Raw genomic sequence first — 288,358 nt, forward strand, 5'->3', positions numbered from 1 at the left:
GAAATTACCTTGTTCATTTGTCTGCCCCAAATAAAATAAGTTCCGTGTCAGGGGGGTCGTGTCTGTCTGGTTGTCTAGCACAGGGCCAGGCCTATACAAGGCCCTCGGTAGGTTTTTGGAGAATGAAAGAATGAATGAACAAATGTGGTGTTGAAGTGAGAAACAGGCTGGTGGTAGAAAGTGTGTACATGAAGAAGCTGTTGCTCTACTGAGGTTGGTTGTCCTGGGATGTCCTAAGGGCCCAGCGGTTTGGGAAGAGGAGGAGAGAGGAGTAAGGGGAGGAGAGGCTGGAGAGGCTGGCTGACCAGAGCATATAAGGTTGCTTTGTGAGCAGGGACCTCAGATTACAGGATCTCGTGGGGGAGCTAGACAGAGGAACAGGTAAATTCTGAAGTATTATGACAGTTGCATAATAGAAGCGTGTTTAGGACCAATTAGGCTGGATTCCAACACGGTTGCTGCTGACTGAGGCCTTTACTTTTGGCCCCACCCTTGACTGGACCTTGCTCACAATTGGGTGAATCCTGAGAGACCGGCTCCGCCTCCGTGCGACTAAGAGTTTAGCTCTCCTGCCTGCGCTGCTCCATTCAGCCTCTGGGTGGCAGCAGAGGCCCAGGCTTCACTGTTGCTGCCCAGCCCTTGCTACCCAGCTCTTGTTGCTGCCATCAGAGCGGAGATTTCTCTGGGGCTAGCTCCAGCTCTGTTGGGGGTTGGGGTGGGGCTGGGGAGGCTCAGATCAAAGGTTTGGGTTGTTTCAGCTTGTGCTTCTGCATTCTTCCTCCCACTTCCCCCACTAGTCTCTTTCTGTGTCCTTTCCTCCTCTGTAAGTCTTCCTTCTGGACGATGAGAGCAGAGAGGGGGCTGGGGTGGACATGGAGAACTTGTCCATCTTGAATGAAGGAGCTTGGACTTTACCCTAAGGGCAGTGGAAAGTTCACGGAAATGTTGGAGGCAGGGAAGCCACACCATCAAATCTGTGTTTTTAGAAAGGTCACTCTGGCTATGGGAAGAAAGATGATGGAAGCTGAAAGTTCAGAGAGGGGCTAGTTCCAGTCTGGGTGGGAGAAGGCCAGGGTCTGCCAGGAACTAGCCAGACCTCTATGCAGATGGTAGGAGGCATCCTGGGGAACAGATGGGCTGGTAGGGGGTTTTGGGTGCTGGACCCCAGAATGAGTATGCCACTGCATACTCAGGATGGCAGAGGGTTCAGGAGAAGAGCCCAACCTAGATAGGAGAAGAGCATCCCCCAGTCCTACATAGACTGGCATTCCAGGAAGGGGGTCAGGTTGCAGGTCAGGACCAGGAGCCAGGGACCCTTAACTGGGGCACAAAATGAGGTGTTGATCTTGGTACTAGTTCCTGGGCTCAGAAGGGCAGCGGCCCCAAGTGCCTCAACACTGTTCCCTCCTGCCCAGGTGTTCCAGAGGTGTTATTTCCAGACATCAGAGAAGCCCTAGAGGCTTCATCTGGGGTTGGCCGTGATCGAAAGTTGAGCACCGTCCTATGCTATCCCCCTCAGGGCTGCGTCCCTGGGTCCCACCAGCCCTTACCCCACCTGGCTCTAGGTTCTACTTCAGGGCTGGAGTGGAGCTGGGTGCTGGTGTGTGATCATGGATGGCCTTGTGCCCAGAGACTGTAACTGGGCTGGGTCTGGCAGAAAGCCTGGCTACCTCCCGGGGCTTGGGAAGGGGGGCTGTTCCTGCCTTGGCCTGTGAGCTCTGGCTGCAAGTGATCAAGGATTCATCTTTGAGCTTCTAGAAAGCTTTGGGTTTGTCTTCTTTCCCTCTTCACACAGGCTATTACCTATGTCTGGAACATTCTCCCACTGCTCCTTTTTACCTGACCAATTCCTATTCATCTTTTATGTCTCAGCTTAAATGTCACTTCCTTGGAAACAATTTTAGAACCCCCATTATTCTTGCTCAATACATCCTTTGCTTTTCCTACAGTGCATTTATTACAAGTTATTATACTTTTACGTGTGTGTGTGTGTGTGTGTGTGTGTGTGTGTGTATTGACATCTTGATCCCCTGAGTAGACAGGAAGCTCCCCGGAGGCAGGGAACATTTCTCTGTTACTCATCATTATTTTCCTGGACTCTAGCCCCATACCTGGGACACTGCAGGTACTCCAAAAGTATTTGTTGAATGAATAATGAAAGAAACAATGGATGCATTATGGATATCCCTGGGGACACCCTAGGTGTGTTGGGAATTCATGAGGCCACAGAACAAACACAGCATCTTCCTGGATCATCAATTTTACTTGATAGTAAGAGTGAGAAGCATGATACTTACTTGTTCCCTGAATGTTTTACATTACAAAAATAATATGTGCTCTGTGTCAAAATTCAATCAATAAGCATTATTTTTTTATTGAAACAAACCCTGACACATTATGGAGTAGCATGCAAAGTCCACCTGGCTTTTTTTTTTTTTTTTTTTGAAGATTTTATTTATTTATTTGAGAGAGAGACGGTATACACGAGTGTGTGGGAGGAGAAGAAGGAGAATTTTTTTTAAAGATTTTATTTATTTGACAGACGGAGATCACAAGTAGGCAGAGAGGCAGGCAGAGAGAGAGAGAGAGAGAGGAAAGCAGGCTCCCCGCTGAGCAGAGAGCCCGATGTGGGGCTCAATTCCAGGACCCTGAGATCATGACCTGAGCTGAAGGCAGGTGCTTAATGGACTGAGCCACCCAGGCAGCCCTCACTGGCTTTTAGAGAGAAAGCAGAGTCTTCAAAGGAAGTTTGGGCTCGAGAGGGGCCTGTGGTCTGGGTACCTGCAGGTCTGGGCTCGTTCCTGTGGGCTGGGGCACTTCCGTGGTAGGGGATGAGGAACGTTGTCAGGCAGTCACGCCGCTCTGGGTGTGTGGCTGCAAAGTGCAGGGTGCTGGCTTTTGTGGTGAGGCTGTGTCTATTGGGAACCTAGAGAAGGCCAGCACTGGCCTTATGTCCCGTGACGTCGGCAGGCCAGATTCCAGAGCAGGGGCCTGGAGAAGAGTGTGTACGCGGAGTGGGGATGTAGGGAGGCATTCTGGGGGGTATCAGGATGGAAACCTCCCTGATAGGGAAATAAACAGTAATCTTACCAGCAGGCCAAGGAGGAGAGTTCACATCCTGGGAGGGCACATGTAAGAGGTCAGCCATTTCTGAAGCGCAGAGCCATCTGCTCACGGGCAGAGCCGTCGGAGCTGCAGAGAACTGGGGTACGCAGGGAGGGGGTACCACTGGACTGGCCGAAGTGGGCAACATACAACCATTCAGGGAGGCCAGAAGAGAGGGAACCAGGGGGAATGACAGTGTTATGTGTCAAATGCCTCGCAGAGAGTGGAATAAAGAAGGTGGGCTGCAGCTCTGGGCTGGACTCCTGACTACGTCACTTTTAGTTACATGCCTTTGGTTAGGCACTTTCCCTCCCTGAGCCTCAGTTTCTCCAACTGTAAAAAAAAAGGAATTCTGAGGGGCGCTTGGGTGGCTCAGTCTGTTAAACGTCTGCTTTCGGCTCAGGTCGTGATCCCAGGGTCCTGAGATCGAGCCCTGCATTGGGCTCCCTGCTCAGTGGGAAGCCTGCTTTTCCCTCTCCTTCTGCTCCTTCCCCTGCTTGTGTACTCTCTCTCTCTCTCAAATAAATAAAATCTTAAAAAAACAAACAAAAAAAAGGAATCCTGATCCCCATCTTTAAGGGAGTTATGAAGTTTTCTATCAGGACTTTGCCCTTGGCACATTAGAATCACCCAGGTAGTGTTTAAAAAATACTGATGTCTGGGCTTCAGCCCAGACCAACTGAGTCAGAATGTCTTGGAGTAGTTCCCGCCACGCAGGATGCTTTTGGAGTGTGCAGGTGATTATATGCGCAGCCGCGGGGAGGGGTTGAGGGGGAGAGAGCCCCTGTAATAGGGGATGTAGCCATAGTCTTGTGATCTCCTCCAGCAAAGGAAGCAGTGATGTTTCCCCATTAATCCCCAGCAGCCTTCCCAGGCTTTGTGGTCAGTCAGCAAGCCGCCTTGTGCTTCCAACTGGGCAGGCTTCTTTTTCTTAGCTGCCTGTTCTTTGTTTGCAACCAAGCTGCTGGGGACAGCAGGCAGCAAGCAAAGTGTGCCATGGAGATCAGCTACCTCCTGTCCAGTGGCCTTGGATGTGACAGAGAGACATGGACCTACAAGTGAGAGGGACACAGGGACAGACCAGGCCAAGAGCAGGGGCTTCCCCACCTCCTAAAAGAGCCAGAAAGGGAGACTATCTTCGTGCCGAAACTTGACCTGCAGCAGAAGCCCCTGGCCACCTGGAGGTGCTTCTAGAAACACAGATTGCTGGGCCCTATTCCCAGAGTTTCAGATTCAGTCGGTCTGGGTGTTAAATGATGCTTGTTAAAGCATGATGGGAAGACTTTATTTGAGCAGGAGGGACTATCCCGACAGGTGTAGGGACCCCTGCAAGGGGATTTTGCAATGAGAGAGATTGGGTTTGACTCTGAATGCGGCAGGGGCAAGCAGGAACTGACAGCCAAGGAGGCAGGGTGGGGTCAGTGGGTGGAAAATTACCCAGAGGAAACATCAGGGGTCAGGGGAGATTTTGGATAAGCCACCTAATAGGATTCTTGCTGGAGGCAGGCCAGGGGGACCGGACATCCCCACCTGGGGGGTGGCGGAGGCTGAGGAACCTGATCAGATAGAGTGTGTATGAGTGTGTGTGTGTGTGTGTGTGTGTGTGTGTGTGTGGTGGTTCTGGTTAAATGGACTTCACAGGATTCCTGCTAAAACTGGGCAATGCGCAGAACATGAAAATCGAGGCCTAGTTGAAAAAGAACTCAGAGCAGCCTGAGTGGAGGTTGGTGGAGGAGGTCAAGGAGGGAATCTGTCCGAGGTGGGGCCCAGAACATCGTTCGCCTACCAAATTCCCAAGTAATGCTGCTGGCTCTGGGACTATACTTTGAGAATCACCGACTTCGAGAGCGGGCCAGAGAGAAGTCAGGCAGACAGGCAGGCAGACAGACAGACGGAATTGGAGACAGGGAAACGCAGATGCACACCGCCCCCATTCACACACATTCAGAGCCAGAGAGAGACTTGGAGAGAGAAACAGGCCCAGAGAGGTGACAGACAGTCAAGCAGACCCACAGGCGTGTTCTGAAGCAGGGGTGTCAAGGAGGCTGAGAGGCCCAGATGTACAGAGGCAGAGCTGGGGAAGACAGAGATCCCTCCCTGGCCCCTCACCGCAGCTCAGAGAATGACCTATTACGGAGAGAGAGAGAGAGAGGGAGAGAGGGAGAGATACCTAAAGAAGACAGGCAGAAAACAAAAATGTGGACTGAGCTTATTCCCCTGAAAAACAGCAGTCTGAGGGGAGGACCAGGGGTAGGTAGAAACTCAGAGTGAGGAGGCCTCAGGGTCAGCTGACCAGGACAGAGAGGCCTTCCAGGGCGGGCCAGAGCCAGCTTGCACAGGAGTGTACAGATTGAGGAAATTTGCTGGTTGTAAAACCCCTGATGTTTGAACTTGGCCCTGGTGGGAGTGTTCACCTGTGTTACGACTCTTGGGGAGCCCATGATGAGCGGCTTTAGAAGCAATAGCTCTGTCTCTCTGTTCTTGCTTTGCCCAGATGGAACCTTCTTCTTCCACTCAAGGGTTGGTTCCTGTGCCCTTCCTCCTCCAGGAAGCCTTCCTGCCTGTGCTGCCCACGGAGCTCTTGTCTCCCAGGAGTCCATCAGAGCTGGCTTCTTGGCCTTCCTGTGGATCCCTCAGGGCTTTGGCTCCTTGTTTCTGGTGTGACTCCAGGTGAAGTGCAACCTCAGGGTTGCCCCTCAGGGTCCCCACATGTGAAATGTGGGTGCGGACTGGTCGAAGAGCCCCTAGGCCCCTTTCATTTAAAATGATTTGTTTTACTTCCTCTGTCCTACCCCTTTTGGAATCCTGTACCCCTGTCATTGGAACCTTCTTGAATGAGGTCCCTCACTATATATTTATTTATTTATAAAATAGACACATCATAAGATATACATTAAATATACACCAAAAAGGATGAGATAAAAATACAAATTAGAAGTTACAATATGTATGTATTTTTTCTCCTCTGGGAGACCTCTGTTCTAGTTTGTAAGCTCCCTGAAGCCATCTCTGTCTCCTGTAGCCCACACAGGACTTCCTGGGCCCTAGGGGAGCTGTTCTGTGATTTCTCAATAATGGCAGTAATAGAATATTTACTCAGCGCACGGTCTGTATGAGTTAGGTACTATGTAAGTGATTCCCCTGAAATTAACTCTGTTAAGTCCCATCACAACCCTCCCAGGTGGGTACCATGATTATCTCTACTTCCCAGGAGGGGAAACTGAGGCACAGAGATGGAGAATAACTTACCATTATTACACAGTTGGTAAATGGCATGGCTGGGATTGGAACCCTAGTGGGGCCACCAAATTCTCGACTGAGGAGAGGGCGGTTCTGCCCTTGAGGCCTGTCCCCTGAGCCTGCGTGCTCCCTCCCAGAAGGCGGAGGCCCCACCATCTGTCTTCATGAGACCTGTTACTACTGCTGCTAAATATTCTCACCGCCCTTCAGCTGCCGCTCCAGGAGCCCCATCCACCCCCATCTCACTGGCTCCTTTCCCTTCCTTGAGGTATCAGGGTTCTTAAGAAACCTGAACCCAGGAGAAAGCGCCCTCCCCTGGGCCTGGCTGGGCCACGCTTGGGCCGCCCTGGCTGAGCCTCAAGGCGTGATTTCACCATAAACACATTAAGAGATGCATCAAGTTGCCCTAGAAACTAGACTCTAGTTAAGTGCCTGAAAAGTAATTATAAACTCCAGAATATCTTTCAGCTGAGCAGGTGGCTGGAAAATTAGAAATCTATTTCTGAGACACCTTCTGCTTTCCAGAAAGGCTGAGGCTCCGCTTTGGGCCGGGTGAGCGCCAGGGGCCTCCAGTGGCCTTGGCGGAGAGCGTGCGTGGCCGCGTGTGCCCGTGTGTCATGCACGTGGGGGACCGGCGCGGGCGAGGCCACCGTGGGAGCGCTGCGCCACCCTGTCCCCGGCTCCCTGCAGCGCGGAGGCGGCAGAGCTCCTCCTCCCCGGTGTCACCCCCCTGGAGAGCTGGGTTGCTAGGACACCGGGGCCGAGGAGATGCCGGCTGATTTGCCAAACAATTTTTCTCCCAATTAGGAATAATTAGACAAAGGGAGAAAGTGCGTGCTTCGATGCTGGCAAACAGGCTTGGAGCTCAGCGACCCCAAGGAGCCATGAGGGCTTCGTGGCTGAAGATGGCTGGGGACGAGTTTGGGTCCCCGAGGAGGAGCCTCTTTTGGGTCCAAGAGCACCCAGGTCTGGGAGGTGGGGTGAGGGGGACCCATATTTATTATCTACCACATGTCAAGCATTATGTCTCCTGCCTGGCAAGCTCGATCCTCTCTCCTGCCCAGGACAAGCCGGTGGGAGGTGAGGGGCCCCTTACACTGTGGTCCCTTCATTGTGTACCAGCCACGTTGGGCTCCTGTGGTTCCCAGACCTCCTCGGGTCCCTGCCTGGCCTTTTGCTCTGCCTGGACCACTTTCCTCCTCTCTGCCAGGCTGGCTCCTTCCTATCCTTGGGGTGGCCGCTCTTACCCAGAGCAGGTCTCCTCCTCTCCTTCCCTCGCTCAGCCTCTGGTTAATTGGCTTCACCACGCTCATTAGGGCTAGAAAATATTTTATTTATCTGTTCCCTTGTTTTGTCATCTGCCTTCCCAGCTCCAATGTCAGATTCATGAGGACAAGGGACAGTGTGTGTCTCACTCATGCCACCGTTCCTGGCATGTAACAGACTCTCAGTAATTATCTGTTGAATGAATGAATGAATAAAGGATGATCTTGGTGTTATTGAAGGGAAGCTGAGGCAAAGTGAATCTAGGATCCTTCCCTTGGGTCTGCAGCTAGGAAGTGGTAGTGCCAGGCCTTGACCCCAGATGGATCTTATTCCCAGGCTCATCCTTTTCCTGCTGCATCTCATGTGGCCCCTCCCATAAGACAGAAGGCTGCGGGGTCTCCTGCCATCCTTAGATTTGGGGATTCCTAATGATGGTCATATGGCAGTGTAGGGCAGTGGTCCCTGGAGTCAACCTATCTGGGTTCAAATTTCAGGTCTGCCAATCACTTGCTTTGTGACTCTGAGCCTCAGTGTTCCCATCTGTGATAGGGGGACAACAAGAGAGCCTATTTAATAAGGCTATTGTGAAGATGTAATGAGATAATACACGTGGAAAGTTTAGAACAGGGCCTCGCACACTCCTACCGTCTGATTCTAGAAGGAGCAGGGGTGACAAACTGCCCACTTGTGAGTCTGTGACTCATCAGGGGCCAGATCATTTGGCCTTTGGGGTGCCTCTTATAAATTAACCTGACCCCTGAGCCCCTAGATTCCTAACAGCTCCACTATGGGGAAGATGAGAGGGGTTAGTGGAGGTGGAGGAGTCTAGTACTATGTCTGGTACATAGTAGGTGTCCAGTAAATGACAGCTGAGTGGCTGAGAGGGATAGCCAGGCCAGGTAGCCAACTGACTATTGAGACTCTCTCCTGGGGCTGCCACAGGCCCCTCCGACGCAATACTAAAAATAGCTACCGAGCAGTATTGTGTGTCAGGCACGAAATTATTTATAGATCTTCATCACTCTGCATGTGATTATAAGCTCCGGAGGGAAAGTCCTTTGTGGTTGTTTTCCCCATACACAGTTAGCTTTCAGTATACATTTGCTGAGTGAATTAATGGCCTCATTTAATCTTCCTGATAACTTTATAGGACAGATATTATTATCCCCATTTTATGGAAACTAAGGTTAAGAAAGGGAAGGTTATCCATTCAAGGTCACAAATGGGCCATGGCCGAGGTCCCTGCTGCTAACTGCCACTCTCTGCTACTTCCCAGAAGCCCTTAGTCTAAAATGGACTCTTCCTCCATCTCCTTCCATCACAGTTCAAAAAATGAGAGACTGGACAATAAAACCGAGCCATGTGCCCCCTCATGGTTTTTTGCCTCCATGAATGGTCCCATTGCAACAACCTGTTTCCCCTCTTGAACCTCTCCACTCAGCATTGAAGAGAGATACTAAGAACAAACAAACAAATAACAAAACCCCCTAAACTCCTACCAGATTATGTTACTTCCCTGCTCTAGTGGTTTCCTGTTACCTTGGAGTAAAATCTAAACTGGTTAGGATGGCTGCCGGGCCTTGTGCCATCTGGGAGCTGCCTTCCCCTCTGACCTCACCTCCATTTCCGCTCTTTGCCAGTGTGCTCTCTTCTCTAGCCACACCTCTGTCCTCAAGCTCACCAAGCTTGTTCCTACCTCAGGTATGTGGTGGGTGAAAGATGACCCCTGATGATTTGTCTCTTCTCCCACTGGGAGATGGAGTCTGTCTCTCTGTCCCCTTGAATCTGGGCTGGCCTGCAATGACTTTGCCCAGCAAAATGTGGTAGATATGACACAGCGGCTTCTGCTTCCTTCCTTTTGGAACCCAGCTGCCATCCTGTGAGGAAGCCCAAGCCTCCCTTGGGGGACTAATAGTCACACCCATCTGACAGCTAGACCAACGTGTTACACCATGTGGGTGAACCATGTTAGAAGCAGACCCTCCTTGTTGGGGCCATCCCAGCTGATGCTACATGGAGCAGAGGTGAGCTGTCTGTCCTCAGCTCCACCAACATGGAATATTGGGAGCAAATAAATGGTGGTTGTTTTATGCCATTAAGTTTTGGGGTGGTTGGTTACGGAGTCAAGGTTGAACCATGTAGTCAAAGAGGCTCTCCTCGCAGGTCTTCATCTGGCTGGTTCCTCATCACTCTGGCCATCTCCACAGAGAGGTTTTCCCTGACCACTCCATCTGAGGTAGACTCTTCCTACAACCAGAACTTTCCGTCATGTCAACCTTTCTTGTTCTTCTCACGTTCTTCTAACTATTAGAAATGATCCCATTTGTTTAGTCACTTAGTGTCTGCCCAGAGCGGTGTCAGGCATGCACGGTGGACCTTCAACGGACCTTTGTTAAAATGATTACCTCATATCTGTTATGGATTCTGTAGGAGTTTCCTGTTGTTGCTGTGACAAATTACAACCAGCCTTGTGGCTTCAAACAACAAGTGTATCATCGTACAGGCCCGAAGGTCAGAAATCTAAAATCCCCAGCAGGCTGTATTCTTCCTGGAGGCTCTAGAGGGGAGTCAGCTGCTTGGCCTTTTCCAACTTCTCTATGCTTCCCACATTCCCTGGCTTGTGGCCCTGCATCACTCCAACCTCTGCCTCCTGCATCGGATCCTCTCTTTTTCTTGGACTCTGACCCTCCTTGCCTCCCACTCATAAAGATCCTTGTGATTACATTGACCCCACCAGGGAGATCTGGGCTACTCTCCCCACCTGGAGTTCCTTAACTTAATCACACCTGCAAAGTCTCGTTTGCCTTCAAAGGTAACATTTACAAATCCTGGGGATTAAAACATGAACATCTTTGGGGGACGTATGTTGCTTGATGCCCACCTGTCTTTTTCAATGATTTATTCCCTCTCTCTCGACTTCCCTCCTCCCACACCTTCAGTAATTAATTTACTAATTACTGAGGGGTTGCCTCAGTGGACAAGCTCCTCCCAAACAGCCCTTGACCATGAAATCTGGGAGTGATAAAGGGATTCTAAGACTTTTAACGATTTAATATTCTGATATTCTGGTATACTGAAATTTTTTTTTAAGATTTTATTTTTAAGTAATCTCTACAACCCAGCATGGGGCTCAAACTTACAACCCTGAGATCAAGAGTTGCATACTCTACCGACTGAACCGGCCGGGCGCCCCTGTGTTGTTGTTAAGTACTGAAATGCGATCAGTTTTGGCTAGTATACCAGTGTTATTTCAGTATTTAAAAAATTTGAATCATGGATATGTGAGGTCTACCTGAGAGTTAAATGCTGCATTAAGATTTCCAACCGAATAAAGGGTGCACTCATTCAGGAAGCATTCTGAGCATAGCCTGGCCCTCTGTGAGACCCTTCTGGGATCTCTGATACTGTACAGATTCCCACCCTTGGAAGATAATGAGACGAGGGGCTAAGCATCTTTCCAGGTTTTTGGTCCCCTGTATTTCCTTCAGAGCCACTTTGGGACTCTGAGGGAATTGGCCTAGAAGTGGAGGCAAGGGTAGGGGTGATGGTTGGGTGTGGAGGACTTTGAAGAAGAAGCAGCATTGATAAAGAGACTGGGAGAAGAGAGAGGGCAAAGGTCAGGGAGGTTCCGCAAATCTCAGCACTCTTCCTCTCTCCACCAGCTTAACAGACCCTGGAATAGGGCTTAATGTTAGGTCCATTATTAAACAAAATGAGACTGAGACAAAGTGAAAGTTATTTAAAGCTTTATTTTATGATAAGTATTAGAAGTTAGACTGATCAGCCTCACAGACTAACTTTTATAGAGCAAAAGCCTGGCCACACATAGGTGACTAATGAGATTGTAACATACAGAGAAAGTTGCATAGTCATGTTAGGTCACATGCAGGTGGCCAACTGAATTACAATTTACCCTATAGTAGCTGTTTGAACTAACCTATTACTCTGGTCAGAATTTGCACTCAAGTTTGGCGCCCAAAAGGCAGAGTTTACATTCTTTGGTGGTTAGGGAGACAGTATGTATACTTTTACTGATTGGATGTCTCCACCTGGCCTGACTCGTCCTTGTATTCTGGGCTCTGTTATTAGGAACTAGCCGACCATATTTTACTGGTTTCCCAGACTTGCTTCTAGGTAAGTTTCTCTGGGGGGAGGGGCAGGGTCAGTTTTAAGTTTTATTGCACAAACAACAAAATGGCTTTTAACCAAGATGGAGTTGCTCTGGCTAAATAGGCCCTTACACTTAACACATGCCAGTTTCCAGGCTAAGCACCTTCTTTCTTTCTTTTAGAGATTTATTTACTTTAAAGAGAGAGAGAGCAAGCACTCTTGAGGAGGAGAAGGGCCGAGGGAGAGGGAGAGAGAATCCTTAAGCAGATTTCCCGCTAAGCGTGGAGTCCAGCACCCACAGATCAGGACCTGAGCTGAAATCAGGAGCCGGCTACTCAGCCCACTGAGCCACCCAGGCACCCCCATGCTAAGCACTTTCTAAGTAATAACTAATTGACTCCCCAAACACCCCAGTGACGTGGGTATTATTGTTATCCCTGCTTCACAGACGAGGGCAGAGAGAGGACAAGGAACTCAGTCAAGGTCACCCAGACCGCAAGGAGCAGGCTGGGACTGGACCCAGGCTGTTGGGCCCCAGATTCCATGAATTCACCCCTGCAGGATGTTGTATTTTATCTGATGGCTGAATTCCCTCTGATGCCCCCTTCTTTTTCGTCCTGAGCGAGCTGCTTCTTCATGGGGCATGCTCCTCCCTGCCAGATTGTTTATTTTGTCCAGGACCTTCTTCCCCCAGCAGCGGACCTGGGGGAAGCTCAAGCCCGAAGGCCCAGGGCAGCTCAGTGACGGACCCCGCCCCATCCCGGGACCACATGGAGGGTTTGGCAGTAATCAGGGCTTGCTCTTACAAAATATTTGTAGGAGCACTAGCCTTTCGATAGCATGTAAACTAATTACTGAGATGCCACCACTGACTCTTTTGCTTCAAAATGGCAGCCACTGGGCCAGGATCAGAGCCTGGTTAATCATCAGACTGTCTGGGCAGTGACCTGTGCCTCCCATCTCTAAAGAATTTCAGTCATTGGGGCACCTGGGTGGCTCAGTGGGTTGAGCCTCTGCCTTCGGCTCAGGTCATGATCTCAGGGTCCTGGATCAAGCCCCACATCGGGCTCTTTGCTCAGCGGGGAGCCTGCTTCTCCCTCTGTCTCTGCCTGCTGCTCTGCCTACTTGTGATTCTATCTCTCTCTCTGTCAAATAAATAACAAATAAAGTCTTTAAAAAAATTAAAAAAAAAGAATTTCAGTCATTGCTGGAATGAATTGAGAATAAACTTTGCACACAAGCCTCTGTATTCAGCTGGCGGGTCATAAGTGGGTCCTACCCCTGCTGAGGCAGGCTGTGTCCTCCCAGGGACACCGTGTGACCTCTTCCACGGATAGCATCTCTCTCTCTCCTCATAGCAGTTCCGTGAAGTTTGTGCGGTCATGTGCATCTTACAGATGAGATCGAGACTCAGAGAAGAACAGTGAGCTACCCACGGTCACAGCTAGTAAGGGGCGCAGCTGGGGTGTGAACCTGGGATTGCCTGTGTCTGGGGCTTGTACTTTGAATGTAGGTACTCTGCTGGCCCCAAGGAGATGGACAGAAGGGGCCTTGATGTGCACATGGCCCCAGACACTTCCTTCTCTGCTCTTTTCTCATAGGGTAAAAGTGCCTGTGGCCAACTCAGGTCTGCGGCCAAGAAGGACCCATCCATGTTAGAGGTTCAAGCCTGGGGCTGGCCAAAAGGTGGAGAAAGATGACAAGAGGCTTCAAGCAAGAGGTGGCATTTGAATAGGGTCTTTGATATAGGAGAGGGCAGATATCCTTTTATGACCATGTGAGTTCATCCAGTAAATATTTCCCGAATCCCTCCATGGGCCAGCCAGCATTCTGGGCACAGAGTCCACACTGGTGAGTGAAAGAGACATGGCCTTGCTCTGTCTAAGTTGCTATCCAGAGCAGCGCCCATCCAAGAGAACTTTCTGCTATAATGTAAACCTTTGCTCCAAGCAGGACAGTAGCCAGTAGCCATCTGTTGCTTCTGAGCGCTCAAAATGGGGCTAGTTTGACTGAGGAGCTGAATTGGGGGTTTTATGTAATTTTAGTTCATTTAAATTTAAATAGCCACATGTGGCTACTCTGTTGGACAGTGCAGGTTTAGAGGGAAAGATGGACAATAAACATAAAGAAATTGCTTATGGTGATGGGTGCTATGCAGGAAACAAAATACAGTGGATCGTGACTAATGGGGAGCATCCTGCTGAAATTAGACATTTCTGCAGAGATGGGGAGATGGTGCATGGGGACTGGAGGAAAAGACAGGGAATGAGCATCCTCGGTGGAGGGCGTGGTATGTGCAAAGGTCCTGAGGGCAATGGCATGCTTGTGACTGGAAAAGGAGGCTAGTGTGGTGGGTGGATGGTGGTGTGCAAGGTGAGGTCCAGTTGCAGAAGATGGAGGTCTGGTCATGCAGACTTGTAGGCTTGGGGAAGGAGGTTGCATTTTATTCAGAGTGCCGCAGAAGCCATAGAGAGGTCCTTTCTCCAGGCTGCCATGTGGCGGCAGGATTGTAGGTAGCAACAGTGGAAGTGAGGGAAGAGGGGAGGGGGCTGTGGCGGTGATGAAGGTGAGAGATGGGGCCTTGGAGGAAAATGACGGCTTCAGGGATGACAGAAATGGTTGCCTTTGCAAATGGCCTGGATGTGAGGGCGGAGAGGAAGATGTTAGACTCCAGGGTGATGGGGGTGCCTGGGTGCCTCAGTCGGTTGGGCATCTTACTCTTGGTTTCTGCTCAGGTTGTGGTCTCGGAGTTGTGGGATTGAGCCCTGAGTTGGGATCTGTGCTCAGAGGGGTGTCGGCTTGGGATTCTCTCTCTCCCTCTGCCCCTTCCCACTGACCCGGCGCACACACTCTCTCTCTCTCTAAAATAAATCAATCTTAAAAAAGAAAATCCAGAGTGATGTTCAGGCTTTTTGGTCCAGCCACTGGGTAAACGGTGGCATTTTGCGAGAAGAGAAGCTTAAAACGATGAAGAGTTGAGGCTGCTGGATGGTCACCCAGATGGTTGCTGGAGTTGGGAGGAATGCTAAATGTTTATTTGATTATGTATCTCTGTGGGCTGCATATGTACACACACTCCCCGTGGGTGGGTGTGCATTCGTTCATGTTTGTGCACATCTTTGCTTTGGGTAAAGTAAATGCATACATTTGGTGTGGGATGAGTGTGTATGCGTACGAATGCCTATATTTTGGATGAGTGTATATGAACGTGCCCACACATCCATGTAGATGTGGGTGGAATCAGTGTGTGTGAGTGTGTACATCTGTGTGTGTCTGTGTGTGGAGTGAGGGTGTTTATCTCCCATCCGGGGTAAGCCTGGGCCTGGACTTATCTCTGAGAGATGTGTGTAAATGGGGAGGGGTGTGTGTGTGTGTGTGTGCATGCATGTTTGTGGAGTGACTGTGTGTGGGAATCTGTGTGCATGTGTGGGTGTAGCAGGTGTGTTTATTTATGTACTAGGGTAAGTCTGAATGTGGTTACACATCTCTTCCTGTAGGAGGGGTGAGTGTGTGTTCAGGGTCTTTTTATGGACATCTGTTTGGGGGACTGTGTGCCCAGATCGTGTGTGTCTCTCTGTGGGGAGAGTGCATGCACGTGTGAGCACAGGTGTGGAAGGAGTGTTTCCCAGGGATGCGTACATATGGGGGTGTATACCCATCTGTGTGTGGCGAACGTGCCTGCCTGTACCCTCTGGGGCTCCCGTGCCCGCAAGTCACAGAGGCAGCAGCTTGCCGAGCGTGTTATGACATGTTTATAGGTCTCTCAACCTTAATGCATTTTAAATTTCCAACCCAAGGCGATCCCGGTGGATTGCAGGGCCATTTGTCTCTTGCTCTGCTTTAAAAGGAAAGTTTCCAGAGTAAGGTCTCCTCTGCCTCCAGCTTGGAAGCTCTATCTGATTCCTCAGGATCCCTGATGGAAGATAGACAGAGACCTGGGCTCAGGACTCTGTGTGTGTGTGTGTGTGTGTGTGTGTGTGTGTGTGTGTGTGCCTTGAAAGCCAGTTGGGGAGAGGGGTTAAGTGCAGAGAAGGAGGAAGGGTAGAGGCTAGGGTGGTGAGGGGACCATGAGGTGGGGGGAACCCAATTCCCCTCGTCATTAGGGCAGGCCTAGGACACAGGATCCCACATCCAGTTTCCTTACATACCCCCTTTCTCTCCTGTCCCATGGAGGACTTGCTCTTGACCCTGTTTCCCATATGACATGCTCTCCCCAGGGCAGCTTATTCTGTTACTGCTCCGAGGCAGCTCCTGATGCTGGTTTGGGCATCTTGAGGCTGCCTCATGTGCCTTTGGCAACCATGAGGAACCACCACTTTCCTCCAGTCCCTATGGAAGCCCAAAGTGTCAGCTGTGTCCCCTAGGCTGAAGGGTCTGCAACCCTTGTGTCACTGTGCGTCCTGACCACGCTGGGGGCGGCTGCTGACTCAGCAGCTTGCAGGGCTCCTTGGATGTAGGAGAGAAGCAGCCCCTTTGACCTCAGCATGTGTTCATGGGTGTCAGCCACCTGTACCAGGTCTTAGGCGCAAGGCCATTGGGATTGCTCTGGGGGATCCAATGACACAGTAGAGCGGGGCTCAGAATCGTCTTCACCTCATCTTTGGGCCAAGCTCTGGACTTCAATTCTCCCTTTCTTTAGGATGAGTTTTCCCTAGAGACCCCTTTGGTCCTCCATGCTGCCGCTCTGGCTAGAGCTGCCTCGCCTTCCTGCGGGCATGCCTGAGTCCAAGGATGAGAACAGATCCACCAACTAGTGGTCTCGCTCTCTAGTCATTAAGGACTCATTTGAAGTAGATATTTACCATAATAAATTTTTCTGGCCTTGCATGGGAGTGGGAAGGGGCTGTGGCCTGGGTCTGCAGACTTGAGAAGGGGTCTCTTTCTTGACCTTTGGTCTCCCACAGACTTGAAGGACCCCACATTCCCACCCAAGGGGAGAAACCTCCCATTGGGTCTCCTTAATGTCCCATTTGCACCACAGGGCTTCCTGGGGCATACCTTGTCATGACCCTTGAACTTCTCCCGGGAAGAAATCTGTGTGTACACTCAGCTGGGTGAAAGGGCAGGAGGACCCTCTCTAAGGACCCATGTCTGCTTCCTCTGGAAACTTAAAGCTTCTTAAGGCCAATCTGATGACTTAAAATAAAAGGGCTTTATTTTTTTTTAAATTTTTATTTCTTTTCAGCATAACAGTATTCATTGTTTTTGCACCACACCCAGTGCTCCATGCAATCCATGCCCTCCCTAATACCCACCACCTGGTTCCCCCAACCTCCCACCCCCTGCCCCTTCAAAACCCTCAGGTTGTTTTTCAGAGTCCATAGTCTCTCATGGTTCACCTCCCCTTCCAATTTCCCTCAACTCCCTTCTCCTCTCCAGCTACCCTTGTCCTCCATATTATTTGTTAGGCTCCACAAATAAGTGAAACTATATGATACTTGACTCTCTCTGCTTGACTTATTTCACTCAGCATAATCTCTTCCAGTCCCGTCCATGTTGCTACAAAAGTTGGGTATTCGTCCTTTCTGATGGAGGCATAAGACTCCATAGTGTATATGGACCACATCTTCCTTATCCATTCATCCGATGAAGGGCATCTTGGTTCTTTCCACAGTTTGGTGACTGTGGCCATTGCTGCTATAAACATTGGGGTACAGATGGCCCTTCTTTTCACGACATCTGTATCTTTGGGGTAAATACCCAGTAGTGCAATTGCAGAGTCATAGGGAAGCTCTATTTTTAATTTTTTGAGGAATCTCCGCACTGATCTCCAAAGTGGCTGCACCAACTTGCATTCCCACCAACAGTGTAAGAGGGTTCCCCTTTCACCACATCCTCTCCAACATACGTTGTTTCCTGTCTTGCTAATTTTGGCCATTCTAACTGGTGTAAGGTGGTATCTCAATGTGGTTTTAATTTGAATCTCCCTGATGGCTAGTGATGATGAACATTTTTTCATGTGTCTGATAGCCATTTATATGTCTTCACTGGAGAAGTGTCTGTTCATATCTTCTGCCCATTTTTTAATATGATCATCGGTTTTGTGTGTGTTGAGTTTGAGGAGTTCTTTATAGATCCTGGATATCAACCTTTTGCCTGTACTGTCATTTGCAAATATCTTCTCCCATTCTGTGGGTTACCTCTTTGTTTTGTTGACTGTTTCTTTCGCTGTGCAGAAGCTTTTGATCTTGATGAAGTCCCAAAAGTCATTTTCACTTTTGTTTCCATTGCCTTTGGAGACATATCTTGAAAGAAGTTGCTGTGGCTGATTCCATTTACTATAGCACCAAGAACCATAAGATACCTCAGAATAAACCTAACCAAAGAGGTTAAGCATCTGTACTTGAGGAACTACAGAACACTCAAGAAATTGAAGAAGACACAAAAAGATGGAAGACCATTTCATGCTCTTGGATCGGAAGAGTAAACATTGTTAAAATGTCTATACTGCCTAGAGCAATCTATACCTTTAATGCCATTCCGATCAAAATTCCACCAGTATTTTTCAAAGAGCTGGAGCAAATAATCCTAAAATTTGTATGGAATGAGAAGAGACCCCGAATCGCTAAGGAAATGTTGAAAAACAAAAATAAAACTGGCGGCATCACGTTACCTGATTTCAAGCTTTACTACAAAGCTGTGATCACCAAGACAGCATGGTACTGGCATAAGAACAGACACATAGACCAGTGGAACAGAGTAGAGAGCCCAGATATGGACCCTCAACTCTATGGTCAAATAATCTTTGAAAAATAGGAAAAAATATCCAGTGGAAAAAAGACAGTCTCTTCAATAAATGGTGCTGGGAAAACTGGACAGCTATATGTAGAAGAATGAAACTCGGCCATTCTCTTACACCGTACACAAAGATAAACTCGAAATGGATAAAAGACCTCAACGTGAGACAGGAATCCATCAGAATCCTAGAGGAGAACACAGGCAGTAACCTCTTTGATAAAAGGGCTTTATTGTTTTGGTAAGAGTGCTGTATTAAACACTGCAGAGTAGCAGGTTAGCTTAATGGGTAAGAGTACAGATTCTGGAGCCTGACCACCTGGATTTGGCTCCCATCTTTGCCATTTGCTGGTTGTGTGGTGGTGGGCAAACTGACCTTCGTGTGCCTCAGTATTCCTCTCTTCTAAAATGAAGACGATAACAGTGTCCATTTCCACAGGGGTGTTAGGAGGAGAAAATGGGTTAATGGGTGGTAAGGAATTTGCAACAGTCCATAGCACACAGTAGGTACAATATAAGCCTCCTTCTCATTATTAATTATTTTAATAATGCAGAAGAAAACAAAACTCACACCAAATGTGACCCCCCAGGGGGCCTTCTGCTAGCCATCTCTCTCTTTGGGCTCAAACACAAAGAGTTTTATATAAATGTGATTTATGATATGTACTGTTCAAATACTTTTTTTCCCACTTAACCATATGTTTTGGAGAGTTTTCCCTATCATTCTATACAGAGCTACATCATTCTTTGAAAATTAGTATTAATGAACTACAATTTATTTGCCGAATCCATCACCAACCTGCAGGTGGAAAGGTTGTTTCCAATTTTTCACCATCACGAACAACATCACGTGCACCTGCTTACGCACGTGTCTTCTTATTTTGGGTTGCTCTCTCCTTGGACTAAATTCTAGAAGTGGAAATGCTGGGTCAAAGAGCATGTACATATTATGTTTTGATACATGTGGCCAAACTCCCCTTTGAAAAAGGTTTTACCAATCGACTCTCTCTGCCCATGACACCTTGTGGAACCTTTTTCATTTTGGTTCTGGGTCTCCCATTAGACTCAACCCTCTGCCCCAGGGGAGGCCACCCGAGTGCAGAAGAAATCTGGGTGGACACATGTTTTTGTACTAGACCCTGAGATCATGAGCTGCTGGGAAAGCATTGTCACTGAGGGCACTTCCTGAGGGTGGCCACTGAGGTGTGTGGGACTGCTGCCGCAGCTCTTCTTGAAGCAGAAAGGGTGAACCACGAAGCATGAGAAAGCCTGCTGAAAAAGTGACTTTGATAAATGTTAAGCATTGTTCTCTCCACATCGCACATCGAAGCAGCCTGGTTGATCTGATCTGATTTTGCAGGTGAGTAGAAGCTTCAAGTGGCAGATTGCCCTTTTCAAAGATGGCTGCAACACCAGCTCCCATTGCATGTGCTTGTGTATGATGGGACCTTGCATGCCCATCAACAGGCACAGTCTTATTCCTTTCCTCGTGAATATGGGCCAGCTTGGGGCCAATGGAGTCTGGTGGAAGTGATGCCCTTCCTGAATTCCTGAACCACAAATATGGGAGCAAGATAAGATGGCGGTTGCTTTATGTTATTAAGTTTTGAGGTAATCTCTTACACAGCCACGATAACTGGAACACTCAGCCACCACTTATTGGGGAAGACAGGCTAGTGAAGTGTGGCAGTTTTTAAACTTAGGGTACCTGAGAATCAATTGGGGGTCTTATTAATTATGCAGAACCTCTCGAGGTTCTGATGTATTAGACTTGATATGGCGCTGGGAATCTACAATTTAAAAAAGACTTTATTATTTATTTGAGAGAGAGTGAGAGTACGAGCAGAGGGAGAAGGAGAAGCAGACACCCCGCAAAGCAGGGAGCCCAGTGTGGGGCTCGATACCAGAACCCCGGGATCACAACCTGAGCTGAAGGCAGACACCTAACTGACTGAGCCACCCAGGTGCCTGGGAATCTGCATTTTTAAATGACAGGCCCAGGAAGTTCTGACATAGTTGGTACAGAATAAAAAACTTTGGTGAATCATTTAAGAACAAGGGCTGTGGAGTCAGAAAGACTTTGGGTTTGAATTCTGATTCTGTGGCTACCATCTCTCTGTGCCTTCATTCTTTGTCTGTAAAGTTGGGGTCAATCATGGCAGTATGAAGGGTATTAAATGAGGTAATGTCTGTAGTGCTTAGGATAGTCCTGACACGTAATAAACACAGAAGAAAGGGTGACTGCCTGCTGTCATGGTATCATGGGGCGTGATTCTTAAGCTGGGGTCTCTTCTCCCTGCCCTTTGGTAGTTATTGAAAAATGTGTTTGATGTATTTAACTAGGAATAGGGTCCATAGTTTTAATCGGATTTTCAAAGGGTCCTTTATCTAAAGGAGGTTGGGAATGATCAAGAGAAAGTTTCTGCTGTTTGACCTGGCTCCAGTCCCAGGAACCCTTTTTCCTTTTAGCTGGAGCCTCTTGGCCACACTCCATGGGTCAGCTTCATCCCACAGCATGGAAGGAAGACTTTGAAATATCCCTGTTCCATCTCTGGGACCCAATGAAAGGACAAGGCGGTTGGAACAGCATGGACACAGATCTGGAGGTAAGATTAAGCTGGAGTTTATAGGGATGGTAAGCTGACATTAACAAAGAAAGACAGTTTGGGGTCTCATCATGAACTATTTAGAATGCCAGGCTAAGGGGTTAGGATTGAAGAAATAGGGAGCCATGGTAAATTTCTGAGTAGAAAAATATAAGGATCGCCACTGTGATTCAGCAAGATGTCTCTGTCGCGGTGGTTTGGGAAGAAAGTGGCCTGGTTGTTCAGGACAGGGCAAAACTCTGGATTCAGGAGCAGGCTTGATGCAAGAGTGAGCTGTGATATTCCTACTTGGTAATTTTTGAAGAGTTTGTCACAGCTGACTGCTTCTGCTGTCTCCTCTGCTCAGGTGAACGGGATGGTGGAAGGTAGGGGGCTCCGTTCTTTAGGCTGGAATGCTAAGGCTGGGTGGTGGTGTAGCAGAGGGAAAATGAAATGCCTGGTGTGTCCTTGGGAAAGCCACTCCTGTCTTAGCCTCAGTTTTCCCATTAGTAGCATGAAGGATCAGGAGACTTAGGTGGACTTGTGACTGCTTTGAGCTATTTCTTCGAGACCTGCTATCATCACATAAGTATGGCAAGCATATTTCAACTCTTGAGTCAGTGCTGCCTAGAGTGCTGTGTTGAGTGGGATTCTGAGGTGCAACATAGGTTCAGTGGGAAAGATCTATGGTGCATTAGCAAAGCCTGCCATGGTTATGACATGGGCAGTGACAGCATGCCCAGTCACCTGGAAATCTTCCTATATTATGACTTCAGTCATGAATGTAAATGCTGTCATACTTTTTTGTGTATCTATGTATTACCTGGATTATTAACTTAATATAAAATTGATTAATGTTTCTTAAAAAATAACTTATTTAAAAATTATACTGATTATTTACATGATTGTGACTTGATTGTTAAAAAATAGATAGAGGCAGAGAAGTCTAATTTTTATTCCTATTCTTGCCTTCATTCCTATTCTCATTCTTGCCCTCAAAGGGAATCCTTCTTACTTACTTTTGGTCTGTTTTTCTGTTATTTCTTTTTGAAAGTTATACAATCCATTATTGTGTTTCTAAATTGTCTTTAGGTCAACAAAAGCACCAAAATGCTATTTATTTTTTTGCCCAAATTTCTTTTCTTAAATAATCTTTTTGTTGAAGTACAATGTAGGTACGGAAAAGTAGACAAATCTTGAGTGTACAGCTCCATGAATTGAAAATCTAAGAGTGAATGGGCTCATCTGATGACCTCTGAGATAAAGGAAGAGAACATTGCTGGTTCTCCTCCATCATATGTTTGTGAGGTAATTGAGCATCTTCTTTTGTGAAGTGACTGTTTAAGTCTTAGGCTCGTTTTTCAATTGTGTGTTCTATTTTTTCATGATTGGTTTGTCAGTCTTTATGTATCCTGGAAGGGAACCTGTTTTGATTATAAGTATTGCAACCATCTTCTACACTTTTTTTTTGATTATTCTCTCAGTGGTGTCCTTTGATAATCAGAAGTTTATAATTTTAAAGTAACCTCGTTTTTCAATCAATCATTTTTTATATGATCGCAAGGTTTTGTTTTGTTTAAGAAATATTTGCACCCCAAAGTCATAAAGAGATCCTGCCGTGTTTGCCATCTAGAAGCTTTGTTGTTTTGTCATGAATATTTAGGATACCTGGAACTGATTCTTATGAATACTGAAGTAGGGGTCTAAATGACATTTCCTTCCTATAGCTATCCTGCAGACCCAGAACCAATTACTGAAAAGATAATCCCTTTCCTGTGCACGGCAGGCATCCCATTTAAAAAACGTTGAGTATCAATTGAATCAGGGGTTGGAAGTGCTAACTTATTTTTTTCCTACATTATCTTCTAGGAGTGTTGTAATTTTGCATTTCATATTTAGAATGAATCTAAAATGGATCTGTGATCCATTTTGAGTTAATTTTTGGGAAGGGTATAGGTCCGTGTCTAGATTGATTGATTTTGTATGTCAATGTCCAGTCATTTCAGCACCATTTGTTGAAACTAATTTGTTTTGGTAATATGTTAAGATAAGCATACTTACGAATATAAGAAATGTTTAACCTGCATGAAGGTTAAACACCTAAGGTTAACCACCTAAAGTTGTCTTGCAATCCATACTTTGGGAAGACCCTTGGTGGCATGTTGAGATCATGGCCGTGGATAAGGGAGGGTCTTCTGTTGGAGTCCATTTTGGGAAAAATCGTTAGGAATGTCTTATATAAGAAGTTCGTATTTGTTTCAGAAAAATAGAAAACATGATAAATATAAAGAAGCAAATAAAAGGCATCTGTCATCCTCCTACCCTGAGCAACAGTGCCATTTCCACCCTGTGCCCCTTCACATGTATATATCTTATAAAAAGGGGGTGATGAGAGAGTATTCTTTGTACACTTAATTTTTACTTACTATGTTTTTTAGTAGCTCTTTATGTCAGTAAACCATATTTTTAGAAAACCGTTTTAATGGATATTGATGGCTGGTATGCCTATTGGCTCCACTTCCTCCCTGCTCCTAAACACAGATGATCACCCTCTAAGCTTCTGCTTCCACAATGCCCTTTGAATGGTACCCACTATCACAGCTTAAGAAGTTATGATTCCTTTTTCCAACTGATGGGGGTGAAATGGCCCTGATATTAGCCAAATCATCTGTGTTCCTTTTCCTGATTCCATTTCCTTTCCTGCCCTCTTCAGTAATGAGTGTTCTAATGTTAGGTCTGCTCATTTCCCCCATGTGCTAATATAGTCCCATTACTATATCCAAATGTATCCATTAACAATGCATAGCACTGCTTTGTAGGCTTTAAAATTTTATATATATATATATATATATATATATATAATGATATATTACTGTACACAATCCTTTGTAGGTTGTTTTCTTCACTCAAAATGATGCTTTTAAGTTTTATCCATATTGCTGTATATAACTTTCATTTATTCATTTTTAACTGCTATCTAGGATTCCATTATATGAGTATACCACCATTGACTCACCCATGTCCTGCTGATAGTACAAATAAGGAATGGTGCCATCTTCTTGTGTAATCTGTAAGGATGTCTTTAGAGTTCATACCTAGGGCCAGAATTGCAGGGTTGGAGGGTATATGTGTCTTTAGCTTTACTAGGTAGTGTTTTCCAAATCCTCTCTGATATGGTCATACAGGAGTCCCCCTTCCCTAAGAGGATATGTTCCAAGACCCCCAGTGGATGTCTGAAACCATAGATGGTACCAAACCCTACACGTAACATGTTTTCTCCTGTACATACATACCTACAATAAAATTTAATTTATAAGTTAGACATAGTAAGAGACATAGTAAGAGTTAGACATAGTAAGAGATGAACAACAGTAACTAATGGTAATAGAACTATTATAACAATATACTGAGATGAAAGTTATGTGAATGTGGTCTCTCACTCTTTCAAAATATCTTATTGTACTATACTCATCTTTCTTCCCATGTTGAGATGAGACAATAAAATGACTACATGAAGAGAGGAAGTGACAGGAATGACATAGGCATTAAGACATAGTGTTAGGCTATATTAGCCTTCTCACAGTATGTCCAAAGGAGGATCATCTGCTTCCAGGTACCAACTGGAGGCAGACAACTGAAGCCATGGAAAGAGAAACCAAGGATAAGGGGCAGACTAGTGTATAAAGTTACAACCCGTCAGCAGTGTATAAAATTCCTGTCCTCTGCATCTTAACTCACTCTTGGTATTGTCACAGTTAGGATTCCTTTTTCCAACTGATGGGGGTGAAATGGCCCTGATATTAGCCAGGACCCCGTTAGGAAATCAGACACCACACAAAGTATTTCACCCAGAGGGAATTTAGTAGAGGCAATTGGCTACATACACGTTTGGGAGCAGATAGAGCAAGAAGGGGACTCAAAGGTAATTTAGAGCTAATAACTGCAGGAAGCAGGTGCCCCCTGTAGGGCTAGAGGAATGAAAGAAAGGATGTGGGGAAACCAGAACCTAGGAGTTTAGAGCAGAGTTCATGGCACTCAGACGTTAGAAGAGGATGCTGCCAGATATTGGTATCTTGGGGGAGTCCGAAGAGGCTGATCTGGGATTGCAGAGACAAAGGGAGGCTGAAGCCCATTGCTGCTTTTGGGGTGAGGCTGTCAGGAAAGCAAGGAACAGGAACTCAGTGCCTTCTCCCCTTGCCCTGCCTTCCAAACTTCTCAAGTGCCTCCCACTACTGGAACCTAATGGGAAGCCAGCTGCTCCCAGGGTCTGGGAGGTAAAGTGTTTGCAGTCCCCAGACCAGCAACAGAGCAGGATATGGAAGAGTGATTTGGCCCGAGAGACATTGATAACTCCCCTAGTATCTCACTGTGTGTATATTACATCTAGGTTCTTTCCATTTTGATGTGTAGCTATTTTAAACAGTGCTCCACAAACATCCTTGCACATACGTCTTCCTTAGAATAAGTTTCTGGAAGTAGAATTACAGCGTCAAAGAAAATGTATATTTTTAAAGCTTTGATCCGGGCTGACAGAATCGCCGGAGGAGTAGGCTTTGAAGGAAAGGGAGTCCCGCCCCCCTCCCCCCATGGTGTATTCCTGGAAACTGCATCATAGAGCAGATGGCAACAGAGAAGACCGTCTTTTTACACTGGAGCACCACATTACCAAGGGGTTGCTTTCGGCCCAGGGAATGAATGCCAGGAGAGTGTAGTCTAACTATCCTGTGTCAGATAAAGAGAGTGAGGGCCTTAAAATTCTATATTATTATTATTTTTTTGGGGAGGGGGAAATTCCTTTATTTAGTTACCTATTATTTTGTTTAATATGTAATAGTTTCTCATCCTTTTCTTAATTTTATTTTTAAATTTAAATTCAATTAATTAACATAGAATGTATTATTAGTTTCAGAGGTAGAGGGCAGTGACTCATCAGTTGTACATAACACCCAGTGCTCATTACATCACATGCCCTCCTTAATGCCCACTATTCAGCCACCCCATCCCTCCCATCCTCCTCCCCTCCAGCAACCCTCAGTGTGTTTCCTGTGATTAAGAGTCCCTTCTGCTTTGTCTCCCTCTCTGCTTTTGTCTTGTTTTATTTTTTTCCTCTCTTTCCCTATGTTCCTCTGTTTTGTTTCTTAAATTCCACACATCAGTGAGATCATATGATAATTGTCTTTCTCTGATTGACTTATTCTGCTTAGTGTAGTACCCTTTAGTTCTATCCACGTCATTGCAAATGACAAGATTTCATTTTTTATGGTTGCATAGTATTCCATTGTATATATATATACCAAATCTTCTTTTTCCATTCATCTGTTGATGGACATCTGAGCTCTTTCCATAGTTTACCTATTGTGGACATTGCTGCTATAAACATTGGGGTGCAGGTGCCCCTTTGGATCACTACATTTTTATCTTTGGTCTAAATACCTAGTAGTGCTATTTCTGAGTCATAGTGTAGCTCTATTTTCAACTTTTTGAGGAACCTCCATACTGTTTTCCAGACTCACTGGACCAGTTTGCATTTCCATTAAAGGTGTAGGAGGATTCCCCTTATTCCACATCCTTGCCAACACCTGTCATTTCCTGACTTGTTAATTTTAGCCATTCTGACTGGTGTGAGGTGGTATTTCACTGTGGTTTTGATTTGTAGTGCCCTGATGTTGAGTGATATTAAACATTTTTTCATGTGTCTGTTGGCCATTTGTATGTCTCCTTTGGAGAAATGTCTGTTCATGCCTTCTGCCCATTTCTTAATTGGATTATTTGTTCTTTGGGTGTTGAGTTTGATAAGTTCTTTTTATATTTTGGATACTAGCTTTTTATCTGATAAGACATTTGCAAATATCTTTTCCCATTCTGTTAGTTGTCTTTTGGTTTTGTCAACTATTTCCTTTGCTGTGCAAAAGCTTTTTTATCTTGATGAAGTCCCAATAGTTCATTTTTGCCTTTGTTTCCTTTGCCTTTGGTGACGTGTGTAGTAAGAAGTTATTGTGGCCGAGGTCACAGAATTTGGTGCCTGTGTTCTCCTTTAGGATTTTGATGGATTTCTGTTTCACATTTAGGTCTTTCATCCATTTTGATGAAATGCATCTATTTTTGTGTGTGGTGTAGGCAAATGATCCAGTTTCCTTCTTCCGCATGTGGCTGTCCAATTTTCCCAACACATTTGTTGAAGAGACTGTCTTTTTTCCATTGGATATTCTTTCCTGCTTTGTTAAAGTTTAGTTGACTATACAGTTGAGGGAGACTTCTATATCATTTACATTAGTTATATTTGCCTCTGAACTCCATAAAAAAGATATAAATATCCATTACTCATTGACCACAGGAAAGCTACAGTGAATTATATCTTATATGCACACAATTAGGGCACACAAAAATACAATTCCATAGTATCATTCATCACTTTACCTCCAAATGATCTATCCTAATGCTAAGTGCTTAGTATTTAATTACCTGTGGATTTTTTGACTTAACTGGGCTTACAGGGGCCAGAAGGGTGTGTGGTGAGTCTGGGGGAGCTGGAAGACAGGGGCTAGAGCAGATGTAAAGAGGGAAATAAGAGTCTGAGTTTAGGAGGGTGGAGGAGTCACTGGCCAGTTTGCACATTAGGCATTCTAGAGAAGTGCAGGGAACAGAATGTACAGTGGAAGGAAAGAAGTGTGTGGGAGAAGGGAGGGCAGTGCTGAAGAAGAACCTCACCTACATCACATTGAGGGCCAAGGCTACTCTGTTCAGCCAGATTCTTTGGCCCGTGTCTCTGCTCAGATCGTGAGAGCATGAATTGCTAATCATATGAACACAATCATCTGGTGAGACTCCTCACCAGCCAGTAATCAAGAGGCCAGAGCCCCTGCCCACTGGGCATGCTAGGCACCTCCAAGGGATCTGCCTCTGCTGTGTTTACCTTGGAAAGGACCCAGCAGAGGGCAACTGGAGGTGGCAGTGGCTATGGCTGGGTATTGAGAGAAATGCAGGGGCGAAGTCTGGGTCTTGAAAAAAGCTCCAATGACTTCTCCAGCTCTTGGTGCTTTTCAAAATGTATGTCCAGGGCAGTTGGGAAAATGACACCAAAACCTTCTCCGGCCCTCACATCTCTCTGAATTTTGCCCTGGATATCTCTAGCTGGGGGTCCCATAGGCACCTTGGCATCATCCTATCACCAGGCTGCACCTCTCAGGAGGGCAGAAACTGTTTGGCACACCATGATATACTCAGGACCCCACACAGAGCTTAGCATTCTGATTGGATGAAGGGATGAAGTTCTGAAACCAAACCCGTCACTTTCCACTTGAAAATAGTTCCATGTCTGCATGCTGCCCGGTCTGTCACTGATGTCATCAGCATTGTAGTCAGACTGATTCTCCATCCTCCTCCTTACATCCAACTGGTCAGCAAGTCCTATACATTCTACTCCAGCAATATTTCTTGGAGCCATTCCCCCTCTTTACCACTACAGCCTGCCTAGGTCAGTCTCCCTCTGCACTCTGTGCTACTCGACCTCCTGATCTGCAGCCTCCAGTGGTTCCCTAGTGCCTCTGGCATAAACCCAAACTTCTTACTTTGATCTTCCAGGTCCTCTGCTAGTCACCACCCTCCTGTCTGTCTCACCTGTTTCTCCTTGGCATGTCTCCTGTTCCTGCCAAGCCGGTCTCCTCCTTATTCCTTACACATGCCCTGGGTCTACCTGCTCTCATATCTGGGCTCATCTCTATCTGTACTCTCTCCTCTTCAATGGCTGATCCTAGATTTGGCCATCTCTCTTGAGTTGAGAATCTCTTCTGAATTGAGAGTCAGACTGAACTCACACCGTAAGACCCACTTTACTTTAACTAGTGCTGTGTGTTGGGTGCTGGTGATAAAACTGAGGCTCTGGCGTGCTCAGGGATATCAAGGTCACATAGCTGGTAATAATAATACCTGGTATCTTCCATGTGTCAGATATTCTTTAAGGCTTATTACATACTTCCTTTCCAATCCCCCAACAAACTTGCAACATGTCTTTCAAAAGGATTTGGCACCGGTGGTGCCCATTGCCAGGCAGAATGAGTAGAGGGAACTGGCTGGGTGGATAAAGTAAGTTACAACTGGGAAGGACACCTGTGGGTGTTGGTCTCCTTGAGAAGGTGAGGGCAAGGGAAGGGGAGATGCAGGGAAACTCACACATTCGTGTCAATTCTTTCTCTCCCAAAGGAAGATGAGATAAAATCTAGAGGTTCAAATGGTGCTGTGGTTCTGTCTACACATAAGAAAGACTTGAGTTGCTTTTTAAAAGCATTAATGTAGATTCCAATTTTGCATACCTCAAGGGGGCCTGGGGTCCTGCATTTCTAACAAGCTTCCTTGAGTAAGGAAAGGACAAGCATTGTGCTGAGCCCTTCCAAGCACACCATCTCATTTCTCAGCAGTCCTTTCTCTGAGATGAGAGCTGTTATTTCCACTTTCCACTTTGCAGATGTGGGAACTGAGATGCAGAGACGGAAGGACAGGCTCAAGGTCAAGCAGCTGGTAAGTGACAGAACCTGAACTTGAATCCAGATCTGCCCATCCAGGGCTAGAGCCATCCTGGGAAGGCCACCTTTAGCACAAGGGTGGGTGTGGTCCTTGAGGCTGTTGTCAAAGGGCAAGGGAAGGGTTTTGGGTACAGGGGAGGTGTGTGGAGTTGCAAACTTGATGGCAAGACTGTTCTTGGACAGAAGAAGGGAGACTCCTCCCTCTGAGATGGGGTGGAGTATGTGTGGAATTGTCAAGACAACGGAAGGTAAGCCCTTCTGTGGCACCTTCATCTTTTCAGGAAGGGAGTCGGGGCCAGTAGGGACTCACTGAAGCTTGAAGGCAGTGGTTTGTCCTCAGTCAGAGGACACGTCTTTGATGTGGTTTGAGATAGAGCACAGTTCTAGGCTCTGACGATGCTAAGCCAAGCAGAGCTGATTATTACATGTCCAAGGACGTGGCCTCTGATAGAGATGTAAGTGACCTGCTCCCCTCCCCCCTCCCCGGGACAGCCTGCTAACATGAAACTATTGTGTCTGCAAACAAATTTGCCATGATCCCTAACTCTTTGATTCAAGCAGCCATCCCTGGAGAGGAACCCTTAGGGAGAGCGTCCAGCCCATCCAGATTTTCTGTGGAGGACAGCTGACTGACCACTGCCCGGACTGCCTTTCAAGTCTCCCGAATTATTAAGTCAACTACTGGGTGCTTAGTATGTCTCAAGTTCAAAGACTAGCAGGCTGGAACCAGACATCTGAGGGACCTTCAGGCACCTTAGCAGGAAGAATATTAAGACATGGCAGGGCTGGCTTATCAGGAGACTGGATAGGGATCAGAAGGAATACATTTTTATTCTGTGAGCTGCAGGGCACAGGAATCGCTCTTCTGATGTCAGGCCCATTGGTGGGTCTAACTTCTGTTCAAGTTTCTGGGCCATGGAGCTTGGCTGGAAGGGAGTGAAGTGCAGTGGGCCTGTGCTCCTTGGAGCCCAGGGGCTGGGGAGGTGAGTGGTTGGGTGGGTGAGTGAGGGCAAGGAGTGAGCAGGGGGTGCCACTCGCTCACTCCTGCTTCCACAGGAGAAGCTCTGCTTGTAATTGTTTTATAGATTGGGGTTCCCACCAAAGTCATATTTCATTTAAAAAAAGGAGTTGGGGCACCTGGGTGGCTCAGTTGTTTAAATGTCTGACTTTGGCTCAGGTTATCATTTTGGGGTCCTGGCATCTGGCCCTGCATTGGGCTCCCTGCTTGGTGGGGAGTCTGCTTCTCCTTCTCCCTCTGTCCCTCCCCCACTCTCTCTCTCTCTCTTTCCCTCAAATAAATGGATAAAATCTTTTTTTTTTAAATGGAAGAATTTTTATTGCTTTAAAATAATCATCAAAGTGGTGGCAAGCCTTTGGAGTGAGGAAGACGGGGGTTTGGGTCTTGAGTCAGACTCTGACTGGCTGTGTGACACGGGCACGCTCTCTAAGTGCATTATTTGTAAAATGAGATGGTAAAGTCTTCTTAATGGGGATGTTCAGAAGACCGAATGAGGTAATGTACCTAGAACAGAGTTTGGTGTGAAGATGTTTGTAATGGACTTTGTCATTGCTTTCAAAAGGGTCACTCTCAAAGACAGTGAGGGTAACACACAGTGGAATGTTCTCATTTACCCCTCAGACACTCCCCGCAGAAGGCATGGTGACTCCGTCCAGCCCCTTTCTAAGTGCAGAGGAAGAAACAGGGCCCAGAGAGATTACATGACATGTCCAGGCCCGGGGAGCTAATTCATGGAAGAATTGGAATTCCAGCAGAGAAAGGGTTGTGGGTCAGGCTGTCTGGGCCACTAACTCATTTATTCGTTTTTCCCACAAATACTTATTGAGCCTCTAAAATAGGTACCAGGCACATTCCAGAAAAGGGTCTGTTGTCATCAGAAGCGTGTGCCTGGAACCACTTAGCATAAGTGTGGTTGGCCTTTGCCTTTCTTTCTGGGTCCTCTTCTGCCATTTCCCCTTCACACACTGTGATCCAGAATCACCACACTTGTCATTGTCCTTTGGATTCACCAGCCCTTTAACCTGTTGTTCCTTTTGCTGGAAATACCCTCGCTTTCTCTCTCTCCCTGGAAAACTACTCATTTGTGAAAGCCAGATGTTGCCTTCTCTGGGAATCTTCTTTGCTTACTCCCTAACAAGTTTTTTTTTTTTTTTTAAGAATTTATTTATTTGTTAGAGAGAGAGAGAGAGAGAGAGCACAAGCAGGGCAAGCAGCAGGCAGAGGGAGAAGCAGGCTCCCTGCTGAGCAAGGAGCCTGATGCAGGACTTGATCTTAGGAACTGGGGGTCATGACCCGAGCTGAAGACAGAAGCTTAACCAACTGAGCAATGCAGGCGTCCCACATGTTTTATATTGTATTATTTGTACATGCTTATCATTATTTGTATTGTTAATTTTCCAATATATCTCAGAGTTTCTGAGTGTTTTAATAACTTCCCTGAGTTCACACAGCTAGTTACTGTCAGAGTTGGGATTTGAACTTGGGGCTTTCTAACCCCCAAGACAATGAATGTGACCACTAGAACATGCCATCCTGAAGTAAACGGTTCCTTCTCTGGGCTTGTATGGGACTCACCACACTTCATTGTATTCATTTACTGGTGACATTTCTTGGGAAAAGGACTGTGTGGGGTTCATTAGGACTTTCCAGCCAAGAATTGACAGCGTAGATGTTCATGGGACAATCACAAAAGTAATTAATGTGCCCAGATCTGGGCTAACATCTGCATTTTAATTTTCTCTTTTACTTCTCATTTTATTTTTTCTATTTCAGTGTGGCCTGTTGAGGCTTAGAGAGTTGAAACAACTTGACCGAGTCCCACAAGGAGAAGACACAGAGTTGGGACTTGGACTCAAGTTGGGTTTATTCCAGAGCTCACTGTCTCAACTGCTGGGTGTCACTGCTTCTCCTGGACATATTCTGGCAGAGCCTGCATTGGTGCTGGCATTCAGAGACAAATTCCATGCATCTCCTTCCCTCCCCAGAGCTTGCAGTCAAGTGGGGAAGATAGACATCCCCAAAGGAATCCATGGTAGCCTGGAGGAGGGAATGAATAGTTCATTAGGCAGGGTGAGTGCTAGGGTAGGGAAAGATTTCATAGCAGAGGGGAGACCTGAACAGGGTTTTGAAGGTTAAATAAGAGTTTTCCAGGAGATAGGAAGGTGGGAGAATATTCTAAGCAATAACATATATAAAGGCAGAGAGAGAGAGTCAGTCAGTCAGTCTGGGTAGCAAGGAGACACTGAGTGTTCAGAAATTTCACCTGCCTGTCTCTCCTCCCCACAGCTGACTGCCAGAAGATGCGGAGAGTCCCAGCTGTAAACAGCTGCTTGTGCCTTCCCTGCTGGAATTCTCATTTCTTGTCTCACACCCGTCTGTTCAGAAAGGAGCAGGCAGGCTGTGGTGCTCTGTGGGATTCTCTTCCTTGCTGGGGCTGGGGGAGAAATGGTAGGGACTCTGAGAGTTGAATCCAACACCTGCTCCCCATCCCTCTCAGGTGTGTGGCTTGGCTCCCAGCTTCCTCGAAGTGAGAAGAGACACCAGGGAGCATGCATGACCAAGATCCTCAGAGCTGAGGGGGAGGAGGGGCCCCAAGGGCAGGTTCTGGGGATGGAGGTTGAGTCATCCAGTTGTCTTCTTCGTGGCAAAGGGAATAACAGCGTTCAGGGCCTGGCTGGCTCAGAAGCTGGGTGGTCTGTCTTCCCCTAGTCCTCTCAGCTGCAGATACCTTTAGAGTCCACAGGCCTGGCCTGCCAACACCCTGAGCTTACCCTGACCCAGTCTGGCTCTGGGTGCGGAGCCCAACATGGCAGTGGGTGGGCCTGGTACCAACTATGCTTCCTGGACGCAGGATCTGAGAGCTGGAGGTCCCCAGGCACTCGACGCCACCAGCCCAGTTTCTCCCCTCACTGCAGGTGTTCAGGCCAATGGCGGGTTCCTGGTTTTTACCTATTCTCCTCTGGAATAAGGCCCTAAAATCCAGCTTCACCTTTGGGAGTAAGGCCTTGGGGGGGGGGGCGGTACCTGGTCCCTGCAGTTCTCCAGGAAGTCTGGGAACCTGTTTCACCCAGGAAGGAACCCTCTTCTGCCCCCGGCTCCCAGCTGCTCCATGCCCCACCTCTGCATTCAGGTTTAGACTGGACTCCCAGGTGCCCCTATTATGAGACTCAATTTGCCACAGCTCCTTGGATCTGTCTAGTGATCTGGAATCCAGACTGTCCCCAGCTTAGCCGCTTGTGAAGCAGGGTTTCCCTCCTGGCCCAGCTCTCCCTTCCTTGGTGTCCGAGTCCACACGTCAGTCATGGATCGTGCGGTGATGGCTGGCAGGACTGGGGCATGAACATGGATGTACACGGAGGCTGGTGTGTGTGGTTGTGCGCCATGTGCTGCAGCCTCACCCTGGGTCCAGCAGGAACATGAACACACCTGGTGTGCCCAGCAAAGGGGGTCTGTATGCATGACATCTAGGCACACAGGTATGTGTCTATCTGTACACAAGTATGGCTCTCCAATATGTATGTACTCTCATGTACACACATGCGTGTATATGGCTATCTAAGCATGGGTCTGTGGGTATTTGTCCTTGTTTTAGATGGGCCTTCTGCCCATTCTGGAAGAAAGGGGGTGAGGTCCACTCTCACTTTCTATAATGCCACTGGTGACAGGGCTGTCTTGTGACTAAGGAATGGAGCTGGGTGGCCTCAGAGGCTCCTGAAATCTCTCTGCCTGACACTCTGGAACTTCCACAGATGGCCCCTAGTCCTGTGGCCTTGGCTCTGAGTACTTTAAGATTATCTGGTGTCCTGACCCAGGCTCTATCCCTTCCCAAAGTGTGTACCTGCAAAAGGTAGATCAGTCAGTACCCCTGAAATCCAGTTTAGATAATGGAACCCATCATTCTCGAGTCACTCACAGGGTACAGCCCATATAGGTCCTTCTCCTTTACTGCTCATGTCTAGGCTCCTCCCTCTGTGGGCTGGAGGGGCCTCAGGATAAAGGTCCTGACCTGCTGTGGCTGCCTGGAGGTACTCCCAAGGACCCTGGGTTGTGTTCTGGGTGCATGCCTAGAGCTCCCCCTTCCCAGCAATCTTCGGGATGGGCAGGGAGAGCACTTGTGGGGAAATTACCAATTTAAATAGAGAATGCAAGTAATTTGGATGGAACCCCAGGATGGCAGTTTGAGAGCTCATTCTCTGCCCCGTGGGGGTTTGATTACAACCAACTTGGCTGATGACGTGCAGAGAGGGCCAGAGAAATGGTTTCCAAGGAAACTCAGATCTTTCTAAACCCCTCTGGCTCAGGTGGGAGCCAGGGCTAGTGGGAAAATCAAAGATTGTGCTCAGTGCCATTGGGCTCTCTGTTCCCCATGAGCCCCCTACCCACACTGCCTACTCGACTTTTACCTGCACCCCAAACCTGGCCTGCACTTGCATTTCTGTCTACAAGAGTTGTTCCCCCTTTAGTCTCTGTCTGCTCCCTCAGTCTCCTTATTTATCTCAGCCTTTGTCTGTATAGACTTTAAACACCAGGGAAAGTTGACAAACAGTAAAAAAATGACTACTAAAGGCTACTCTTCATATAACATCTACTATGTTCCAGAAAGGTCACAGGATTCACTTCTGTGATTTCCATCTTCACAGCAACCCATAGATAGATGGATACTATGTGTTCCTTAGATCCCCCCTTTTTCCTATTGGAACTACATTTCCCAGCATCCCTTGCTAATAGATCAAGTCACGTGACTGAGTTCTGGCCAATGGAGTGTGAGTAATATTATGTTACCTCTCTATCCCCTAAAAATATCATGCACAATCTTATACATGCACTTGCTCAGTCTTTTCTCATGTCGTCGGCTGAAACAGAAAATCCAGTGGTGGATGCTGAGCCCTAGGGGATGGTAGAGCCACTGGGTCCAATTCCTGTGTAATCTTCTGTAGTATCCCCTAGCCTCTCCTCATTCATTGAACTGTAACATTATTGTTAAGCCCCTGAAGTTTTGGGGTTGTTTTTTAAGCACTTGCCTTGCCTGATAATACAAAGCCTGAGAGAGGGGTATTTGCATCCTTGTTTTCCCAGGGAGGAAATGGACTCAGAGGTGCTAGGTAATTGGTCAAGATTATACAGCAAACAGGGGACAAATCTGGGGTTTGAGGTGATGTCTTTTTCACTTTAGCAGGATGACTGCCCCACATAGAAGTTGCGTCAGCCTCTGTGTGTCTTTTGAGGAGTCACAGAAAGAAAGACGTAGGGAAGACTAGGAGATGAAGAGAGAGGGCAGGAGTGTGGAGTGGCTCATCACAGCAAACAACACAGGTAGAGTTTCAAGGAAGGGATGGCCAATTGTGTCTCACAAGACCCAGCCAGGTGGAGCAGGAAGAAGGCCAAGGAAAGACCACTAAATTTAATGACCCAGGCAACAGTTTCAGCCAAGTGATGGGACAGATGCCAGATTGCAGGGGATTTGGGAGTAAGTTGGTGGTTGCATTGGTGAAGAGAAGGACAGAAATAAAGGGATAGCTTTAAGCAATAGCCAGGCCAGGGGGAGGAGTTTTAAGGAGAGAGTCAGTGGTTAGGAGGAGATAAAAAGCAGAAAAAAGAATCATGACCTACATAGTGCAAAGCACCTGAATGTGATGCTTTCCTCTTTCTGCCTGGTTGTGGTGTGCATTCCCGGAGCTGAGCTGATGGGCCAGGAGGCAGGGCCAGGAGTGCTTGGACACCACCAGCAGGTCATGCAGCATTAACTGGGCTGCAAGGCCATCTCCGGAGTGGGCAAGGGGGCGGCAGCTGAAATGTGATTGGAGAGTCTGAAATTCTTCAGGATTTTCTAAGATTATCCATTTCCTTCCATGTGTTCAAGTTTTTAGATATTTTCTTCTTGTCCCTTCTATGTGTTTTTCCCCAGCTTTACTGAGGAATAATTGACAAATAAAGTGGTAATATATTTGAAGTGTGCAATGTGCTGATTTGATATACATACACATCGTGAAAGGGTTACCACAGTCAAGTTAATTAACACAACCATCACCTCACATAGTTACCTCCTCTCCCCTTTTTTGGGTGAGAAGGTTTAAGATCTACTGTCAGCAAATTTCAGTTATGCAATGCAGTATTGTCAACTATAGTCACCATGCTATACGTTAGATCCTCAGACTTACTCATAACATCTTACTGGTAAGATTGCATTAAGGTATTAATGCAGATAAGCCTCGATGATAAACTTGAGGAGTAGAGGGGGTTGTTGCCTGTATAGCACCTACTACAACTTTCTAGAACCCAGTGCCAGATTGCTAAGTGTCCCCAGTTGTCCGTTCTCTCCCAATCTTCCTTGCAGTTAGGTGTGGCCAAGGGCTCAGTTCTTGCCAAAGGGATGTTCTTGCAACTTCTGTCCAGACTGCATCCTTCTATGGAAGCTGTTTGCACCGAACACGGAAAGGGAAACCTTTTTTTCATGGGCTGGAAGTTGGAAAGTACCAGTGATCAACACGAACAAAGGCAAGACCCCGTGGATGGCTCAGCAACAAGTCAGAGAACCTGGGACCCTTGAGACCTTGTGGAAAAGAACTGATTACTGCTCTGGACCTTCTCTCCCTCTGGATTGTCATATGGGAGATAAAGGAACTCCCATTTTATTTAAGCTGCTTTATTTATGAGTCTCGTTGTTAGAGTAGCTTGACCTGCATCTTAATTAGTATTCCCCTTTGGTGTCTGTCTCTTTCCAAAGTGTTCTTCATTCAGCAGTTATCCCATCCCTCCCCTCTCACTTCTTTCTATTTTTCTCCTCTCCCCACTTCTGTGGTCATTCTCTTTCAGTCTCCTCCCCACATTGAGAACTTCTCCTTCCCTTCCTTCTACTCCTTTGCTTTCTTTAGAAAAGTAGAGAGTCAGTGATTTCCAGGATTCTGCCCTTGACCCTGCCCTTCTCCCCTCTTAACATTCTATATGCTTTCCTTGGTCTGTCTTGGTGACTTTCTCTACATTTACATCCCATCTGATGACACCAGAAATGTACCTTCAGCTTGACTTCTTCCCTGAGCTTCAGACTGAAGAGCTATCTATCTGCCTGATGGGCACGGCTTCTTTTGTGTCCTGTAGGTCACCCTGACATGTTGTGTTGCCCAACTCCAGGACACTCCATGTATTGGTCTCCTTGATTCACCATATCCATATCTGTTAGGAAGCTTGAGGCTGTGCATAACAGAAATCCCAACTCAAAGTGGCTAAAGCAATAAAGAAATGTATTAGTTCACATAAGAGGATAGTTTGAGCTTTTGCATGGCTTGATCCATTGGTCCAATGAGTTTTCCAGAGTCCAGGGTTTTCTCTCTCTCCATTATACTCTTCTCCCAGAATTGCCTTATCCCAAGCCTCCTGAGTTGGAGAGCTGCTGGTAGCAATCAGAACTACTTGTTTTCCTGTTCTCATCAGGAGGGAGCTCCTCTCCCAAGACTGTCAAAGAAAGATGCTTTCCTAGGGTCCACATGGGTCAGTTTATGATCCCTACACCAATGAAGTCTAAAGGGAAAGGCTATGTGCTCATTGGTTTAGACCTATGCTCTGTATCAGTCATGGCATGGGGGATTATCATGGGAATGGCTTATTGTGATTGGGTGAGTTAGGGTCCATCCTGGATCAGAGTGAATTCCTGAAACTACATTTCTGTGGCAGATGGCAGAGGGGTTGAATGGATGTTGAACAGTCAGTTACAACATCAACCCCAATATTAAAATCTAAACTCATCATGTCTACACATTCCTTTTGACCCAGACCTTCCACCTGTATTTCCCATTTTAGTTAATGGTCCCACCATTAGCTCGCTACCTAAACCAGAAATCAGAATCATCCTCTGCTTTCTCTCTGCTGCCCCCACTCAATGATTACTCCATCCCTGAGACCCAGTGCTTCCATCCACTATGGTCCTCTCTCATATCTACTATCACCACTAAAATAGCTACTCATTGGTTTCCTATTTCTAGCTTGGCACCCTCCAATCTACCCTCACTGAAACTAGCAGAGGGAGCTCTCTAAAACACAAATCTGGTCTTTGTTGTCAACCCCCTTTGCTCAAGCCCTTTACTGGCTTCATATCATTTACAGGATAAGATCCAACCTCTTCCCAGATGGTTGGGAGCTAAGCAGGATATAGAAGCTTCTTCTCAGCTACAAAGGCAACACAGCTAATACTGACACATTGTGGTGCCAATAAGTGTTGGTCGAACTAGACAGAATGCTGTGTGGTGTGTATGCATGTGTGGAAGGATCCCATGAGCGGGTCCTGACCTAGCCTGGGTATAAGGAAGAAGTCAACACAAGGTACTGGAGTTTGAGAGGATTCGGAATTTAGACTGGCATGGTGGGTGATTCTGTTTTTAATTGGAGTCTGGTGCTTATAGGGCTTTGCTTTAGAAGGTAGACAGCCAGGGCTGGGTTTGAATCCCGACATTGTTGCTTGTCTGCCACCTTGGGCAATTTGTTGAAGAGACCAGTCTCAGCATCTTCTTCTGCAAATGAAGAGAATGATATTGCCCACCCCAAAGATTTGTCGTGAGGATTTGAGGTGATGCCCATGAAGCACGTGGCCAAATGTGGGGTATGTGTTGGTCATATTGTTAGCACTTAACTGAAATCTAATATAAGTTACTCATATTTAAATCAGATTAAATCAGATGTTTTACAGTAGTGACTTCTTCTGCAAGAGGATGAATTAATATTTCCTCTCAAGTATGAATATGTTTTTCTATTGATTGTCTCCAATGTGTTAAAATCTGGGACGGGGCATCTCTATGTGTGAATTTTTAAACATTGCTAATTTAAAGCGTTTAAATCCATTAAAAGTGAAAATAAAGCCAAGCATTTCGGGAATCCCTGGAACATTCCTGAGGAGGGCTATGTTCCATGGGACATAATTTAAAAATCATGGCTCTCGCCCTGTCCTGCACAGTGTGGTAGCTACTAACCATGGGGCTTGGGAGGGGTGCCTACTGAGCACCCGAAATCATCCTCTCCGACCTGAGATGGACTGTACATAGTGTAAAATACACATGGGACTTCAAAGACTTCGTACAAGAAATGTAAAGTCTCATTAACAAGTTTTTATATTGATTATATGTTGAAATAACGTTTGAGATATCCTGAGTTAAACACCTCGTCAATACTAATTTCACCTGTTCCTTCTTCCTTTTAAAAATGTGGCTAAAATTTAACATTAGTTAAACTACTGAACAAGGCTGACCTTGACTTTCTCCCGCTTCATCTCCTTCTCCGTTCTGGAATTCACTGCCTCACTCTCTGCTTTCTTTAACTCGTTTCAGAGACCTCCAGTATCCACTTTCTGTTCTGCACAATCTTTCAGATGACCTCAGGCCAGAGGGCTGCAATTCTGCTGTGGGGATCTGTGGATTCTCAATTAGAACCTCCTTGGCCCCTTCCACTGCCTCTCGTGGGTGGAGCCCAGACTCAGGAGCACAGCGCGATGTCCCTGAAGACTTCATTAGGGCTAGTCCCTGGGTGTAGAACTCAGCGGAGTGGGGGCGGCTGGGTGCAGGGTGAAAGCACGCTTTCTGTGTCCCTGGGGGATGCTGTTCTCCCAGACACCTGCTCCTAAGTTTCTGCAGAGTGGTGGTTATCAGTGTAATGGAGTGTAATGGCGAGAGCTCGGGCTTTGGAGTCAGAGAGGCATCATCTAGTTCCCACCTTACTAACTGTGTGACACTGGGCTTGTTTCCGCATCTCTTTGTGCCTCAGTTTCCTATTCTGTGAAATGGGGGCGTATGCCAAACTCTGAGAATTATTGGCAGGCTTAAACGGGACGATGCAGGTAAACAGCCTAGCCTAGGTCTGGCATACGTGTAGGCGCTCATCGGACCTCGCTTCTTCTCCCGCATCCCATTCTTCATGCTTGGTGGAGAGTGAGTTTTAGGAAAGAAGAGGGGAGCGAGCAGACTGAAAGGGCTCAGAACAGAAAGGCCAAGGGCACCAAAGAAAAACTTCCCGGTTGCCCATTTTAGCCCAGAGCTAGCTCTGAGGGAGGAGATGGGGCTGGGGCTGCTCAGGGCTCCAGGTTAATGAGGAACCCGAGCCCACTTCGCTGCTGTCACCATTGATTTTTCGTTCCAGGCAGCTTGCAAGCTGCCCCAGGAATCAATGTCGGAAGGTGAAAACAAATTTCTAAAATTAGCCCGGAATACACTGCAAGAAAAACCTTTGCACGACAGATTGTAATGAAGCAAACACCCGGGGAAGGTATCCTGACAGGGAACACAGGGGGACGGGCGGCACCCTGAGCTCACTGCCTCGTTGTGGGGGGATTCAGTCCCCCTCTGTAACGATTCCATCTGCTGGGAAGTGCACGCAGTCCGTCAATATACTGCTGCCTGCACAGAACATTCCAGCAGCTTGTGGGTCCCGTTATGTGGCCGTTACATTAGCACGGACGGATGGCCATGCTAAGAGCTGACTTTGGGGTGGTGGGGAAGGACGTGCATGCATTTGGACTCTGCTGGTGGTCCTGGAAACTGGCCTGGGTGGCAGGAGGGCTCCTACATGCCAGAAACCATTTAAATTTTTGGCCATTTGACTCTGCTGGGCAAGAGTCGGCTATGGCCATTTGCACTGGATTAGGAATCCCAGACATGACTTTCTGCTTCCCTTTCAAGACGACGTGTCTGAGGCCTATAAAACTTACCATCTGAAGTGAGAACTCTCACAGAGGACAGATGCCTTGTTCTGCAGTCCTGCCCCCCCCCCACCCCGCCCCCAGCTGTAAGAAGAAAGGAAATAAACAATGAATTTCAGGAGAACCATTTTGTGCCAGGAGACATCCTCCCGGGACCCAGCTCCCAGACTGTGCTACTGTATTGGAAGAGCTTCGGGAAAGGGTGTGCAAAGGGGGAGGACATTGATCCTGGCTTCTGCAACTCAGAGAGGAATAGGAATAAATAGAAGAACAGTCCTCTGGCTCTTCAGTTGTCTGGGACGATCTGTACAACAAGTGTCTGAGTGAGAAGTTTCTTGGTCCTATTGTCTGCCTGCTGTGGGACTGGGAAATCACTACAATGCAGAGCAGCTGCATTAAACTTGAGTTTAAGGCTCCAAATCTGCCAGAAAAGCCAGTCACCCATGGGGTGACAACATCCGACACTTCCCTTTTGCAAAGCAGAATCCAAGGAAATAACTGAGAAGGCAAACAAACAAGGATTTGTTTGCAGCCCCGTGCTCGTAGCTGCTTACGTTGTAAATGTAAAATACTGCAAGTCAGTTGGTGTGCGGCTTCTGGGCCTTGGTGGGTGGCCTTGCGACACGGTGGCATCACAGCATGTCATGTGGGGATTCCATGTGAAGCATCGAGGGCGACATGGCATAGCCTGAACGAAGCTGTGGTGGCAAGCAAGGGCACAGACAGTGGAAGAAATGAGTCTTGATGAATACAATCAGGACTTTAGAGACATAGATTTAAAATTCCATGGGGTCATAGAGTCAGAGTTCCAGAAGGACCCTTGGTGGCAACCCGGTCTAACCCTTCCTCACACTAATTAATTAGTTAACTCAACAGATAATTTTTTTTTTGAGCATCTACTATCATCGAGGTTATGTGCTAAGGACCTGGGGAAATAATGCGGAACAACCCAAAGTCCTGACTCTCACAACCTTCAACGTGGAGGGCGTGGGGGGCATCTCTTCCCTGCTGTGTCTGACTACCAGTGACTGCCCAGCATCTGCTGAACGCCTGCCCACCAGGAGACCCCTGCTTCGGAGGTCAGCGCTACCCCACCGCAGGACGTCACTGGCGGGGAGCTGGAATGTGCTTCTCTTGCTCTTGCTTGTAAAACTGGCTCTACCCTCCAGCTTCACACGCCACGAGTCTCTCCCTCCTCCCGATGAGTCCCCCTATTTCCAAGATGAGAGGGGGGAGCTAAAAGCTCTGATCCCACAAGGTGTGCCCAGAGAGAGTTGCCTCCCCTCTCCCCGCACTGCAGATGTACTTGCTCTGCTGATCGGTTCTCTGGGCCCACTGCCACGGGTTTTCTTCCCTTAAAGGAAATTCCCCTGAGGTAGGAGAGACCCTTTGGCTGACCTGTTATGGGCTGGCACCCAAGGTGTTACAGATCTTCTAGGCTGTTCAGTTCTTGATGAGAAGGAGCTGAAAATGAATCCTAGAGGCTGGGCTGGGTTGAGGTGGGAGAATGTGACTAGTTTTTTACATCACCCTGTGCTAACTTTCCTAGTTTCCCCCACAAGCCAAATTCCATGTTCTTTAATTTCCTCCAAATCTGACAGTTGAAATTTCTTCACTTTCTATGAGACAGCATCTTAATGACAGAGTCTGGGGTTCTGAAATTCAGTCCGGAGGGCTCCAACAGTCAGTCCCCATGGCACCTTCCCAGTATCTCCCGAGATGGGGGGACCTGGAGTCATTTAGAACCCCGGGGGGCCACTCCTGACACTGAGGATTCCCGGGCTATGTCTAGGGGTGAAGCCTTGTGCTTGGAAACATGTGTAGTGTTTGTAGGGAAGCGGTCTATCTGCAGTTTCCTTTTCGAAATGCAAATCCTGGTGCTTCTGGTCATTAACTGTATGATGTCGGGCAAGTTCCTTGGCCTCTCTGAACCTTGTCCATAAAATGGAGAAAGCATGGGTGAAACCACTGAATAGGATAATTGATTACAAGAACTTCGCACACGTCCAGTCGCACTGTCAGCACAGCACAAATCGCTCTCACGGGCTATCACTCTCCAAGGCGTCTTTTGTTAAAGGGAGGCACCTGGAACGACACTCAGATACCCCCGGTTCGGTTGTGCCAAAGGCCAGCAGAACTTTGTTTTCCAACTTTTTAAAGATTTATTTATTTATTTGTCGGAGAGAGAAAGAGAGGGAGAGACAGAGTGCACAAGCAGGGGAGCAGCAGGCAGAGGGAGAAGCAGACTTCCCGCTGAGCAGGGAGTCCGATGTGGGACTCGATCCTGAGATCCTGGGATCATGACCTGAGCTGAAGCCAGACGCTTAACCAGCTGAGCCACCCATGTGTCCCTCCAACTTTTTAGACACTAGAATTCTACATGTGTGAGGATTGCATTAACTTTCTAAAACCTTGACAAACTTTACACACTTACTAAGACCTAACCCTGCCCCCATACCCAAGTCGCTCCTGATACCAGCTGGTGTTGCCAAGTTCGCCCTGTGTTATCTTTCCGCAGGTTTTTCCTCACTAAAAAAAAAAAAAAAAAAAAAAAAAAAAAAAAAAAAGACTCAAACTGCACATTTTACTTTGTAACCTGCTGTTTTTCATTTAACACTATTTTTATAAGAATAAGTCATTAATGTATTCTTATGCCATGAATTTTAATGGGTATATAGCTGTCAGTTGTGCAGATGAAGAGGAACTGTCTCTGTCAGACAAAGAGAGTTTCCCGCCTTAACGCCATCGTAAACACTGCAGTGCTGAACATCCTGGGTTGTTCTGTTAGCGTCCTAGCTACGCTGTGTTGACTAAAGCTCCAGCTTTCATTAAAACTTGCTGCTGCGAAATCCCATTACTGTCCCGCCCACCTCAAACCTGTCCTTGAGCAGTGATTTTTTGAAGCCAAGTTCAGGACCCGACATTTACCTCTGTTTTATTTTATCTTATTAGATTCAGTCCATCAGTCCAGCCTGTCTAGAGCCATCTGGATCCTGTTGATGTTTCCGCAATCTGCTCATTCTTTTTTTTTTTTTTTTAATCAACTACAAATTTTGTAAATAGGTTTTTTATATTTTCAGCTAAGTCATTAATAAAAATGTCGTGCAGGTCAAAGTTGAGGCCAGAGTTCCGTGGCTGGCCACCAGAGACCTTCTTCCAGGCTTGGTCAGCATTCACGGGGGCGAGCAAGTTACCGATTCCCCTAATGGAAACAACATTCAGCTTGCATCCTCCTGTATCATAAAGTCCCATCCCCATAATAACGATCATAAAACAAAGTTGGGCCAGATGGTCTTAACATCCAGACTCAGTCAAGGGGAACCATCCTCAGAAGCAGAAGCCCAGGTTCTGGATGGAGAATCGGGCTCCCATTGTTTCTGTTTTAACTGGGGTCCTTGGCCACATGGTCTCCTCCCCGCTTTCTCAGTGTGACCCAGGCCGAGGGCGGTTTGGGGTTGCTATCTCCCTGCTCCATCAGGGAAGGCCCTGGGGAAATGGCTGACAACCCCAGCTGAGCCCAAGCAGGAGGGAAATCCGATGCGGACCCTGCTGGGGGGTAGCCCCTCTGGGAGCTGGACCAAAGCATCAGCCCTCACCCCACATGAGCAGTGAGTGAGACACTGTGGCTAGGGGAACCCCTCACCCCAGGCTTTCAGGTCTGGAGGGAGTAATTCAGAAAACACAGACTCCAGTTGTGGTGCTCATCAGCTGTGTCCCCTCCCTGAGTTTCCGTGTCCTTGTTTACTAAATGAGGATGACTCGTGCTTACCTGGTGGGGCTTAGCCTGTGAGCATAAAGAGATAAAGTTGACACAGCAGATACAGTACAGTGGGGGCAGTGGGGAGCAGACTGGTGACCCATGGGCTGGCTTTGGCCAGTAAATGTGTTCTTTTTGCCCTATAGTATTTATTAAAAAATTTGGGAAAGTTTCCAAAAATCAGGAGATTTCACTCAAAACTCTGGACCCTGTTTGTCTCAAAAAGTTGGAAGATCTGGCAGGGTGAGGGCCCCATTCCTAGCTTTCTGCATGTGGCAGCGATGGGGTTGACTGCTAGTGATTCTGTCCTGGATGGACATCCTTTCCACGGCTTCCTTCCCAGGGCGGGCGTGGTGGGCAGTGGAGCTCACCACCCCCGTGTGATGTGTGCTGAGCTCTTGTGGGACCTCTCGGGGCCTGGCACTCCTCTTGCGTCTGGCAGGCAGGCTTCGGGTTGGTATGAAGCTTGTGTCTGTTGTAGCTCTTAGTTGGTGCCCGATGGAGCTGTGCAGCCTGCGTGGCCACCTGTGGTGGCCTCCGCCAGAAGAGCTGGTGGGAGCAGAGGGAGATCCAAAGTGCAAAGAGGCAGTAAACACAGCAACTGTCTCGGAGCTGCATCTTCAATCACAGGGGCACAGAAACCATTTGAAGGGACAGTGCTCACCATAGATATGGATGCACAGGTAGGAGATACCATCCCTCATTCCTGTGGCCTTCAACCTCCCCGGTCCTCTTCTCTCCAAGGGTCCCCTTGGGTTGTCTCTCCCACCATCTTCTTTCTCCTCCTCTCTTCAGTGTTTTAGGGGCTCCAGGATGTGGATTTTTTGAGAAACCAGAGCTGACCCTCTGTGGACCTCAGAAGAGCCAAGAAAAGCGTGCAGCCTCACCAGGCCACAGGTGGGCAGCAGCTTGGAAACTTCGAGGCCGGGCGCTTGCTGGCACCACAGAGCTGCCCTGTGTGTGCTCCCTTGGTGGCAGCACGTGCTCAGTCATCGCTTCTGCCTGTTCAGTGATTTCAAAGTGTTGGGCTCGTGAACCATCTGGCCTCTGTCTGTTGGCCCAGATCTCCAGCCTGTTGTATCAGTTTGTACCTAATCACTGTTGGCTGTGTTATCAGTAGACTTCCCAGCTGCCTCCCCGCTCTGTGTTCCAGTCCCTGCTAGAGGCTCTCTCTCCGGGGTGGGGGTGAGGGTGGGCGTTGATGGACCCCACTGATCACAGCTATCGGAGCTGCTGGAACTTGATGTCCACCTGCTCTTCTAGCCTTTCCCTCTTTCATGAAGCCACTGAGTCTACACCCCCTGATTTCTTCTCTTTTCTCTCTTTAGTGGGTGAAGACCATCACACTTGAGCTCCCTGTCTCACCACATCTCTGTGAATTTACCCAACGTTCTCTTCCTGTGGCAGAGTCCAGTGTTTCATGTCAACGCTCAGTGCATACCTACTGTGTGCTGCCATGTGGGTGGCACTGTGCCAACAGCTCTCCCCTCTCTCCAAGTCTGCCACCACGTCTGCTTTTCCCACAGCACCAGCTGCACCCTGTACCCTAGATCAGCAGTGGTAAACCCTGGCCCAGGGCCAAATCTGGCCTGCCATCTGTCTTTGTAAATAAAGTTTTATTGGAACACAACAAATGGAACACAGTGTGGAACACACATTGTGCAGCCTTTTCACCACAATGGTGGTTGAGAAGTTGTGACAGAGACTGTATAGCCCACAGAGCTGAAAAGATTTACTCTCTGACTTTTTGCAGGAGACTTTTGCAGCTCCCTGGTCTGGATCCCATGCCTTCCTGCCCATCGCCACCCTCAAGAACTCATGGTGTGAAGGTGTGCATTCTCTCTCTCTCTCTCTCTCTCTCTCTCTCTCTCTCTCTCTCTCGGGGTCTTCCACCTGGCCATCTCCATGGACTTTCTTTCTGGTCCAGGCCACTTGCCTGTATCCTACACAACCCCCCTCTCTTCTTTCACTGCCAGATGAAGGAGTTTCTTGAAGGACTTGTCTACACTCACTGTCTGCCTGTGTTGACACCCAAGGGGGTGAGGGTATTTGTTTTCCCAGACACTGATGGCCATTCTCCAGATGGAGATTGTGAGTGGTAGGGGGGCATGGGGGCTGCTGCTGAGACCCCTCCTTCCCTTCAGAGAGCCCAGCCCCACACCACTCTATGCTCACTGATGATATGGGGAGCCAGGAAGAAAGCAGGACCACAAAGAGGAAAGAGCATGGGCTGGGACATCAGGCATGTTGGGGGGACCCTGCCACTTGCTAAATTGTGACCTTGCCTTGGTCCCTTCACCTTATCGACCCTCTTGTTTTTCTCAGCTCCACAACAGAAAGAGATGTCCTGCCTCTGGGTCCTTGTGACCATGAAAGGGCTCAGCATTGGGTACCCAGGAGGATCCCCACCCCCATGTCAGTCTCACTGAGGGCTCCTAGCAGGTGACAGAGACCAGGCGGTGCCAATCAGAATGTTGCAGGGGTTCCAAGGCCCAGGTGGCAGTGGCCCATGGCCTGGCCCATTTCTGGAGCCAGATTCTGGCACATGTCCGTCCCTAAACTGGTTCTTTTTTCTCCTGTGGTTGCGGTTGGGTGGGGGGGGCACATGAGGGTGCCCAGCGGATGGTGGGGTTCTGGAGGCAGCAGCCATGAGGGCTGAGAGTCTTTCAGAACACAGGTGCTGGGCCTGGTGCAGAGGCCCAGCCGGTTGCCATGGAGAGAGAAATGTTATGCAGTTAATGTGTTTGACTGGCGGCCTTGAGAAATACCCACGTCCCTCTGGGGCCTCGGAGCCATCCATCACTCCAGAAAGCCTCCTTTCATGATGAGAGTTATCTATTTGGCTAATAAAACCGCAATCACAATCCCTTACATACAGACAGACCTTCCCTTTTTATACATTTTATGGAGCCCTCTTCAGTTTATAAGGAGCCTGAGGCTTCATTCTGTTCAGCTCTGGCTCTGCCACCGAGACAGGTATTTTGGGCACACACCGCTGCTGGGCACCGAAAGGGGAGAGAGGGACAGCACTGCCTTGTCTTGCAGGAGCTCCTCTTTCCCTGCAAGGTGAGCACCACCTCTGGCTTCTCTGGCCAAGGAAGGGAAGGAGGAGAGTTCTGCGTAGGGAGGGGTGGAGGGGTCCTTGCCCAGGAGGAGGGACACCCTCTTCTGAGATGGGAAGGGGGAGACAAAGAAGGTTGGAATTATAGGAGCTTCCTATGAAGGGACCTAACAATGATCACACACCAGCTTTGACCCTGGCACTGTTCCTGGCATTGGCATCTGTCCATTCATTCGTCAGGACAACAGAACTCTTCCGGTGGCAAGCAACAGAGTCATAATGCAAACTGGCTTAGACAAAGTGATGCTTTTTGGCTCAGGTGTCCAAGTTCTAGGAAGGGCTGTGTTGACAGCATTAGACTTCTCTTTCTCGTGCCTGGTGGGAAAAATCCACCAGCTGCTTCTGGCCTCACCATTTTGTCTCTCTGGGGAAAATTTGCCCTTTTCCTGATTGTAGTTTGGAATATCCCAGGGAAAGACTCTGATTGGTTCACATCAAGCCATGTTCCTGATTCCTGATCCATCATTATGGCCAAGGGGAGGGTCGTGTTGGAAGGTGCTGGCAGCTTCTGTTTCACCAAATGTCAGGACTGAGATCGGAGGGCAAGTGTAATTGTGTCTCAGAGGAGTGGTGGTGGCGTTGGTAGCACAGAAAGGTCGTTAGCTAGCCATCGTAAATTTTTTTCTCTTATTCATTTAACAAAATTTGATGAACACCAGCTACATGCCAGGCATTGTCTTAATGCTGTGAATGACTATGACCAAAAACATAGTCCCTGCCCTTCTGGAGCTTGCAGTTTCGTGAGGGAGAGAGGCAATAAACAAGTAAGCAAAGGCCTATAATTTGGGGGAGTGTTAAGTGATAAGCAAACCAAAGAAAAATAAAGAAATTAGAAAAGATGGGGGTGGGTGCTAGTTTAGATGGGGGTAATTGGGTAAGGCCTTTCTGAGGAGGACTGCCTGTAGGGGCATGAGTCAGGCCAAGCTCCTGCAGACAGAACAACATGTGCAAAGGCCCTGAGGTGGGGATCAGCTTGTGTCCTGAGAATAGCCAAAGTCAGCGTGGCTGGAGCAGCTCAACCAGGGAGAGAGGGATAGCAGATGGGGTCAGAGTTACGGGGCCAGGTCACGTCGGGCCATGGTGAGGAGTTTGGCTTTCATCCAGTGTGGGACAAGATGCCATCTTGAAATGATGACCATTCTCCCACAGATAAAGGTGGGGAGGTAAAGTTAACTTGCCCAAGAAGAAAGGTCTTCTGTGGGAGGAAATCTCTGTCTGGAGCCAGACCTCCTTTTCTTTCTTACCCAGCATATGCCTTCCTCTAGTTAGCTCTGGAAAGATTGGAGGAAGTAAGGAAAGAAACAGGACAAGAGCCTAGGGGTAGGGCAGAGGGGCTCCTGAGAGTGAGGGGTAGGGGTAAGCTGAGGGGACCAGCAGTGGAGGATGGGAAGGGATGTCACAGCTGCAGAGCAGCCAGAAGTGAGCAGGAGGAAGGCAGAGCAGCGACAGCTTCAGAGAACCCCGAGACTGGGAATTTGTAATGGAGCAGTACTGTTACTTGGTGTTCTCCAGCAGCACTTAGCAGACAGTTGGCCTGGGAGGGAGCACAGAGGAAGGAAGGACCCATGAGGCACAAGTGGGGACCGGGGACAGCAGAGGGTGCCGGTAAGGATGTGCTGGAAATGACTTACATATACATACACATACATACACATATATATTCCAATAGTTTGCTTTTTCTGGGGCTGGTCCATTATAATGCTATTTTTTTATTTTTGACAAAGGTTGCTACTTAAATTATTTATTTATTGAGACTTAGGGTTTGTACATTCATAGGACCTTGCATACAGAAAACATCACTGTTATGGACTGAGTTGTGTCCTTCTCAAATCCGTATGTTGAAGTCCTAACTCTCATCTCCCCCGAAACCTCAGAATGCAACTGTATTGGGAGAAGGGGCTTTTAAAGATGTGATTAAGTTAAAATGACATTAGGGTGGGCCCTAATCCAGGCTGATGAGTATCCTGGTAAGAAAAGGAAATCTGGACAAAAAGGAGAGACACTGGGTCTCCTGGGTACAGAGGGACAACCATGTAAAGAGGCAGCAAGAAGGGGGCCGTCTGCAAGCCAAGGAGAGAGGCCTCAGAGGAAACCAACCCTGCGGATACCGTGAACTTGGACCTCCAGCCCCCAGTACTTGGGGACAATAAATTCTATTGTTTAAACCCAGCCTGTGGTATGCTGTGCTATTTTGCGATGGTGGCATTAGAGAAGTAATGCAACCGTGGGTCAGGAAGTTTTCTTTTGGGTTAAACCTTAATCTAACTTAGTCTAGAAGGTCTTGCTTGACCTGGCCCTGCCCTGCATTTCCATCCTAACTTCTGTTCTTTCCCTGATATTTCATACTTTCAGTACCTCAGCCCCACTGGCCTTAAACTTCCTTCTTTCCTCAGGGTCTTTGCACATTCTGTTCCCATGGCTTAGAATATTCTTCCTCCAGACTTGGGCTCGATTGTATCTTTGTTAAGAAAGCTTTCTGCGACCTCACAGCCCCACTCGCTGCCACCAACCCCCTAACTAGACTTTTGATCTCTTGTGTTAGGCGGGTTCCTAGAGTCACTGAGGTGGCTTGTCCCCAGGAAAGGGGTGTGACCTCTGTCAGGATGGCTCTTGAAGGCTGAGGGAAATTTCTGGGGAAGACTCAGGTGATTGCTTCCGCATCCAGCACTCCGGGCAGTTGGGACGATCAGGGCATCAGTCCTGAAGGGGGGACTGGAGGACACACCACGGCAACCACTACGTGTTTTGTCACCTTTCCTTCATAGTGCTTAGAGGTTACAAGTTGATATTTGTGTGGTTATTTTTTATTAATTTTGCCTTCTCTGCTAGGTTTAGAACAGAGAGCCATTCTTGACAATAAAAATGGCACTCCATTGGGCACAGAGGAAAGGAATATGATGGATGTATACCCACGGGGAGGACAGTTACACTAGAGGAAGAAAGAGCAGGAATGCCAGGAAGATCTAGAACGCTGCATAGCTGGGAAGACTCGACATCGGTTATTATTGCAGGAAAAAAGGGAACAGAGTGAGAGGGGGTGTTAGTTTATTTGCCACCTGCTGCGTGCTGGGTACTTTTCTCTTTTGCCCTGATAACAACCTTGAGACTAAGGATTGTTGTGACTTAAAGAGGGTTGATGAGAGGTCGGATGTCTCTGAGACGGCTGAGGGGTTGGCTGCGGGGGCGTCTCTGAACTGTGCACCAACTATGTGAATTTATCATAGAATAAATATGGCCAGCTTTTGGCTCCTCGGGCTCCTCTGTCTCTGCTCCAGGAAGGCATGCTTTCTCTGTTCACACAGTCTTGTGCCAGCTGATTTAGCTAATTAGGTTCCTGCTTACTCAGTTGCCATCCCTCCTCAGTCTTGTCTCCTTGTGACCATACCCAGGCCACCATGATTGGCATCTGGGGGTCTTCCTGAACTCTTCAGTCACATTTTCAGGCCACCACTTGGTTCATGCCAACAGATGGCATACCTCTTCCTTCTGTGTGGATTTACTAGCCCGACTCTCAGAGGGTACCCTTGTTTCCAGGTTCCATACTCACCTCCATGTGCTGCTAACAAGTATTCTTACTGGTTTGCTGAAGCTCAGAGAGATTAAGTCTCTGGCCACGGTCATCTAGTCAGTAGAGCCAAGATTTCATGCCCGGTCTTCTGGTTCCCAAGGCAGGGAGTGGGAGTGTGGATAAAGGGCAGGAGGGTCACGAGTCAAGAATAGTCTCTGGTTCCATGGGGAACTCCAGGGAGAGAATGCTTTGCAGGTTTGTTCCTAGGGCCTCTCAGGACTTGGTGGGGACCGCGTAGCTGGTTCAGCCAATAGCACTGGATACTTTGAGCAGTACCTATGCTCTGCCAGAGCTGAGCCTCTGTTCCAAGGATCTCTCAGAACTGAGCCTTCTTTGGTGGCTCCAGTGAGGGGTTGACTATCACGGCTGACTGTGGTTGGGTAAATCAAGTCTGGGGATGAAAGAGACTGAAGTTCAGCCTACTTATCGTTCACTTACCCTTGCACCTTGGTTTGTGGCTGTGGTAGTCTGGAGCAAGGAACACCTGCTCCCTACCATCAGGGGGTATTGCTTTGTAATTCCACCACCTGGAGCAGGACTTTTCTCTTCGTTTATACAAAGTTTCCCTATGTGTTAGGAGCTCTCCAGTGTGACTGTTCCTTGCTCCTTTATATGCATGCCAGCTCAGTTTCTGAGGCGTAAGCCTACATTCAGGTCCTTGGCCATAGCGGGGGTCAAAAGAAGCTATCTGGGCATTTCTGTTGACCTTGGAGCATGCAGTGGTCAAGCCCAGGGTCAGCCAAGAAGGTGATGCCTGGCAAGGTGTGAGCTCTGCAAGCCTGCTTGTGCCCCTAGCTTTCCGGAAAGCCCTCTAGGCAGCCAGCACAAGGTCAAACACTTCTGCACAGCGAGTCCCTGCAAGGGGATTTGTTCCGGGAAGGGAATTACATTTCAATTTGATTTAATTCAATGAGAATGACACCAAATTGATCAGCTGGTAAAATGCCATTTGATGGGCAGATCTTCTCTTTCCAAGTCAATAGGAACCACCAGAAAAATTAGTCTTGCTTTTTCAGACAGAACTGAAAGTTTTACCCATTTCCTTTGCCTTTTAGAAAGGGCTGCAATTCCCTGAAAGTGGAGAGCATTTCCTCACAGCTCTGTTGACCTGGGCAAAGTCATTAACCAACAGGTACAGGGGATACAATTTCTGGATCAGTATATATACATATATATATATTTTTAATTAGCCATCTTGTACCAGATTTTTGTGTGATCTTGATAGATTTCTCAGATTCTTTGCACCTCATCTTGTGTTCTATAAAATGGTCACATAGCTTCCGTTGGTCCCCCTCTGGGTGACTCTCTTTGTAATAACAGTATGAACAATAACCATGGCATCCCAATGACTACTGCCATTATCCCAACGACCACAATCACCTACTATACCTTTGAGCAGTTACTAGATGTTAGGCACTATTGAAAGCTCCATACACATTTTATCACATAATCCTTGTGATAAATTCCATCAGCTATGTACTATTGGTTCTTCTGCCGTTTAAAAAGAAAATGTGTTGCAATGCCATAGATGTATTAGGGGATGATTTGAACATTAACTTTGCACTTGTTTATGTGCAATCTCATGTGAGAAACACTAGTGAGCCCACTACCGCCCCCTGTGGCTGAACCGAGCCACGTAGGAAGAAGCCACAGGCGCACATGCACCTCAACCATCTGGAGCTTGCTCAGTTCCCTGTGTGGTGTGTGTGCTGAGACACACATCTGGTGTTGGGAGTTTTTCTGATTTCAGATAGCTCTCTTTACCCCATGTCACAGTAACTCAAGCTGTCCCCCTTCCCATGTCCACTTCCACAAGCAAACGAAAAATGTTCTTGAAGGTAAAGCGTCATGCTTTCTGTAGGATCTAAGTATGTCTTAACCACTGCATGTGTTAAACTGTGCTACTGTTTGATTACGTTGTTTTTTTCTTTTTTAATATGTCTCTGATGAAGTCCTTGAGTGCTTTGTCTTAACTCCACTGTTCCATCAGCCCTGTGGGTTTTGCCAAGTGGTGATTTATTTCATATTTAATTTAAAAAATTGTGATAAAACACACTTTCCATAAAACTTACCATTGTAATCATTTGTTACTGTCCAGTTGTCTGGATTACGTGTATTCACGTTGTTGTGCTACTAATGCATGCTGGTGGGGGCCGGGGACCCTGAGGGGGTCCTGCAGGACCAGCCAAGGGGTTCCTTGGCTTCTCATGTAGGATAGCAATCAAATGTGAGCAGGGAGGAGGTGAGAGCAGAGTCTACTGAAGACAAAGAGAGAGGTCAGACACAGAGAGAGCATCTGGGAGACTCGGAAAGGAAAGAAGACAGAGTCATGTTTTTGCCTGTGGCTTGGAATTTTTTACTGAGGTTGTGGTCCAGTCCACACATCTTTTCAGGCATCCAGGAACTGGTTAAAACAAAGAGTGTTTAGGTGTCCTTGTAAGTCCCTTATGCCCTGGAGCCAGGGGTGGTGATGAGTTAGTGGTCTTGGAAGACATTCGTGATGACCCTTCCTGGTCACTCCTTCGTGGTTACCTATTGTGCAGGAAGGCTCCAAAGAAATCATTAACTCCCTGGCCTTTGTAAGGAGGATGTACATTATCCCTACGATAAGACAGGGGTAAGGCAGGGGTACAGGTCCTAGCAAGAACAGAAGCAAGAAAAGGAGTGAAAAAAGCTGATTTTCATGGGGTCCCTTCAGTTTCCCTTACTACCACCACCACCCTCCATCCACAGGACTCCTTCCATCTTGCAAAGGCACACTGTGTACCCAATAAACGGAAATGCACCATTCCCTTCTCTCTCCAGTCCTTGGCAACCAGCGTTCTACTTTCTGTCTCTAGGAATTTGGCTGCTCCAGGTATCTCGTAGGAGTGGGATCAAACAGTGTTTGTTCTTTTGTGACTGGCTTACTTTTCTTAGCAGAATGTGCTCCAGGTTCACCCATGTGGTAGCCTGCGTCAGAATTTCCTTTCTTTTTAAGGCTGTGTGCTATCCTGTTGTATGTTTACACTGTACTTTGATTATCCAGTCTGGAGTGTTTTCCAACACTAGCAACCCGTTCTCGGATTCTCTGCACACCACGCGGGTGGTCAACAATTCGATTCAGTGCTTCAGGGCTCAGTCCCATAAGCCTGCAGATGTCAGTTCCAAGTTCAAGGCTTCCTATACTTCTGACTGGCTCCGCTATGAATTGCAGGTGCCCATGGCCCCTTCTTAAGGTTAGATAACTTGCTGGATTGGCTCACAGAACTCAGGAAGGTACTTTACTTACCCTTGCCTGTTTGGTGGGAAGGGTGCACCTCAGGAAGAGCCAAATGGAAGAGGGACACAGGGCAGGTACAGGATGGGGTTGGGGTGGGGGCATGGAGCTATTGTCTTCTCCCGGAGCACCCCTCTCCAGGCATTTGGCTGTTCACTAGCCTGGGAGCTCCTCCAATGTTGTTGTTCAAGAATTTTTTCTGAAGCTTCATCTCCAGCTCCCTTCCCTTCCCTTGAGGTCTGTGGTGGGGCTGAAAGTTCCAACCCTCTAATCACGTGGTCTTTCTAGTGACCCCCCCCCCCAGAGGATCTAGGGACCCATCCTAAGTCACCTCATTAGCATAAGTCCAGATGTGATTGCAAGGGGCTTCTTATGAATAATAAAAGATGCTCCTCTCATGCAGGAAATTCCAGGTGTTTTAAGGAGCTTTCTGGCACCGAGATCAAATATATTTTATATTATACCACCCGTTGAGTGGTGGCGATTTTCAGAAAGCAGAGGGAGCACGACAGCAGAACTGACCGTACCCTTATTTCTCCGTTTTGCATGTGAGGAAACTGAGGCACAGAGTGGTTAGGGGACACCCCCAGCCAATTTCCAGGTGATAAATGGGAGATCCAGGGTTTGCCCTCAGGCCTCACCAACTGCACAAGTTGTGCCAAATGCTGTGTTGCCCTGCTCCCTTTTTTTCACGTAGTGTCACCAATCAACATGATGATGATCATAAGTCACGTTTGTTATTAATTTCCTGTTGTTAACAGAAGCTATAGTGTTTGAAATCTCTGCTGCGCCATCTGGAATTTTTAATAAAAACTTGAAGAATTTCCAGGGGTTTCTGTGCATTGCTTCTGTGTAACGGCCAGGGAAAAAAATTTGCTATTTAAAACCAGAAATGCCTACAGCCGCTTTTACACTCCAGGTGGGGGTGAGGGGGTGCCTGACAGAAGGAAGGCTGCATTTTTATTTAAGAAAACACTATAAATAGGTTTTTCGATTATTCAAAGGAAGGCTCCCTCCCTCCCCCCATCCCTCATAGTCCGGAAAGAGGCGGCTCTGGCAAGTCTGAGATCGCTCTGCAAAGCAAACTAGTAGGAGTCTGAAACTGTCCTCTGGTGGGCAGTTTGCAAGGCAGGGAGTTTTTAACACCTTGCAGGACCCAAGGAGAAGAGAAGATTAAAGAAAATTCATGGTGGGGCAATTAGTATCGTCAAAGAGGGCAGCAGGCTCTGGCCCCAGAAGGGCATTGACAAATCCCCCGCACTGGGCTGCTTGAGGGACTCTGAGATCAAGACTCCATTTAGAGTATTTCCAGTGTGCTCTTCGGTAGCATCTCTCACTCTCAGGAAAGCCCACAGGCTCAGGTTAGATTTGCCTTGGGGCATGAGGGTAGAGGGACCGGCTTCCTGAACAGTGGTGGGAGCCAGACAGCGGCGCTGGGAAGTGGGAGGTGGGAAGAGCTTTGAAATAGGGGAAGGGAGGGAAAAAGGAAACAAGACAAAACGAGAGAGGGAGACAAACCAGAAGAGGCTCTTAACCACAGGGAACAAACTGAGGGTTGCTGGAGGGCAGGGGTGTGAGGGGATGGGGCAACCGGGGAATGGGCACTAAGGAGGGCACGTGATGTAATGAGCTCTGAGTGTTATATACAACTGATGAAGCGCAGACCTCTATGTCTGAAACTAATAATACACTCTATGTTAATGAATTGAATGTAAATAAAATAAAATTTAAAAAAAGACAGAGGACCCAGTTGTTACCTTAAATACCTCCATTTTGACCTCAGATGGTGGTTTCTGATTAAGTTCTTTTCAGCTTATTTCTTAACTCAGGCAAAAGACCTGGTGGGCAAAGCATCCCAACGGGAACGGAAACTACCCGCTCAAGCCATAGGGACGGTCCCGATGCCAGCGAGAACCACCCTCCCTCCCCGCCCCCATGATCGATCCCAGGACATTGATCTACCTGAGCTTCACTACCCACCTGCCCATCTCCACCGACCTCTGTCCCACATTTTCTTTATCTAAACCTGGAAGTACATGCAGCACTTTGGAGACAGGCTTCAAGACACTAGTCCGCTCTCTTCCTGGTGCTGGCCTCGCTGAAATGGATTCCCGTCCGCTTTTACCACCACTCCCCTCTCTGCCTCTGGGTCTGTGGTGAGTGGACAAACCTGGCCTGTTTGGAAATCCCAGGGCCCAGATGCTCATGGCCTTGTGCCCTGGTTACAGCTCGAGGACTGAGTGGAGAGCAGGGGAGCAAGAAGTGACCAGGGGAGCAATAGCACCTCTGAAAATGGTAGGAATTATTGGAGAGAAGCCTGCTCTTCCCCCAGATGGCTGGGATGGAGGCAGAGGTTAGTGTTTGGACAAGAGAGGAAAGAATGTTCCAGAAGACATCATGTATTACCCTCCTGGGAACTGGCTCCAGCAGGTGGTGCTGCATCCTGTCCTGCCTGGGCTGTGCACCCCACTTCTGCACCTTAAGGGTGTGCCCTTTGTAATAATAAACACGAGAGAGGCCACTTCGGGTTATATTTTGCACATCTCCAGGGCAGGCTTCATGTAGGTAGGTACCTTCTCAAAGCTGGTCTCCTAGACTGGACAAGGTAGTATGATTCCTTGCCTGTGCACAGCTGTAAAGATGCATGGATTGCTTGGTCTAACATGCGCAGAGCCACCATCTGGGCTCGGGGCACACCTCTACAGCTGCTCTTGTTTGAGTACTTAATGCATGTCCCGCCCTCCATGCATATCACCTCTATAAATCCTCAAACAACCCTATAAAGTTAGCCTTGTCTCCTCTTTATGGAGGACAGCCAGTCTTAGAAAGGCTCAAGGTTGTGTGTCTGGGAAGTGGCAGAGCTGATGTGAAAAAAGGATTCATCTCTCTCCCAGGTCCCTGCTCGACTTGTGACCATAGCGGCTTCTTCATTCGTCCTTAGCAAGACTGATGGGTTCTTAGACCCCACCTTTGGCTGAGAAGCCCCTTCTGCAAGGCTGGGAAATCTTACACTTGAGCTGCATCAGTCACCTGGAGGCTTGTTAGGGCAGATTGTGGGGCCTCGCAGCCAGGGTCTCCAGGTGGATCCTGGGAATTTGTATTTCTCACTAGTGTTCTGATAACCAGGGTAGCTGCTCTGAGGACCACAGTTGAGAAGCACTGTGCTAGGCTGATCTAAGTGGCTAGATAAGCTGGCTGTTGTCCCCAGATCACATAGTATGCTCTGCTGTGTGGTCCTTCTGCAGCCAGACCTCCAGGCTACTAGGACTTGATTTGTCATCATCTCAGATTGCCTTCTAGATGGCTGGTCTTTGTCATCCTGGCCAGCTCCCCAGCCCTGTCCGGGTCTGCCTTGATCTGGTCCAGGCACTCTCCCCTCTTCCTTGTGGGAAGATTTACATGGTCTGTGACTTGAGCTACAATAGTGCTGTTGACCTGATGGGCTGGAGAGAGAGGGAAGCAGGGCCCTGCAGCCGGAGGGGATGGAGGACGTTGGCTTCACCTGTTCCCTCCTTCTAAGTGCTGGTGTGGAGCCTGGGGGCTCTGCGGTGCACCGACTCAGGGATTCAGATGGCCTTGGCACCAGCTCAGTGGTTTCTCTTCTCCCCCTGCCTTGCATAGACAGCCTTTACCTGGGAGACAGACAGGTTGGAATTCCAAGCCGGGAGAAAAACATCTTAATATATCAAGTGTCTTTGGGTAGTGATTTCAAGGGCCCGAGAGACAGACTGTCAAATGCAGTCCTTGGATACCCAGACCAATATACTTCTGCTCCTGATGCCTGTCTCTTGTCTCTACAGCTGGAAGGGGGCAGAACTGTACAATGTGTAAGTGTGTGCAGAAGGTGAGAGAGATACCTTTCGTAAGGGAGGAAGTAGGGAGCAGAGGTAGAACTTTCTGCCTGGTGTGAGGATCCCTGGAGTATGGGTGGGGAACAGACAGATGGGGCATGAGGTTGGGGAGAGTCTCACAACAACCCCATGAGGGGCGGATTGTCACTATCTTCTCTTTTACAGAATCAGAAGCGCAGAGAAGTAAGTCACTTGCTCAAAGTTATGCAGTTAGTAAGTGGCGTGGGTGAGATTTGAACAGACGTGTCACCGAAGAAGATATGGATGGCAAAGTCACACAGGAAAAAATGCTTGATGTTATTAGTCACCAGGGAAATGCAAATCAAAGTGTCTAGGAGATAAGCACACTATGGGATAAAGCACACCCACCAGGATGGCTAACATGGAAAGAGCTGATCATGGCAAGGGCTGGCAAGGATAAAGAGGGACCGGAACTCTCTGGGAATGTAAAATGAGGCAAATGAGGCAACCACTCTAAGAACAATTGGGCAGTTTCTTAAAATGTTAAACATACACCTATCATAGGAACTGCCATTCCCCTCCTAGGTCTTTGCCCAAGAGAAAAGAAAGCGTACATCCACACAAACACTTGTCCATGAATGCTCGTAGCTGCTGTCTTTGTAATAGCTGGAAATAACCTAAATGTCAATCAACAGGTGAATTGATAACAAATACCGGCAAACCCGTACAATGGAATAATACAAAGCAATAGAAAGAAATGAACCATTGATATGTGCAGCCACATAGATGTATCTCAGAACAATTATGCTGAGTGAAAGAAGCCAGATATAAAAGGATGTGTACTCTATGATTCCATTTATATGAAATTCTGGAAAATACAAGCTAATCTACAGTGACAGGAATCAGATCAGTGGCTGCCTGGAGATGGGGGGATGGGAAATGGGGAGGACCTGGAGGGGGGATTACAAGGGACACAAGGAAATACTGCAGGGGGTGGAGATGTTCATCATCTTGACTGTGGCGATGGTTTCAAAGGTGCAGACATATGCCCGCATTTATCAATGATGCCCTACAAAGGTGCGGTTTTTATATATGTCAATTATGCCTCAATAAAGCTGTTAATAATAGTAATAATAATAATAATAATAATAAAACCCTGCCTGCAGTTTGTCTCCAGAGTTGGCATTTACTTACCTCTCTTTGCAGCTGTGCGTTAGAGAGCAGCCCCGGTTCTCTGTCTGTCCCGGGGGGATTAACAACCTACTCTCTGTGGGATACTTTACGTGGCTGAATTCTCCCATCTGTCAATCCTCTTCAGGCAGGTCCTGTTTGTGCCCATTGAGTGGATGTGGTATGGAGAAGTTAAGTGACATGGTGGGACACGGGAGAAGGTCACAGACCTTCACATGTAGGTCTCTGGCCAGGGTCTAAGAGCGGACCAGCCAGGCCTACAGATTTCTCCTCCTCTGCACGCGTTAAACAAGAAGTCTGAGTCCCTCCAGTTCTGCTGTCCCATTCCTTAAAGGGCCGGCCACCCAGAGAGACTCCTTTGCCTGCATTTTAGAAACAGACCTGGTCTTGCCATTAACCCAGCCTGTGATCTTGAGCAGTTCACCTCACTGGACCTCTATTTTCTCATCTGTAGGATGGCAACATTTCCACCTAATTTCTAGGGTTTTAAAAAAGGATTCCATAAGTGAAGGGATACAAAAGTGCTTTGGTCAATGATGGATCCTAAAAATTTTGATTGCTTGTCTTGGAATGTCATAGATCACCACCCATCCTCAATGAGATCTACTTAAAAAAATTGTGGGGAAATATACATAACATGGAATCTTTCATCTCAAACCTCCCTAAGTGTACAATTCAGTGGCATTGAGTCCATTCAAAATGTTGTACAGCCAACACCATGATCTATTTCTGGAACTTAGCTCCCTGTTAAGCAGAGAGCCAGATGTGGGGCTCGATCCCAGGGCCCTGAGATCATGACCTGAACTGAAAGCAGTGGGTTGGGCAACCCACTGAGCCACCCAGGTGCCCCTACAATACCCCAATTTTTAACCCCACTTTTTGGTAAGAGGAATGAGAGGAGTTGGGACTGTGGTGACTGCTTTGTAAGAAGGAAGCCCACTGTTTCCAGAACAGAAGATGGGGTAGTGGGGAATTTGGGCGGGGCTGGGCCCAGGGGCTCTCTGGAGACTAGGCTTGGCATTTGCTCCTTACCAATGACCGTGTGGTTGCACAGGTGTTTCTGTGTATCCTAGCAGAGCCGATCAGTGGCATACAAGTCATTTAGCAGGTGCCCTGGGAGTTCTGCAAATGACTGATTTGGATTTCATTTCTTTATTTAAAAATGCCTAAAAGCATACCCACTCAAATGTATCTCAAATTAACATGCTGATGGTGCAGACTGGGCAGATCTGAGAATGAGAGGGGTCCTGACAGCTCCGTGTAATTAAAGAGAATCTTAAGATTTTAGGAAAGCTGTCGGGAAACTTCTACCATTTGCAATGACTTTTCTGTGTGATTAGAAATTTCCTTTGAGGTGTAGAAATTCATTGGCCTTTGGGGTGGATGCCTGTGGCATGTTGTATTTCCCCAAATGGCAACCGTATCTCCCATTCCACATGGTCTTCTTAGAAAGTCACTGGTATGGTTTTCATTGTGTCCCCAAATTGCTATATTGAAGACATAACCCCCAGTACCTCAGAATGTGACCTTATTTGGAAAGAGTGTCATTGCAGATACAATCTGTTGAGCTGAGGCCATACTGGAGTGGGGTGGTCCCCTATTCCAGTATGATGGATGTCCTTATAAAAGGGGAAATTTGGACACAGAAAGAGAACACCATGTAAAGAGAAGGTAGAGACTGGGCAGTGCTGCTATGCAGCCAAAGGATGGCAGCTGTTTACTCCGGAAGCTGGGAAAGAGGCATGGGGCAGATTCTCCCTCCCCAACCCCAGAACCAACCAACCCCAGTGACCCCTTGATCTTGGGCTCCGGCTTCTAAGTTGGGAGGCCATACAATCCTGCTCTTCGAGCCACCCCGTCTGAGGTATTTTGTTACAGAACCCCCTGGGAAATGACTATAGCTTTCCTTTACAACTCTGTCACTTAAGGTGTGGTCTGTGTCCCCTGCCCTTGAGACTGGGTAGCTTCTGTGACAGTTCGGACAAGTAGAGGTTAGTGGAAGCGACACTGTGGGACTTCTGAGGCTAAGCCGTGTGTGGGGCGACCCAACTGGGTGGAGGCTGGTGGTTGGTGATAGAATTCACCCAAGGCAGAGCCAAGGAGGTAGAAGCTTATCAAATACATGGAAAGGGAGCAGCGGCAGGTCAGCAGAGAAGAGACTGTGCCAGGAGGCAGTGGTGGGGGAGTGCAGAGGTATGGGAACCTGTGGAATTGTCCCTTTTCTAGTACCTGTGCCCAGTTGTGCATAACCAGTTGGTCAGCTAGGACCTATGCTGTTTTGAGGTGGGTTGCCAAATGGGCCTGTCTGCACTCAGCCCCGGGGGGGCGCTGTGAACACGTCTACCTTACTTATGTTACCATCACTCAAGCCTGGGCAGACGCTTCATCACCTTCTACTATGGTGATGGTAGAGGCAGCCTCTACACCATAGAAGGTGATAAAGCTTCTGCCCGGCTTGGGGTGACACATGCTCTTGAAGCCTTCAGTCACCGCGCAGGAGAGTATGACTGCCCCGTCTCCTGTGGTTTTGGGGTGTAGAGGAGGCCATTGGATCTCTATAGCTCGGGGGTACAGGAGGGAGGAAACAGCCTGGGGTGGGCAGTAACACAGCCTCTTTGAAAGCCTTGTTGAATCCACTTACAGATTAGACGCCACATCATGTCTGGTTGAGAGTTCTAAAAAGGCATCTGCAATTAGGTGACTGGTTCTGTGTCCCGGAATCTGGGCCAGTTAATTGCAGACAGCCCAACCTCTGAAGTAGGGTTTGGGCATTGGATGCCCCCTCTTACAGGGAGGCCTCCGGGTGGTGCGCTCCGAGAGGCATCCCCAGGCAGAGTTCCCAGACGCCTCCTCTGCTTCTCTCCCTCTTCCCAACATTAGCTGGACCTTCAAAGAACTGTGGTCATTCACCCTGAGAACAGCTTTTTCTTTTCTTTTTTCTTTTTTTTTTTGGAGTCTGTCCGCCACGCCAGCCATTTTCCCTGTAAGACCTCATTCAGTCTGTGCAACAACTCTGCCGACTGGCTTATTGTCTTTCTACGGTATCGCTCACATCTCAGTAGAGATCACTTAACCAAATTAATCCTCTAAGCAAATCTCAGGAGCACCATGAACATTTCAGGCAAAAGAACGGGCTTTAACTACCGTGGAGGCAGGCCAGCCCCTTTAAGGAAGAAGGAACAGCCACCAATAGTTTAAGCAGGTTGTAAAATGTTGAAATCTGCTGAGCTCTGGAATGGAAATTTCTTTCAACGTAGATTAGGTCTTGATTGGGCGGGGAGGGTGGTGGCGGGAGACGAATACCTGTGGTTCCCTTGGCAACTGCCTTCCTATTGGAAGGAGCCCGGGCGCTCTCGGAAGACCTGTGTGACTCACCCACGAGTGGGCAGGAAACAGTTAAAAAGCAGCCACCTGGTGAAGCTATGGAGGGACAGTCTTTTTCCTTCTTTTTACCAACCTGCCAAGGTCTTGGGAAGGATTATAGATCCCAGGGAAACAGCCAAGAATGGCTGGCTTCTGAGAAGCCCCTTGGTTAGAAAGAAAGTTGTTCTCTCTCCACTAAGAGCTCAGAAGTCTTCCAAGTCCTCTCCTCTGCCGCATAAAGAGAGAAGGAGTCAGACAAAGGTACCCCCAAGAGTTTCCAGACAGCTGTGCAGACTCAAGCGCGGAATTCTGAGCAGAAGCCCAGCCCTGGCATTTACATGAACACCTCTCAGTAGTGGGAAGAAGAAAGGAGATAGGGCTACAGAAATACCACGGGTGCAGACTTCCTCTGAAAGTCCAACCTTTGATCAAGAGTTGGTAGAGAGCCTGAGAATTTGTATCAGGCCTTATTCAAGGTTGTTCTGTCTGAGCCATAGGGATCAGAGCAAAAGCTTATGTGAAACTTTGTGCCTGCCTCCCTTCTAAGGGCTTCATGTATGTTTGCTCATTCTAATCCTCACGACGGTCATACGAGGTGAGTTCTATTGCTATACCCTTTTGTGGATGGGGAAATTGAGGCACTGAAGAAACCGGACCACAGGTGCACAGCTGGTGAGCATCACAGTCAGGATTCATGTCCAAGCTATGTCAGTGTGGATGGGTGCAGGAGACAGAGGACTATCAGCTGGAGAAGCAGGTCAGGAGCAGGAAGGAGGAGACCCTGGACAGTGCTAGGCCAGAGGCACTTTCCTTGGCCACATTAAAGCCTGACTATAGCCATATTTTATCCTGGCAGACCCCCAGCACCCAGAGGGGCTCCTCCCCAGGGTGGCTCCTGGCCTGTCCAGAACAAAATGGGGGCTTTAAAAACACAGCTTTGATGATGGCACTCCCCTATGTGAAAACACCCTCGCCTGTAAAGTACAGACTCTTGGGCCGGTGACAGAAAGCCTTCCCTCTCCGACCGGGTTCTGGCCCCACCCTCCTGGCTGTGTTCCTGTTGTTTCAAATGCTGGCTTCCTCAAGTGTCCCTCCTGCCCTGGCCGAGTCCAGGGTGCTCATCCCCTTCCCTGATGCTTATTCTTAATAGCTGAAGCTGCTGCCGCCACGAGCTCTCTTTAAAGAGAGGCCGTCTCCTCCGCGGGACCATTGGATAATCACAGATATAACCAACCCCGGAACATAAAGTAAAGCAGCTATAACCATCAACTTCCGCAATCATTGAAAAGCAAGAGACAAGTGCTGAGTTCTGGGAAAGGAGCACGCGTCCATTAATTATACACCAGACCCTCACGTCCAATAAAGCGTGAGTGAAGCAAAAAACCCTCAAATACACCACAGACCGGATATAGAGTGGACGCGCTGGGAGGCAGAATGGGCCAAGGAGGGTCACATCCCACCTTGTGCCACCACTGGCTGCATGCCTCTGGGCCCATAAACCTCTTGGAGCCTCCGTTTCCTTGCCGGGACAGAGCAAATAATAGTAACGTCCGGGACAGGATGGTGTCATGAGAATAAGCTGAGTCCTTTGCCTTGTCCTTTCTGACCCGTAGGAGACGTTAAGTAACAATGAAAAGCGACTCTCCTTATTTTCTCGGAGCCATCGTCTCTAGAGGAGAAGCTAGATCTGAGTTCATGTTTTGCCCTGTGACGTTCAAGCTCTTTCTACGCACTTAGACACCCAAACTCTTTCTATGCACTTAGAGACTCTTAGAATCTTTCCAGGGTTTGGACTGAAAGTTCTCCAGGTGTGGTCCCTGAGGCCCACACAGGGCCTCCTGAGAAGCTGCAGACTGCTCTAGAAATCTAACACCTTGTTTTGTGTTATGTTTTGCCTTTTTTAAAATGGAGGCGAGGGCGCCTGGGTGGCTCAGTGGGTTGAGCCTCTGCCTTCGGCTCAGGTCATGATCTTGAAGTCCTTGGATCGAGTCCCGCATCGGGCTCTCTGCTTGGCGGGGAGCCTGCTTCCTCCTCTCTCTCTCTGCCTTCTGCCTGCCTCTCTGCCTACTGGTGATCTCTGTCTGTCAAATAAATAAATAAAATCTTTAAAAAAAAAACAGAGGCGATTACTGTGCAAAAGTCTACAGACTTCTGTTTTTGTATAGCATTAAGCTTTACTTACTGAGGGAGTTATTAAAGGCTACCAAATCATTATGTTAACACGATTATTTATTTATTTACTTATTTATTAGGTGATGGAGCCCTGTAACCTTCTTGGTCCTTTAACTTAAAAAAAAAAATTAAAAGCTTTATTTGAGATATAATCCACAAACCACACAGCTTACGCATCTGAAATGTGCTGTGCAAAGGTTTTTAGTATATTCACACATATGACAAAACATTATTTTTCTCCAATTTTTTGATATCCTAGGGCTTCCCAAACTCCCTTCCCCCTCTGGAAAGTGGTAACAGGTAGGGAGGTTAGTGGTGGGTCTTTTGCCTCAGGTGAGGAGATATTTTGAGACCCTTTGCCTTGGACAGCTTTTAAAGATTTGTATTTATTTTTTCGAGAAAGAGAGAGCACAGGCAGGGGCAGGGACAGAGGGGAAGCAGACCCCCTGCTGAGCAGGGAACCCAACGTGGGGCCTGATCCCAGTATCCTGGGATGATGACCTGAGCGGAAGGCAGATGCTTAACTGATGAGCCACCCAGGCGCCCGCCTCAGAGAGCTTTTAAAAAAGAGCCTGCATTCCCTCCTTTAGCCACTAGGCGTCAGGCTCAAAGGTTGGCAGAGTCTTGTCACTCAGGAGCGCCGCTGTGTGCCTCGCCTGGCAAGGATGCTCTGCAGATAAATATGAATCAAAGAATGGAGGTAAAAATTAGACCTCAAGGAATAATTAGTGCTTTAAAATTTCCTATGTTTCACTTGGCCTGGCCTTGGAAAATTGCTTTACATTTGCCTAGGCATTTGGCATACAGTTAGAATCCTTTCTCCCACTCCTTCCTCCCAGACTCATTCCTTCATTTCAATGTGTTTTGAGGGCTACTGTGTGTCAGGAATTGTGCTGGAGGTGGAGGATACAGAGATGAGCAAGGCACAACATATCCCTTCCCTTACGGTGTTCATACTGGGCGCCTGGGTGGCTCAGTCTGTTGAGCATCTGCCTTTGGCTTGAGTCATGGCCCTGGGGGCCTGGGATCGAGTCCTGCATCTGGCTCCCTGCTCAGTGGGGAGTCTGCTTCTCTCTCTGCCTCCCACCCCTTGTACTCTCTCTCTCTCTAAAATAAATTTAAAATAAATAAATAAATAAAATATATAAAAAAAGAAAAGAGTTCATACTATAGGGAGAAGGGAGATTATAAATAGATTAGCACAGGACAGATGACAAATATCATGAAAGTGGGAGCACAGGTGTGGTGAGGGTCATGGGAGAGCTTATTGTGTAAATGCAGCAACAGAAACAGCAATAACAACTGGCTTTGGAGGGGGAGGCTTTGGATGGGAGGGCGGTGTTACGTGTTACAAATGATTTCATAGATCATTTTTATTATTTAAATCATACTTACCAAGCACTATGCTAGGCACTGAGGGTACAGCAGTGAATAACATGGATGCTATTATTTATAGTTTGCACATATCACATTCCATCTTCCAGCAACTCCCACCAGGAAGGATCTATTAGACCCATATTTAGATGAAGAACCTGAGGTACAGGAAGATGTAAGAGCTTCCCTACGATCTGTGAATACAATTAAACAATATGAGCCAATGGTGGAGTAAGATAAAGACTCAGGCTGTGTGACTCTAAAGCCAGAACTGGAACCAGGTCTGACCCACTCAGGAGTTCACACATCTAACTGCTGGGAAGTATGCCTCAGATGTTCCCCTAGAGAGATTTTGTTCTCGTGACCACCATGACAACATTTTATCCTCATCCAAACCATGTGAGGTAGGAAGAAACAAGTGTTCAGAGTCATTTTACAGGCAAGAACGTTACACATCAAATGGAGAAAGGTTATTCTTCGTTCACCAGTCTGCAAGCGAAACAACTTTGATCCATATCTTGCACCATATAAAAATTTTACTCAAGATTGATCATTGAAGTAAATGTAAAATCCCCCAACTTACAGAATTTCTGGAAGAAAACAAGAGAAAATTTTTGTAACCTTGGATTAGGCAAAGATATCTAGAGAAGACATCAAAAGCACATCTATAAAAGAACAAATTGATAAATTGGACTCATCAAAATTAAAAACTTCTGTTCTTCAAGAGACTCTGTTGAGTGAATGAGAAGACAAGTCACAAACTGGGAAAAAATGTTTGTACAGCATATATCTGATAAAGGGCTTGTATCCAGAAAATATAAAGAACTCTCAAAACCCGATAATAAGAAAACATAAATAACCCAATTAAAAATGGGTTAAAGATTTAAACAGACACTTCACCAAAGAAGATAAATGGAATGCAAATAAACACATGAATGGTACACAACATCATTAATCATTAAGAAAATATAAATTCAAACCACAATGAGATATGGCTTCTAAAATGGAAAAGACCCACCATATCACGTGTGGCAAGGATGTGAAGGAACTGGAATGTCATAGATGTTGCATGGCAATGTAAAATGGTAAACCATGTTGGAAAACAGTTTGGCAGTTTCTTAACATTAAGTATGAATCTAACATATGATCTTGCATTTTACTTCTAGGTATTTACCAAGAGAGAAAAGAAAGTATATCTTCATACTAATATGTGTACATGAATGTTCATTCCAGCTAGCAGTTTTTGTTTTTAAATAGTTGTCCCAAGCTAAAAAGACCCAAATGTCCATCAACTGGTGAAGGGGTAATTAAACTGTGGTAAATCCATACAATGGGATAATACTAATAAATAAAAGGGATTGAACTCTACACACTACCCGGATGAATGTCAGAAATAGTTTTGCTAAATGAGGGAAACCAAAGAAAAAGAGTACATACCATAGGAATTCATTTTTATCGATTTCAAGAGAATGCAAGCTTATCTGTGGTGACAGAAAGCATGTCAGTGGTTTCCTGGGGATTGGAGGAGGGGCAAAGAGAGGGAGAGACTCCAAAGAAATTTTGGGGTAAAATGGCTTTGTTCACTAGATTGGTTTAGGTAATAGTTTCATGAATGTATATACAGGTCAAAACTTACCAAACTGTACATTTTAAATATCTGTAATTTAGTGTATGTTAGTGAGACCTCAATAAAATTGCTGAAAAACTCAACAGCAAGGAATCAAAATGTTTAATAAAAAGATGGACAAAGATTCGAATGGACGGCTCACTATAGAAGCTATATAATAAAAGGCTTATAAACACAAGAAAAGATACTCAACATCATTAGCCCCTATAGAAATGTAAATCAAAACCAAAATTACTGCAGACCTATTAGAATGGCTAAAACAAAACCAAAACACGAAATCCGACACCACCAAATGTGAATGAGTGTGTGGAGCAACTGGAATTCTCATACATTGATGATAGGGATGAAAATGGTCCATTTGACTGTTTCTTATAAAATTAAACATGCTTACTATATGATCCAGCCATCCCATTCTTGGCTATTTAGAGGAAGGAAAACTTTTGTTCATGCAAAAATCTGCATGCAAATAGCAGCTGTATTCATTATTGTCAAAAGAATGGAAACAACACAGAAATTCTTTAACATGTTAATGGATAACGAGATTGTAGTACATTCAGACAATAGAATAGAATACTACTCAGCAATAAATATGAAGGAACTACTGATTCATGCAATAGGATGGACGGATCTCAAAGGCATTATACTCGGTGAAAGAAGCCATTTTCAGAAAGCTATATATTGTATGCTTCTATTTATATGACATTCTGGAAAACTACACATACAGAGGTGGATCAGTGGTTGCCAATGGTAGGAGGGGAGCTGAACTATGAAGGGGCTGTGGGAAGGCACTTTCTGGGGTGGTGAAACTGTCTTGTTTCCTGATTGTGGAGGTCATTAACAAGTCTATACACATGTTGAAGCTCATAGAGGTGTATGCTGGAAAGAAAGTCAATTTTACTGTATTTAGATTAAAAAAAAATTAATGTGACCTAGCTAATGCCATACCCAGCAGGAAATTTTTTAGCATTAAGTGCTCTTATTAGATAGGAAGAAAATCTGAAGATTAATGGGCTAGAACAGGTTTTTTCAACCTCATCAGTATTGACATTTGGGGCTGGAAATTTGTTGTTGGTGAGATACTCTGTGCATTGTAAGATGTTTAGCAGCATCTCTGGATGTTAACTTCTAGATGTCAATACTGTCTTCCCCCAAGTTGTCATAACCAAAAGAAGCCTCCAGATACTGTCAAATGTCCCTTATGGGGCAAAATTGTCCCTGGTTGAGAAGTTCTGAACTAAATATCCAACCTAGGAACTTAGAAATAAATAATAGGGGTACCTGGGTGACTCAGTCATTTGAGTGTCTGACTCTTGATTTTTGTTCAGGTCATGGTCATAAGATCAAACCCTACATTGGGCTCCATGCTGGGTGTGGAGTCTGGTTGAGATTCTCTCTCTCCCTCTGCCTCTCCCCCTGCTCATGCTCTCTCTTTCTCTCTCTAAAATTAAAAAAAGTGAAGAATATGAAAATTATCCAAAAAAGGTAGAAGATAGGAAATATTAATAACAAGAGCAAGCATTTATGAAATGGAGATGAAATGTACAGTAGAACGGCCCAACTCAGCCAAAAGTTTTCTTTGAGAAAACCAATAAAATTGAAAAATCTCTGGTGAGATGGACCAAAGAAAAGAGAGAAGACAGACAAAACAATGGAAGGAGTGAAAAAGGGAACGTATTTACTGATGTAGCAGAGATGTAAAAGATGAGAAAGTGTAATGAGCAAATTTATGCTAATACTTTGGAAAACTTTGAAGAAATGACAACATTTCTAGAGAAATATAAAGTGTAAGAACTAACTCAAGAAAAACTGTAAAACTTAAACAGTACTATAATTATTAAATGAACTGAATTATTAGTTTAAAAATATACCTTAAAGGAAACACTAGAATCTCCCCAATGGTTTTACTGTTGAGTTCTACCAAACATTCAAGAAATAGATATTTCCAATCATATACAAACTATCCCATAATGTAGAAAAAAAAGAAATATACCCAACCCATTTTATAAGGTTAGCATAATCCTTTTTTTTTTTAAGATTATTTATTTATTTATTTGACAGACAGAGATCTCAAGCAGGTAGAGAGGCAGGCAGAGAAAGAGAAGGAAGCAGGCTCCCTGCTGAGCAGAGAGCCTGATGCAGGGCTCGATCCCAGGACCCTGGGATCATGACCTGAGCGGAAGGCAGAGGCTTTAACCCACTGAGCCACCCAGGTGCCCCAAGCTTAGCATAATCTTGATACTATACTACATCTTGACAAGGGCAGTATGAGAAAAAAAATTATAGACTAATCTCACTCAAGAACACAGATACAGAATTCTAAACCAAATATTGGTAAGTAAATCCTGCAATGTAGGAAAATGATAATATGCCATGACCTAGTTTACTCAAGGTATGTAAGACTGGGTAAATGTTAAAGCATAAAAAATTAATGTGATTCCCTATATTAACAAAATGAAGAAAACTAGGATAATCATTTTAATAGATGTGAAAATTTAATAAAATTCAACATTCATTCATGATTAAAAAAAGTCTTTGCAAACCAGAAATAGAATGAAATGTCCTCACTTGATACAGGGAACCTACAGAAAACCTGCACCAAATATCATATTTAAAGGTGAAACATTGATGGGGTGCCTGGGTGGCTCAGTCTGTTAAGCATCCAGCTCTTGATTTTGGCTCAGGTTGCAATCTCAGGGTCTCTAGATTGAGCCCCGTGTCAGGTTCCCCACTCAGTACAGAGTCTGCTTAAGATTCTCTACCTCTCCCCTGGCCTCCCCAATATTTACTGTTTATTGTTGATACAGAAAATGCAATTAACTTTTTGCACTACTTTTATATCCAGTGACCTTGAGAAACTCTTTTATTTATTCTAATAATATATCTGCATATTCTTTGGGGGTTTCTATGTTTATAATTATATCATCTTATAATAATAACAGCATGATTTTTTCCCAATCTTTATGTCTTATTCTTATTATTTTAAAATCATTTTTGCCTTGTTTCATTGGCTAGGGCTTTTGGTATGTTACTGAAGAGATGTGGTGATAGCAGACACTCTTATCTTGCTTCTTATCTTAAGGCCAATGCTTTCAATATTTCACTTTTTTTTTTTGAGAGTGAGAGAGTGTGAGTTCATGGATTGGGAGACAAAAAGGTAAAAATATAATTTCTCTCAAATTGATCTATAGACTCAATGCAATTTCAATAAAAATCCAGTAGGTTTCTTTTTAAGGATCCTAATGAACTGATTCTAAAGTGTATGGAAGGCTCAAGAATAGTCAAAATACTTCCAAAGAAGAATAAGGTGGAGGAGTAAACTTATCAAATATCATTATAATGCCATGGTAATTAATACACAGTGGTACTGGGTTAGAACAGACAGAGCAATGGAAATCTCAATAGAATAGAATAGAATAGAACAATAGATATCTCAGAACAGACCCCACACACAAATGGAAACTTGGTTTTTGACAACATCGATATGACAGTTCAATAAGGAAAGAGGCAATAAAAAATTTTTACTGGGTAAATTGATTATTTATATAAAAAATTGGACTGATACTTCACAATATACATATAAAAATTTCAAGTTTATTATAGATTTAAATGTTAAAGGCAATATTATAAAACTTTTTGGTGATGATGATGGTGATGATGGTGATGGTGATGGTGGTGATGGTGATGATGGTGATGATGATGGTGATGATGGTGGTGATGATGGTGATGGTGATGATGGTGATGATAAAAATGATGATGATGATGATGATGACAATGATGATAATGCTGATGATGGTGACGATGATGGTGGTGATGATAATGATGATGGTAATGATAGTTGGTTGGCACATAATACTTATCATGTGTCACACACTGTTCTAACTGCTTTATGAATATTAACTTATTTAGTCCATAGAAGAACTATGTGATGTAGGTACTAAGAACATTTCCATTTTTCAGATGAGTATATTGAGGCACAAAGAGGTTAAAGAATTTGCTCAGGGTTTCCTTACTAGGATTTAAACCAAGGCAGTTTGGCCTGAAAGTCCTTGTGTTTAAATACTGTAACTCCATAGGCAGTATAGGAAATATCTTTATGACTTCAGGGTAGGGAAGGATTTCTTAAAACCCTAAATTTGCCACCATAACAAAAAGGTTTAAAAACTTGATTACATTAAAATTAAGAAATTTGCTTCTCAAAAGAAACCATAGCAGAAGCAAAAAAGAAAAAAAAAGCTGCAAACTAGAACAAATGATCTGCAACACACATATGTGGCAAAATGTTAGTATTGAGAATATATGAAAAATACCCCTACAAATCAATAAGAAAATGACAAACCACCCAAAAGAAAAATGGGCAAAAGAAATTAAATAGGCATTTAATAAAAAACGAAACCTAAATGTCCAGACTGAATGCTGAGTCTCACTCATGATCAAAAAAGTGCAAATAAAACAAGATAATACACATCTATCAGATGGCCAAAAATGGAAAAAAACAAAACAAAACAAAACAAAACAAAATGAAGCCCTGATAACATTAAGCATTGGCAAGGTGTGGAGGAGCAGGAAGTTCTAAACAGTTGGTTGGGAGTGTAAGGTGATACAGTCACTTTGGAATACATTTAACATTGTCTTGTAAAGTTAATAATGCACATCTCCAGGGACGCCTGGGTGGCTCAGTTGGTTAGGCGGCTGCCTTCAGCTCAGGTCATGATCCCAGCGTCCTGGGATCGAGTCCCACATCGGGCTCCTTGCTCGGCGGGGAGCCTGCTTCTCCCTCTGCCTCTGCCTGCCACTCTGTCTGCCTGTGCTCGCCCCCTCTCTCTCTCTCTCTGACAAATAAATAAAATATTTAAAAAAAATGCACGTCTCCAATGATCCAGACAGTTTACTTCACAGTCTGTCCCTGAGAGAAACTTGCACAGGTGCACCAGGAGACACCTTAAGAAATGCCTGTAGTAACACAGCTTGTGAAAGCAAAAGAGTGAACAACGTTCATCAACAGTCGAATGGATGAATACATTTGATGCAACTGACCCAGTGAAATACTATACAGCAACAAAAATAAAAATCCATTAGCATGGATGAAGCTGAGGACGATAATTCTGAGTAAAAAAGCAGGCCATAACATAAGTGACAGAGTGAGAGAAAATATTTTCAGACCACAAATCTGACAAAGAACTAGTACAAGTACATCTTAAAACGATGTTTTAAGACATAAACTGGTATTTTGGTATTTTGCTGATAAGGCTGTTTGGATGGCAAATCAGCAGACTGAAAATATGTTCAACACCATTAGCCATTAGAAAAATGCAGATTTAAATCATGATGATATTTTACTACATTGATCAGAATTGCTAAAATAGGGGCACCTGGGTGGCTCAGTGGGTTAAAGCCTCTGCCTTTGGCTCAGGTCATGATCCCAGGGTCCTGGCATCGAGTCCACATTGGGCTCTCTGCCCAGTGGGGAGCCTGCTTCTCCCTCTCTCTCTGCCTGCCTCTCTGCCCTCTTATGATCTCTGCCTGTTAAATAAATAAATAAAATCTAAACAAAAATTGCTAAAATAAAAAAAATGTGACAACTATTGGCAAAGATGTGGTGAAAGTGGCTTACTCATAAAATCCTGATGGGATATAAAATGTTGGAGCTAGTCTAGAAGGGTCTTATCACACTAAGCATGCATATGACTCTGCAATTACACTCTCAGGCATTTATCCCAGAGAAATAAAAACTTATGTCCACACAAAAGCCTGGGAAGCTCTATTTGTAATAAGCAGATATTCAGAGAAGCTTAATTTATAATAGCAGTTGAAGACTTGATTCAGCCCAGATGCCCTTCAGCAAGCGAATGCTTAAAGAAAATGGTGTATCCAATCTGTGGACTACTACCCAGCAATGAAAAGGAACAAGCTAGTGGGACATGCAACTTAGATCTTTAGTGGATTATTATGAGTGAAAAAAGTCAATAGGTTACATAATATATGGTTCCATGTATGTAACATTTTGACATGACAAACTATTAGAAATGGAGCGTAGATTAGTGGTTATTGGGGATTAGGGATGGGGTGAGATGGGAGGAAGACTGGTGTGGTTATTTATTTATTTTTTTAAGAGTGGTGTGGTTATAAAAGAGCAACAAGGGGTCCTTGTGGTAATGAAAATTGTCCAGGATCTTGACAGCAGGGCTGCGTTCACAAGCCTACATACGTGAGATAATTGCAGAATTAAATATCCACCCACAGATGAGTTCAGTTTGACTAGGGAAGTCTAAACAAGATTGGTGAGTTGTATCACGTAGATATCCTGCATGGGATGATGCATTACAGTTTTGAAATTATTACCACCAGGAGAAACCGGATAAAGTATGGGTACACAGAATCTGTGTTCTTTCTTACAACTGTATGTGAATGTACAGTTGTTTCAATAAAAATTTCAATTAAAAATGTAATTCCTACTCCCAATTAAAAAAAAAAGCTTATTATAGTTTTGACTTGGTTAAAAAGAAAACAGAAGCCATAGAAATGTAAATAACTGCATGATTCTAGTTTTAAAGATCAAAAATGTATTAACATATTGTTGGAATATTTGGAATAGTAAACTCATAAAGAAAAGAACATGAGAGAAATAAACACATTATTCAGATTAAAGTTCCTCTGGGTAAGTGGAAAGAGAATGGGCTCAAAGAGGAATGCACAGGGATTTCAAACGCAATGGTCATGTTTCATAACTTAAATTGGATAGTGGCATATGTGAATGATCCTTTTATTGTTATTCTTTATATGGTAGGAATATTTTATGAATATTTTTTGTATCAACTCAGTTTGATAAGACATTTTAGAATGTCTTTGGTGTGTATTGGTATATGTGCTACCTGTGTGTTTCTGTTTGGCAATGTATTTCTAGCTACCAAGCCTGGCAAACTCTTCCCAACCACAGGGCCTTTGCATTTGCTATAACCTCTGCCAAAAGCTGTCTTTCCCTGGCTCTCCATAGATTTGTTTTCAGCCTTAGCCCAGACAGGTGAAGTGAAGAGACTTTCAGATCCGTACTTACACACTCTGAAGTAATCTTGTTTGTTTACTCATTTATCTCTCTCTCCTGATTAGAATGTAAGTAAGCTCCCTGAGGTCAGGGACTTTTCCTGACTCATTCAACCCAGCACCCAGACATCAATTGACAGACTAAATGGATATTAGTGCTTATGAGTTTAGAGTTTAAAAAAAAATCCAGTTGAAAGTTGAATTCTTGAGATTCATTAGCCTGTGTCACTGAATTGCCCTTTAATGGTGTCATAGTAAACTGGGGGGTGAATTGCTTTTAAAATCATTGAGACTTCAAAGGTGCCTGGCTGGTTCTGTCAGGAGAGCATGTGACTCTTGATCTCAGGGTTGTGAGTTCAAGCCCCATGTTAAGTGTAGAGATTACTGAAGTAATAATAATAATAATAAACTTTAAAAAATCACTGAAGACATGTGATTGAATCGGGGAGTTATGGAGAATAATAAGGGGTATGTTTTTGAAGGACACAGGTGACAGCATAGAACAAGTTTGAAAGAGCTAAGCAAATCCGAGCTAAAGAGAGAATAAGTTTAAATTGGGTCATTTTCCCTGGAGATTATTGCAATTTTAAGGGTAATGCTGTTCCTAAGAATGTTAGCTTTGTTCTTGGTCACCGTGGACATGACAGTGTGTGGGCCCATCATTAATCAGGAAAAGGCATTACAGATCTGGGTGCTATTACCCTAGGTTTGTTTGTAAAATGGATTTCTTTGCAGGAATCACTGACCTGTGACCATGTGATGTTTGGATTGTGCTTCAGAGCAGGGGATGGCTTGGCAAAGGCCCTTGCGGTTTATAACAGATTTTATTTTCTACAATTGAATTTTGAATTTTGAGATCCAATCATTCTGAGTTCTTTGTAAGTATAATTTTGTTACCCACAGAATGGTCTGAATTTAAGTTTCATGGAAGTAAGTGTGCATGCAGTTTGGGTTTTTAAAATTAATTTTGATTGGAAACATTTCATTATTCTGAAATGTATTTGTTTGGTGATAGCAATTGTGCAGCTAGAACTGCTTGCTTATAAATGCGGTTATTATTGGATATTTTCAGGCCTCGATGGATGGATGATAGAGAAGACACACCTGTAGCAAAAAATTCTTTTTTTTTTTTTTTGTACTGATTTTTGGGTACAATTGCTGTGGAATACAAAACCGGGAGACACAGAAGTAGAGAATTTAGTTCATGTCTCTCAGTATAATTGATTTGAATACGTTTAGCCAGAATGTGTGCTTATGGGGAATTAAAGGATCAGCAATTTACAAATGTTGCCACTATAATCGGATCTGAAAAAGGAATAATAGAACCTGCTGAGTGATGTGAGGCGATGGGGAATGTATCTTTTGACAGGAACCCAAATGCCTAGGGTTTTCCATAACGTGAAATGGAGTGGGTGTGCTGGGCCGGGTGGAAAGCCACCAGTTCCAAGATCAAAATTATAAGAACAATTATAATAATTGCAACTTAATTGTGCATTAACCACGTACCAAGCACTATACTAAAAATTTTTCTGCATTATTTCATTTAATCGCCTAAGAATGTTAGGTGGCAGATTGTGCTGGGTTGTCTCTCGTCCACCTGGCATTACCACCGCCTGTCATTAGGTGTCTTTTGCACTGCAGAGGGGAAGCTGGGACCAACAGTTCCCACAGAGGCCTTCCCCATATGGTGTCTGGTTCCAGTTGGCCAAGACAGATACTCATGGGAGATTTGGGAAGTAAAGAAGATGGCCAAGTAGTTGCAGGCAGATATACAGACATGAGATTTGAAGCATCTTTCACACAAGGTACCTGAAATTCACGTGCTTCATTCCTGCATCCTGAGAAGGTCATTGGGAACTGCCCAGGGAAGTAGCTGTTGGAGGGTTGCAGCTCCCATTCTCAATGTGCTTTCCCCAGCTGTTGTTTACTGAGCCCTTGTATCAACTGTGGGAACTTCTAATTCCCTTTATTCTTGGAATATACAGAGTGGCTTCTGAGGTTTTGATTGGACCTGACTAATACATAAGTATGATGCTTATTTCTGTTCACAGAGGTGAATTGCCCAATGCACACAGAAAATGCCTCAGTGGTTTTAGACCCAGGTCTGCCTGATGCATGATATTGATCGCCAGACTCCACCATTTCTGAACATTACCTGGACAAGTTACTTGATACCTGCTCACAACCTCCCACAGGCAAAGCTTGCTCCGTCCTGCGACTCTAAACCCCACATTAACTGTGGGTGTCCCTCTCAGAAGCAGGGTCTGCCATTCTCTGGTCCACTTAAAATGCACGGCATCAGCTGGCTCTGGTGGTCTCCCTTGTTGGAGACCCAGGCAACATCTGGAGATTCATTAGTTTGTGAATGAAAACAAGGAATGCATTTTCATACTTTGCCTTGCTCATACCAACTACTATTCTAGAGGGCAGATTTTTGCATTAATGATCCTAGGGACAGCTGAGGTTGTTCATAATAAACATCTACTTGAAGGTTAGGTTCTGCTCTGTTAACATTGGTTACATTAGAAGAATGGTTGTGAGGTGGGGACTGGGAAAGCTGTAACTTGTAACCTTTCTGTTGTACATTTCAACAGCTCCATGTACATTTCAATTGTTCAATTGAATTACTTTTGTACAATTGTTCAATTGTATTACATTTGTAATTTGAAGAGCATCCTAGAAAAATCCTAAAAATAAAATGAAAAGATAGGTCCACTTTGATACAACTGCCTGTGGCGTGATATATGTGGGGGGTGATCCCAAGTTGACAACATACATCTGTAATGCCACACAGCACATTTTAAGTAGATGGCACAAGGCTTGCTGGATAGGACAGCAAGCAGAAGAGCAGGTGTTCCCAAATTTTTGTTTAGTTATGTTGTGGATCTTATGTTTGATATGCCTGTTAGATACCCCAGCGGAGACTAGTATGTGTAGTTAGATTTACCGTCCTGAAGCTCAGAAAAGAGGGCGTGCTTGCTGATGGACACATAGGAGCCCCTAGTGGATGAAAAATACTTAATGCCATGGGACTCTAGGAGATGTTCCCCTCAGCTTGTTTTAGGTTGTGCTGCAGTAACAAACAGCCCTTAGACTTCAGTGGTTCGTAAACAACATGCATTTCTGTTCCCCTCCCTTTATCTAATATTGGTGGCTCAGGGGTCATGTCTCTGCTCAGTCTGTCTTCTTCATTCTGGCAGCAGGGCTGAGGGAGAAGCCCCTGTCTCGGGCTTGTGGTTCTCAGCGCAGAGGAAAAGAGCAAAGGTAGAGCGATGTGATCGTACTAGAAGCTTTTGTTTGGGTGTGGCAGATGTCCCATGGTTTCATCAGAGAAAAGGATGAATTCTAGGCTATGCCCCTTGCCCCCCAACGTTCACATTTGCACCCTTAAACACCATGTCCTCCAACACATCCAGCACCTGTATTTGCCCTGGACAGTCTGGGCCCATTGAGCCCTCAAATACATGTCCTGGACACATGATGTATGAACCATTTATGATAACTTTGGAGTCTGACCATGTGTTTCTCCTCCTTGAGCACGTCTTCCCGTGTGTGTGTGGCGCATGCGACCACATCCTCCCCTCCCCACGTGTGTTGGCTGGGGGATCCTCAGCCTGATTCTGACATTTCTAGATGATGTCTCTGCTGGGGGTTCTAAGATGGGGGGAAGTAGACGGGATGGGGAGAGCAGGTGTCCCAGATGGAGTAGATAAAGAAAACCATCTGGAGCTAATCCCCGGAGAACAGAGAAAAAAAGATGGTCTGTCACCAGGCGAACAATAAAGATGTAACAATAAATATGCATCTGTACTCTCGTGTGCCGTGTCCTTGAGTCTGGACAATGAGGGTTGTGACCTTGGGGGAGGGGAAGATGGGGGCAGGGAGTAAAGCTACAGGGCAGGGCCCACAAAGGCAGGCAGAGACCCAGCGATAGAACAGGGCCACAGAGACACAGAGAAAACCTGACGTGGTGATGCTGACAAGGAACAGGGCAGAGAATGAGGTGGGATGGAGATGCAGAGAAATGGGAGTGTCAGGGAGAACGTGAAAAAGAGGCAAGCAGAGAGCCTTTCTTCCTTTTATGCAGGAGGTTGGAGGCCCTGGCAGAGGCTACAAGGGTATGAGGCTATGAGGGTCCCAGGGAGGTGTCAGTCAGTGGGCGTTGGTAGGGAAAGCTCGGTCGGTAAGCATAGATTCACACTGAGTGTCAGTGGGATGGCGCTAGTCTGTACATTCCCATTAATGAAGGTTCCATCAGTAAATATCAGCAAGCAATTCAATTAAACAACCCAGGGGACCCAGACTGATCCCTCTTGGGGATTCCAGGCATGGTGCTAGGTGTTGGGGGGTGGAAAGAGCAGATGAGGCAGAGCTCCGGGTCTCCCAGGGCAGGTGAACGCTGTCACTGGGAATCAAATACTGACATTTAGTGTTTGCTGGGTGAGCGCTCTGCCTAGGGACTCAGCTTGGATCACCACGTGAGGCAGGTATCAGTACCCCCATTGAAGCAACTGAGGCTCAGACAGGTTAAGTCAGTTACTGCAGACAGAGCCTGGCCTGGGTTTGTGCGAGGGCAACCAGATTTTCCAAGGAGGCGCGCTGGGCTCCTAGTACTTTGCCATGTCCCTGATCAGCAACATAAGATTGAGCACTGACAGATGGGGTGCACTATTTATCTGATGGGGCATTGCAGGAGGGTAGGGAGGACAACCAGGAAGAGGGAACAGCCAGGGGAAAGACAAGGTGTTTCAGACTCAGTTTGTGTTTTCCCTGCCATTTTTTTTAAGATAATTTTAAAAAAATTTTTTATTTCTTTTCAGCGTAACAGTATTCATTGTTTTTGCACCACGCCCAGTGCTCCATGCAATCCGTGCCCTCCCTAATACCCACCACCTGGTTCCCCCAACCTCCCACCTCCCGCCCCTTCAAAACCCTCAGGTTGTTTTTCAGAGTCCATAGTCTCTCATGGTTCACCTCCCCTTCCAATTTCCCTCAACTCCCTTCTCCTCTCCATCTACTCTTGTCCTCCATATTATTTGTTAGGCTCCACAAATAAGTGAAACCATATGATACTTGACTCTCTCTGCTTGACTTATTTCACTCAGCATAAGCCATCAGGGAGATTCAAATTAAAACCACATTGAGATACCACCTTACACCAGTTAGAATGGCCAAAATTAGCAAGACAGGAAACAACGTGTGTTGGAGAGGATGTGGAGAAAGGGGAACCCTCTTACACTGTTGGTGGGAATGCAAGTTGGTGCAGCCACTTTGGAGAACAGTGTGGAGATTCCTCAAGAAGTTAAAAATAGAGCTTCCCTATGACCCTGCAATTGCACTACTGGGTATTTACCCCAAAGATACAGATGTAGTGAAAAGAAGGGCCATCTGTACCCCAATGTTTATAGCAGCAATGGCCACGGTCGCCAAACTGTGGAAAGAACCAAGATGCCCTTCAACGGACGAATGGATAAGGAAGATGTGGTCCATATACACTATGGAGTCTTAGGCCTCCATCAGAAAGGACGAATACCCAACTTTTGTAGCAACATGGAAGGGACTGGAAGAGATTATGCTGAGTGAAATAAGATAATTTTTTTTTAAAGATCCTATTTATTTATTTGAGAGAGAGAGGGAGAGAGAGAGAGAGAGAGCGCGCATGAGCACACACACTGGGGAAGGCAGAAGGAGAAGCAGATTCCCCTGAGCAAGTGAGACCAACTCGGGGCTTATTCCTAGGACCCTGAGATCATGGCCTGAGCGAAAGGCACATGCTTAACTGACTGAGTCATCCAGGTGCCCCAGGATGGCCATTTAAAAAAATAACTTTGGTTTCTTTTGGTGGAAAGTGGTATTTAGGAAACAAGATCTATTTGTGTGCTATTTGCTTTGGGGGTTTCTTTGCTTCTAGGCTCTCTCAGAGGACAGTGATGGGTTTGAGGTATTTTTAGATACAGATACTTGCATGTAGAGATATCCATCCACTCTATCCTCCTATTTCTATTTATCTGTATACTGCAAACCCTGGGATCACCCTGATACCTCCAGCACGTCAGGGTTCATTCCAGCGCCCTTCCTTCCCATCCCCAGCATGTTAGCAGTCGCGCTATAAACCGGCCACATCACGGCGTGCGCCAGGACAAGAGGTGCCCTCCACCCTGCCAGGATCGAGACTGCAGGGAACGCAGCTGCAGCTGCTAGAAACGAGTGCAGCTGGGGAAGGCATGGGGAACTTTGCAGCTGCCCCGGGAGTCTGCAAGAACACCGTGTGATGTCTGCAAGCCAGTCCTGAGGTCAGACTCCGGGGCCTGACACTTTGCCTTTGACTCAGGGGCAAGTGGTCTGGGAGTGGGGTCTGTTGCGACTGGGGGTGCCCAAGAAGCCTGGAGGCATCTCACCAATCCGGGGATTGTTTAAGACATATGGGATTGTTTAAGACTCCACAGTCGGAGCGGGTTGGAGGAAGCATTCAAATTGTTTCCAGCACAGAACTGACTGTAGCCTGCCGTCCACTTGTCCACTCACTGGCTCTGTCTTGTCGCTTCCCACTGCAGCCTCACGGCGGGGCGGGCCCCAGGGCTGGCACTACCACTCACCGGGAGCCATCCTGGCCGCAACTCTGGGAGAGAGTGCTCCGTGCCTCTGGGTGCCAGCCAGAAGGCAGGGAAGGATATGCCTGGGGTCGAGAACCAGGGAGACTGTGATGTTCATATTCATAGGATTTTTTTTTTCAGGACCGCTCCTGCACCCCTCTGAACCCTCCAGCTTAAAGTCGGACTCAGAGTGCACATCTGTGGAATGGAACAGTACAAGAAACGTCCAAGGATGTGGGCAGGAGGGAAAAGCCAGGCAGACGGCATTTTGATGGCTCTAGCTCTGAGTCCGGTCGATTTCTTGGGGCCTTTAGAACAAGACCTTGGCCCTCCGCAGGATATGAACTCAGGAAGGGCTGTTCACATGGCTCGGGTCATTCTGGTCACTCATTGCGCAGAAGGGAAGAACCATAGGTAAGGGGAGTCCTGTGGTTTGGAGTGAGGACTCCCCGAGGGAAGGAGATCTCGGTGGGGGCTCATAGCCTGGGAAGACCTGGGCAAGCCGTCATGCTGGACTCAGTTCTAGCCATCTAGACCCCAAGGTAGAGATTTCATCTCTGGGTTAAGACTCAGGCCATTGGCAGAAGGGGGCCCCAGGCCCGAGTTGAGGCAGGACTGCAACTTGGGGTCCGGGTCTGGCTGGCATGCAAGTGTGGGCCACATGACCTCAGCTCTGGCCAAGCTGGGGTGTGGAGGGGGTTCTGGGGTGCAGGGAGCTTGGGGAGGGAGTTCGGCTCCCCGCTAGCTCACTTGTTTCCTGCAGGGTTTTAAGCTCCTCCCTCTCCAACCACGCATTTCTCTTCAGTGGGCTTTAATCTCTGCAAAGGCAACTTGACTGGTTTCTTTTTGAGGAGCTCCTGCTTTATCTTTCATTATCTCCTCAGTGAGGCCTTTTCACAGGTCTCCTTTTCTGTGGCTGAATATCTTTTCTCTCCAGGGTTTCCCTGCAGCTTTCCCAACAGCGGGAGGTAGAGGTTTGCCCTCCTGCATTGTTGTCCTGACCTTCACAGGTAGATGACACCAGCCCAGACATGGGAAAGCTGTTCTGTACTGATCCTTCCCAGGCTCCACAAGTTTCGTGGGGCTCGTGGGGCTCGTCAGGTCATGGGCACCCCGGGGCTCACGAGGTTGGCCTCTGACTGCCTGATGAGGTTTCGCTCTATCGTTTTTGGTAAATTTCTCTTCTCTAAGCCTGGCATTCAAGGCCCAGAATAATCTAATGCTTGATGAATTTTCTTGCTCTGCCTCCCACTCAACCTCCCTCTTCATGAATCTTATGGTCCGTATTCTTGGGATCTTCATGCCCTTTCATATTTTGGTTCTTCTTATTCTTTTCATCTTTAAAATGTCCATCTATGTACATACACAGTGGTTGAAGTATCGTTTGGTTCTTTTGCTTAGCTTTTCTGGCCTTTCACCTGTTGAAATACTGTTCATTCCACAAATGTCACTTCTCCCAAGAAGTCCTCCCGGATTTGCTTAATTAGGTCAGTCATTCCTTCTGGGCTCCCAGGCTCTTTCGGAAAGTATTTAGTCCTTGCCCAGGTGTGGCTGGTTTGCTCTTCTATCCCATTAGGTTCTGGGAACCTTCTGCTGCGGACAAGGGCTGCACCATGTCTGTCTCCAGCATGAAAAGGACTGGCACAGAGTGGGAAATAATCCAAAAGGATTTCATTTAATCAAACAGAATCACTTCCTGTGGGTTTCTTTTTCTCCCCAATTTACCTTCGGATGTCAAGGCCTGGTGGTCTGCAGCCTACCTGCCAGTTCTTTCCTATTTGAATTGTGGTGTGGAGATCACCAGCCACAGCCACAAAACCTCAGGCCCTAGGCTACCAAATTGGAATCTGCATTTTAACAGGCTCTCCAGGTGATTCCTTGGAGCGGTTCCTCTAGTCTACTTGCAGCAGGCTTGGGCAAGGGAGGTGGGCCCGCACTGCCATTTGGTTGTGCTCATTGTGCACTGCACAAAGGTGCCCGGCTGAGGGCACTGGCGGTGGCTAGAAGCCAGCCTGGGCTCCGTTTGCTCAGCTGTGCACCCGAGCTGTCGGTCCAGAAGGGGTGCCTTCTAAAAACTCATGCCAAGGCTGCCGGTGGAGCAGGGATTGGGGGTGGAGTGGGGTTGGGTGTGGGGGGTCTGGGGAGGGGTTGCCATTTCTGCTAAGTCGTATTGTCACAGCTTCAATCTTTGTTGGTTCCTAACCTAAACAAAACAAAACAAAACAAAAAAACAAAAAAAAACCCCAAAACCCAAACCAAAAAAAAAAAAAAAACAAACAAAAACAAAAACAAAAAAAACCCAAACACCAAAAAAAACCCCCACACATATCCTGTGTTTCAGCCCTTCTGGCCTTTTAGTCTTTCGATTCCTCAAACACGTCACGTTTCTTCACTCCTCAGGCCCTTTGAACAGGTTCTTCCCTCTGCTCTGTCTTCTGTCTGTCTCCATTTGCCGCCTCTCCCTACCCCCATCCGTCATGAAGTTTGGGTTTAATCCTTCCAGTCACTGTTGAAATGTCACTTCTTGAGGAAACCTTTCCCTCCTTCCCCGGATTACATCAGACCCCTGGGTTGTTTGCTGTCAGAGCTCCCTGCACCTCTTCTTGGCATTCATCTCCATTTATAATTAAATAACTAATTGCATAATGAGCTGTTGCATGCTTGTCTCCGCCCTCTCCTTGATGCAAATGCCCTAAGAACTGCAGCCCTGGATCCCAGGTTACTAATTTGCTCCAAGTGCTCAAAAAAGAGTCTGTTGAAAAAATGAGTAAAGACTCTAAAGAAGACAATGCCCAGAATGACCTTGGTCAAGCTGTCTTCTTTCCTGTCACGAGGATTTCTAGCCCTATACCTTGAGCTCGAGTCCTGGTCACACAGCTATGTAACCCAAAGGGTAGGTTTTCTGATGCACCCTGCGGCTGTATGTCTTCAAAGGGAACAGAGATTGGGCCCAGACCTGTTCTTGAGAGCAATCAAATGCAGTTTCCCTTTCTACCTCCCTCTGGCAGAGTCTTGGTCCTACACTGGTGAGGTTGACCAGATAGCCAAGATATTAATCTTCCTACTTCCCTGTCTTGTGTTATGTGTATGGGAAGGTAGTACTGATGCAGACTGGCTGAGTCCAGGGACCCAGAGAGGGTCCTGGAGGACCAGCCAAGAGGGTCCTTGGCTTCATGCAGGGTAGAAATGAAATATGAGCAGAGAGGAGGTGAGATCAGAATTTATTGAAGACACACAGAGAGAGGGTAGACACAGACGGAGTGTCCAGGAGACTTGGGAAGGAAAGGAGACTAAGGCTCACCTTTATTTGGGGTCTGGGGTTTTTCTAGTGTATGTGTCTTCTCAGGCATCCAGGAAATGGTTAAATCAAAGACAGGCGTTCAGATGTCTTCCCTAAATCCCTTATGCCCTGGACCAAGGGGTCCTGGTGAGTCAGAAGTCTGGAAAATATGCATGATGACCCCACCTGATCACTCCTTAGATGTTAACGATTGTGCTGGAAGCTGCCAGAGAAATCACTCCCTCCTTGACCTTTATAAGGAGGACATACATTGTCTATGAGGTGTGTAGGGTGGGGTGCAGTTCCTAGCAAGAACAGAAGCAGGAGAAGGAGCAAAAAGCATCCTTCATGGGGTCCCTTCAGCTTTCCTGTCTCAGTGCTATGCAGAGAAGAGCCCAGAATTCAACACACACTTGACTCTAGCCACTATGTGCCTTTGGGGAAGTTTCTCTTTGTTTCCATCTATAAGAAGTTGCGCTGGGTTAGAGATGGCACACCTGCGATCATTCCCCTTCCTGTACCCGTGGTAGACAGTATGCACTGATCGGTGAATTCTTTCTTGCTGCCTGCAGACAGAGCTTTCGAATTCTTCCTAAGGCAGTGCTCTTGACAACCACTACCAGTCCCTCAGAGTCGTCACTTACGTTGGCCTCCGTGAACCAACTGAGGACCACACGTTCCCTAAGGTTCCCTCTTGCTCAGGCATCGGAAGATCGTGTCTCCTTGGCTATTCCCACCAGCCCTTTCAGGGAAAACCCCCGTCAGCGATCAGGTCTCTCAAAAGCCTCCCGCCTCTTTCACTCTCGTTACAACGTGGAAAACAGCCTTGGCTAAGCATTTTGGACGTTTCCCTTCTCTCCCACGTGTCATGGAAGAGGGAGACCCCAAATGCACACAGGCCAGTCTCACACGCTCCCAGGATGGCCAGAGTTTCATTTCATTGGATGGGCGTTGAGTGGCAAACCTTTAATCCAGAGAAAATGCAAGCCCTCTCTTGGAATGCTTTTCCTAAGCTTTCCGCAAACTCCAGAGGTGGTTTTCGTTCTCAAGCTTACCTTTTAATTCTGACATGGTGCTTCCCTTCATCCCAGAGTCATGCACTCACCAGTGGCCCCCCCGCACCCCATCCTCTCCAACTGCTCCCCACCTACCCCCGCCCCTCTGTGCCTGGCCTCTCCCCATGGCTGGACAAGGTCTCTTTCCCTTCCCCCTCTCAGAGCACCATCACCACAGGGCTGCTTTCCTCCGTTGGACTTTTCCTGAAGGTGTGGAATAATAGGGGGCGGGCGGTGACAGCACAGGACAGCAGAGTGTCAGAAAGACTTTAAACCTCAATATTCCACATTTATGTCTCAAAGTGTGTTAGCCCACAGGGCCCGAGAGATGGTCACTGTCCGTCTCTCTTCTTCAGGCCCTCAGCCTACTTGCTGGGGCCGGTAGGGGCTGCTTTTAGGCAACAGGCTTGAGCCAGGCAAACTTGAGCAAGGTTCAAGGGCCCACAGCGACCACCGAGTGGAACACAAGCAGGCTCATGAAGCGACCCTCCTCAAAATAACCATAGGCCCTAACTGACCAATGACAACCAGGCACAGTTCCTAAGATTACCAAAACAGCGAAAATTCCATGGGGTACCTGGGGTGGTGCAGTCCTTAAGCAATGGACTTCCTGATTTTGGCTCAGGCTGTGATCTTGGGTGGAGTCGGCCTGAGATTTTCTCTCCCTCTCTCTGCCCTTCCCACTCCTGCTCTCTCTCTCTCTGGAATAAATAAATAAATCTTAAAAAATAAGGGGAGGGGGAATTCCATACGTCCCAGACTGCCTCACTCCGCCCTGTAACTATGGCCCCTCGCTCCTGCCTTGTGTCGATCTCTCCCCTGCTGTCCTGCCCGCTGCTCCCTCGTGGTATATTCAGTAAACCCCCAGGTCCTCTGATCTGCCTTGAGTGGATCCTATCACCACCCATGCTGCCAGCGTCTATGCAATCAGAATGCCCCACATTCGGTGGCTCCCCATCCGGTCCAGGCGCCCCACAGGGCTCCCATCCCCCATATCCCTTTCCACACCCCTCCCTTCCCTCTGTTTTCCCAAGAGCTGCCTGCCTTTTCTCCTGGACAGTCCCTGGAACTCGAGTTTCTTTACTTTGTTATTCAGTTCACCTCCCACTTTGATGTACTTGCTCCTTCTAGACCATGCCTTGGGGAGTCTCACTTTAAACTCCAAACAGGTGCCTCCATGTATTTTCCTAAATAAAAAGCCATCTCCTCTGATCGGAATTTTGCTGTTCTTCTAGGATGCAGAAGCAGTTACAGTCAGTTCTTATTGTGAATAGCAATCATCGTTTCTTCTTGGTACCAAAGAGACATAGGTTGCATCTTTACCCTCCGGGTGCTCAGAGCTGTGGGGTGGACATAGGCAAGTAAACTGTCAGTTTCCTTAGGAGGTGGGCAGTGCTGAAGAGAGGCCCACGGGTGGGAACAGGGGAGCGAGGTCAGAGGAGTGCAGGGGGTGAGTGGCAAAGGCGACATAGGAGTTGCAGCCGGATTGGCAAAGGGTAGAGTGGGAGAATTGGTGCTCCAATTGGTGCTCTCATGAGGTCAGCCGTTCAAATCCCCTCCAGTGCAAGTGGGGAGGTGAGAGATGCGGCTTCAGAGCTAGGCAGGGCCAGGTCCCGGGGGGTCCTTGGTGGGAACTCCTGTAATCTGAGGAGTGTTAGGGTTCTTTGAGGAAGACCACTGGGCAACCCCTCTTGGGAAAACTAGATCAGGGCAGAGACAGAGAGAGAGGGCATCAGGGAGTCCAGAGAGTTATTTTTGCTGGTCTCTGGTAGAAGGATTCAGGATCTATCTCATCAAGAGCAGTGACAGGTCGGATGGAGGAAAGACAACATCTGGAGGACAGTAAGGGAGTGAGTGTGGGTGGGACTGGGCTGATGGATGAGACTAGAGTGACTGATCAGATTAACGTATTGATCAAACACTAACTGAGAAACAACTGTCAGGGCCTGATCGGGATTCCTGGGTCCCTTGCCGGGGTGCAGAACCCTCCCATGGCCTCTGACGTGCCCCCACAAATAATGCTGAGTACTTCCTCCAGACCACATCCACCCCTTGGGGTACACACCTGAGGGGCAGGTGACCCAGGGGCCCCATTGCCTTCACACTGGAAGCACCCAGACTGGCACGGGGTTGATGTCAAATCCAGTCAAGGGGAAGGCGAATTTCTCTTTTTCTGGTACATTAACGAGAAGGTCTTCAGAGCCAACAATGTGGGTAAGTAAGAGTGCCAGACTGTTGGAATCGTGTCTCTAGTGGTAAAAATCAAACAAAACTAGTTAGGAGAAGATCCCCCTGTAGAGCTGAGAATCACCATCTTCCCTCGTGGAAAGCCATCATAATAGGAGCCACCATAATAGGAGTCCTGGAATAGGGATTGTCCCCTGATTGGGGATTCCAGACTCTAATAGGTCTGGGACCTGGGGAGTAGGCTTTGAGTCAGCACATCTCCTCACCAACTGTGCTTTCAGACTTTGTTCTTCCCTCTGGGGAAGGAGCCCAGGTCCCTCTAGAACCTTTCCCATAGCCAGCCAAGAGAGAGATTGTGCAGTTAGAGGGGTTTGGTATGCACTCTTGGCTCAGTGGCTCGATTCTTGACCATTCTGACTATTTTAATTAATATTTGTTAATTTGCAAGTATCAGAGACCAGCTTGCCTTAAACAAAAATAATGATTTTTTTCTTTTTTCAGTAATGCAGAGGTCATAGACCAGGAAGCCACTGAGAACCATAGGAGTCACCTTGTCTACGTGTTTTGCTCTCTCTGGAGCCAGAGAATCTTTCATCTTTGCATTTCTCTGGGACCGTCCTTCCCTTTTCAACCTCTCTCACTCCTCCTCTCTCTCCCTCTTTCTTTCTCTGTCAGTTTTATCTATGCTACTGACACATGGCCTCAGATGGTTGTCCCACAGTTTTCCAACTTCCCTAGCAGTGTGAATTATGAATTCCACCCATTACTGGGAGGAGCACCTGATTGGCTCAGGTTGAGTCATGTGCTCACTGCTATCCAATCAAGCATAACCAGGAGGTTGAAGTCACCTCTTACCATTAATGCTTCCACGGTCAACCATGGAATATATTCATATAGGTGGGGTGGCTGGGCCTGTTGTGGCTCTGCCTGGGTACATGTGAGCTTGGCTCTGGAAGAGGATGGCAGAATCAGCAATGAGGGCATGAGTGAAGGAAGAACAAAATCCAAAGTCCCAAGGCAATGCCAGGCTCAGGAGTCATAGGTCTGGATTCTGGGAATAAAGGACTAAGTTTTGTCAAGTTCAGGGAAATGCAGAAAACGTCTTTTGAATGATTTGTTTGCTACGAAAGCCAGATTTTATTGGGGCCTCAATCAAAGAGATCAAGGTTCTTTCTGCAAATCACATAACATATAAGCGAGGGAAGAATGGATTCAAATCCATCCTGTTGTACTCCAGACCCACCAACTCTCATTGTCCCCTATGTGTATTGGGAAAGGCTTTCCCCTAACTCTAGAAAGTTCTTCCTGTAAAGGGAGTTCAATTAGTGTAGCTCCGGATCCCTTTCCACCCCCGTTTATTTTTGCTACCCTGGGGAGATGGTAATGGTAATCTTTCCAATTGGTAAATTTAGGAAGAATAATGGGGGTACTTCCTCCTTCCTGGGAGGGATCTGGCCCAGAGGAGACCCTGGGCAGGGCTCCGCTCTGCTGCACATCTTGCTGGGGCCACCTCGGGCACAGAAGTCTGCTCTGGTCAGCATGGCTGTGACTCACAAGCCAGAATTCACTCCCTGTCTGGCCTGTCCTCTCGCATGTGAAGCTACATGTTCCAACTCAGCCTTTGTCAGTAATGTCAATATTTTGATCTCTATCTATTTGCTTTATCTAAAAATGATTTTCAGGACTAGGCCAAGAGTGCTGCTACCTACTGGGGACCCCTTGAAGACCCCACGTTGCGATGGCTATTAATGACATAAATATCCCATAACAACAATGAGGATAAAAACAGAAATAGTTCCCATCCCTGGAGACTGTGCTTTGTGCTAACATCCTTGCACAGATTACCTAGAAACCCTGGCAACGACCTTAGGAGGCGGGAGCTATTGGTATGCCCGTGTTACAGTTAAGGACCTGGAAGCTTAGAGCGACGTGAGTGAGCCGAGTCTCACAGCTAGTCTATGGGAGAACCCCTCCAGCCGAAACCAGGGCTGTGCTCGAACCAGCAGGCCACAGAGTCTCCTGGGGAGGAAAGGCTCCTGGAGATGGCCTCCATATGGAGGGGTGAACAGAAGCCTTGAACTCAACCTTGAAGGATACACAGACAAATACTTTGAGCCTTCGGTTTAGCAATTCTGTTTTGCTTTGTTCATTGGCAAGTCCCAGTGGTGTGTGCTCCATAACTCTTGGGTGCCTCTCCTTTGAATTTAGATATCATATCATTTGTTTAACTTGCTGAATAAAGTAATTAGTACCTGGGAGCCTGCCCGCCTGGCAGAATATATTGGTGCAGCTAACGAAGTTTATGCCTTCGGGCCATGCAGTGGAATTTGATTTAATTTGTCCCAAGGTTAGGGAAGACGAGGGGGGACTTGGGCATCTCCTCCATCTCCACCGTGGAGTTAATTCATTGCTAGGGTGGAGGGGGGCGGCATTGGGCCGTTTCTGCGCTAATGGGACTCCAGAAGCTTTCCCACTGGAGTCTGACTTGCTTTATTGATGTGAGCTGAGCAGCGAGCAGACTCCCTTCCTGGGGAGATACTAGGCCTGCGGAGAGACCCTCTCGAGCCGGTTCTATTGCTTTAGCCTCTGCAGTGGCCTTTGCTTACAAGACTGGGATGCTTGGGGTGGTGAGGACACTGCCTCCCATCCCCCCTGCTGTGTCTCCGCTGGGAGGGTGAAATCACCCTTCCCCACTCATGGCCTCTGCTTCGGCCAGCTGTTACCCTGTCTGGCTGCTGCTTATGCCAGCCTGTCCCCCTATCGTCCCCCTGCTGTCCCCCTGGACAATGGTCTTTCTCTGTCTCTAAATTTTTGAATTCTCTATACCCTTCTAGTCTCTGTTCTAATCTCCCATCCTCTGTTTCTTTCTTCCCTAGACTGTTCCAGATGTACAGTGTTGGGAAGGCAGTGGCGTTCAGAGATCAAGGGCACAGGCTCTAGAACCTGGCTTCAAACACGAGCGGTGTTGCTTCTTTGCCGTGTGGTCTTGGGCAAGTTACTTAACCTTTCTTTGGCCTGGCTGGCTCATCTCTCAAATGGGAGCAGATGGGGTCTTGGGAGGATGAACGAGTTAATAGGTACATAAAGCATGTAGAACAGGGCTGGTGTGTGCCTCACAAGGCTGATCACTCCCTCCGTGCCTCCCAGGGGCACCTCACCTTCAGGATGCTGCTGGAAATGGGCATTGTGTCCTGCCCTCACCCTCCCTGAGCCTGTGCCCACCGGCTCTGGGTCCAGTAGGCAGGTTGGACCTTCCCTGGGGCCCTCCACAGTGGTTAGTTGATCTCAGTCAGCCTGAAATGAAGTGCGCAGCGAGGCCCGGCCAGCATCCTTCCTCCTGCTCTTGGTTCTCCTTGGGCAGCCGAGTGAGGCGTGAGGCTGACTCTTCCCCGTCCTGATCACCCAGGTGGGTTGGCCTGGCCGTCAGGGGCTGAGTGCTCTATGGCAGAGGCTGGCCTTTGTGGATAAAGAAATCAGGCATCTTGCCCAAAGGAGGGGTGAAGGAGAAAGGCTCAGAGGTCCTAACCTGATGGCAAAGTGCCTTGTCATCCAAGCTCAGTGTATTGGGGGTGGGGGTGGAAGAGGGAAGGTGAGTGGACTCAGGGATGCCGTCCTGGTCTGTGGTCTCTGAGCTGCAAGCGTAGGACGGTGGGAGCTGCTTCCAGGGCAGAGTCAGGACGTAGGGGAAGGGGAGACAGGTTTTTGGCTCACTGGCAGGTAGCTATTCTAATACCTAGAACTGCCCGAAAGTGTCAAGAACTTTGTAAGATAATGAGGTCCTTGTCCCAGAGAGGGTAGGTACAGCCTTATATGGGGTCTGGTGTGCTGATAACACTTCTTAAGAGGTTACTATATGCTAAGCCCTGCATTAAGCCCTTTATTACCTCTTTTAATCCTCATCTCAACTTTATAAGGGTAGACACAATGGTCATTTCCCTCATATTATAAATAAGGAAATTAAAGCCCAGAGGGTTTATGTGACATATGCGTCAGGAAGGCCAACGTCCAGTCCCGGCTTGACCACTTCCTGTATACGTATATCACTGCACACATTACTTTGATTCCTCTATGCCTCAGTTTCTGCACCCAGAAACCCATGAGCTCAGAGTAAGTGCCCGGCAAATGTGAACTACTCAGGTGAACAAAGCTGGCTTCAGCATCTCCTCTCTGACCAGCTCGCTGAGGTCCCGGATGGAATCAGAGTCCAGTCCTCCTGTCTTACTCGAGGTCATGGTCAAAGGTCTTAGCTGTGCCAAGAAACATTTTCTCAAAGAGGATTCTGCACAATGTTCCTAGGTATCCATGAGAAAGGTTTCTTAACCAAAGGCAGCTTGGGATATAGTGGGTTAAAAAAACTAAAGAGGTTATTTACTGCAGGACTTCTCAGAGCTTTTAAAATGCTAATGTATTACGACTTTCCTAGAGAAGGTTACTGGTATGCAGCATTTCCCAAATTTATTTAATCATGTACATCTCTCCAGCCTTTTATTTTTGGTATCATTGCCCAGGACTGTTGGCCGACTCTTGAGCTAATCACTTCTGGAGAAGCTCACGTCTCTCTGGCTATTGATAAGGGGCCGGGATAAGTCAAGACAGGAGGCTGTCAGGATAGCCTCCAAGTGGAATCACAGAGGTTGCCAGGAGAATGACCTTCTGCAACTCTTGGCCTACAGTAGACATGCAGGTGCACGGCGTGGGATCGCTGGGATTATTTACGCCTGTAGCACTGCGGTGGTGGGAGAAATGCTAGCAGGGACCGTGCCCAAGACCTTCTTGAGCATTTTGGTCTCATACATCATTTACGCCATCCAAGCTTGTCCCCGTGTGCTTTAATTCTCTAGCCTGTGCACCAATGGCTCCCAAGGTCTGTTCTGGGATTTCCATCTCAGGTTCCAAGAATGTCAGGACCATTCAGTCTTATCCTCATTGTCATTCCTGGGTCACTGAGATGCTTACTGACCAAGGCGTTGACTAATTCCACCAATGCAATACATCTCATATCTATCAAGAAAACACAACAGATAGGATCTTCCCAAGCACACATCACTGCACAAAGAACCTCTTAGAAGGTACTCTTCCCTTCCTTATTATCTAGCCAAATTATTTCTCCCTATTATGATATAATACATTTTCCTCCTAATCACCGGTCCATTTGGGAATCACGTCTCCAAGGCAGTGAGGGAGAAGGGGGTGAGGGGCTTTTCAGGGTGGCTATTGCAGGGCTGTCTCCAGGCTGTCTGCAGATCTGGAGGTGCTAAGGAGTGCGAGGGGGTGCATCTTCCAGCCCAGAAAGGGACCAGCTGGCAGGTTTGACCCTGTGGCCTCCAGGCCCTTGTGGAAAAGAAAAATGAGTCCGCATCAACTCCAACATTGTTTGCTTCCCTCCTAATCGGTGCCAGGGCCCCAGACACCAGGGCTGTAATTACTTATGCTGTCGAGAGAAGGGAGTTCTTAAAGTGATTTATCATGCAGGCGACAGAAAATGACAATTGCTCATCACTTAAAACAATGAGCCTGCCAGCTGCTGACCATGCAGGTGCGGCCCGTGGAGGTGGCCCCGTTCCACCTCCGTAGGACTTCAGTGGCGGAGTTAATTCACGGTCAGGCCCTGGGAGATCCCCTCCAGGGAGAGGCACCCCATGGCACCTGTTGGGCCTTGGTCAGGGTTCTGGCACACGTGTGGGCCCTTCTGAAAGGTTTTAAAGACATTTATCAAATGTTTACTGTATCAGGCGCTGTGCTGTGTGTTTTGTGCGTATTGTCTCCTGATACCTGGTACGAGGCAGGGGCTGTCCTCAGGTGTGCCCAGAACCCCAGGGAGACAGAGGCACCCACAGCTGGACCACACTGAGGCACGCCCATGTGCCTACTCCCAGGACAGAAGCTGATGGCCGGGCTTAGGATTCCAGAGGCAGAGGAGAGCTCTGGGGCTCTCTGTGTCCCTGCATCCCTGCCCCCCCCCATCACAGGCATCCCCTGGCTCAGCACTTCAATGCAGCGCCTGGGATGTTCTTTTCTGACTTTTTGCCAGTCTGTTTCCCTCTGGCTGTTCTCTGCCCCACGGCCCTCCCCCACCTCCTTGGTCCTGGGAAGCCTTCCCCTTCCTCAAGAGGTGACACTGCATTGTGAACACTGCCCCTGAGTTGGTCTGCCTGCCTTCTGATCCCAGCTCCCCTGTCAGCTGTGTGACCTTGAGCACGGCTTCTGACCTTTCTGTGCCTTGGCTTTCCCGCTTGTAAAATGGAGGAACTGGAAGTATCCCCCTCAGGGTGCTTATAAACCTTACAGGAGTTAATGTGTGTAAAGTACTTAAAATGACTTTGTGAGTCATTTTAAGTAACCGCTATTACTTCTTTCATTAATCTTTTAAGCCCCACAGGACATAATATGGTGCAGCTGCTATGGAAAACAGTATGGAGGTTCCTCAAAGAATGAAAAATAGAGCCACCCTATGATCCAGCTATCCCACTGCTGGGTATTTATGCAAAAGAATTGAAATCAGGATCTCACAGAGATACCCACACTCCCAAGTTCAATGCAGCATCATTCACAATAGTGCGAATAATGGAAGCAACTTAAGTATCCATTGATGGAGGAATGGATAAAGAAAATGTGGTGCATACTTACAGTGGAATAGTACTCAGCCCTAAAAAAGAAGGAAATCTTGCCATATGCTACAACACCTATGAAGCCAAAGGACATTATCCCAAGGGAAATAAGCCAGTCACAGAAGAGCAAATACTGCTTGATTCCACTCATGTGAGGTGTCCAAAATAGTCACATTCATGGAAGCAGAGAATAGAGAGTGGGTTGTAGGAACTGGAGAGTGAGAAATGAGGCTTTGCTGTTCAGTGGGTGCCGTATTTCAGATAGCGAGATGACAAAGTTGTAGAGATTTGCTATACAACATAGTGCTTATAGTTAACAATATAGTAATGTGTGCTTAAAACATTTAAGAGTGTAGAATTCGTGTTAAGTGTTCTTAACACAAAAACAAAAACAAAAAAGCCTAAAAAACACTCCTAAGCCCAGGGGACATGGGGAAATTTTTAGAGGTGATGCATGTGTTTATGATGTTGATTGTGGTGATGCTTTCATGGGTATATGCCTATGTCCAAAGTCATCCAATTGTATACCTTAACTAAATGAATTTTTTTAATTTTAAAGATTTAACTATTGGAGATACAGTGCGAGTGTCTGTGGGTGGGGGGAGGTTCTGGGGAGGGGCAGAAGGAGAAGCAGGGTCTATGTGGGGCTCCATCCCAAGTCCCCGAGGTCATGACGTGAGCTGAAGACAGATACTTAAATGCCTGAGCCACCCAGGTGCCCCAATTATGTGAATTTTCATTTATTGATACCTCAATAAAGCTGTTAGAAAATAAATAAAATTCAAACAAAATGAAAGTATATAAAAATAAATACGTAGTAAAAAACCAATATTTTGAGCCCCTACCATGTGCCAGGGCTGGAACTGTGGCTAGAGATACAGGAGACCCCCTCCTAATCATAGCTTCTGCCCTCAGTGCACATAGTCTTGTCGAGAAAGCAGACATTAGTCAGTTATCATATAAATAATTATGTACTTAAAATCATGACAAATACTGCAAAGAGGAAGTCCAGAAGCCAGGAGAGCATAGAACAGGGGCATGTGACCTTGCGTGGGAGATCATGAAGAGTTTCCTAGGAAGTGATGTTTAAACTAAAATCTAAAAAATGAGTAAGGGGCCATCAGGCAAAGGGAGAAAAGAAAGTAGCTTCCCAAGTATTGCTCAGTGCTAAAAGCAAGCATGTGCAAAAGTCCTGGGGTAGAAAGAAGCATGACGTTTTTGCAGAGCCAGAAGGAAGACCAGTGTAAACAGGGTATAGAATTGGGGTAATGATGTTAGGGGCATGTCCTTATTTTCTACTCCTGGTACTTCCTGACTTCTCTTTGCCCCTTTCCTTTCTCCTCTTAGAGAAGACAAGTGATTATTCTCACTGTGAGTTTGGGAAAACAGGCTGAGCATATTAGGTTCAGCCACCCCTTTTGTCTCCTTTAGGATTCTACTGCTCCGTGTGACTGGCTGTGTGAGGTTGCTCCCTGCTGAGATATAATTAGGGAGCCCACTGTTGCCACCTGAGCACAGTCCCCAACAGCATGCTCTCTGGACTCCCTAAGTTTATAAATTCAGGTAGGATAAGAGAGGGGTGTCACTTACTGGGCTCTAAGGGAAGGGGCCAGATTGTACTTGGCCTTATCAACCAACCTCCATTTCTCTGCTTGCTGGACCAGAGCCAAGTGATTATCAGTTTGGCGGGATGGTCAAGTGCTAAGTAGCAGACATTTATATACAGCCTGTTTTTCCTTCGTAGTTGGAGGGTTGGGGGTGGGGAAAAGGAATCTGGGAAACCTGTTTAATATTGAGTGGTCCAGGGATTCAATTACACTTTTCTCCACCAGAAAGTTAGTCAATTTTAATGGAATACATCAACAATTTAAATGGTGTTGCCAGCTTCTCTCCCTGATGAGAAATTCAAGCTCTCTGGTTTTGCCTCTTTGAGCCCACCCAGGTTTCATGTCTGGATTCTGGCCCAGAGCACGAAAGACCCCCTCACTCTTTTACCCCTACTCAGATCGCAAATTGCACAAGCTTGTCAATCTCTCTGCAGCTCATTATAGAAGGGACATGCCTTCCATTTCATCTCATCCCCAAGAGAACCCCGCAAAGGGAACAATATGGTCCCATTTTATAGCTAAAGTGACTAAAACTCACACAGGAAAGTAACTGGCCCAGGGATATGATGCAGAGTGGAGGCTCCAGGATTCTAGCCCAAGTCTCTGATTTCAAAGGCCTGGGCAACACCTGCTGAGAGCCTCATCATTTTATTGTGCAGGATTTGTTCATTACTAGTCTATGAAAGAAAGATGGGGGTGCCTATGAAAATAAGAGGCGGAAGCTTCAGGAGCCTCAGGCCAGGAACCAGGGGCACAATGAACTTTAGGACCCTCTTTTCTTTTTTACATGCTTGCTTCCTTTACTCTCACTGCAGCTGGGCTCTTCCCACATAGCACTCACAACCCCAACCTCCCATCTCTCCAGTTCCTGAACAACTATGCACCTCTCAGCTATAAGATCCCTTCTTTAGGGAAGTCCTCCCAGATTGAAAGGTTAGGTCTCTGTGTCATTCTCCTCCATTGTGCTGATCTCAGTTTTAAATTATATACCTGTGTGGTTCTTTGATTAGTCTATGACTCCTCCATGAGACTCTGAACCTCATGAGGATAGTGCCTGACACATGCCTGGCACTCTATAGTCACTCACTGAATGAACTCGGGAAGGGAAGAAGAGGAGCAAAGGTTTTCAGGCAGGGAGAATAACACATGGTGAGGCCTGGAGCAGAGAAGAAATCTGACACTCTCAAAGCAGGCATAGCAGGGGTCTGGTCAGATGGCCTCAAAGGATAGAAGGTAAAGATGTTGTCAGCCCGGTTAAGGATTTTGGACTTTCTCCCAGGTACAATAAGAATGGACTTCACATAGGATTTAAGAGAGTGCTGAGGTAGGAATTGTGTTTCCGAATGATTGTTTTGGTTAGGGGGGGTGGGGGGACTGGAAGCAGAGACAACAGGAAGGAGGCAATTGCAACAGTCCAGGAGAGAAGCCAGACTGGCTCGGAATAGGCTGGTGACAGTGGTGTTGGAGAGAAATGGACAAATTTGGGAGATAGGACAGACAGGATTTAGGGGATGTTAGTGTTGGTGTTGAGAAAGGTGTCAAGAAAGATGCCCAGGTTTCTGGCCCAAGCAGCAAAGGACTGTGGAAACAGAGGTCACAAAAGCCCAGCGAAGCCAGGACAGGATTTAGGAAGTCTGAGCCATTTTGGGTTTGTTCACACAATCCCAGATAGGAGCACCAGAGGGCTCACTTGAGTCTTGAGAAAGATTATCCTGGGCCAAAAAAAGAAGTTGGGTTTCCTTACCTTTGTCTTGCATGGATTTAAATAGATTTAGTAAACTTAATAGACAATGGACTTAATGCCTAGAGGAGTAGCACAAGAGGCTGAGATTGACTGATTGATGATCATTCACTCAACAAACAGCTGTTGAGAGCTTGGAGTATCATGAGGACTGGAATACTTGGATTTGCTGCTGATTGGCCATGTAACACTGGACAAGCCCCTTTTCTTTCCTGGGTTGATAATCGTAAAAGCCACAATTTACTGAGTCATTAACATCTTCAAGGTGCTGATCTATTTAACCCCTCATGTTCGTTTGACCTTTGAGGGCAGTGGTTTGAACTTTGAGGTCAGTAAGATTATCCCCATTTTATGGGTGGGGAAGCCCCAAGTTGAAGAGATTTGCTCATGGCCACATGGATGTTAGGTGGAGCTTCAGTTCAAACCCAGTGCTGAAGATCAAGGGCAAACCTTGATAACTTGTGCCTCTAAATACTAATTACTATCCCATGGGACATCTTGGCAGTGGGGTGCCATGAAAGGATTAAAGCAGGAGGATAACATGATCACATTCTTTATCTCCTATCACAGATAGAAGTCATAGTGGTCCAGGCCAGGGATGGGGCCAGAGTGAGGGCAGAGTCCACAGGCTTGGTGTTGGGGACAAGATATGAGTTGCACTGCTGTGGGTAAATCCCTGCAATGTTGGGGCTGAGTGCACAAGGGGATGGGGGATTCTCAGGATGTCGTTTGTGTGCTAAGGATGGTGGAGCCACTGGCAGAAGTAAGGAGGGTAGAGGAAGAACAGGTTTTAGGGGAAGATGAGAACTCTATGGCACAAGGATGCCTTGCTGAGCTGTCCCAGGCAGTGGTGCCTGAGAGGGCCCTGGTCTTCCTTGGTGTGAAATCCTATCTTTTATTAATGATTTCTCAGGCATATATTCCTGTTTATTCTTTAAGAATTGTTTGAAATTGTATGTGTAAGTAGTATATGTGTGTGTTGTGTTTATTTTTCAGCTTTTAACCTTGCTAACTTGTGCCTCTTAAATACTAATTATCTGTTGGACTCTGACAATCCTGTTTTCTTAAAACAGCTCAACAGGCCCCTCCTGTCTGTGAAAGGCCAAGCGTGTGGCTGTCTCCGTGCAGAAGGCCTCTGGACAGCACTAATCCTGGGCTAATTAGCCAGGGAGACCAAAGCTCTCAGAGCAGACAAGGTGACTCGGGGCTGGCAGCCACAGTGTCTCCACGATGGAGTTCTGGTCTCCAGGCAGAAGCTGCTACAGCAAGCCACTGGCCAACCTGCCTCCTGTCCTCTCAGGCCTAATGAGAAGAGACAGACCAACCACAGTGTCTGCTGGCTGGGAAGGTGGCAGTGTCTGTGAGGACCGGCAGGTTCTTTCCTGGGCAGGCTGACAACCCCATTGATCCGTTGGTGTTGGCGGGGAAATTACTTTCCTCCTGTGGGGACAGAGCACACTGCATAGTCACCAAGCCCCCTACACTCTGGAACCAACTTGGCCAAGTTCAGAGCAGAGTCTTTCCCCAAGACAGAGCATGGGTAGTTTGTGGGAGGTGGCAAATGGGGGCTCTTCAGGAGGTTTGGAAGGTCAAAGTCTACCTTCAAGTGTGGGGGTTTAGGGAGCAGATATATGTAAGAGGTGAAAAGAGCCATTCCACCCTCTCCCCAACTCTATCAGCCCATGCAATGTGGGATAGATTAGTAGTTAAAATATGTACAGGGGAGGCGAAATAATTTTCACTCTGCTCTTCTGAGTTCTTGGCTGAGACCCCTGTAATAAAAGACAGATTAACAAGAGAAAAACAAATAGAAGTTTACTAACATGTATGCCTCATGTCTGCATCCGAGATCCCCAGGGGAAAATGAATAACTCAGAGAGGTGGTTTGGAACTCAGGCTTAAATACCTTCTTCAGATAAAGGCAAAAGAAAGAAAGGTGTGAGAGGTCAGTTATGGGGCAAGGGAGCGGTGACCAGGAAAAGCATGGTAAACAAGAGTATGGTTTGTTACAGAGAGTTAAGTTGGGGCCCTCTTCGCTGGTAAGGGTCTAAAGATGTTTCTGGGGATTGTCCTGTGTCCTTCCTGGTAGAGAGGGGAGGAGAGGCACCTTTGTAAATTTGTGTCCTGCTTTTAGGCAAAGGAGAGAGAGCTTATCTTGTATCTACTTCTTCTCAATTGCCTTCAGATGAAAATAATCCTTAGGCCAAAGAGGGACATTCTGGGTGACACATTCTGTTTGGAACCTTTATCTGTTTGGAATCTGCCAAAGCTTGCTTGGTTCAGATTTTAACTCCACTTTTTCCAATCTGTGTGCTGCAGGTCACTCAACCCCTGTGAAGTTTAGTTTATGTAAAATAGAGACAATGACAGACATGAGCTCCCAGAGTAGTAGCTAAGGCTGAGAGATTTTACCACAACCTGGGCTCCTTAGACCAGAGAAATAGATTGTCTCACAGCTCTGGAGGCTGGAGGTCTGAGATCAAGGTGTGGGTAGGGTAGGTTCCTTTTGAGGGCCATGAGGGAGGGTCTGTCCCAGTGTCCCAGATGTCCACATTTGCCTTCAGGTTCATGGTCCATGTATGTGTGTCTGTTTCTAAATTTCCCTTTTTATAAGGACACTAGTCATATTGGATAAAGGCCCACCCTAATGATCTCATTTTAAGTTAGGTGAAGATAAGCAAAGATCTGCTCTCCAATTAAGGTCCACATTCTGAGGTACGGTGGGTTAGGACTTCAGCTTATGAATTTTGGGGGTGGGGCACACAATTCAACTCATGAATTAGATACTGCTTGCAAAACATTTAGACTGGGCCCAAAGTGAGCATGCTGGAAGTCATCACCATTGTCACCAGCATAATTCCTAACCTCCAGCCCCATCTCATGCTATGTTTTAGCCTGAATAACCTGCCTGTTCCCTAATGCTCCCTATCCTATTAATTCCTGCTCTAACCTCTACCTCCTGTCCTTCCTCTACCTCCTGTCCTTCCTGACCTGTGGATTCAGTTGTCATCCCCAAGAGAGAAAAGGATCATTAGTGAATGGTGTGACAAAGGTTGGGATGGTCAGGTGTGGGGACTGCAGGTCTAGGCTGATAAGTGAATTCTGTCTCCTGTATCCTTGGTGGTCTATACTCTGGGACTTGCTCACCTCAGCTTCTAGAGAAGGATGTGGGTAATGGTTAAGAGCTTGGTCTCTAATGTTTAACTACCTCCTAGCTCAAGGATTGGCAAACTATAGCCTGTGGGCCATATCTGGCCTGCTGCCTGACTTTGTAAATAAATTTTTTTTGGGACACAGTCCCACTCATTCATTTACATATCATTTATGGCTGCTTTTGCTCTACAAATGTAGAGTTGCGAAATTATAACTGAGACCATTTGGCCTGAAAAATTACAAACATTTACTGTCCACTCTGCCACAAAACAGGCAAATATCTTAACTTCTCTGTGTCTTGCTTTTCCATTTATTAATTGGAAATGTTAATGATATGTGCCTCATGGTAGCTTTTTCCTATTGCAATAGGGTTGTTGCAATTATTAAATGAGCTGATTCATGTGTTCCTACATTGGTTATTAGTATTGTTATTATGTGGCCATTAGTATTATCATACAAGCCACAGCCAAACTCCGTGGACCCAGAGTCATGAGTCATGTGCTCTAAGTTGAGAGTGTGGTCAGGCCCAAGGCCCGAGTGCTCAGCTTTGATGGAGGAACTAAACCTACACCATCTTTCTACCAGAGAGAAGACCTCTTCTGGCTGCTTGTGGTTTGCATAGATAGGTGTGCATGTTTCTTCAGTCTTCATCTCCAGGCTGTTTGGAGCCTGGCTCTCACACCGGTCCCTGTCTCCTCCATCCCACTTGACTCTTACTTAATGAGAACATTACATGTGCAGAGAGTCTTGAGCTGGGCACTATCTTGTCTAGAGATAAACATGACACCATCCCTGTCTTCAAATTCATCCTCCTCCTCCTGCTTCTTATATAACGGGGTGCCTGGAAGATTAGACCTTACAATTTTTGAAGCTGAAACACTTATTTTAAAAAAATTATGTGCAGTTTCTGTCTTTAAGGGTGGAGACTGGAATTTACCTTTAGGGCAGACTGTCCCTTTGTTCTTGGCAGAACCTCTTGAATGGGCCCTCGTAGTTATGTAAATGAGAAGCCAGCCTTGCTCTCCCAGGATCTGGGAGAGGACCTAAATGCAGTCGCTTCATACTGAGATGCTAGGTGAGCTGCTCAGTAATGTAAATCAGGAGGGTATTTTAGCGGAACCATGCCTCTGCAAATGATGTTTCCTTTACAAAAATGTTTCCATTCTAATTCTGGACTCACACTGCTCCATGTTTGTAAATTGTTGCATTTGTACCAAGATGGTGAGATATTTTTCTTCTAGCTTTTGTTGGAAGGGTAGTGGGCACTGACAAGGTGGAGAGCACAGGAGGGACACACAGTGATCGCTGATCTTCTGGTCACTGCTGAGGGTAGCATGGGAACAGGGGCTGGACTGGGGAGACCCAGACTTGGGGAAATGTGCTGAGAGATTCTTGCAGGTGTCTTGCTGGGGATCTGATGCCAGACTGTGCCCCTGTGGGAGGGTGCAGGTCAGTTTCAATGGGGGTCCACCCTGTCCATCATTTTGGGATATTATTTGAGGACTTTGAGGCAGATTCATGTTTTGAGAGAGAAGGCTGGCCGGCAGCCAGCAGGGAACAAGTCCGGTAAAGTCTGGAGGTTGGGTTTGGGTGTGGATGTTCCAAGAGTGGCCCCTCGCAGCCGTAGCTTCAAATTATGCTTTATGCTGTACTTCTTTTCATGAGCCCCAAATCTTCAGTAAAATCTTGCTAAAGTTCTAGCCTGTCTGCAGCAATGATGTAGGCACTCAAAGGTGGCAGACTTGGGTGGGAGGTGACCCACGGTACAGAAGGGACAGCCACATCTCGAGCCAGGGTATCAGAAGTGGACATCTGGTGGCATGAGGAGAGGTCATCTGGGCTCTGCAGCCTCGTGACCTCACTGGAGACCACAGCGGCTGCTCTTTCTGCAGCACCCCAGGCTGTACCTCAGAAAGAGCTGGAGAACAGGGTTAATTTCCAGAAGTTAGGGAATGTTCTCCCAGATTAGGTGAAACCAGCCAATTGTCACCCTTCATTTCTGCACCTGTTAAATAAAACCATCTGGTAATGGTCTGCACTTCTGTTTGTCTTGGAATAGTTAGTTCACTGCCACTGTTCCCCTGGCTGACTTGTAGGATCTAAGTAAATTTAATATCTGTTTGGCCTATTGATGTGGGAGATGACAGAGAGCCCTAAAATAATACCACAGGGACAGACTATCCAGAACAACCCAAACCCTTCCATACTTATAAACAGGTTCTGCAGGTCACAGATGCCAAGAGCTCATGAGGAGGCAAGAGGAGGGGACTTCTCAGGACAAGCATCCCTGAAGTCAGGGCCATGGTCACAATGGCAGGTGGACCTCCTGGAGATTGTCATGGTGGTGAAGGGCTGGTCACTGAAGGTGATGGTACAGAGCTGCAGTGGGAGGGAAAGGCTCTTTCTCTCGTACCAAAGCATGATCTGACTGACCCCTCAGGAACTTGGCAGAGTACACCTGTTCTCTAGTTCCCTCAGTGGGTTTTCCTGTAAAATCTCTGGGGCTTCCGTGAGCCAGAGGCCCAACTCTGTCCACAGGAGCTGGTGCTGGACTCATCCTCCACAGGGAAAATGGGGACTGATCTCTGGTGGGAATGAGCTGTGTCTGGTGGGGCAGCAGATTAGAAGCAAATCCCCTCTGAGGGTTCCTACAAAAGAAATGATCAGAGGAAAGTGAGAAGAGACCCCTAAGGAGAAAAACATTTAGTGCGGAAACCAACCACCTTGCATGCACACCTTTAGAGGCCTTGAAGCATCACTACCTTCACAAAGGGGCTGCTGGGATCAAGCAGCCCTTGATCTGGAAAATCAGGTCAATATCCTGCATTTGCACAACGTGGAGCCAGGCACCTGTTGGTGCATAATGTATGCAGCTTATACCTATAGGTGGTTGCATGGGTGGTCCCTGGCCCTGGAGGGGGTCTGGTGCTCTCCCCATGCCTCTGGGTGGCCCTATTCAAGATGTCCAAAGTATAAGCCTCAGAGAGCAGGACTAATAGTCTGCAGGCTACATGGTTGGGAGGGAGCCCATGGCCCAGAACGCGGTTCCCGGAACTGGCAGAGGAGCGAGCCTCACCCCTGTGATCTGGGAGGCTCTTGGCTCCAGCAAGAAGGAAGCTGGGCACAGCCTGAGGAGAGATTTATGGTCTCCTCTGCCCACAGGACTGCTGCAGGACCCATGATCTTCTTTTGGAAATAAAGCAGACAAAGCCAGAACATACAACTTTTCCTTTGAATAGGAATCATTTTCCAGGGAAGGACATTTAATAAGTTTCACACAGGAAGTCTCTGTTACCAATAAAGACTTAACAAAGTTAATTAGACTAAACAGCAATTATCGTGTCTTCTCATTGTTCAATTATCTGCTGAACTGGTGTTTCCTGATTAATTTTCTGATTAAAATGTATTAAACTGAAAAGACCAGCAAACAGGCCCTGACAGGTTCTTAAAGAAGGAGGGAAGCTGGAGAAGGCTAGGCAGGGAAGTCGGCGCTGGGGGCACCAAGCTGGCTTTCCATCTTCCCAGCCAGAGGCCAAAGGCAGGGGGAGGAGCCAAGGAGGTTCCCTTTTCACCTGCATCCCTGCAGAAACAACCGTCTACATGTCCTCTCAGAGTCATTCCTTCCCCAAACCCAGGCTTCCTCCTAGATGGGAAGGTGCAGAAACCTGTGAGTTGTCCTCCTTCTCCCTCACCCCTTTCCTTAGCCTGCCAAAGATGTGTTATAGTCATTTTATCATAAAAGTCCTTAATGGACTTCCTAGCAAAATCTTCATCCTGGCAAAACTCCCATCCCGGCTAACCTCGCTCATTGGTCCTACCTGAATCAACACCTAACCTGAAGAAACCTGCATAAACTTACTGACCAGTCTTGCTTTAAGCTCATAACCACAAATCTCAGATGGGCACTGGGCACTGCCCAGCAGTGACACGCTCTGTTCCCTTCTCCACTCGGAAACAGCAGCTTCTCTCTCCTCCACCCCCCAGCCCTCCACCTCCCTTTCTCACTGTTGGCTAATGACCTTGCCTTATACTTTACTGAGACAGGGAAACAGTCACACAAGAACCCCTGTGTCTTCTCACCACGAAATTGACAAACCTCCTCCCGTTACAATGGAAGACGTGTCCCTACTCTTAACAGAGGCCCACCCCACCAATCGGCCCTGGATCGCGCGTTCTTTCTCACCTTCTCAAGGACTTTGTTCTTGTAAATATCCTCTCTCTTTCCTGCATCATCAGTTTCTCCACTGGATCAGTCCCATTAGCATACAAAATGCTGTAGTACCTCTCACCTTAAAAAAAAAAAAAAACAAAAAAAACCAGAAAAGCAAAGTCCCTTCAAACAAAACATACATGCTGTCTTATTCTCTTGGATGTCTGATACATTTCACAATAACAAAAAAGTAAAACAAAAATCCCTTCCCTGGACCCCACAGCCTATCCCTGTGTTGCCTATTTTCTACTGTCCTTCATGACAAAACTTACCAAAGGAGTCATTTGAATTCACTGTCCACACTTGCACACACACACCCCTCCCTTCTCTCCTCTGTGTACTTGCACTTGGCTTCCATCCTCATTCTGCCACTGAAGTGGCTCTTATCACCATCAACAACATACATGCCATCCAAACAATGCTTCTTTCTCTTCTCTCATCTTACCCAACCTCCCAGCAGCATATAATATGGTTGACCCCTTTCTCCTTGAGACTCCTTGTTCCCGTATGCCAGCCCAGCCCTCCTCCTACCTACCTGCTGCTCCTCCTCATTCTGCCCTGCTCTCTCCACCTCACACTGAAACCCTGGGGATTCTGTGCCCTCCTTCTACAGTCTTTTTCGGTGATCTCACAAGACTCGGCTTTAAGCACCATAGCTGTAGGTATTTTCTACAAGCTGAGTGACTCACACATTTGTATCTCGAGTGTAAACCTCTCCCTTGAGTTCTGGTATGCATGTCCAACTTGGGACTCAGCATCCCCACCGGGACAGCCTATAGACAGTTGTACCTAAACCCGTCCAGGAGTCAACCGTTGATCTCCCTTCACATCTAACCCAGATCTACTCCTCCTCCGGTTTTTCACATCTAGTAAATGCCAGTGTTGTTTGCCCATTTCCTCGGGCTAAAAATGTGGTTTCTTTCTCGAGTCTTCTCCTCTTCTCACACCCACTTAGAGGCAGCAAGTGTTGCCGGTTGCCTCCAGACTGTATCTTGATTCCAGCCACTTCTGTCCATCTCACTGCTACCATTTGAGGCCAAGTCATGGCAGTTCTTGCCTGGACCAATGCCTTTCAAGAGCGGCTTCTACTCCTAGTCCTGCCGAGAGTCCTTCCTCCATAGATCAGTGTATCTCTACCTACTGCTGTGTAACATGTCACCCCCACCTGAGTGGTATAAAGCCATGACCATGTTATTCACTCATGATTCCAGCAATTTGGGCCCAACTCAGCTGGGTAGTGCCTGGGGTCACTCATTCTGTTGCAATCAGCTGGCAGATCATCTGGGCTGGTTGGTATAGGGACCCTCAGTAGAGGGAGGGTCTCTATTTTACTCACTCTCACCTTCCAGGAGGCTACCCTCGGTTTCTTCACAAGGCAGGGAGATTTGTGCCTGGGTCTTAATTTGTAAAGATGCTTGGGTGGCCACATGGAAAGGAAATGTAATATTATACACAGAGCTCCATGCAGGGCCACAGGGGGAAGCACCCCTATCAGTCAGGAGGCAGGAAGGAATGAGGGGAAGGCAAAAGCCATAGCCTTCATTGGGGTTTCCATGGGAAGCAAGGCAGGGCAGGGCAAACAGTTTAGGATTAGCTAGTTCAAATAGTTCTAGAGGGCTTTGAGGTATAGGGGCTGTCCTTAGTTGTCTGGGACATTGGCCTGCTTGATCAAGAGCAGTGGAAACATGGGCCTGGCAGGTGAGAGACAAAGGAGACAGCTGGGGTCATGGGGTTGGGATTGGTTGGTTTATTTTTGAGAGGCAAGCCCACTGAGTTGTTTATTATCTCTAGGAGTTAACTAGTTCTGGGAGGGGCAGTCCTTCCAAAGCCAGCAAGGCCTCCCAGAGATGCCCTCAAATTGTATAAAATGTGATCAATATACAGGGTAGCAAGAGAGTAGTTGTGAAAGCTATATGGTGTCTATGTTGAGGCTTAACTTGGAAATCCCCAAACATCACTTGCGCTGCCTTCTCTTGATCAGAGTAGGTCCTGAGGCCAGCTCACATACCAGTGGGTAGAAGAACAGACTTTTTCTCTTGATGGGGGAGTGGCAGTATCACGCTGCTGAGGTTTTGCATATGGGGATTGGAGGGAGTGGTAGCCATATTTTGCATCATATATTACAAGCAGTCAGAGTGATATTTTGAAAGTAAGACTCAGAGGACATCTCTCTCCTTATAAAACTCTCTGATGGCTTTCTTCCTTTTGTGATTGAAATACAAATCCATGGCCCTTCATGATCTGGCCCCCTGCCAACCTCCTTAATTTTATCCCTCACCCCTACCCGCCTCTATCCTTTACCATGCTCTTGCCATACTGGCCTTTTCCTCCCTTCTTTCCTTCTTTCCTTCGTTCCTTCCTTAAAGATTTTGTTTGCTTATTTGAGAGAGAGAGAGTGAGAGAGAGAGGGCATGAAGGGGAGAGAGTCAGAGGGAGAAGCAGACTCCCTGCTGAGCAGGGAGACAGATGCGGGACTCATCCTGGGACTCTGGCATCATGACCTGAGCTGAAGGCAGACACTTAACCAACTGAGCCACCCAGGTGCCCCCTCTCTCTAATTCTTAGATGCTCCTAGCTAATTCCAGACTCAGCTCTTTTCCCTCTGTCTGGAGCACTCTTCCAGATAATTAGCAATTTTGACTCCTTTAAGCATTCTTTAAGGTCTCTGCTCAAGAGTAAGCAACACAGAGAAGCCTTCCTTAACCTGCTAACCAAAGCAGTCCTTCCCTACTTCTACTTTAAACATCCCTCTCTAATGCATTTCCCTGTATAATTTTTCTTAAGGATGATAACTAATACTTACATAGTGCTTACTATGGGTGAGACTCAGTTCTAAGGCCTTTACAGATATTAACCCATTATATGCTCACAACCACCCTATGAGGTTGATAGATTGCTGACCCTCATTTTGCAGATGAAGAAGCTCAAGCACGGAAAAATTAAGGGACTTGACCAAGTTTATACTTCTCTATTTCCTTTACTTTTGCTTGTTTCTTTATTATTATTTTTTTCACCCCACCAAAATATAGGTTTCATGGGGGTTAGACATTGGCTGTCTGGATGAGTGTTAAATTCCCAGTGTCTAGAATAGTGCCTACTATACAGTAGATGTTTTGTAAATACTTGTTGAATAAGTGAATAAACCTTCTGGTCCAATTTGTTGCCAAATTCATCTACCATACTTCCCTCAACATGTGTTAATTTCAGCTGCCTTTTTTGATCTATCTCTATCTTTACCATGTAGGTAAAGATAATTCCTTAACTTGTCCCTTGTACCTACATCTATAGACTCACTCACTCTCATTTTCTCCAGCCTACAGCAGAGCGAGCAAGCTGAAATAAAGAATGTTAGGTCACATTCTTCTGCTTAAAAACCTCTCATAGTCTTCAATTATCATCACAACAAACTACAAACTCCTTAGATATGTGGGCCTTCCTGAAGAGAGTCCCTTTGCTTCTCCTCCAGACCCCCAGCACCAAATTATCCACTGTTCCCCACTATTTGTGGGCTTTTCCCACATCCATGCTCTTGTCTGGGTGCCTTTCCTCTCTTTCTTCTTGAGGACTCCTATTCATCTTTTGAAACCCAGTTTAAATGATCCTTATTCATATTACCAGGCATGTAGTTTGTCATTCACTCTTCCATACCACAGATATTCATCCATCCACCCATCTATCCACTCATCCATCCATCTATCCACCCATCCATCCATCCACCCATCCATCCACCCAGCCATCTATCCATCCATCCAGTATATATTTACTGAGTACTACCATCAGAAACTCTATCTACAGGTTAGAAAAGAGCAGTAATGGTGTGTGTGTGTGGCTTTTTATTTATTTTTTTTTTTTTGCACAAATTCATCTGCATGTTTGTTTCTTCCTTTACATTGAAAGCCTCATTTGGTTTTATATCCCTAATGCCTAGCTTAATAAAGGTTTGCTGAATAAATGAAGATAATTATGAAACAAACCAGCACAGACTACTGAGGGAGAACCTGAATCAGTCCTAACCTAGGGTGGGAGGGTCAAGGAAGGCACCTGGCAAAGGTGATGTCTGAGCTGAGATTTACCTATCTCTTGCCTTTCCCTCTCTGATTGTGAGCTTCTTAAGGGCAGGGATTCTATGTCATTCATATTTTTGGCAGGGTCAGCATATAACATAATGCTTGGCACATATTAATTATTATTATTTGTTTTGTTTTTTTTTTCAATTTTAAAAGTTGTGGTAAAATACACACAGCATAAAATTTGCTGATGGAACCATGTTTTAAGTGTCCAGCTCAGGGGTATTGCCTGTATTTACACTGTAATGTGACCATCACTACCACCTGTGTCCAGAACTCACTTTCATATCACAAAACAAGAAATAATTTTTGAATGAATAACTGAATAGTTTTTTCCTTGCTCCCTCTTCCTGCACGCCAATCCCACACCCAGTGTTTAAGGCAGCTCGATAATTAAATTCATCCACAGCTTCTCTTGCCTGAGGTGAGACCTTGCCACACTACACAAAACCAGACAACATGACTTAGAAATCTACCAGGAACAATCAGATCCAGACTGGAACCACATGACACTTTGCCTTCAAGCGTTTTGTAAATCAGGGTGTTCCCCTACCCCCAGACCTGGGAGAGCTTTGTCTCATCAACTATGCCACTGAGTTGGAATTCTAAATTGGTCCCTGGAATCTGAGCCCAAGGGTTCTAATTGGAATTGGGAGGCTGATGAGTGGCATGCTCACCCCCTTCTCCTGCTTCGTCCTCCCTTGAGTTAACTGTGTAGGCATCTGTCTCCCTGCCAGATTACAAGCTCCTTTGAGGCCAGAGACCATACCTGGAGCATGTTTGTATTCCCCACAGTGCCTGCTTCATCGCAGGCAGGCATCAATAAAGGGTTGTTAAATAAATAAATAAATAACCAGCACTGAACGATTTATCCTAATTAACTCCTTGTAAGTAGTTCCCGCAGGATAGATTCAATATGTAGTTTCTCCCATCTTTTAAAAGCCTTTGCCTTTTTCTACACTAAATATGGCCATTCCAGGTTTTACGCCATTGGTCTTCTCCACAATCTGTTTGTGCGGGTCTCTCCATCTTTAACTGTAATCGCTGGCTCGACTCCCCACCTGGGGCCCTTCTTTGTCTCTCAACTTGATTCCTGGGCATGAGGTTTGGGCTCATTGACTCCTGAAAGTAAACGTCCATTGTGACTGAGATAAGCTGGTGTGATGGTGGTAGTCTGGGAGTCCAGGACAACCCAAGGCTGCACAGGAATGCTGCATCACTGGGGACCTTGGCTCTAAACCCAGGGGGTACAGGATTCAGCTAGCCTTGGCCATGAGAAGCTACTTTCATCTTAGCTATACTAATATCAATGTCCTAAAATGTCTGGTCTGGTTCATCTTCTTCTACCCTAAAACTTGGACCCCAATCTCAGCTCTTACCATTTCAGTGGGAGGAAAGCTTCAGGGTCAATGAGTGGAATCAGAAGTTGGACTGAGAGCATTTACCTCAATTCTTAGAGCTGAGTTCGCCTAAATCACAGACCAAGTCTTTCCCCTACCCCCAAGGACATTCCCTTATGGTACCTCTTCCCCAATCTTGTGGGAGAAGAGAGAATATCCATAAAATGGCCACACCCATATTGCTTGACCCTGTTGAGGCCCCATTCAGTGGGACTATGGCCCAATATGCTGGTCCTGAATTTGAGCACTGCAGAGCAGCACCCCTCTTCCAGAAGGTGGGGGAACCAGGTGTACGGAAAGGTACAGGTTCTTTGATCCTCCCTAGAACCCAGTATCTCCCTTCCTACCACCTCCAGCTCCTGGGCCCAATTCAGTTCTAGAGAAGGAGCAATTTAAGGAGTTCTCATTTAGGATTCAGTATCTCAAGGACTCAGTCCAATCTTGGAGATAAACCCTCACTCAATCCTGAAACTAAAACCCTTCTTTGTACCCCCTGGTAGCTGGGGCTGATTTGCATGCCCCTATCTCCCCACCTTATATTCTGGCCTTTTATCCTAGCTCTACTAACACTAGGGCCTAACCAGGCTCAGACCTTCCTTATGGGTGTGAGACTCTGTTTCTGAGTGCAAGGCCTGGGACATTAAGCTTCTTTATTCCTTGCCGGTTACTTTGCATTTGTCTGTTCCACTCACCTTTTTTTTTTTTTTTAAATTAATTAACTCATTTGAGAGAGAGAGAGAGAGAGAGAGAGCGAGCAGAGGGAAAGGGAGAGAGAGAGAGACTCTCAAGCAGACTCCACACTGAGCACAGAGCCTGACATGGGGTTGGATTCCTTGACCTGAGCCAAAACCAAGTCAGAGATGCATAACTGACCAAGCCACCCAGGCACCCCTAATCCACTTACTTTTAAAGCACACTGTCTCCTGAATCTTCTTGCAGTTGAACTTGCTTGGACAACTGTTCATCTGTAGAATACCTGCTAGCCCTTCTCTAGATCCTGGGCCACACTGGAATGGGTTGACTTATTTCACTCAGCTTAGCTGGACTTATCTTTGAGCCCTGGCCTCATCCCAGCTGGTGTGCTGGGTCTTCGGGCTGCAACCTCTCCTGGTCACACTCAAACTTCTGCTTCTGAGTTTCTCGTTCCTTTGCTTATTGATTTTGCATGAAAACTAACTAGCTGCTTCCCTCCTGATCATTGCTGTACTGTTTAGTGTCACCCAGATAGCAGCTTAAAATAATGAAAAGCTCTGTTTTTTCAGCATTATTGATTTACGATCAGTCATTAGTCCCCAAAGAGAAAATATTTAAGAGTGAGCTCAGACTAAACCATAACAGGAGAAGATAGTAATGGCCCCGTGTTACATGGAAGAAAATATGATTGCACTCTGTTATTTCAAATTTATGTTTAAATAAGTTAACCCGGATTTTAGATGACCTAGATAAATCTGCTGCTGCTACAGTAGCTTTGGAGATAAACACATTTTCTTTGCCAAGGACTGGTTTGATGAGTGTAAATAAGGTTTAAGAAACCATTATTTCATTTATTTGTGCACTCATTCATGTGTGTGTGCATTTACATTTGTTCATTCTACCAAACACCTTCTGGGTGCCTAGCATGTCCCAGACACTGGGTGAGTTGTTGGAGACTCAGAGGTAAGTAGCTTCAAGGAACAATGCTCTAGAAGATCATTACAGTGTAATAGGTGTGGTAGGCAGCCTCTAAGATGACCTCCATTGGCTCCTGCTGTCTGGTGTTCATGCTCAGATGTACTTCCCTCTCCTTATGTGTAGGCAGGACCTAGTGACTCACTTTTAGTAAATATAGGAAAAGTGGTGGAATATGTGATCTGGTTACAAAAAAGCTCTTGTTGCATCTTGGGCTACCCCCTCTTATTCTCTTGCTCACTTGCTCTAAATGAAGCCTGCTACCATGTTGTGAGCTCCTCTCTGGATAGGTTCACATAGCAAGGACTTAAGATCTCTGGCCAATAGCCAGTGAGGACTTGAGGCCTGTCAACAGCCACATAAATGAGCTTAGAAGTGGGTCTTCTGGGGCTTACCAATAGGTCGTGCGAGTGAACTTGGAAATGGATCCTACTCCTCTTGATTACAGCATCCCAAGGTACTCTGAACCAGATGCATGGAGCTAAACCACGTACAGATTCCTAATGCACAGAAACTGTGAGATAACAAATGTTTCCTGTTTAAGTCACTAAATTTTGGAGTGATTTGTTACTCAGCAATAGGTAACTAATACAACATGATGCTTTTATGGAGAAATGAGGGTATATTGTAGGAGTGCAGATTGCATGGTTTCCCTGGGGAGGGGGTGGATCTCTCTCTAGAGAAGATGAGTACAGGTAATTGGGTGAGCCAGCCTCCCTATTCCTTCTCTCTTGTTTCTAATCTCCCAGCTCCTCCCCTGGAGTCCATTGCACCTTGCAGAGAATCTGAGCCATGTTGTTCCATAGATCTGGGCTAATGCACCACTGGGGATACTTCTCTCCCCACATCTCTCTCAGCCACAGTAGACTGCCTCTGTCCTGGCTGTGTCACCCTGATCCCAATCCTAGCTGTTTTTCCCCCAAAGGGGTCACAGATATTTCCTCTTTCATTTGCAAAATCTCTGCTCAGCACAGCTCTACTATCTCCATGTGCCCTCCTCAATTAAAAATGACACAAAAGTAAAGGAGACACATAGCTCTTTGAAAAAGCTTCCAGATCCAAACTTTTTAATGAAGACAGAATATAAAGAGCCTGTCTTATCTCTCCGATGCGACTCCCATGTGCTGTAATCAAGCAGAATTAATTAAAAGCAATCAAGTGGTGAGCTGGCATGGGGGCCTGCGGCACCAGTCTTTCATCTGAGCCACATGAGTGCTGTCCCTGAGGGGGCAGGGCTGCAGGTGTGGGGGAGAGTGGGGTGGGCCCAGTGCTGGGAGGGAAACCAGCTTACCCAACAAGCTTGCCTTGCCAGGGCAGGACCCATGTGGTTGGAGAGCATTGGGTCCGACTCAGAGAAGCTTTTCTGCATTGTTCTGGATGAAGGGTCTAGTCTACAGTCTCAGGCTACAGACTTTGGGCTGCTGGGGGACTGCCCTGCATGTTGTGGGTGGTTTAGTGGCATCCCTGTACTCTACCCATTAGATGCCAGAAGCACCTCTCCTGTTGTGAAAACCAAAACTGTCTACAGACGTCATCAAAATTCCCCCCACTTGAGAACCATGGCTCCAGACTAGAGTGTTCCTCAATAAAAGTGCATTATACCATCTAGACCAGGACATCTTTCAGTCACAGTGGCCCTTAGGGCACTGGTGTAGCTTAATGTGACAAAGACTCTCTAGCTTACAGTAATTTGGGAAATTTGATGATATGGATGGGGCCCAAGAGCCAGTTTCTTGGAGACAATGTGAAGCTTCAAATATAAGGGATGATGATCCTCCCCAAGACTTATACAGAATACTGGAAACCCTTTCCTGGGCAAAATCTCATAGTCACTGCCAAGCATTGCACACTCTTTTCTAATGTCAACTATCTTCCCATGCTGTGACATTTCCCAGTGCACAGCAGTGAATGGGGCTGGTAGGGTTGTGGTGGTGGGACGCCAGATGACTGCATCCCTAGTTTGATGACATTTTTTCTCACTGGTCCTCTTCTGTCTCTAAACTCACAAGTATCTTATGGGATCTTGGGATCTTTGGTACTTGTCATATCCCAAGAATATAAGCTTTTGCTTGACTTTTTCAATACCAGGAGTATGACCTGGACAGCTCTGTCTTAGTCCAGCAACAGCAAATTAGGTGAATGAAATCATATCCTTTATAACAACCAGGAGAGAGATGAAAAGCATGCTAAGGTACCAGGGGAGTTCAGGCTTTCACCCAGTGGCCCCATTTATTAGATAAAGAAGGACAGAGAGTTGAAACATTGCTTAATGCAGGATGGCAGGGGCTGAAGCATTGCCTGGTCCTAAAGAACAAAGGAGAAGTTTTTGCTCAAGCTTTCTTGGTGCTGCTTAAAAGGAGAGTCTATTATAGCTCCCTTTTCTCACTGATTATCTATCTTTTTTAGCTTCACTATCAGATGGGACACCTGCAGGTTGGCAGTGTGTATAACCGTCTTTCTTGGATAACAACAGAAGGAATGGGCCACCTTTGAAGGTGGTAGGGAGACTAACCAGTTTTAGAGCTCCCATTATGTGCCAGGCATGGTGCTCATACTTCATGTGCCCTATCATCCTGGAGAAGTCACTATCCTTTCCAATGGCCAAGGAACCTGAAACAACTAGGAAGTGGCTGAGACAGGATTGAAACCCAGTCTGCAGACTCTCAAGTTTATGGTGTTTCCTTTCTGTCAGTTCCTTTCCTTAAGCTCATAAGATAGGCTTAAGGACCTTGGGCCTCAGAGCTCTTAGGATGAGGGCTGGTGGCTGGCAGGCTGTGTGACAGGATCCCAGATCTGGAGGAAGTAGGGACAGGCTCAGGCCGCAGCCTCTGGTCTACTCTGGTCCCTTCCAGGGTTTCTAGGGGGGAAGTCAGGACTTCAGTGCAAAACTGGGGTACATTTTAAAGGACAAATTGGCTGACACCCTTTCCTCTCCTGTCACCTCCCTGTGTTATACTGCCATACCTCATCTTCTACTTATATTTCCAGAAAGGTCCTTATCTCTTCATCCATTTGGACTGCTATAACCAACTTCTCTAGATTGGGTGGCTTATTATCAACAGAAATTTATTTCCCATGGTTCTGGAGGCTGGGAAGTCCACAATAAAGGCACCACCAGATTTGGTGTCTGGTCAGAACCTGCTTCCTGGTTCACAGATGGCAGTATTCTCACTGTGCCCTCAAATGGCAGATGGGGTGAGGAAACTCTCTGGGGTTGCTTTTATAAGGGCCCCAATCCCATTCAATGAAGATTCTACCTCATGACCTTATCACTTCCCGAAAACCCTAAGTCCAAATACCATCACATTACGGATTAAGTTTCAACATTTTGAGGCGACACAGGCATTCAGTCTACAACCATTCTTCTGTGCTAGAGTTACCACCATCACACCTTTCTCTGGTCAGGCCCCCCAAAGATATGCTCATGTTCTGATCCTGGAACCTGTGAATGGACCTTATTTGGAAAAAGTGTTTTTGCAGATGTAATTAAGCTAAGGGTCTCGAGAGGAGATCATCTTAATTATCAGGTGGGCCATAAATCCAGTGACAAATGTCCTTATGAGAGAAAGAAGAGAAGACATGGGCAGAGAAGAAGAAAAGGCCTGGGAAGACTGAGACAGAGGGGATGATGCAGCCACAAGCCAGGGAAAGCTGACAGCCACCCAAGGCTAAAAGATAAGGAAGGCCTCTGTCTTCCAGGCTTGGAGGGTCCGTGGTCCTGCTACCACCTTGATTTGGGACTTCTGGCCTCCAGAATTGTGATATACATTTTGATTGTCATGTTATTTATCATTATAAATAAATTTCTATTATTTTAAGCTACAAAATGTGTGGTAATTTGTTCCAGTAGCCCTAGAAAATGAATGCAAGACATCGAAGTTAAGTGTGAGGTCACTGACGTCTATCACTGCTCCATCTGCCTCCATTGTTGGGGTGCCCAATGCACATTGATCTCCTGTCCCTGTGGCAATGATAGAGCATAAAGAGAGGCACATGAAAGCCACATACAGTGGCTTAAGCACACAATCTTAGATTCTATGGGTAGGAAGCTGTTTCATAGTAAGCCATGGAGGGGTGATAGTATAGATGGAAAAGAGTGGGTTCTCTGAGAGATGATAAAGAGCTAGAATAGACAGGACTTGGTGATCGGTGGGTGTGATGGATGAGGAAGAGGGGGGAGTCCCAAGTTTCTGGCATGTGTGCTGAAGAAAGTGATGGTTCCCTCCACTCTGACATGGAGCTCGGGGAAGGTTTGGGTGTTCTCTTTCATGTTCCCATGTATCTCTGTGAAGCTCTGTCCTGTATTTGTGGGCTGTTTCCACTTGGCCAGGGGGCACAGTTGGGAGGAAAGTTGGCACTCTTGGTTGTGAGCCAAACTGTAGGGGGAAATCAGGCTCCCAGTGGTAGACCTGTTGTTTATCGAGGCTCTTCAGGCATTTGAATTTTTATTTGTCACCAAGATCTCTCTGCTAGTGGCCTATTTCCATGCAAGTCATCACAGAAATTGTTTTTTTAATCAGGTCAATTAAATTAAGGTTCCCCTTCAGTATCCTGGAGAGACTGGAGGTCAGTGACTCTGAAAGCCAACCTGGCCAATGACTGTGAGATCCATGGACCCCTCCACACACCAGCAAGGCAATTAACCAAATGTTGGTGAGTTTTGTTCCACTTAAGTTGACAAATGGAAACAGAAGCAGCTTTTGGGTCTGGGGCAGGAGCCAGGACCAAGTCAGTGCTTTAGTTTGCATTGAGAGTGAAAACAAAATCACAGGGCTGAATGGGGCAGCCTACCACCTCTTACTACCACACATACAAAAGTTAGGTCCCAAGCACCACGTAATCATGATTCCCACTGACATCCTGTTGCCTGTGGGCTCAGCCCTAAGGTCCTCTTAGTCTGATATTCAGTCTTATGTGTCAGTGTTTCTCTTGTCCTCTCCCCTCTGCTTCTCTGTACCTCTGAGGGCTGACACTCTGCCAGATCTTGTCAAAGACTTATTTACTGCCATCTTTGTCTTTGTTGGCTATCCCTGCTTGGGATATCTTCCTGTTTCCTCTCCACCCAAGCTTTGTAGTATATTGTTTAAGTGTGTAGCCCTTGAATTACACTCTGGTTCACATCCTGTCTCTGTCACTTACATGAAATAAAATATATAAAGCTCTTAACACAGAGCCAGACTTAAAATAAGTGATTCATAATGCAGGCTGTGACAGTATTATTACTTCCGTGCATCACTTCCTTTGAGTGCCACTATTCACTTCTTTCAAGAAGTCTTTCCTGAGTAACATTGACCTCATCTTCCCTGACCCTCCTCATGCACAGGTGATAAGACCTTACCAACCACAAGCGGATCTCAGCAGAGTCCCTTTGGAGTATTTGACCCCATGGCTGGGCATGGAGTGACAAGTCTTCCTCTTTGGCCCATTACTTAGTAGGCTTTGATGAGTTTCTGCCAAACTGGCTGAATCAAGCTTTCTCTGAACATCAGCCACATGCCAGCTACCCACCCAACACACCCATCTATGCATGCATCCAACCATCCATCCATCCATCCATCCACTCAATTATTCAGCGATGCTTTTGAATGCCTATTTTGTGCCAGACACTGTGCTAGGTGCTGGGTGTACCATGTTGGATAAACTCTGCCCCACTTTAACAAAGTCATGGTCTAAGTAGGAGATGAACTTACAGAGACAGTTATGACAGAGTGGCAAGTGTTCTGATGAAGAAGGTCCAGGTGCTGAGAAAACCCAAAAACCCAAAGAAGAAGCTCTTAACTCCATCTTAGAAGATCAGAGATGAATTCCCAGAGGAAGCAAGGTCTAAACTGAGACTCAAAGAATAAGCAAAATTTAGCCAGGTGAAAGGGTACTACAAATGAAGAGTGTTCCAGTTGAGGGAACTATATGTGAAAAGATACTGAAGGAAAAGAGGGAATGGTGTATGAGAATGCTGGGTGGAGAGAAAGAGAGAGGGATGTGTGTGCATGTGTGCATGTGGGTGTGTGTATGTGCATGTACACACACATATTACAGGTGGAAGTGTGAGATGAGGCTGGAGAGGCAGGCAAAGGCCGAGATAAGCACGGACATATATATTGTCTTAAGAACGTTGGGCTTGCACATCACAGGCACACAATAAATGTTTGTTAAGAAAGTGAGTGGGAGTGTTCCAGTGGGGAAATGGCATGCTCAGATATATAGTTTAGAAAAATCACACTGGCTCTGGTGTGGAGAATGGAGGATGGCTGGTTTGTCAATTGCTATGATAGAGAGTCTGAGTTGCTTTTTTTCATAAGTATCCCATTTCCCCGTTGGGTTTGATCCCCCTAGCTGGGGTCCTGCTGCCTTGTCTGGTTCTTGCCAACCCCTGTCCTGGAGCTAGGATTCTGCCAGTCTGTTAAGTCTCTACCTATATGGGAGCCCTGTCCAGTTGTTTGGGTCTTCTGCATACTGATATTCTTGTCTACTGGTCTGGATCAAGCTTGGGATCACTGTATACCTTTGGACAATACAGTCTGGACCTTTTGCTATTGCTTCTTGAGTAGCAGCAATTTTATTCACCCATTCATCTCAAACATTTGTCAGTTATACACTATGTTCCCAGTGATGTCTCTAAATGGATATCCAATGGTAAGCAAAGTCAACTTGGTTCTAGAACTCATGACAATTATGAGAGATGGATCTTCAATAAATATAAATTGAGACCTTTGCTCATGTTCTTACATAATGTGACCTTGTAACTTGCCAATGGCCCACCCAATTCCTAACCACGATTTTTCTGAGATAATTTGCCAGGACTATGTGAGAGGAAAAAGGGAGAAGAAAGGCAGTCAAGAGGGTAAATTCCGAGGGCATCTGGAGAGAAAGAGATCATATATCCTCCTATGTCCATATCATGCAGACTTCATCTAGATACAAAGGGGTGGGATTGGATTTCTGGGGCAAAATTGAGCCTCTTCAATTTTGCTGCTCTAAATTGAGAGGAAAAATAGTAAAATAATAAATATAAATTGTTCTAACTGTGATTAAGAAAAAGATTAAGGTTCTGACTTTGAGCGCAACAAGGGGAGCCTGCTTCAGTTTGGATGGTGTGCCCAGTATCTGGTAGGTATTCTAACAGGTTTAGCCAATGGCATCTCTAGCAAGATATAGAGAGGGGGATGAGGTTGGAGTAATTCCTCTCCTAGCTTTTCTGTGCCGGATCACCCTGGGCTGGCTGTAGCCATTGTCCTGTTCATTCATCCTTCCAGCCTAGGGTTGTTTCTGCTCTGTCCCTTGTGGTCTCCCTTTGTCTTGCTCCATGCCTTTATAAATAGTCCTTTTATCAAACCTCCTTGAATTATCCTCATGCAAGTGTGCCATTGTTTCCCGCCAGCACCCTGACAGATACAGATGGCAACAGAAAGCCTTTCTGAGGAAGTGACATTTAAGCTAGACTTGTGGGATGACGGGAGCCAGCCATGTGAGGAACGGGGGGAGTGAGGCTCCCGGCTGAAAGGAGTCGTGTGTGAAACTGGGAGGTGGAAAAGAGCTTGTGGTTGGACTCGAGGAACAGAGGCAAGAAGGGCAGTATGTCTAGGGCATGGGGAGGAGAGGAGAGGGCATGAGGTGAGATGTGGGAGTAGACAGGGGGCAGTGCATGTGGCACTCTGCAGGCTGTTCAAGGAATCTGAACTTTGTCTTCACCAGAGCTGATAGCTGAGGAAGCCCTTGGCCTGACTTCTGTCACCACTTTCCCCATGGTGGCCCTTACTAGAGATAAAAACAGCAATATTAAACATTTACTGAGCACCTACTACATTCCAGGCATTGTTGTACGGGCTTTGGGTATTGATTCATTTAACCCTTTGACTGTTTCATGAGGAAGGTATTGTTATCTGCATTTCACAGATGAACGAGGTTCAGAGACGCTGAGCAACTCAGTCACATTCCACAGCCAGTAAATGGGACGGCTGGGATTTGAAGTCAGGCAGCCTAGAGCCAGGGTCTTACTCTGAACCACTTTGCCTGACTTCTTCCTTAAAAAGATAAAAACACAGAATGGCTAAGTCCTCTGCCCTCACTGTCCCCTTATTTGACTCACCTCAAACATGTAGTGGTTTCCTGTATCTATCAACCATTCCTAATAGTTTTGTATCTCTGTCAATTGTTTAATACATTATGCATAGTGATTCTATCTCCTCACATGGATCATAGACTCTTTAAAGATCTAGATGCATTCTTTTCATTTTCTACCACCCATAGTACCTCATAGAGTGGTGAGCACAAAAAAGTACTCAGTATGTGCTTTTGGGTGCTTGATTTAAATTTAAACAGTGGGTGTAAAGTAATAATTTCTGGAAAATAGAAGGTGTTTAACAGATGGAATCTGTCACTGACACTTTTCAGGAGGAAGTGGGAAAAAGGAAGTTAGTTTCCTAGGCGATTGCTAACCCTGGACATGAAATCACTGGCTCACCACACCGGTCATTTTCATGGTGCCTACAGTCCAGGATCTTGTCTTAGTCCAGGATGCTAAAAAGCAAATAAGGGAAGAGCAGGATTGTTTCCCTGGATGTCCATGTCACCCTTTTTCAATAATTTCAATATATATCTGCAAGTTGGGGGATCCTATTCATTTTTCCAGCTGTATCTCCTCTTGGGATGATGAGTTCTGTAAGCTTTCCTGTTGTGTGAAGGAGCACTTCCTTTTATTGATCTTGAATTTACCTCTTGCAGATTTCAAGTTCTAAGATTCCTCTCCTCCCCACTTCTTTATGGAACTAGAACCTGGGGCTAGGTGAGCAATTTCCTAATGGTTCACCCCTACCTCCCATCTATCTTACTGGGCATCCCAAGGGATCTTGAGATTTTTCTCTGTTTTCATTTTTCTCCATACTTCTCCTTTCATTTCTTTGGCATGGTGGAAATAGTAGAATGGCCTTTCAAAAATAACTGTCCTAAAAATGAAGGCAACCCAGACAAGAAAGAAGCAGAAAATACAGTGTGGAAATTGTCCAATGGCTCAAGCATAAGCCCCTTCTTTGAAGCAGAGAAGCACCTCCCTAGGCCTCTGGTTCCCAGGTACCAAGAACCCTGTGTTTATTTTCTGAGTGGTTGACTTATTCTCCACCTAATTTCCTGCCTGTTCTTTGGCCAGGTGGTCACCAGGGATCTTGTTGTTTCCTTGCATGGAAAAAGCTCATGTGCCATGTATTTCTTCTAAACAAGACATTTGGACATTTTGTGTTGATCATCATGTTACTGTGTCAAAATAGCCACATTGAAATGTAAAAATATATTTTTAATGAGCAGGCAGTATGACTTTTGGACGTCTTTGAGCCTCTCTGCCCCTGTGTCTCCCTCCTTTCTAGAATTTTGCTCTCCATTCCTGAGTCTTATTCCAACTGATCTCTACTCTGGAACTCTGACCCTGGGCCAACTGTCCAACCCTGTAAAATCAAAGTGTAAAATGAAGAAGGAAGGCTCATGCAGTGAATCTGCTCCTCCCAGTGGGTGTGGGTTGGGTAGGCAATGAAGGAAACCTTGCAGAGTAAGGGTATAAGTTTCACATATTACTTGGTTAAAACAACAACATCAACAACAACAACAACAGCATAAAGGCTAATGTTTTGTTTGACATGAGGATGTCACTGGCATCTAAATGAGTTTGTTTAAGGACTCACATCAAAATTCCATTTACCATGTTACCAGTGGTTCAACTCTGGCTACACATTAGAAACCTGTTGGAGATTAAAAAAGAAACAAACAAAGCAGTCTGCCTCCCTTTTCCTTCTGTCCCCAGTCCAGGTCAATCAGAATCTTTGGGGGTGGGGATCAGGCATTATCACTTTTTGAAAGCTCCCAGTTGTGACTCTCAAGAACAACTAAGGTAAACAACCTTTCAACACTCACACACTATCTCTCAGTCTTTTTTTCAGGAAATGTCCATAGCTCTAGTGATGGTCAATGGGTGGGGCCAAGAGGCCATGTGGGAGACTCATTTAGGTGCATATTGATTCTGGACACTGATCAATGAGCGCTGTATTGATGACAGCTTTTGTTTTTAATTTCTTTATTGTATTTTTAGTATCTGGTTCCATTTTCTGGAATTGTTTGGTTTACGGTTCCTGCTAGGAATTCATTCCTGGTTTATGCTTGAGTTATAGGGCTCAGTCAAACTCATTTATCATTTACTCATTTATCTTCATTCACCTGCTCATTCATTTAACCACTGATCTGCTAATTCACTTATTCACTTTCTCACTCACTCATTCATCCATATCTCTGCCCATCTCCTCCATTTATTCATCCTTTTATTTATTCATTGGTTCACTCATTTCTTTTTTTTTAAATTTTATTTATTTTCAGTGTAACAGTATTCATTGTTTTTTTCACCACACCCAGTGCTCCATGCAATCTGTGCTCTCCCTATACCCACCACCTGGTTCCCCCAACCTCCCACCCCCCGCCCCTTCAAAATCCTCAGATTGTTTTTCAGAGTCCATAGTCTCTCATGGTTCACCTCCCCTTCCAATTTCCCTCAACTCCCTTCTCCTCTCCATCTACGCTTGTCCTCCATATTATTTGTTATGCTCAACAAATAAGTGAAACCATATGATAGTTGACTCTCTCTGCTTGACTTATTTCACTCAGCATAATCTCTTCCAGTCCCGTCCATGTTGCTACAAAAGTTGGGTATTCGTCCTTTCTGATGGAGGCATAATACTCCATAGTGTATATGGACCACATCTTCCTTATCCATTCATCCGATGAAGGGCATCTTGGTTCTTTCCACAGTTTGTTTTATTTTTTTATTTATTCAATTGTTCATTAGTTCATCCACCTACCATCCACCCATCTATCTATTCATTCTCTCATTTGTTTGCTCATTCCTTAATTCTGTTAATTTATCCACTACATAGAGAGATTTTCTGACTCTTCAGAGATGAAGTCCCCTGAGCCTGGCTCTGGGGAAACACAGATGGCTACACAGACAATAGGATAGTCATCAGAGGCTGCACTTATTTGCATTCTGGGGCCAGGGAATCCTGGCCTTTTGTCCTCCTTTGTGATCATATGTAGTGACATGTGGTGGGAAAGTTTTTACTATCCCATTGAGAAGTCTTTACTGCCCAGGGACTCTCTCAGGACCGGACCAGAAAGTTTCCTTTGGACACAGGAAATGGTTCTGTAATTCCAGCTGGTGGGGAGGGATGGGAGGAGAAGAGGAGTGACATTTTAGCCTTCATGATTTAGGACAAGTCAGCTGCTTAGAGCTACACTGTCTTACACTGGAACTTCTTCTTAAATAGTAATAAGGAAAACAGGAGAAAAACACAATAAAAAGGAATGAAATAGGCTAAAAATGGCATAATAAAAGGAAAATAGAGAAAAAGTCAAAGCAAACTGCTGTACTAAACACAGCATAAAAGATAACACAAATATCAATCCCCAAGAGACCAGTGGTACCTGGTGGGTGAGTTCAGCATGACAGACCTGGTAGCAGACCAGGGACAAGGTGGGCTGTCCTCTAGGAGGACAAAGATATAGACTGGTGTTTCCTTCTATACTCTGTGGTTAGAGAATCTGGCTGAGAGTACTTGGGAGAAAGGTCTGAACTCTTAAAGCATGCATTTGAAAGAGAAATTTATTATCCATTCTGTAAGTATTTTTGGTGTCTGGTCCACTACCTTCTTGCAGCTTACCTATAGTGGTGGAAGACAGATACTTGGACAAGTTAGTTACATTCAAGGATGAGGAGTGCTGTGAGGAAGGAAGTAAAGGCAACTATGAGAATGTCTAATGGGAGAAACTAGTCTAAGAATCCAGGGAAGTTTCCTGTAGAAGGGGAGGTGTAAGCAGTGACTTGAAGGTGGAGATGTATGTAGTATATGGGGGGAACAGGATATATGAGGAGAAGTTGGGAGAGAGCAGAGAATGAAAGCTATCCTGTGTGACTGGTATATAAAGTGCAAGGGGAGAGTGGAAAGAAAAGAAGCAGAGAAAAAAGAGTGTCATTCATTCATTCATTCATTCATTCAACAAACCATCACTAAACATTTACTCTCTGCATGGTCCAAAGCTAGGTGTTGGGAATGTAAAGACAAATAGGACAGTGTCCATCTTCAAAATCATCTACTGTTTCAGGAGCTCACATAGAAAACTGCAAAGGAATGGTTAAGAGAGAATTGTCAGGGTGGTCTCTGCTGACTTTGATACATGAATCCCTGCTGTGGTTGAGGGACACCCAAAACGCTTTGTTTCTTGGGTGTGTTTTGCCTGGGTGGAAATGCCTGAGCACTGGGCTTTTCCAGCCAAAGTGACAGAGTTTCCTGATGGGCCACTAACTAGGCCATTGTGCTGTGTGGTGATTTTGTCATGGCAGGAAGCAGCAGCAGGAGGAGGAAGCAGATGAAGGATGGAGGTCATGGTCAGGTTGTCCAGATCTGCTACAAGAGCAGCAGAGCCTGTTAAGGCTGCTCTTACCAGAAGTGGAGTAGCAATATGGAGACGAGGAAGGAACCAAGGACTTACGGGACATTTGAATGTTGAAGTATGTGCAAAGTTGAGGTGCCAACAGAAAGCTAAATGTCCTGTTTCCCCAAGGCCTTACAAAGTGGCATGTCCCTTGGGGGGAATTCATCCCTGTCCGGACTTAGGCCAAATCATGTATAGCAACAGAATTCCATGACACAGAATTACTCACACTTAGGAATACTGACTTATGTCAATGAACTTTATAAGACTCTGATGTATGACATTAGACCTCATTGAGAAATGTTACTTCTCAGGGGAATGGTTACTTTTGTGTTCTGACAAGAGCCTTCTCTGAGGCCATGCAAAATGAGAAGTTAGATTACTGTCAGAAGGTACTCTCATGTCTAAGTGAGGGTTCAGTGCTGGGAACAGAAACTCTGGATGTTTTAAGAAGAAAGAGCTTGGGGCGCCTGGGTGGCTCAGTGGGTTAAAGCCTCTGCTTTTGGCTCGGGTCATGATCCCAGGGTCCTGGGATCGAGCCCCACATTGGGCTCTCTGCTCAGCAGGGAGCCTGCTTCCTCCTCTCTCTCTGCCTGCCTCTCTGCCTACTTGTGATCTCTGTCTGTCAAATAAATAAATAAAATCTTAAAAAAAAAAAAAGAAGAAAGGGGAGGTGAACCATGAGAGACTATGGACTCTGAAAAACAACCTGAGGGTTTTGAAGGGGCGGGGGTGGGAGGGTGGGGGAACCAGGTGGTGGGTATTGGGGAGGGCACAGATTGCATGGAGCACTGGGTGTGGTGAAAAAACAATGAATACTGTTATGCTGAAAATAAATAAAAAATTTAATTTAAAAAAAAAAGAAGAAAGAGCTTTATTTATTATGAGGAATTAGATGCTTCTCAAATTGTTGGAAGAGTTGGAGGAGAGACTCTAAGCTGGACCTCTAGGTATGACTTCCAATAGCAGGGATCTATCAGAAGAGCTGTTACGTTTGATAAATCTAGATTATGGGAGCTCAGGCAATTGACTCTGAAATCACTGAGTCCAAGAGTGCACAGCTATATGACCCATGACTTGGTGTTTGCTGTATCTGCCTCTGATATCACCACTGTTTTCTGGACACTAATACATACTCTGACAAAGGCCTACTGGTGTCTTTACCTCCTTGATCACCAGCAGGAAGATGGTGTCTGCTTTACTGTTATCTGCAAATATCTCCTTTAAGTGCATCTGATTGGTGAAACCTATTTCTTACCCAGAACAACCTTTAAGGGAGTCTGGGAAATTTAGGTTTAAAAAAAAAAAAATTTCTAGCCTTTCCGGTATGCCCAGAAGAAGGAGATGGGAATGGATGCAGAAAGCCAATGGACCATTTCCATCACACCTGGCACATGTGCAATTCTAATAACAGGATTAAATTATGTGATTTGAAAGCTGAATTGTGCAGAGCTAAGACATCCTGAAGAATCAGCCTCTGCCTTTGCCACAAATATGCCCCTGGAAACAGAAGGGTCAAGGCCATGGAACACAGTGACCTGAGTGGCACGGTCATTCCAGGAGTTTTCCTCTTGTTCTGGGATTGTGGCTAACCAGTTCTTATTTTTGTTCACAAATAATGTCTTTAGCCATAACAACTCCCATCAAATATTTTACCTGACTTGGCTGATCTTGGAAAATATTTGTAGATTTATTTGTATCATTATGTTGAATAAGCATGACTTGTGGGATGGAATCATAAAGCAACTTTATTTTCGTCCTCCGCTGTCCCAGTTTAAATCCATTCTGTGGGGGCTCGTTCACTTGCCTCTGGATGAAAACTCAGCTGGGCCCCTGATAGCTACGGCTGTTATTAAGCCGTACAAAGTTCTATGCATTCTTTACGTTCCGACTCTATTTCTAACTTAGTAATTAGAATCTGCAGCACCGACCGCCATCTTTCTTAAAGGGACACTGTCTTCTCCACTGGGGACTGCTGCAGGCTGCAAGCAGTGGGGAAAGGAGATGTATAGGGTTGGTGTATTCTCCTGTCTTCACCTGGTAGTTCTACTCCTCCCTCACCTTGCCAGTCATGGGACAGAGGAGTGCCAGGAGAGTGCCAGGAAAGGAGTGTCAGGAGAGGTAAGGGAAGCAGAGGAGTCTCACTCGACTGTTTTCATGGAGGTGACCAGCTTCAACACTCTCTGAACTTGGCAGATAATGCAGGTGAACTCTTTCTTGGATGGGTGCTTTTGTGGGGGTGTTGGAGATGCCCAGCTCGTCACTTGGGGATCTTTCACCAGTCTAGAACACATGCATTTTATTTTGGCTATTTGCTTTCTCCTGGATACCCAGCAGTGACTGTTTTCCCTTCTGGACAGGACTTTAGAAGAACTCCACACTGGCTCACTCTCCCACTTAACTCATTTTGGAGTCTGGTTAAACCTTTGTCATTCCTGTGCACTGATACGCTCTGGAAGCAAGTTTCTTCCCAAACTGTAGCCCTCTCTTCTGCACTACAGGCTGCTGCAGCCAGCCTCTTGACATTTGGATTTCTCAAGTTGAGACTACAGGGATCCCATTTAAGTTTTCCAAGTGGTCTCTCAAAGCCACTCTCCTGTCACCCTGGGGTTAGAAGGTAGCATCTCTGCATTCATCAGACCAGGCTAGGTTTTGCTGAATTAATAGCATCCAACCGAAGTGTTTAATACCACACAAGTTCATTTCTGGCTTTCAGTCCCCTGCGGCTCCAGAAACCCTTATGGGCCGTTGTCCTCCAAGTGTTCACTTGGCATTCCAGGCTGCTTCAGTCTAGGGCATCTCCATATCGAAAATGCATCTACAGAAAACATTCTGGAGATGGATGATGGTGGTCATCACCCATCCACGGTGGCTGCACGACGGGGTGGATATATGTCACTGAACTGTACACATACAAATGGTTCAAGTGGTAAATTTCATGTTATATATATTTTACCACAATTTAAAAAAATGTGACACGGGGGGAAAAAGTATTTTTAGTGAACACTTCACTTTTGCTTCATGTGAGAAAATGATTGTTACCTTCACTAGATGTTAGGTATTCATTCAGATATTGTCAATATTTTCTCTTTTAAACACTTGGCATACATATTGATGGGTTGAAGAGCTTCGGTAGAATTAAATAATAAGAATGCTTCTACAGTTGCTACAGTGAGGGAAGAGGGGGATGGAGGGCTGTACTCTGCCATGAAATTTGTTGGCCAAAGCAAATTATGCCGTCATCTCTAACTCCAAGGCAGGCAGACGGGGTACAATATCTCTGGTGCCCAGTAGTAGAGGAAAAACCCAACACTGGTGAGCAGTAGCTATGATTACCACCACTCCCCACTCCTCTCCCTGGGAGAGGATGGACTGTACCGCACAGCTCATACCAAGAAATTCTTGGCTAAAATATTTCCCCCAAATCCAACTTTTGACCTGCATGTACACTTGATGTGATACTGCCTTTGACAACCTCCTTTGTAAATTCTACATATGGTCTAGCACCTTCTTTGAAATATGGGAGCTATTGTCTCTTGGTGCCCTGGCTAATGCTTTCATTTAAACATCCTGTTATATATTTGTTCATTGTCTGTCTCTCCTACTTGACTGAAGGCCCTTGAGATCCAGGACCACATTTGTCTTGTTTCTGGGACAATGCTTTAAGCTGCAAGCTCGGCACAGGATGGGCTGCGGATACTCTATAGCTGTCATAGAGACGAGAGAGGGAAGAAAAAGAGGAAGGAAAGGAGGTTGGAAGGAATGAAAGAGGGAGGGAGAAACAAACAGGGAACAGGCAGGATGGACTTGAGGCAGGATGGACTTCAGGGCTTGCAGACAGAAAGTAGAATTCCACTACTAGAGCTAAAAAGTAGACAGAGACCCAAAACAGCAGGAGCAAAAGCAGTTCCAACATCCCAGGATGGATCAAGTTAGGAACAGAAATGAAATTATGGTAGAACGGCCAGGATGTGATAACTTGAGTGTGTGAGATAAGGCTCAGTGTTTCCTGGAGAAGGAGTTTCAGGTCCCTTTCTTTCCCTCCATAGGAAGGAGGAGAAAAGAGAAATGGCATTTTGTTGAATGCCTACTCCATGCTAAGTACTTCCTATTGGACATCTTGCTGAACAGTAGCCCTGATTATAAACCTGGTGAGGTAGCTTGCCCAAGGTCACACAGCTAATCTGTGCAGTAGGAACTCAGATCTGGGTGTCTGTAGCATTGAGGCTGTCTTTGTTATAGATAGATCCTTCTTAGTCCCTCTTTTTCTCCAGAATGCATTTCCAGATAGCCATTCCACTAAGTGGATAGTGTAAGATGCTTGCTTCCCCGTTCCCTACCTTCTGAGATGTCAATGGCTATTGTTTGAGGCATAAAACAACTTTAGGATAAACCTGACTGCCTCCACTCCATTTATGTCTGGTTTCAAGCTTCCTCCTCTCACCAAGTCCCTGACCTGCCTCCCACACAGGGCCTCTGGGCTTTTAAGTAGATAGCTTATAGTGTTTTCTGTAGCACAATTCTCTTTGAAAAAAAGATACACATGTCTGTATTTGTGTACGAGCATGTGTAGCATTGCTTATGCTGAGCTGTCTGGGGGAATCTTTCAGACGTGCAGGTGTGATGATGGTCATTGTGTACTGAGTGTGATGTATGTGTATACACAAGATTGTTTACAGCTATGGTCCCCAAGGTGGCCTTGGCCTAACAGGAGGCTTGAGGGCTGGTTAATGTCCCAAGTGAACTGCTGAGAAGGATACCCCTTGGGCGTGAAACACTGTCATTGATTTCAGTGCTGAGTGTCCAGGGAAAAAATGAAAAAATGAAAAAAAAATGATGCCCAGTTGCTTGTGCTGAATCCTGGTCTGCTCCTTCGGCTGAAGTTGGACAATGTGTACAGATGGACGCATGCACACCCATGCTTTGAAGGGGTCTGAAGTCCATCTAGCCAGGGGTGCTCTGGGAACCCTTCCTGGGCACACGGGAGGTGGGGGAGGGCTATCTTTCTAACTCAGTGGTGGCTGTGACTTTTCTTCATCCAGTCTGAGTGACATTTGGGCTGTATCAACAGGACTCCAAGACAACTGACTCAAGCTTGATGAAAACGTACAATTGTAGTGGATTGTTATGTTCCATTTTTGCTACACCCTGCCCCTTCTTTTGGGAACCAGCGTCCCCTCCAGGGAACTGAAGGAGGGACGTCTCCCTCCTCTAGTCTCTGCCTGGGGAGTGATGAAATCATCCATATGCCACCCCCAGATCCGCAGATCTATTCCCCAGCCTTCTCTGCCTTGCTTTGCATCTCAGGAAGCAGTTTAGCCCCTGGGGACCACTGACAGAAGATAGAGGGAGGAGGAGAATAAAGTTCGTACACTTTCTTCCAATTCATTGCCGTGGATGTGTTCCCCTAGGATTCACAATAGAACATTCCAGATCAAACTCCATGGGTGGTATTAGCAATCAACTCCAGGGGTCGACAAACTGCCCCTGTGGGTCACATCCAGCTCACTGTGTGTTTGTGTGTAACCCGGGTGCTAAGGTTGGTTTTTTATCTTTTTTAATAGTTGAAAAAATTGAGAAGAAGAGTAATATTTGGTGATGCATTAAAACTATATGAAATTCAAATCGCTGTTGCTGTAAGTAAAGTTTTATTGGAACACAGCTGTGCTTACATTATGTGCTGTCTAGAGCTGCTTTTACCCTACAGAGGCAGAGTTGAGTCGTTGAGACAGAGACTGTATGGCCTTCAAAGCTTAAAATATTTACAATCTGGCTCTTCACTGACAAAGTTTGCCAAACTTTGGCGTGCTAAAGTGTTTCTCAAACTTGAGGATCAGAATCATTTAGAGGGCACAGATGGCTTGATCCCACCCCCAAAGTTTCTGAATCAGCAGCTCTGGGGTAGGGCCCAAGCATTTACATTTCTAACAAGTTCACAGATGCTGCTGCTTGTGCTGGTCCGGGGACCACATTTGAGAAGTACTGGTATACTGGTTGGGAAAGCTGGACCTAATGACCTAAGAGAATGGGACATTCTGGGTTTCAGTAACCACCCCCTTTCTTGCCTCTTCAGGTGATCATAGCACCTTGCTGTTTTGAACCCCAGAATGCTGACCCTTCTCATGGTTTCCCTACACCTTTCCCATTCCTTTAGAAATAGCTCCTTGATTTATTGTCTGCTTGGCGGCCATTCCCTGCCAAGATCCTTACTGATGCACAGGGCTCTGCCCAGGACTTTGACTCTGGAGCAAATTGTGAAAAAAAGAAAGAAAGGAGGAAAGAAAGGCAGAAAGACAGGAAGCTAGGAAGGAAGGGAGGAAGGGAGGAAGGGAGAAAGGAAAGAAGGAAGAAGTGAGGGGGAACCATGGTTGGGAATTCATTTGTCGTAGCTGTGTGGTGTCTAGTGGTAGCAGTGGCTATGGATAGTATCAGTGGTTTCCTGCTGTAGTGGCCAGAGTATCCTGGCGAGATCATTTCCTGTGCTTGGCCCTTGGGGGAGCCCTTGGTTCTTGCTTATTTTCTAACCCTGTCCCCTAGTCTCCTAGTAATTTTCTGAGCCTTCAATACCATTCCAAGAAATTCTTTTTAAAAAATAAATATGGCCAGAGATGTTTCCAGTGCTAGCAATGAAGAACCTTGACTGATAATCATTCAAGCAGATGTTTGGTATCTGGTCCAAAGCTTTACTTCTTAACTAAATTGTAAGTGTGTGGAGCTGTCTAAAAGGAGCCACCTCAGTTGACATCTACCCCTTCTGTTCTTTGCCCTTGGCATTTTCCCCTCTTTGTACTTGGAATGTGAGCTGATGTTGGAGGTACGACTGCTCTTCTGTACGTGTGACTTAATCATAAGGAAAAGGCCAAGAATATCATAAAAGTCTTCTTCTGGGCCAATGCTAGCAACAGCGTCTTCCTGGCTTCTTAACAGTGAAGAAAGAAAAATTCCACTTGGCTTAGGTCATTGTTACTCAGAGTTTTATTAGGAGCAGAACACAATTCTTTTAGCATTACTTCTTTTCATCTTTATAACAACCCTAACTGTGATGGCATTATCTCTGTTTAACAGGTGGGGGAACAGGCTCAAAGTAGAGAAGGGACTAGTCCAAGTACATTCAGCCAGTATTAAGGAAAGGAAACAGCTGAGAACAATTTCTCTTAAATACGTTCTGGCCCTTTTATCTATCTATCTATTCATTCATTCATTCACTCACTCATTCATTTAGCCAGAATTTTCTGAGTTCTTATCTTGGGCAGACATAGGTGCAATATTTGAGACACCAAGATGGATGCAACGGGATCCCTGCCATTGCGGTCTCCTGAAGCGGTCCAAGCAAGAGACGATAGAAAGTCAGACGAAGAAGGTGGGGAGGAGTGGGCAGATTAAAGAGATGTTTAAGAGGAAGAGTCAGCAGGACTTGGAATGGATTGATGATATGAGAGATCCAGGGAGAGGAAGGTATTGCAAATGATACCTAGGTGTCTGGCTTGAACACTAGGGAGAAACATGTGGTCATGACCAGGATAGAGAATGTCAGAGGAAAGGCAGGGAGTTGGGAAGAAGGTGAGAGCTGGGGGGCCAATAGTCTGAGCAGAATGGATTTCTGAGGCAAGACAGTTCTGGGTGAGCACGAACTGTAGTGTGTTGTCATGGGAATGGTGACTGAGGTGGAGCAGAGTTGAAGGTGGAGGTCGAGGCAGCCTTAACTATCAACTACTAAGAGCACCTAGAGCATGGCCCTTGCCAGAGGGAATAGCAAAGGAGACTGTGCTCTTACATTGGGCCTGGACAAAGGGCCTTGGCAGGACTCCCCTCCCCTTCCCAGCTATTTCCTGGAGTCTAATTCAGTGTTTGGTCGATCTCATTAGGAGAAGCGGTTCCATGGGTCTGTAGGACCACTCAATACATGTAAGTGAGCCAACCCCAGGAGTTCCTTCGAGTAATGAGTACTTAAGCCCACCATTAGCCACCATTAAGACTGCTTACTGCTTAATGATCACCAGCTACAAGGCTTGGTGGGGCTGGACAGATGGAGAGCAGGGAAGAGCTTCCTCTACAAAGATGCATTTCAATGCGCTACTCCAGGGACTCCAAAATTGAGGCTGCTTTGTCCCTGGGTATAGGATTATACAGTTCGCTGGCCTGTCTTGGTTAGCACTGGTAGGAATCTATGTTTGATGAGTCTATGGAAGGAAGGAAGGAAGGAAGGAAGGAAGGAAGGAAGGAAGAAAATGTTATGAGAGTCTAATGTTCTGCTTCCCTCTAATGGGTGGGACCTAAGGGTGTTTGTGCTGTGTGTGTGTGTGTGTTTACACACGTGGGCATGTATGTGTGTTTAAGGAAATCTCTGCTCTGATGAGCCTGGGACTTGGGGTCAGAGATTCCAATTTGTAAAATCTAAATGTATTCAGGATCCATCAATCTGTGGGTATCAACGAGCCGATTCAGGTTTCACTGCCAGGCAGCCCCACCTTAGCTTCCTGTGAAAAATGACAGGATTTCCTGCTGCCTTTTTACTGAGTACCATGTTCTCCTCTAGGGGGTGCTGCCGCTCCACTGGGCATGGCTGACCCCTGTAGGCACTTCCGCCTCTCTGCAGGTGTTGGAATCTACAGGTCCTCTTCTGCTGGGCGCTCCTGGGTAGCCTACTGAGCTCCCCTGCTCCTCTGCACTGCCTAGGGGTGTCCACCAGGCCCACCCTTGCCTCACTGTTGCTTCACTGGCTAACTGTTGCCATCTCTTAAGGGACGGTCCTGAGTGCCAAAGCAGAGTGAGGTCTGCTGTGAAGGTGGAAAGAAAAAGAGAAAGCTTTTCTCTCCTTTATATGGCACTGTCTTGGAGCCATCCCTAAGTTCTGTAGAGCTTGATGAAACAGTCTTTCCAGTCTTTACTGAAGTATCTTATCATTCAGCAAATATTCATTTCCTTCTCCCAAACCTATATGAAAGGAGTGTATTTCCCAGCCATTAATGCTGGGCTTAGCCCTGTGACTTGCGTTGGCTAATGGGACAGTAGCAGATGTAAAACAAGCAAAGACTTGAAATATGCTCATGCAGTTGGACTTGCCTTCTTGGGCTTTGGCCACTGACAGGAGAAGAATATGCCTTCCTGGGTAGTCCACTGTCCTGGAAGAAGGAGAGATATGGGGGACAGCACCAGACACAGCAGACCTGTGGCTTGAGGCAGAACCTCCTTTCTCAACCTGTACATGCTAGAGAGAGGAATGAATCCTTATGCCTGTGTGTGACTGAGTATTGAGATGGTTTGTTATGCAGAATTATTTAGGCTATAGCTGACTGAGATAAACCCTCTTCCCTCCAAGATCCAGACATGTATCCATGGAAATGGGCTAAGGATGGATTGGAGTTAGAGCCACTATGTAGTAATGAGAAATTTTCTCCTGTGCATTGGCTAAAACTTTCTGACTGGGTCAGGCCATTTGAATTTAGGTCCTACCCTCCTTAGGATGAATTCTTTCAAAGGTTCTCATGCAAATGGGCTTCACGAGGGTCATTTATCTGAATCACCCAGGGTCTCAAGCTGTATATTCCTCCACTTACAAACTTTAAAGTTATTGGTTTCCATAAATGCTTCAGAGCAGGGATTGGCAAACTTTTCCTGCAAAGATCATAAATACTCCAGGCTTTGAGGACCGCATGATATCTGTTACAACTATTCAACACTGCCATTTTTAACTTGAGAGCTGACACATACAATAGACATGGTAGTGTTCCAATAAAACTTTATTTATAAATAAAGTTTGCTGTGCCCTTCTTCACAGCAAAAGCATGTCAACTCTTCCTGCCACCAAGAGGTGGCAACAGTGGTTGGCACGGTTGTCCCTTGATTTATTAGGGAATGTTTACTGAGTTCCTGCTTAGACTGATGGTGTTTTATAAACATCGTTATCATCATGGCCAATAAGTGGAGAAGCAGCGAGGGCGCGTGTTGAAAATGCTAGTTAGAAGAGACATATGGTTACGATGGAAACCAAAGTGGCATAATAATTTCAGAAATTGGAAGTGGTGAGAAAATGGATGTTGCAAGTGAAAATGGGATACACCTTTCGACAACAGCATAATGGCATGATTGTAAAGCACCAAGAGTGAATCAGGAAACATGTAAACAATGCTGTGCCCATGCCATTGACAATAATCAGTAAAATAGGATGAGAAGCAATTGAAATATCAAAGAAGTAGGAAAACTTCTGTGTATAGGGCCAGAGAGGAGCAGCATCAGTGGAGGCTCACTAGACTGACATGAGTCCAGGAGATGCCTGAGGGGTCCGAGAACGTGGCCACCGGGAAGTGCTATAGCTCTTGTGAGCCACGAAGAAGCCTACTATCTACACAAGGTCAAAGTGATGTTGGTACCGTGGCTGCTAAGGACTTCACTCACAGAGATTTGGAAGGAGGGGCTGGCCTCCCTCAGAGGATTTTCGAAGTGGGAGAACCAGGGATATTTTGGAAAAAGAACACCTATCAGAGCAAAACAGAAGATTATACGAAGCGCCAACTCACTCTTCTATTTGGTGGAAAATGCACCTGGGGATTATAGGCTTAACCTTCACTAGGTTCTTTGGACTTACAAACAAATGGACTTTCAAACAGCTGTTTGGAACTGAACTTACTGTTAGCACATATATGCACCTATACTTGTATACATATGTGTGGGCTTGAGCAAATAAAGGAGGGTAGGGAAATAAAGAGCAGAATCTGTTGCTTTGGAGGACACAGTCTTCAGGTTGAGGGAGGGGAGGGAAGGCTCTCAGCTCAGCTACTACTCCTCACTCGGGAAGGAAGGAGGATTAAGGAGACAGTTGGCAGATAGAAAGCAGTGATACAGTGGAATGAACATGAGTTTTGCTGTCAGGCAGACTTGGTTTGGTGTCTGAATGTGTCCCTTACTAGTTTTATGACCCCGGGGACTACTGTGAGAAGCTTCCAACTTCCTGAAAGAAATGCATTTCTGGGACAAAGTGGGGGATGCCTCTGCTTTGGAGAACAGAGGGACAACCTGGATGGAGCCTTCATAGCATTGACTAAAGAGAGAAATTCAAGGTATATGGTAACACGTTAGATTCTAAGTTGAGATGGTAAATAAAGGATCAGGGGGGAAAAGTGAGCTGAAAATAAGTTGAAAAGGCAAACCCAAAGAACTTCAGGTGGGAGATGGCATTAAGGGGATTCTCACTGGGGGAGCAGAAAGTGGGCTGGGAATGGGACACCTTCCTTTGAGGGCCAGTGTTGGGAGGTGGTGGTGAGGATTTGGGGGATGGAGGTCTGCTTCTGTTATCCCAGGCTCAATCAGCTGCATTAGTTAAGGTTCTCTTGGTTACAAGCGATAGAAACCAATTTGAAACAGTGTGAGGAAAGATGTATTTGATTTACTGGAAATATATTCCAGTGTCTCACAGAATTCAGAAAAACATGGAACAATCTAGTTGACTTCATGGGCTTCCTTCCCTCCAAGGCAAAGCTTCTCTAACTTCAGACAGAAGAATCACCTGGTGGACTTGCTGGATCCAACTGCCTATAAGAATTTGCCTTTTGTTCCTAGGGGATGCCACCCCTGGTTGGTCCAAGAGCACTGCCATTAGCTTGACTCAGCTCTCAACTCGCAGTTCTGTCCCCCAGTTCAGATTTTTGAATGGAAACTGGATTGGCCCATCTTGGTCATGTGTCCTCCTATGAGCTAATCACTGCATCTTTAGGGAAAGCCTAGGGTGATCCCACTGAGTAGCTCACCAGGAAGTAAAATCCTGGGGGACAGCTGCAGATTGCCTGGATCCCTGCCTCTTCTGCTTACTCACATCATCTTTATTTATTTCTGGGAGCATAACCAGCCCTAAAAAAAAACAAAAAACAAAAACAAAAACCAAACCAAAAAACAACCGCCTTCCTTGGACTAAACCCTAGTTGCGGTTTAGAACAGGAAGAACAAAGTAGGTGTTGCCTGCCTCTGGGGAGGCATTGCACACAAGAAAACAGAGAGAAAGCAGGCTTATATTGCCATTTGGCACAGATTCTTTTCCGCCAAAGAACTAGCTCCTTAAAGTGGCAGGGGCACACAACTTGAACAGAAGAAGACCTTCTTAAGTGCAGAGGCTATAAAAGACACAGAATCATGGGCTCAGGGCTGGGAGAGACCTTTAAAGATTCATCCCTTTCCTCTGCAACTTCTCCACCAGGTAGTTATTTCAGCAACTGCTTGAACCTTTCCAGTGACAGGGAGCTCACTACCTGAGAGGTCGGCATGCTTTTGCTTTGGGCACTTCTGAGGCTTAGAAAGATGCTCCGGTACTGGCCTAGAATCTTTCCCCCTCCAGGCTGGCATTGATCCGTTCATCAAGTTCCTTTGTAGTTGGGTCCTTGTGCCAGCCTTGAGCCCCCAAATAGGTACCAGACCAGGGAAGGTATGAGAATCAGGCACCAAACCAGGGCCGCCGCAATTCAGAAAAAGAATTCCACTTTTCCTGAGACCCTTCACCTAAAACACAACACCAAGATTAAATGCGAATGGTACTCAAATTCGTAGGCAGGCTAGTAAGACCCCTTGTGATGGAGCAAGTGTTCCTTAAGGAGGCCTGGAGATGGTGGCGAAGTGGGATGAGAGCCAGGAAGGGGTATTTTCCTAGTGGCCCCAGGTCGTGCGAATGGCCATCACTTCTCTGCCTCTCACTATGCTTCCTTCTGCTCAGTCCATATTGCATGTGCTTGTTTTTATCTTAATGGGGTAATGGGCACCCTCGTCTACCAGAGTAAGCCTCAGATTCTGATGGGTCAGCAGCTTTGGAAGGGAGTTCGAGGACAGGCCACTGGTGGGTCAGCCAGCTCAGCTGTGTCCACTTTGATGATCAATGGAGGAGGACACAGACTGTGGCCAGATGCCCTTCATATGACCGTGTTGGTGTTTGTTGACGGTTTCCATCCATAAGCTCCCTGCAGGTGGGTCTTCCCCATGGTGATGACTAGGAGTTGCAGGCAGGACGGACCGGCAAGCCCACACCTCCTGCTGGCTTGCACTGTTGTGGTCCCCCCTGGCCCCCAATCATGCTCAATCTCTGGGGGACGGAAGAAGACACAGGTCATAGGGATCCCTTGACGTCTGGGCCTTTCCCGATCCTGTGGACTCTTCTGACCTCATGTATCTTAGCCCAGTCTCAGAGAACTCATGGCTAGGCTGTCATAGCATCCATTTTACCTGATTGGAGGCTACTAAAGGGATGTCCTGGGGCAGACCCCCGGCTTCCATTGTAAGGTGCTTGGGGGTAGAGTCTGTCTCACTGGGCTGGGGTTGGGGACTGGCTGCCCCAAATGTCTCTGATGTGTGAGCATCCTCTTGGCCAGCAGGAAGGGGGAGCCAGGTTTCACCAAGTGTTGCTCTGGGGAATCTGACCCCCAGCGCCTTCTTAACCCTCTGCTCTCTTTCAAGAGTTGGGGTTGGTGGTAGAACCAGGATTTTAATTCACCTCCTCAGCCTGTACATATCCTAAACTTTTTCCATTTAGGTTAGTCAATTTTCATGAAAGTTCCCAGGCAGAGATGACATCCTTATAGCTAAGGAATTACTCAATATTTAAAGAACTCCAATAATGCAACTAATGCTAATAGGAACGGTAGCTGTCTTCATAGTGATGGCAGCAGGAGACACACATGCAGTGCTTTGCATTTCAAGGTGCCTTCTCCCAATGGCACAAGGAACTGGAATGCGGGAATGATGGTGACCAAGCCTGGTTTTTAAGATCTTATGGCCTGGTGAGGGGCCCAGGTCCAGAAATGGGTCGACTGTGGCTGGGGTAAATGTCAAATGAAAGCAGTGAGCTTCCCGTGTAAGTCCTGAGGACTTGCTGAGGGAGGTGGGGTTTCAGGGAAGCCCTGAAGAAAAGCCAGGGTGGAGGCAGGTGGAAAGAAAGAAAAAAACCCCAAAACAAAACCAGGGCATTAGTATGAAGAAATTCAGAAATAGGACTAGGTCATCTCCAAGTTGAAAATCCTTCAATGGCCTCCATCCTCTTCCAAGATGGAAGCCCAGGTAACATATGGCATCCAAGACCCTTCCCAATCTCGCTCCTTCTTTCCTGTCTGGGCAGAATCATCTTCCATCACTCACTGGCATGGACTCGATGTTCCAACCTCCTGCAGGTTGTGTTCCTTGTATGTATCATATTTCATGCTTTCGTTCCTTGTTCATCCCCTTCCTTTTGTTTGGGACTGCTTTACCCTCACTCCTCCACTCCTTCCCTCACTCCCCGTCCCCATCCCTGTACCACAGTTTGACTCTTTCTAGCCTTCCAAAAAGGGCTTCTCTGGGCTCCAGCAGCACCAAGTGTGACGTGAGCCGAGCTCTCAATGCCTGTGTTAATCTTCTGTTTGCATAGCTCTGTCCTCCAGTCATTCTGAGCAACCCAAGGGCAGAGGAGTCCTTACTTTACACACTCGGTGCCCCGGAGGAGAGGCCAGTGTATTTGTTTTGTGAGCTGAACCGTAGGCCACCTTGCTGGGAAGTCCAGCAATTCTGGTCACTGTATTGGTACATCCTTGGCCCAGGGCAGACCCTGCACACTTAGCTACTGGGCGAGGCCTCCTCTAAAGTCTGAATCATTGCAGGCCACGTGGCCCATCTGAGCAGCTCCTGGCCACCTCACTCCTCAGGGCATGGTAAGATGGACAGCTGGCCACCCTTCAGACATCTGCCTTATGGCCACTCTGTCTCCACGTGTTTGTGGGGTTCCTGACAATGGAGTCAGGCTGTGGGTAGCGATGGGATGAAAATTTGGCACCCTACAAATCAACATTCTTCCCAGGTTTGTTGCGCGTCTCTAAGAAGGCAGGGGTGTGGACAGGGGAGGAGTGGCTCTGCTCCCTCCTGTCTTGAGTAGGGCGGCCCCACTCAGCATCACCCAAATGCCACAGCTAACCAGACTCAGCATCCTTTGAAGACATTAGGCGCCTATTGTATCTTAAGCACGGGCCTTGAGGCTCCATCCCACGAATGGGATGAAAACTATCAAAATCTTTGAGCACAGAGTATTCTCCCTGAGAGGCATTCTGTGAATATGGTTTTCTCCATTATCATTGAGTACCCACCTGTGTCTCTGCGTCTCTCCTGCTTTGGCCCAGATTTGACTGACCCACCCCCTTTTCATGTTCTCTACCCTCTCCTTGGAAGCTCACCTCCATGGAAGTCTCTGGTATTTGTTTTGGCCTTAAGTCCTGCTTCCTAGAGAACCCAGGTGGACCCTTTTGCTTTTTTGTCACTGTATCCCTAGTTATGTGGCCCAGTGCCAGAAAATAGTAGATGCTCAATGTGTTCTTATGACTCTGAACCAGCTTTGTTATTGGGGGGCCACGTTGGCATTGGGGGAGCCCAAGACCCATTCTGAAGCCTGGAAAGCTATGGAGAAAAGGGATCCACAGGTGCCCTCTGGGCTGGGGGTGGGGAGAGGAGCTCAGAAGCCCTGTATACAGCACGTTTCAAAAAGAATTGGTCACCAGGGGACCTGTTTCCATGTCCCCAGGCCCACCCGGTGGAGGGGGAGTGACTAACTTATGAAACCCTTGGTTGCTCCCTTTTGCCTGGCCTGGAGAAGTCTTTCCAGACCTTGTTAACCCGAGACAGCCACTCAGCTTCACAGACCTCAGCTCTCAGCCAGGATGTCTCCCAGGTGTTGTCATGGCAATGCTGGAAGCAGGAGTCGCTTACCACAACTCTGCTTTGACTGTAAGAAGTAAATGCCTCCTTCCTTTTTCTTACAGTGTCAGGTACTGAAATCTTTCCTGCTGTGGGGCGAGAGTGGAGGAAGCACCCCAATGGGTGCAGGTGACTAGCCCTGCAAGCACCATGTCTGAGCCAGCCTGGGAGGGTGCTCCTGGAGAGACTCAGGCTCAGACTGTGTCGTTCGTCAGGGTGAGGAAGCCAGGGGCCACACACTGACCAATCAGGTCCTCGCCCAAACTGGGGACAGTTCAAATGATCAGTACCTCCCCTCAAATCCACCTCTGAGGCTGAAGTGACTTAGGAAGTTGTAGAATCAGCTTGCCTCTCCCAAGCCCAGCCAGGTAGGCTGTGGGGTTTGTTGGGAGCCCCTTGTTAACAACCATAGCATTCGCTAACACTTGTGGAAGTATTTACCGGTACCAGGCACGGTTCCAGGGAACAGGGTAAGGACTCTGGATTTACTGTGGTTGTGCACATAAAATGCCTAGCCCAGCAGCTGGCATAAGGAAGCGCTCGATAAATGGAACGGCTGTTGTTCATATCAGACTCCTTGGGCTCTAATGCTACCTCCTAACTACTCCAGTCAGTCTCCTTGACCGCCAATGCTGACCAAGACTGGCTGGAGGTGACCTTGCCCCTTGGATCAAAGACATTATTGTTAATCTAAAGGGCCAGGCTGAATAGTATGCTTCCTTCTGCCTAGCTCTCCAGAGCCCTGCCCTGGCCCCAGCCACCTTGTTCTCTTCTGTGGGAGCTCCTCAGAGCTCCTGGAAGGTCCATATCCACGGCCCCTCTGGGCCGGACCCCTGGTCCAGTGGCCAGTTCTGTGAGGATCCAGTGCAGAGAAATCCCCAGGTTGCATGTAGGTCTTGCCATCAGGCTCAACATAATGGCATCGACAGTTGAAGTAAGCAATTGGCCAATTTCCTCCAGGAACGTTTGAAATAAAAAGCAGTTTGCCTGAGTGGAGGAAATTGTGAGAGCCCCAAATGGAATTGCTTAAATTTATTGCTGGAGAGTTTTTACATATTGAGCCAAAGGCATATCTTTCTGCACTCTGTCTGGGGTTTTCAGGGGTGCCGCATTGCACCAGAGAAGGAGAAGTCTGGGCTGGTTCCAAAGTTGGTCTGCAGGATTAGAAACCTCCATCCTATCACCAGCCCTCCCATGGGCAGCCTTAGATCTGCCCCCATGAAGGTGGAATAGATGTGCCTTTGGGGGTAGGAAATGTGCCAGCCTTTCCCGCTGGAAGGTCAAGAGTGATACCCGCATCTCAGACAGGACGCTGACCAAGACTTAGATCTGTAGCATCAGCCATGACTCTCAGCGGCTGGCCCATCCAAAGACTACAGTGGATGTGGCTTTTCAGGTGGGGCATTCAGTCCTTGAGTAATGTGCTCAGGAGGCAGAAAATGTGGGGACTGCCAGGGAAGAGCTCTTTCAACAGTTTTTCCTGGATGGGACAAAGTTTTGATCTCAAGCTCTGGAAGACGCCGAAGACTTTTATGCAAGTCAGCATCAGAATAAGATGTAAGTTACCTGCAGAATACTGGGGGATAAACCCAAAACCTTGGTCAAGCTGTTGTCTCGCCTGAGACCTAGTCTAACTTGGCACTAGTTTACTGTGTGGCCATGGGCACATGCTGCTTCTCTGGACCTCTCTTTCCCTATCTGTAAACTGGGGTGATTAGACATGATAACCTGAGTTCCTGCCTAGCTTCTACAGGTTGTGATCTGTGCCTCCGCAGTGATCATACCTAAGACCATACCCATCTTTACCTCTCTAAATATGACTTGTGCGCTGGCCCACTGAAGACTCCTGATCACAATGTTGACCACAGTGTGTTTCCATGTCCTGAGAGGAAGCACCCTGGTGTGTAGTGGAAAAAGTACGGAGTGGGGAGTCAGCCAGACCTAGTCCTGGTCCTGCCCTTCACTTGCTGGATCTTGGACAAGTTACTTGCCTCTTCTGACCCCTCTCTTTATCTAAGCCTAGAAATAATGTGAGGACGAAATTAGGCAGTGTCATAAATCGTGAGGGAATAGGCAGGGCAAACACAGGGGCTCATCCAGCGTGAACTTCCGGCATAGACCCACGTGATCCTCATTACCTGCAGCACTGCTGGGTGAGAGAGAACCCCACCTTGATTTTATGTATGGGTTTGTAACTCCAAAGAGGCGGCCTTATGTTTCATGTTATCCTCTGAACAGCTGGAATGAAAGGTTCTTGGAGCACAGAGTAGATGTGGTTGGTCGAGCTGCTTTGATAAATGGCTCGGGTTGGGGATTGGGTGAGACCTCTGGGATTATAGTTAAGTAAAACAGATTAGAGCTAAACTGCCCTCTGAAGAGGGTGGGTCCGATTAACTCCAGGACTTTTGTCTTGCTTGGGAGAGAGATGGAGTGGGGTGCCTGAGTCTGGGAACAGAGCTGATTATTCTGAACAGTGGGGGAGAGGGATGTTAATGGGGTTAGTGGAGAGAAGAAAGAGCCAAGTGGTGGCCCAATAGAGAGGAGACTTTGGGGAAGGGATGGAAACCTTAAAGAGGGACTTAAATAAAGCAGTTGCGCTGCTGAGATAAGCATGCATACACAGAGATGTATCCTCGTTTTAGAGACGTTACATTGAGATGTGTGCACTCTCACACACAGGCGTGGAGTTATCTGGATGCCTGTACGTGAATTCGTGTGTGTGCACACACACACACAAACACACATACTCTCTGGCACTTGACACAGCTGCTGTCTAAGCCTTATGGAAACAGCCTGTATTTACCCCTCTCCCTTTGCCTGCCCCCCTATGCCAGGAGACTGGACTGGGTTCAGAATGACTATGTCTGCAGAAGTAAGGCTCAGAACTCTGCCATGGCCTACCAGATAGAGCAGGATGTCTGGGGTACATACAGAAAGTGATGTTTCTCACTCACTGATAACATAAAAAGGATAATATTTTTCTGCTTGTAAAGGTAATATGCTCAATCATTACCCAGTGCCATGCTCTATGCTGGGCACTGGGAATATAACAATGGGCAAATCAGGCATGGACTGGACTCTTCTTCCCTCATGCAGCCTAGGATCTTATGATGCAGACAGACAGAAAACAAGCCTGGTATGTGTGATGGGTGTCATGAAAGGGGACACTTGGGATGCTCTAGGGGGTGTCTGAGAAAGGGAAGACCGCAGCCCTTGAGGACCTGCTTGAAGTTGCCGAGGAGGGAGAGAGTGACAGAGGTGAAGCTGGAAATGGACATAGGTCGGATCACAAAGGCTTGTAAAATATGTTCAAGGATTTGAATTGAATCCTGAAGGCCCCAGGGAGCCAGTCAAGAGTTCTTAGCTTGGAGGAGGAGCATGCTTAGCTTTGCCTTCTAGAAAGATCATTCTGGCTTCCGTGTGCAGGCGAGTCCTTCTCTTTCAGAGCTTCTGTAATGAAAGAGCAAAGCCCAGCCAGGACTCAAGATGCCACAGGATAGGCCAGTCTCTCTTTCCATTCATTCCAGCTCAGTGCGCACAGGCTGACATCTTAAGGTGGCAACATGAAGTCAATCATGTTAGGGTGTTTGATTTTAATGAACATTTACTGAGTGCCTACAGTTTGCCAGAGTGGATTATGTCACATCATATCTGCAGCAGCCTTCTGAGGCGTGTGAAGAACAAGTCTCATTTTAGAGGAGAGAGAGGAGAGAGGAGAGAGGAACTGGCATGTGAGTGCCTTCTACACTCCAGGTAAAGAGCTTGGGGCTGGCCTTGCATAATCCCATCTGAACATCTGGGAGATGGGGACTGTTAGCTTCATTAAAGATAAGGAAGCTAGCCTGGGAGGTGAAACAGTTTATCCAAGGACACCAAGAGAGTGGTGCAACTAGGATTCCAACCCTCCCACCTCTTGCCATTATGGGACTGTAAGTCAGGTTCACTCTGCTAGGTCATTTCCCGAAAACAGAGAAAATCTTCTCTTGCCTAAGAGAGTCGCCCTGGGTCCTGGGTGCTCCTTGGGGGACACAGTGAAGCTAAGACAAGGCAACTACAGAGGCTCAGGGCACCCTCTTGCTTGGCCCAGGGAGGGTGAGCTCTCTCCAGCTCCTTGGGGATGGCACAGTCTCCCTTGCCCTCCTATAGCTCCACAGGAGATGGAATTCAGGGTTGCAAGATGCAGGGATCCACAGCTCTGATGTGCACTGGATTGCATATTCAGTCATCCCATGTGTTGGCCCTTTTGGGAGGCAGTTTGTGGGAAAACACTGTTGGGCAGGGACCAATGGCAGGAAGCAGCAGTGGAGGGGAAAGGGCATGACTTTCAGAGTCTGAACTCTCTGGGTTTAGATGGAAGCTCTGCTCTTTAGGAGCCGTGAAACTTTTGTACTCTCCCAGTCCCCCTGTGTCACTCTGTCCCTGTGTGACTGCAGCCAAGCCACTTTGTGCCCTAGTTTCCTCATCTGTAAAACGGGGATAATAGCCCTTAACCTGGCAGAATTGCTGTGTGGATTAACAAAATTACACAGCGCATGAGCCCAGTACCCACATGGTTTAAGTTCTCTATTATTGGCAACACCTTATTTATGAGCCACATCTGCAGGATGAGGGTAATGCTACCCTTGGCATAGATTTCAGGGCAAGGTGGTGGGAATTAAATGACAAAATGTGTGCAGAGGATCCAGTCTAGTGATGGCCCCACAGCCCCATATATACAGGGTGCTCAACCCTGGGTCTGCTTCCATTTCCCTTTCCCTCAGTCTGTGTAAAAGCAAGTGCCAGATGTTTTTATCGACTGCAAATATTTGCTGAAAATTTCGAGGCTGGTCCTTTGCTTTGTCAGTCCTTCGGGGAGTAGCTTATATTGTGTTTGCTGTTTCACTCCCTGTCTCTGCCTTCATGCTGAGCTGCTGGTAGAGCCATGAAGTAATAAAATGATTCCTCTTCCCAGATAGCAGTCCCCCCACATTATATCACTTTATCAATTACACCGGTCTTTTGAACAGAGTTCTCCCTGGCCCCACACAAAGGATAAGGAGGGGGGTGAAGCCTGCTCTGGCTGTAATTTCAACGGCACAGCCTCACTTGAGTTATATTTTCTTTTCTTTTTAAAATTAACATATAATGTATTATTAGCCCCAGGGGTATAGGTCTGTGAATCACCAGGTTTACACACTTCACAGCACTTACCATAGCACATACCTTCCCCCATGTCCATAACCCCACCATCCTTTCCCTACCCCCCTCCCCCTGGCAACCCTCCAGTTTGTTTTGTGAGATTGAGAGTCTCTTATGGTTTGTCTCCCTCCTGATCCCATCTTGTTTCATTTATTCTTTTCCTACTCCCCCAAACCCCCCATGTTACATCTCAACTTCCTCATATCAGGGAGATCATATGATAATTGTCTTTCTCTGATTGACTTATTTTGCTCAGCATAATACCCTCTAGTTCCATCCATGTCATCGTAAATGGCAAGATTTCATTTCTTTTGATGGCTGCATAGTATTCCATTGTATATATATACCACATCTTCTTTATCCATTCATCCGTTGATGGACATCTAGGTTCTTTCCATGGTTTGGCTATTATTGTGGACATTGCTGCTATAAACATTTGGGTGCATGTGCCCCTTCGGATCATTACATTTGTATCTTTAGGGTAAATACCCAGTAGTGCCATTGCTGGGTCGTAGGGTAGCTCTATTTTAAACTTTTTGAGGAAACTCCATGCTTCCAGTTATATTTTCAAGTCACTTTAGTGACACTGAGGTTCTCAGAGCCCAACCAGCCGTGGTAACGGAGGGAGATGGAGGAGATTGCAAGTTCCTGGTGTTCACACTCCACCTGAGTTGGCAACAAGTTGGTTGAGAGCTCTGAAGTCAGCATGCAGGCTGTCAAGTTGGGGAACCTCTTGGTTTGGATATCAATTACCCTCTACTTAAGTCATGTCCCTTTGCAGTTGCCAGAAGCTGACCTCGACCTTCACATCTCCTTCACATTTTCCCGCTTGTTTTCACAGCACAACTCACAAGTTACCTATTCTGTCTGTACTCCACTCATTGCCAGGAGGGGTTAAATCTGTAGTTTGTTGATTCTGCTCTTACTCATAGTCCTTTGTTTCCTTGTGTTCTTTGAATGTGAGTTTACATGTGGTTGATCTTAATAAATCAATAAATTGAGGATATTTTCCTCCAGAGAAGATTTATATTTACTTGTGCCAAACACCAGAAGGTACCATTAACCACTATTATTTTTAACCTCTTTCAAGATTCTTGGCTAAATCTGAGTTTCAGGTTCAGCTCTCCTACCGTGCCACTGGCTCAAGGCTCAGTCCCTAGATTATACCTTTTACTGTAACTCCACACCTCACTACTGTTTATAGCTTTTGGCCTTCCTCTTTCAACACTTTGGAGATTCATCCCATTTCCGAGAGCTCAGTAATGTGGCAAAATCTGTGTGTTGTGCAGCATACAATGGTTTGCAAATAGAAGATCCTTCCCGTGTCTCTCATTGGTCACAGTTTCAGAAGTGAAAGCATCTTCACTATCTTGACCCCTTACTTACTCAGTTTTATTTTCCTTATAGCACTTAAGAAACATCTAACATATTACATATTTGTTTGCTTATTTGTTTATGCTGTGTCTTTCTGCACTAAAATGCATACCCCACGAGAACAGGAATTTTGACTGATTTGTTCATTGCTATGTCCCTATTCCCTAAAACAATGTCTTATGTATAGTAGATGTTTGACAAATATCGTTGAATGAATGAACAAGGACTGCCTTCAGTTGGTTCAAGCAGAGGTGGTTATTTTAAGACATGAAGTGATGGGAACTCTCAAGACAATCCAAGAACAGAAGTAGCTGGGCTGGGCTCCAGAAGGGTGGGACATAGTGACTGCTTTTGGATCTAAGATGGATCTGGTTTCTCCCCCTAGCTGCAGAAACCTTCTGCTCTGCCACTAATATATATCAGCTACTCCACACTGTGTCTGCTTCCTTATAATTTTCCATTGCATTTGGCCTTGGTTTGCCATTGTTCCACTCAATGTATTTTTTTTTTCAAATTTTCTCTTAGCTACTAATTGGTAAACTGTTTTTTATGTGTCATAGTCTCAAGAAAGGGGATTAAATTGATTCAGTTTTTTTAAAAAGACAGACCACACAATTTCTGGCTTGCCCATGGATTTTAAGAATGAAGATAGAGAGATGGAAACTCTCTAGGCAATCCAAGGATGAGAGGAAGAGTGGGCTGGGCTGCATGAGGCTTGGAAGCAGTGGCTGCTTCTGGATCTAAGGTGGTTCAGGCCTTTGATCAGGTGTCCATGCTTCAATCCCCTCAAATATGGAAGGTCAAAAAAATGGTCTGGTAAGATAAAACATGGAAGGCAGCCAGCAGAATTCTGGAAGTAATTCCAGATAAGAGCAAATAAGGAGACTGCTAAATTCAAAGCAATCTCTGAGAGTGAAACTATGAAGACTCAACATGTGACAGAATAAATCAGCATCTTGAGAAGGTAGAGACCCATCTTGAATGATGACAAAACATCCAAGTCTAATCAAGGGAATGAGGCAGGGTTCTCAGGAACATGTGATTATGGTGAAGAGAGTTATAGTCAGATCAATTATATTGAACCATGTTTGAAAATAGTATGTTTTAACCAGCGGGGAGGAGATAGCAATTGGTCAATCAGAGAGCGAGGGATGGCAGCATATCTTCTGCTCTGGCCAGGAAAGGAAGGCTAATGCGCAGGGTAGCATGATGTTAAGTGTGAGCCAGACAGTAGACAGACATTAATTAGATAATTCTCCACATGTGCAAGCTAAATGGTGCTCCAGGCTGTTAAGGAAGAGAACAAGGAACAATGAATGTTTAGAGCAGTGGATTTGATCTAGGCTATGGGATCAGAAAAGCTGCTTGAGGAAATGACCTTTGATTGGACATCCGAAGGGCATTTGGGAATCGAAATAGGAGAAGCCGAGGATAGGAAAAGTGTTCCCGACCCTTGCAAATGCCCTGGGTGTCTTTCGCTCTTTAGATACATTCAGAATTTTCCTGGCTCTGGTTTTTGCTTGTGCTCTTCTCTCTGCCTAGAAAGCTCTTTCTCCAGATAACATGGTTGGCTCACTCTTTGCTCAAAGATGACTTCTTCAGAGAGGACTTCCCTGGCGTTCTGGCCAGCATAGCACCCGGGGACATCCGTTATCTCCTTTCCCTACTTAATGCTTCTTCATAGCACTGTTTCCCTTTGCTTTTATATAGAATGATTTGTTCATGGTGTGTCTTCCCTCACTACAACATAAGCTCCATGAGGACAATGATTTTGTCTCTTTTATTCACTGCTGTATATCCATCCAGTGTCTAGTATATAGGTTTGCCTCAACAAATTTATATTAAATGATTAAATTAAAAGGAGCAAGGTACATCTAGGAATGGAAGGGAGGCCAGTGTGGCTGGACTTCAGTGTGAAAAAGGGAGGATGGCAAGAGGAAAGGTGAGGCAGGTGGGGTGGAAGCCAGGGCATTGCAGGGCAGTATAGACTTCATTCAAGAGTTTCATCTCCATCCTGTGAGCTATGGAAAGTCACTGAATATTTTAGCGTGGGATATTGTGATGAAATTTCCACTTCAGAAATTCTCCCTGGAATCTGTGGAAAGAACAGCTTTTTGGGGTAGGGACATGGAGGGATGGAGACCAGCCTAGAGATAGTGCTGCTTTGAACCCGGGGGATAAAATGGACATGGAGAAGCAGATGAATTCAAATGATGTGGATGAAGTAGAATTGGCAGATAGAGAAAAAGATTTGGAAGTAGAGGGTGAGAGATGGGGAGAGGTCAAGAATCAGTCCCAGGTTTCTGACTTTTGTAACTACGGAATGGTGGCCTATTGGCTGAAAATAGAACTTTGGAGAAGGAGTGCATGTAAGGATGGAAGAGCGTAGGAGGGAGTTGGAAAATCAAAAACTATGACCAGATCCTGAGATGCTGGAATTTAAGATTTCAAGATATTGGCCTGGGTGCCTCAGTCGGTTAAGCATTGACTCATGGTTTGGCTCAGGTCATGATCTTGCTGTGGTGGGATGGAGCCCCTTGTCTGGCTCTGAGCAGTGCACTGTCTGCTTCATATTCTCTCTCTCTCTCCCTTTCAAATAAATTTAAAAAATCTTAAAAAAAAGATTGGACAGTTCTAGGAGATGGCCAAGTTCAGGGATAGCCTTGCAATTTGGTGGGTGAATTCACTCAAAAGATATTTACTGAGCATCTACTATGTTTCAGGTACTGTTATGCGAATATGGACCTAGGCTATAAAACAAAATCCTTGCTTTCAACTAGGGAAGTCAGATTAAATTATTGTATAGATTTTAAAAAATCTGTAATTTCAGATGGTATGCAAAGGGACAAAGCAAAGTAAAGGGATAAAGATTGGAAGGAGGAATGGCATATATTTAGGCAGAATGGCCAGGAAAGGTCTGGAAGTAACATTTGAATGGAGAACTGTAAGATGAGACAATGCAATAATCTGTGGAAAGAGCATTACAGGTAGGGGAAAATAGTGAGTGCAAAGGCCCCAAGAAGGTAAAAGCTTGGTGTGTTTAAGGGAAAGCAAGAAGACCAGCATGGCAGAGACAGAGCGAATGGCAGGGATAAAGGGAGAAGAAAGTTTAGAGGAAATAGGCAGAGAGGTCAGGTTGGCCCTTGTTGGTCAATGTTTGGAACTTAGAAATCATTCTAAGTGTTATGAGAAACCATTGATGGGTTTTAAGCAGGGGAGTGATCTCACCTGACAAAGGCAGGTGTATGTTCTTAAGATTTTATTTATTTATTTGACACACACACACACACACACACACACACACACACAGCACAAGCAGGGAGAGAGGCAGGCAGAAGGAGAGGGAGAAGCAGACTCCCTGCTGAGCAGGGAGTCCGATGAGGGGATTGGTCCCAGGACCCTGGGATCATGACTCAAGCCGAAGGTAGATGCTTAATCGACAGAGCAACACAGGCGCCCCTCTGATACATTTTTTTTTTTTTCTGATACATGTTTTTAAAGGTCACCCTTCCATGTGGAGAGTAGACTGGAAGGGGTAAGAGTGGAAGAAAGGAGACCAGTGGGGAGGAAATGCTGGAATTGGGGAGTGGTGACCAGATTGATGGGTGTGGGATGGGTGGGCTGACTTTGGGGTGCATTTGAAGGTAGAACTCCCAGGCCTTGCTGCTGGATCAGCCATGGAAGAGAATGTGGGTTTTGTCTCCAGCATCTGGGTAAATAGAGTTGCCATTCACTGAGTTGCATCTCATGGAATACAGACTTTCCCAAGATTTCTGATTGTAAAGTTGCTGGAAAGTCACAGGGATTGTTGAACTCACATGGATGGTGCCTCCTGGCTGAGGCAGAGCAGAGTGGAAGAGCTGGATCCGGGGCTGGAGTCCTCAGGGAGGTGGAGGTGTGACTTTGAGACCAGGTGTGGAGCTGCAGAATGCTGAGCCCCCAAAAGGCATTCCCATTTGAGATGGTAACTGCAGTGAGCAGGGTGGAGAGCTCCTCCTGTCCTCCCCTTCCTCTACCCTGGAGCTCAGGGGGCTTAAGGGAATGAGGCCTGCAGCAGAGATGGTCTCAGATCTCCCAGGAAGTGGAGGGGGCACCTGGGCCAAGGAGAGGATATGAGAGTGGCGTGTGCAAGGAAGGGTGGTCCAAACCATTGAAGTTTGGTCAGGGACAACGGTGCATTTTGACATCTGGCATAGATCAATCTTGAAACACTCTCCTCCGTTATTCAATAAAATTATTTTCAGTACTAATCTTGAAGTGAAACCAATAATAATAATAGCTGGAAAATGTACTCAGTAAAATTTTGTCTGGTATTGAACTTCGTATATATCATCACGCCAGTAAAAAGTAAAAATTAATAAAACATGACCGTACAAAAGTTTTAGAAATTAATAGATTAATGCTTTTTAATTATATTAACGTATGTTTTGAAAAAAAAGGGGAAAAGCTTATATCTACTTATTGGTCTGTCCCAATAACAAATGATAACATTACAATTTCTGTTTCTCAATGTTAAAGATAGCATCCAAACTCAGCAAGATAGTTTGCATGTGAGCTAAAATTTGCACTTTCCAAACAAAAGATAGTACACATTGCAGTTTGGATTCTGTTTCACTGTTTTAAAAATTTATACACAAATAAAAATTCCAAGTGGGTGCATAGAAGGACAGAATGGAAGTAACTCCAGTTCAGTTTCTTTGTTTTTCAGAGTATCTTTACCATCACTGCCCTGTGGTTGTTTACTTAGAAGCTTCTGTTTAAACACAGGGATATATAGTAACATGGGAAGAGGAGACATAAAGTGTACCCGAAGGGAGCTTGAAGGATCCTGAACCATGGAACACTCTGGAAACCAGCATGTGTAGCTGAAGCTTCACTCTCAGGGGCCACCTGTGTGACTGGAGGGAGGGACTCGGGATTAATGTCCATGAAGAATATAATGTCCATTAAAGGATAAACAATAAAAAAGAGCTAATTTGAATGTATATTGTATATATATTATACATATATATTAAAACTCAACAGCAGGTACAATAATTATTAGCATTTTTACCAACCAAAGAATTTTTCAGGGAAGAGTATTTTATTACTTCAGTGTTTAAGGCTGTCAATACCTGGTGATAACAAAGAGACAAAATTTCAACTTTATTACTGTCGGGAGCATCTGTATAGACAGTGAATCACAGTGTTCTGGCCTCCCAGCCAGCTGCTGGGAGGCTTTTACTTCAGATCCCCTTTACTTCAGATCCCCTTTATTGAGACAGAACAAGATTCACACCCTAAGGGAGAGAGCAGTAGAAACCATAGGCATGGAGCGTTCTGGTCACTGGGTGCCTGGGGGAAGGTGTGGCCCTTATACAGATGAATAGACGGAGGTACAAAAAGGTCCCCAGTAAGGTGACTGGAGTCCATTCAATGCCATTACCTTCTTCCCACTCTCTTCACTGGCTCTTTGATGTTCCTCAGACACCAGAATGTCTACCTCAGGGCCATTGCACATGCTGCTTCCTTTGCCTGGAAAGCTCTTCCACCTGCATATCTGAATGGCTCCCTCTCTCTCACTCCTTCAGGTCTTTCCTCAAATATCCTTCTTATGAAGCCTTCCTTATCTTCCTCTTCCAGAACTCCATGCTTAATTTCCTTTCCTTGCTTTATTTTTCTGCACAGTTTTTGTCACTGAACATACTACAGAATAAATTATTATTTGCCTTTTTCACCAAGTGTAGGCTCTTTTAGGACAGGGAATTTTGTCTATCTTGTTGAAGGCTGTATGTCCACCTCCTAGGACAGTGTCTGGCACTAGCAGGTGCTCAAGACACATTTGTTCAATGAATTGAGAGTGCCTGGCCCCGGGTCCCGGACAGAGTGGGGGTTGCCATAGTAGGACCAGTCTTCACTGAGTAACTTCAGTGTCTCCAACTCAGCAGGAGAGCTGGCATCTCTTGTGCCCCTGACTGGAATGCCCTTTGCCTGACATCAGGAGAACCTCTTCCTGAACTTGAAGGCTCAGCCCATGTTTTCCTCAAAGTCTCTCTTGTCCTCTAGGCAGATGTGGTCTCTCCCTCCACTTGCTCCCCACCCTCACTCTCTGTTAAATGCTTGCCTCTCTTTCTCTCTCTCTCTCTCTCTCTCTCTATATATATATATATATATATACATTTTAAATTTTTTATTTATTTTCAGCGTAACAGTATTCATTGTTTTTTCACCACACCCAGTGCTCCATGCAATCTGTGCCCTCCCTAATACCCACCACCTGGTTCCCCCAACCTCCCACCCCCCGCCCCTTCAAAACCCTCAGGTTGTTTTAAGATTTTCTTTATTTATTTGAGAGAGAGAGAGAGAGAGAGAGCATGAACAGGAAGGAGAGGCAGAAGGAGAAGCAGACTCCCCACTGAGAAGGGAGCCCGATGCGGGGTTTGATCCCAGGACCCTAGGATCATGACCTGTGCCAAAGGCAGATGCTTAACCGACTGAGCCACCCAGTTGCCCCTAATGCTTGTCACTCTTGAAAGATCATGTGCTTTTGAGCCAACTGGGATTCACATCTTTGTTTCCCCTTTTCTGGCCATGAACAGATGACTTAATCCCTCAGGGGCCTCAGTTTCCTTATCTGTAAAATGGGGTTAATATAGTGTAATGTAAAGTAACCCACCCTCCTGAAAGAGCAGTTTCAGCTGTAGTGGGCTTTCTATGTGATGCGCCTGGCACTGTAGGCTTAGTCCTGGTGGCCATGCTGGTGGAGGTGGTGTGTTCTTGGCAGCAGTAGCTCCAGGCCACGTTCCAGAGGTTGTACCCACTGACTGAAAGCCAAGAGACACAGATGTGACAATGTTTAGCTTGGGTTCTGTGAGGAGGACCCTGCTGTGGGCTGACACCCATGACTGGGCCTGCTTGGCTGAAGCCCTGCTCTTGAGATCCCATGCTCATGCAGCCATAAAAGAGCATGACCATGATTGCCCACCCTGACATTGTCCCTGAAACTTCTATGTCTTGGTGTCTTCTAGGTCTTTGGTAGGAAACAGAGACCTCTGAGGAGGTACAGAACCTCTTCGAGCTGGCCAAGAGGGGTTCCCAGGCTTTCCAGAGGACTGTTTTACCATTTGTGGGAGATTAGACCTTGAATAATCCTTCCAATCCTGAGAAGCTATAGTTCTAGGAAAATTTTGTTCTCTACATTTAGCCAAAATTTCTTTCTCTTACCTTTTATTGTTGCTCTTTGTATTTGGAAACCGGAAAGCAAAATGCTCAGATTTTATGTACCCAGAGGCCAGTTCCTTCTCCTCTAGTGCCCCTTTGAGGCTGAGAAGGAATTCCTGGTCAGCCATGGGCAGCGGGCTTCTTGAAACATTGATAAATCGAAGGCAGTGGAACTCTTTGGATGGAAGAGAAAAGTGACTCTGGTGTGTATTCAGCCAATTAGCAAAATGTCTAGTGGTTCTTCTTAAAAGAGCATCTTCTCTTTAATAATCTTATGCCTGTGCAACCAAACAAATACATTTGTTTGAGATTATTTTTTTGATTCATTAAATATGATGTATTGAGTGCCCAGATACTAGGCTGGGTACTGAGCAAATAGTGTGCTTGAGACCAGAAACAGAACCTGCCTGAGCACCCAGGCACTTGATATCTAAGGACTGACAGATGATTTTACCAGCAGGATTTCTTCTGGAGGGGGATAAGGATAGGCCCATGTTTCAATTGGGGTTGATGCACGCAAGAATCAGAAGTCCACTCAGATGAGCTTAGCCAAGGGAACTCATGGGCTCTTGCGTGGGATGTGTGCTCAGGCCTTGTGGGTCTTGGAAAGTCATCAGGCTGTGCCCCTTTGACACCCTCTACAGTCACATGGTCCTGCTTCTTTCAAGGGCCTTCCTAAATGCCCCCAAGTGGTGAGCTCAAGTTATTACATGTTTGGGCGTTTCCACCTTGGCTCCCTACATTGTCAGGGATCCACCAGGAAGGGCACAGATGATCTGCTCAAAAGGGGTTGTCAAATGAACAGACATTTCTGCAAAGAAGACATCCAGATGGCCAACAGACATGTGAAAAAGTGCTCCACATCACTCAGCATCAGGGAAATACAAACCAAAACCACAATGAGATACCACCTCACACCAGTCAGAATGGCTTAAATTAACAAGTCAGGAAACTGACAGATGCTGGCGAGGATGCGGAGAAAGGGGAACCCTCCTACACTGTTGGTGGGAATGCAAGCTGGTGCAGCCACTCGGAAAACAGTGTGGAGGTTCCTCAAAAAGTTGAAAATAGAGCTCCCCTGTGACCCAGCAATCTCACTATTGGGTATTTACCCTAAAGATACAAATGTAGTGATATGAAGTGGAACGTGCACCCGGATGTTTATAGCAGCAATGTCCACAATAGCCAAACTATGGAAAGAACCTAGATGTCCATCAAAAGAAGAATGGATAAAGAAGATGTGGTATATATACACAATGGAATACTATGCAGCCATCAAAAGAAATGAAATATTGCCATTTGCAATGATGTGGATGGAACTAGAGGGTATTATGCTGAGCAAAATAAGTCAATCAGAGAAAGACAATTATATGATCTCCCTGATGTGAGGAATTTGAGAGGCAATGTGGGGGGTTTGGGGAGTAGGGAAGGAAAAAAATGAAACAAGATGGGATTGGGAGGGAGACAAACCAAAAGAGACTCTTAATCTCACAAAATAAACTGAGGGTTGCCGGGGGGAGGGGGTAGGGAGAGGGTGGTTGGGTTATGGACATTGGGGTGGGTATGTGCTATGGTGAGTGCTGTGAAGTATGTAAGCCTGACGATTCACAGACCTGTCCCCCTGGGGCTAATAATACTTTATATGTTAATAAAAAAAGGGGGTTGTCAAAGAAAGTTTAAGGAGGAGATTGTTTACTAGGGCAAGATTCAAGGTAAATCAACAAGGGACGTTGAAGCACCTGGGGGCTGGCAATGTAGGAAACCATTTCCTCTGGTAGATGAGAACAAGCAAGGAGAGGGATTAGTGTTACTGAACCTGGAAAGGCTATAGCAATGGGAGAAGGGTTTCCTAACAGGGGTCATGGCCTTTGGCAGAAAAATTCAGCCACTAACAGAACATAGCCTGAAAGGGAGGGAGCTGTGGGAATAGATTCCCCTACTTCTCTTTCCTTCTCCTGCTATGCTTCCTATTGACCAAGTAGGATTGGAATACAGGAGGTCAGTGAGGCCAGTTAATATGATCCACAGGTAGAGGTCGGGTCTCCAGACATAGAACAGGACAGAGAAGGATGGAAGGTGGACCCAGAGGAGAAATGGAAAATATCCATGGACAACTAATGTGGGCTCCCCATCTCACTTTCAGATGCCCAAGAGAGGACAGAATTTGGGTAGCTCAGGCTGAGACAACAGTAGAAGGAACTTCTGGGAGAGAAGCATCATCATCCCCATTTTCAAGATGAACAAACTAAGGGAAAGATGGTTGCCCAACACAGATAATGAGTGGCAGTGCCATTGTGCCATAGATTACTAAGAACCATGAGCTCAAGTGAGCTACCCTCCCTGGAGATTCTCTTAGGGACATTCTGGCTTGGGCTTAGGAATGCACTTGCTGAGTCTCTCTCCCTGGGTGTGATGGGTGCTGCATTTAGGTGACTCTTCCAAAATCATCAAACTTAAGATCATAAAGAGTTAGGTATGGGTCTATGTGTGTCCTTCAAAGTATGTTCTCTCCCAGAAGAACTCTGTTCATGACATTCTGTTGAGTCTACTGTGCACTGCCTGGTCCAGTGTCCTGGATTCCCATGATGTTCCTCCCTACCTGAAATCTGACTCCAGTATTCTTTGTTAGGGTTGCCTGGTGGGTTTTTGGACAGCATGGAGTCCCCACACTACTGTCACTATATCCTCATGAGGGTCAGAACTTGACTTCACAGAGCCTTTGTTTTTGATGCAGGTTTGGACCATGCTTCTGACTCTGCTGTGTCTGGATTAGCACTGACATCTTGAAGGAACCCACCACCTTCCCAGCCCAGGTCAAAGAGGTCCCAAGAAGCCCCTGAGTAGGATCACTATCTGGGAAGCCTATATGTGCTTTCTTGGGAACCTTCAAAGAAAGAAGTTGCTTGTGATCATATCTTGAACTCTTCTGCCTAGGAAGTTCTACTAGGTATCTTATCCAACTCCCTTTCAGTCTAATTGAAGCTGATTTTACTTAGTGAGAACAGAATAGTCATTTTAGTTATGTTCAGAAGCTGTTACAGACTCCATGGTAAAGAGCAAGGAACAGTAAGAAGCTTCCCAGTGGGCCCAGCAGCCATTCTAGAGCACCAGTTGTGCGAAATGAGTGTCAGCTGTGAAGACCTGGCCTCCAGCCAGCTATGTGGACTGTTTTACCATCTGTTTGGGCTGGGGTTCCAGCTGTGTGGACTATATTACCAGTCAGCTGTGAGGATTCAAGTGCCAGCCAGTTGTATGGACCTGAGTGCCAGATGTATACATTGGGGTGCCAGCCAGGTGTGGGGACTGTGTGCCAGCTGTGTGGACTATATTGCCAGTCAGCTGTGAAGATTAAAGTGCCAGCCAGTTGTGTGGACCTGGGTGCCAGCTGTGTATATTAGGGTGCCAGCCAGGTGTGGAGACTGGGTGCCAGTGGTGTGGACTATATTACCAGTCAGCTGTGAGGATTGAAGTGCCATCCAGCTGCGTGCATTGGAGTGCCAGCCAAGTGTGCAGAGTGGGTTCTAGCTGTGGGAACTGGATTACCAACCAGATGTGCAAACCTGGTTCTAGCTGTGTGGACAGGGGTGCCAGCTTACTGTGTAGACTGGGGTGTCAGCTGTGGGAATAAGAGTGCCAGAATGAGTCTAGTTGAGACCAGACCCCAGCTCAGCTGCTCACTGCGCATGCTTCTGTTTATGGCACTGATGTCCTCCTAAGCTATTTCAATAAATCAAGGTCACTGAATCAAATCATCTTTCTTGCAGAATTGAAGATGTGTTTCTCTGAAGCAAAGAAAAGAAAATGTTCTTAAGAATAATGAAACCATCATTAGAAATGGGCCAGATTTTTCAGAATCATGTATTCAAGGGAAAGAATGACTATTTAGGTTAAGATGATTATTCGGTCATATTTGTTGACTGCTTACGATGTACCAGACATGGTACAAATAATCATACTTAACATCAGTGATCAGGGGTCAAGACGAAGTCCCTGGAGTTATTTGTTTGTACATTCTATGAGTCCTCCGTGGCTGAGGCCAGAAGGGCTGGGAAGGCTCCCACCTTCATCCTGTCTTCTCATAGGAAGCAATCTTCAACCTCAGTCTATAGGGGCCCTGCCTCCAGAGCTCAGTCACTTCAGCAGCAGCCACAAAGGATCCTGGTAATGTGCTGCCCCTGGGGGCTGGAGCTGTGGGTTCATGGATGTGCAGCTCACAGCTGAGGAGATCTGAACATGCCTCATCCAGTCAGCCAGCACTGAGTACTTCCACCCTTGTTCCACGTCATTCCTGCCCCTTTTCAGCCATGCCCTAGGATTTTACCATGTTGCCTTGGGGAAGTGAATTTGATGATTGTTTTGAAAAAACAAATCAACAAAGGAGGACCTGTTAATATAGCTTTTCAAAAAGCCATTGCAAAGATAGATACATACCCAAAGAGACACACACAAATACACACGTGCCTTTGATTCTCCTTATTTATGGTCGTTGTGTTCTACAGAGTTGCCACCAATGCTGAATTAGTGAATATTGAATCTTTGCTTCTAGGACAAATGCAGGGTTAGTTTCCTGCGAGTCTCAGGTCACAACATTTCTGTCAACTGATCAATACATAACCTTGTTTTATGCGTGTTTCTGTTTAAAGACACCCTATCTAATATATATTGTTGATTCACTAACATCGAACTCATGGCCAATGCACCATAACTCACGCCAGAATGGAACTCATCTAATGTGCGTTTTCTCCCTGAGGCTCACCACAGCCTCTCTGCGCTTAAGAACTAGACAGCTCTTCAGTGCTATGCTTGGGGGCCAGTTGAAATAGCAAAATCATGGATAAAAAGCATACGGATGCCAAAAAAAAAAAAAAAAAAGAGTGACACAAAACAGACTGAAGAGGACCTTATTTATAGTATGAAAGCTGAACTAAGAAGGCAGACTGTGGCCTGACTGCACCTCAGCTGGGAACATGCACATTGTGGGTGAATTTTTGGGGTCATGGGTAGATTTTATGAAGCAGGCAAACTCACACACATGGAATCTGTGAGTAATGAGGGTATACTGTGTATACACTTGTATGTTTATCTGTGTACATATACACACACACAATGATATGTTACTCTAAGCCTAAGGACATAGCCTAGAGGCAGAAAACACAGATTAGGAATGACCTGGTACTTCAGAGATGTGCAAAAAGGAGTTCCTCTAAGATTGTCCCTGTAAGGGGTTTCTTTGAGCATCTGTGGGTGACCCAGTTTGGGGACATGCATAGGGAGGTTTCTAAATCTGCAGTTCTATGGAGCCTAGTAGAAGCTGAGTTGTAAAGTTGTTAGGCTAGGCTCGGGGAAGACCTTCAGCTCTTCTCAAGTGGTTAGAAAACAGAACCAGGAAGCAGGACCAGGTATGAATGTTGCACATTTAGAAATTAATAGTTATAAAACAACAAGTTCCAGGCCTTGGGATGGCCCTTGGGATGGGAGGTTGGTGGATACCCTTAACTGTGGTGCAATGTGCTGTAAAGGTCAAGGAGGCCAGTCTCGGTCTAGGCAACACCCCATCACTCACCCAGATCCCCCAAGTTGCACACCTGAGAGGTACCCTAAACTACCTTTCCTTTTAAGATGGGTGAATCTACTTCCTTTCTATTTCTTTAACTAGGTCATTGGCCATTCTCTGTACCATCTCAAGCTGGAGGTGACCAGTGCTATCCCCTTGGTGTGGCCCGTGAGCATCATATTAGAGGGAGAAGCATATTTGATGATGTTTCCAGGGCTATAGGCAACGGGCCCCAGACCCTGGGTATTTTTTCTTATTATTATACAGGTGTAACAATCAGTGGTCTGTCACTAGCTTTCCTACTAAATTGGATCATGTAGTGAGAGATAATGATGATGATAGGATAGTAATGACAGCTACTATGCCTAAATGTGTCAGGCATTGGGCAAAGTGTTGTTTTCAATGTTTAATTTTTATCAGAACACAGATACCTGGTTTCCTCCCCCAAACATTTTATTTTGAAAAAAGTTTTTAAATCATAGAAATGTCACAGGTTTTCAGAAGTAAATATCTATATACCTTTTATCTAGATTCACTAATTACATTTTGTCACATTTCTTTACTTTCTCATCTATTATCTTATTTTTTTCTGAATGATTTTAAAAAATTATCACAGATGTACTGCTTTACATTTAAATACTTCATTATGTATCTTCTGAGAACTAAAGGTGTTCTCCTATATAAATGTAATAACTTTATCATAACAAAAAAGAGATTTCACATTAATTCAGCACTATCATTTCACATACAATCCATATTTAAATTTCATAGACTTAGTTTAAAAGAATAAATATCTATATAAGGCTTTGAAGGGAAGGCAGTACTCTTCCTTTCTTTGGATTCTTTCTCACCCCAGGCAACTCTTTTAGCTGTTTTCTTTCAGTATTAACTCCATAATTCTAAATAACATGCTTAGTCTACTGTTGTTTTTTTTTTAAATTTACTTACCATTTATTAACTTCTTTGTACGTAAGAAGATTTAGGTCTCTTATCTCTCACAAACACATTTCCTCCCATCCTCCCCAAATGATTATATCATCATTTTTTGGTAATATTAGTATTCAGTATTTATTTTATTATGATATTCTCAGCTTGAGATACATGGTGTACCATTATTATATTTCCTTTCTCACACAACTTTGTTGTTTTTCTTGGGTTATAATTGCCCTGATTTGTCATTTACTTGGTTTTCTATGTACCTATCACTATTTCATTCTTGAGCTGTCTGGCAGAATCATAGTTTTCTTTTAAATATGTTGACATATATAAAATTATGTATTGTTTTAATTCCTTTCTTAGTGTTCCTGCTCTAACTTGTTCTGTCATTCACCCATCATCCTGGAACTTCTCTTCATCATTGAATTGGGAAGTCCTTACCTTTCTCCTATATTAAATTCTTTATTTACTGGATCCTGGTCTTCATCTTTCTTGATTTACTCCCTTGTCTCTGTGGAGAACATCCTTCAGTAGCTTTCTGAGTAAGGGTTCATGCACAGGCAATAGTTTTGAGATCTTGTATGTGTGAGATGACTTTATATTGTACCCTCATGCTTGATTAATAGTTGGGCTGAATATAAACTTGTAGAATAGAAATCATCCGGAGCACCCACCCACCCACCCACGGTGGCTCAGTGGGTTAAGCCTCTGCCTTTGGCTCAGGTCATGATCTCAGGGTCCTGGGATCGAGCCCCATATTGGGCTCTCTGCTCAGCAGGGAGCCTACCTCCCCCCCTCTCTCTGCCTGCCTCTCTGCCTCTGTCACATAAGTAAACAAACAAACAAAAAATCATCCATCTCTGTACCCCCTCAGGATTTTGAAAGTGTTTTACCAATGTTTCTAGCTCACATCGCTGATGTTGAGAAGACTTATGTTGTTCTTCTTCCTGATTGTTTGAGTATCAGTGAGTGAAGGATGTTTTCCATCCTTTGTTCTGACACTTGGTGGCCCTCTCAACCTGGAAGCTCATGTCTGGATTTATTGCTCCAATACTTTCTCCTCTTGGTTTCTCTCTTTCTGGAAATTCTGCTGTTCAAATATTAGCTCTCCTCATAGGTGTTATAATCTTCTTATATTTTCTCCTATTTTCCATCTTTTTGGAGTTCTGTGTTTGTCTTTGGAGGTTCCCTTGATTTATTCTTATAACCATTCCATTAAATTATTTATTTTCATCGTATTTTTATTATTTATTTATTTAGAGTTTGAGCAGGGGGGAGGGGCAGAAGGAGAGGGAGAGAAAGAATCTCAAGCAGACTCTGTGTTGAATGCAGTCTGACATGGGGTTTGATCTCACGACTCTGATATCATGACCTGAGCCAAAATCAACAGTCAGATGCTTAATCGACTGAGCCACCCAAGTGCCCCTATTTTTAATTTTAAGAGTTCTTTTTATTATTTCTTCTTTAAATAATTATATATTCTTGTTTAAGGATACAATATTTCCTCCTGTATCGCTAAGTATATCAGCCATATGGTTGTATTTTTCCCTTTCTACATTGTTGCTATCATGGTATTTTTTCGTGTTAGCTTATGTTAGTCTTCCCTCCCACAATAGAGTGGTTCTTCAAATATCTGGTGAAACTTGATGCCCTTCATATTTAAGAGGGAGGCACTGAAATGCTCAGTGCAAGTTCCATGTGTGCAGCTTCATGCACTGGTGATCTCCTCTAGCATGACTTGGCAGGATGTGGGTGTTCAGGTAGGAACCCATAAATGCCAATACCATAAAGTGTCTTCTCTTGGATAGATCAGTTGCTGCCCATTCCTGCCCCATGGTTCACTATGCCCGGTTCTCCCTACCCCTTCCACCACATGGACACATGGCCCTGCAGCCATACTGCTATTCCCTCCTCCTATTCCCTAATGGTTATAGGCCTCTGTGTGGATATTTCGCTGCAATTCATTTTCTCACCCCCAACTCCTCTATGGGGCAAGTTCTTACTTCTGCAGTAGAGGCTGTTAGAATCACTTCTTTCATCTCCACACTTCTTTTGTCTTCCCCCTGCTCTCTACCCCAGGAAAGAGTTAGCTTCTTTGTGTTATCTGTCCTCACGGTTCCCCGTGGCTCTTAATGGGCATCCCACTCTGCAACATTATGATTTCCTGTTTGTGTGTTTCCACTCCACTAACCTCAATGCCTTTTGAGAGTAGAAGCTTTATTTTGTTACCTGGTCCTGGTCTGGCCAGTTCCTTTAGCAATAGTGACACCTTGGGCTCTTGAGGGTAACACAGAGAAAATAGAGACACTGATTTCCAGAAATCAGAGAGATTTTATGGAACTGCTACCATCACAGGCAGCTAAACTCAATTCAAAGGGATACATTTTTGATCAAGACTTATACAAGTTTTTAAAAGCCTACCTCCACCCCACATTTTCTTAGTCTCCTGTCATGACACCAAGTAGATATACTCACATCATCATTTGTCTATCACACCTTCTGTCCAGGGCGGACTTATTATCTGGAGAGACAGGAGGAAAATGCTCACAGTAAGGACCTTTGGCCTCTCTTTGAAGACAACTGTCTGTGGAGGTATCAATCAGTCGTGAGCATAAAGACTCAGATGGAGTTGGGTTCTCCTATAGTCTCCACACCTGTACTTCTTGCATATCTATCATCCACAGCTCAGGAAAATGTCAACATCATATGAATACATATAAACTAGGGCAGGGTTGGCAATTACATTTCATCTCCAGTGTAATTCCACCTGATGAAGGGTGGCTGCCTGAAGTGCTTGTTAAGGGTTCTGAGGCCTTAGCCAGATTCAGTATGAAAGAGTCCCTGTGATCAATTAGAGATGTCTGCCATGGGCAGTTATTCACCAGTCCCAGAACCAGGGGAAAGATGAAAGTAAAATGTTCTTAGACAGTGTTTCCCAAACTTCACTGATGATAAGAATTACCTGGAGGTGCTTGTTAAAAATAGATTCCGGGGGCTCCTGGGTGGCTCAGTAGGTTGAGTGTTCGACGCTTGGCTTCAGCTCAGGTTGTGATCTCAGGTTCCTGAGATTAGGCCCCGAGTCAGACTTGGTGCTCAGCGTGGAGTCTGCTTCTTCCTCTCCTTGCTCTTCCCACCTCTCTCTCTCATAAGAAGGTAAAATCTCAAAAACAAAAACAAACAAACAAAAAAAGGACTCCAGACTCTTCCCCAGAAGGCTTGGATTCAAAAGGTCTCAAAATGAGGTCTGGGGATACTGCACTTGGTAAGCACACATGTAAGTCATACCCTCAGGCTAGTCTGGAAACACCGTCCTAAGGGTGGGTTCCCAGGAATCCCAGCTTAACAGAGGTGGAAATGCAGGAAAATGGAGCAATAGAACCCAGTCTTGGGGAAAGAAAGGAAGAATGGTTAACCCAAGTAGACAGAACTCCAGACCCCTATACTTAAGCAAAAGATTTGTATGAATCCCCCAATCCTAACCAAAGCCCCTAAACATATTTGGCATTGAACCCCATGGACTAGCACAATGTGTGGTGTGCAGTAGGAATAAATCAATGACTGAAGGGTAAGCCAATCGTTAAGTTTTAGAAATACACACCTCAGTATCCTGTTTAACTTAACTTCCACATGTCCACACTCAGATCCCTGTGTATTGCTTTTGTCACCTCTGTTCTGAGACAACCTAAGTGATGCCTCAGAGGAATGGTAGATATAGCCCATAAAAAGTTACAATGACCTATGTTTTTCAGTCAAGAAAACAAGAGGTTGAGTAGGAATATGGTTTCTCTCTTTAAAACATAAATATGTCTTCTTAGTAGACTCACTAAGTTCTTGACAAGGGAGCCCATGAACATTGAACGTAGTCCGTTTAGACAGTTCAGACACAGTGAGGAATCAGTTCCTAAAACCAGTCCCCCTACCTCAAAAAAAGAGAGAGAGAAAGAGAGAGAGAGAGAGAGAGAATTCCTATAAACAGGCATAGCTAATGTGGATACACAGCCCCTTTTCCAGTATTATAACATCAACAGCGTGTACTTGTGCTCTTATGAGGAAAAGGTGGTTCTTAGATGCATATTTGATGAAGAATCTATACATACATTATGTAACAAAAAGAGAATGCTAACATTTACTGAGCTTACTATTTTAATCCTTTATGTATTATTTTATTCTCTCTGGATATCATGAGGATATATTATTATTATCCGTATTTCATAGCTGTGAAACAGGCACAGAAACTCTAAGTTTTTTGCCCAAGATCACATAGCTAATATGGTGCCCATATCATTTACTTATCGCATAACAAATGACTCCTGAATTTAGCGGCTTCAGGCAAAAAAAATTATCTCATATGTTCTCTGGGTCAGAAATCTAGGTGTGGTTTTCCTGGGTCCTCTGGCTCAGAGCTTGTTGCAGGGCGGCTGTCATGGTGTCTACCAATACTGCAAGTCAGCTCAAGGCTCAAACCATTCCTGTGGCTGGTGGCAGGACTCAGGTCCTTGGACTTGTTGGACTGAGGGTCTCTTTCCTATCCATGAAGACAGCTCAAAACATGGCTCTTGCCTTCTATCTGGGCAAGCAAGAGAAAAAGCGAGAAAGAGTGGGCATGATGGCTGCTAGACTCTTTCTGCAAACCTAATATTGGAAGTGATATCCCATCATGGTTGTTATATTCTCTTCAGAAGAGAAATGAGTCATTAAGTCCAGTCCTCACTCAAGGGAAGGAAATTACACATGGTCGATGCAACAATACTGATGATACTCTAATTTTTAAGTGGGTAGTCCCATGATTATCCTGGTATACAACTCAATGTTGGTTACATGTATTTTTTTGGATGCACCAAATTCACATGGCAACTTATTTTTTTAAAATCTATATCTACTTATTTTCTTATGGAAAGCAACAAGAGCAGTTGACAACTCTGAAGAATAAAGAGTCTTTGTGTGCTTGGTGACATGCAACAGGACTGCTCATGAGAAGTAACCGGGGAGCTTTTTAAAAACTTAGTATTTATTTTTTAGAACTATTTTGGTTTATAGAAAAATTAAGCAGAAAATACAAAGAGTTCCCATACACCCCCCTTTTCCATCTCCAGTTTCCCCTATTATTAATATATTGTACGAGTGTGATACATATGTTATAATTGATGGCCCAGTATTTATTCATTATTTTATTTCATTAACCAGTATTTATTCATTATTCATAGTTCACATCAGGACCCACACTTTGTCTTGTTCAGTTTATAGATCTTGACAAATGTATAGTGGCATGTATCCACCATTATAGTATCATATAGAATACTTTCACTGCTCTAAAAATCCTCTGTGTTCTGCCCTATTCATCCCTCCCTCTTATCAAACTCCTGGCAACCACTGACTTTTTACTGTCTCCATAGTTTTGCCTTTTCCAGAATATCATTAGTTGGAATCATGTAGTATGTGGACTCTTTAAGACTGGTTTCTTTGACTTAGCAGTCTGCATTTAAAGTTCACCCAAGTCTTTTCATGTCCTGATGTCTCATTTTGTTTTGATCACTGAATAATATTCAATTGCTTGGCTATACCACAGTTTATTTATCCATTCACCTATTGAAAGGCATCTTTGTTTTTTGGGGGAAGTTATCAATAAAGATGCTGAAAGCATTTATGTGCACATACATTCTCAGCTCATTTGGGCAAACACCAAGGAGTACAGTTGTTGGATTATACATTAAGGGTGTGTTTAGTTTTGTAGGAATCTACTAAACCATGTTCCAAAGTGGCTGTACCATTTTGCATTCCTACCATCAATGAGTGTTTCTGTTGCTCTACATCCTTGCCAATGTTTGGTGTTGTCAGTGTTTTGGATTTTCCCCATTCTCATAAATGTGCACTGGTATCTTTTTCAATTTGCAATTCCCTAATGACATGTGATGGTGAGCATCTTCTTGTATTCTAATCTGCCATTTGTATATCTTCTTTGGTGAGGTGTTTATCCAGGTCTTTTTAAATGGTTAAAAAACCAACCATTTAAAATTGGTTAGTTTGTTTATTTATTGTTGAGTTTTAAGAGTTCTTTGAATATTTCAGATACAAATCATTTATCCCAGTATATGTTTTGCAAATTGTGGCTTGTGTTTTCATTCTCTTAACAGTATATTTTGTAGAGCAGAAATCTTTAATTTTAATCAAGTCCAACTAATCATTTTTTCCCCTTTATGTACTGTGCTTTTGGTGTTATATCTAAAAGGTCATCTCCAAGCCCAAGGTCACCTGTGTTTTCTCCTGTTATCTTCTAGAAGTTTTTATAGTTTTATGCCTTAATTTTATGTCTATGATCCATTTTTTGAGTCAATTTTTGTAAAAGATTGAAGTCTGTGTCTAACTTCTTTTTCCTTCCTCCCTTCCTTTCTCCCTTCCTCCTTCTTTCCTTTCTTCCTTCCTCCCTCTCTCCTTCCCTCCCTCTCTCCCTTTTTTTCTTTCCTTCCTTTATTTGGCATGCAGATATCCAGTTTTTCCAGCATGATTTGTTAAGAAGACTATCTTTTCTCCAATGAATTGCCTTTGCTCTTTTGTCAAAGATCAGTTGGCTATTTCTGTGAGGATCTATTTCTGGGCTCCCTATTTTGTTTTATTAGTCTTACTGTCTGTTGTCTCACCAATACCACGTAGTTTTGGTTACTGTAGCTTTATGTAGTAAGTCTTTAAGTCAGGTAGTGTCATCCTCTGACTTTGTTTTCCTTCAATACTGTGTTGTCTATTGTTGGTCTTTTGCTTCTTCATAGAATCTTCAGAATCAGTTTGTTGAAATGTACAAAATAACTTGCTTGGATTTTGACTGGGATTGTGTTAAATCTATAGGTCAAGTTGGGAAGAACTGACATCTTAACAATATTGAGTCTTCCTAACCATGAACCATGATAATTTTAAAACAGGTTTAATTGAGTCATAATTCACACATCATGCAATTAACTCATTTAAAGGGCAGAATTCAATGATTTTTTAGTACATTGAAAGTTTGTGTAACCATCACCACTACCACTTTTATCTTATTTTTAAAGATAATATTTATTTTATTTGTCATAACAAAAATAAATAAATAAATAAATAAATAAAGAAGAAAAAAATAATGTATTTATTTTTCTGAGAGAGAGAAAGAGAAAGGGGGGAGGGGCAGAGGGAGAAAGAGAAGTAGACACCTTGCTGAGCAAGAATCCCGACTTGGGCCTCGATCCCAGGACCCTGAGATCATGATCTGAGCCAAAGGCAGATGCTTAACTGACTGAGCCACCCAGGCACCCTACCACTATTTAATTTTAGAAATTTTTTGTGTTCCTCAAATAAACTTAATGCCCTTTAGCAGCCACTACCCATTTTCCTCCCACCCCTGACTCCAGCCCTGGGCTAGCATTAATATACTTTCTCTAAATACAAATTTTCCTATTCTGGACATTTTACATAAATGGATATTTCACATAAATATAATATGTGGTGTCTGTGACCTGGATTCTTTCACTTAGCATAACGTTTTCAAGACTTATACATGTGGTAGCATTTATCAGTACATTACTCATTCTTATTGTGGAATAATAATTCATTATATAGATATATCAGATTTTATTTACCCATTCATCAGTTGATGGACATTTTGATTGTCTCCACTTTTTGGCTATTATGACTAATGCTGCCATGAACACTTCCGTGAAAATGTTTGTGTGGATGTATGTTTTCATTTCTCTTGGGTGTATGTCTAAGAGTGGAATTGCTGAGTCACTTGGAAACTTTATATTTAACATATCAGGAGCTGCCAAACTGTTTTCCAAAGTGGCAATACCATTTTAAAATCCCACCAGTAATGTTATGAAGGTTCCTGTTTCCCCACATCCTTGCCAACGTTTGCTATGCTTGCGTTTTTGATTATGGTCATCTTAGTGCATGTGAAGTAGTATCTCATTGTGGTTTTGATTTATATTTCCCTAATGACTAATAATGTTAAACATCTTTTTATGCACTTATTGGCCATTCGTATATCTTCATTGGAGAAATGTCTATTCGATTCCTTTGCCCATTTAAAAATGTATGTTTTGGGTGGGGTGCCTGGGTGGCTCAGTTGGTTAAGTGACTGCCATTGGATCTGGTCATGATCTTGGGAGTCCCAGGATTGATCCCATATTGGGTTCCCTGCTCAGTGGGGAGTCTGCTTCTCCCTCTGACCCTCCCTGCTGCTTGTGCTCTCTCCCTCTCACTCTCTCTCCCTCAAATGAATTTAAAAAAAATTTTAAAAGAAGTATTTTTTTTTATTGTTGAGTTGAAAGAGTTTAAAAAAATTCTGAACACACATCCCTTATTAGACATATGATTTACAAATATTTTACTTTATACTGTGGGTTATCTTTTTTTTTTATTTTTTTATTTTATTTATTTATTTGACAGACAGAGATCACAAGTAGGCAGAGAGGCAGGCAGAGAGAGAGAGGAGGAAGCAGGCTCCCTGCTGAGCAGAGAGCCCGATGCGGGGCTTGATCCCAGGACCCTGGGATCATGACCTGAGCCGAAGGCAGAGGCTTTAACCCACTGAGCCACCCAGGCGCCCCTGTGGGTTATCTTTTAACTTTCTTGGTGGTATCACTTGCAGCACAGAAGTGTTTAATATTGATATAGTCTAATTTATCTTTTTATTCTTTTGTTGCTCATGCTTTTGGTATAGGATTTAGAAACCGTTACTTAACTTAAAGTCACAGAGTTACTCCTATGCTTTTATCTAAGAGTTTTATAATTTAGCACTTATAATTTAGCACTAAGATCCAGTTTGAAATAATTTTTGTGTATAACTGAGGTAGGGGTCCAAATTCGTTATTTGCATGTGGATATCCTGTTGTCCTAGCTCTATTTGTTGAAAGATTTTTCTTTCTCCAGTGAATTATCATGGCGTTTTTATTGACAGTCAATTGGCCATAAATGTAAGGGCTTGTTTCTAGACTAGCAGTTCAATTCCATTGAGCTATATTGCTGTCTTTATGCCAGTACCACACTGTCTTGATTACAGTGTAATTTTGTGGCAAGTTTTGAAATTGAGAAGTATGAATTCTTCCAATTTTATTCTTTTTCAAGATTGTTTCAGCTATTCTGAATTCCTTGGATGGGTACATAAATTTGAAAATCAGTTTTTCCATTTCTGCAAACAGGGAAATTTGGATTTAATAGGAATTGTGCTAAATCTGTAGATGATTTGGCAAATATTGCCATCTCAACAATTTTAAGATTTCCAATCCATTAACATGGGATGTCTTTCCATTTATTTAGATCTTTTTAAATTTCTTGCAACAATATTTTATAGCTTCAATGTGTAAGTCTTGCGCTTCTTTTGTTAAATTTATTCTTTATCATTTTTCTGCTGTTGTAAAGGGAATTGTTTCCTTAAATTCATTTTTCAAATGTTTATTGCCAGTGTATATAAATACAACTTATTTTTGTAAATTGATCCTGCATCCTGCTTCCTTGCTGAACTCGCTTATTAATTCTACTTCTAATTCTACTTCTAAGTATTAATTCTACTTCTAAGTATTTTTTAGTGGATTCTTCGGGATTTTCTAGATACAAAACCATGTCATCTAAAACACAGATAGTTTGACCTTTTTCTTCTCAATGTGGATGACTTTTATTTCCCTTTCTTGCCTAATTATAATGGCTAACACCTCAGAACCCCCAGTGTAATAATGAATAGAAGTGGCGAGAGGGGACAGTCTAGTCTTAATCCTGATATTAGGAGAAAGGTAGTCAGACGTTTACCATTAAGTGTGTGCTAACTGTGTGGTTTTCTTAGATGGTTTATCAAGTGGAAGGGGTTTCTTTTATCTACATTTTCTTGAGTGTGTTTATTATGAAAGGATATTGGACTCTGTCAAATACTTTTTTTTGCATCTTTGGAAACAATTTTTTGTTCTTTATTCTATTAATGTGGTATATTGCACGAACTGATTTTTCAGGTATTAAAACAATGTACATTCCTGAGGCAAATTTCACTTGGTCATGGTGTATAATCCTTTTCATATGTTGTTGGAATCAGCTTGCTAGTATTTGGTTAAATATTTGTTCAAGTATATTCATAAGGGGTATTGGTCTATAGGGTGTCCCCCCCCACCCCCGGCCACGATGTCTTTGTTTTGTTTTGGTAGCAGGATAATACTGGCCTTATAAAATGAGATGGGAAGTTTTCCTCTACTTTTGGAGGTTTTATAAAGGATTGGTGTTGATTCTCCTTTGGGTGTTTGGTAGAGTCGCAGTGGAGCCATCTGGGCATGGGCTTTTCTTTATGGGGAATTTTAAAATTACTAATTCAGTTTCTTGTTACAGACATATTCAAAGTTTCTATTTCTTCTTGGTATCTTTCTTGGATTTCCAATTTCTTCTAATTCATCTGATTTTTTGGCATTCAGTCATTCATGGGATTCCTCTATAATTGTTTTTATTTCCTGCTTTCATTCCTGCTTTTAGTATCAAGTTTTCTCTCTCTTTTTTTTCTTGATCACTCTAGATAGAGGTTTGTCAATCTTGGTAATCTTTTCAAAGAACCAAAATTTTGCTTTTCTTCTTCTCTATTTTTTTTTTCTATTCTCTATTTTATTTTTTATACTTAGTCTTTATTATTTCTTTCCTTCTGCTTGCTTTGGGTTTTAGTTTACTCTTATTTTTCTGTTCTTAGAGTGGAAGACTAGGTTATTGATTTGAGTTCTTTCTTATAGTTTTGAGTATTGATGTCTACAGCTATAAATTTCCCTCTGAGCTCTACTTTAGCCATATCCTGTGCATCTTGGTATGTTGTATATTCATTTTCCTTCATCTCAAAGTATTTTTAAATTTTCCATGTGATTTCTTCTTTACTCTGTTGATAATTTACTAATGTGTTGTTTAATTTCATATATTCGTGAAATTCCCAAATTTTCTTCTGTTATTGATTTCTAATTTAATTCCTTATGGCGGTTTGTTTTGTGGTCCAGCAGAAGGGCTGTCCTAGAGAAGGTTACGCATGTGCATGAGAAGAATATATATTCTGCTGCCATTATGTGGAGTGTCCCATCAATGTCTTTTAGGTCTGGCTTGTTTATAGTGTTGCTCAAATAGTCTTCTCCTTCTTCTCCTTTCTCTTCTTCTTGTTAAATTGAGCTTCTTCCTAGTTGTTCTAACCATTATGGAAAGAAAAGTATTTAGGTCTCCACCTATTATTATGGAATTGTCTATTTTTCCCTTCAATTGTCTCAGTTTTTGCTTCCTGTAGTTTGTGTGTTTGTTTTAGATGCATGTATATTTGTAATTGTTATTTCTTTCTCATGGGTTGAGGGTTTTTTTTTTTTTTTTAATTATAAGATGTCCCTTATTATCTCTAGTATTGTGGAACCTCTTCTCTACAAGAGAACTGAAATAGAGCAGTTAGGCACCCAGTGGTCTTGGCCTGAGTGCCCAGAGCAGAGCTTCGGCCCTATGAGTGAAGGCAGAGTGAGGGAAGGGAGACTGGTCCTCTCTTTAGCATTTGCCAAAATAGAACTTCTGCACCTTGGGGCTGGGAAATACTGAGGATCTACCCCTGCCAAGATGAAACAGTAGCTCCAGACTGGGAACTCAGGGGAGAGGAAGCCCTCTTCTCCTCAGCCACACTAACGTGGAGTAGAACTCCCATAATATGGAACTGGAGGTAGGGGACAAAGAAGGGGATTATGGCTCAAATGCAACAGACTCTCTCTGTTCTCCCTGAGATTTAGTAGATTTTCTTAAAAGAATGTTTCTTCCTTTGCTGTATGCCCTCAGAGAGGCTTTAGACTTTAAGTAATTTAAAAAAAATAATTTTCATCAATTAAAGAGTGGTTTTGCTAGAGATAGAGTCTGCCAAGCTCCTTCTACACCTTTCAGGAAGTCCCGCCCTTCCATGTAAAATTTTTTTTTTTTTTTTTTAAATATTTTATTTATTTGTCAGAGAGAGAGAGAGGGAGAGAGAGCGAGCGAGCACAGGCAGAGTGGCAGGCAGAGGCAGAGGGAGAAGCAGGCTCCCTGCTGAGCAAGGAGCCTGATGTGGGACTTGATCCCAGGACGCTGGGATCATGACCTGAGCCGAAGGCAGCCGCTTAACCAACTGAGCCACCCAGGCGTCCCTCCATGTAAAATTTTAAAAGAGTAAACAGGACTAAGTGTAGCTTGCTGGGGTTGAATGCCACCCAGAAATTCTTAGCTGTTGAGGTTGCCATGACCAGGAATGAGGAAAAAACAAAACATAATCCTTGGCAGCACCAAATTATAAAGAAATAAGAGTTGGCTGCTGAGTGGCCACATATTTGCCTTTCACTTCTCTGAGAAATCAATCTCATCACTCAGCTCAAAATTATGGCAGCAATAAAAGTGCAATTGCATTTGTGTGAAGACCTAACCCAGCCCAGTGCTTTGGATTGCTTATACGCTCTGTGGGGAAATGCCAAAGCAGGAGGCTGATTAGCAAGAGGCCATAGATTAAAAAAAAAAAAATCTAATTAAGTAGTTAAAAGGGAAAGTGGAGGTTGGTAGAAGTGAATAAGTATATTCCCAAACTGAGTGTCTCTTGTCAGAAGAGAACCTAGTTTGTGGTGGACTGATGTGGGCTGGGGAGTTCTCAGATTCAGTGATTAGACATGTTTCCTGGACAAGGGTGACCTTTGCTCTGTGAATGAGGTGACTTTGGCACTGCACCTGAGGATGGGGGCTGGTTCAGAAGAACTAACCATGTCATTAGAAGGTTGGAAGTTTTTGTCCCATCCCCACTGATCTCTAGGGGAGTGAGGAGGCGCTGGAGGTCGAATTAATTACCAGTGGCCAATGATTTAATCAATCATGCCTATGAAATGGAGCCTCTAATAAAAACCCCAAAGAAGTGGGTTTGGAGAACTTCCAGGTTGGTGAACATGTGGAGGTGGTGGGAGAATGGCACACCCCGAGAGGACATGAAAGCTCCACACCCCTTCCCATGCATCATATCCTGTGCGATACTTCCTTCTGGCAGTTCCCGAGTTATATTCTTTTATAATAACCTGGTAACCTAGAAGGTAAGTGTTTCTCTGAGTTCCGTGAGCCGTTTTAGCAAATTAATTGAACCCAGGGAGGGGGTCTTTGGAACCTCCAGTGTATAGCTGGTCAGTCAGAAGCACAAGTGATAACCTGAATTTCCAATCGGCTTCTGAAGCAGGGGGGCAGTTATATAGGATCAAGCCCTAAACCTGTGGGATCTGAAGTTATCTCCAGGGAGATAGTGTCAGAATTGAGTTGAATTACGGGACACCCAGTTGGTGTCTGAGAATTGCTTGGTAGTGTCAAGAAAAACCCATACTGGAGTTGTGAGCAGAATTGTAATTAAATTCCTGGAAGTTCAGGCAAAGAGTCAAATATGGGAGTTACAAAGTTCAGATAATTGGAAAGGAGGCCATAGGACAGTTCCCCAGGGTTGTTGTTGTTGTTGTTTTTTTTCCTCCTCACTTTCCTCAGTTAGCATTGGTCTTTGATATCTTGGTATACTTGAAAGTAGAAAAAGACTAGTTTAAAGTGTCCTTAAAGACAAGACAGAAATTTCACAGTGAATATTTATTTATGAAAGAGCTTTTCTAGATGGCATCTCGAAAAGTGGAAAAAATGTATTAAAATAAGTCTATTTTATTGTACACGTAACACAATTGAAATCGTACGTGCAACTGCCCACCTGATCTTTGAATGGACAGAGTGAAGCATGGGCTGAATTTTTAGTGGAATATAAAAGTATATGATAGAATGAAATATCATTCTCAAATTCATATTTGACTTTTGCAGCATGATCATCAAAAGGATTATTTTTTTTTGCAAAAATCTCTTTGAGCCCTTTATCAATTTTCACAAGAGCCTCTCTTATTCTTTTGATATTCAAACCAGTCTCTTTCAAAGTCTTTGTGGTATCATCATCCTTGCTGTTTTTCCCTCTTCAGCTGTTAACTGCTCTAATGCTCCCTAATACGTATTTGTTACAACCTTTGCACAAAATGTAGCAGTTCTTCAACTTCACTCTCATGGACTTTATGAAATTCTGCCCCCTTTCACTGCAATATTTGCAATTATGCTTTGCAATCAGTTCGCATTGTATTCCCAGTGTATTGATCATCTGTCAACCAGTGAGAGGTAGAGAAACAAAGATGTCTATGGGATAGGAAAGAATAGACCCTTGTGTGAATATGGGAGGAATGGGAAGGAGGGAGGGCTGATATTGTAAGGGGAGACTTGCTTCTCTGGTAAACTTGTAACTTTAAGGGTTCAGGTTATGAATACTCAAGTAAAGGCAAATTTCCTACTAAACTCAAAGTGCTTCTCACATGGCCCCTTACAAAGAAGAATTACCAAATTAGTGAGGCAGTAAGCAATATGGGTAATAGCAGGTGTGTGGCAAGACTGGTGGCACATTTTACATGGCTTTTTCTTGTAACCGTTTCTGATAAAAGTTGGGGCGGAGTATCTAAACATAGCACATGGAGGTGAGGGGCTGACCTGATCTGACCCAATGTGGAGTTTGCCTGCATTAGTTTTCTGTTGTATAACAAGTGACCCCAAACTTACTGGTTTAAGACAACAGACATTTATTATTTCATAGTTTCCGTGAGGGAGAAATCCAGGAGCAGCTTAGCTGCAGGTCAGCCGGGGCTACAGTTGTCTGAAGATTGCCTGGATCTGGAAGGTCTGTTTCTGAGCTCACTGACTTGTCTCTTGGCAGGAAGATTCAGTTCCCTGCTAGGTGGGGCTTATCATAGGGTTTCTCATGACATGGCTTCCTCCAGAGCAAGTGATTCAAGAGAGAGAGAAACCGACAAAGACAGAAGCCACGATGCCTTTGCAACTTGATCTTGGAAGTCACATACCATCGTTTCCACAGTGTTCTATCACCGTGTACAATGTGGGAGGTGACTATACAAGGGTGTGAATGCCAGGAGGCAGCAGACGCTGGGGGCAGTCTGGGAGACTGGCTACCATACTGCCTGTCAGTTGATTGGCTGTAAGGGAGAAGCAGTTTTAATATAGCAAAGGACTGGGAAAGGGAAAGGCGTGAAGAGGAGGGTTAAAGAAAGAACTTATGGAGTAAGCAGTGTGGATGCTGGGGCAGTGCTGTCTCATAGAGTGATGCTCGTTGTGCTTTGCATTACTTTATTAGGTACCGTTTACATAGACCAATCAGAGCCCTCAGTGGAGGCGAGCACAGCCTCTTCTCTGCAGAAGTTTGACATGGAAGGGGCCTCACTGTAGTGAACTCTTAATCATGCAAAAATGACCCAGATGTCTCTGGAAAGTGGGTTTGAGCAAACCCACTCTCTGTGTAGATTAGGTGGGAGGTGGCTTCCCAGTGAGGAGGGTCTAACTGGCATGTGTGAGCTCTTGGCTGTGGTATGACACTCCCTTCTACTAAGGGAACTAGTGGAGGTGGGTATTATGTGGGAGTCACAGGAGATTCTGGCTCCATTTGGGGATGGTGACATGACTTGCTAAGCAGGAACAGCAGTGAGGCAGAACTGCTTTTTTACTTAGCGTCTGCAATTCCATTTACACCTCTGTCAAAAACAAGGGTTGACAGGGACACGATGACTTTGGAATAAGCCCCAGAGTTTCATAGATGGGAAGTCAGAATATATCACGTTCTATTTCTGGAATCATCAATGACTTTCTGTGTTGCTCTGTGTTATGGGTTGAATCATATCCCCCCAGTCCCCAAATTCATATGTTGAAGTCCTAACCCTGGTACCCGGGAACAAGACTGTGTTTGGAGATAGGGTCTTTAAAGAGGTAATTATGTTGAAGAGAGGTCATTAGGGTGTGGCCCAAATCCAATATAACTGGTGTCCTTATAAGGAGAGAATATTAGGACCCCAACAGGCACAGAGGGACAACAAAGAGAAGCAAGTGAGGACACAGAGAGAAGGCGGCCATCTGTAAGCCAACCACCTTGATCTGCTGATCACCTTGAACTCAGATCTCTAGCCTCCAGAACTGCTGTAGTTGAAGCCACCCTGTCTGTCATACTTTCTTATGGAAGCCTGAACAAATGAATGCACTCAGGAGAAGTCTTTCTCCCTTCTGTGTCCTCATCTTGCAATGCTTAAAATAAGGACAACTCCTTGTCTTGGGTACTTGCACATAATGTGTGTTGCACATATGGATGCTGCTGAACCATGCGGTGCTTTTATGCAAATGAAGAACAGATGCCCTTCTTCCAGGCAGTTGCAGTCCTGCATTAGGTTCTTGTATTGGTGAAGGGAGCATAGGTGAGATTCCAGTACTCCCTCATTGCTAGGCTGGGTGCATTTGTACTGCGTACAACCTGCATCTATTTATGATGGCCCTAACTATTCGAGAAGCTCTGGATCTTCAGGATGCAGGGTAGGGTGCCGGCTCTGGCAGGGAAACCAGCCATGCAACTCTTCTCAAGGGGAAAGGTTGAGATGACATCTCTTTCTCCTCATTTGCTCTTCTTAGAGCAAACTCAGTGGAAAACTTCTGCAAATGATGCATTAAACTTTTAGATTTACAACATACTTTGCAAATCTACTGTACCTTAATAACATAACACACCAAAAGGTTGGAGAGAGCTCCTTTAAAACATTTTATGAATTCATGGCTCTGTACTCTCTGTCTCATTCTCATTCTCAACCACAGATACTTACAAACCCAGAAATTTACATATTCATATTTAGAGAAATGCCACCTAGCTCTCTATATAAATACATTTTAATATCACTTTGAGGAAATTTGTAGACCTGACTACTTTGTCACAGATTAATGAATATTTGGTTAGATGAAACTATCCCTTCCTTGACAAATTTTCTCGTCCTAAGCCACAAGCTCAGGAGATGCCATAATTCTCTTCTCATTGTACGGTCCTCTTAAGGAAGCTCAGGAGAGCTGGAGAAGCCCAGGAAAAGAATCCAGGTGTGGCATGGACACTGATATCTGGGGCGAAGTACTGAGACCCACCTGCGGTATCTGCAGCTCTGATCCTAGGGCTTTCCCCAGAACCATAGGAGGCCACTCTGCATGTGCTGGGAGAGTAACTACCCCTGGGAGCAACCGTCGACTAATGATTGATGGGAACTTGTGTATAAAGTCCCCCAGCTCCTTTGCTGAGGTGTGTCTGGATAGTTTTGAGGCATGTGTTTTACAGAATTTCCCAGAGTTTCCTCTTGGGATTATATAGCAGTCCCTCACTGGGGGAGCTGGCTTATTATCACACACATTTTGGCTGCCTTTCTTTCTCTGGGTCACTTCCCACTCCCCCACAGTGTTTTTGGTCCTCCCTCCATAAATTATTAGAACTTGAATCCTGTCTCAGGGTCTACTTCTAGGGAAACATGAATTAGCCCCCTCTTTTATATTATAAGAGACTCTGCTTCAAATTTCAGATAGAATTAGCTAAGTGCTCAAAGAGTTTGGCCAGAGAGGTTCTTTTCACCAATTTGCTGCTATAGGGCACCTTTCTGAAGGTTCATATCCTGAAACACATCCAGTGTATTTTGTAACAACATGATGGGGTAGACATTATTTTTCCACTTATAAATTCTCAAGGTAGATAGAGCAATTCCCTAGGAATTAGGGGGATGGAAAGGGAATATGCAGCTATTGCACACCTGCTATATTCTAGATTCTTTATACACTTAAAAAACTTATAATTTTGAGCTAACAAAAAAGTTGCAGAAATAAAACATTTCTTTTTTATTTCTCACCTTGTTTTTATCATGCAAAGCCACAGTATGACACATAGATATAGAAATACAGATGTGCATGTTTGCATGAGTTGGTGCATGTACCTACATTTCCTCACTCCATCTGATGACAGGGCCTAGAAGCAGTGACACCTCAGTAACAACGAGCACATGTAGTACTCAGTTCTTGGCCTCTAAGCACCATTCTCCATTAAAATGAACTGACATTCCTAAAAGAAGTGGTTGATGCCAGGGGTAAGGAATGGCACATTTAAAATGAGCTTGCAACATCTGGACGCTTAACGAAATAGGTCAGGAGCCAACCTAATGGAGCCTCTAATGGTGAAAGCTGGAATAATTTGAGGTGCAAAAAATTAATGCTCATACTAGATTTAAAATCAAGGAATCAAGCAGAGGGAGTCAATTATCATATGGTTTCATTTATTTGTGGAGCATAAAGAATAACATTAAGACATGGGGAGATGGAGAGGAGAAGTGAGTTGAATGAAATTGGAGGGGGAGATGAACCATGAGAGATTGTGGACTCTGAGAAACAAACTGAGGGTTTCAGAGGGGAGGGGTGTGGGAGGTTGGGTGAGCCTGGTGGTGGGTACTATGGAGGGCACGTATTGCATGGAGCACTGGGTGTGGTGCATAAACAATGAATTCTGGGACACTGAAAAGAAATAAAAAACCAAAAAATTTAAAAAAATAGATGTAAATAAATAAATAAATTTAAACATGGAAAAAAAATCAGAGAACCAGAAATATATACAATAATTTAAAAAATTTCACAACAACCCTATGAAGTGGATTAGAAACTATTTCCAGTTTATAAGTTCTTGAGGGGGGGACCTGGGTGGCTCAGTGGGTTAGGCCACTGCCTTCAGCTCAGGTCATGATCTCAGGGTCGTGGGATCGAGTCCCACATCGGGCTCTCTGCTCAGCGGGGAGCCTGCTTCCCTCCTTCTCTCTCTGCCTGCCTCTCTGCTACTTGTGATCTCTGTCAAATAAACAAATAAAATCTTTAAAAAAAATAAGTTCTTGAGGTAATGGAGGAGTGAAGATGCAAATTCACGTTCCTGTAATACCCCAACTCCACTATACAACACACCTTTCCCATTGTAGGGAGGCAAATAGCATCACTCAATGCATTGAAACTCTTGCTTCTACTTTGAGTTGAGAAACACAGAAGCTCTCACCCTAATGAGAGTGGGTTATTTTTTTTTTTTCCTCCACCCTTCCATCGTTTCAGCAAAATATTAGGTCCTGTAGGCCTCTCACTGACTTTCTCATGGAGTTCTCTGTTTTGTTCACTCTGCTGGCTTAAATCAGAGATCACTGGAATGAGCATTACAATGATCTCCCTTTTGAAGTCTAAAGATGCTTCCAGGTGTTTTAGAGCAAGTCTTCCATTCTGGTGCACAACTCAGATAAAGTCTCAGGTCCTATCTGGGGAATTCTGGGGCACAAGAGGGAGTTAAAATAAGAAGTAAGGAGGGCAGAAGGGTGGAAATGTGACGTCCCATTCTTAATCACTTCTCTGTGCTTCGATGGCTTCCTTGATAGCTTGGGCTCCAAATTCCTCATTTGTTAACATTTCCTTGGGAGGGGGTGGCAGAGAGAGCTCAGCACACCACATTGCTATAAAAATAACGAAGGTGATGAATGGCCTCAAACAGCAAGGAAGGAAAGAAAAGGCATTTCTTTGCCTCTTTCCCTTGGCTGTAGATAAATTGCATCTGTCGTGTCTGGGGCCGTGGAGCTTTAGCTGTGATGTGGTTGGGGTGGCTGTCTGCCAGTCCTCCTCTCCCCTCTCCCTACGGCAAGGAAACTGACCCTGTTGGCTAATTTTAAAAAGAAAAAAAGGAAGAAAGGATCCAGTTTACTTAACAGCTAAAAGCTCTGACTCTCCAGAGCCTGGAAACCTCCACCTCCACATTGGGCAGCTTCCTTCTTGTGCACTGTAAAGAACATTTGTCCTTCACTGCGCTCACAGCTGGATTTTTAGAGGGTTACATGCAGACAGGTCCAGAGGCAGGGGTGTGGATGAAATGACCTCTGGCAGGCTCTTTCCTGCCACAGGTTAAGACTGCATGATAATTTTCTGTAGCTTTATTGAGGTATAATTGATACATGAAAACTGTATATATTTGATATAATTTGATATGTCAACATACACATATGTCTGTGATACCATAACCAGAGTCAAGGTAACAAACATACTCACCACCTCCAGAACTTTCTTGTGTCCCATTGTGTTTTTTGGGTATTGTGTGGTAAGAACAGTGAACATAAGATCTATCCTCTTAATTTTTTAAGTGCACGACACTATGTTGTTGACTATAGACACTATGTTGTACAGCAGCTCTTTAGAACTTGTTCATCTTGGGGGCACCTAGGTGGTTCAGTGGGTTGGGCCTCTGCCTTCAACTCAGGTCATGATCTCAGGATACTGGGATCGAGCCCCACTTTGGGGGGTCTCTGCTCAGCGGGGGGCCTGCTTCCCCTCTCTCTCTGCCTGCCTCTCTGCCTACTTATGATCTCTGTCTCTTTGTCAAATAAATAAATAAAATCTTAAAAAAAAGAAGAACTTGTTCATCTTGGATAAATGAAACTTTACATTCACTGAATAACTTCCCTTTCTCCCTCTCCCACCCCACCACCCATTCTTTGGCAACTATCAATCTATCTTCAGCTTCTATAAGTTTGACTATTTTAGATTCCTTATACAAGTGGAATCATGCAATATTTGTCTTTCTGTGATTGATTTATGTCACTTAGCATAATGTCTTCCAGGTCAATTCATGTTGTCATAAATGATAGCATTTCCTTCTTTTTTAAAGCTAAGTAATATTATATTATATATGTATACCACATTTACCACATTTTGTTTATCCATTCATCTGTTGATGGACAATTGGGCTATTTCTACATCTTGGTTAGCATGCATAATGCTGCAATAAGCATCGTAACGGGGGTTCCTGGGTGGCTCAGCTGTGAAGAGTCTGCCCTTGCCTCAGGTTATGGTCCCAGGGTCCTGGGATCGAGCCCAGCATCAGGCTCCTTGCTCTGTGGGAAACCTGCTCCTCCCTCTCCCACTCCCCCTGCTTGTGTTCCTTCCCTTACTGTTGCTCTCTGTCAATTAAATAAATAAATAAAATCTTAAAAAAAAAAGGCATCGTAACGCAGAGAAGACCTATAAATGAACATCAGACATATGTGAGGCTGCTGAACATCACACTGGTCAGAGAAATGTAAATCAAAACCACAATAAGATATTGTGTCACTTTTGTTAGGATGGCTGTTATTTTAAAAATTCAAACAATTGGGGCACCTGGGTGGCTCAGTGGGTTAAAGCCTCTGTCTTCAGCTCAGGTCATGATCTCAGGGTCCTGGGATCGAGTCCCGCATCAGGCTCTCTGTTCAGCAGGGAGCCTGCTTCCTCCTCTCTCTCTGCCTGCTTCTCTGCCTACTTGTGATCTCTATCTGTCAAATAAATAAATAAAATCTTTAAAAAAAATTCAAACAATTAAAATACAACAAGAGTTCGTGAGGCTATGGGGAAATTGGAAACCATGTGCGCTGTTCGTGGGAATGCAAAATGGGGCAGCAGCTGTGGAAAATGGTAAGGAAATTCCTCAAAAAATTAAAATAGAACCACTATGTGATCTGGCAATCCCACTTCTGGGTTAATGTCCAAAAGAATTGAAATCAGGATCTTGAGGAGATACCTGCATGACGTTTTTGATTTCTAGCTCCAAAGAAGTCTGGGATAAAGCTCTGTTGTTTTAGACTTGTAAGGGGAAGTGATGATGTCAGTTGATTCTGCCCAGTTGGGCAAAAACCTGGAGTCACTCGTGGCTCTTCCCTCTTTCCCATTCCCTATGTCCCGTAGGATTTCACGTCTTGGTGCTTCCATCTCTTTAACATCTTCTTGTGTGCCTCTCCTTTCTTCCCAGGGCCCCTGCTTTAGGGCAGTTGGTTTTTCCCTGTCCTAATCTGTGCTAGGGTTTCCTGGTGGTTGCCTGCACTCATGTCCTCTCTAATCCATCCTCTAGACCGCTGCCAGGGTAAGCACACATCTAGGTACATAACCCCTCCAATTAAAGTCTTTCCAGGGCCCCCATGGAGGGGGATAAAATCCACATTCTACTGTACAGTGCACAGAGTCTTACATGACCTGACCCCTGCTTGTCTCTCCAGCCTGGTCTCTCCCTTGTTGCTCTGCACCACACCTGGGAATATCGAAACTCCTTGTGAGCCCTTTACCAAAGACTCGCTATTTCTTGCCTTCAATAAGGCATGTTTCAAACATGTTTCCATTCTCTTCCCCGGGAGGACTCCAATTTGTTGTCCAAGCCTCAGTTCCAGTGTTGCCTCCTCTGGGAAGCCCTCCTGAGGCTGGATTTAGAGGTGTTCCCCCTGCCGGCACATGGAAACCTCCTTCCATTACCCACCTTGCAATCTCGCCGGACTCATGAATAATGAGATTCGTAGCTGTTGGACTAGCACAGATATTCTGACACATGAGCTCCCTGTTCAAATCCTGAGACTTGCCCTTTGTTTAGCATCTTCTGCTACAGATGATGCTGCCGAGGCCCAGAGCAGTTATGTAAACTTCCCAAGATTACAGAGCTTGTAAGTGACAAAGGGAGGCTTGAACCTAGCTCACGTTCTTCACCCCTTGGCTGTGCCACAGGCACTAAGTGACTGGCAGGGAGTCTTGGTTTCTCACAGTTTTGCAGTTTTCATTTGAGCATCGGGGCTGAGCTCCAGCAGCTGTGGTCAGGGTTGAGAATTGCCCCTGAACTGGGAGGATGAAGGTGGGGAGGGGGCCAATTATGCCTTGAAAGAAGGCTGCCTGTTTTTGTAAATAGTTTTACTGGGACATAGCCATGCTTATTCATTTACGTATTGTTTCTGACTGCTCTGGTTCGACAGTGGCAGAACTGAGTGGTGGGGGAAGACATTATGGTCCACAAAGCCTAAATATTAACCATCTTGTCCTTTAAGAAAAGACTGGCAGATCCCCATCAGACAATGCCAAACAGCTAGTAACCAGCAGTGCTGGGGTGGTGATGACTACCTCTCCGGCTTTGGAACCTGTGCACGGATTTCCAAGGCTTCTCCCCTGCAGCCAGGTGCAGGGATGGGTAAGGCACCATGGCAACATAGCATGGAAAAGGGCAGTAAGGGCTCTAGGAGGGGCTCTGTCACCTGCAAAGATCCTTCTTCCCTGCCCACCTATGTTTTCTCCTCGGCACTAGGTGTCTGGTCTCTTAGCTGAGGCTGTTGGTCTACAGAACTCATGGGCTAGGCGGCTGATCTCCATCCCTGTACTAAGTTCTTCCTGGAACAACTGGTCAGCCTCCTCTTGTCCAGTGCCAGCTCACTGCCCACCCCCAAGCAGGTACCAAGAATTCATGCCCACATTTCCTCCAGACGGGATGCCACAGATGGAGCTGGTTATCAAAGTGCATCAATACATGAAATTGGCAAAAGATAAAATCCCCAGCATGGAGAAGAGCTGTGTGTGTGTGTGTGTGTGTGTGTGTCTGTGTGTCTGCCTGTCTAGCAAGGGTGCTGGAAGGTAGGAGTGGGAGGAGAGCTTTCAGAGAGGGAGAGAGGGCAAAGGCCCCAGGAAGGGAGGGTTGTGGAGGGCTGTCAGCAGCAAGAAGGGTGATTTAAAATCAATTTCCCAGCCAAGAAGAATCACTCTTGCCAGGGTGAAATATAATATGAAATAGGAAAGGAAGGCAAGCTTGGGCCCTGCCATGATGTGCCTCGGGCCCTCCTGCTTATGAAGCAAATAAATAACCTTCTCCATAAGGCAGTGAGCCCAGTTCCGTTATCACAGCAGTGGCCGATGCTGGGCACAACCACGCTGGTTGCCAGACTGGGGATGTCAGGTTCAGGATGGACAAGAGGTCCCTGAGGCCGGCTCTGGTTCCACTTGTGAGTGGATTTAGCATCAACCATCTTGGGTACCAGACTCACTGTGAACTCACCCTTCAATCTAATGTTCTGATACTAAAATTCTTTAGGTTGAAAGTGCCAGAAACCCAATTTGATTCAGTTTATGCTCCAAGGGGCTCTATTGACTTGAGTTTCCAAATCTTAGGCCAGGCAGGACAGAATTGAGTGTCACACACTCAAATGTTGTCAGGGCATGACTTCTGTTTCTCTGCATGTTGGCTGGATTCTGCCACATGGGCTTTCTCCAGCAGGCTGGGGTATCAAGCTATTGGCTACTCCTGGACTCATAAATCCCAGTTTTCATCACTAGAGAGAAACATAGTCTATTCCCTTGGCTCTAATTTGAAATCCCAGGGAAGAACTCTGACGGGGGCTAGCATTGACTCATGGCCTCTTCTGGATCCTGGTCCCACAAAAACCAAATGACTGAGGTTGGGGGAGGGATATGACCCCAAAAGAAGTGGTATGTGGTTTCCAGAAGAAAGCAGTGGCTGGATGTGCAAACTATGATGTCTGTCATGGCGCCCGAGTTCTGGCCTTAGTCCCTGGCCCACCCCATCAACCAGCAACAAAGCATTGTCTACTCTTCTGCCTCTGCTTCCTCACTCCTCATTTTCCCCTCTGCACCTTGTACTCTCACTTCTGGTCCTTCCACCTCGTGGAATATCTTCCTTGAAGGTAATGAAAACTGGATCCTTAGATGATATCCACTGTCTTGTCTCATTTCCTTGGCCTCCCTGCAGAGTCTGCATATTTATTAGCTGACCGCAGCTTTGGGACGCTCCCCCATCCTCCTTGTATCTGGGAAAGTGTGCTCTCCTGCTCTTTGCCCCCTTCTCTGACCACTCCTTCTTTGGCCCCTCTTTGTGAACCCGTCCCATAAAGATAGGTTTTCCCACAAGTGCTGCCCTTTCCTCTTCTTCATCGTGCCACCCTTCTCTCGTGATTTCAGTTGGTCTCAGAGCTACGTAAATAGAAGTCTAGTGTACAGGGAAAGCGAGGTGATATTCCTGCTCTGTGGACAGACCCCACTGATGGTAACATTCATTCTCAGTTCAAGGCAGCGTATTTGTAATGGAGCATTAAAAAATTAGTACGTGCTCAAGGTCATAACGGGGATAACAAGAGACTTAATACTGGGTCATACAGGGAAAAAACATAGAGATAGAAATATTTAACGTGGATAGAAATATTTAACGTGTTTCTAGAGAGTGGTTCATTTTGTTGCTCCAGTGGTGAGAAGGGGGTGGGTCTTAGAGCAATGCCAGAAATAACAGGGTGGCCGGTTTCAGCTCTGTGTCCCATCCCAGGCTTTAGCAGTGGGATGATGGCCTTGAACAGAAGACTGGGTTGTTCTGTGGGAGAGAGAAACCCCCCTCTCCACCCTGGAAACATGCAAGAGGAGACTGGGCAGCCATCATTCAGGACACACTGGAGGGGTGTCATGCTGGGTGGGAGCTTTGACTCCCTGATACTTACAAGCCCTTCCAATTTCTAAATCACTGGGACTCTTTGGCTTAGGGATGAGCTTTTGGAAGAGGCCTGGGTCCTCTTTGGCTGAAGGGTGTGTTCACGAGTCATTCCTCCCCTAGGTGATCTGGTCATTCAGTGGCCTTGGAGAGGGGCCTGTGCTCAACCACATCCTCCGCCAAACCTCAGGCGGCCTTTCTCCTCTGTTCGATTGTCCCAGTAGTATTTATTCAGGACCTACTATTGGCTGAGCCGTGTTCTAGGAGCTAGTGACAAGGTGTGTGTAACAACAGCAACAGCACTTACAGTGGCTACTGCGTGCTGAGAACATCAAGGTAAATGGGTCACACAAAGTCTCGGCCCTGATGGAGCTTACATTTTAGAGGAGGAGACAGGCATTAGCAGGCAAAGACACTTTCACAGTGATAAATGTTATGGAAATACACTTGAGTGATGGGAGGAGCTAGAATGGGGATCAGGCTCCCTAGGAAGAGTGTTCAGGGAGGCACTCCCTGCCTGCAGGACACTTTTTTTTTTTTTTTTTCAGCGTAACAGTATTCATTGTTTTTTCACCACATCCAGTGCTCCATGCAATCTGTGCCCTCCCTAATACCTTCAATACCCAACTTTTGTAGCAACATGGGCAAGACTGGAAGAGATTATGCTGAGTGAAATAAGTCAAACAGAGAGAGTCAAGTATCATATGGATTCACTTATTTGTGGAGCATAACAAATAATATAGAGGACAAGGGGAGATGGAGAGGAGAAGGGAGTTGAGGGAAATTGGAAGGGGAGGTGAACCATGAGAGACTACGGACTCTGAAAAACAACCTGAGGGTTTTGAAGGGGTGGGGGGTGGGAGGTTGGGGGAACCAGGTGGTGGGTATTAGGGAGGGCACAGATTGTATGGGGCACTGGGTGTGGTGAAAAAACAATGAATACTGTTATGCTGAAAAAAAAAAAAAAACAACCCTCAGGTTGTTTTTCAGAGTCCGTAGTCTCTCATGGTTCACCTCCCCTTCCAATTTCCCTCAACTCCCTTCTCCTCTCCATCTACCCTTGTCCTCTATATTATTTGTTATGCTCCACAAATAAGTGAAACCATATGATACTTGACTCTCTCTGTTTGACTTATTTCACTCAGCATAATCTCTTCCAGTCCTGTCCATGTTGCTACAAAAGTTGGGTATTCGTCCTTTCTGATGGAGGCATAATACTCCATAGTGTATATGGACCACATCTTCCTTATCCATCCATCCGTTGAAGGGCATCTTGGTTCTTTCCACAGTTTGGCGACCGTGGCCATTGCTGCTATAAACATTGGGGTACAGATGGCCCTTCTTTTCACGACATCTGTATCTTTGGGGTAAATACCCAGTAGTGCAATTGCAGGGTCATAGGGAAGCTCTATTTTTAATTTCCTGAGGAATCTCCACACTGTTCTCCAAAGTGGCTGCACCTGCAGGACACTTCTGCTTCAGTCCCCAACCCAGCCTCTAGTGGGAAGCTCAGCCTGCTTCAGGAAGGGACCAGACTCCCCACTGAGGCCAATAAATAGGAGATTCCTTGAAAATGTCTATACACGCAGAAAACACCCTAAGACTTAATATCCAAAGAGCATAATGGATTTTATTTTCCTCCCCCCCCACTTTTTTTTGTACCAGAGGGAGATTTACTGAAGTCTGTGTATATTGGTTGGGGGAGGGGTTGCACAAACTATTGCAGGCTCATCCTAATTTTTCCTGATTTGTCACCTTCCCACTCACCTACTTGGTGGTTTTCTGAGCCTGGAGGGACTCTTTCTGGAGAAGAGTTGTGCACAGTGCAATGGGTGCAGAGGGAATGTGGGAGACAGCACCCAGAGAATCACTGGCATCATCTTTGCACATTTAAAATTCAGGTTTATGGGCTTTGTCTCTTTAGCCCACGGTCTCCTCATTGTGGAGCTTACATTTTTATTTGCGGGAATAAAAGTCAGAGGCAGCTGATGTGGCCCTCTGGAGTTGGAAGCAATAACCATTGTGGGCAATGCGGCCTGGAAAATAATCATAATAATACGCAGCAAAAGGGGAGACAGCTCTTTGAAGGTGGTTGATGAAAGGCTATAGACTAAGTAACACCTCCCCACCCCTCCGTACTCCCCCTACCAACCCCTCCCCCCATCCAAGCTTCCCTGCAGCCCTGTAAGAATCCCAGTAAAAAATGCAGCACACACAGAGACTAGTAGACGGGAAGGACGCTGAGGAGGCTTATCCAGGGGTCCTGCAACTGAAAGGCTAATGTAGCTGCTGGGATGAGCGTACCTGGAAAAGGAAGGGAAAGGAGATGAGGCTCTGAGCCTTGGTTTCTCCATCCCCATAATGGAATGAGTACATTTGCTTCACAGTTGATGGCTTCTAGAATAGGTAAATCTTCTAGCACAGAGCCTGGCCCATAGTAGGCCCTCCATAAATACTAGCTCCACATCTTTTCTCCCATCCCAAGGCTAAGGATGGAACCTGTGATACTTTTTTAAAGAGAGGAATGAGGAGAAACACAAGGGGAAGCGGTTGGATTAGATCTGGCCCTTTGAACGTGCCCACTGGAAGGGATGTGAAGGAACCACCAAAGGCTAGTGGGATCCCTCCCCTCCAAACTCCATTTCCTCTGCTTCTACCCACCCAGCTCTCCTCACCCAGTGCTCTCTGCCTACCAGTTCTTGGGCTTGTACGTTCTGCATCCATTTGTCAACCTTAGTGCATCTGTCTTTCTCTTGTGTCCTACATCCCCTGCTCTACTGTGCATGGGACCATGCTCACTATGATGCACTGGACACACCACTTCTTTCTTTCAAGAGGACCTAACATTGTTTGAAATCATACCATGTGCTAGATACTGTATAAGCCACATTATAGCATTATTTTTCTAATCCATAACACAGTCCTTGGAAGTAGGCGTTGAGCTCTCTATCTCACAGAGAAACCACCTTGGGTTCTGGAAGAGTGAGTGATTTGCTTTGAGTGAGTGAGGGGTCTGTAACCCAGAGCAGTCAGACCCCTGAGGCCATGATTCTTTTATGTCACCATGTTGCTTTCAAAGGAGGTGAAGAGACCTGAGCTCTAGTAGACATTCAGCTAGTGAGCTGAGCTGAGTCCACCCGGCCCAGCAGTAAGATCTCAGGCAGCCTTCCCCCCACCCCCAGTGCCCAGGCTCGGGGACCTTCTTGGTGGGAAAGCATGGTAAAGAGTGTTTAGTTGAACCCGTCCTTCTTTTTTTTTTTTTTTTTTAAATTTTATTTATTTATTTGACAGACATAGATCACAAGTAGGCAGAGAGGCAGGCAGAGAGAGAGGGGTAAGCAGGTTCCCCGCCAAGCAGGGAGCCCGATGTGGGGCTCGATCCCAGGACCCTGGGAGCATGACCCGAGCCAAAGGCAGAGGCTTTAACCCACTGAGCCACCCAGGCGCCCCGAGTTGAACCCGTCCTTCTAACAACTCTGTGACTCCTGCTTGAACACTTTCAAAGATGGGGGAACTCACTCCTTCCAGTGGCCAGCACGTTGTAGTGCAATGGTTCTCAAAGTATGGTACCCACAAAACCAGCTTCAGCATCACCTGCAACCTTGTTAGAAATGCAAATCTTTGAGCTCTACCCTAGAATCAGAATCAGAAACCTTGAGGGTAGGTCCAACAACCAGTGCTTTAACAAGACTTCTGCGAGAATCTGATATTGATGAAGTTTGCAGCCCACTGGCTTAGTGGAAAGGAAAAGGGCTTTGGGGTTAGGGAGATGTGGGCTCACCACCCTGTTACCTGCTATTTGTGTAACTTTGGGTGAGGTACATGGGGGGCGGTTTATAACAATTAAGAATGTTTATTGAACACTGTGGTAGGCTGAATAACGCTCTCCATTCCTCCAAAGATCCCCCAATCTCCAGAACTTGTGAATATGTTGCCTGATAAAGAGATGGGCTTTTAAGGATATTGATGTGCAGAAATTATCTGGGTGGGCCCCATTTAATCACAAAATTCCTTCTAAGAAGAAGGCAGGAAGATCAAAGAAAGGAGAAAGTAATATAAGGACAAAAACAGAGACTGGGGCGATGTGTCCATGAGGGAAGGAACGCGAGCAGCCTCTAGCATCTGGAGGAGGAAAGGAATGAATTCTCCCCTGGAGCCTTCAGAGGAGTTGGCCCTGCCCCCAACTTGATTTTAGTCATGTAAAACTCATTTCGTACCTCAGACCTACAGAAGTGCGAGGGATAAATTCGTTGTTTTAAGCCACGAAGTGAGCGCGGAGGCCGGCCTCGGGAGAGCTGTCTGGAAGCTATGCCCAACCAGAATGCCCTTCCTGGCCAGGTGCCAGCGCTCCCCCTGAGGTTCCCATCCATCCCACAGTGAGAACTACATTCTGGCTCTTGTTGTAATGTATACACGTGTGTGGGCTGCATTTCATTCATGCCAGAATCTGACACATGGGCAGAATTTTTGTAGTAAGCATATGGCTGGGAACCCTCAGATAGCATGCTCAGTGGGGACCCATTTTGAACCAAAATTTTGAGTGGAAGCATAATTCAGCAAAGAAATGAAGACTGGGATATGCACAGAAGAGCCCTTAGCCTTCAAATGTAGAACTTCCTCTGTGTGTGTGTGTGTGTGTGTGTGTGTGTGTGTGTATGTCTAGGCGTGTGCGATGCAGGCTTGACGGTGTATGTTGGACTATATCTGAATGTGAGTCTTTGTGTATTGGGAGATGGGTCAAGTCCAAGGGCTATTGTGAACCTCTGTGTGGGTTCATGGTTTCAGAGTATGTGCATGGTTATGTATAAGTGTGTATAAATGAGTGTCCTGAGCATGTTTTCATGAATGCAGGGGACTGTGTCATGTGTGAATAGTAGGGTAGAGTAAAGACAGGTGCATCTGGGAACAAGAACCTCTGTGTGAACTATGAGAGGGGTCGCGTGACCATGCATGCCTGTGTGTGGGCTCACATGTGTGTGCGTGATGGTGAGAATGAGTGTGTGAGTGCTCTGCACCTCCATTCTTTTGCATCTCACTGAATGCTCTTGACTAAACAGACTCAAGGTTGCCTCTCCAGCTCCTGTTTGCAGAGCCTGGTGTTTTATGACAGTGCCTCCTGGGCACAGTTTCAATGATGCCCAAACAACAAGGCCTTTCGGTGAGAGATCCTGACAAATGGACAACAAGTTTCTTATCTCCCAGCCCCAGGGTCGTGCAGCTGAATTTAGATCCTTCTTTTACCAAGAGTGCTCTCAGTGGTACTCCCAGGGGGCCTTGTGGCCTGGGAAAATGCTGTGCACACCAGATCAACGAAGGCTGTGCCTCTCAGCCTCTGCTTCCTAGCAAGCAAAGGAAAACAATCTTTATAAATTCTCTCTGGACTCTGTCATCAGAGGCTGGGCCTGAGGTCCCATCCCTCCATCACTGCTGTCTGGCTCTGCAACTTCTTGCGATATACTAAAATGGTATGTCCCAGGTTCCTTCAACTGGAGAGGAAAAGATCAGAAAGGATCATAAGGCTGCTTGGGGGAGGGGAAGGCTTTGACTTGGAAACTTGTGTCCCATTTTAGCTTTTTGCAAACAGGCTGAGAACAGCAAACAGGTTACATATTTTTCAAACGAGGGCATTTTCTCCAGTAGATCTAATGGAGCGTTGGAGGTTGAAACTGCGGTGATTCTGAGAGACCTCAGGCAGAGAGTGTGGGCTGGAAGAAAGTGATGGAAAGGAACAAGTGCTCTGTGCCCAGAGGATCAGGCAGGCAGAGATCCCGCAGGGTCTTTAGTTTTTAAAGTGCTTTCACATATAGCATTGAACTTCATGGTCACCACAATCCTGGGGAGCAGCATTATTTGTGTTTTATAGGTGATAGATCCAAGACTCAGAGAGGTTAAGTGACTTGCCCAAGTCACACAGCTGTAAACTGCTGGACTGGGACCTGAATTTGGGAGAACAGGACTCCGCCTTGACATTAAACATGTGCTGAGTTAGGTCCCCACCTTAGGCAGCTTGTAAAAAGTCACTGGTGGCTTGTTAATGGTGACAAGCTCTCCCTCCACAGACACATCCAGACTCAATCCCTGGGCTTTTTCTTCTATCATATGGGGTTTTTTTGGGATGATCTCTGGTGAGCCCCCAAATCAAGACAAAAGTTGTCTGGAGCTATTGCGGGGATAGCTGCGGTGCGTGTGCTCTGAGCCAGGTATGATAAGGTGATCAGTCAGAGGAAAGAAACCATGGCCTTTGTTTATGATCTGCAGCAGGAGGCAAGCCTCAAACACCCGTCACTGTCTTGCTGGGTGACAGTAGGTAAGTCATTTGTTCATTTACTCTCCTTGACAGGGCCATCTGTGACTTTGGCTCTGGAGCAGCACCGCTCCACCCCTGCTTTCCATGAAGGACTCACTCCTTCCTCCCCACTGGGCGCTCTCCATGGTCCTTTAGGCCCTGCTGTCTGGGTAGAGCCCGCGACTCAGACTGGACTAGTCACAGCATTGTGCTCACCTGGCCACGGTGACTGGCTCAAGGATGGGCATGTGACCCAGGCGGAGCCAATGAGGTGTGAGGGAGCTTGGCAGGGCCCGTCAGAGCGGGGCGGTGCTCGATTCTGGACTGGAAGCAAACTGGCAGAGGATCTGGGAGGCGGGGCTGCATGGGGAGGGTGAGGCTGCGTGAGCAGTCGGCCTCCAGATGGAGCTCGAGAAAGGAGCCACTGCCTAGAGAGGACCGGAGTATTGCTGGAGACAGAGCTCAAGTTCTCATGGCATTGTCTGAACCTCTGAAACCAGTTATGCTAAATCTGAAGCTGGCCTATTAATTAGTGTGCAGACTAAGTGCTGTGATGAAGAGACTGACACATGCAGTGTAAACAAAACCCATTTCCCTCTCAGCCCAGTAAACAGCCCAGTGATCAGTGGTCTGGGAACAACAGGATGGTCCTGCATCCTCAAGTCATAGCTTCTATCTCTAGGTCCAGGGCAGCTGTCTCAGTGCTTGTCTTCTTGGTTGGAAGGAGAAGAGGAGAAAGGGAAAATATTATTTTTATTTTTATTTATTTATTTTTTAAGATTTTATTTATTTGACAGAGATCACAAGTAGGCAGAGAGGCAGGCAGAGAGAGAGGAAGGGAAGCAGGCTCCCCGCTGAGCAGAGAGCCCGACGTGGGGCTCGATTCCCAGACCCTGAGATCATAACCTGAGCCGAAGGCAAAGGCTTTAATTAACCCACTGAGCCACCCAGGCGCCCCGTATTATTTTTATTTTTAATCAACTTTGTTGAGCTACGATTTACACCTAATATAATCAGCTTATTTTAGCCATCCCTTCCCATGATTTTTGACAAAATGCATAGTTACGTAACCACCACTACAGTCAGCACATAGAACATCTCCATCCTTTACTATCAGTCCCCTAACCGCCTTCCTCCCGCACCAAACCCCAGCCCCAAGAAATACCAACCTATTTTCTGTAACTATAGTTATGCCTTTTCCAGAATTTCATATAAGTGAAGGCATTGCAATGCGAATCCTTTTCATCTCGCTTCTTTGACTTAACACAAAGCTTTCGAGATTCAGCCGTGTTGTTGCCTGTGTCCTTTTTTGCTTGTCTCTTTTTATTGCTGAGAAATAGTCCATTGTATGGATTCATAGTAAGTTACTTTTCCATTCACTGGTTGGTGATCATGTGGTGATTTCCAGTTTCAGTCTCTTACAAATAAAGGTGCTGTAAACACTTGAGTAGAAGTCCTTGTACGGTTATTGGCTTTCATTTCTTATGGGTAAATATCTCAGAATGGAATTGCTTCATTGTAAGTTGAGTGGATGTTGAACTCTGTAGGCTCCTGCCTTGCTCTTTTCCAAAATGACTGCATAATTTTGTATCTCCATCATCAATATATGAGCGTTTCAGTTGCTCCACATTTGATATTTTCAGTTTTTACAAACTATGATGATTATCTTTGGCCATTCTAATAGTTATGTAGTAGTGTCTCATTATAATTGTAATTTTAATTTCCCCAAAACGAACTATCTTGAACATCTTTTCATGTTCTCATTTGCTATCCATGTCTCTGGTGTTCAAATCTTTTTGCTATATACTAAAAATAAAGCCTCATCCATACCTCCCACCATATGTAACAATGAACTCAAAATGGATCGTATAGATTTTCAGTTGTTCCAGCACCATCTGTTGAAAAGACTGTCCTGCCTTTGTTGGATTTCCTTGGCACTTTTGTTGAAAATAAATTGACCATCTATGCAGGGCCTATTTCTGGACTCCCTTGTGTTCCATGCATCTATGTGTCTATCTATTTACATACCACAGTTCTTCATTAATGTAACTTTATAGTAAGTCTTGAAATCAGGTAGTGTGAATCCTCCCACTTTATTCTTTCTTTTCAATATTATTTTAGCTATTACATTTCTCCTGATTTCTTATGTAAATTTTAGAAATAGCTTGTGGATTTCTGTAGAAATTATGTTGGAATTGTAACTGAAGTTGTATTGACTCTGCTGATCAATTTGGGAGAATTAAAATCTTAATAATATTGAAACCTCTAATCCATGTATATGGTATATCTCCTCATTTTTAGTTCTGCCTTGGTTTTTTTTCCCACTAATCTTTAATAATTTTCAGCAGGTAAGTTTTGCACATATTTTGTTAGATTTATATTTAAATTTCTTAGATATTATGGTGCTATTGTAAATGATAGTTTAAAATATAATTTCTATCATAACTACTAGTGTATAGAAATATGATTAATTTTTGCATGTTTTCCTTATATCTTGTGACCTTGATAAACTTGTTTATTAGTTCTAGTAGCCTTTTTTTTTTTTTTGCTTTATTGTACTGTACTGACTAGAAATTGTGAGAATGGAAATCTTTGCCTTGCTTGCCTCTAATTTGAGAGGCAAAGCATTTAATCCTTCAATATTGAGCATGTTTTTGTTATTTTGTAGATACCCTTAACAGTTGAGGAAGTTTCCCTTAATTCCTAGCTTGTTGAATATTTAAAACAAAAAAAGAGATTTATTTATTTATTTTAGAGAGAGAAAGAGAGTGAGAGTGGGGGGAGGGTGAGAGGGAGAAGGTGAGAATCTCAAGCAGACTCCCTGCTGAGCTTAGAGCCCAAAATGAGGCTCCATTTCGTGACCCTGAGATCATGACTTGAGCCAAAAATCAAGAGTCAGATGCTGAGCCACCCAGGTGCCCCTGAACATCTTTTTATCAGGAATGATGTTGAGTTTTGTCGAATGTTTTTCTGAATCTATTGAGATGATTACAGTACTTCTTTAGTCTGTTGATATGATGAATTATATGATTGACTATTAGACCAATCTTGCATTTCTGGGAAAATGTCACTTGGTCATAAAATGTTATCCTTTTATATGTTAACAAATTAGACTTGTTAATGCATTATTAAGGATTTTTGCATTTGTAGTTATGGAGGTTATTCTCCTATACTTTTTTATCCATAGTATCTTTTTCAGATTTTGATATTAGGATAATGTTGATCTCAAAATAAGTTAGGAAGTATTTATCTTCTTTGGTCTTTTCTGAAGGAGTCAGTATAGAGTTATTATTATTATTATTATTATTTAAATTAAATGTGTGGTGGAATCAGCTGTTAAGCCATTTGAACTCGGAATTTTCTTTGTGGTTAAGTTTTAAACTACAAAGTAAAATTCTTTAATAAACATGGGGCTTTTCAGGACAAGTGTTTTCTTTTGAGTGGGCTTTGTAGTGTGTGTTTTTCGAGGAATTTGTCCGTTTCATCTAAGTTGTTGATCTATTGCTATAAATTTGCTCTTAATATCCTCTTATCCTCTTTATGTCTCTAGTATCTGTAGTAATGCCCTCTTATTTTTTATATTGGTATTTATGTACCCACTATATTTTCTTGATAATTATAGCCAAAGTTTATTAATTTTATTGCTCTTTTAATTTTAATGATTTTCTCTATTTTTTAAAATTTTATTTTTCATTGGTTTTGGTTCCTATCTTTTTTGTTCTTTTTCTAGTATCTTGAGGTGGAAGCTTATACTGTTGATTTTAGACCTTTCTGCTTTTAATAACTATTTTATTTATTTATTTATTTTTAAAAGATTATTTATTTATTTATTTATTTGACAAACAGAGATCACAAATAAGCAGAGAGGCAGGCAGAGAGAGAGAGAGAGAGAGAGGAGGAAGCAGACTCCCTGCTGAGCAGAGACCCCGATGTGGGGCTCGATCCCAGGACCCTGAGATCATGACCTGAGCCGAAGGCAGAGGCTTTAACCCACTGAGCCACCCAGGTGCCCCTTAATAACCATTTTAATGTAAAATTTTCTCTATGCACTACTTTATGTGCATCCTACAGGTTTTGATACACTGTGATTTTTATTTCAATTAAGTTCAAAATAATTTCTTTTTTGAAATTTTTTTCTTTTTAAAATTTATATTCAATTAGTCAACATATACATATACATAATTAATTTCAGATGTAGAGTTCAGTTATTCATCAGTTGCATATAACACCCAGTGTTCATCATATCACATACCCTCCCTGATGCTCATCACCAGTTATCTCAACCCTCCACCCACCTCTGCTCCAGGCACCTTCAGTTGTTTTTGTTATGGCTAAGAGTCTCTCATGGTTTCTCTCTCTCTCTCTCTGTCTCTGTTTTCTTCCTTTTTATTTTTCCCTCCATTCCTGTGTGATCCTCTGCACTGTTCCTTATATTCTACATATGAGTGAAACCATATGATAATTGTCTTTCTCTGATTGACTTATATCAGTCAGTATAATACCCTCCAGTTCTATCCATGTCGATGTAAATGGTAAGATTTCATCCTTTTTGATGACCAAGTAATAGTCCACTGTATAGCATATCTTCTTTATCCTTTCATCTTTTGATGGACATCTGGACTCTTTCCATAGTTTGGCTACTAGCGACATTGCTGCTAGTAGGGGTGCAAGTGCCCCTTCGTGTTGCTACATTTGTATCTTTGGCGTAATACCTAGTAGTGCAATTGCTGGGTCATGGGGTAGCTCTATTTTAAAATTCTTGAGCAACCTCCATGCTGTCTTCCAGAGTGACTGTACCAGCTTGCATTCCCAAATAGTGTAAGATGGTTCCCTTTCTACACATCCTTGAAAACACTTGTTGTTTCCTAACTTGTTAATTTTAGCCATTCTGACTGGTGTGAGGTTTTGACTTAGAGTTCCCTGATGCCAAGAGATGTTGAACATTTTTTCACCTTTGGTCAATTGTATGTCTTTTATGGAGAAATGTCTGTCCATGTCTTCTACCCATTTCTTGACTAGATTATTTGTTTTTTGTGTGTTGAGTTTGATAAGTTCTTTATGGATCATGGCCTTTATCTGACTAGCCCTTTATCTGACACATCATTTACGAATACCTTCTTTCATTCCATAGTTTGCATTTTAGTTTTGGTGGCTGTTTCCTTTGTTGTGCAAAAGCTTTTTATCTTGATGAAGTTCACTCTTACCACTGTTGTTCAACATAGTAGTAGAAGTAGTAGAAGTCCTAGCCTCAGCAATCAGACAATAAAAAGAGATAAAAGGCATTCAAATTGTCAAAGAAGAAGTCAAACTCTCATTCTTCACAGATAATGTGATACTGTATGTGGAAAGCCCGAAAGACTCCACCCCAAAATTTTTAGAACTCATACAGGAATTCAGCAATGTGGCAGGATATAAAATCAATGCACAGAAATCAATTGCATATCTATACAATAACAGTGAGACAGAGGAAAGAGAAATTCAGGAATGGATCCCATTTACAATTGCATCAAAAACTGTGAGATACCTAGGAATAAGCCTAACCGAAAAGATAAAAGATCTGTACTAAAAAAAAACAAAACAAAACACTACAGAACATTTACAAAAGAAATTGAGTAGGACACAAAGAAATGGAAAAACATTCCATGCTCATGGACTGAGAGAACAAATATTGTGAAAATGTCTATGCTATCCAGAGCAATCTACACATTCAATTTAATCTCTCTCAAAATACCATCAACATTTTTCACAGAGCTGGAACAAATAATCCTAAACTTTGTATGGAATCATGAAAGACCCCAAATAGCCAGAAGAATATTGAAAAAGAAAACCAAAGCTGGTGACATCACAATTTTGGATGTCAAGCTATGTTACAAAGCTATAATAATCAAGAGAGTATGGTACTGACACAAAAACAGACTCATAGATCAATGAAACAGAAAAGGGAACCCAGAAATGGATCTTCAGAATAATTTCTAACATCCTTGCAATTTATTCATTGACCTGTGTGTTATTCAGATGTGTTGTTTAATTTCCAAGTAGTTGACATTTTACATACATCTTCCTGTTACTAATTTTTAGTCCAATTTCAGTGTGATCAGCCCTTTTAAATTTTTTATGGATAGTTTTGTAGCACAGAATATGATCTATATTTGTAAATGTTCATATGTTGTAATTGAATGGAAAATTCAGTAAAGGTCAACTAAGTCAAATTTGTAAGTAAAGTTAAAATCTTACTGCCTTTTTTGTGGTCTCCTTATTCTTTGAGTTACTCAGATTTGTGTATGGAAATCTCCAACTGTATCTATGGGTTTGTCTTTTGCTCCTTTCAGTTATATCCATTTTCCTTCATGTATTTTGAAGCTGTGACAATAAGTGCATGAACACTCCTTATTGTTATATTGTCCTAGTGAATTGGTCTCTTTATCACAATTAATTGTTATTTTTTTGCCCCTGGAATATTCATTGTTCTGAAATATTCTTTATCTGATGTTTATATAGCCACCCAAACTTTTCTCAATTAAAATCTTCGTGGTCTGACTTTGTCCATCTTTTGATTTCTAACCTATGTCTTTATAACTAAAATAAGTTTGTTTTAGGCAACATAACATTGGGTGCTGCTTTTTTATTTAAGTTGATAATTTCTACCTTCTAAATGGAGTGTTTAGTCATTTGAATTAATATGGTTAGATTTAAATCTGCCATTTTGTTAATTTGTTTTCTATATGCCTTTTTGTTCTTTATTCACTTTTATTCTTTTCCTGGCTGTTTTTAGATCAGATATTTTATATTAATTCCATTTTATTTATTATCTTCACTTGTTAGTACATTTATTTTTTTAAAATTTTACTTATTATTTTAGGAGGTCATATATTTACCTATCACAGGCTACTTTTAAGTAATATTACATTACTTCACATGTAATGTAAGAACTCTTAGTCTTTGTACTACAGTTTTTACACATTTTACTTTTATATATTTATTTTTATATGGATCAAAAATTCATTTTTATTGTTTTTGCTTTAAAAAGTCAATTATCTTTTAAACTTATCTTTAAAATAACAAGATAAATAAATAATAAATAGCAAAAATATTTTATATTTATCTATTTACCATTTCTGGGGATCTTTATTCCTTTGTGTAAATCCAGATTTACTTCTGTTATTTTCCTTCTGCCTGAAGTGCTCATTAGTTGGTAATTAATTTTTTTTGCTGTTATATGCCTCAAAAAATTTTTATTTTACCTTCATTTAAAAAAAGGCTTTTATTTATTTATTTGACAGAGAGAGAGAGAGAGTGACCACAATCAGGGAGAGTGGCAGAGGCAGAGAGAGAAGCAGACCCTTTGCAGAGCAAGGAGTCTGGTGCAGTCTCGATCCCAGGACCCTGGCCAGGATCATGACCTGAGCTGAAGGCAGATGCTTTACTGACTGAGTCACCCACGTGCCCCTTACCTTCATTTTTGAAAGATGCGTTCACTGGTATAGTGATGTTCTTTCAGTATGTTAAAGATGAAGTTCCACCATCTTATAGCTTGCATTTTTCTACTGAAGTCTGCTATCATTCTTAATCTTTGTTCCCTTGTACATAATGCCTTCCTTCCTCCCTGTTCTATAACTGATTTTAAGATTTTCTTTTTCTCACTGGTTTTAGGCCATTTGATTATTAAGCACTTTGGTGTATTCATTGAGCCTTTTGATCTATGGTTTTTCTTCAAATTTAGAAAAAAAATCAGCTATTATTTCTTCATCTATTTTCCTTCTTTTATTTTCATACATTCCCCTACAACTTCCCATCTGTATTTATTTATTTATTTAGGAAACTCCAGAATGTTAGACTGCTGCTACTGTCTCACTGATCACCAAGCTCTTTTGTTTTTGTTTTTGTTTTTGAAGTCTTTGTTTTCTTCCTGTGCTGCATTTGAGATAGATTTTATTGTTATATCTTCAAGTTCACTGATTTTTGTTTTCTGAAGTCTAATTTGTTGTTGATCCTATCCAGTTTACTTTTTATTCCAGTTCCAGTACTGTGTTTTTCTTGGGTAGAAGTTTCATGTGAGTCTTTTTAAATATCTTCATGTCTTTTTTTTAGTGAACTTTTTTTTTTGAAGATTTTATTTATTGGGGGCGCCTGGGTGGCTCAGTGTGTTGGGCCTCTGCCTTGGGCTTGGGTTGTGGTCTCGGGGTCCTGGGATTGGGTCCTGCATTGGGCTTTCTGCTAGGCGGGGTCCTGCTTCCTTCTCTCTCTCTGCCTGCCTCTCTGCCTACTTGTGATCTCTCTGTGTCAAATAAATAAATAAAATATTTTAAAAAATATTTTATTTATTCATTTGATAGGCAGACATTACAAGTAGTCAGAGAGGCAGGCAGGGAGAGAGGAGGAAGCAGGTTCCCTGCTGAGCAGAGAGCCCTATGCGGCTCTCCATCCCAGGACCCTGAGACCATGGCCTGAGCCGAAGGCAGAGGCTTTAACCCACTGAGCCACCCAGGTGCCCCTATTTCTTTTTTGTAATGTGTGTTTTCCTTTTTATATTTCCAAGCATACTTATAAAACTTATAACAGTTATTTTAAGGCCCTTCTTCTCCCAAATCCAGGATATCTTGTCATTTCTGAGCCTTTTTCAATTGATTGATTTTTTTTTTTTTTTTTTTAAAGATTTTATTTATTTACTTGACAGATCACAAGTAGGCAGAGAGGCAGGCAGAGAGAGAAGGGAGGAAGCAGGCTCCCTGCCGAGCAGAGAGCCCGATGCGGGGCTCGATCCCAGGACCCTGGGATCATGACCTGAGCCGAAGGCAGAGGCTTTAACCCACTGAGCCACCCAGGCGCCCCTAATTGATTGATTTTTCTACTGATTATGAGTTATATTTGATTGTTATTTCCATGCCTGATAATTTTTCATTCAATTCTGGAAGTTGGGTATATGATACTTTTGAGTGCTAGTTTGTTTTTTTTTTAGAGTTTTGAAATTTTCTATTGTACATTTAAATTACCAAGGATCAACTTATCCTTTTGAGGGTTTCTTTTAAAAATTTTTCATGAAAGTATAGGGAAACTTTTATTTTAAGATTAATTTAACTGCATATTGAAGTCTTGAACTTTCTGAGGATTCTACTCATGATCTCTCTACTCCAGATTTTGGGAATGTAAACTATTCTCAGCCCTGTGTGAAGTTTGACCATTTTTGGTGTACTGGTTATGAGTGGTTCTTTTTCTAGCTTTGAGGAGTATTAATCTTTGGACTCACAGATTAGTACTCAGCTGAAAACTTAAAAGAAACTTTTTGCAGATGTCTGGGTCTCTTTCTGAGTGCAGCTTCCTCTTTTATGACATTCTGTCCCACAAAATCTAGCTCATTTTTTGGATTTCCCAATCTCTTTCCTGTCTCTTCAACTCTGGAAGACCACTGGACTTCTCCATATACCAAATCCTGGAAACTGCCTCCAGACAGTAAGCAAGTGCTACCGTGGACTAACCTTGCTCATGTCCCTTCTCTCAGGGATTTGTTGTGTCTGTTGTCCAGTATCTTGTAAAGGTTGTCTTTTATATTTTGTCTGTTTTTCTAGTTGTTTGTGGTGAAAAGACAATTTATCTACAAAAGAAACAAAGGTCTTCCAGGGGAAAAACTTTAAAGGGCAAGACTTTGAAGTTGCCTATCTAACTTCTATTAATATTTGATTGTCAGAACTTAGTTATCCTGCAGTGCCTAGTTATAATGATGGCTGGGTAATAAAGTCTGTCTGAGTGGCCATGTGCCCAGCTAAAATTGCATTGTTATGGAGGAAAAGGGAACTGCATGTTGTTGTTACTCCCGGCCTTTTCATTTATGTGCACCAGTTTGTGTTTGAGTGTTTGTCCCTTGTAATTTAGAGTCCTGGCTGATAGAAATAGTCAATAGACAGAGGGAAGCCAATGTTCAAAAAATAAGGAGACATTTAATTTTTACTTAACCTTTTTGAAACTTAGTGTTCCTGTCTATGGCCATACCACCCTGAATGCGCCTGATCTCATCTGAAACCTAGTTTTCCTATCTGCAAAATTGGGATATGTTATTATTCATCTCACTGGTTCTTTGGTTTGATGATTTCATGAATGAGAAAGCCTTATGTAAGTTGTCCAATACTATACAACCATGAATTTTATTTATCAGTCTTTTTCTAATCCCCAAGTTCAGTTTGTTTTCTTCACCTATTATACACTCTTAAAACATCTGGTACTTGTTCCTACAGTTTATCTCAATTGTAATAAATATTAATTTGCATAATCATTTGTTTTCAGGTTGTAATCCCCAGTAGAGTGAAAGATGCATGGGATGCTCAGGAAGTTGCTGTTTTTCTTGTTCACAGCTGTATTGCCAGCCCATTGCACAATAACTGGCATTTATTGAGTTTTCAAGAAGTGTTTAAGTGAATAAATGTTAACTCTATAGGATGACATATCATTGTCTGACATCTAGGGATAATTCAAGGTTCCACTACAGTCCCTGTACTTCACCCAGATAAAAGACAGGAAAAAATGTACAAATATTTATCTGGTCATGATACTTGGGACCCTTTAGGATGGGGGCAGCTTCTTATCGACTAGATAAAAATTAAAAGTTGTTGTATTCAGGGGTGCCTGGGTGGCTCAGTGGGTTAAACCTCGCCTTTGGCTCAGATCATGATCTCAGGGTCCTGGGATTGCACCCCACATTGGGCTCTCTGCTCAGCAGGGAGCCTGCTTTCCCCACGCCCCACCTGCCTCTCTGCCTACTTGTGCTCTCTCTCTCTCTGTCAAATAAATAAATAAAATCTTTTTTAAAAAAAGTCATTGTATCCATATGACATATCTTCTGAGATTATGATCTCTCTTTGGTTTGCCCTAGGAGTAATTATCTCCTGTGGAGCTGGTGCACTAAGATGGGCCTGGAGCTATCTCCTCTTTGAAAGATGTGCCCATCTTAGGAAAGACTCATGTTCCAGGACTTCAGAAGAAAGCTTTCTATTCGCTAGGCTGAGTTGAGTGGTAAGACTATGAGATCACAGTCAGAATTACGGTTCAAATATGGAATGTAAGGTTATTTTCAGGGTATGTCTGTTCCTTGAATGATCAATTTCTCCCTCTCTATCTCATATCTCCTATTTTCAAAACCATCCTTTGACCCCAATCTCCCCCAATTAGTATTCCAATTATTTGCTTCATTGTATAGCAAACTTCTTGGAGGATTGATTCTTTCTTTCAAAGATTTTATTTATTTATTTATTTGCCAGAGAGAGAGAGAGAGAGAGCGAGCAAGTGTGCAAACAGGCAGAGTGGCAGGCAGAGGTGGAGAGAGAAGCAGGCTCCCTGTTGAGCAAGGAGCCCGATACAGGACTGGATCCCAGGACCCTGGGATCATGATCTGAGCCGAAGGCAGCGGTTTAAGACTGAGCCACCCAGGTGCCCCCGGAGGACTGATTCTGATTACTGCCTCTTTATCTTCATTTTTCCTTCCTTTCAAACAAGACCCACCAGCATTCTGCCTCTACCACCCAATGACTCTTGTCAAGGTCATCAATAAAATTCAGTGGTCACCAGTGTCGTGCAAGTTGGTGCAGCCACTTTGGAGAACAGTGTGGAGATTCCTCAAGAAATTAAAAATAGAGCTTCCCTATGACCCTGCAATTGCACTACTGGGTATTTACCCCAAAGATACAGATGCAGTGTAAAGAAGGGCCATCTGTACCCCAATGTTTATAGCAGCAATGGCCACGGTCGCCAAACTGTGGAAAGAACCAAGATGCCCTTCAACGGATGAATGGGTAAGGAAGATGTGGTCCATATACACTATGGTGTATTATGCCTCCATCAGAAAGGATGAATACCCAATTTTTGTATCAACATGGACGGGACTGGAAGAGATTATGCTGAGTGAAATAAGTCAAGCAAAGAGAGTCAATTATCATGGTTTTGCTTATTTGTGGAGGATAAGAAATAATATGGAGAACATGGGGAGATGGAGAGGAGAAGGGAGTTGAGGTAAGGTGGAGGGGGAGATGAACCATGAGAGACTATGGACTCTGAAAAACAACCTGAGGGCTTTGGAGGGGTGGAGGGTGGGAAGTTGGGTGAGCCTGGTGGTGGGTATTATGGAGGGCACATATTGCATGGAGCACTGGGTGTAGTACGTAAACAATGAATTCTGGTATACTGAAAATAAATTTAAAAAATTAAAAATTAAAAAAAAATTCAGTGGTCACCATTTTTCTTTTCTTTTCTTTTTTTTTTACATTAAACCCTGTATTTATTTATTTATTTATTTATTTATTTATTTATTCTGTTTCTTTCTTTTTTGTATTTTTAAAAAAATTTTTTTATTTCTTTTCAGCGTAACAGTATTCATTGTTTTTTCACCACACCCAGTGCTCCATGTAATCCGTGCCCTCCCTAATACCCACCACCTGGTTCCCCCAACCTCCCACCCCCCGCCCCTTCAAAACCCTCAGGTTGTTTTTCAGAGTCATACTCTCTCATGGTTCACCTCCCCTTCCAATTTCCCTCAACTCCCTTCTCCTCTCCATCTACCCTTGTCCTCCATATTATTTGTTATGCTCCACAAATAAGTGAAACCATATGATACTTGACTCTCTCTGCTTGACTTATTTCACTCAGCATAATCTCTTCCAGTCCTGTCCATGTTGATACAAAAGTTGGGTATTCATCCTTTTTTTTTTAATTTTTTAAATTTTTTAAAATTTCTTTTATTTTTTTTTCCCTTTTTTAAAAAATTTATTTTCAGCATAACAGCGTTCATTGTTTTTTCACCACACCCAGTGCTCCATGCAATCTGTGCCTTCCCTAATACCCACCACCTCATTCCCCCAACCTCCCACCCCCCACCCCTTCAAAATCCTCAGGGTGTTTTTCAGAGTCTGTAGTCTCTCATGGTTCACCTCCCCTTCCAATTTCCCTCAACTCCCTTCTCCTCTCCATCTACCCTTGTCCTCTATATTATTTGTTATGCTCCACAAATAAGTGAAACCATATGATACTTGACTCTCTCTGCTTGACTTATTTCACTCAGCATAATCTCTTCCAGTCCTGTCCATGTTGCTACAAAAGTTGGTATTCGTCCTTTCTGATGGAGGCATAATACTCCATAGTGTATATGGACCACATCTTCCTCACCCATTCATCTGTTGAAGGGCATCTTCGTTCTTTCCACAGTTTGGCGACCGTGGCCATTGCTGCTATAAACATTGGGGTACAGATGGCCCTTCTTTTCACGACATCTGTATCTTTGGGGTGAATACCCAGTAGTGCAATTGCAGGGTCATAGGGAAGCTCTATTTTTAATTTCCTGAGGAATCTCCACACTGTTCTCCAAAGTGGCTGCACCAACTTGCATTCCCACCAACAGTGTAAGAGGGTTCCCCTTTCTCCACATCCTCTCCAACACATGTTGTTTCCTGTCTTGCTAATTTTGGCCATTCTAACTGGTGTAAGGTGGTATCTCAATGTGGTTTTGATTTGAATCTCCCTAATGGCTAGTGATGATGAACATTTTTTTTTTAAATTTTTTATTTATTTTCAGCGTAACAGTATTCATTGTTTTTTCACCACACCCAGTGCTCCATGCAATCTGTGCCCTCCCTAATACCCACCACCTGGTTCCCCCACCCTCCCACCCCACCCCTTCAAAACCCTCAGGTTGTTTTTCAGAGTCCATAGTCTCTCATGGTTCACCTCCCCTTCCAATTTCCCTCAACTCCCTTCTCCTCTCCATCTACCCTTGTCCTCTATATTATTTGTTATGCTCCACCAATAAGTGAAACCATATGATACTTGACTCTCTCTGTTTGACTTATTTCACTCAACATAATCTCTTCCAGTCCTGTCCATGTTGCTACAAAAGTTGGGTATTCGTCCTTTCTGATGGAGGCATAATACTCCATAGTGTATATGGACCACATCTTCCTTATCCATTCATCCGTTGAAGGGCATCTTGGTTCTTTCCACAGTTTGGCGACCGTGGCCATTGCTGCTATAAACATTGGGGTACAGATGGCCCTTCTTTTCACTACATCTGTATCTTTGGGGTAAATACCCAGCAGTGCAATTGCAGGGTCATAGGGAAGATCTATTTTTAATTTCCTGAGGAATCTCCACACTGTTCTCCAAAGTGGCTGCACCAGTTTGCATTCACACCAACAGTGTAAGAGGGTTCCCCTTTCTCCACATCCTCTCCAACACACGTTGTTTCCTGTCTTGCTAATTTTGGCCATTCTAACTGGTGTAAGGTGGTATCTCAATGTGGTTTTGATTTGAATCTCCCTGATGGCTAGTGATGATGAACATTTTTTCATGTGTCTGGTAGCCATTTGTATGTCTTCATTGGAGAAGTGTCTGTTCATATCTTCTGCCCATTTTTTGAAGAAGACACAAAAAGATGGAAGACCATTCCATGCTCTTGGATGGGAAGAATAAACATCGTTAAAATGTCTATACTGCCCAGAGCAATCTATACTTTTAATGCCATTCCAATCAAAATTCCACCAGTATTTTTCAAAGAGCTGGAGCAAATAATACTAAAATTTGTATGGAATCAGAAGAGACCCCGAATTGCTAAGGAAATGTTGAAAAACAAAAATAAAACTGGTGGCATCACGTTACCTGATTTCAAGCTTTACTACAAAGCTGTGATCACCAAGACAGCATGGTACTGGCATAAAAACAGACACATGGACCAGTGGAACAGAGTAGAGAGCCCAGATATGGACCCTCAACTCTATGGTCAAATAATCTTTGACAAAACAGGAAAAAATATCCAGTGGAAAAAAGACAGTCTCTTCAATAAATGGTGCTGGGAAAACTGGACAGCTATATGTAGAAGAATGAAACTTGACCATTCTCTTACACCGTACACAAAGATAAACTCGAAATGGATAAAAGACCTCAACGTGAGACAGGAATCCATCAAAATCCTCGAGGAGAACATAGGGAGTAACATCTTTGATATCAGCCATAGCAACTTCTTTCAAGATATGTCTCCAAAGGCGAAGGAAATAAAGGCAAAGATGAACTTCTGGGACTTCATCAAGATAAAAAGCTTCTGCACAGCAAAAGAAACAGTCATCAAAACAAAGAGGCAACCCACGGAATGGGAGAAGATATTTGCAAATGACAGTACAGATAAAAGGTTGATATCCAGGATCTATAAAGAACTCCTCAAACTCAACACACACAAAACAGATAATCATATCAAAAGATGATGAACATTTTTTCATGTGTCTGGTAGCCATTTGTATGTCTTCATTGGAGAAGTGTCTGTTCATATCTTCTGCCCATTTTTTAATATGATTGTCTGTTTTGTGTGTGTTGAGTTTGCCATTCCGATCAAAATCCCACCGGTATTTTTCAAAGACCTGGAGCGAATAATCCTAAAATTTGTATGGAATCAGAAGAGACTCCGAATTGCTAAGGAAATGTTGAAAAACAAAAATAAAACTGGCGGCATCACGTTACCTGATTTCAAGCTTTACTACAAAGTTGTGATCACCAAGACAGCATAGTACTGGCATAAAAACAGACACATAGACCAGTGGAACAGAGTAGAGAGCCCAGATATGGACCCTCAACTCTATGGTCAAATAATCTTCGACAAAGCAGGAAAAAATATCCAGTGGAAAAAAGACAGTCTCTTCAATAAATGGTGCTGGGAAAACTGGACAGCTATATGTAGAAGAATGAAACTTGACCATTCTCTTACAGCGTACACAAAGATAAACTCGAAATGGACAAAAGACCTCAACGTGAGACAGGAATCCATCAGAATCCTAGAGGAGAACATAGGCAGTAACCTCTTTGATATCAACCACAGCAACTTCTTTCAAGATATGTCTCCAAAGGCGATGGAAACAAAAGCGAAAATGAACTTTTGGGACTTCATCAAGATCAAAAGCTTCTGTACAGTGAAGAAAACAGTTAACAAAACAATGAGGCAACCCACGGAATGGGAGAAGGTATTTGCAAATGACGGTACAGACAAAAGGTTGGTATCCAGGATTTATAATGTGGTCACCATTTTTCTTTCTAATTTGTCCTCTAAGCACATTTGAGGCAGCTGATTCTCTCTCCTGCTTGAATCACTTTCTTTTGCTGCCTTCCATGACACCATAATCTCTATCTTGCCTTTAAATGTTGGAACAACACAGAGTTATGCTTTCTCACTTCTATAATTACATAGTCTCTCTGGGTGATCTCATCCAGTTCCATAGATTTAAACTGTACCTATATACTGATGGATATTCATTTGTAGTTCTGTCCTTCCCATGGAACTTCAAACTCCTATATCTGACTGCTTAAATATCAAAATGCATATCCAATAAATCTTTCCAAACTAAAAGTGGTCCAACATAAAACTCTTGTTTTGTCCCTCAAATCCTCCTTCTTCCTCATATCAGAAAACTCGAAACATGTCCCAAATTGAGGTGTGTTACCCTTAACTCCTTTCTTTTACTTCCCAAATCCAACTATCCTACTAATAAGCAAGTCATGCAGACTCTACCATCTATCTCTTTCCATCTCCAGTATCTCCCCTAGCTCAAGCTTCTTTCTTTTCGTACCTGAATACTGTGGTGGTCTCATAACTGGTCTTCTTGGTAGCCAGAATGAGATCTGTAAATCACAAATTTGATCATGTCTGGCCCTCTTTAAACTTTCCTCTACTTCTCCCCATAACATGAGAACAACTTTTGACATTTTATCTTGGTTTTCTAAATTTCATGTGATAAGAACCCTGCTTACCTATTGGAGTGCACCCTCCATCACTTTCTTCTCCTTTCTTTCACTGTGCTCTTGCCATACTGGTTTGATCTCTGTTACTCAAACTTGCCAAACTGGCTCCCACTTTGGGACATTAGTGCTAGTTCTTTCCTCCGTTTAGACCTATTTCCCCCCAGTCTTATCATGACAAATTCCATCTTCTTTCCTTACCTTATTCTAAATGTCAGCAACTTAGGAAGATCCACTAAATTTAAATTAGCCATCTGGTTTTTATCCCATCACTCTATTTTACCTTTCTACATAACGTCTTTTTACTATCTGATACTGATCTTGCTATTTTTTTTCTGTCTCCCTTTTTCTTCCCACTAGGCTGTAAGTTTGAGAGTAGGGACATTATCTCCCCTGTTCACTGCTATAACTTCAGTGCTTAGAATCACTCATGGCACAGTAAGTGCTTGCTGAGTGTATTAATGAAATTGGACCACTTATTTGTTTTAGGATGGGTTGTCCAAGTCTGCTCCTGCCTTGGCAGAAGGGCTTTTCATAGGCTCCTTGGTCTAACTGAATTTACCATAAGATCATAATGAGATCCAGAGTCATTAATAAAGACCATGATTTTGGTGATCTCTGACCTTGGTTTGCCTTCTTCACCAACCCATGGCAGCACTACGTGCCTAGTAGAAGATTTGGGGCCTCATTTCAAAGAACATCTGACATAATCAGCAAGGTTTAAAGATCCTGGTTTGTTGTCATTACACCCTGACTACTTCCTGACACTACTCACCTCTGTTAGAATGGGCTGTATTCACAGTGTTGAAGTGCAGTGGATAATCAGAGAAGGGAAATATTAGCTTGGTTTGCAGTTTTCATGGACTGTAGCTGGGCCGTGGTAGAATTAGGATGGATGGTTGCAAGAGGGAAAAGTGCTGACAAAGGTGTGGTAATGGGAAAAGCAGAGTTTTTCTGTGGGAGAGTGAGAAGACTTCTCACTCTCACTCCAAATCCTTGGAAACACTGAATCAATTTTTTAAAATTTTGATTTTTATTTATTTTTTTAAAATTTCTTTTCAGTGTTCCAGAATTCATTGTTCATTCACCACAGCCAGTGCTCCATGCAATACGTGCCCTCCATAATACCCACCACCTGGTTCCCCCAACCTCCCACCCCCCACCCCTTCAAAACCCTCAGGTTGTTTTTCAGAGTCCATAGTCTCTCATGGTTCACCTCCCCTTCCAATTTCCCTCAACTCCCTTCTCCTCTCCATCTACGCTTGTCCTCCATATTATTTGTTAGGCTCACCCAACCTCCCACTCCCCTCCCCTCCAGAACCTTCAGATTGTTCAGTTTTTAAAAGTTTTGGGGATGGGATTTGGGGTTGTGGAGTAGAATTGAGCCATGTGCCGTACTTGGTTTCTTTAATAGCCTCTAAAAAATTATTATTATTATCCCACTCATTAACCTTCTTACTAGGTAGACTAGGGCAGGAATGCTCTAGTCTACCTTGGAACTCAAAGGTAGTTTCTGAAATACTAAAGAACTCACTCTCACACAAGGAAAACCATTTAAACTTTAGAAGACTGGCTATTAGAAATATGTTCCTTATACTGAGCACAAATTACCCTGAACTGGCTGTTTAATGGTCCTTGTTTTGCTCTCTGGAGCATCAGAGAGTGAGCCTAAAACTCTTTCCTCCCTGACAGTCAGTCAGTAATGGGCTGAATTACATCCCCTTCCCAAATTCAAATGTTGAAGCCTTGGTCCCAGTGTACATGTATTCGGAGGTAGGGCCTTTAATGAGGTTATTAAGGTTAAACAAGATCATAAGGGTGGGCCCCTAACCAGATAGGATTGGTGTCCTTAGAAGAAGAGAGACACCAGGAATGAATATGCACAGAGAAAAAGGTCATGTGAGCACACCGCAAGGTAGGTGCCTACTTGCAAACCAAAGAGACAGGCGAGACAGGCCTCCCGAGAAACCAAACCTGCCAGCATCTTGACCTTGGACTTATAGCCTCCAGAACTGTGAGAAAATAAATTTTTATTGGATAAGCCACCCATTCTGTAGTATTTTGCTGTGGCAGCTCTAGCAGTCTTTATACATCTCAGCTAACAGAAAAGGCTCTTTGTAAACTTCTCTGATTCAAGCCAAGTGGTTTTAGTTTCTTCAACGGCTCCTCATTAGAGCAGGAAGGCCCATTAGGTGACAGGTAATGAGTAGAACAGAACATAATACCACAGCGAAATGTGGTTGGCACTGGCCAGAGCAGAGGGTCCATCGCCTTACTTGTTCTATAGGCATTATTTTTGTAGTAATACAACTGAAGACTAACGCTCTGGCAGTTCTGGACAGATAAACCTCTCAGCAACTTAATCCACTCACTCATGGGATTTGCTCACAAGTTCATTGGCATTGTGCATTAAGTGCCTGACTTAACATTGGTCTGATTAGATTTCATCATGTTAGATTTGTCTCATTTTTCAAGCCATCCAAATACACTCGCTGTCTGCCCCCAAACTGCTTGTTATCAGAAAATCAATGCCCTTCTTCAGACATTTCATAAATATGTTGAGTGGGTAAGGGTCAAGAACTGAACCTGATATTATGAATGATAACAGTAACAACTTATATCTGTATAGAACTTTACAGGTTATAGAGTTTCCTGCCGGTTTAGGGATCCTGGCAAAATAGGAAATGAGTTTCATTTCTCATGACCTTTTCTTTATGAGTTGCTCAGTATGATGAAAAAGGACCGGGAATCAGGAGTGCTAATCTTAGCTTTGAAGCCACATTACCTCTCTCAGCTTTGATGCCTACCTGTGAGTGAAGGGAAAGACAGGTTGATCTGCAAGGTCACTGTATCTTCAATACTTTCCACCCTGGATAGCCACCTAGCATAACATTATCCTTCTTTTAACAGATCTATAGATATAGAAAGACCTACATATATAAAAAGTCCCTTTCAAGCCGAACATCTCTGGTTCCTTAAATAAAGCTCTGTGTTTAGTAAATCCACACTGATTCCCAGGTTTCTTGCTGTGTCTCCAAAGCATTCACAAAACTTCTCACTAGCCTGTAGTTTGATGAAAGCTCCTTATTCTTCCTTTTCTAAATTAACTTTCTTCCTCTATCTGCAGCCATCGGCATCCCACCCATTCTCCTTGATACCTTACAGAAAACAGTGGTTTAGTGACTGCATCTGTGAGCTTCCCAGGACTGTGGGGTGCAATTCCTCCAGCAGAATCTTTTTTGGCTTTGCAAAAGCAGCCAGGTGCTCTCCTGCTCTCTGTTCACCCATTGTGAGTGCTCCTCTCAGTTTTTTCATCTGCACATTTGATATTCATGTCTGCCATATCTTTATTCAAGGTGCCAATAAAAATGCATTATGTATGACTTGGTCTGCTGAGAAAATGATCATGTTTTGTATATTTAGGGATGTAAGAGCTTGTAAAGGAGCAAAAAATTGGGGGGAAATGTGTTATTTCTTGACAAACAAAAAATCTTCAGAAAAATAATATTTTGGTTTCATTTCTCTCTGTCAACCCCCTCCCTACCCATATATCCACATCTCAATCTAGAGCACATGGTGCCTGAGGGGAAGGAGAAGGGGTTAAAGCTGGCTGGCTGGTGTGCTGCCAGACAGAAGTGGCCTTGAGAACACGGCCAAGACATTCTGGTTACAAACAGTAGGCAGTGGGCAACCACTTGAAGATTTTAAGAAGAGGTGTGTTGCAATGATGGCATGTTTTCTACTTGTCTTTAGATGGTTCTGATCAGACCAGGAGACTTTCCTGAATTCCCACAGCCAAACAGGTGTACAGTTTGACACTTGGCATTTCTTTATTGAGCAGTGGAAGCTTTCAAAGTATGTTTTTTCAACCTCTGTGTGTGTGCATGTGCGTGTGTGTGTGTGTGTGTGTGTGTAATCTATTAAAACACAGATTAAGGAGATCTTCCCCTAGAGTTCAGTCCTTCTGACATGGGGCCAGGGAATTTGTACAATGAACAAATTCCTAGGTGATACTGATGCTGCTGGTCCAGAGACACTCAAAGAACCACTCTTTTAAAGAATCACACGTGGGTCTTCTCCTGAACTTTATTCACTAATGAGATGCAGGCAGTAGCATGGGACCCAGGAGTGCCGTCTAAGAATAACCACATCTTTGTCCGTGGCAGGACCCAAGGTTGCATGTTGGCATATTTCCAGACATTTTTCCTGGGGGTGGGGGCTGTCTTCAGAGGATAGGTTTTTATAGCCCAAACCACGGGAACTTGAGGTTATGGTCCATCTATTATAGACTGAAGTTCACCTTCTCAACTGAGGGGACTAGCTCATAGATATAACAGTCATCGATCATCTACATCTTCCCAGGGTGTTGCAATTATCCTGGGAAGGATATAGATTAGGTACCAAGAAGAATCTACCTATAATGAGAACTTAAAATGTACTCAGGGGGACACAAGAAAAGTTACGGTATCTTTTGTCTGGGCAAGAATTGGAAACAAGTTAGATTTTACTCAATGTAGACTATCAGTTCAAATTTTAGACTCAGAGATAACATGGTTTGAATATTTTTTTCTGCCTCTTTTTATAATTTGCTTTGGAAAAGTCACTTAAGCTCTTTGAGATTCTGATATTATATACATAAAATAGGGATTATCGGGGCTTTTTGTAAAGTTTAAGCAAAATAAAGAGTGTAAACTGCTTGGCACCTTGCCTGGCTCATAGTAGATGCTCAATTAATGTTAATTTCCTCCCTTCTAATATACTTCCCCCACCCTGTAATAGAGGCACTTTACTGCTGGTTATTATGATTATTTTGAAATATAACAGGAAGAAAAACAAAGGCAGGCTTGAAAGGAGAGAGTTATTTTCAGTCAGCCCCACTGTCACCAATTTGGAGATTAAACTTTCTCTGTGGCTTGAGAACATCAGTGTGGTAAGAGATTTACCTACAGACTACAGAGAGAAATTGACTGTGCAGGGGGCCAGCGGGTTCTGTACTGGGTGCTACTGGGAATCTCCTTCCTGCTGGCAGAGAGGACCCAGAAATAAATATGTTGGGCATCTTGGACAGGGCATCAGAGTACCAGGTTTGTCAGCTGGGCACTCACTAGGTCTGAGTAATGATCCATGGAGGTCTTATTAATGGCCTTAGGGTTTCACATATTTCTGTAATTATTCAATCATTTGGAAGTTTTGAGTTTCTAATTATTAGACACAAATTAAAATATCCTCTGTAATTCAGTTCCCTCCAGGCCTTGAACTAGTGGTGCTGGGTTCCTGTCACATCATCCTTCTAGTGAATGGTGGATAATCATAGTTGCAGTCAGCTTTCTCATAATTTCTCCATGTATTTTACCTCCAGGACTTCCTTCTTGCCTACAGGTGCCTAGCCCGTCACACTGATGCACTCAGTGATAAATGCCAGATGCTTCTCCTTCTAAGTCTGACCCTTAGTCCAAGGTAATATTCTCAACCCTGACTGCATATTAAAATCACCTCATGAGCTCTTAAAATACCTATGCAAGACCCCACTCCAGAGAATGTGATTTAATTGGTCTTAGGTGAGATGTGGGCACAGTATTTGTTAATAGTTCTTGAGTACTCCCCCATTAAGCTTAATGTGCAGTCAAGGTTGAGAACCATCACTGGTCTAGAGATGGACCTCTGTATCCCCTAAGATCCCACCAGATGTCATTGCAACTTCCTACTCATGACTCTGTTGGGACATAGACTGAACCCAAGTACTAGCTTATTGCTTTTCAGCATAGACAAAGCCAAGCCTGGCATTGCAACCTCATCTTCCCCAAATGTAGAGTGGAGATACGAACTGCCCTATTTATGTCAAACATTTTGTTACAAGAATTAAACAAAGCAATGTGAACATCGAGAATTGCAAGTGAAAATATTTAGCATTACTATATGGGGTAAGAGTCTATGGAAAGAAAAGAAAGGATCTCAATTTTGGTGCAGCCATTCTCGAGCTCACTTAGTGATATTAACTATGCACATGCCCTGTGACCCAGCAATTTCACTCTTGTGTATAAACCAGAAAACTTCATGTGCAGGTGCATCCTGGAACATGGACAAAGTGCTTTCCATAGCAGAACTGTTGGTGATGGCAGGGAGTTTTAGGCAATCAAGATACCTGTCACTAAATAATAAACAAAATGTAGAGGATGCATTTATGGACTATGGTATAGCAGTTAGAACAACAAAATGGGTATATACACAGCAACATGAATAGAACTGTAAGAGAGTGATGAAAGAAAACAGGAAAAAGCATGAAATCTGTAGCACATGCTACTTATGCACCTTTAAAATTCATTCACAAAGCAATATTACAGATTTTTCATGGTGACATTTCATATTCAAGGGCATGTACCAAACACACTATAGTAAGTGCTTATGGGAAATGAGACTGGAGAGAGCAGACAGAGGGGCAAATAATGAAACAAAATCTAGTGAAAGCAGAGCCTTAAACATGCAGATGCTGATGGTATGTGCTATGAACCAAGGAGTACGATTAGCTTAGCCCTCTGCTTCTTCCAAAGGCAGAACGATTGAATGAGAGAGGGAAGCAAGCTCTGTCTGTTCACAGGTAGGAGCAGGAGAAGCTGGAGAGAACCAAGAAAAAGAACCAGGAACCTGCTCTGGGCTGGAAAGAAAAATCTAGCTTTATTGCTCCCCACAGTGAATTGGGGGAAGAAATGAAAGAGGCTTTCTAGGTTGGAAATAAAGGCATTTACAAAAACCTTGATGTAGAAGGAGAGAAATTTAAATACTGGAGCTGAGAAATTGCATCTCATGACCTGGAAGGGAGCTTTAAGTGGGAGACTCAGTGATATTGATGTTGCCCAGGTGAGGAGTGGTTGGGTTCTGCTGCTCCTAACACTCTGACTTTTAGAACAAAGGAGTTTCCAGAAGACTGGATACATTAACCCCATGATCAAGGTCTTCTTTTCAGACTTTCCCAGATAGTGACCTAATCACTGAATCATCCAATGAAGATCCATGTAAGGGACATTTACCATTCCCAGAACAGGGAATGTAAAAGTAAGGCCAATCCCTAGCTTCAGATAGGGCCCATATAGATGTCAAAAAGCATTCTTTGCTTTGCCCTGAACACTGAGCTGGGGTGGTGCTGAATTTCTTGTAGCCCTGACACCAGGAGATCATCTACCTATAGAATGAGAAACACAGTGACTCATTCATGTCAACCCAGAGAAATACATACTTTAATAGCAAGTCTTTCCATCTAGGTTACTGGTAAAAAGCAATGACTATATTAATTAAAACACTAAGGAATCACATACTGAGCTGTTTTCTATTAGGAGTCTAAGAGGAGCAACACAAATACCATCAACTTATAGTTGGGAACAACTTGTACATCAGATCAGACTTGTATATCAGCAATATCAGGTCCTGCTGAAGGTAGATGGGACCATGGAAGCTGTGAAATCAAATTTAGACCCCATAAGTTAGGGCACAAAGCCGATGTTTGGGGGAGCCACCCTGGCTGGCCCCTGACTACACTGAAGTGGCTCTGAGAGCAATTATCCTGGTAAAGCAGCTCTCACTTTGCATTTAAGATTGTCCTCCTGAAAAGGTCATGTGTAAATCAAATTTAATAAATCAAATTCTACACTTCATACCTTGGGGAAGCTCACTCTTCAAAGGAAGCTGTGAGTGAATCCCTTTTTAATAGAAGTAATCAACTCTTCATTTATCTGATTTGCAAGGTAAGATTTTTATATATCAGATTTTCTTAAAGTGATGAGCAGAATTTTTCTTTGTCAGTGATAGAAAGGCAGTGATAGAAGAGCAAAAAACAACAACAGTGAACAAATTATAGGCACCCATCATGAGAAGTTTAGGAGTGTACTGGCTTTAGACATGTCTGGATTCAGGACCCAAACAATGACACCAAGATTTTGTTTTTTTCACATCTCTCACAACTATCTTCTCTTGGCTTTGTTCTCAAGCTCTACCTGGGTGAAGCAGCTGCAGCATCTTTTCCTGCCACGTTCAAGGCCAACAAGGAAGATTACTTGCTTTTTTCTCCCCCTCAGTAGTCTTAGAATTGGCTCTGACTGAGTCATCTGTCCATCCCTGAATGAGTAAGGAGTGGAGACCTGATTCACTTAGGTCTGGTCACATGGGGCTCCACAGAAACCACATGTGCTGACAGTGAGCCAAAGAAAGAGGGAAAAAAAAAACCAAGAAAATCAGGCAGTTATCAGAAGAAATGGGGGACAGTGTCAAGGAAGGGGAACATAAACTCAACTCCACCTTCTCCTTCACTTTCACACTCAATCTATCACCAAGCTCTCCTGTCCTAGAAATATCTCACAAGGAGTTATCTGCACGGCACCTGCTTCAGAACCTCTTGGGGGTGCTTGTTGATGTGCAGATTCTAGGGTCTTCCTCCAGATGAAGGGAATTTTATTATCTTGGACAGGGTCATGAAATCTGCGATTTTGGATCATCTCCCAGGTGATTTTTTAAAGAAATGTATGTTGACATTCAAGAACATCTTCCCAACACTGTCCTTTCCATGTCCACAGTAGCTGCCTTGGTTCAAGACCCACTGTTTCTCCACTGACTCTTCCAAGTACCTCCTTATGGGCCCACAGTGTCTTCTCTGCTCATGTTAAATAGCCACAATTTCCAAACTCTGATGCTGGTTTACCTCTCCAGCCTGCTGCCTTATGAGATCTCACTGACCCTGGATCCCAGCCATTGTCATATATCCTCACCCATTTCCTGGACTTCCCAGGTCCCTTTGCCACATTCACCTCCACTGTTCCTGAGCTTCCCTCTCCCTCCAATGCCATTCTTTTTTCTCTCCATCAGGCAAACTCAGGCTTCAGCATTAAGCCCAGCTCAATGGCCACCTCCTCTGTGAAGCCCCTCTGTTTCTTTTCTCCACTGTCCCTTCCCTATCTCATTCTCCCAAAGAACCCTGTTTCTATCTCATCTACAGCAGTTTACATGTTATCTGGAACTTATAAATTTACATGTCTGTCATTCCCTCTAGCCCGACTAAGGGGCTCAATAATATGTGTTAAGTCTTAAAAGCAGATCAGGCAGCTCAAGATATTGACAAGATACGTGACTTTGAGCAAGTCACCTCCCTTTCTTGAGCCTCAGTTTCCAATTTGTAAATGCAAATATTCACACCTACTGCATAGGTTTGCTGATGGGCTCAGGCGAGATAATGAACAGAAATCTCTTAGCACCGTGCATGGCAACATAATTAGTGCAACGAATGCTAAATTTAAAAAATTAACCTTCAAGTCAGGGAAGCAAAAGCCCTCAATCGTACATGTAAATTCATATTTATATAACGCTAAGCAACTGTTTCTTAAAACCACGTTCCTCAAACTAATCCTGTTGTGATGTGTGGGTCAAATCTGAAATGGAGCAGATGGACTTTATGCCTTAAACCACTTTCCCGTGTCCCTGGGAACTTCATATCCCTCTTTATCTTCTCCTGAGCTTTGGGCAGCTTTAAGTCTGTCCCTCTGAAATAATCACCTTCAGTCCATGGAATGCTGACATGGGAGTAACGCAGCTCCCCACAGTGCGATTTCTCTGGACCACGGAAATGTTTTGGCTCTGTGAGAATGAGGAAAGTTAAGGGGGCCTGATGGTGGACAGCCGGTTCAGAAGTGGCAGCCTTGAGCTCGCATAAATGAAAGTCATTAAAGCTGCCTGGAGTGACAAGATTGGTCCAGGAATCCGAATGAAATGATGATAAGTGTAAGAGAGATAAACATTTCATTTAAATGAGCAGCGGGATGAATCTCAAGAAATTTAGCCCCTCTTCTGGCGACTCTTTCCTGCTTGTTTTATAATCTGCCTGAAATCATGTCACTCCCTTTTACAATCATGAATCTTGCACTCGGCATGCGAGAGGATATGCAAAAGGCATTACAAACAGAAGTTCGAAAAAGCATAGACAGTTCAAGAACAAATGGCTCCAAATTCCTAGTTATCTGCAGTGCCCACTACAATGTGGCAGGCACGGGGGATATTTACAGGTTGCATATTTGATGTATGAAAAGTACCCAGCACAGTAGCTGACGTTTTGTAGCTACTCACCAGTGTTCATTTCCCTTCCTTCCATCCCTTGTGGAGTTTAGTGGGTAGGGGATGAACGTGTGTGTGTGTGTGTGTGTGTGTGTGTGTGTGTTTCCACATCTGTGCAAGAGGAGAAAGAGCATGACTTCTGAGTCCTTGTGGATTGTCAGAATTTAGAGTATAGATCACAGCACTAACCTCATCGTGTTTGTCTAGCCAACATGTTTGGTCCTATTGTAAATGCAGACCTCCTCTAGACCCAGGGAATGTGAAGTTTAACAAGAGCGCAGAGGGCAAAATCCTTGCCTTCTGGGAACTCATGATTATGACACAAAAATAGACAAGTAAATAAACAAAACACAAGATTAGGCTCCCTTGAAGCCGGAGATTAGGTCTTAGGTATTTTTGTTTCCCTAGCACCTCTAGGTTGTTTCACGACCTTCATAGAATTAAGGGACTATGAGTTTTGGAGACCTGCCTTATTTAAAATCAAATATATTATAAGGTCACTGCCACATTAAGTATAATTTTTATATAACCATATAAGAGTTGTGCTGAAAAGCAGTTGACACATTGACATAAGGTTATTCTTTGTAGACTTTCAAGTAGATGCTTGTTGATTTAATTTTGCAGTCTTTGTATTATGGAGATGATATTAATTATTTTCAGGTCTCAAATATTTCCAGGAACCCTTGAAAGGCTCTTGGGTCCTGAAAACTGCTTTGATAGTGTCTAATAGATTGCACGGCCATGTAAACTTCACACCGTACCTGGCACCCAGTGGGTTCTTCATAAATACTTAATGAACGAATAAATAGATTGAGGATATCAGATAATGAATAAATACCATGTGTTACCGAGTCCAGTTCCGCGAAGCAAGGAAATTTTCTTATGACTCTGGATTCCATTCCAGATCCCAGTTGTGATATCTTTGAAAGCAGAGGTGTTTGGTTGCTAAGGGATCACGGTGGCTTGGGCAAATATCTCCTTCCCACTGGGAAACTCAAAAAGCCTAGTTCCTAGTGGGATTTTTAGCAAAAGGCATGGAATGATCCAATATGTACAGGATGCAGATAAACACGGTGGTAGTAAGCAGGTACTTCTGTCTGAGTTCAAAATGAAGGTTGAGAGTGTGTTGCAAAATCAGAAAGCTGAAGGCATTAGAGATAATGGGGAGCAGCATGACCCTTGGGGTCGGGTGGCCTGGGTTTAGATGATGATTCCAGTACTTTCTGGTTCTGTGTCCTTGGAAATCCCTTAACTTCTCTGTAGTTTACTATTATTACTATCATCATTGTTATTTTAATCTAAAGAGGAGGAATCCTTATAGAACTTATGTCATAGGCTCATGGTGAAGACGAAATGATTTATGTGGAATGGTTATCACAGCGCCTGGCATGTGGTTGGCCTCTCTAAACTTTAGCCATTATTTTGATTTGTTTTAGTGCTGTCAGAAGCTAGCAGGATGATCTTGGACAAGTCTGCATCTACTTGGAGCCTCTGGCTTCCTTTCATTTGTACTAACGGTTGAGCCAGGTAGAAAAGACTGGATGATGTCCCTGGAGGTGGTATGGAGTCCCTGGCATGCCAAGCCAGATCACCCCAGCTCATAGGAGCCTGTTGTTAAATTTTCAGGAATCCTGTAAACTGATTACGAAATGCAGCCCTTAAAAAAAATAAATTATATAAACTGACGCTTAACTCTATTTCTTTCTTTTTTTTTTAAATTAAATTTTTTATTTATTTTCAGCGTAACAGTATTCATTGTTTTTTCACCACACCCAGTGCTCCATGCAATCTGTGCCCTCCCTAATACCCACCACCTGGTTCCCCCACCCTCCCACCCCGCCCCTTCAAAACCCTCAGGTTGTTTTTCAGAGTCCATAGTCTCTCATGGTTCACCTCCCCTTCCAATTTCCCTCAACTCCCTTCTCCTCTCCATCTACCCTTGTTCTCTATATTATTTGTTATGCTCCACCAATAAGTGAAACCATATGATACTTGACTTTCTCTGTTTGACTTATTTCACTCAGCATAATCTCTTCCAGTCCTGTCCATGTTCAATCTGGCTAGAGTGAAAATCCTGTAAGAGTGTGTGCATGTGTGTGTGTGTGTCTGTCTTTCCTCTGGTTACCTCAAAGATTTTCTTTCTTTTTTTTTCTTTCTGTACTTGTTTTCCTCTTTACTACAAGCTAATACCCAGTTTTACTGAGAGCTCTACCAGAAAATATTTCTTTTACTTTTAAATTTTTGTTTATTTTTTTCTTATATGTGAAAATTCTTTTTATGTCTTAAGACAATAGTTTATATTGAACTAAACAAGATGAATAGAATCTCTGCAGTCAGTTTCCATAGGTTGCTATACACCATCATATATTAAGCCATTTTGTTAAAAAAAAAGAAAGATAATTCAAAGAAAAAAATAACAATATTAATAGCTGACATTGAACACTTACTTTTGCCAGGTGCTGCTTCATTAAAAAAAAAAAGTTTTAATTTAAACTCCAGGTAGTTAACATATAATGTAATACTAGTTGCAGGTGTATAATATAGTGATGCCTCACTTCCACATGACACACAGGGCTCACCATGGCACGTGTCCTCCTTTGTCCCCACCACCTATTTTCCCCATCTCCCACCCACCTTCCCTCTGGTACTAACCATCAGTTTGTTCTCCATTGTTAAGTGTCTCTTTCTTTGTTTGCCTCTCTCTCTTCCCCCTTTGTTTCTGTTTGTTTGTTTGTTTCTTAAATTCCACATATGATTGAAATCACACAGTATTTGTCTTTCTCTAAATGACTTATTTTGCTTAACATTATACTCTCTAGCTCCATCCATGTTGTTATAAATGCTTAAAGATTTTCTTTGTCTTTTTGCTTCACTATAATATACTTAGGTATGGTTTTCTTCATATTATGTTTAGGGTTTTCTGGGCTTCTTGGATCTCTGGGCTAATTTTTTAAAGTGGAATTTGAAAAGAAATTGCAGTTGTGTATTCACATGTTTTAAAAATATCTGTTATCTCTTTCCTCTCCTTCTGGGACTCCACTTACGTGTATGTGAGATCATTTTATGATAGCTTACATGTGACTCATTATCTATTTAGTCCTTTTCTCTCTGTGTTTCAATTTGGGTAATTTTTACTGACTTGGTTTTAAGTGTACTGTTCATTACTTCTGTTGTACCCAATATGCTGTTAAGCCCATAAGATTAACTTTTAATTTCAAACAAATAAATTTTCAAATCTATGATTTCTACTTGGTTCTTTCTAACTTTTAATTTTTTAGTATTTCTATTTCTTTCTGATATTCTATTTTTCTTCATGTATTTTATCAATTTTTTCCTGTAAATTCTCTAGTATGTTCATAAGAGTTATTTTAAAATCCTTTGTGAGGGGCACCTGGGTGGCTCAGTGGGTTAAATCCTCTCCCTTTGGCTCGGGTCATGATCCTGGGGTCCTGGGATTGAGTGCCACATCAGGCTTTCTGCTCTGCGGGGAGCCTGCTTCCTCCTCTCTCTCTGCCTGCCTCTCTGCCTACTTATGATCTCTGTCTGTCAAATAAATGAATAAAATCTTAAAAAAAAAAAATAAAATCCTCTGTGAGTCTACTTCTACTGACTATTTTTCTCTTGATTTTTCTGCTTTTCCCATACCTTGTAATTATTTTATTTTCTGTCAGAATATTATATATAAAAAACAGTGGACAACACTAAAGTATAATTTTTGTATGTATAAATGTACTTGTTTGTTACTTCAGACATCACAAGACTTTTTCTCTGTCAGGTAAAATTCAGATTTTACTAAGAATTGAACTGAACTGGGACTGGAACACAGCTTTAATTAGATTAAGTTTGCCTCTTATATCAAATGAGACCGAAGATACATCTTTTTGCCTTTCATCTGAATCCTTGACCTTGACCTTGACCAAGGAACTGTTCTCCTTGAAATTTCAGAATTTTACAGGAGTAGGAGTTTGGCTGCAGGTTCAAATAGATTTGGATCAATTTTGGATTAAATTCCAGCAAGTCCCTGAAGTCCAAGAAGCACAAGGCTGCACAAATTTCTCTACTTTTCAACTACATTTCCTCTGGTGGCTCTCAGCAAAATTCTTTTTTTTTTTTTTTAAGATTTTATTTATTTGACAGAGAACACAAGTAGGCAGAGAGGCAGGCAGAGAGAGAGAGAGAGAGAGAGAGAGAGAGAGGAAGGGAAACAGGCTCTCTGCCGAACAGAGAGCCCGATATGGGGCTCCATCCCAGCACCCTGGGATCATGACCTGAGCCGAAGGCAGAGGCTTTAACCCACTGAGCCACCCAGGCACCCCTTTCAGCAAAATTCTTAAATGGGACAAGTGATTGATGTTTATGTTTGGGACTCTTCCCAGATTCCCAGATTTCTTGCCCTCAGGTATGGAAGCACCATTACTTTGCACTCACCTATGAAGGGCTCGTTCCTTTCTGGAATTCAACTTACCAAGGCTTCCTTACATCTACTGCTCTTTGATAGTTTCATAGTTTATTTTTTTCTTTCTTTGTTTGTTTTTTCCTTGTTGTTATCATGCTTCCTTGTTGTTACACGTCTTTTACATACATTTACATACTAAGCAGAAATAAAAATACATTATCCCCCCATTCCAGAGTATTATTTTCCCTTGGCAGAACACTTTTTGGATTTCTGCTTTGAAGGGAGGCCTAGGACCCTGGACACCCAAAGGTCACTACCTTGTTATCTATCAGCCACTCAGGAAAACCTCACTCTCCTCCCCTGGTCTTCCTGAAAAGGCGGCAGCTACCTTGGTGCTAGGTGCTATGAGATAGGCTTGGGAAGATGTCCAGCTCCCAGTGATTTCAGAGCACCAACTCTGTACACTTTCAGATACTTCCCTTTTGTACCCAAAGATACATTTAGGTAAATTTGTAATTTTCTCTTTTGTGATTGAGTTAATTGTTAAATGCCTTGTGGGAATTTTTTTATTCAAAGGAAGCCTGTAGTTAATCCTTTCGTAATATGAATAATGAGAGTAACAAGTCACCTTCCACTCCTAAACACCCATCTCCATTCCAGCTGTTGAGTGTAGCATAATGAGCTGGGACACTGCAGTCAAATGGGCCTGAAATCAAATCCTCTTCTAAAACTGTATATGTGTGAAATCTTAACCTCCGTTTGCCTCAGTTTCATTATTCATTCAAGTTATTCTTATTGTTCTAAATATTTTTCCTTTCTATCTTCCCTAGTTAGATTCTACTCCTCTTTCTGATCTCAGCTGAAGAGTAACTTCTATAGGGAGGACTTCTCTGACCTCCTTTACCAATTCAGTTATGCCTAGTTTACATTCTTAGAACCCAGACACCTCTCACTTGTAGCACTTGCCACAATAATGCATTTAATTTATTTCTGTGATTATTTGTTTAGCATCCTCTTTCAGTCTAGAACACAAGCTTCACGAGGGCCGGACCATGTATGTACACCCAGTGCCTAACAGATTCCTTGGCCAAGAGGAGGTGTTCAAAGAACAGAGTCTAACACTGAGAATAGTGATGCTTCCCTCTGCAGTGCTGTTGTGAGGGCTGATTAAGCTAATAGAAAGGCACTTTAGTTTGGACCTCCATGAAACAGGGATTTAGAGACAAAAAGTTTATTTGGTTGTAGATCCCTATGAGGACAGTGAAGGTATGGAAGAGTGAGACAATGGGGAGAGTAAAACCAATCAAGGGTGTGTTTATGAATGCATTCTCACTGTGGGGAAATGGGGCTTAGTCCTGGTGGGGACTCTCTGAGAAACTATGTAGAACATACCTTGGAATTTTCCAACTGGGTTATTTATTCACTGCCTCCTGAGCTTCACTGTTTGAGGGTCACTCTTGGAGCTTCACCTGCCAGGCATTTGCTCCCTGGTCTCCAGAGAACAGCCTCAGGTTGAGAGGTGTATGAAGCCAGGAGCTGTGTGTAAGGGATTTGTCTTCAAGTGATCTCTGGGGTGGGTGGGGTGCCTTTAGTGACCACTGCATAGGGAATGTTCTCTGTGCAATGCAAATGCATATTAAAGTTACTTCCAGAAATTCTGCCCTCTATCATCTCCCGTAACTTCACTGGCTCCAGCAGAACATAGCACATAGCACAGTTAAGGAGGTAATGCCAGGGCTTCAGAGTATGCCTGCCTTTACCATTGACCAAAGGCATCAGGACAGAGGGACAGTTAGAATGGTGTCCATGAGTCCAAGCTTCATCTTACTCTGGGGAGGGTCACCTCCCAGGTTTATTTTGGGGACAGTTAGGGAGCACAAGCATAGTCACCTTAGTGTGGTTATCTAGAAGCAGCTGGTATTGATCCAACCCTGCCTAGGATATGAATACATAAACTATGACTAAGGCAAGTCCTACTGTTTACCCAGAGCATGCAACCCAGCTCAGTCCAGGCCTTGAAAGTAGTAGGTGCATAACTGCTTATTGAACTTGAGGAATGTTCCCTCTATTCATATACTTTGAAGAGTTTTAATCAGAAACAGATGCTATATTTTGTTAAATGCTCTTTCTGTATCAATTGAGAGGACTCTCTTTTATTTATTTGTTCTATCACATTGATTGATTTGGGAATGTTGAACCACCCTTGCATGCCAGAGATAAATCCCACCTGGTCGTGGTGGATAATCTTTTAAATGTACTATTGGATCCTATTAGGTAGGATCTTGTTGAGAATCTTGGCATCCATATTCATCAGGGATATTTGTCTGAAATTCTCCTTTTTGATGGGGTCTTTGCCTGGTTTGGGGATCAAGGTAATCCTGGCTTCATAGAAAGAGTCTGGAAGTTTTCCTTCTATTTCTGTTTTTTGAAACAGCTTCAGGAAAATAGGTATTATTTCTTCTTTGAATGGTTGGTAGAGTTCCCCAGGGAATCTGTCAGGTCCTGGACTCTTATTTTTTGATCACTGCTTCAATCTTGTTACTAGATATTGGTCTATTCAGGTTGTCAATTTCTTCCTATTTCAGTCTTGGAAGTTTATAGGTTTCCAGGAATACATCCATTTCTTCTAGGTTGTTTAACTTATTGTTATATAACTGTTGATAATAATTTCTGATGATTGTTTCTATTTCCTTGGTGTTAGTCGTGATCTCTCCCTTTTCATTCATTAGGAGAGGGAAAGGGAAAGTGAATTGGGGTAAATTGGAGGGGGAGACAAATCATGAGAGACTTTGGACTCTGAGAAACAAACTGAGGGTTTTGGAGGGGAGAGAGGTGGGGGGGTGGGTGATCCTGGTGGTGGGTATTAAGGAGGGCATGTATTGCATGGAGCAATGGGTGTGGTGCATAAACAATGAATCTCGGAACACTGAAAAAAATAAAATTAAATTAAAAAAATAACTGCTATTGAACAAACACTGAATCCACCCCAACTGAGTAAATATCAGAAACAGGAACATCACAGTAAAAATACACGAGCGTTTTAAAAGGCTAGTGGCAATAGGAATGATTTGTGACAATAAAAAGCCTATTTCTTTGAGAGATGAGATGGGATGATCCTAATCCCCCGAATATGAAATTAAGGTTTCTTTATTTTCAAAATGAGATGAGAATTTCCAGAACATTTGTGGCTGCCAAATTTTTGCTCTGATTTAAAACACCTTTATCACAAATTCTGGCTGAGTATAGCTTTTTTAGAACGTAGAGAGCTGAATCAGCCCTCCCTCCTGAAGAGGAGTAGGTAAGTGAGGGGTGGGGGAGAAGGAGAGACACAGAGAGGGAAAGAGGGCAAGAGATTTCTTTTCCCCAGCTTTGGGAACACTAATGTATGTTCATAACCTTATGTTTGTCTTCACTCATAGAGCACATGTGTTTCTCTTTTGACAAGAAAGGAAGAAGGGCTTCTTCTCTGGCTTGTTCTCTTTCCTTTGGTGTCTGCCTTTTTACCTCTGTGTGTCTCTGCTTCCCTGCCCATCTGCCCATCTCTTTTGGATGCTTTTCTGTCTCAGTCTGTTTATCTGCCTGCCACTCCTTTTCTGCTGCTCTTTCTCTCTTTCTTTTTCTCTGGCATCAGTCTTCCCCCCTCTCATGTCTTTTGGCATCTGTCTTTCCATCTCTTTCTGTGGCTTATTTGTCTCTCTGCTTGTGTTCATTCTCTTCCTTCCGTTTCCCTCTCTTTCCCAGTTTCTCTCTTTTTTACCCTCCCTCCCCTTCCCTCTCCTCCCCTTCTCTCCTAATCCCTCCTTCCTCCTCCTCTCTCCTGTTCTCTTCTCTCTGAATTGAAACACAGACATCAACACACACACACACACACACACACACACACACACACACACTTTCTTAAAACAAGCACAAAGGTATTTTAAATTTTATCAGAAGGAAAGTAAAAAAGCTTCAGTTTGCCTCCTTCCTCAATAAAATAAAATAAAATAAAATAAAATAAAATAAAATAAAATAAAACAAAACAAGGGGAAAACATCTAAATTACCTTGCTTCCTCCTTCCTCCCACCTTCCTCCTTCTGTGGTCCTGGATGAGGTCCTCTGAGGACCCACAGAAAAGGGCTTCCTTGTTCCTTGTCTGACTTTGATGGGCAATCTCAATGTATGTATGTTTGTTTGTTTGTCTGTTTGTTTTTTAGGACTGCTCACTCCATTCCAGGCTCTGGACCAAGCTGTTGGAGGTCTCCAGGGAGCCCAACCAGTGACCAGGGTCTACTGGGTAGGTCCCAGGACTTGTGCAGTGAGGATGAGACCCCCTAAAGACCCAGGGCTCCTTACCTCCACTCTGCTCTGCAGAGTCACAGCACAAATCACCAGCGTTTATTTGGGGGCAAAAATGCAGAGTTAAATGAATTATTTCAAATTAGTGGTGTTACTTCTGCCTGCCATTCTGCATTCAAGTCCAAGTTTCAACACCTACTAGCAAGTGGCAGGCAAATTCCTTTACCCTTTGGTGCCTTGGCTTTCTCAACTGTCAAATGAGATGATACTTATGTTGAAGAGTCATTTTTAGAATTCTATGAGCTGATGGGTGTCGCGCCATCGTCACAGTACTACAGCTGAAGTGCAGGTACAATCAGGAAAAGAAGACGGCCCTGTCTGCTGCACACAGTTGTTTCTATGAGGCGGCGGTGGGGAATGTGCTTTGGAAAAAGGACCACGCGTTTCATAATGTTTACTCTTGTTATTAGGAAGATAATTTTAATAGCTAACATTTATTGAGTGCTTACAATCATAGACTTAAAAAACCCTCCGAGGTGGGGATTATTTCTCTGTTACAGATGAGGAGAAGGAGGCACAGAGAAGTTACACGATGACCAAGTCACACCAAGCAATAATAAAACATATTTATGAAGTGCTTACCACGTGCCAGGCCCTGTACCAAGACCCCGATGGGCCTTATCTTATTTCATTTTCACAACTTCACTGAGGCCGTTATTGTCTCCATGTTTTTCTTTTTGATTCAAAAACTGAAGTTTAGAGAACTTAAGGCATTTGCTGCAGCTCGCGTGGCCAGGGGCAGGGTCTCTAGGATGTTGGAATTTGGTCTTGAAACTTCTCGTTCTGCCAGTGGACAGCTCCGGGAGAGCGCAGCCCAGCCTGTGTTCAGTCCGTTGTTGAGGCAGGGGGAGAGCAGGGGTGTGAGGGACAGGATTCATCGTGTCCCAGGTGGTGGGCACCCTCGCCTCAGGGCCTGCACGAGGGACACAAGCCATTTGGGTTCTTTTGTTCCTTCTCCTCCCCTGTTCCTCTTGTCCCTCATTTTCCTCTCCATAAGCCTCGCATCACTCCCCCCTCCCTTTTCTTTTCTTCTTCCCCTTTCCCTTCCCTTCTGAGCTTCCTCTGACTTCCTCTCTTCCTCTGACTTTTCCTCTCCCTTCCATCCCCCACCTCCTCCTCCACTAACTCCAGGCCCAGAGAGCAGAGCTGCCGGCTGTTGCCATGGAAACCCTCAGCCGCTGCTGCAGCCTTTTCCTGGCTCTCAGCTGGCCTAGGACCAATAAGAGAGGGTTGTTGGAGTGGCCCCACACTTCCTTCTTTTCCTCCTCACAGAGCCCCCAGAAACCCCTGGTCGTCTCCTAAGGCCCGGAGCCAGCTGTCCCTGGAAGTGCTAGGGGCAGAAACACAAAGGGTTAGCGGGAGCTCAGGGGCAGTCTTGGGCGCGAATCTAGATCCTGGATCTGGCAACAGTGACCTTCACTAACACCATCAGCCCCGCCCTCAAAAGACTACGAAGCATCTCTGGGCATGATACAGTGAAGAAAGAACGACCTCTAGCACCCAGCTGTGCACAGAGGTCTCCATAAAGCTGACTTGTGCTTGTCTTCAGCTAAGTGTCAAGTTAGAGGATCTGTGCATGATGCCCACTCCTGCTGGGTAACTGAGAACTTCACTTTGTATCAGTCACGGGGAGAGGTCCCAGTGGGCTCATGGGCCTCCAGGGCAGGGTGGGAGCCCAATCCACGGGTCATGTGGGTTCTGCTGTCTTCTCCCTCATCTCCCGGCAGGAAAACCTTTCTGTAGATTTGCTCTTCTCCAGGGAAAACAGTTTCAACTTGGGCTTTTTCTCTGCATCTGCTGCAGCCACCCACCAACTTTCTCACCATGGAAGGGAAATTCAAAAGACATTGGCCACTTTCTCCTTCATCCCTCACACTCCTGAGTCCTCTGTGGCTTTGTTGTTTTGATTTTAGAGAACACATTTCAATCACCACTATGTGCCAAAATTCAGTGGGTTGGTACAAAGGCCATCTTTAAAACAAAATGGGGTACTATTTTGCAAAACAGGGAACTTGGACTGTCCTCTCCTTTCCCTATTCCATGGGAGTGGAGCTTGCCTGGTATATCCCCCTGCCCCCAGGACCATGTCTGTATTAGCCAGCTTTTGCTGTGGCAACACCCTCCACTCCCTCCTGCCAAATCCTAGTGGTTTACAAGAGCAAACATTTATTTCCTGCTCACATTATATGAGGGATGCTGGTCAGCAGTAGCTAAGCTGGGTTCTTCTGGGCTCTGCTGGGCTTGGCTCAGTTCCATAGGGCTCTTCTTACTCTGGGAGCCTGACAGAAGGGGCAGATCTTGTCTGCAGTGTGCTGTCCTCAAGGCAGAGGACAGAAGCTCAAGGGAGAAAGAGGTAAACCAGCAAGCCCATTGAAAGGTTCTGCTCAGATGTGGGGTAAATCAGATCTGCTGGCACACCAGTGGGCAAAGCAAGTCCCATGGCTCAAGTCAAAGGGGCAGGAAGTAGAGCTGCCCACAGGGAAGTGTGACAAGGACAGGGAGGGAACAAACACAAGCCAAGAACAGAGGCCACTATGATATCTTAACAATCCCAGACTGCAGTTAATCTTTTGCTAGGATTCTTCTCATTTTACTTTGAACAAAAGAACTGAGAGAACAAAAAATATGTACAGGCTGGGAGTCAACCAGACATGTACGGAAATCTGTCTTCCTCTGCTTATTGCTATGGAAGGCCAGTTGGCTAATCTCTCTGAGCCTCAGTTTCTGCATCTGTCAAGTGGGGATAATAACATGGTTTCACATGGTTGTTGTGGGGATTAAGTGAGACCATACAGTGCTTGGCACATGCTGGATGCTCAGCAGATCATAGCCAGTACCATTATTAATACTGCAAATATTAAAAGTAAATAAATTAACTTTCATCAGAATAAATAACTGAAATACACCCAGATGTTTCTGTCTTTTTCCTAGTTACCCAATCTAGGTCATAATCCTTGGCCGGGTGCCATTAGAGAGCAGTAATAATAGCCAATGCAACCAGTTATACTTTCTAAAGTGTTTTAGCTCTGCTAATTCAATTTTTAGAAACCCAGGAAATATTTCTACTATTATCCACAGCTTTTGGGTGATAGCACAGAAGCACACGGAGGGAGGCTAGAGAAATGGCTTGCTTATGATCTTGTGGTTTGCTAGTAGCAGTGCCTGGACTTGAACCCCAGGCAGCTCAGCCGACAGCACATGCTCTTAACTATTGTGCCAGGCTGTCTTTTAGCTCACCTGGTGGCCAGTGGATAGACAGAGTCATAAAAAGATGTGTGGCCATGGATGGGATGCTAAGTCTAATTCATTGGGTTGAGAGAAAATTTGGGAAATGACCTGGATTCAATATCTCTTTGGACATAAAATAAAGGAGATATTGGAGGCAAGAGCAAGATGCAGAATCTGTGGGACAGCCCCTACTCAGTTCAAGTGGAGCATGATGCCAGCAGGAGGTGAAGGGGACTTCCTAGGGTAGGGGGTGACTCTTCCGTTCAGGAGCCCCTGGCCTTGCTCTCCAGCTAGAGCGGCTGTCCTTTGGAAAGCAGGTCTCTGAGATTCCAGTGTCTGGCAAGACTGTGGTTATTCTGGCCACTTCACACAAAGGCAGTAGGATGGAAACTTCTCTGGGAAGCATCCTCACTCTGCTTTTCCAGTGCAGCTGAGAGCACTGACATCCCAAGTGACCCATGGTGGCTTCAACATCTATAGTAAAGGGGAGAGCAGATGATTCTGCAGGTGATACTGAAGCCAATGGAGTTACCCATCCCTTGTCCCATCATGCCAAAACCTGGCCACTAACTTGCCCCAGGCACTGAGAAGAAAGACAGCAAACATCTATCTAAGTCTGGGTATTTACCTTAGGCTAGGCCACACTCCCATACCCCATGGGACCTTTATGAAGGTGCTCTGGTCACCCGAGTCTTGTTGATAGCAAAGTTCTTAACCCATTGGTATCAACTCATTAGTTGATTCTTGCTTCTTACCTTATATCTTTGCTTCCTCAGTCCCTGAGGACTGAGGAAAATCCCACATTCACCTCTTAAATGTAAGGGCTGCTTGGGCATTATTTGAATAGATTCATGGTTGTGGTTTTGGAACTGCCTTCTGAATCCAACTCCAGGCATCAGCCTGCTTGGCCAACACCCTTGGGCTGGCCTCATCCCCTTGCAGGCCAAACATTGCTCTACTCTGAGTCAGGCACCTTCCTTGGATGTCACCAAGGTCTCCTGTGGCGAACAAGGCCTGGACTTGATACCAATCATTGGGGGAATAACATTAGCTCAAATTCATTCCTTTTGGAATCCAGACTCCCCATCTCTGATCTGTGAGGAGAGCACTGCTGTGCTCACCTTCACCTCCACCTCTAAACTGGGAGAGGACTTGGTTAGAAGGAATCATCTGCATGTTTTCTAGGCTAGGTATCTCCTTGCTCCTTGCTGGGTAGACCCAGTTGTCAAGAGTACAGTCCATATCTGCTCCTGCTCCACCATCTGCCCAGCCCTTGAACCAGTGAGGACCCAGACTGGAAGAGCATCAGGAGCCACTTGCCCAACAATCAGTAGGGGTTCCAGTCATCAGTTGCCCTTTGATCTGGTATGTCCAGGGCACGGTGGTGTTTAGCCCACTGTATGCTCAGAGAAGCATCAGACTCCAGGCTCACCAGCCTTCACGTGAGTCTAATTGCCTTCTGTCCAGCTCCCTGTTTCTGATTTTACCTTGGCACTGGTTGTTCAAGCCCTTTATATCACTACTTTACATACTTTATATCTTACTTACTATATGTACCATCTTTCTGACCCATGTATTGTTCCTGCTGGATCTCACATGCACTTGGGTGTCCCTCTCAGATCTATAACTTAGGTGCCAGTCAGATGTCAGAAAGTGCTGCCACCTAGAAAATTCACCCAGACTCCTTGGGTATGATATGGCATCAATCAGACTATATCTGACCATACCTCCTAGAATAAGTGGTTTGGGCTGTTAGCCTCTTCCTTCAGGGAGCCAGCTCTCGTGTCCTGGGTGGGTTCTCCAAGAAAAGTCTTTGCAAGCTTTTCTCCCCCAGGCTGGGCTTTTGGGATTCCTCATGGCTCTGCCAAGATATAGAGTTGTATCATCTCCTTAGATGAGGCCTTTCTTGGATGATTATATTGTCAAATTTAACAAGAAAGAGGCATCAGGTTTTACCCATCAGATTGGCCAAAATGAACATGACTGACAATGTTTAAAAAGGGTGTAAGGAAACAGATACTCTCAGCGTTCGTGGGAGTATACATTAGCACACATTTTTCCTTTTTTGGGAGGGTGGCTTGAAAATACGTATCAAAATTTTGACCTCAACAATTTGCCTTCTAGGAATTTATAAGGGAATTAATTGGATGGCTTTTCAAAAACATATATGTAAGGGAACACTCTTTCAATGATGTTCCTGATAGCAGAAAAAGATATGGGATTTGTTAAATAATTTATGTGACATCCATACAAAGGAATATGGTGCAGCTGTTAAAGAGCTTGTTATAGAGTCACATGCATTGATATGGAAAGATATCCATGCCATACTGCTGAGTACGGAAGCAATTTGCACAATAGCTTGTCTAAGATAATCCCAGTAAATGGATTTCTCATATATATATATATATATATATATATATATATATATATATATATCTCATATATATATATATATATATAATGAATATATATATATATTCATTCTTCAGGGAGCTCACAGTCTGGGGGTGGGGGGCTGATGGACACACAAAAGACAATTATGCAATTGCATGGTATATAAAGGTCATTAGAGAAATGCAGGGAGGGACACCTAAGAGATCCAGGAAGTCTTCCCAAATAGAGTGACAACTACTCTTTCTTCAACAGAAGGAGAAGAGGGGTTGGTGGGGGAAGATGCAGAGATCCAAGTAGAGGTATCTGGCAAGTGGTTGGGACTGTGGGGCTCAAATCATAGCTGTGACCAAGTCTTCCGCTCTGACCACTAAACCCACTGGTCACAAGCCTCAGAAGATGCAGAAAACTTCAGTGATATAAGTCCCATAGTTGGGCCACTGGGCAACAGGTAGACTTGGATGGGAGCATTGAACTTTAGTCCCATGCCCATTGTTTGAGTCAGAGAAAGGCTCCATCTTCTTGAAATGACTTTCTAAGTTTTCCTTTCCTTGCTTGCCCTGCTGTGCCCTACAGCAAAATGACACTTAGTCACACAATCCATTCCATAGTTAAACTTGCACTTTATTAAAATTGCTCTGAATAACTCTGGGGGGAAAATTGTATCCGTCTCCATTCATCTTCAATGGCTTTTACACCTCACTCGACACAACTGTCTCCTTTGATTAAATCTCCATTAGGGCTCTGTTCCATATTCAGCAGCTCTATAAGCCAATTAACCCACCGTTCCATAGGTTAGGACAAAGAGCAGTGCTTCTTCAGAGAGAGAGAGAGAGAGAGGAGAGAGGAAGGGAGGGAGCAAGAGTGAGATCGGAAAGAGAAACTTATCTCCCCTGTGAGGGCTGCGGTTAATCAGTGTTTATCATCATGCTCTCATTTCTCCACACTTAATCTAAAGGAAATGGCAGGGACATCTCCAGCAAGATGCAATGTCAAGCTGGGGAACTCTGAGCTAGGCTGACCCATTAAGCCGGACACCAGAGAACGGTTGCTAATTTCCTGAACCAAGGGTTGCTTAGGAGTGTCATCATCCCTCTCAATCCCTTCTCCTTACTGTGCCAGAATCCCCAAGGGTGCTCACCCCCAGGCTGAGCACCCCCACAGCCTGCCCAGGTCTGCTTGTTCCAAGGCCAGTCTCCACTAGAATATCTAGTCTAGTCCCATGGCCCAGGCTGGGGCTTGGGTATCCACAAATCACCAAGTTACTACCTGTCCATGAACTCTCCTCCTCATCCCTACCTTACCGAAGCAGATGTAGAACTGGCTTCTGTGCAGAGACTTGGTCAGTGCTTGAATCCTCTGGAAGGGCTGGAGCCTCTACAAGTCCCTGACTCCCAGTCTGGTTGTCAGGTCCCTCTTCCTACCTGGTCCTGCTTGTTCCTTCCCTTGGGGGATGGGCCAGTTTCCCACTCCTGGCCATAGGATGGAGTTCTGCTCTGAGAGGGCAGTATCTGTCCACATTTTGGCATTGCCCAAAGATGGAGAAGCCAACTGATTCTCAGTACCCCATTAACCATGCGAACTTATTTGGGGCCTTAAATGCCTCAACAACCTGGCTCCACAACTGAGCTGAATGAAGTGACCTTGAGCAAGAATTCATGTGATGTCTTGCACTGAGGCCAAATCCTCATGATTAAAATGGGATGACTCAGAAACCGAAGACAAAGGTAGGATTGGAGGTCAACCCAAGCCCAGGAAAGGAACAAGCTGATTCAGACCTGAGTCTATCCAGCTGCTTGGAATGGATCCACTAGCTTCAGGCTCTGCCTACCTCATGTCAGGGATATTGGGAGAAGAATCCACCTAGCAGACTGTCCAAAGCTTTCTGTCCTCTAGCAATTGGCCCTGGGAAGTCACTTCCAACTGTTTTGTATAGAGGGGCCTGAAGGTGGCATCTCTCTGAGCCTCTCCAAAGGGCCTGGTAGAGGGGGTGGCATGAGCATCTGGAGTCCTTCAGCTGAGTCTTCTGACCTCATGGTGGAAGCCCAACCATTGTTCCTAGCCTAAAAGGGATCTATCTGTTCTCCCAGGGCGACCCAGCATTTTTCCAGGCCTTCCTTAATTCATAGAGGTTTGCCTGCAGAAGCAGAGCTCTGTATCCTGGCTTGCTGGTCACCCCCGCTCTGCCCCCAGGTTCTGCTCTGGATCAGGGACCTTTTTTTTTTTTTTAAATTTTATTTATTTATTTGAGAGAGAGAGAGTGAGCACAAGAGAGCATGGATGAGGGCGGGGGAGGGACAGAGGAAGAGGGAGAACCAGACTCCCCACTAAGCTGGGAGTCCAATGCAGGGCTCTATGTGTGGCTTGTCCCCCAACCCTTGGATCATGACCTGATCCAAAGGCAGATGCTTAACCAATTGAGCCACCCAGGTATCCCTGGATTAGGGCTCTTTAGACACTGAGCTTGTCTTCAGTTGAGGGCATGTGTACGACTCTTTCCTTGGGGTTTGGGCACTTTTGTCCCTTCATTGGAATAGCACAGATGAAACCCTCTTCTATTTCAGCATTAGCTCTCCACTCCCCCACCCACCCCAGGACTGATGGAATCTAGACATTACATGCCAGACCCCTGCGGCTCAAGTCATCATCCTCCTGGCACCTGTTCTGCGTGCTGCAGATGCCCACAAAACCAATGAGCTCATAGGCAGCATTAGCACATGTACAGCTTCCAGAATGAAGGAGGTGACTCCATGCTGAACCTTCACGTGGATGGGCTTGGCTGCCGCACATACTCAACCTTCTGTCTCAGCTCTGTGGCACAACAACTGTGTGATTTTGGACAAGTTCATTTAACTCTTTGAGCCTCAATGTTCTCAGCCATAAAATGGAAAGAAGAATATTTGCTTCACAGGGTTGCAGGGAGGATTGAATGAGATCGTATACATTCTCTGGCACGCAGTAAGTGTTTGATAAATGATAGCCATTTAGTGGGGATGGCAGAAAGACTCAAAACCATTTTTATCAGAAATGTTCCAGAGCACTGGATGATCAACCTAGAAAAGTCTCGGGTAAACATGATGGGAATTTTTAAATACTTGTGCTACCTTGGTGACAGGGTTTAGGGTCAGTAGAGTGCCTGGTGTAGCTGACATCCAGAAAGGATCACTTTTTAACACCTTTTTCTCTGTACAACAAGATTATTCTCAGTGATGACTGTAAAAAGAAACAAACAATAACAATGATCACAAAGGATGAGAAGACTGAAAATTTTCTTTTATTAAACTTCATAGATATGTAATCATAACAGTAAAAAATACAGCAAATATTATAGAATAAAAAAGGAAGAAAGCAATGGATTAATATTTTTTATTATGTTGGTGTAGCTTTTGAGAAGAGGGGCAACATATATATACAATATGTTGCTGTAAGAAATAATAACATTCCAGTTTTATTTTCCTGATTAATTCTTCAGTTTAAAAACAGTTAACAATTAAAAGAGGATGAATTTCAGTTTTAAAGATATTATTCAAATTCAACGCAGGTGAACTAAAAATTGCACTTACCAAACAAAAAAATACTGCACCTTGCAGTTTTCATTCTGTTTCACTGTTTTAAATTTTAAATGCAAATAAAACTTCAAGTGGTCATATAGAATGTCAGAATTGAAGTAGCTCACTTTCTATTTTTTTGGTCTCTACCATTATTGTGCTTATTTCTAAAAATGTACCATTTAAACACAGGGAAATGTAGTACCTCAGGGGTTGGAGTCACGGGCTGGGATCATGAAGTGAGCTGGAATGAGTGCAAACCTCAAGAATTTATTCTTGAAATGAACACAGGTAGCTGAGTTTGTATGTGTTGGCCAATTGTATTACTGGAATTTCTCCAAATTTTCAGCGCCCATGTAGAACACAATGTTTATCAAAGGATAAGCAATCAGAATGTGCTAAATGGACGCTTATTATGTATAAATCATTATTATTAAAACTCAGCAGTAACCATAACAATTGCTTAGAACTTGACCAACAAAAGCTTTTGTCAAGGAGGAGTATTTTACTACTGATGTTGTTCAGAATTGCCAGTGATGTTGATAAGAAAAGACAGAGCGACTTTTGGTTGGTTTCATTATTGTTTTTGCATTTTCTACAGACTTGGTTCCCTCTTACTGTGTGCCCCTGGGCACCCGTCCCTCTGACGCACCCAGCTCCTCATGGGCTGATTAGAGGGCCCCATGAAAGGCTGGACTCAGTGGGAGGAAGAGCGTTCCAACTGTCAGGGCTCTGTGAGATGGAGTGGCCTGCCTCGGGAGGTAGTAAATCTCCTGTCACAAAAGGTGCTCAAGCATAAGATGACCTTTAAGGTCTTTCCAACTTGGGGACTCAGTGACTCCATGAATCAGGAATGACAGAGCCTCCTTCAGTCCTAGGGAGAGCTGAGAACTTAGCGGCATCTGAAGCTTGGGTACTAGCCATGTCTCACATTGGCACAAAGCCCCAAAACTCTAGAGTCGGCTTTGCCCCACTCCTGGCCATAGTCAGAGACCAGACAATTCCTGACTCCTGAGTAGGGTGAAGTGGGACAGACTGAAGCCTCCTGCCGGGCTGTCATATGGAAGGTGGCAAGTGGAATGGCCGGGGTGGGGCCAGCTTGAAGTCCTTCCCTCTGTCTGGTGCTCCTCCTCCTGGTGCTCCTCCTCCCGGCCTCAGCCTCAGCCTCAGCCTCAGGAGGGCTGGTGTGTACCCTGCTGTTTGCACCTGGGGTGGATAAAGCAATTTTGGAGAAGGAGTATCAACCCTTAAATTCCCGTCATTCTGTAATCCCCCTGTGGGAGACTCCCATTATCTCTCTAGTACAAGGTGCATTATTAATGGATTATGCCTATAGCGGGTAAAGGTCATTTTTTAATGCTTTTAATGATTCTAGCCTGGATTTTCTTTCCAGAGATAGTATTTTCAAGGCTCTGGCTGTGAATATAAGCAGAGAATGGATCACAACCAGGAGAGGCACCCAAATGTGTCTACCTCATCCTGGGGAGACACACCCAACCTAATAGCCACTCGGCAAGCATTTGCTGATACTTCTCTGGGTCACGTGAGGTACAAGGCACTGGAAATCTGGAGAGGCGGAAGCAGCCTTGTGCATTCAAGGTACCCACAATCTGCCCAGGGCAGTCAGACCTGCAAACAAACAAAAGACCACAGTGCAAGCTGATAAAAGCATTGATGGAAGAGTGGGGAAAGTGCCACAGGAGCTCAGTGGATTGGTTACATTGCCTTTATTCATTGAAGGAAATGAAAATGGGTTCTGGGTGGTGTCAGTGAAAGACGCTGAGATATCTTCTGGAAGTCAAGGAAGATCTTGATTGCTAAACTCACAGGATAGAATGGTGCTGGGCAACTCAAAGAAGGGGGTTCATGGACTCCCATCCTGTCTAGAAAGTGGCAATTGTGGATTCTCTTCCAAGTACACCTCCCACCCGGCAGCCCAACTCCACCCAGTTTCTGTGTCATTTAGTTAAAATTTCAAATCCCGGGAGAAGGGATCTGACTGGTCCAGCTTGGCTCAGGTTTTGTCCCCTGCATATTGGAGCAGTTTCCAGAGAAAGGGCCATCATTGTGAGGAAGACAACTATGGTAGCAACTAATGTTTTCTGCAGGCTCAGGGAAGGGTGTTGGCGGTTCTTCCATTAGCATTAAACCTTGGAGGACTGGGCCAGGCAAAAGGAATAGTATGTGCAAAATCCTGGGAGAATTAAAGATCATGGTAGATGTGTAGACCTTTGTGTACCTCTATGTCAGACGGGCCACCCTAGCACGGTACCTGAGAGTATAGCCTCTGAAGTCAAACTGCCTGGGTCTGGATTCTACCTCAACCACCTTCTAACCTTGAAACCTTGGGTAGTTGTTCAATGCTTTGTGTCTCGGTTTCCTCACCCGTGGAAAGGGATGCCAATAGGATTTAGTGCCTGGCACATAGTAAATGTTCATTAAATGTTAATTATTATTATCATGAATGGACCATTAAGTGGGACAGAAGGAGGAGGAAGTGAGGAAGGTCAGCTAGTAGACTCAATCCTTGTGGCCAGTGGGCTCCAAAGAACCAGAGGTCCACTCGGTTGTGGGAAGAAAAAAAAAAACTTTCCTTTTTTTTTTTTTTAGTTCTCATTTTGAAAATGACAGAGAATTTAGCCATTACAAGTACTTCCTTATTGGAGTAGCATGGTTACCCTTACCTGTCCATTCATCAGACAGTTGTATGTCTCCTAGGGTGTATGAGGTCTCCTGAGGAAAGAATGGGAGTTCCCCCATGCTGAAGTCTGCTGCACCCACCCCTTCACCTTCAGCCTGATGAGTCACATAGCAATTGACATGGGCCGGAAGAGTATATTTTAAGTGGTAGAATCTTTCAATAGTTTGTAACGAGAAGAGGAGTGATACTGTGAAACTCAGAGGGTCTCTTGCTAGCTTGTTGAGCTTAATGATGAGAGATATAATTTTCTTGCACAAAAAGACAAGTTTTCCAAACTTGCTGACCTTTCGGTGATGACAGGTAGCTTTCGCTATTAGAGATTTTCAAAAAGTAAACATCTGTAATCTGCCCTTTCAAGATAAAAGTGAGAAAGGAACTGTTTTTTGAAAGAAGTTTACTCGAAAGGAAGAACATTTAAAAATTGATGTTTGAAGTGTTTCCACCATTATATGATCTTATTGCCTATAATATTGTCAGTATGTCATGTGCAAAACTTGTCACATCTACACTCGGTAAAAACTTGGAAACAGGATTTTTTTAAAGTGTTCAAAAATCTCCCAAATAAAAAATTCCAGAAGATTTTGAACACATTTATTCAAAATGTAAAAACATCACATTTGATTAGTTTGCAAAAACAGCTGATCGACATATGGAATGTGGACCTACCAGACAAATGCCCACATCTTCTGTAATAATTGGTACCTGGGATTGGAAGGTAGAGTAGAATATGTAGAAAGTGTAGCCAATAATGTACTTTTCCCATTTTGATCTCTGTCCTCAGGATGCCTCTCTTTCAGCCTATCAGGTCACTAAAACCATGTACAAAATAAACATTCTCTCCACTTGACCTTAAAATGATGATATCAAAAAGTGTTAAACTGAGATTTTTTTTAAGATTTTATTTATTTATTTGACAGACAGAGATCACAAGTAGGCAGAGAGGCAGGCAGAGAGAGAGAGGGGGAAGCAGGCTCCCCACTGAGCAGAGAGCCCGATGCGGGGCTTGATCCCAGGACCCTGGGACCATGACCTAAGCCGAAGGCAGAGGCTTTAACCCACTGAGCCACCTAGGTGCCCCAAACTAAGATTTTTTTAAAAGTAGCTAAGCATTTACAATGAACAAACTACATGGTTCTTCGTGTACTTAATGGTACAAAATTTTTTATATGTAAAATATTTTATAATTTTCAACTTCCTATAGTTAGCCCTTAAAAGTTTTCTGATGGTTGTACAAAATGTCCACAATACAGTAGTATACCACAAGGTGTGTAATTTGTAAATAGATAAACAAATAAGCAAACAAATACATTTATGGTGAAGTATCTTTTTCAAAAAGTCTCAGTGATGGTGTGTTGCTCATGAAATTTGGAAACTTCTTTTATAGGCAGTGGGGACATCTTATGGAGAGTTGACATATGATACCAACATGGACACCTCTGTGTTTTAGAGATGTGAGTTTGGCAGCAGGGTGGAAGACGACTGGAATCAGAGAGACTGTGGAGAAGGCTGCTTGGATAACTTTAGTGCAGGTGAGGAAGGTCTGAAATCAGCCCAAGAAACTGGGAAGGGAGAAGGACAATTACTCCAGGAAGCCTTCCCTGACCTCCCTGGACTGGCTTGAGTACTTCTCTTCTGTGCTCCTACAGTACCTGTCCTTTTCATAGCATAGTTCTTCTCACACTGTTCTGCAATCTGTCTCTTTAGTTTTCTGTGTGTTTCTCATCCACTATTGACAGCCACTGGAAGGCAGAGAGCTGGTTTCTGACTTTCGTTTCTGACTCGTAGGAGATACTCCTGAATGAACAATGCAAAATTTGACATGATTGCTTGGATATCTGGAACTAAAGAGAGGTTGGGAAGTTCTGAGATGAAATCCTTCAAAATCGCCTCTCTTGGGTCCGTGAATACTTTCTCTTTGCCTCCTGGATGTTCTCAAAAATTTTTAATTAGCTGATACTATTAAAAATTTGGAGATTTTATGTTAATGTCCCGACTTCCAACTTCTTTTAAAAAATTAGAAGAGCAGGCAACTGCATCCATCCATACCCCTATTTAGCAGCATCAGCTAGATTGGTGAGTGGCTGAGCCACATGACTGGGGCATGTACTCCATTCATCTGAGTTACTTGTCTGGTCCCATTGGGCATTTTTGTTGGTGATATCTGCTTTAAAGAGATGTGCATTTTTTTTAAGTTTGCTGCACTTATTTTATTTATTTTTTAATTGTGTTTTATTTTTTCAGTGTTCCAAGATTCATTGTTGATGCACCACACCCAGTGCTCCAGGCAATTCATGCCCTCCTTAAGGAGATGTGCATTTAAAAAGTGGCAATGCTTGATCCAAGAAAGAAGACTATTAACTGGAACCTCTCACCCCTAAAATTGCACTATAGAGATCACTTGTGAATCAGACAGATCTGCTGATACATACTCCCTGTTATTTGTAACTGTTCTTGCTTCTCGTGGAACTTCCAAGGTAAAAATTGTTTCCTCCTTCCCAGAGAGAGATATCTTATCTAAATTCTTTCCTTTTCTAAGTGAGCTGGCCACTTTTTGAAACCTCCAGTGGTATGGATCGCTCAACTCCAGGATTCTCTGGCTTCTATCCTAAAATAAGAGAACAAAATGTCGGGGAATAGAAGACTCTCTCCTTCATCATTCTCTATTACAGAGAAGTCAATGACCTGGCCTGAATTTTCCAGAAAGCAGTACTTGACACACAGGCTTATGTCCATGAATACTTTCTTGAGGAATACAATCCCAGAGAGTGGAAATGAGGGACAGGGGAAGGAGACAGAGAAGGAGAGAGGGTCAATATAAGGTTACATTATTAAGTTAATTAAGGATATCATCACTGTGGTTGACTAGTTGGTTGATCCTTCAGGATTACCAACAAACTATGTGAAATGCATCTTAAGACCATGTGTCCGGGGATAGAAAGAAGAAAGTATTTATATATCATCTTCTTGACATCCACTGGTCAAAAGTTGGCCCCAGAGGTCATTAACTTTGCCACGCTTCTGGATTACACAGGCTTAAATACTGAGCATGTTTCTGCAATATCCCACCCTGTAGCATCAAAAGAGAACCCCCAGAAGTAAGGAAAATAGTACATGGTGTGGGCCTGAGGTACAGCGCTCTTTAAGTTTCCTTGTGCAAAGCTGGTTAGGGTGGGGGTATCAAGACAATTAGGATCTCTTCCATGGATGACTCTGTGGCAGACAGCAGGAGACTCAACATAGTCCTAGAACAAGTGGATGCATTCTCTTGTCCTTCCCACATACAAGTAAACTGCTTCTGAACATCCTCACTGATAAATATCCAGGACAATTCATTTGATAAATCAGTGATCATATACAAATGCCAGATAACATATTGATCTGCTCAGTAAAGATACCACATGACAGCTATGTTAGGGCAACCTCCTGGTTAAGTTTATGGAACTTACTTTCATCTGCCAGAATCCGTTTTATTTTTGTATGAGCCACAAAGTAGAGTTGCAGAGGGAAACACCTTTACGTCTTTTGTGTTGGCACTGATTTCTGCAATTTTTTTCAGGGATGCAAGACAGCATCTCATTTACCATTGTAACTTCAAGAATAGGGTAGCAGTTTTAGGGGCTTCCACTTAGTCTTTCTTACCATAGTGACAGTCAGTTTACAAGCTAGAGGGCCAGTGTGGGGGATATTTCAACTAACATGTATATCTATTCCCATTATAAACTTGGGGTTTGTAGAAAACATTACATGGTGGGACCAGAATCCAGGACTCATTGGATCTTCTATGAGAAAGACCTAGACCAGAATTCCATTGATCACCTGCCTTCTGATGTTCTCTGCTTGAAATAGAGAGTCATAATAGTGCTTCAGATCATGTGTTAGTATCATCTCAGTCCCCATTCCCAAATAGTCATCTAAAGGTCTATTTCCTTTTTCCTCAGTGTGCAGTTGCCCTAACAAATAGCCATAAATCCTTTGGGAAATGATCAGAGATATGTTTCTTATATGTATGTGTAAAAGCATTGCACCATCCTTCCTCAAGGGAACTTGACCTCTCTCCTTCAATTGATAGATCTCTGTGGCAGTGGCTGGTATCAGGCTTCTGTTCATAAAGTCTTGAATCATACAAATGAAGGCATATATTAGTTGTCTGTCTATCTGTTTGCCCTTAAAAACATTCTGTGGGATTAGGCATCAGCACAGATCCCTGTGGATCAAGGCACACTAATTGCCCTTATAGTCTCGCTGCTCCTAATGGAATTATATTCATCTTGCCTTTGATGGTTAAGTGTTGACACTTGGCTGGGATATGCTGGGATCTCATTATTCCTATTGATCCTGAAGATCCAAGTTCCATGGCATTGTCTTCCACCAAGGCCTAAAGAGGAAGATCACAGTGTCTCCAAGATGATGATGCTACCCTTGCCCCAAGCATTCCTCATTGTTCTATTGGAAAGATGGGTATTAAGGAGGGCATGTGTTGTAATGAGCACTGGGGATTATATGCAGGTAATGAATCATTGAGCACTACATCACAAACTAATGATGTACTATATGTTGGCTGACTGAACACAATAATAATAAAAAAAGGAAAGAGTACTTTCTGGCTCACCCTGGGGCCAGTGGTAGGTTCTTATTTGGCACATTATTTTAAAATTCCCAACTTTATGAGCATTCAGGTCCCTTCTCTGATACATCAAGCCAAGTCCAGAATCTGTATCTCGTTTATTGTAGGCTATGGTCAGGTCCAACCTTCAAGAAGTCACTCCAGTAGACTATTAGGATGGGTTCCATGTTTCCTTCCAGAATATTAAACCCCAAGTCACAGGTGACTTCCCCCATGTCAATAAACCCTCCCCTATTTCACCTTATAACCCAAGTTCTCTCCTCTCTAACATCTTCCATATCGAGTTCCACACGTGTTCTCAAATTTCTGCTTCTACATATAATCTGAACACTGACTTTTCCTCCAGGAGCAGGGTCTCCAGGAGACTGAAGTGCTCGCAGAAGCTGTGCTGAGACCTGACCACAGTTATTGGTCTGGAGGCGGTGAGAAGTATAGGGGCAGATCTTGAGAAGGACAAGCTTTATTGTGCAAGCACGTGCATTGGGTAAGGTTATTGAAGCTTCTCTAGACTAGGAGGCTGTTGTCCTGAGACAAAGGGAAAGGGGTACTTCTGCCAGTGTATAGGGTTCAGGGGGATCTGGGGAATATTCTCAGGTTGTCTGTTCAAATGGCCCCATCCCACATCTCGAGTGTCCATTCCATTTCCATCAGGGCCACAACTTTCACAGAGGAGACCTATTAAGGTTGTGCCTTCAGAGTCCTTTGCAACACTGTCACCCTTTCAAATAATGCTGGCTAGGATTTTGGCCCAGTGTGTCTCATGGCCACAGGAAATTGAAAGTCTCTTTGAAGCTTTCATAGAGACCTTCTGGCTCAAATCTGAAATTGGATGTTGTGAGCATTTTACTGCCTTATTTCAAGGTGTTCAGTGTAACTAACAAAAGGTTACCTATCATTCTGTAATCTGTATAGTTAATATTGTCTCTAGATATTCAAGTGCAACAGCCATCATAACTCATGCTCACCTTCCAACTGGATTCTCATTTCTATTAGCAACTTCATGTGGAAGTCTTAGCTACTGTGATACCACTGAATGCCAGGGGTCATCACACCTCCACTTAGTGCTAGCACAAGGGTCCTGACTGTCACGTGACGGGTGAGTGATCCCACACTCAAATTCTATCCTGAGGGTCGGCATTCAGGGCCACAATGGGAAACAACCATCTTAGCTCAGAACTCTCAAAAACAAAGCCTGAGATCAAGGCTTACCTACAAGTATTTTGTGGGTGACCGACCCCAGGGAGCAGAAGTAGAGGATGAAGCAGCGGGGAGAGTAAGCCAATACAAGGATGCATTACCTCAGCTACAGCCATGAGCAGCTGGCTGCTCAGCCTCACAAGACCATCCGAAAAGCCCTATGGACTGTCTTGGACAGTATAGCAATGGATAGACGGGGGGCATTTATCTACTGCTTTCTATCTCTCAGAAAGGATGTCAAAGGTTTGCCTTGAGGGGATTGATTCCCCTGCACCACCAGGTTGTGCATATGTGGGGTGCTGAGCAAGTTTCCTGCAGTATCCCACACCTAGGTGTTACAGAGGAGCCCAAGGGAAGCAGGGGAAAGATGCATGGTATGCCTGATCCAAGTGCGATAATTGCGCACCTGCATAAAGCTGACCAAAGCCTGTGCCCACCTGGTTGCATGGTCAAAGTGAGGGATCAGAAGCAGGTGAGGCCAGGAGGGTCTCAAGTGAGGCAGACAGGTGTCTGTGGGTCAGCCTGGCAGGAACGTGCATACGTGAGCACCATCTAGGATTGGCGGTGGCACAGCACGGAAGGATTGTCTACATCCCAGGTTGTGAGAATCCTTTGAAAGGATGCATGTAGGGAATGTATGTGTGTGTGTCCGTGTGTGTGTTTGCTTATATGTGTGCGTGCAGTGGAGAGGCAAGGATGGATGCAGAGGTCTTTAAAGGTGCATTTGCCACATGTCTGAAAACCCAATCAGAAGGGTACCTACAGGGGCACCTGAGTGGCTCAGGCAGTTAAGCGTCTGCCTTCAGCTCAGGTCATGATCTAGCCCTGCATTGGGCTCCCTGCTCAGTGGGGAGCCTTCTTCTTCCTCTCCCTCTGCTGCTTCCCCTGCTTAAGCTCTCTCTGTCAAATAAATAAATAAAATCTTAAAAAAAAAAAGAAAAGAAAAGTACCTACAGAGGGGCCCTGATTAAGGGAGTCCTATCTCCCAGTAACAGGATTATCCAGTTAAAGTCACTTAGCCAGCACTGAGAGAGCTGGGTTTTGTCTGCTGCTGCTGCTGCTGCTGCAGCGGCCACTTTCAGAAGCAAAATTATATGTCCAACAGTTTTCCTTCTGCCCAAGGCAATTAATGGCAGTAGGGAATAGAACCTGGCTGAGGAGGATGGACAGAAGGTGGTCAGATGTTGGTGCCGAATTCTTGGAAATGTTTTTCTTGGAAGGGTCTTTGGTAAGTAAACGAGATCTGTCTCCTTGCCTCCAACCATGCAGATACTTCTGAGCAGCAGCAGACTTCTGTTATGTGACAGATAAAATGCTCGGATCATGGTGGGGAGAAGGGGGATGGGTGTGATTGAAGAACAAGACACGGTCTCATGTGAGGTGTGAGCCCTGGACAAAAGACCAGGAGACTGCCTTGAGCTGGAATCTGCTCTTGTCCTGGCTCCATCCCCATCCGTCATGGGGCCTAGAGGATCATTCTCCCAACTGGCAGTTGTCTCATCTCTAAAATGAGGTGTTGGATAAAGAAGACATGGTTCATACATACAATGGACTACAACTCAGCCACCAGAGAGGATCAACACTCACCATTTGCATCAACATGGATGGAACTGGAGGGGATTACAATAAATGAAATAAGTCAATCAGAGAAAGACAATTATCATATGGTTTCAGTCATATGTGGAATGTAAGAAATAGCACAGAAGATCACAGGGGAAGGGAAGGAACCCTGAGTGGGAAGAAATCAGAGAGGACGACAAATCATGACAGACTCTTGTCTCTGGGAAACAAACCGAGGATTGTGGAAGGAGAGGTAGGTGGAGGTGGGGCATTAAGGAGGGCACACGATCTGATGAACACTGGGTGTTATATGCAAATAATGAATCATTGGACACTATATCAAAAACTTATGATGTACTATATATTGGCTTAAATTAAAAAAAAATAAAATAAAATGAGGTGTTGGACTGTGTTGGTGGCTTCCTTCCTTTTCTTCCCAGCAGCACATGGCAATAAGTTGTCAACACTCATGTAATGATAGAGATCTACCCACCGGGTGAACATTTCCTTTGATCCTGGCAAATACCGAGCTTGCTTTGCACCTTATCTCATTTAATGATCACGACAACCTTCATAGAGAGGTTGTGCTTTCATCTCCATTTTACAGATGAGAAGCTTGAGACTTTGGGAAATTAAATAGCACAAGGGCAGTGTCTCTTCAGTCTGGGCTGCTGTACCAGAGCACCAGAGACCGGACGGCTTAAACAACAAACATTTATTTCTCTTCGTTCTGGAGGCTGGAAGTTCAAGATCAAGGCAGGGACAGTTCCAGCATCTGGTGAGAGCTCTCTTCCTGGTTTGCAGACTGCCGACCTTTCACTGTATTCTCCCATGGTGCAGAGCGATTACCTCTCTCCTGCCTCCTTCCTAGGGCCATGAATTCCAGTCATTCCTCTGAAGGAATCACCTCCCAAAAGCCCCACTTCCAAACATCAACTTACTGGGACTTAGGCCTTTGTATACGTATTCTGGGGGAATCCAAAAATTCAGTCCACAGCAGCCATAAAGCTGGTAAGTAATGCAAGTAACACGAGGGACTCGAGTTTTTCTGTCCTCAGACCTTTTGACACTATGCCAGACTGGTGGGTCAAAATTTTGGAAGGCTGATCCTGATGGAATTGGGCAGTACTTCGTAATCTTTAAAAGCCCTCTGCCCCTTTTTATTTGATGTGGAAATCTCACACTGCCCCCAGAGATTCTTGTGTGTGCCTCTAAAGTGGAGTGCAGACTTGGTGAGAATCGTTGGACCCACTCATCTCTAAAATAATTTTAAAGCTGGTAATTCAATGAGGCAGTTTGCACAAAGCAGAGTCCTTGACCCAGAGCCAGTCCTCCGTACCTGGCAACCTTCAAGGCCTTTGCTAGCCACCTCCTGGGGAATGTATTTTCCCCTTCCCTCTTCTTAAAGGATCCCACATCTACCATTTGTCCAGCGGGGTGGATTTAAGGCACTTCCTGCTCAAGAGTGGGCCCTGATTGGTTGCATCTCATTGACATTGGCACATCATATCCTTCCAGTGATTTATTCAGGGTTGGGCGTGTGACCCAAATTGGTCTAATCAGAGAAAATCCCAGGATTTCGTTCAAAGTCCCATACTTGTAATAGGTATGAATATTATCTGTCACCAGGTATATAACAAAATCTCTAAAGGAAAGAGATGGAAAACATTTTTACTCAAATGGAAGATGATGAACCCATGAGGAAATAATATGGATCTTGCAAATGGAGTAGGAAAGCATGATTAGGGGATCTTTTCCCTTCTCTTTTTGTGTGTCTGCCTCTGCCCCTTGGCCCTTCTGACAGCTGATCCTACCAGTCCTCTCACCCATAAGTACAGTCCTCGTGTCTCCCCAAAGAACCCAGGCTAGTCTGAGCCCAGGCAGGAAACATTTAAGAAGCCTGGCTCCCACTCAGTCCTGGGGGGTGTGGGATTGGGGAGGGGAGCAATGATTAATCACTCTTGGGCCACCTGATAATTTCACTCGGGGACCCAGAGCTCACCCAGAGCTCCTTAGATGTTACCGGAGCCACAGATCATTTCCTCTGGAGCCCCCAAGGTCCTTGCCATGGTTCATACGGTCCTCACCACTACAACACACAACTAGGCTTCAGTTTGGAGCCCCTTTGAAATAAGTTTCCAGGAGTTTTCCTGGTTCCCCAGATCCTGAGAGGTTTAAAGCATGGCCTTGCCTGAGGCCCCAGTCCAGAACTGTGCCCAGTGTTTGCTGCACGTGCACAGAGCTCCCTGACGGTGGATGTCTGATTGAATGTCAGCAAACCCCAACCCAGGGCTTCTGGGACACCCCTATGCTTGCACCATGACTGATGGCTGGGCCCTGAATTGTTGTGTTCTCTCCCCTCCCCCACTTCTGCATCCCATCACCTGTGGTTCCAGACTCCCCCACCTCACCTCAGGCCCTGTGGGATCTCACTGTGGATAAACAAAAAGGTTTGTACATGGTGGTAGGTATAAGCTGTCTCAGATGCACGGAGATGGGGGTGGGGTCCGAGCATCTCTAGTTGAGGAGAACAGGGGGCTAGCGCAGGAAGAAGAAATGCTTCTGGAAAGGTGATAGATGCTGGTTTGGGGAGCAGGGGTGGGTGGTGTGGGAGCGGGCCTGAGCTGACATCAATTTTTTCTGTTCCCCTGGCTTCAAGATGACAGTCTTGAAAGATGACCTAATGCAGTGGCTGGTCAGCTCGAGTGCTTTATTTTTATTTCTTATTCCCAATCAACAATTGCACCGCTTTTATTAGCAATCAGTGCTTTGACAGCAGCGCTGAAGGCACTGGGCTTGCAGCAGTGAGTGGGAGGAGGCAGTGGAGAATGGGAGGGGCCGGCTGGGAGTGGGAAGGGCCAATGAGGAGTGGGAGGGGCCAACGGAGAGTGGGAGGGGCCTGCGGTGAGTGGAAGGGGTAGCTCACCCACAGAGGGTGAGTTGAGTGAGGAGGAGGTGGCGGGGGCAGAAAAGAGAGGAAATTTGTTCCATTCCATGAGCCCGAAGAGAGCCAAGGCCTGCAGGGCTGCTCATTTGGGAAGCTGGACAGCGTCCTGGTGAGTGGGGTGCGGCTGTGGGAGACTACCTCAGTATCCACCCCCTTCCCAGGTCCCTGAGTCTTAGGCTGTCATGGTCTCAGCGGGGACTGTTTCCTCCAATGTCTGCAGCAGGGTGATGTTTCTAGAATGATTCCTTGTTCTCTTACCCTAGGATTGAGGAAGGAGAACAGACCCATTCTGATCAGAGACAACAAAATCCCGTTCACGTATTTGAGAAGGAAAAGCTGAAGGGTGAATGGGACATGACCTTCCCCCGTCAGGAGCTGGGGACCCAGATTTCAGCCCAAATCCTTAATAGCTCTATTATTTCATGGTCATAAATGGATCCCTTATTCTGGTTACAGCCCGAAAATGACCACTTGGGGTCTGAGCAGAAATTCAAATTCCTATTTTGCTGTAGAACCGTTAAAAGAATGAACTTGGGGTCAGGCCCCCCTGGATCTGAACTCTGGCTCTGACCCTCATGAGCTGAGTGGCCTTGCCCAAATAATTCAACTTCCCTGACCCTGAGCCTCTTTGTTAGGGAAATGGGAAGTTAAATGAGATCCAGGAGGCAAGCTGTCAGAAGGGCCCGGTGCATCCATGCTTCAAAGGCTGGCAGCATTCTCATCCCTGCTCTGCCAGTTCCTGGTAGTGTAACCTTGGGCGAGTCACTAAGTCCCGTAATCCCTAGGCCTGGGTGTTCTCCTCCCATCCCTCTGAGGGCTCTACCTCTGTCAGGGTCTTAGAATAGGGGCTGGCTCCTCATAAGCTCCGAGTTTAGCCGATTTAGTAATCTCCTGACTTCATGCGTGGTGTGGCGGGATATGTGGTGGGTACAACAGCAACCATGACATCATTGTCTAAGATATTATTATCCAGGCTTGGCATCAGGAAGGGAGAGGCCAGCTGTCCTCATTATAGTGTTCTAGTAGCAAAAAAAAGTTTGCCGCCCCTGCCCCAGAGCCTTACATCACTGACTGCTAGAAATGGGTCTTTTTAAAGAAATGCAGATTCTCAGGCTCACTCCAGCTCTACTGAATCAAATCTGCATTTTAACAAGGTCCCCGGGTGATGGTGTGGATTTTAAATCTCAGGAGGCACTGAACTAGAGCATCTCTGAAGGATGAATCAGACAGGTTCCTGGCACTTCCTCTGAGGGGTTGCCCTCCTCTGAGCCCCTTGTGCCCTCCATGCAGCCTCTGTCCCTCCCTGTTACCATTGCCAGGCTCTTTGACTGTCTCCCCTGTTAGCCTGTGGCCCACGTGGAGCCAAATCAGCCTCAATCACCCCTGAGAGATGCTTTGGACCTGGATTTTGGGGCCCCTGTCCCATCTCTGTCACTTACGAGCTGTGTGACCATGGGTGAGTTTCTTTATGCATAAAAAGTGGGAAAATAACAATCTCCCAGGTTTGTGGTGAAGAGTAAAAGATTGAATGAGTGGCAGGCGTTAGGCATTCAGTAAGCGTTAAGCTCTTTCTATTGTTGCTGCTGTAATCATACACTCTAGTGCCAAGCCCAGTCCCGGGCACACAGTAGACACTCAATAAACATTGACTGACTGAATGAGGGATCTCAGCTGGGTGCACATTAATGTGTTTCACACCCTGACATTGGCAAAGCTCTTTCAGATATTGGACATTGAACTCTGCTTCTGTTGTGTGACTTGAATTCCCCGGGGAAGATGAGCGATTGGGAGCAGGCTCTCTGTGTCCTCTGAAAAATAACCTGCTGAATGTGCAAGACCACGCTGGCTTTGGTCTTCAGGGCCAGGTCAAGGAAAGAACAGCACTTTAAAAAATATGGTGATTATGGTTTAGGGAGGCATCCCTTTTAAGCCAAGTAAGTACGATCCAGGAAAAACAAATGCTGCTCATTTATATTTAAGGAAAAGGCAGGGGGCAAAGCTTTGACCCAGCTTGAAAGCATCCTCTTGCTCTTGAACAAGATACTATACTTTCAAAATTTTGTCTTTTTTCCACCCAGGACCAACGGCTGGAGGAGGGAAATGAGAGGATCTCTATAGCAAGTCCTCAGCTTCCACTTCCATGTCCCTTTCTTGAAGTAACTGGAAATGCAGGTTTCTGATTCTGTGCCCTCCCAGGCAGCTCAGCTACCAGGGAATAGCACACAGCATGTTAGAAATGGTAGAGGATGTTGGAGGCACACTATTTCCTGACAAAAACACTGGCTGCAGAGAGATAGTGAAAGCATCTGACAGTGGGCTGCATCCATATCTATGCTCTTGAATCATCCTTGCAAGCTTGGACACCTCTGTTCCTCTTAGCGTGAGACAGTGGTGACTCTGGACCTGGTTTCCCCCAAGAAATTTGAGCAGAGGTTTCCTTGCTGTGTCCTCTATCTGGTTGTGAGAGCTTTGAGGGTCATTATCCTATGTGATTCATCACTGTGTTACTGCAGCCCTAGAGAGGGCGTAACACACAGTAGGTGTCAGTAAAGGCCAAACTGAATTGAATTTAGCCAAGGATCTGCAGCCCTGCAAAGAGGAGACACTTCTTAGAAACCACTGTGGGCTAAATTGTGGGGCAGGGACTAGAAGAGAGGGATTCCTGAGTAATGACAATGAGAGTTTGCCAGCCTCTGAGCGAGGCCCGTAACTTGCATTATCTGTCATCCCCACCTTACAGATGAGGAAAGTCAGAGAAGTTAAGTAACTAGCTCAAGATTAAACAACTCACAGCTCAATACATGTTGGAGCCAAATGCATGCATGCTTTTTTCTATTTCCTTTATTTCCTCCACTACTGATAGTATGTAAACTGTAGACTAAAACTGACAATCCAGGTGACCGGGTGCGAGAGGGCAGACTCTCTCTTTGAAATGCTTGAAAGTCCCTAGGTCGTTGAGGAGAAGGAGTGGTCCGTGGCAGAGCTCCAGTAAGTGGGAGGAGCCTCCAGCAGGTGGATGTTAACTCATCGTGAGAACTTACCGATAATGAAAGTAGAGCCACAACAGAATCAATGCACACTATTGAATAACTTTAAAAAATTGTGTTCCAGGGAACTCCAGACCTATCATATCCCTGGGGAGAAAAACAGTATGGGAGAGGTAGAATTCTGATATCAAATGGTTTGAGAAGCTGCATCCAATATTCCTTCTTGAAGATTCATGAGGCACCTTCACCCCTTAAATAGTCAGAGACCTCCTGAGAGAGGAATGATTGACTTTCTGGAACCCAGCGTTTCCCACGTTTATTGGACTCATGAACATGTGTATCAAGGAACGTTTTTTTTTTTACCTCCCATAGAACTACTATTCCACTGAAACTCTGCTGGGGAAGGTTGGCCGCAAAGCTCCTTTCTGCCCTGTGGTCAAGAAAGTATGCTGTGGAGCTCTGTGACAGAGAAGTCCCACTTGGCCAATTTGTAATGGTTTCCTAAATTGGGCAAATAACCTCATCCAAACGGCCGAGGTGATAAGATCCTGGGGGAGAAGGCGCCGGAGGAAGAGCCGTATGCCTGGCTGCACGTGGGCACCTCCAGCAAGGTGGTGCTGATAGCGATGTTTTTCTTCAGTGTTTGAAATTTTCATCCCACAATTATGTCTTAAGCCACAGATAAAATTCACACCCACGTTTCCCTCAAGATAAACCTAACGTAATAATACTAATACAAAAAGATTAATTCTTTGGGGAAAAATGGAGGGGAAGGTGGCCTCAGCTTAAGAGGAAGTCGACTTTTAAGACTTGGCTTGAGATTTCTGTGGTCTGCACTCCACACTGACATGGGAATCTGTGTGCCGTGTTCATTAGCACATGCATGTCTGTACATGTACCACAACATACCCACCAGTGGGGCTGCCAGAGGTCTATTTTAAAGCTCCTAACCTCAAAGTCCAGTCCACCCCTTAGGACTCACTGCAGTGTCTTCTCTGTGATGTCTTCTCTGACCACGTAGGAATCACTTTTCTCTGTCATCTTGGAGAGTGTATTGGTTAGCTCTTATCACAATCTGTTGCATAACCACTCTCCCCCTACCTCTCACCCACAAAAAACAAAACAAAACAAAACAAAACAAAACAAAAAAACAAAAAACAAACCCAGTGGCAAATCACAATAAAGATTTTTGACCTGTAGCATCTCATGTCTACAGGTCGGCTGGGGATTGGCTGATCTAGGCTGGGCTTTGCTGCAGGCTGTGGGTTTGGTTCAGATTGACTTCCCATGTGTCTCATTCTTCTGGTGCCAGGATGTTACCTTAGGAATGTTCTTTAGAATTCCTCTTACAGCCTAGGTTTTGATTCATGCATTGTTACTTCCACCCATGCTCCACTGGCTAAGGCAAGTTTCATGACCAAGCCCAAGATCTGTGGGATAAGGAAGTATGTTGGAGGTCAAGTGCATGGAAGTCAAGGGGAAAGGATCCAGTATTTGATTAATGACACATGATACACTAGAGAGGCTTTGTAGTCATGTCCCTGACTTGGGTACTTGGTTAGATAATTGCATACCCTTAGGAATTGTGTTTCTGTGTCTATTAGAAACAATAACATTGGAGCTGAGTCTTAAAGAGTTGAGGTTTCCTCCAACACCTCTGTGGTGCCTTCCGTTCCCCACGGCAGTACTAAAGGAAGGCTGTAATGAGATGTAAAGTGCGCAGACAGTCTGGCAGACATAGCCACGCCTCCTGGCTCTGCCGTGTGCAGGGGGCCCTAGGAAGCCCTTTATGGTCTCTTAGTGTTGGAGTTTATGAGTCATAATTAATCACAGCCCTCCCTTCTCAAAGTCCTGAACTAATTTAGAATTATACATGCTAGTTTGATGGGGATGAGAATATTCACTTTTATAACTGACAAAGCTGAATTCAAAAACAGTTTAGGTCTAAAGCTGAAGTGGTTTTCTTGATACCTTCCTCTACATTTGGACTCTGAAACCCACCTTAGGGTAGTTATGGGCCTTCATAACAGATTATTAGCTAGATACATAGGGAATTGTAGCCAGGAGAGAGAGGCTACCCCTGGAAAGGATGTTTATACATTAGAGAAATGGGTGTCAGCCTCTTGTCATCTTGAAAATCATGCCAATCTCTCCTTCACCCACATTAAGGAGGGTGCGAAGTGGGGGAAGGAAAAGTGAAACGATTTCCCTTCCCCCGTACCTCCTCTGAGAATGAAGCCATTTCTGTTGCATGGAATAGCAAGAGTTGGGGAGAAAGGAAGCATGGCTCTAATGACCCATAAAATGAGGCTGATTTTAATACAGAAAAGGCCACCATTGAGTCAGAAAGCACAGGCCTTTCAATGCCACTTGCTGTAGATGAGCCACTGTCCCATGTCTGGCATGCCTGTAGCAGCTCTCTCTTCTGCCAAGTTCAGGTGGGCAACATTCTACTTCCATCCCACATCTTAACCCCAGTCTTGCCCCATTTGAACCAAACAAAGCCACCTGTGTTTGATGAATTCATCTGTATATGCTTGCCACCTTCAGGGATGGAGCCCATACTGGTCAAGAGACTTGAATTTGTTGTGTTAAACCAAATGCTCTCTTACACTCTCCCCTTTCATCTTGGATTCTACTTTGTTATACAGATAATCAGAAGTTAGAATAAAGCATGATGACTGTTCAGAGAGTAGAGAAGGTATGGTTAGGCTGAGAGTAAACTTCCCAAGTTTATGAAAAGCTACACAACTGGCTGGGGGCTTGTACTCTTTCTTCTGGGGCAAGACACTGGGTGAGGTAGAGCTGGAGGGAGATCCCTAGGAGAGGATCTTGCATTTATGGGGACAATGATGTCAGTATTTACAGTGTTATATCCAATGATCCCAACAACTCAGGTTGAGTGATTAAAAGCACAGCCTCTGGAGTAGCTTCCAGGCTTTTTCATATAACGGTTACAAGATCTTAAGAAAGTGTGTCCCAGTTTCCTCATCTGAAAAATGGTAATAAAAGAGGATATTAGCAGTACTTCCCACATGGTTTTACTGTGACTGAATGCACGTGGTGGGCAAACTCTAAGATAGCTCCAGTGATCCCTGCCTCTAGGTATTCACATCCTTGCGGAGTCCCCACAAGGGGAACGTCAGTTGGACCTAATGACTTGCTTCCTTTTTTTTTTTTAAAGATTTTATTTATTTGTTTGACACAGAGAGAGATCACAAGCAGGCAGAGAGGCAGGCAGAGATAGAGGGGGAAGCAGACTCCCTGCTGAGCAGAGAGCCCGATGTGGGGCTTGGGACCCTGGGATCATGACCTGAGCGGAAGGCAGAGGCTTTAACCCACTGAGCCACCCAGGCGCCCCTAGTGACTTGCTTCTAATAAGAGAGTATGGCAAAACTGATAGGGTGTTGCATTGAGATTAAGGTACAAAAGACTGTGACTTTCACCTTGTATGCCTTCTTTCATTTTCTAGCTTGTTCCAAAGGAAGCCACTGCATGTGTGAGTTCCCCACGGAGAAGCTCATCTGGGCAGCACCTGAGGTGGTCTCTGGTCAAAAGCCAGCTAGGAACCAGGCTCTCAGTCCAACAGCCAGTGAGAAACTGAATCCTGCCAACAGCCAAGTGAGTGAGGTTGGATCAAGATCCTCTTTCTTGAGCATTGAAATGACTACAGTGCCCTCCCCCCAATACTTAACTGTGGTCTGCATGAGACCCTAAAGCACAGGACCTAACTAAGTCATGTCCATGTTCCTGATACACAGAGATTGAAATAATATATTTGTGGCTTTAAGCCACTGTTTTGTAATTTGTTAGACAAAAATGGGTGACTAATATAACACATATACAATTCTTAGAGCTGTACTTAGTGTATAGTAAGTCCTCAAGGGGTGTTAACTGTCTTTATTATTAATAGTTCTATTTCACAGATGAGAACAATGAGGCTTAGAGAGAGTGGATGTGCCCAGAGTTTCACAATGAATATGTAGTAGAATAGGGCATCCACCCTTGTTCTATCTCTTTCCAAAGTCAATGTTCACAAAGCATTACTATTCGAAAGATCTGGCTCATGAGGTCCCTAGCAAAAGTTATTGAAGAGAAGGCAGATTTGCATGGGAAACCCTGGAGAGGATAACCCCCTAAGGTTGCAGAGAGCCTATACCTGGACTGGGGAGAGCTATGGCCAGCCCTTTAGAAGGACTAACTCCTGTACCCAGACTTAGGGGCTAAGCACACAGAGAACTGATGCATGGCTGAGTCTGTTTCAAGGGTTTGTAAGACCGTGTGGACCAAGGGATGGAACTCTGGTCTCTCCTTGCCTTCTCTCATTGCCTCCAGGAGTTCATGAATACAATACCTCAGTTAAGCCCCACCCAGAGAAGTCCCATCTGGGCAGAGACCATTTTCATTGCCATCTCGTCACAGTACTGACAATGGTGATGAATCATATTAGCTGATTAAAGGGCGGTCATAACCACTTGGGACAGCATGTTCTTTGAGTGCGGTGACTGCTGGGAACATCAATGAGATCTCTCAGGTTGTGTGAACAGCAAACACAGGAGGTCTGCAGGAGGCAGGTGAAGCAGCTGAGTTTTGAGGGAGTGGGTGGCAAAAAGTGTGCAGATTCAAGCTTTGCCACACAGTCACCCAAAGAATCAGACAGATATGCAGAGGCGCACAGGCACTTTTATTAACACAAATATACTCCCGGGCACACAGCCACACTTATAGGCATACCTACAGAAAGACACACACCCTTAGATATTCAGAGAGAAAGACAAAAACATGCAGCTAAATGTCCAAATATGAGGGAGGAACATTTATACACCACAACTCATGTTTCCAAGAAGGGGGAGACATTTTTATTGCACTATCCAGGAAAGTAAATTATGGAAGAAAGTCTTCATGCTTTTGTCCATCTCTTAACCATTTTCCCTCAGAGAAGTTACTTATTTGGTTGGTGAGTTTGGGAGAAGAACTGAGCATGCTCAGTTTAACCCTTCCCAGGGCTTCTCTGTCTTCTGCCCTGGTTACTTGCAGAGAGCTAATAGCATTCTGGTCAGTTCTCTGGTACTGTGTAGCCTCCCAGGTTTGGCTTTATCCCTCTGGGGAGTTGTCTGATGTGACCAGCACTAACCATCTAAGTCTATTTAGCTCAGTGGCAAAGGATTTGCATACCCGTTGGCTACACATCTTAAGCCACATCTTCCACTTGACTTGACTTTACTGAGTTGACATTCTGATTTCCATCTTCTGTCTCATGGGTCTTATTTCTCAGTTGGTTTCAAAATCAGGATTCCCTGGTTCCAACACTAGACATTTGCGCTGATGGAAAAAAACAGAGACATGGACAGGTATTCAAAGACACAGGCATGGGCACATAGATGAGATAGTACCTTCATGGTTATGAGAGCAGTTCTTAACCTTGGATGGGCATTAGAATCAACTGGAAGATTAACAAATGCACGCTGATATCGGGGTCCCACCCCAGACAAACTGAATCAGAATCCACTGGATGAGGGCCTAAGCAGTGGTAATTTTAAAAGTTCTGTGATTCCAACAGGCAGCAGTCCCACCTCCTAATGCTCAAAGGCTCACACACAGTTTTGCCTCTGTGCGGAACCTTAGTGGTCCCCATGTCCTAATCGTTCTTCTTGGAATTACCTGCTTCCAGGTGCTGCTCCAAATTTCATTCCCATTGACACCCTGGAGACTCCAGTAGCAGCTGAGGGTTGTTTACAAAATTGCAATGGCCTGTGGCTAATGCCATTTCAAGTCTTGTGACTCTTCTGATAGACCAGGAGGACCTTCTCCCCACTCTTCCCAACACCGTCTCCAGTATACGTGAATGCTTGGGAAAACTTGGTCTCATGGTATTATGTGTCTTGCTCCAGTCCTGCTTTTCATTGCAGCTCTGTCCCAGGGCCCTAGTGGTGCAGGTGCCTGGGATGCTGAGCAGAGAGTGGTCCCAGTGACAGTGGGCAGGCTGCTCTTTCCTTGCAATGGATGGACGCCAAATTTCTCTGCCAGCAACAGAGAGGGCAAGGCCAGGATGGTGGCTCCAAATGGAGCGCTTCCCTGGCACTAGACCTAAAGCTGCCTGGATTCCTTCTCTGCCTTTCTCTATGCATCAGAAGAAGCCATTGGCAGGGGCGCCTGGGTGGCTCAGTGGGTTAAAGCCTCTGCCTTCGGCTCGGGTCATGATTCCAGGGTCCTGGGATCGAGCCCCACATGGGGCTCTCTGCTCAGCAGGGAGCCTGCTTCCCCCTCCCCCCTCCGCCTACCTACTTGTGATCTCTCTCTCTCTCTCTCTCTCTCTCTCTCTGTGTCAAATGAATAAATAAAATCTTTAAAAAAAAAAAAAAAAGAAGCCATTGGCATCCCAACCAGGAATGTGGTCTTCTCCATCTGCCCCTTGCTCTAGGCCCAGAATTCTCATATTGGTGTGCATCAGAATCACCTGGAAGGCTTGTTAAAATACAGATTGCTAGGCCTCACTTCCAGAGTCCCTGATTCAGTGGGTCTGGGGCATGCCTGAGAATTTGCATTTCTGACAAGTTCCCAGGTGATGCTGAGAACCACTGCTCTATACTGTTTCTCCTCCACTCTTGAGTTAGCTTGTTGTTTTCGTTTTTGTTTCTCCTATCGTGTGAGGACTCAGGCCACAGAGGGGGCCCTTAAGTCACTTCAACTACAGTGTTGATCCTGATCAGGCTTCTCCTTAATGACCCTCTACTATGAGCCAGACACTGTGCTGAGTGCTTTACATGCATTATCTTCCCAAATCTTCCCAACTACCAACTCCTATTCTTCTGTTTTACCCACAGGGAAACTGAGGTTAGGTAGCTGATCCCAGATAGCATAATGTGGAGTTACTATGTGGTTCAGCTAGGACTGGAACCCAAGCCAATCATGGTCTTAAAATACCCATTCATTCATTTGCCCACTTATACATATTAAATAAATTAAACAAAAATATATTAAGGATCTTCTGGCGCTGTTCTAAGTCCCAGTGATACAGCAAGGAATAAGGCAGAGAAGACGGCTGCTTTCATGGGCTTTAATTCAAGAGGAAAAGAGAAGACATAGCTAGTAGATTAAAAAATGCATCAGATTTTGATCAGCTGTTCCTTTGTGGTCCACAATGAGGGAGGCCCTGACTCAGTGTGTAGTAAGGGTTTGGGGAAGGGCTTCTGGTGTCGGGGGGCAGCACTGTGGTCCTCGACACTCCCTCCATGCTCCCAGCTGAGGTCGGTGGGTAGGAGCCTGTGGTTCTTAGAAGCAGGTTCACCTTTGGGATTAGCCGCGATCACCCCAACCCCCAAAACAAATCCACCCCCCCCTCAGAGAGCCTCTCAGTTCCCTCCAGAGGAAGGAGTCCTTACTTAGCCTTTTGGTAAGCTGCAGTCCGAGTCATGGTGGTACGGCTCAGTCTGGGCAAAGATCATCTGATACTCACTGTGTAGAGAGAAATGGTTTATTGAGCCATTTCACTGAACTCATTCACAGGGTGAGCAGGTGAGGGGGCCCGACATGAAGCTTATTTTAGAAAGCAGCCATCAGCTTGATCTTTATACAACTCGTATTGAATACCCATGCGGATGGCGTGCTAAACTGTCCCCTATTGGCTACACGTGCCATCATCACAGCAACTGTCTGACTCCCCATCATTTATCGATACGTGTCCTCAGCTTACTGGGGCTGTCATTTTAACTCAGTGTCAGGCGTCTGCTGCTTGGGGGCTCCATGAAGGCACTGAATGGATCTTAATATTCTTAATTTCTGCGGTACCCAGTAGAGTGCCTGACACTTAGATTTCAGTAAATGTTGGAGGGATGGATGGTTGGATGGGTGAGGGAATGAGTGAGATATTCCCTGCCCTCTGCCTGGCCCCACTGGCCTAGGCCTGCTTAGCTATGGACACTAATGAGGTCCAGCTTACAGGCTGAGCTTCTGTCTCTGTCAGGCTGCACCTGAGGACCCAGTTACAGCAGCAGGAAGATCCGGGGAGAGCTCTGTTGCTCTTAGTGTGGTTTCTGGAGGGGGAGGAGTGGCTGGTCCTGAGTCCTCATCAACCTAGAGTTGCTGCTCCCCTCCTTTTCCACTGTGGCCCCCCTCTCTGTAAGAATACATCCCTGCCTCAGTTTCCCAGTTTCCTGCCACTCCCCTGTGTGGGCTGAAACTTGCCTTGAATCTTCACCTGTCTTTCTAAGACCATACCATCCTACCCGGCTCTTTCCAGCGCCCCTCACTTAGGGGCTAAACTCTGCCCCCATAATTCCAGCTGTAGGCTGGGACCTCTGGGATCACAATGCCCCAGGGCTCCTACCACTTCCATCCATGCACCACGTTGGATGAACTCATCATAGCACCTCCAGCCTGAATCTGTCACACTCCTTCAGATCCCAGAACTGGCACTGACCATGAGTCACTGCCCTTGGCCTGCCAAGTTAGGCACTTGAGATGCCAGCCCCACGTGGTCCAGCTTCTTCTCCCCTTTCCTCAGTGATTCACTGAAGCATTAGCCTCCCTGGGCCTGCCCAGGTCAGGATACCTCCTTTTCTCAGCTTTTCTCTTTCCTGAGTCTCCCTCTGGGCCTGGGAGGGTCTGATGAATGTCTCCTTCCCTCTTTCTACTCACTCTGGGCCAAGCCTTCTGCTTCCCTCCAGCCCCCTATCGTTCTGAGGCTGTCAGTTATTCCCCCCATCCCTTCCTCCTTCTCCTTATGGCTGCTTCCAACCAGACTCCCATGGCCTCCCTGAGCAATAAGCCGTTTCAGACAAGAATCCGATCTTCCCAACATCTAATGTATCCTACTAATCTGCTCACAGGTGTCTTTGTTGGTCCTAGTGAGAAAACTTGCTTAAATATTTTAAGGAACAGTTAATGTATTAGTTAACAGCCCAGCTTCTGGTGTCAGACTGCTAGGATTCAAATCCTGGCTCTGTCCTTTTCTAGTTTATATCCTAAGGCAAGGTAATGAACCTCTCTGAGGATAGGTTTCCCCATCTGTAAAATGGGGATAATAATGATCCCTGCTGTGAGATCCCTTTTGTGAGAAATAATGATCCCTTTTGTGAGAATAAAATGAGCTAATGTATGTAAATATTATAAAAAAGATCTAGTACATAATAAACACTCTGTAAATGTTAGCTATTGCATGATACACACTGATGGTGGCCAAAGAGCTGTTTGTTCATCCATTTATTCAAGATACAGTTATTAAGAACTTAGCATGCGTCAGGTTCTACAAAGCAATCAAAAATAAAGGAGACACCTCTGGAGCTCCCAGTATGAAAGGTAGCAGCCCCAGGCCCAAACCATGCAAGAGGATATGGGTATGTGTGAGCAAGGTGGATGGCGGCAGGCACACTGGCCCTCCCAGAGGGATGCACACAGGGCTGTTCCATGTTGGGCGATCTCAGTTATATTTTCTCCTTGAGGCAGTCGTGAAGATGAGGAGTCCCTGGTGTCTGTGACAGGAGACCAGGCTGGAGAGGAAAGCACCTCTCACGTGGGGACACATGAGGCACTGTCCCCCAGGACTCCAGGATTCACAGACACCACAGCATGTCATGGTGCCCCAAGCAACAGGGTATCTTGACTGGCAAGAGCCTGTGGAGATAATCTGTCCAAGATCTTGGTGGTGCTAGAGGGAGCTCATGGATAGAGCCTCCTGGGTCAGTGGACATGGCATGGGGGTCTTGGGTGCCCCAGGATGGGGCTCGTTTCCTCTCGGAGGTTTTCTTCCGGGGGCCACAGCCGCACTTCTCCCCGCTCTCACCCAGAAAGGGCTTTCTTTAATCTGCTTCTCATCACCTTTGTTGAAGCTTGGGGTCTTGTAGATTCCCCCCACACCTCCCTCCCAGAATTTAGTGGAAATGCCATGACTACTGTTTGCCTTTCCATTTGTTCATGGTTTCAGTCCTATCCCTTTGCGGAGTTTGCCTTTGCCTTCTGCCTTCCCCAATCAGCCCGTTTCTGGCCACCCCCACAGCGCCCCCCACCCCAGGATCATCCCCAGGGGGCTTCCAGGAGAGGCTTGGAGGGCTCACTCTACCTTGGGGCTGATTACAGTCCCCATACAAAGCAGTCCTAACCACCAACAGTACATCACTATCTCGGCTTGTAGAGAAGGTATGAGATGTTCCACCACCCAAATAAACTCAGTAGACAGAAGACAAATGTCTCAACAGAGAACTCACAAACACTCAAGACTTCATTATCCTGAGATGTCCCTAAGAGATCCCAGATATCTGGAGGGAAACAGTGAAAACCTGAGATGGTCCCATTGTGAGCAAATGCAGCCTGCAGTCAAGGGTAGACCGCCCTTTATAGAAGCTCCTAGTGGAAAGAGGAGGAGGATAGGGTGGGGGCTTAATAAGAGATTGAAAGCAGGTTTTCTTTCTGGAGGGGAGTCTGAGGGGCGCGGCCCAGACGAGAGGGGTATTGAAGGCACATGAGTGGGGGTGGGCGGTAATCAGTGGATGAACTCCCTCAGGACAGGGGTGGGCCCTGGGTGCTGTGCTGGGGACCAGCCCTGAAAAGGGGACACAAAGAAGACCACCACTCAAAGAGGAAGCACTATTTATGGAGGGCTCACTTTGCCCCAGACTTCACTCTGAGAACTTCACACAGATTGTGCCCTTTCACACCTCAGACAGGCACTGTCATGTCCTCATTGTCCAAATGAAAAATTTGAAGGTCAAGGAGGCTAAGTGACTTCCTCAAGGTCCCAGAACTAAAAATGAACACAGCCAGGACTTCAGAGTTCACATTCACAACACTGCTTTATCTCTAGTTACTTGTTGTGCTTCTTACATGAAAATAATAATCACCGCTTACATTATTCAGTTCATACCCTGTGCTAGACACTGTTTTATATATGCTAACTCCTCATTTCCTCTTTAGCAGCTCTATGAAGTGGAGGTGTGGCTGCTATCCTGTTTTGCACATAAAGAGAATCACCTGGTAAGAGGCAGCACCTACTCTTGACGCTGATGGACAGACTCCAGAGCCCAGCACTTGACTCACGTTCCTCTCACTGCCCCTGTCCCTCAGTGCATGGTGTGAAGGAAGATGGGAGCAAAGGTGGGGAAAGTCCCACCTGATGGCCTCCATGTTTCCTTGAAGGTCAAGGTAGGGGAGTCTCTTGGAAATGGGGTAGGGTTGGGAGGTAGGCTAAAGGGGAAGGGAGGTGGTAAGCTTCAAGAGAGCCAGAAGTGGAGGCTTGGCTCAGGGACCAAAGAGCTGGTGGCAAGGCAGACTCAGTGGAAATTGCCCTGATTATCCCAGCTTGAAATGCCCTCAGCAGAGAGCTCAGCCTTGGGCCTGAGCTGGGTGCTCAGTGCTGGAGATCATGTGGTACCAACTCTGAAACTCCAAGAGCTGGTGGGCCCAATGTTAGATTTAGGAATATCTGATGGATGAAAGGGACTGTGCATGGAGAACATGCCTGCAATGAACTGAATGAGTCTCCACTCCTCACCCAAACTCCTATGCTGATGTTCTAATTCCCAATGTGGTGGCATTTAGAGGGGGGCCTTTGGAAGGTGATTGGATCATGAGGATGGAGCCCTCTTGAATGGGATTGCTGCCCATAGAAGAAGACAAGCCAGGCATGATTATTCTCTCTATGTGACGATATAATGACAATTTAGAATTCTGAAAGCAGGAAGAGGACGCTCATCAGAACCCAACCATCCTGAAACCTTGATTTTGAACTTCTAGGCTTCAAAATTGTAAGAAACAAATATTTATTGTTTAAGCCACCCGGTCTGTGGTATTTCTAATAGCAGCCCAAGCTGCTATGACAAGATCCCATGGAATACAAGAGATGGTTAGTTCTGGAGGGACACTCTCCCCAGCCAAGAATGTGCCCTTGGGGCACTAATGGTAATCATCATGTTTATCTTGGCACAATTGAACACTGGTTATATCCAGCTTCTGGGAACTGCCTGGATATAGGCTTTCCAATGCTACGTATTCATGGTTTTTAAACCCTTGGGAGCAAGAACTGAGCCCTCAGAAGAGATCCTGTAAGAAAGGTCCAGAATTAGTCAGATGACCACAGCCCCTCCTTCCATGTTCCACCAGTCTTTCTCTTCCTTGGCTCTTTCTCCAGGGGTCAGTCTTGGCTACTGGCCTTGACTGGTGCACCTCTTGGTCTCTCTGTCTCTCTCCCTGATGATTTCCTCTCATTGGTCTGGGTTGCTCCATGGCTCTATTTCTGGAATCATGAACAGAACTTGGTTCAGAATTGGCCACTGCACAGCCTGGGAATGTCGTGGCTCTGTATGCTCCCTGTGTTTGAGACTCACTGCCATCATTGTCCAGTGTCCAAACAGACAACAAGCTGCAAGGCTCTAAGAGGAGGGCTCAGGTCAAGCTTGGTCCACTAAGATGGAGACTTATGGACAGATGTGGATAGATGTGAGGACAGCAGCCTTTTATCCACAGCTATGCCTTAGGATAAAAGCCTGAGGTAGGCTCCTTTCTCAGCTCTTGTCAGCTGGAAGGAGAACAGCACTCAGATTCATCCTTGAAAGGAATCTCGGATGCAATGGCCAGAGGTAGCTTTGCTCAGGGATGCATCCAGAGAGTTCAGACGACTCGTTAGAGCATCATCTTGCTCTGAGAAGTTGTTAGTTGAAAGTTCATGGTTGAGGATGGCTTTGTTGTACTCCACTGAGAATTCCTACCTCTTTCTAGATGCACATTATTGGGAATGAAGAATTTTATAGATGGTATATATGACTAAACATTCTGAGCATTATTCAAGTCTCACATAGTTGTGCTCTTTGGACCTACAGAAACCCAACCTTGTGCTGACTGGGTGGCAATCTGAGGAATTGTGCTGGGGCACAATTAGGGGACAAACAGACATCCTAATGGTAATAATAGCAGGAAAATGAAAAGCAGCAGTAATTTATGGAGCTTCTATATTCCAGGCATTCTGTCTAGCACCTGCAGTCAGCTGAATAATGGTTTCCCATAATGTCCAGGTCCTAACCCTTGGAACCTGTTAATGTCACCTTTGATACAAAGGGACTTTGCAGATGTGACTGAATTAGGGATTGTGAAATGGGGAGATTGTCCTGGATTGCCTGAGTGAGCCCTAAATGTAGTGTAGGAAGGCAGAAGGAGAGTCAGTTGAGAAAAGGAGGTGTGACAACAGAAGCAGAGACCAGAGTGATGCAGCCACGAGCCAAGGAATGCCAGCAGCCACCAGAAGCTGCAAGAGGTAAGGAATGGATTCTCCCCTCTAGCCTCTAGAAGGAACCAACCTTGCTGATCCCTTGACATGAGCCCGGTAAGACTCTTCAGGTGCTGGGCCTCCAGGATTATCTGAGAATACATTTCTGTTTTCGTACACTAAATTTGGGTAGTTAGTTACGACAGTGGTTGGAAACCAATGCAACACCTTCAGTACCTTCACTCACTCAACCCTTGTATATACTTAGCATTAGATACTCTTCCAAGCTCTATATGCAGATAAAGCTTGTGGCTCAGAGGGGCTGAAAGGCTTGCTCAAGGTTACAGAGTCAGCAAGTAGAAGAGCAGGAAATCAAACTCAAAGTTATTTTGGGATCTCCTGTTCCTCTCCATGAGTCTATAGGATTTGCAGCTGTAACTCAGTACCAGCCATGGCAAAGCTGGCTAGGCAATCGGGCAGTCGCTGCCAGGCTGTGCTAAGAAATCATGGAGTTGTGACTGAGGCTACTTTATTGAGGGTTCTTGCATGCAGTTACTGTCATGACAGAAGCCTCCAGAAAGGAAGGAGAAGGAGCAGTTATAGATGTCATAATCAAGATGTTGCAAGGGGTTGCCAGGGGAGAGGTGGGTGGGAATCGACTGTGGGGAAGCAGAGGTAGTTGAGATGCCAGGTAGAGTGAGGCTGGGGTAGAGGTGCTGATCTGGAGTTTGCTACCCCTCCAAAGGGTACCAGGCATCAGAATCTCAGTGGGCTTCTCAGTTATGACCAAGCCAGTTAAAGTTGTTATTTCCTGGGAAGGCCCACTTCAGGTTGGGTTTGGATGTGTGTGTGACTGCAGTCCTTCAGGTCACAGAGGCACAGTGTTTCTCATCCAAAGGGGGCATTGCTCAGCCTCTGCATGAGGGGAGACGGAGGCAAGACACCAGTTCCAAATCCTTGGTAAGGGGAGTAATGGGCAAGGGCGTGGACCTTGGTCGAGTGTTATGGGATTGGAAACAGAGCTCCAGGGCTCCAAGGGGACCGAGGTGCTGGGCCAGCAAACCAAGGTTGAACCCAGCTCTTTGGGCTGAACCTACACTGCAGAGGCTGGGAAAGCTGTGACTCATAGGGCAGGCAGGTGCTCAGGGCTCATTTAAGGCCACCAGACTCCCCCAGCCCTGGGCCAATTTCAGCACAAGCTCAGCCTGCAAAGGAGAGGCTGGAGCTGAGATTCTTCATTGATAACCAGCTCTACTCAGGACCAGCTCAAGGAGACTTCCACAACTGAGTGGGTAGGGGTAGGGTGGAGAGGGGACAGACTGGCAACAGAATCCCCTCAGAGATAACTCCTGGTGTGACCATTCAGGAAGGTCCAGAAGTTCAAGGACACTGCCTCTCAAGTGTGTCTCCAGATAAGTAGCATCAACATCACTTGGGAATTTGTTACGAATGTGGATTCCTAGGGTTGCCCATGCCTTCTGAATCAGAACCTTTGGAGTTGGGGCCCAGCAATACGTGTTTTAACAAGCCCTCTAGGGATTCTGACGTAGGCTGAAATTTAGGAACTCTGGCCTAGAGCACCAACTAGGATATCATTGGGTTCCCCTGGGAAGACTGGGTTCATAGCCTAATCCTTTTCATTTTCTCCCCATGCCACACAAGTGGCAGGTTTTTCAAAGATGTTCACAGCTGTATCCAAAGCAATCCTCTGTATGAAAGGAACCTTTTTTCCCCCTTTCAGGGATGTGAATTCATATCAGGAGATGAGTATCTCCTTTCACTGGGGCTTTTGAATTATACAGGACTGTAGGAGGAGTTCAGGGGATCAGATATGAACTAGACCTTGAAATATATTTTTCCAAATGGATGCGTAGTCTTTGTTTAAATAGAAAGCATTTCTGGTTAAATTTGGTGGCTCATTTGTAGGAAAACCAGTGAAAACCTGACTTCTGGGAGTCTTGATGATTTAAGCCCTGTTAATATTAGTTGCTGGTTGGATCACAGGGAGAAAATCGACAGATTCATTCTCCTGGGGGCAGGGAGGAGAGGGAGCTCCCAGCTGAGCCAAGAATCCGCAAGTGTGCATCTGGGTGATTAATGGCATCAGACCTCAGTGCCCTCTTTAGCACTCCAGCCAGTGGCCTCAGGGAACCCTGCAGCATTGGACTTGTTTATATGAAGCGGCTCCCAGAGCAGTATTGGGGACAAGATGTAGTGGGGGAGGGTCACAGAGGAGACCAGGCAAAAGAACCCGTCTCCACATTCCCTCCCCAGCCGAGCCTACAGCCTCATGTGCCATGAAAAAATGATGACTTGACTTCATTAAAGTCTTGTCATCTTTCCCCTACTGACAGCTTGAAAAGAGCACTCTTGCCTTAGCAGAACAGGATCCCAGAGGCCACTGGGGGCATGGAAATCACAGAATGAACTTTCAGAAAGAAAAATCCTTTTGCCCATGTTAAGTAAATGCTGATTATAAGAATGAAAGGGGTGGGGGAAAATTTCTTGAGTCTAGGCAGTTTTGGGGCACATAGCCAAGGAACACTATGTCATCAGGCCCCTCCCCTGCTCTGATCCCTTAGTGGAGGATTCCTAGCCATGGTCACAGTCTCCAGAGAAGACCCAGAAGGGAAGAAGGAGGAACCATTACAGATACCGTAAGTAGCAAACACCTTACTGGTCTTTCCTGGCATCATAGCTTCCCTGACCCTATCTTGCCTGTTTTGATCTGATCTCACTTTAGCCTACATGTTTCAAGTCTTTGATATCTAGTGAGCACCTAGAGGCCCTGTGGTGGGCACAGCCCCACATGTGACCCCCTTGATGCCTCCTTTGAAGGTCATATCATTACCTCCATTTTGCAGAAGCACTGGCTGGGAGATGGGAAGAAAGGTCATTTGTTCAAAGTGACCCAGAGATGGTACCAAGTCTGGGGTACAGACTTGTCTAATTCTTGTGGGCCTTCAGGTCATTGAGACCTGGAGGAAAGTTTAGAGAGTTTCTGCCTTGCACTGAACTCTAGAGATTTAATGCCTTGTTGACGGCCACTCAGTGGGTTAATGGAAAGAACAGAACAGAACCCTGATCTCTGACACATGCCCGGTGATCTTCTGATTCATTCATTCATCAATTAAAAAAATATTTTCTAACTTCTAAAAATTTTTTTAAAAGATTTTATTTATTTATTTGACAGAGAGAGAGAGAGAGAGAGAGATCACAAGTAGGTAGGCAGAGAGAGAGGTGGAAGCAGGCTCCCCGCTGAGCAGAAAGCCTGATTCAGGCCTTGATCCCTGGACTCTGAGATCATGACCGGAGCCAAAGGCAGAGGCTTAACCCACTGAGCCACCCAGGCGCCCCTAAAATTTTTTTTTAAACAATACATGCGTACGGTTAAAAATAAATCAAATAACACAAGGCTTATAATGAATAAGAATGATCCTGTCACAATCTCCCTAGAGGACAGCCTTTAAAACTCTTTCACATATTTCTTTGATTTAACTTTAAATCTGTATTTTTACATTTATGTATTTTTACATTTACTTCTATTTTGTGATTTGTGGGTTGGGAGAATGTAGCTTTCTCGCAGCAGTTCTCACCATCTTCAACCTCCTCCCCAACCTCATCAAACCATTTAGTCCTCTCATCGTTTTTACTTAGATAAATGATCAGAGTTTATTGCAATTGTATTTTCCTTCTTGAAATTTTTGCTTTTTCTTAGAGTTTATAATTGCCTAGTATTTTCCTTGCATCTTTCTCTACATAAATATCTTTAAAGTTAAAAAAAAATCAACCAGATCTATCATCAATTAGTCATCCACATATCATTAGTTTTTACAAAAATTCCATCATATCACATATTTTGTCATTCCCTCCACCTTTTTTATTCCTTAAGACCTCCACTGTAAGGAATTATTTCCTCTTGATTCCAGTTGTGTGGGTTAATTTGTAGGCCTCCTGGACAGCTACCCTCCAGGGACTTCTTTTACTCTTGTCTTGGGTTGGCTCTACCATTTCTTAGTTGTCCATATTCCTCTTTCTTGGCTTATTCCTTAATTTTGCTGGAACATGCCCTCCAGGACTTTCTTAAGGGAGGGTGTGTGAGAAGTATTTTTTTTCCAAGTTTTATGTTTGAAAATATTTTTGTTTTGTCCTCACACAAATTCTAGTTTGGCTGAATATAAAATTCCAGGCTGAAAATAATATTTATTTCAAAATATTATTGCATTAATTGTTTCATTGTCTTCTAACTTTTAGTTTTACGCTTGGAGAGTTAAAGACCATTCTGATGATCTGTCTTTTGCATGTAATTTGTTACTCTTTGGAATCTTTTAGGATCTATTTCTTATCCCTGATGTCCTGAAAGTTTATATAATCCCTGAGGTAGAAAATGCAGTCTAGTTCCAGGAAGTATTCTTAACTCAGTTCTTTGACAATTTCTTCTTTTTTCTCTCATTCCAATTTTTCTCTTTGTCAGATATTGGATTTGATGATTGGTCATCTAAAGCTCTTGCATTTTCTTCCATATTTTCCATCTCTTTTTGTTCTGCTTTCTAATCAATTTCATTATCTTTATCCTCCAAAGCTTTTATAGAATTGTCATATTTTTCTCTTCTGTTCTTAATTTCTAACAGTTCTTTCCAGTTCCCTAATTGTCTCTTTCTTAATAAACCCTATTCTTCTTTAATGAAAGAAGTATCTTCTCTCATGGCTCTGAGGGTACTAAATCTGTGTTATTTTAAAGTTTTCTTCTTAGCCTTGCATTATCTCTATTTTCTTCAGTTCTTCCCCCTCCCATTTTGACATCAGAATTTTAAAAAAATTTTTAAAATTCTTTCTGTGATATGTTGGTGCATTTTTTCAAGTGTCTAGTAATCCTTTGTGCTCATTCATGAAATTGGTACTAAATAGATGACTGAAATCTCTGTGTGCAGGGCTGGGGCAGGATCATTAACAACTGTTAAGTTTTCACCATAGGATGATCAGATGCCAAATTGACTGATTCTTTTGGAAAGTCTCAAATGATAATGTATGGATCTTCTCTTTGGGGTTATTCCACTTACCCAGAAAAGCACTTTTTCAATCTCTTGCCTAGTTGGCATAGTCCTGGCTTCTAAAAGGTTGAACATGGGACATTGGGGAGGGGCTGGGGATATCACTTTTCCATGTGCAGCTTTCAACACTTTTCCGATGAAGACATACAAATGGCTATCAGACATGTGAAAAAATGTTCATCATCACTAGCCATCAGGGAGATTCAAATTAAAACCACATTGAGATACCACCTTACACCAGTTAGAATGGCCAAAATTAGCAAGACAGGAAACAACGTGTGTTGGAGAGGATGTGGAGAAAGGGGAACCCTCTTACACTGTTGGTGGGAATGCAAGTTGGTGCAGCCACTTTGGAGAACAGTGTGGAGATTCCTCAAGAAATTAAAAATATGTTGCTACAAAAGTTGGGTATTCGTCCTTTCTGATGGAGGCATAATACTCCATAGTGTATATGGACCACATCTTCCTTATCCATTCATCCGTTGAAGGGCATCTTGGTTCTTTCCACAGTTTGGCGACCGTGGCCATTGCTGCTATAAACATTGGGGTACAGATGGCCCTTCTTTTCACTACATCTGTATCTTTGGGGTAAATACCCAGTAGTGCAATTGCAGGGTCATAGGGAAGCTCTATTTTTAATTTCTTGAGGAATCTCCACACTGTTCTCCAAAGTGGCTGCACCAGTTTGCATTCCCACCAACAGTGTAAGAGGTTCCCTTTTCTCCACATCCTCTCCAACACACGTTGTATCGGGGGGTGGGAGGTTGGGGGAACCAGGTGGTGGGTATTAGGGAGGGCACAGATTGCCTGGAGCACTGGGTGTGGTGAAAAAACAATGAATACTGTTACGCTGAAAATAAATGAAAAATTTAATAAAAAAAATCAATCAACACACACACACACAATAAATAAATAAATAAATAAATAAATAAGAAATTAAAAATAGAGCTTCCCTATGACCCTGCAATTGCACTACTGGGTATTTACCCCAAAGATACAGATGTCGTGAAAAGAAGGGCCATCTGTACCCCAGTGTTTATAGCAGCAATGGCCACGGTCGCCAAACTGTGGAAAGAACCAAGATGCCCTTCAATGGATGAATGGATAAGGAAGATGTGGTCCATATACACTATGGAGTATTATGCCTCCATCAGAAAGGACGAATACCCAACATTTGTAGCAACATGGACGGGACTGGAAGAGATTATGCTGAGTGAAATAAGTCAAGCAGAGAGAGTCAATTATCATATGGTTTCACTTATTTGTGGAGCATAACAAATAACATGGAGGACATGGGGAGATGGAGTGGAGAAGGGAGTTGAGGGAAATTGGAAGGGGAGGTGAACCATGAGAGAGTATGACTCTGAAAAACAACCTGAGGGTTTTGAAGGGGTGGGGGGTGGGAGGTTGGGAGAGCAAAGTGGTGGGTATTAAGGGGGGCACGTATTGCATGGAGCACTGGGTGTGGTGCAAAAACAATGAATACTGTTACACTGAAAAGAAATTACAAAATTTCAAAAAAAATTTTTATCGAGGTATAATTTATGCATAGTAAAGTACAAAAATCTTAATTGTATATTAAATGAATTTTTTTATTTCTACCACTCTGAAAGTTCTTTCATGCTTCATACATACACAGATTGTTAATTAATTCCTGTTTTCAGTAGTGTACCTGGGTCCCAGCCTCCCCTTCCCCTACATCCAGTGCCCCTGAATCCTGTCCTTTCCCATTTTCCTTCTCCAGAGAATAATCTTCTCCTCACCACCTCTAGGGTAGAGCTGTAATGGAAGGAGCTTTGACTTTTACTGGCTTAAGCAAAAACATTATTCTATATAACTAGAAGTTCAAAAGTAGGGAGAGTTCAGGATACACTCTGGATCAGTAGTTCAGTGGTGCCACGTAGGATTTAGTGTCTTTCGGGTTCTTTGCTTTGCTCTCTTCAACATCTCATCCAGATGAATTGGTTTCCCTTCATGACCATAAAATCATGCCAAAAGAAACGAGCTATGCCTTTACTACTCAAAGCATGGTCCTTGGACTAGTGACATCAGTGTCACTCCAAACCTTGTCATAAATGCAGAATCCAAAGCCCTGTTCCAGACTAACAATCAGAATCTGCATTTTAATAAGATCCCCACATGATTCATCATGCACATGACAGTTTAAGAAGTCCTCAGTTATACATGTCCATATCCAACTGAAGAAAGAGAGAGAAAATCTCTCTCCTAGTGCTTTTCTTCTGTTGTGTTATCAGCTAGACCTGGGATAGGGTCTCCCCTTGAAGCACATGCTATGTGGAAGAGGGGTTGGTCTAAAAAGGCAGGGCTCTGGTAGGAAGGAGGGAATGGAAACGTGAACAGACTCCTCACATCCCACTGGAGATTCTGGTTGCCAAGTGTATCCACTTGGATCTCTGTATGCAGCTCTGAGCTCCGCCTCTGCTCTCCAGGGTACCCTGGGCTTCCAAGCCCTGACCTGTCCAGGGGCCTTCAGGGAGAGCACACGAGCTGTGTTCTCTCTGCTCCCATAGGTAACCACCTCTGGAAGGCTTTGCAAGCATAGCTTCCCCCTCCCTGATGAAACCCCTACTGTACCTCCTTTTGCTTTACATCCTCTAAAACTTGTTGAAATTTCTTATTTGTTGCTGTTTTTCTCCCTGTTCTCTTTGTCCTTGAAAAGATTTTATCATTATTATTTCAGCAGATGCTGGAGAAGTAGAGGAGATGGTGTTCAATCCACCATCTTCAACTGAAAGACTTCACCACAAATGGGATTGAGAGGGAACACTATGCCACACCACTTTTTTCTGATCTCTTTCTTCCCTCAGAGGAATCCAAGTAAAGAGTGGTATGCAGTCTGACCACACACCAGCAGTGGCAGCATCAGAGCGAGGGAGGGACATGGCTGAGGGCAGGTACCTGAGACCAGGGGTGTGACTCTAAGAACAAGCCCAGAGGACTCTGCCCCAGGAGCCCCAGACTGCTGCACTGAAAGACCAGTGCTCACCTTCCTCCACATCCCTGCCTTGCTTATCTCAAACCCACTCTGCTTTGTCCTTTGAAGTGGCTTCAACAAAAGGGAATGCTTAAATAAATTATAGTTATATGTGTATAAAGAGGAGCGTGAGTCATCTGTTAAAGTGACAATGTCCCTATCCACTGATACGGAAAATTTCACGCAGTATCTTGTTGAGGGGCTGGGTTAGGGAAGAGATTATAGAACAACAGGTAGAGCGTGTGCCTACTTCTGTCAAATGGCTATCTGTTGCCAGATGTCTCAGACTCGACCAGCCTGGGAAAACATATTTCAACTAATGCTGTAAACTACAGAGGCTCCAAATCTTGGTTTTGCTTGATCTCAGGGACAGAGCCTCTCTTAAAGTGCCATCTGACCATTTCGGAGAGTCCTCCAGGGCACGACCTGCCCATCTTGTCCAGCCTCCACTTCTCTGCAAGTGCCAGGATGCAGGCCCAGGGTCCGCTATCTGGGACTGCTGACCTTCCGCTGGCCCCCGCGGTCCCTCCAGGCTGGCCTTCAGGGGGCTACCACTGCCCTTCTCTTTACCATTCTAACTCCAGCCCAGAAGAGCTCTGGCCTTCATTACGCAGCACAGCTAGACTAGTCTCTGCCTTTTCAATAGATTTGGGGAATCGAGTCCCAAAAGGAACCACCTCTTAGAGCAAAAACAGACAAGACGCACCAGAAATGAGTGCTTTTGGTCTCCTAACCCAGGCCAGTCTTGAGCTCCCCTAGGGACACGGATTGCCTTGTTGCCACCTCAACCAAGCTGGAGGCCCTCCCTGTCCCCACTGTGAGGTGTGTCTGGTTGCCCTAGGACCTGGGGAGAGGGAGGCAGGTGCACCTCTTCCCCTGTGAGGCTCACCTGTAAGGCCCTAGCTTGCGTTCTGTCTCAGGATCGTTCTCTCCCGGCTGATGGCACAAATGCTCATTTCTCCTTCAGTGAATTGGGCGGGCCCTGTCTAATGACCTCCAAGTGGACAACGGCATTGAGTACAATAGTTCAATATCGGTTCATTCCCCCAGAGCCACAGGAGGGAGGTGTTTGCTTAATGTTTCGTTCAAGGGTTTTCCCAAAATAAACAGTTTACTCTTAAGGTCAATACTAGTTTCTATCCCTTTCTGGACAAAAACTGTTTTTATTAAAGCTTTAACCATCAAGGTTTTAAAAAAGCCTTAGGTCCAGAATTTTAGCCAGGCATTTATTTATATACGTGCATGTGGTAGGTACGGCAGATTTGCACAGAAACATGACACAGGAAAGTTGTTTCGGGATAGAGGGACGGAGAGTCATTTTTCTTAATTTTCCTTTGGCCCATCTGCTTTTTCTTTAATAAACGTGTATTATTGGTGAAATGTTTTCCAAGTTAAAAAAATGATGAACCACACTGTTCATGTTCCTTCAACCAGATCCTTAATAAAGATGCTAAACTCACTGGTTCTGGGCACATGCGCCCCTAAGAGAATCCATCACCCTTACGTTTCCCCTCCAGTCAGCTTCATGGGAATTTCTGTCCATTACCGTGTTCCAGCAAAGGTGACTGCATTTTCAAAGAAGACTAGCATCAGCCAACCTCTATTCTAAAATCCAAGTAGGAAAAGGACTACTAATATGGAAGCAGTCTTCTGCAGTGGTGCTCCAGGTGTGCCTCCCCTCCACCCCAGCCTGGGAAGAGCTACTACTTGTAGCCACAAAGCCCTAAAGAGAGGACCAACTGGGGCAGGCTCAGGGCTGTGACAATGTAGGAGGCAAAGGAGAGGTGGCCCGGTGTCAGGAACAGAGCTGGGCCTCATCAGGTGTGACTCGAAGGAGGTTGAAGGAAACCCCTGGCGCTGCCAAAGGGTCTTCAGGACCTAGGGCATCAGAAACAGAGTCCGTGAACTCTGTGAGTCCCTAACTCTGTAGGTGGGGGCTTCAGTTGTGAGATCAGAGGACAAGGCTAATGGTGTTCAGAGGCTCGCTCTGGGCTCCTGCTCCCAGCTCCTTTGGTTGGGGGTGGCTCAGGAAGGTGTACCCTGGCACTGTCATGGGTGTCTCAGGAACTTGACCCCTCGGGGTATCACACCAGCAAAGGGTAGGTGAGAGGACAGCTATCTCTTGGAGCAGGATCCCAGCAGAGCTGGAGAGTGGGATTCAAGGTTCATTGCACCCTCCCCCTCCAGCAGAGGGGCTGCCTGCTGGGCCAAAGGCAGGGGTTCACGGCAAGGTTTCTTGCCTCAGGGAAGGGCTATAAACCCTGGGCCGAACACCAAGGCAGAAGCTCATCCTAGAGACTGGTCTATGGGGTTGATGGTTATGGGAAGGCAAGGGACCAGGAGGCATCTAGGAGGTGTGGCCTGTCCCAGGGCTTCAGGTCTGCTCAACTGAGTGAGGAAGGAGTCTCCTGGCATTCCTGAGCCCCAGGATGAAGGTATTAGGAGTGATTTCAATCCCTACCTCATGATGCGGGAATGGGTGGGAATGGGGCTTCCCGTGTATCCTCAACCCTGTGGACTAGGCTGAGCTGAGCCATTTACTGAGCACTTACTCCGTGCCAGACCCTGTTCTGAGAACTCTACACATGCTGTGTGTGACCTGTGTGATCCCACGCCAGCCCCACGGGACAGGGAATGCCGTATCCTCACCAACCCGTTGAGGACACAAGTGCAGAGATGGGGAAGAAAATAATGTCCAGCTCACACAGACAGTTCCACCGTGTTCTCGGCATCTTCCTCTGTCCTCACTTCCCCCAACCTGAAATTAATGATAGGGGAACAGAGCTGTTCCACTCCTGTCCCCTTGCAGGGACCATTCGTTCTCCTCCCTGGTAACAGTTTTTCACTGCAAGCACCAGGTCCCTCTACCTGAGGGCCTTCTCCTGTCGCAGCATGTTTGGCCAGAGGGCAGGACTGCAGGGGAGTTAATACCCCTGGGAACCCTCCTCTGCCAGCTCCTGGAAAGGATGAGTAGCTGAATGCCTACTTCACCCTCAGGTGTGACAGCTCTAAGGCATGTTCTACATAGTCTCCCAGAGGCTCCCCGAGGGGCTGAGGCCCAGTTGCCCACCCCAGAAAGCGTGTTGGCTTCCTTTCCTTCCCTACGTTATTCCCCACTCTTCACCCAGAATCATGTCCTATGTAAGGCTTGCTCCCAAATCCTTGTCCCAGAGTCTGGTTCTGAGCTTTTTTTTTTTTTTTTTTTTTTTTAATAAACATATAATGTATTTTTATCCCCAGGGGTACAGGTCTGTGAATCGCCAGGTTTACACATTTCATAGCACTCATCATAGCACATACCCTCCCCAATGTCCATATCCCCTGGTTCTGAGCTTTAGGACTTCTTAGGCCCCATCCATTGAACTTGGCGTCTTTCTTTCCAGGTGCGTTCTCAGGGGCTGGGGGAGGCTGGTAGAGGCACAGTTTCTGGGGACCTGTCAGCTCCGTCCCTGAGTCGAAAGGAACAATAGAACCATGTGCTGTCAGAGGGAGCTGTCGCTTTACTCCTCAAAAGGCAGGTGCAGAAGCATAACCTTCGTTACTTGTTTCTTAGAAATACCAGTTCACATCTGATCGAGGCGGTGTGTGCAAGATGTGTAAGGAAGAGAGGGTAAAACTCTGCTCTGCCGTTCGGCAATTTGGAAACCGTGTGCCACCTCTCTACTGCACCTAATTTGACCGGGAGCTTGGGACAACAATGCCCGAAGGAACTGGAGTCAGACTTCCTCTTTTGATCTTAATAGGAGTTTGCAAATAACAAAGACGGACTTGTGGTAGGAATCAGATATGCTCAGTTACTTGGAGCCTCAGCGTTCTCACTTTAAATAGGGAAATAATGATGTACTTAGAGCCTTGTTGATGCAAACCTGAGAGCACGTGGCCCCCAGGATGTGTGTTTGGTTCTTTCTGAGATGGTTCAACAAGGCTGCCAGGTTATTTGGGAGGTCACCATGGGAGGTCGGTGGGGGGGTGCCATTGGATGGGTTTAAAGGGTGAGAGAGGAAGGCTCCGAAGTTGGGACCAGTGGTATTGAAAAGCTCCGTGACTACTGTCAGATCTCCCCAAAGTTAGTGATGGCAGGACATGTGGTCAAGTCACCTGTAGTTGGCTCATACGTCAGCTGCTTGCAAAGTCAGACCGATAGGGTAGCATCAGCGCAAGAGTGTTCGAGTGTATGTGAATGAGCACATGTGTGTGAGTGTGTGCAAGTGGTGGGGCAGTAGAGCATGAGCCTGGCCCTGAACTCCCACCGAGGGATTGTCTGGTTCACAAAACAGTTAACCTTAGAAATAAAGCTGCCAGTGGCCCTTGGGTGGCTCAGTTGGTTGAGCATCTGACTCTTGGTTTCAGCTCAAGTCATGATCTCAGGGTCGTGAGATTGAACCCCATATTGGGCTCTGTGCTCAGCTGGGAGTCTGCTTGAGATTCTCTCTCCCCCTTCCCCCGCCCCTTCCTCCACTCATGCACACATGTGCGTATGCACGCACACACTCTCCCTCAAATAAATAAACAAATTAAAAAAAAAATAAAGCTGCCAGTTGTTTGACCAGCAAAAGATGGGTTCATTTGGGAGCAGCAAGGAATTACAATTCTGGACAAGCAAGCTAAGGCAAAACCATAGGTAAGTCCAACACACAAAGGAGAGGAGCATTACTTTGTGGAGAAGGAGGAAGTTGGGAGGGGTTGTTTTGAACAAAAGTCCATGGGAGAAAAGCAAGAGTATAGGGTGATGAGGGTTTCTCATTGGCTGAATTATGAGGGTAGTCAAGTTCTTACAGGAGATACAACGTACAGCTTTCTCCGTTGGGCCTGTCTTTGATGATTCTTTCCCGCTGAGATTCTTCTGTCAGGGTCTGTAATGACAATTTTCCTTATAACTGACATTAAGTGGTAAGGGTCCCCCTTCCAGCCTCCCCTTCTTACCTCCCAGGTCCACTTTAGTGAGGTTTCCCTTTATTAAATTTAACATTTGCCTGTCCCTCCTGTCCCAGAGCCCGGGGAATCCTGGTAGCCCATACATTCTCCTTAATGGCTGTGGAGTTTCTCCCACTACATTCCTGGGGTTTAAGTGAAACTAGCCCCATCATGACCCCAGTCACCAGGATCCCATGCTCATTGCCTCTGACTGCTATATGAACGCCCATCTCATTCTCAATGGTGCCAGTACCCCTTATGTTCCAAAATTTCTACCGGACTTAAACTCATAAGTCCGATTGGTTCTTTTTTTGGGGAACTTGGGGAAGTTTTATCCAGGGCTGGGTCTGAGGACACTCTGTGGTACTCCACCTAATGGAAAATATTCCCTCAAAATTTATCCAGATAGAGCTACAATTTTAAATACCTTTTTATTTAGATAAAAACGACACATCCATTGGCAGATGTGTATCTCTAGATCTATGTAATATCTGACCCTTTGAACTCCTGTATAAATCAAAGTCCCAGTGAATGAAGATACTCGGTCCCAAGATCCCAGTTCTGTGCCTGGGAGGGCAACATGTATGAATCAAGAGGGTTTTTGTCTTCTGACTTCCAGTTGGGTTTGGGCAATGAGGAACACCAGTAGGAGATCCCAGGGAAGGAGGAAAGTAAGGAGGGTAGTGTTGCCCCTTGCTTCTCTCTTTGTGGTGTCATGATGGTCTAGCTGACACTGTGAAAGAAAACCATAGTTCGTTTGGTCTCCAGACTCTGTACCTGACTCCTCCCCTCATTCCTTCAGGCCTGGGGTCCTGCACCATTTTTCATGGTGTCCCTACACTTTGTCCACCCCCTTGTAAACTCTCCTCACTTACCCAGGCTGAGCGTGCCACCTGTTTTCTGCTGGGACCCAGACAGGTACACAGAGCCCAGGCATTTTGACTAATTGAGAATCTTAGTCACAGGATACAACCTTGGGTCCCAGTGAGGGCATGGTTTCTTCCAGAAGATTCTCTACAAAGAGCTCACAAGCCCTGCACCCAGCACCTGAGATGCTAATGTTAGGAGTTAGTTGGACAGTCAGGTAGTCAGGGGCAGGGTTCCCAACAAGAAAATATAGAGGCGGGACAGCTAAAATCAGACAGCACTGGCATCCTGTTCTGCAGCTTAGACCGGATCACACTAACATTTTGCTTTGCAGCCTTTGCAGGAATGACTTCTGCAAAAAGTCCTAAAATAAGATAATTAACCACAAAAGCATTTGTCAATATCAAGGGCAAGGGGCAGTTAAGACATAAGTCCCCAGATGTCAGGAAAAAAAAAAAAAAGGACCATGAGCTCGTGCACATTAACTTAATAGGTGAACAGATACATGACTAAAGCCCTGATTGGCACGACTCAGCAAACCCTTGTTGCTTAAGATAGTTCCACAGAAGAGCTTATAAAAACCCCTAAACTTAGAAACTCTGGGGACAACCCATTTGGGACCCTTTCCTCTCCGGAAGTTTTACAGGATTGCTCAATAAACTTTGCTTTGCTGCCCACCACTCTTCATCTGGTCTACCTCTTTGTCTTTCCAAGTGGCTTGACCAAGAACTGTGGACACTATAGGGACACAAATCGTGTAACAGTGAGATAATGAGACCCTGACTATATAGTTAATGAGATTATGTCTTTGCCAGTCAGTGATCACTTGAATTGACTTAAAAAAAAATGGTGCTCATCATTTTTCTCTTTATTTGTATTTCCTTCCCTACAGATGTCAATTTTCAGAAAAGAGCATTCTAAGCCCTAGAACCTGGGAAGAGGATGCACTTTCGACATTTTTATATCACTTAACAAAATGAATCGTTCTCTGTTAGTATTTTCAATTGATTTTATTTACTTTCTTATATGTCTGTATGAAAAGCCCTTTTCTCAAGATTTTTTTCTTTTCTTTCTTTTTTTTTTTTAAAACCAGAATTGCTGCGAGCTATCCCAGGGGCCTGGAATCTGGCTGGAGGTTGCTTGTGAAATTGGCATTTTTCTTTTTAAAATGTAACTTTTCTTTAAAAACAAAATCAATAAGCCCATTGTGATACCTTTACTAGAGATTAGATCAGCTTTCCTTTAATAAATATTAGCTTTTACCTCAGGATACCTCAGAGTGATCGTTCGATGTTGTGAGGGACTTGGGCCTTGAGGTATCATATCATGAAGATCCTGAAAAGAGCTGTTACTTTTCTTGCTTTGCGAGTGGAGGATGATTTAAGCCCATGGGGCCCAGGAGCCATCTGTAGATTCTGAGCGGGCTGGGATGGCATCTCACCCGGCCATGGCTTGCTTCTCTCATCCATTCCTGCCCGTGCCGGGTGGTTGAATCTGGGCTCCAGGATGCATTGCGCTGGGAGTGACCTGGGGAGAGCCCCTTCTTGCAGTCCTCTTGAGGTCACAGCCTCCATTAGGGAGAAGGCAAGACCCCCAGTTTCCCCATCTGCACAATGAGGCCAGCCTCTCCACCCCACGGGTTGTGTCTTAAGGAAATTCACTGAACCTATGACCCCCAGCTAGTACTCCCTGAACGTTTTCCATTGCCATTGTGGTCACTGTGCTTTGAAGATAGATCCTCCCATTGACAAATGTGTATCAAGGACAAAAAATTGCCAAGCGACACCGAAAAATAAAATTCCATATATCACTTTTCTGCACTCAAAAAAAAAAAATTGAAGTCCAACCTTTTGGGGGGGGAGTATGTTAATCTAAGTTTGCCAGCTGTTTGTTCTTAGAAAGGACCACTGTTTATTCTGATAATATGTCCTCTTGGTTTTGCTGTTAAAGTGTCTGTGAGATGATGGCAGTCTCAGATTTTTGAACATTATTCTTGTTTGCTAAAATTAAAAAAAAAAAAGTAAGTCCCAGTCTTTAAAACTCTGATGTAGAGGATGGACGGCTTGGGCCTCTGCAGGGTCACGTGGGGAGTGACAGTGAGGGAAAGAAGATAGGGCTGTCGCGGGTGGCCGTGAGCCAGTGGCTGCTCTCAGTAGTGGGTATAAAACTCGGTGAAACCTTGAGCCGAGCCACCTGTGTCTTTGGCACAGGGGACGTTCTACACTGTCCTAGAACGTGCCTATTCACAGTGGGGAGGAGCCTGGAAGGGAGCCAACATTGTGGCATTCAGTTCTGCCAGTAGTATTTATTTTCTGAGCACCTACTACGTGGCCAGCACTGTCCTCGGCAAATGCTCTGCTCTCCTGCAGTTCACACGATCCTCTGACAGCCCTGGTGCGATGGGTAGAAGGCCTCCATCCTCAAGGGTGAGAAAACTGAAGCTGGGAGAGGTGGAGGCACCAGGAGCAGAGGCCCCTTTCGTATAGTACCTGTGTCTGTTGCCAAAGGAGCCAGTGCCTTCTAGTGGTCACCTCTAGGGGCACGCTCTGCCACCTGGACACCTGTCCAGGACAGGTTGGCCTGGGGGGCTGAGCTGTTATGCGCTTTTCCCTCTGGAGCTGCTGTGTCAGCAGAACCCACAGGCCCTAATGAGAAGCCCGCACCCCATCCTGTGAGCTGGTCTTGGGTAGCGATAGGCTCCAAGCACGGCTCTTCCACTGACAGCTGGGTGACCTTGAGGCTGTCACTTATCCTCCTTTTTAGCGGGGCCATAATATTACTCCCTTGCAGAGCCTTTACAACTGCTCATAAAATAGCATATGTGGAATCACTGAGCTCACTGCCTGGCAAATATAGTTGCTCAATAAATGTTAGCTAAATTGGAAGCTGAAAAATTGAGGCGGAGGCACGGAGCCTAATTCCTGAGACCGGAGACCTCATCTGGCTCATTGATTTGCCTTTAAGCGACTGATTTTATATGCCAGGGCACACATCAGGATGAAGCAAGGAACCCAATTTAGCAAGCTGGTTTTATCTGGTGTGGATGTGATCTGTGATTGAAATCAGGAGCGTTCCCGCACAGGGCATCCACGAGTCCTATGAATGGAGGCAGGGCTCGCACAGGGCATCCACGAGTCCTATGAATGGAGGCAGGGCTCGGTACACGCACCTGTGGCTTGTGTGTGCCTCTGTGCCAACCTCATCGGCACTTCAGCGCCAGGTGGGTTCTTCCACCCCTCCTCAAGGAGCCAAGCACCTTCCCATCTCCGCTGACTCCGCCGCACTTAAGATGACAGCCTGATACCGTCAATGAACAGGGAGCTCAGTACCTTCAAAGGCATTCCTCAAGGAGAAACCCCCTAGTAATTTCTTCAGCTATCAGAAAGGATAGTGGGGCTGGTGCCAGTGGGACTCCCAGCCTAGGCAGTGGCCTTCATTGTCTTGATGCAAAGTATAGATGGGCCACCCAGGGACAGTTTCTTTGGAAAGAAACTCATGCCCTCTTTCTTAATGGGGGAGCACATAGAAAATAGGCTCAGCCGGTAAATCCTTTGATCAGACTGGAAAGGAGGAGGGGCTCTTGTGCAAAGCTTTGGAGCCTGGACGCCAGAGCCAGAATGGTGTCCCTGGGGCAGAGGGCCAAGGCCAAAGACAGGTGTCCAGAATGAGTCATCAAGCAAGTGTGCTGGAGGTGGGTGTCAGTTGCAGTTTCCAGAGGGCGCTCTGCACTTGGACATGGGAAGTGCCCATTGCCAGCTCCTGTCTACCCTGGGCACCAGGTACAGCAAAGGTCTGGCCATGGACCTGGCCGTGTGTCAGAATGGGCATGGCAGCCACACAGGGCGAGGGGGAGGTCCCTAGACTCTTCCTGGCAGAGGCCAGGATGCAGACTGGAAGTCAAGTTGCTCGCAGGGCCCCGGCCGAAGGGATGACAGGGAGGTGAAGACCTGATCAATCAACGCGCACAGTTAAGCTGAGTCCTGGGCTCTGGTGAAGACCTGGAGGCCCAAGGGAGCTAGGGGCTGCTCTGGGGCTGGTTGGCAGAGGCTAGGTTCCAGCTCCCGGGTGGCCTCACCCTCAGCCCACGTCTCGCTTTCCAGTCTCAGTCTGCCAGCGCCTGAACCCAGATGACCGACGTGTCACACCAGCTGGCGGCCAGGCAGTGTGTTCCGACAGACTCTGACACCCACACAGCTGGTGGTTTGGGGGAAATCTCTGGTTAGAGATGTGTAAGTGGGTAGCTGTTGGTAGACTCATCACTTGTCTACTGATTGTAGCTCTGACAAGAGAAGGTGCCTTCCCCTCCTTTGGCCCCTCAACGACCCAGCAGGAGGCCCCCCTCCTCACCCAGCCTGAGCAAAGCTGAGAACTGAAGCAATTAGCCAGATTATTCAGGCAGAAGTCCCACACTGCAGCTGCTGAGATAGGGAAAATGTTAGTGGCACCTTTCCTTCAGAAATCCTACCTTCTCTATTTTAGTTGCTTTTTGAAAAACAACAACAACAAAAAAAAACCCAGACCTATTGTGTTGAAGTTACTCTGGAGTTTGACTCTGCTGGGCTCTCACTGTGCTCCCCGCAGAATTACACATGGGCCCCAGCCTTCCCCACCCCTCCCAGGATGATTGCAGCATTGAGTTAAAATTGAACAGATTAGTAAATAGACTTCCATCTTTGTCCTACACAATAAAGAACACCCAAGAGAGCACAGGAAAGGATTACTGGATACAAAACCCAATCAATCCAGTCCGAGGGGAAGGAGTTTCTGCTAGGACAGTGAAGGCCAACACCTGGAGGAGAGGAGCTGTGGCAAGTGCAGAGGCCCTCCTGGGGACCTCGGCTTGCCCCTCCATGAGCAGAGGTTCCTGCTGATCCCTGTTCCTCTCTTCCCTGAGGAGCAGCAGACTGACCCATCCACAGCAATATCCACACTGCCCTGAGCCCATGCTGACCTCCCCACTTCCTGGTCCTGGGTGAGTCCCCCCAGCAAGAGAGGCCTGGGCTCAGGTTGTGTTTCCGGGCCTCCTGTGTCCGTGGAGCCACACCTTCCTCCTCTTCCCCCTGTGTGCCTGGCCTGCACACTGGCCTCTGCCTTGGGTCTCTGTAACGTCCTTTGCGTGCCCCAGGGCATCTAGACAAATGTCCAACATGGACTGATTTTCTTTTTTGGATGATGGAGGGGCATGCATGAATAGACGACTGCTCTGTGTCCCTGTCAAGCCCCAGTATGGGGGTAATCGTTACATTCCAAGCAGGTAGCAAGAGTGCTGGGCTTCGAAATCCATCCTAGGCACATAGGATCCTGGACGGACGGCAGCATGACTAAGCCGGGATCCACTTGCCTGTGGGCTTCTCACCCAGGCTGGGTTGGGGTGGGGTGGGCTCAGGGCCTGAGTGGGCAAAGCCTGCTGGGTTATCTGAGTCTAAAGAGAAATAGGAAGGCGGTGGGCAGGAGGGACAAGACAGCAGGCTGCCGGCCGATTATACAAGTGTGATCCCGTGGATCGTAGTCAGGACGTGAGCCAGTGTCAGCCACTCTTCCCATGACAGCATTTGCCAACACTTACTTCATGTCATACCCTCATGACACGAAGGAGTCATCCCAGACTCCCTCCTGCTTATAGCTCGACAGACTGCGTTGGTTGAATTTATTTCCAGTCATCTTTTTGTTTGCTAATTCTGGAGGTGTCCATTTGCTGGTACAAAAATACAAATCCTTTTACTAGCATGATCAAATTTAACTCAATATGACAATCACCAGCCTGATGCAAGCACTTCCTCTTTGTAATCCACAAGGTCTCATAAGGAGTTTGTTTGAAAGCACGTCGTGTCTTTGGAGTTAGGTGTTGAGCCTGAGCATGTGCCCCTAATGGCCATGTGACCTCCGCACCGGCGTGGCCAGCAGAGTACAAACAGGAAGAGGATGCCATGTCAGCCCAGCAACATGGGGACTGGTCCACAGCCTAGACGTTGTGCTGGCTGGAACCACCTCCCTCGTGCTTTCAGCCTTTGGCTCTCAGACCCTGGTCTCTAGCCTCTGACACTCACACCTGCTCTGAGCCCTGCAGCTGGGTGCTTCCTCCCATCTGAGTGTGCGAGTGTGTGTTTCAGGATTCAGCTTTGGCTTGGTTCTCAGCTTTATACAGTCTTTTGGTCTTGATGCTCTTGGGTCTCAGGTAAGATACCCTATTCTCCTCTTGCATTTACCGCACGATAACTACTCAGAGCCTCTCTCTGTTTATGGCCCTTCTGGGCCATTGGAATGGCAGAGAGAACACAGACTAGGGAGTTGAATGAGCATTACTTTGAAGCAAGACTGTGCCTCCTTATCACCCCAGGGATGGGGGCACAGTACTCTGCCCCCATGGGCATTAAGAAATGCTATGGCTAAATAGATGACCCCACTGTTCTGCTGTCAGAGCTTCACCCTGGTGGGTAAGGGGATTGGGTAGAATGGATTCTTGGTTTTCTTTACCAGAAATAATGGACATCTACTGCTTTTTCCAACCATGTCTTGTAACGTCTCATGATTCTGTGGGTTGACTGGGCTCAATGCGATGGCTCTGGTACTCCTGGTATTGGCTGGGCTTCAGTGACCTGAAGCTTGATCTGGCTGGGAGGTCCCAGGTGCTCACTGACATGCTCATAGCTGGTCCTGGCTGGGGGCTGCACACTCATGGGGGCTGGGCGGCCGAGCATCGGGCTGTCATCCACAAGGCCCATCTAGGTGGTGTAGGCTCCTCATAGCATGATGCCTAGGTTCCTGGTGGGAGCATCCCAGTGCCTGAAAGTGGAAGTTGCAAGTCTCTTAAGCCCAGCCTTGTAGTAAAACAGCACCATGTCTGCTACATCTTATCAGTCAAATCACGTCAAAACCAGTTAGGATTCATGGGGAGGAAAAATAATCTCTACCTCTCAATGGCAGGCAAGCCAAAGAAGTTTGGAGCCTTCTGTCTACCACACCTTCATTTGGAAAACTGCCTGGTGGGGCTGCCAGTCAGAGGTCTAGCCATCAGAGGTCTAGCCCCCTGGCCACAAGAATGGACAACTGGTCTAGGTCTAGACAGTCAAAATTCCCTGTCCATGCTTCCATCCCTACGAGCTCTGCCATGACGGCTGGCTCAAGAATGGGCATGTGACCCAAGCTGAGTCACCCACACTTCTTTGGGATCTAATATATGGACAACAGAAGAGACAAGGTTCCCTTTTTACTGCGGGGTTGGGTCACTGGGATGATGTAAGCCTGAAGCTACCTGCAGCCAGAGTGCATCTCCAAGCCACCCATCATAGAAGCTCATTTGCTTAAGGCAACAGTGAAGCAAATTTTCAGAAAATAGTAGGAGAGAAAGAAAGGGGGTGGAGAGAGCTAGTGAGAGAATGGGAAGATAAAGAGGAAAATGACAACGATGATGACAAAGTCATCATTTGTTGAGACCTGGAGTCCCCAGACTTCCAGTTCTATAAAGCCAACAAATTCTCAATTTTACTAAAGCTAGTTTGAGTTAGTTTCTATCACCTATGATCAAAAAGGTTCTGGCTAAGAGGAACCTACTCATTAAGTTTTGATTTTGCATCTAGAAAATGATAGCAATTGTAACCAGAATATACTGAGCTTCTACCCAGGGCCAGGAGCTATGCTGGGAATGTTTCATACTT

The sequence above is a fragment of the Martes martes genome, assembly GCF_963455335.1.
Source record: "Martes martes genome assembly, chromosome: 4".
Taxonomy (NCBI): domain Eukaryota; kingdom Metazoa; phylum Chordata; class Mammalia; order Carnivora; family Mustelidae; genus Martes; species Martes martes.